The sequence below is a fragment of the Cydia amplana genome, chromosome 5 (assembly GCF_948474715.1).
Source record: "Cydia amplana chromosome 5, ilCydAmpl1.1, whole genome shotgun sequence".
Lineage (NCBI taxonomy): Eukaryota > Metazoa > Arthropoda > Insecta > Lepidoptera > Tortricidae > Cydia > Cydia amplana.
This window is the reverse complement of record NC_086073.1, coordinates 16,093,223-16,337,015: the sequence shown is the minus strand read 5'-3', so window position 1 is coordinate 16,337,015 and position 243,793 is coordinate 16,093,223. Positions and strand designations below refer to the sequence as shown.

The window sequence follows — 243,793 nt, the reverse complement described above, 5'->3', positions numbered from 1 at the left end:
ATTTCTAGTTCTAAGTACAAAATATGTACCTATAGGGAGTACATTGCTTGTATACAGTAAGTACCTAGGTACTAACTAAGCATTCAAAAAAATTTAGTTTACGGGAAAAAATGTCCAGTACCTATTGGTTCTTGTCCATTACTGGTGCCATCACCCACCCCTAAGAGTTTTTGATATTGTTGGATTAAAGACATTAAGTCCTCTGCTTTAAGGTACGACTTAGTTTTTCAGACTCTTATAATCTATCTAGTAGATACCTAAAGCCCCTAAAGGTCGAGGTCGAGATTACAATTTTTTTTTCGAAACGTCTTCACATAAAATCATGAGTTAGGTATTACCTACACCCTACACCTACACAAATCATGGCATACCATAACGCCTATTTTATTTAGATAAAGCGTGGATAAAACCTACAACATTTATTTTCGGAGTCGTTATTCGGAGGCTCGAGTCCTTTTGAGTTGGGCTTTAAAAAAATCATAAAACTTCTCGTAAAAATGAGTCGTGTTCTTCAAAAAGTAGGTAGGTAATTATGTAGTACTATGGATCCTAAGGAGCCTTATGTGGGCCTTAGGAAGCTGTATCTAAAATGTACCTAACAGGACGCAGTTTAGCGAAAAGAATTAATTCATCCTCAAAAATTTGTCATTTAAATGAATGACTTCCTTTTGACAGAAAGTTCAAATTTTACTAACAGATTTTTGTGGATTGGATCTAAACTACGTCCATTGGTCTAGCTAAGTAGGCATTAATTACTATTACGTATGTAGGCAATGTAGTCGTATATGTATATGGATTTAATGGAATCTATACATTGCGTATTCCAGGTATCATTTTACGCCACTTGACCATGAGTGTCATAGGATAATAGGCCACGATGACGTAACCCTATAACCAATATCACAACTTTAATATTACTGGGCGTTTTTAGGGTTCCGTAGCCAAATGGCAAAAAACGGAACCCTTATAGATTCGTCATGTCTGTCTGTCTGTCCGTCTGTCCGTCTGTCTGTCCGTCCGTATGTCACAGCCACCAATATCACAACTTTAATATTACTGGGCGTTTTTAGGGTTCCGTAGCCAAATGGCAAAAAACGGAACCCTTATAGATTCGTCATGTCTGTCTGTCTGTCCGTCTGTCCGTCTGTCTGTCCGTCCGTATGTCACAGCCACTTTTTTCCGAAACTATAAGAACTATACTGTTGAAACTTGGTAAGTAGATGTATTCTGTGAACCGCATTAAGATTTTCACACAAAAATAGAAAAAAAAACAGTAAATTTTTGGGGTTCCCCATACTTCGAACTGAAACTCAAAAATTTTTTTTTCATCAAACCCATACGTGTGGGGTATCTATGGATAGGTCTTCAAAAATGATATTGTGGTTTCTAATATCATTTTTTTCTAAACTGAATAGTTTGCGCGAGTTAGTTTGTTTCCAAAGTGGTAAAATGTGTGACCCCCCCCCCCCCCTGTAACTTCTAAAATAAGAGAATGATAAAACTAAAAAAAATATATGATGTACATTACCATGTAAACTTCCACCGAAAATTGGTTTGAACGAGATCTAGTAAGTAGTTTTTTTTTATACGTCATAAATCGCCTAAATACGGAACCCTTCATGGGCGAGTCCGACTCGCACTTGGCCGCTTTTTTACCCTTTGGGTACGGAACCCTAAAAACGATGATTAAGTATATTTACGGCGAGGCGAGGGCGTACATTGAATCTTGAACTCAGAAAAGGAGAACGCGCAAGAGAATCCCGAGCGTTGCGAGGAAATCTACAGAGAATCCTGGCTGTAGAGATGGATTTAAGTGTTAACGCCCAGAATGAACATATTTTTTCTATCATGTGACACATACTTGGTGATCATACCTCTATCATAATATTCATAATCGATTACCACCGCCCCTATCATACGATACTAAAAACTCGAGGTAGCTTTTTTCCATACCGAACCAAATATTCAAATAAAATAACAAAGATTTGCAAATTTTGCGATGCTTCTAATTTTAACTGGACTTAATTGTCCTTTTTAGGGTTCCGTAGCCAAATGGCAAAAAACGGAACCCTTATAGATTCGTCATGTCTGTCTGTCTGTCTGTCTGTCTGTCCGTCTGTCTGTCCGTCCGTATGTCACAGCCACTTTTCTCCGAAACTATAAGAACTATACTGTTGAAACTTGGTAAGTAGATGTATTCTGTGAACCGCATTAAGATTTTCACACAAAAATAGAAAAAAAAAACAATAAATTTTTGGGGTTCAATTTTTTTTTCATCAAACCCATACGTGTGGGGTATCTATGGATAGGTCTTCAAAAATGATATTGAGGTTTCTAATATCATTTTTTTATAAACTGAATAGTTTGCGCGAGAGACACTTCCAAAGTGGTAAAATGTGTCCCCCCCCCCTGTAACTTCTAAAATAAGAGAATGATAAAACTAAAAAAAATATATGATGTACATTACCATGTAAACTTCCACCAAAAATTGGTTTGAACGAGATCTAGTAAGTAGTTTTTTTTTATACGTCATAAATCGCCTTAAGGCGCTAGACGCTGTTTTTGGCCGAAAACTCTAACATTCTAGAGTCTATATCTTCTTAACGGTTCAACAAAAAAATATATATGATTTTACGTTTTATGTACAACATTTCTAACGTTTGACTTGTTCCCTATGACTTATAGTTTTTCCAAAAAAGGAACATTACGACAGGCCGTTTTGCGACTAACTTTGCCTATTTCTAGTAAACGGTTTATTCGATTAAAGTTATTTTTAGACTAGAATAATTGTTTTAACAGATACTACAAATGCAACGTAGAATAATGTTAATAAATAATTTTTTTTTTAAGAAATCGAATATTTTTCAACATTTTGTGCGTATGTAGCTCGAAAAAGGCGTGGCCGGCAGTCGTGTGCTAGCTTTGAGACGAGGAGGCTGTGTCGCTCGTCGCTCCGTGCCGTCCTTGTATTCTGCATGCTTGTTCTGAGCCGAGGTGCTATAAAATTGGAGTTATTGTGGCCAAAGATTAAATAACTGCAGAATGTTGATTTGGTTGTGACGCGCTTTAGCGCGCGCAACACGGTGTTTCGCAGCCTATTATTACGAACGTAATGACAATATTTCCACTTATGTTTCAGAAAGCTTCATTTGAAATATATAAAAAATGTTTTCGAACATGCACCGACATATTGCCATTAAAATTTAACGTTTTTAATAAAGTTCAATTTCTAAAAAAATTGATCAACATTGGCAATTTATGTTGTAGGTATATACTATATAGTTTGATTCAGAAACCATTACATTTTTAGGATTGTTACCCATTAAAATGATGTTAGTTTATTAAGTAAATCTGGGGGCACTGCCCCCGCCAAATCGAGCAAAAAAAGAGGCACGGCCGTACCATCCTTTTCTCGAAGCGATTCAGGCCATTTTCGACGTCCTGTAATTTTGTGCTGGCTGAAGCTAAAATCCTGAATTTTCAGTAATATATAGGGCTAAACATGCTTAAGATATATTCTCAAAAACATTCAATTTGAACTAGTAGTTTAAGAATTATTGTACGTCAAAGTTCCTTATTTTCGACACTGACACACTCACTCACTCACTCACTCACCTACGATCATCATAATTCTAAGGTACTTCTAGTATATCCACAAGCTTCAAATTTTAAACATAAGTAGTTTTCAGCTTATCAAGCCATAGAAAACCTAAAAATATTGCAATATCAGTCACGTTTTAAAGATCTAAGAACTGCATAAGTAAGTTTGTAATCCCATATAAATATTTGCTATTACAAAGTTACTGTTGCAGTTCCTACAAATAGTAGGTAGTAAAGTAAAGGTACACTACGATGTACGATGATGAAGACGTGTTTCTTTATGATATGTGTATACATAGTATGAGTACCCGAAAAGAAGGACTGCCTACAAAAAGAGATGAGATCCCATCAAAAACATTACATGTAAAAAGGTGCAAGTTTCGCAACGCTTCTACTACAAAAAAGTTTTGAGATGTAATGTGAAACCAAGTCGGTTATTTTAATCAGTGCCTGGGGGTGTTAAAACTGTATCAAATATATATCTTTAATTTGTAATACATATAATGACTTGGCAATCGCACATAATGCTTTACTCGTACCGTACTCGTAAATATGTGTAATGCTCGAACTGCAATTAGCGCTAGCGTTATGTTCAATTAAAAATATTTTTAATAGGTGACGATGATCCTTATGTCATTATGCAGCCGTGCGATGGCCAAGTCATTATACGTATTACAAATTAAAGATATATATTTGATACAGTTCTAACACCCCCTGGCACTGATTAAAATAACCGACTTGGTTTCACATTACATCTCAAAACTTTTTTGTAGTAGAAGCGTTGCGAGACTTGCACCTTTTTACATGTAATGTTTTTGATGGGATTAAGTTTTCTCAAACATGCGTGGAAATTTCTCAAACATGCGTTGAAATATTACCATAATGTCCCGTCCTTATTTGAACTTTTATAGGTATATATATCCTCGCATTTTTTGAGAGAAGTAAGTACCTATACATACCTACATATTATTTCAATCGCGATAACATTTACCGGCCCTACGTTCATAAATAGTACATTACTGCAGAGGCCGTGAAGTAAGGGATTGTAGAACGAGATTGCGGTAGACGGCCGAGTCGTAGACGAGGCCGGATAAAGCGAGTCTTGCAATCCCTGTTCCGGCCAAGCATTGTATAGTGCTTTTTCTCAAAAATGGACAGCAAAGTCGACGTTGCCGGTTAAAACATAGGTCGCGAAGTGCATAGTTTATGGTCATTCAAACAATTAAAAAGTTAAAAACATTGCAGTCTCGATTTCGAGACTGCAATGTTGCATACAAATTCCATTATTTAACGAGTTCCAAACTTTTTAAAACTTTAAATGGCCATATCAAATGAAGGCATAGGTCCCTTAAACAGCCAAACAGATGATCAGCACTTATTATTATAAAGCCTGTAACAGACTATCGCACCGCACCGCGACCTTGGAGCGTCGCACTCATAAGTAAGAGCGAGAAACAGATACCTATCTCTTTCTCGCTCTCACTTATGGGTGCGACGATAACAAGGTCGCGGTGCGGTGCGATAGTCTGTTACAGGCTTAATGTTGGTACCGCGACTATTTAGGTGTCTCAAATAGGTTGGCGTATTTTCAGCAGAAAAATACACTTCTTTTATTTTTTTTAAGGCGGCAAGCAAATCTTTTTAATGGTTTTACTTTTTTCTGTGAAAATTAGAACCTGTGATTAGAACGTTGCTTCTGTAAAATATTTCTATTTCTTGCACCATTTTTGAGAAAAGCACTATATATGACTCGGCTGGAAGGCTACTTGCTGGCTTCAGATTCAATTAAACGGACTCCCAAGGTCGTCCGTTTAAAACGAATCCTCAGCCTGCAAGTAGCTACTTCCGAGCCTCGACAATAATGTACTATTCTCAAACAATGTAAGAAAATAAAAATGTAAATTGCCGCCTTTTTTTATTTTTTTAACTTGACATTAGAAAAAGCTATTCGAGCACCATGTCTAACCGCTTATAAATATAGTACCATAGATTTGTTTTCTTTTTTTTTTTAATTTTAATGTCGCAAGTATGCCCCAACAAATCTGTAATATGCACCTACTAGACACATCACATATAGCCCGTATTTCTAGGGAGGACCGATTGACTCACCAAATGATACATAATAATAATAATAAAATATATGTCGCAAGTATGCTTACAGCTTACAGATAGTGGTCGTTGGCTGTATGTAATATTTCCTTTGTCAGTCTAATCTTAGTGAGCAAATTTAAAAGATATTTTAAATATTAGACAAAACAAAAAACCTAAGGTAGGTAATAAACACATTAAAAAATGTTGGCTGACGGCGTATTGCATAAAGTATCATTCTATGGAACTAACTATGTCAACAAAAGTCACTAGTAAATTCATTCATCAAGTTTGATTACTTACATAGTTAGCAAGTTCCATCGAATGACACTACCAATTCAATACGACGGTTATGTCAATTACACAAACGTGCAGCATGGTGCGTAACGGGATGGGTAAGTAATATATAATAATAATATAATTTTATACGGCGTTTTAAACAGGACGCGAGTCGTATTAACCGTGAAATGTAATTTACGACCTCCACTAAATGCATTATCTACTCATACTCAAACAACAAAATATCTGCAAACAAAAGGTATACGAGTATAGCGCCAACTGCACGCCTCTGGGCTGTATCTTATTCTTTGAACCTCGTGGCGGTGCAGCGATACAAAATTCACGTACGATCGCAGCGAGCGGGGTAAGCGGGTGGTGCGGGTACAGAGCGCTTAGCTCCGCCCTGACGCTCAAGGGCATTGGGCCTTCCAATCGTCTTAATACGGAACCCTTCATGGGCGAGTCCTACTCGCACTTGGCCGCTTTTTTATTTTAAGTTGTCCCCTACACTTTTTTTTTTCAAATTTGTGATTTTTTATGTTATTTCTACTCAGAATCACGAGCTCTTTCTATCCTAATAGGAGAATAAAACCTATTAGAAATGAGCAGTCAAGCGTGAGTGGGACTTAATGTACGGAACCCTTGGAACGCGAGTCCGACTCGCACTTGGCCGGTTTTTGAAATAAAAATTACTAAAATGTAATATTTGACGTTTTTTATGGTACTATCTTGACATCCGCATTCGCGGATGTGAGCCTTTAAAAATCCGCATCCGCATCCGCGGATGTCAAAAAATCGGCATCCGCAACATCCCTGCACCTACACAAATCATGGCATACCATAACGCCTATTTCATTTAGATAAAGCGTGGATAAAACCTACAACATTTATTTTCGGAGTCGTTATTCGGAGGCTCGAGTCCTTTTGAGTTGGGCTTTAAAAAATCATAAAACTTCTCGTAAAAATGAGTCGTGTTCTTCAAAAAGTAGGTAGGTAATTATGTAGTACTATGGAATCCTAAGGAGCCTTATGTGGGCCTTAGGAAGCTGTATCTAAAATGTACCTAACAGGACGCAGTTTAGCGAAAAGAATTCATCCTCAAAAATTTGTCATTTAAATGAATGACTTTTCCTTTTGACAGAAAGTTCAAATTTTACTAACAGATTTTTGTGGATTGGATCTAAACTACGTCCATTGGTCTAGCTAAGTAGGCATTAATTACTTTTACGTATGTAGGCAATGTAGTCGTATATGTATATGGATTTAATGGAATCTATACATTGCGTATTCCGTATCATTTTACGCCACTTGACCATGAGTGTCATAGGATAGGCCACGATGACGTAATCCTATACCAATATCACAACTTTAATATTATTGGGCGTTTTTTATTTTAAGTTGTCCCCTACACTTTTTTTTTCAAATTTGTGATTTTTTATGTTATTTCTACTCAGAATCACGAGCTCTTTCTATCCTAATAGGAGAATAAAAGTGTCCCAACATTTCCATACATTTTTCGGTCTTTCCATTCCGCGACCGCCATACAATGTCTATGAAAAATGGTGACGGAATGGAAATAAAAACCTAAGGACACTTTTTTTCTCCTATTAGGATAGAAAGAACTCGTGATTCTGAGTAGAAATAACATAAAAAATCCCAAATTTGAAAAAAAAAAGTGTAGGGGACAACTAAAAAAAAACGCCCTATTACATCTAGTGGATTTACGCAAACATTAAAATTTACTAAGTATATGTAGAGATGTAAACTAAGTAGTCTAAGTACCTACCCTTTAGCTAAACACTATCACAAATAACACCCAATTGATAAACCTCTCAATTTAGCAACAACCTTAATTAATGCCGAATCGACTCGATTAAGGGCAAACATATTTCGTCTAATAACTTCCTAAACCTAGTATCTCACTCCGCAGTAACTCTAAAATGAACTTTAAGCCTTGTGTGATAAAGTCCATCGTTTAAGTGACCGTGGAGTAGATACGAGACCCTGAAATCGGTTAATTTTTAAGCCTAGTTCGGAACCTAGTTGCCCTTGGGTTGCCGGCGACAAGTTTTAGATACACTTCAAATACTTGAGTATGAAACACCTTGAGCTGATTGACTTGGGTAAACATCATTTAGGCATACTTAGTCGCCAGTAGTTATATCGGGGCGGCCAAAATACTCAAAAATATCTAAACAAGCACTTTAACGCCTTGGCAATAGAGGCGCGTTCTGATATATTTGTGAGCACCTTAGACGCTCCGATATATCTGATGGCCACGGTATATACCTGCGCCAAAGAAGGCCCATCGTTATAAAATTTGCATAAATGTTGTATTCTTTGTTTTTCTTGTATCTAATACATCTATCAGTGTAGATACCCGGGGGTATTTACCACTTTTAGATACGTGTCCTAGAGCAGGCATCTCTCGTAAATAGTGCGCATTAACTATTGCGAACTTTCCGTGTGTGAATCATCGACATATTTATCAACAAATGCGATGATTTTGGGGTACGTAGTTATCTTTGCCAGATAATATCATATTGACATACATAGGTACATACTTACAAGGTCAACAGTGCTACTACCTATTTGTTAACCAATGAAAATGGATTATATTTTGTAAATTACGGGCTAACATAATAAATAGATATTTATTTAAATACATACCGCCATAGTTACCTATAGATACCTACCTAAGGCCTCAGGATCTACTGCAATCTTCGTTAATCGAAATTTGGTTTTCCGCCTCTACTGAATTAACCGAATATGCAAAAGCGATAGAGAGACAGAGACGTCGATTTTCGATATACGCGGAAGGCCCTCTAGATCAACATCATTTAAACGACAATGATTTATAACTCAAGATAGGTTATAGGCGTTCCAAAATTGAAGCGCTTAACTTGTGACAATTGGACAAGTTGCCTTTAGTCGCGGGCGTCGCGGCTGAACAAGCGAGAAATGTGCACGTGCTAACGAGCTCCCGCACACCGAAAGAGAAAGAGACGACCTTATGTTTAACAACGAGTGTGACAAAGATGGATGGTATGAGAAAATTAATCAAAAATAACAGATTTTTTTGTAGGCACAGAAATAAATATGGAAGTATTTTTTGTGCTCCTCAAGTATGAGTATAACCTATCTAGGTTATATAATATCATTGTTAAAAGACAAACATTTCTAAGTTTCCGTATGCGTGAATCATCGTCACATCAACAACAATCAACAATGATGTTAGGGTAGTGACGATAGTCATTCGCACCAGATATAGGTACGTAATAAGGAAAACTAAACAACGGCGTCATTTGTGACTAATTTGAATAGTTAAGTGCTAGACGATTCTGCGTAAATCAATATTTATGTTTATACCGTAATATTCCTTTTCTACTAAGCTACTTGTATTATAAATATAATTACATATGTATTTGAAAGTTTTACCTGAGTGGGTACAACTTCCATGCATCCAGAAGCAAAGGAAAAGGTGCGAAAAGTACTTATCTAGGTTTTATTATTCTTAATAAGTACATCCATATCCTAATACATTTAGGTGAAAATGTGTTAAATTCGAAACCAACCTGAGCATTCATCAAAATTATTGTATAGGCGAAATAACGTGTTAAACCGGCAGAAATCCTTTTTAAGTTGACGTTAATATTATATATTCAGGAAAAATACTCCCTCATAACGCACATCTAATCAGAAAACCTATCTTTCCTTTTTTCCGAGAACAAATACGAGGGGTATTCAAAATATTCTCGGTATGAGAATGAAAACAAACAAGTACGAAAAGTTTGATATTTTTATTTTTCAATATACTCCCCCCCTATGTTCATACACTTAAAAGATCGATCAATTATTTTTTTTAATCCCTCGTAAAAATATTTTTTATCTTTCGTGTAAAAATGCTCCTCCACTGCCGCCTTCAATGCTTCATCGTCAGAAAATTTATTTCCACGCAGATCCTTTTTAAGATTGGGGAGCAAAAAGAAGTCGCTGAGGGCTAAGTCCGGACTATACGGTGGGTGAGTAACAGTTTTAAACCCACATTCAACAATAGCTGCCTTGGCAATATGAGCAGTATGGACGGGGGCGTTGTCATGCAGAAGCAGAATACCTTTGGTTAACTTTCCTCGCCTCTTTTCTTTAATTACATCCTTTAATTGACGTAGAATGTTAGCGTAGTACTGTCCTGTGATATTTACACCTTTTTCTTTATAATCGATTAGTAATACTCCTTCACAATCCCAAAATATCGTGGCCATGACCTTGCCAGCTGAAGGGATGACCTTGAACTTCTTGGGATGAGCTGAACCCTTAATGTGCCACTGCATGGACTCTTGTTTACTCTCTGGGTCATAATGATGAACCCAGGTTTCATCTCCAGTAACTATTCTTTGCAGCACCTCATCAGGATTTTCACCGCACAGGTCAATAAAATCGGAACAACAAGCTACACGCATGTCTTTTTGAAGCCGAGTCAGCATTCGCGGAACCCATCTTGCACTTACTTTTGACATATTAAGATGGTCATGTATAATATCATGTACGGTACCAATAGAGAGATTGGTTACTTGTGCTATAGATTTTACCTTCACTCGACCATCTTCCAATATAAGTTTTTCCACTTTATCAATATTTTCTTGTGAAGTAGCTACTACAGGCCGGCCAGGTCTAGGGTCATCTTCAATACTCTCCCTTCCGCGTTTAAACTCGCTTGACCACTTTTGAATGGTAGATAAAGAAGGAGCAGACTCACGGTAAACACAATCCATTTCCTCTTTTATGGTTTTTTGATTTTTACCCTGTTTTGTCAAGAATTTTATCACGCATCGATGTTCTAATTTAGTTAACATTGTCAATTCGCACATGATGTTCATGTTTGTTCAGCAATTGCAGAAAAACAAAAGACAATCTCGGTTCGAATTATACTTTTTTTTAATGTCAATGAATAAACCTTAGCGGCCAGTAACGAAAGAAATTTTAGAAGAGGTCGTAAGATATCAATACCGAGAATATTTTGAACGCCCCTCGTACAACTCACGCACTGATTTGTATAAAAACTAATTAACCAATTTGTACCTTAACAGCTCTGGTTTAAAGTCCCACTTCGTCTGATGCAGTAGCAGATGGACTCTAGATACATGAGTGACACGTGTTGTTAGACTATTAGCATATTTATCACGACTACGTCAACTTATCTATTCACAAGTATTAATTGATATTTAGTATAATTTGAGCCGTCTATTCGTAATAATATTTCGTAGTCAGAGTTCACACTATACTGGACTGTAGCGCGCTTTCTAGAGCTGTTGTGAGTAGAGATAACAAGTAAAACGTACTTATGTCTTGTATAATTTGACCCTTAGAGATGTAACAACTTTGCGTAATCAAAGTTCAGACTTATAGGAGTTTGTAGCATGCTTTAGAAGAGCGTTGTGTGTTACAAAATCGTAGTAGGTAGGTACTTAGAGATACTAGAGATAAAGATAATAAGATGTGATAGATGAATCATTGAATAAGTAATGTTAAAAAAACCTTTTCCATGTTTCCTGGTTTTTCCGTTGTACATGACTGTAAACTTCGAGACTATAGAGACCTACCTACTACGTTTTTCAGTTACCTATCTCGATATCTGCCTGAAATTCAGCAATGTAGCTTGCTTAGCTATCGTTTGGTTTCAGATCGTACTAATATTTATATATTTGCAATAAGATTAATACAAATCAGACCATACACTTGTTAATATCTTATGCCAATCTAACTGTGACTGAAATGGGCCAAATACACTTAGGAAGTAGTAATGAAAACAATACACTCTTTTTGTTTGGGCAGTCGTGAAATGAGTCAAAAGAAATGGGATTTTACATTAAGTGTGCCATTATCATTGATTTTGACTCAATAAGTCAAAAGTGTATTTAGTTAAGTACATAATAAAATAACATATTGGGACAGTATATTCTTGTATATCAATGAACATAACATAAGATAACTTTCGATAATTCAACTCTAGATTTTTGCGGATTGCATAACATGACTCGATTTACGATAAAAAAGATATCTACATTTTTATCCCAAAACTAGAATTGACGGATAACTAATCGTGTTAATCACAGATACAATGAGTCATTTTGCCAGGACTCTTGAATCAGAGATTTTTATCTGGAAAATTCAGACAACGCTTAGGGCTCATTTAGACGGCGCGCGAACTCGTATACGATTTTAGTTACATTGCGGACCATTGAGGTTACATCAATTCGGCAAACCGATCAAATAACGCAATGTAATGAAACTCACATGTGAGTTCTCGCCTCGTCTCTACAGTAGCTGTAAAATCGAGTATTGATTGACCGTTAGTAGTGAGTGTATGACCTCATGTTAGTGATAACATACTTATATGAGTAAAAGTTATTATAAAAATGTACTTAGAAGAAAAGAATGATGACCGACATACTTATTATCTAGCTAGACAATACTACTGACGGACATATTATTTGGACAAATCCAAAAGAATTGTTTGAACTGACTCCACGAGACAGGCCTAGCCTAGTGTGGCGGTCATATAGGTAAATGAAATTTTTTTTTAAATACGGCATATATAGGTAGCGCTTTAAGGATGGTACAGTTAGCATCAATAGTAGCGGATGAATAACGCGCCAAAAGTATTTACCAACCTGGAATACTTTTCCTAATAAAGATATACATTTATATACATGTCTACAATTCGCGTTCAGTATACGTAGGTAGGTATATTTAACTAACAGTAGTAACAGTGTAATTGTTCTACATTATAAAGCTTTATCTCTTTGTTAAGTTATTAGATAATAGTAGATACTTTTGACGCGTATTCTGATCCGCTACTTTTAATCCTGACTCTATACCTACTTGGATTTTCGGAATTCTATCTACAAACAACAACGTCGTACTCTGTCTTCCTTTATTATTGTGCCTGCAATAAACATGCTTTTGTATTATAACCCATATACCTATCTTTATTTGTCTCTATCGTGTTTAAATATTTCAGTCCAATTTGAATATGACGACCCTGCATCAACAGCCCGGAAAAAAAAACAATTGAACGTCGGCAACGACGCGGCATCGGCATTTGATAATGTAGTGTGCTAAGGAAAAAGGTCAATGTTTAAAATACATGTGTTAAATCGTTTATCTCTGCTTATCGTCATATTATCGCTTTCGCTACAATTAAAATTACAGACGTAGGTAATGCTAATTTAGAAGAAATACTCAGTGTATAAGATACCTATAGGTAGACCTATGAATTAAAATAATTTTAATTTTGTCTGATTTTGAAAGTTTAATATGATTTAAGATTTATTTCTCTTGAAACTAGTAAGTAGCTCTGTGAGCTGTGTAGACCTCGCGAACTCCCACGACCCCGCCGTTTTGAAATATTTGACAAAGCTGATCGACAAAAAATCCATATAATTTTGGAACCTGCTCACAAAATTTCACGAAATTCGGTTGAAAAATGCGACATGGAGAACAACCGGCCATACGAAAGCATATGTTTGCCCAACCTGAAGCGGAGACCTTTGCTTTCGCTCGGTCAATTAAGACAAATGTTGTGAAAAACCTCACACCTCGAAAACTTAATTATACTTTGGGTTGGGGCGTGCCACAGAAATGGACGTCGCATGCATGTGCACCTACTCGAAAAACAACTACCATTCAAACTTCCAGTGTAATTTTAGCTTGTCTAAAGTATCCATGCCTAAAAACCAGTCCCTACACATTAAATCAGGGGTTCCCAAAGTCCCACATTTTAAGGGGGGCGCGGGGCCTCGGGAAATTTGAACACGATTGCCTACTACTAATACCTAATACTAATACCTATAATACCTAGTTCTCCGTTTCCTTGCATCGAAGCGAAAAGGGGGGCGTGGGAACTTCATTTTAGTCAGCAGGGCGGCATAAAAAAAGTTTGGGAACTCCTGCATTAAAGGCTGATTTAGACGGCGCGCGAACTCGCATGCGATTTTAGTAAAGTTACATTGCGGACTGTTGGTTACGTCAAATTCAACCGACCGATCAAAGCCCGCAATGTAATGAAAGTCGCATGCGAGTTCTCGCATCGTCTAAATGAGCCCTCGCGCAATACAACTGAAATGTCAAATATCATTGCGGAATTCGAATTTCGAATTGAGCTCGAAACAGTGACATTTGGCAATACATAGTTGATTTTCGTTCAATTGACGCAACATTTCATAAGAGTGAAATTCATAATACCGAGTGGCAATGGCAACTTGCCGACTGTCAAGGCTGTAACGCAGGTATTGCATCTTCGTGGTTAACACTTTTTATTTGGCTTTAATTAGGTGTTATTTTAACTTTTATTGTATTGACATGACACTACTGACAGTAACACTACTGTCGGTGGACCTTATATCTCTGCAAAAGTGTGGTAAAGTTAACTCTATGTTAATATGTAGTTAGGTATCAATCTAGGTGACCAAGCTTTGGTCGGAAAACATATAAAAACTCAAAAATGCGCGTTTTTCCAGTAAGTAAGTAAGTAAGTAATATTTATTTGTGAAACACAGGTTATATACAGATGACAGTGAGTTGATACAGTAGGTACTCTGTGATCTACCATATAGGTGTACAAATATGTAGTCTTAATTCTTATATCTAACTTATTATCTAGCTTAAAACTTGTTACATATTTACATCATAGCAAATTAATTGAAACATTATCATTATTATTATTGCATTGTCATCCGATTTGCACACGTATCCAAAATTTCAACTCAATCGGAAATCCGAAAGTGGCTCAAATGCCATTTCCAAGATTTGAACCACACATGACCACACTAACTAACATACGAGTACAAACTAACAGGGCAAGTTAAATAAAATATTGAAACATTCGGTTACATTGAAATTATGTCAAATAAAATAAATTAATAGAAAGGACAATTTTGGTCACGGGCGAAGTTTCTGTCAGATAAAAATTGATTGATGGTATAGTAGGTTCCTTTGATGAGCTCTGTCTTTAATTTGTTTTTAAACTTTTGTATCTCTAATTCTTTAAGGCTTTCAGGTAGTGAATTGTATATTATGGACGCCATGCCTAATATACTTTTCCTTAATAAGCTTAAGCTTAAGCTTAGTTTTGCCACTTCTCGTTTGTATTGCATGTCTATTATATCTAGTATTTCTACCGTTTGGATTCGATCTCAGTGGAAACAGTTCCGGATTGTCCAAAGATCTAAGACCTAGATCGATTTTTCGTTCCCCAAAACCCCAATACCTATAAATACCTGGGACATAAATAATGGGACCTGCTGTCTATAATAAACTACCACAAAACGTTACCTATTGACGCACCAAGTTTGTGCAACTTTAAGCATCGATTAAAGAACTGGCTCGTCGATCACCCGTTCTACACCTACGGGGAGTTCATTATGCATACAGGGTCAGTGCCCATCTGAACAGACTTTCAGTTATTAAATGTATTATTTTTCAAATTTAAACCATTGTGAGATATACTAACATTGAATAATTATTATTTTTACCTCATCTTAAAAATGTATCATATTTACCTACTATTTTAAACTTAAATTTTGACTTTTGCTTTTCTACTATTTTTCAATTTTGACCTCAATATTATTAGACACGGGAATCAGCTTTTTTTATATTAATTGTTATTTTAAAATGTATCCTAATTTTAAATTTTAAGTCTTTCGTCTTGACCTCAATTTTAATTTTAAACGTTTTCCAATTTTAATTCGACATGTAAATAAGCTTTGTTTTAATTTTCGATTGATTGTATATATAATTTTAAGTTTAAGTGTAAGTGTATAATTTATTTGACATGTAAATTGGCTTTATGAATAAACGAGTATGAGTATGAGTATGAGTACCTAACAAATTTCATCGAAATTGTTAGAACCGTTTCCGAGATCCCCGAAATATGTATATAAATAAACACAGAACAAGTAAATAAATATACAAGAATTGTTCGCTTAAAGGTATTAGATTTTGGACTATGGTATAATATATGTTGTAATTTTACTGACATTGTGCCTTGATATTTTAGATAAGTAGCTGTGAGTAAGTTCTTATTTAACTTATGTTGAAAACTTGAATTGATAATGTAAAGAACTGCTGTTAAATTAGTAATTTGTTGGTAAAAAATACCTTTTTCGACTTGTAAAGGTTAGTTTGTAGACCGGTACATATGTAGGTACCTATATTACATATACGTACGTGCACATATGATATGGGAATAAACACACAAAATGTTTAACAAAGTACCTACTTGATTTAAAAGTCAAAAAGTAAACAATCGAGTTATTTTATAAATATAAATAGAATCTCTTTTTTTCCTTCTCATTTATAAATAAAAGGTCCGTAAATTACATTTACCCTATGTAATTTCTTGCTCCCAAGAACCCAACCGCAAAATTATGTCTTTTCCTTCCACAACCGCAAACATCAACTAGGACTAAGAACAAATGAGCACTTATATTTCTTGACTAATGTGACTAACCGAGACTGAAACTACTCTGCCTAAGTAGTAATTAATACCTAGGTACATATGTATTAATAAAAGCACCACTTTTACGCTTCGGCCTGTACATTTTAATATGTCCGTGTTCTAATCCCCACCTAATTGGTCGTTAAACACTCCCTTATCCTCACATTTTTCACATCACGTAAAATTCTGCCTGTTTTTTCTGAAAATGTACACGTATCCCGCGCCGCGCCTTTCTTGACATTTCGCTAGTTTCGCTACTACCCCCTAATGCCGGCGCGCCCAACGAAATGGGAGCTCCTTATGTACTTACCTGCTTACCTTTATGTAGTCATTATTTACTCACTCATTGTACATACGTACCAGCTTATTTACTTAGTTTGTGGCTTGTGGCTACAGTTTCTAAGACTGCCCCTAAACATTTATTTACAAAGACCTATTAACTAGACTGATAAAATAATCAGTGCACCCATTAATCGCCTACACCACAATTAACATTGCTCGACTTAGCCTCACCAAAACCGTTCCTCTCTAATTCAACGAACAGGTTTTCCTTGGCTATTTAGGCTCGCCAGTTGACTTTAAGTGACCTTGTTTAAATGCAAGCCTATGCAGTAAAATTTTTGCAAACTCTTGCCAATGCAACTGCATTGGCCAATCGCGCGTTCAGGCTAGTAAATAAGTTACTTCGCGTTTTCCCAAATATTCGTGTTGACTCTCTATCAGTTTATTTACAGAAATAAAAGACACACACAAATCACACAATCTTATTTGTGCAAATACGGCCTAAGACCTTAAGAGTCGGCCTTGCGCTTCGACATACTAAAATATAAGTAGGCATAATATTGGCGTAGGTAAAGCGGTAAGAGGAATTATAATAAGGTAAACACTAGAAGGAATAACCCATAGTGGCAACAATTAAACAATGATAAACAATCAAACAAATTTACATAGTAGGTAATTATTTCCCATGGCGATAACAACAATACAGAACCACAATGTCAAAAAGGCACACGCGGTGAGATAGTGTGTGGTATCATGGCCAATGTTCAAATGTTATTGAAAGTCATCACTATTTGTTGTGCAATTTGTAATTTCTGTCTGTCATAATAATTATGTTTTACTACTTACATATAGGTAATTAAAAACATATGTTAAAAAAATATTTCATAAATTACACATAAGATTAGAAAAATCAAGAAACGGGCGAACTGAATTTTTGAAGAAGCAAGATTCTTTCAAGAAATAGATACGACTTTTCGAATGGTACCTACTTATTAAGAATCAAAATTACAACCTTTGTTTTTTTTTCTTTTTAACCGACTTCAAAATTTCAAAAGGAGCGAAGTTCTCAATTCGGTTGTATTTTTTGACATGATAACGTCTTATAAATCGATGAACACCGCGCGGTAGCATTCACGAAAAAGTGTCACGTTGTGGACAGATCTCCATCGTAACGTTGTGGACAGATCTCCATGGTAACGTATAAAAGTATGCAATTTTTCATCAATGTTTTCTTATGACGTTATCACGCAAAATTATCGTCCGTAAACCGACTATACAGACAACCATTTTTTTAGGGTTCCGTACCCAAAGGGTAAAAACGGGACCCTATTACTAAGACTCCGCTGTCCGTCCGTCCGTCCGTCCGTCCGTCTGTCACCAGGCTGTATCTCACGAACCGTGAACGAAATTTTCACAGATGATGTATTTCTGTTGCCGCTATAAGTAACAACAAATACTAAAAACAGAATAAAATAAAGATTTAAGTGGGGCTCCCATAAAACAAACGTGATTTTTGACCGAAGTTAAGCAACGTCGGGCGGGGTCAGTACTTGGATGGGTGACCGTTTTTTTGCTTGTTTTTTTTGCTTGTTTTGCTCTATTTTTTGTTGATGGTGCGGAACCGTCCGTGCGCGAGTCCGACTCGCACTTGGCCGGTTTTCATCAATGTTTTCTTATGACGTTTATCACGTAAAATTATCGTCCGTAAACCTACTCTACAGACAACCATTTTTTAGGGTTCCGTACCCTAAGGGTAAAAACGGGACCCTATTACTAAGACTCTGCTGTCCGTCCGTCCGTCCGTCCGTCCGTCTGTCACCAGGCTGTATCTCACGAACCGTGATAGCTAGACAGTTGAAATTTTCACAGATGATGTATTTCTGTTGCCGCTATAACAACAAATACTAAAAACAGAATAAAATAAAGATTTAAGTGGGGCTCCCATACAACAAACGTGATTTTTGACCGAAGTTAAGCAACGTCGGGCGGGGTCAGTACTTGGATGGGTGACCGTTTTTTTGCTTGTTTTGCTCTATTTTTTGTTGATGGTGCGGAACCCTCCGTGCGCGAGTCCGACTCGCACTTGGGCGGTTTTTTTTTTTAGTTTTTGATTTGGCACGCGCATGCTCTCCTGATGCTGCAACGGCCCAATTTGCATTTGACCCCGCTTTTTTATGCAGCAACTGCATGAGTAACCCTTGATTTAAATTAAAACAAAGGGTCCTGTGTCTGCCGTGAGTAATGCTCAAGATGAATCGCTGAGAAGACAAAGGAAAATGTGCATCAAACATTCTGAGTGGCTTAATGTAAAAATCCGGGTTAAAGGCTTTTGATGTATTTGTACAAAGGTAAGTACTGTTTGAACTCTATAATGAATGCTTTGTTATAAACTATGACGAAATTTCTCAATAAATATGTGTATTATACCTATTCTAATTTCACAACATTATGCTGTTTCGTGTAAAACTTTTGACAAGGCAACATCGATGTTTAAACAAAAAGTTAGCCCTGCAAGTTTCAAAATTCCTTCTTGTCTTAATTTGCCTTTCAGTTTCCTTGAAACTTTAAAAATATAAATACATATCGAAAATTGGGAGTTAAGTATGTTTGTATTATATTTTATAATCGCAACAGATAAGAAGGTACGACAAATCATATCATTGACCTTGATATCTACCTAATATACTTTTCCTAATAATAGTATGTAGTTACAGCTTCAAGGCACCCGTTTCAGAGAATGTTACTTCAAGCATTACTTGTGTAATATTAAAGGATACACGACACGGTCACTATCCACTTCACCCGGCCCACCCACGACCTTGTCTCCACTCAAGCCGTGTCACAGACAACCTGAACGTGTAATTACTCATTAATTTACAATATAACCAAGAGAATCAAAAGGTAAACGAACATAAATCTAATTTAAAATTCACAAAACAACCCAAATAGGAAACACTTAAAAAACCTCGCCCGGGAATGCTCAGGAGGCCTGACTAATGCCCCTGATGTCGGGAGAACAAAGCGTCTCACGCGTGCTACTTGGTTGAATCACCCGTGGGTCGGTGACGAAGCATTTTCAAGAATTCTATTGGGGTTGAAGAGTGTTTATTTTAAGACTGTTTTCTATGTGGACAACAACGGTAGAACACAACAGGATAATAAAACGAAAGCAACAGCAGCAGGAATTTTGGTCTTCCGTTCGGAATTTATGAGACAGGATACCGATTTCAAAGATGATGAAATGTTTGAAAATCATGATGAAACTAGCTGCTGGAAATAAATAATTACACCACGTTATACTGATGTATGCTGCTGGCATGATCTTTAAAGATGATGAAATAGCTGACATTGATTGTACCTACTTCGTACATTAATGAAGGATACTATCCTTATCCTGAAATCATTGGTTAACATTTTGAAGTTACACAACTTGATATAAAAAATCGGTTTGCTTTCCAATATGAAATAATGGCGAGGCTAATAATAGTAGGTACCTATCTAACTCGTAATACATACCTGGTAATACTAGTTCAAGTGATGAATAGGTGTCCACCTATCATGGCCCATGGAATTTTTATTTCATAAAGTCATGAACCTATAATATTACGGACAGAGTTTCGCTTACAACACAACTGTGATTCCAACATCCACCAGTTTCTAAGTATTTACGCGTGACACACACACATTGACAGCCCACATCCACCAGTTTGCCGTCAGATGAATCGAAACGTCATTGAAGTAAACATGTCGAAGAAAAATATAAAATATGCCGGCATGCGTAGCTAAATCCTGCTAGAATTGTACTGATCGAAAGAAAAAAAGTCACGGAATAACTTTTCATACTTAAGTTTATCAACGTAGTACGTAAAATCACGATAATTTGTTGTTTATAAATTATCAAACTGCAAAACAGGAGTGTGACCAGTAACATGAATAGGGTAATTTCCCGAAAGTAGGGTAATTGATACCCTTCTTATTAAATCATTACGTATTAAGAGATCATTTAGGTAAATGGTTAAATTATTGATTATGCATTTCAAACTAGGTCGATATGGTAATTTCCCGATACTAAGGAGCGATACTTAACGTTTGTTTGTTATGTATTATAATTTTTTTCTTGAAAACCAGATATGTTTCAAGTTAAATGTATAAATTAAAAAAACATGACGATCTGATTTCATTACGATGTTAAATATCATTAGGTATTGAAAATAATGTTTGCACAAAGTAATTGTGCAATATTGCGCATTTTTAAGACCTATAAAATCAGATACGTACACACCTTTTTTATTGTCTAACGTAAAACTGTCCTAATTTTTTTTATTTGAAAACAAGGACGATATTAAAAATAATTGTTTCACCATTAGGGGAGAATTTGTGTTACATGGTAACACTCGTCTACACGCACACATTCAAACCGTCCGCCATTGCAGTGTCACAGTTTGTCTTAGGTGACAGTCCGTCCGTAATATTCTAGGTCCATGCATAAAGTGATGAAATACCTCATTCAGAATTAGGGGTGAATCATGAGCAGGTTGAACAGACCCATTCACTTGACAATCATATTGAGGGTATGTGAAGAACGTTTCCATTCATTGAGCAGAGTTGTATAAATCTAATTTCTATTACACCTTATGTGTATATTTGCATGAATTCTATAGTAATTTAAATTGTATTTCTTTTTCCTTATTTTCTCGTAATGCATGTTAATTATAAAATGTATTTTTTTTTAAAGATGTGTCCCGCCGAGTTTGTTGCCGGTCCCATATTGGGATACCCTCCTCCAATTGAGGGGGGATTTAAATCTTCTCGGGGAGCCGGTCTACCTAGCTTTATTTGACGTTCATAAGTGCATTGTAATTATGCCTACTTGAATAAACTATCTTTTATCTTTTATTTATATATGTTGATGAAATTGATGATGCTGTCTTCAGCAATGCAACATGCCTTCGCCAGCCTATTATGGATAGCTTTATCCATCTTTATCCACGTGATAAAATAACTGTCACTGTTTAACACCGTGGGAAAGAAAGTGACGGACACCGTTTTATCACGCTGTCACGTAGACAAGAACGACTATCATATCCGTACTGGTAGATGTAGGTCAGATAGCTCAAGTTCACAGAAAAGATTAAGTCACGTAATTATTTATAAATATAAATACTACAATAGCTAAGCTATTAATAAAGGAATATATGAATGCTATTGATATTGGGTGTTACGTTATAGATAACAAAACATAAACTTTTTTAGTGGCTGAGAAATCGAGAGTGAATAGGCAATTTGTAGATGTAGTATCATCCTTGAAGCAATCGACAGAAGGTAAGATTATGGTCAAATGTTTACCTATAATCCTCTCCATAACTTAGCTAAAATAAATATAAATATCTGGGAGACGGAGCCTTGCTCGGAAAACATATCGACTACCGTAGGCTCAAAGGGCTTAACGGACAAAACGCGATTTTTCAGGAGAGCCAAAAAACATTTTTTTTTGAGAAAAAAATCATAACTTTTTTGTTTGTTTCAATAAACTGATGCCTGTATGTGGCTTATTCTTAACTTTTTGAGCTCTTTTAAACTGATTGGTTCAACTTATAATACAATGCTTAGTTACGAAAATAACATGTCCGTTACGCCAAAAAACACGACAGTTTTTAAGAAGGGCGTCTCTTACGCCTCTTTTTTTATGGATTATCTTATTCTAAAAAGGGCGTAATGTACAAAAAAAAATACTATTTCAGTACCATTTGGCGTAAATCCAACAATTTCGTTGCAATATGGCAACTTGCATTTAAGGAACACTATACTTCTAAGTACTTACTATAATTTTCAATTTTTTTTCAAAAACTTATAGAGATGTATTCATTGTTAAGTTTTTTCCCCATTTTTGTTATTTTGGATACTTAAACGTGGAAAAGGTCGTTTTTTTAGCCACACAACCAATGTTTTCTTTTTTATTTACTTATATTACTTCAACAGAATCACTGCTGTCCTGCTATCTGTATATATTTATATATATCAAATCAATTTATAACAATTACTTTTACTATAGAAAGTATGTATACCTACGTTATTTCAGTTTGTAATCTTAATTTTATCATAAATTGTACAACAACTCCAATACGCTACGCTACGTAAATCCAATAATCTCGTTGCAATATGGCAACTTGCATTTAAGGAATACTATACTTCTAAGTACTGTAATGTCTATAATTTTCATTTTTTTTATTCAAAAACTTAGACATGTATTCACTGTTAAGTTTTTTTCCCATTTTTGTTATTTTGTATATTTAAACGTGGAAAATGTAGTTTTTTTTTTACCCACAAAACCAATGTTACCTTTTTTATTTGTTTATATTACTTCAACAGAATCACTTCTGTCCTACCATCGGTATCTATTTATGTACCTATATTAAAACAATTTATAACAATTACTTTTACTATAGAAAGTATGTATGCGTTATTTTTGTTTGTAATCTTAATTTGATCATAAATTTTACTTTTACGTACCATAATACTATTCAGAGATGTTGCGGATGCCGATTTTTTGACATCCGCGGATGCGGATTTTTAAAGGCTCACATCCGCGGATGCGGATGCGGATGCGGATGTCAAGATTGTACCATAAAAAACGTCAAATATTACAGTTTAGTAATTTTTATTTAAAAAAACCGGCCAAGTGCGAGTCGAACTCGCGTTCGGCGCGTTCCAAGGGTTCCGTACATTAAGTCCCACTCACGCTTGACTGCTTAACTTTTTTTGGTTAATGACTAAATTACCTAGCAGTCTAGCACTTACGCTGATGCTAAGACGTTCCTGTACCGACCTGTTCCACATCCGCATCCGCATGAAATCCGCATCGATTTTATGCGGATGCGGATGCGGATGCGGATGTTGAAAATAATGCGGAAGTTCAGCGGTTGCGGATGCGGATGCGGATATTCGCAACATCCCTGATACTATTAGGTACAATAGTAGTTTTGACATCTCGTATGAAACTTAATGAATATGTGATTATTTATGATATAACATCAGAGTAGGTAGCAAAAAAGACAAATGGCCAGGCCTACGTACTTTTATGTAAACGTTTATAGACAGTAATTTTCATAAGGTTAATCCTATAAATTAGGGTTTAAACCAAAAAGTATTAATATTACGTCTAATCCAAATTGCAAATGGCCCAGTCACATACAAAACTAAAAGTTATCAGTCTAATCTTAGTCAGTCGCTATAATTATCATTTGAATATAGTCGTGTTTTATTATTTTTATAAAACTGATGAAAAAAGTACCCACTAGTTCAGTTTAAATTGACAAATTTTAGTAACCCTATAAATAAAGCATTAATGAGCACATGAGCAGATACTGCAAGTACTTACTTAATAATAAAATGACAATGAAAGTACTAGGTCATCCCACTTAATAAACTCGAAATTGTACATAGTATGTTGGCGTATCTCTTAAATTGAATTCTCTAACACTCGTATAAATATCCACTAGTTGTGGGCATAACGTACATTTAGCACTCAAAAATCTACTGCAAAGAGGCGTAATTGTCAATAAATTAGCACAAATTTAATAAAATTTCCGATGCAAAAGGGCGTATCGTACAAAAAGTTGGGAGTTACGCCAAAATGTCTCACAACATTTATTTGAATTGGCAGATACGGCAAAATGCGTTGGAAAATTGTGTTCACGCATTGATTTTTCATAGGGCTTAACGGACATTTTTTTCAAGTTATGGAGACGTTAAATATACCAATCGATAGAGAAAAAAATACTGAGTACCTATAACTGCATTCATAACTCATTTTCGTCATTTTGTCCCTTACGCCCTTTGAGCCTACGGTAGTCGATATGAAAACTCAAAAATGCGCGTTTTCCCAGAGATAAAACCTAGCTAGATCGATTTTTCGCTCCCGAAAACCCCCATATAGCAAATTACATCGAAATCGTTAGAGCCGTTCCCGAGATCCTCAAAATATATATACATATAAATAAATAAATAAATATACAAGAATTGCTCGTTTAAAGGTATAAGATTAAATATAATTAACTTATTTTTTTATTAGTATCAAATCGGAAAAGCAATAGCAGAAACCGACTTTTCGATTTTCGTTCGCCGCTCGCGCTCGGTCTTAAAATGCAGTCTTACAAATTGCAGGGTTCCCAAATGACTAGTGTTGAGTCGCTCACTCGTGAGGCACCTCATTTGTACCACTCATTTTGTTAATTTGTCGCAGTACTTCGTACCGAAAAAATGTCTTACTTCACTCCTCTATTCATTTTACTTGATTCTAAAATTATCTTTCTCCTAAAAGTTCTATTCTTAACCTCCAGAATTGCACTCCAATTAAATGTTACTATTTATTTATTTATAAAGGAAGTGATTAATACATAAATATGTATATACATTAAATATTTTTGTCGCCGTTGGAATTAATGGAATAGTCGACGCTGAAAATATGCTAGTACCTCACCTCATTTGAAGTAAGACATTGTAACACCTCATTTTAGAAAATGAGGTACTCATACAAACTCATTTTAAATTGATGTCCTACCCATCACTACAAATGACGTGGCGAGCCTGGATAATGCCTGTCATCTTCCTCGCGTTGTCCCGGCATTTTGCCACGGCTCATGGGAGCCTGGGGTCCGCTTGGCAACTAATCCCAGGAATTGGCGTGGGCACTAGTTTTAACAAAAGCGACTGCCATCTGACCTTCCAACCCAGAGGGTAAACTAGGCCCGTATTGGGATTAGTCCGGTTTCCTCACGATGTTTTCCTTCACCGACCTCCGGATTGCAAGTCGCACGCTCGGCACGCTCTTACCGCTAGGCCACCAACTAATAGGCTAGGCTAGGCTAGGTCCTGGATAATGCCTGTATTTGGAGAATTTTCGTGGAATCTGTCTTTATATTATTTATCTGTCCCGCTCCCGCTGTTTGGAATTTTTTAATTCGATTTTTTATAATATTAGGCGGATTGTGGGTTTATTTTATTATTTTCATTTGGGGCTATTCATAAATTAAGTCATTTCAAATTGGGGGGGGGGGGGGTCTGGACATCGGATGATGGTAGCATGACGTAGGAGGAAAAATCGTCAAAAATAGATGACGTAATTTATGAACAGCCCCTTTGTTGCTAATTAAAATTTTATTAACTTACCCGATTTCAATCATGGGCTAACTTGTATGTAGGTATGTAGATACCAATAAAATCTTTCGATACATACTTGTCCATCCGTAGTTCCGTACTCATATACAGAAAATATGCTGATAGGTGGGCGTTTTTTTTTTTTTGTTGTCCCCTACACTTTTTTTCAAATTTGTGATTTTTTATGTTATTTCTACTCAGAATCACGAGCTCTTTCTATCCTAATAGGAGAAACAAAGTGTCCTAGGGTTTTTATTTCCATTACGTCACCATTTTTCATAGACTTTGTATGGCGGTCGCGGAATGGAAAGATCGAAAAAAGTATGGAAATGGGACACTTTTTTCTCCTATTAGGATAGAAAGAGCTCGTGATTCTGAGTAGAAATAAATAAAAAATCCCTAATTTGAAAAAAAAGTGTAGGGGACAACAAAAAAAACGCCCAGGTAGGTAGGTACCTAAAACAGGAAGTAAGGTATTAAACATACTGGTGCTCGACGCGGTCCTAGTACATGTCATCTTGAAACTTAAGTCATTGTCAATAGAGGTTAGAGGTGACAGCAAGGTGCCATCTATTGGGCATTAGCATGTCGAGCACTAGTACGTTTACCTTAAATAGCAAAAAAATAAGTATGAAAATATTTATTGCATTAATAACTGTTACATAATAGCAAGTTAATTGGCTGTGTCCTTAACTGTCTAGTCTGTCGACTGTCGGGAACAGAACAGTCAACTTTTGTTTTTCTGTTTGTATTTATCACCCAAATTCGCAATATTCCGGAACATTATCCTCTAATTCATTATTAGTCACTATAAAGGATGACTCACGTTAGACCGGCCGTATGCGGGCCGGAGCTTCCGGAGCTTCGTTTTCTATAGAAAATAGAAAACACGTCACGTAATCAGCACCTGTCATCTGTCATAGAAAAGTAAGCGCCGGAAGCTCCGGCCCGGACACGGCCCGGTCTAACGTGAGTCATCCTTACTGCTCCTGATACCGACTTTTTGAAATACTGTGGCATATTCGTATTCGACATAGTAGGTGGCACAAATATGTTGAAACATATCAATATCATAGACATCAGCACTTGCACAACATGTAATAACAACATTAAAGATTTATGTGAAAATATCGAAATATAGGTCACAGTCGAGGTCGGCCGTAACGTACCTATTTTGCAACCTATTTTATTCGTACCTACCTATGCAAGAAACAGCTGAAAACAAGGATTGCGTCATATTCACGTAACAAAAAAGTGTTTTTTGTTCTCTAAAACGGAATTTTCCGCAATCGTCAACCTTCGGGGAAACATCAGGAAATTCAGATTGTAAAATTATGATAGCAACACGATAGTTGATGCAGACCGTTCCTCTCGCACCAATGTAGTAGAGCGATAATGTATAAACTCCGAGAAATAGTGTTATGTTGGTATCATATTTTTAAGATTCGCATATGGATTCTGGAGTAATAAAAGCTACCGTTTGTTTTCCAAGTTTCCACGTGACTCAAGTACTCAAAGTAACCAATTTTATATAACAAGTACTTAGAATCTAGGTATAAATCATCGAAGTCACTGGGGACCGTAGGGCTGGCTCGTAACTCGCCCAACGGATCGGCATAGCCATCCAAAGGGAGAACGCAGCCAGCCTTATGGGAACCCTTCCCAGGGATCGGACCTGGGTGATCTAGCCTAATATAAACATATTGGGCTGGGTCAACCATGTTTTTTTTTTACAGTATTTACATATGATAATTATGGTGCTACTTTACCGTTTAGCGCATTAGTGCGATAATTAGTACATTACGTAACTATGTCGAAAATGTAAAGGGCCAGATTTACTGTAAAACGTTGTACGATACCTACATGTGCAAATGATTCGCAACTGGGTCATTATTTTATTTGGTGTAAATCGCATGTCGCCGGCGTTTTTCGGCACAAAACGAAGTTGGATCTTTACCGTGTCTTAGTAGTAAATAAAAAAATATTTATACATGCCGTGTTCCATTTCCCGCTATCTTTAGAAGATCTATGTTTTTTAAGCCTCCAAAGGGTCAAAATGTCACCAACGCGTGTCGCCTGATCAGATTTCGTCAAAACATGAGCTAAAAGTCAATTTAAATGTAAATTTATGGCTAGTATTTACTAAGTGCCTAAAACTACATTAGTTAGTACAGTCATTATTGATTGCACAAATTAAATTGTGTCCTCCAGAACTAACTGGCCCTCGCGGTACCGTCATTCCGTGGATGCTACTTGCACATCATATAGCTGTCCAATAGAAAGCGGTGTTGAGATCCTGCCGCTGCCCCCGCGCGCCCTTCGTCGCCTAGTAATCGACAGTGGGAACACACTTCAACATTTGTGCCCGCATATATTTTATTTTCAAATAATAAGTCGATTACCGTGGAGCCGTTCAAAAAAATTGACAGGTTCTGTGTGTCTTATTTCTCGGTAAGTGGAAATCATTTTAATACGAATCCTATTTGATACGATGACTTATTCGAACTGTTATGACGTAATTGGAAGAATCTTCTGGAACATTAACTATGTTTAGGGTTATGAGACAAAATGTTAACTTTTGTCATCACCGTGGTAGTCATTAGTCATTACCATGCAATACCGTGGATATTTCGACCACGGTAATGACTATTTCTCCACGGTAAGGACATGGAACCCTTTTTTATTGTTTATCTTTTCTTTTAAGAGAATCTGCCGAAGGAGAGTTATTTTTATTTGCTTGTATTTTATTCATATACTATAATATTTTACTTAAAGTGAGAAAATATGTATTATTATTTATAAGGTAAAAATAATAATTTGTCATTACCATGTATAAACGTCATACTAATTAGTGATGGGTAGGACATCCATTTAAAATGAGTTTTTATGAGTACCTCATTTTCTAAAATGAGGTGTTACAATGTCTTACTTCAAATGAGGTGAGGTACTAGCATATTTTCAGCGTCGACTATTCCATTAATTCCAACGGCGACAAAAATATTTAATGTATATACATATTTATGTATTCATCACTTCCTTTATAAATAAATAAATAGTAACATTTAATTGGAGTGCAATTCTGGAGGTTAAGAATAGAACTTTTAGGAGAAAGATAATTTTAGAATCAAGTAAAATGAATAGAGGAGTGAAGTAAGACATTTTTGCGGTACGAAGTACTGCGACAAATTAACAAAATGAGTGGTACAAATGAGGTGCCTCACGAGTGAGCGACTCAACACTAATACTAATCACATAAAATGTCATCACCATGGCACTTTAAAATTTCGAGGTCCATATCTTCGGAGATAATTTTCACAGAAAGGGACCATAACGTTTTTCAAAATCCTTGCATCCTAAATATTTGATTATGGGCAAACAAATACCTAAATTAAAGATTTTTCAAATTTTTACCGTGATCATGCCAATTTACACCAAATCAAATAATTACCCAACTCATGTCGACTAAAATCACTTCCTTCGGTCGTGTTTTAATTTATCGCCACTCTTTGCGAATTTCCTATTTTTCGCACTTGTATCGAAATGCACTATTAGGTGTTAGTTTTAGTTTTGTATATAGTTTAAATTATTATTTTGTTATTAAGTTTGTTTTTGGCTCTAATAAATAATAATATAATTTATTTAGAATCTGGCCAACAAGCTGGCATAATGAAAATTACTGCGAAATTTAAAAAAAAGACCTCGGATATATGGTAGAGTCCGTCTTAGCTAACTATAGACCGACTTGAACATAACAAAGTGAGAAGTGTCATTACATATGTTATATGTTCATAGAAATTTGACATTAATGATGACATTTCCTCACTTTTTCTTTGCAAATGCCATGCAGAGTTAACTTTCGTCCGACTCTACCCCTGAATAAATTATGATTATATATGTCGTTTTCATACTTTTAGCATATCCTTATAAAATCATTATGACACAGGATAAGTATGTAATATGGAGGCCTCATTTAAGGTATAATGATTCAGTAAGGTAAGGTAATGAAACAGCCTCGTCACTATACGTTCATTATGTTCAAGAAAAGCAAAACTTCCTTTCCGACAGAGTTTTATATCTTATTTCCTTATGAGTTACGTACACTGTTGCATTATTGCCATTTCCTTGTTACAGTATTAACATGAGTCAACATCATGTGGAAAGTTTTTAAATTGTAACTTATGGAAGTTTTTTAAAATCTTTTCATAACCATAGAGAAAAAAAATACATAGAGTGCTCACTCCATACATCAGTTTTAGTACCAAAAAGACTATTAGCATCTAGCATCGAGTAGCGGAACTATCAGTACTGCTACTTGACAATAGATGTAGCACCGACCGGAAAGTCTTATGCTGTTGAGATAAGACTTTCCGGTCGGTGCTACATCTATTTTCAAGTAGCAGTAATGATAGTTCCGCTACTCGATGCTAGATGTAGACACTGAAATTAATAGTCTGAACTGATGTATGGAGTGAGCACTCTTGTCTTACTATATTTATCTATGTCATAACACAGCTTCATGTTTACGTTTGTAAAGGGATTTCCCTTTATTTAATTATATAACATTTAATTTAACCATCATAATCACGTTTTGTGTGTTAAATTGTTGCTTTAGTGACTAATCTTAAATCACTTCTAAATTCTACGTTGAAGCACACATACTACTACTTAAAATAGTATTACACTCAAACTACATAGAAACCCGATTTTTCTCACTATGACCTTTTTTAAAATACTTTACGACTTCGCACACCGACCTTCGCTGCAGCTCCGCTCCACCATTCAAACGAAAAACGTTCTACAACACATATCACTACATAGTATAAAACAAATTCGCTTCCCGCTGTCTGTCTGTCCCTATATGTACGCTCATCTTTAAAACTCTGCAACGACGTTTTTTTTAAGAGAGTGTGTTTCAAGAGCAAGGTTTATGTATATTTTGTTAACCCGTGTGAAGCCGGGGCGGGTCGCTAGTTATAATATAAATACTGCCGCCATTTTCCTCTCGAGGGTGCAACACGTGCTACCTAGTGATTATCAGTTGATTGCATACAATAAAGCAATCTTTAAAGCTGGTGATTAAACTGACAGATGACGGATATAAGATATAACTGATGTCAATTGTTTTCTTTCCATTACCCTTAATACCAGGATGCTGTCAACTTGGAACTTGCGTATGTTATCTATTTTTAAACTGGATATGCTTAAGTGTGCATCGGTATGTATAGTTTGTCAAAGGACTGTCTCATTTCAAACTTAGACGGAGAAAATCATACTATCTTTGTCTTACACTAGTACTAGCGCCCAAAAGAAAAGGATGAGTATAGTTTTCTTTGTTCTTATTTTCTGACAAATTGGTTTGACCAACTATACACCGTGTTTTTTTTTCCGTTAATTTCGAGGGTGCATTCCTGAGCTTAAATCAAGTAACTTTCTCAAAGACACCGATATTCTAATTAACTCCATTTCGGAGATAATCAATAATTTATTTTTTTCCTATAAGGTCTCTACAAGCTTGTACACTTACCTTAGGGCCGGTTTACATATTGATTAGTGTTTAGAATGAGTTCATCCATTTGCTACTAAACTTAAGTACAATCTCGGTCGATCGATGTTCGAAATGACATTGATATGTCACAGATTTCAATTGTTTGGTTGAGTTAAATGTAAAGCCCGTGTTACAACAACCTTATGCTACATTTAATTAGTTTTTAAACTTTTTTTTTTAAACAAAAAAAAATTTTTTTTTTGAAGATTAACTATGCCATTTAATTCTCTTAAATGTACTTAACCATACCCCGAAGTTAACGGAATTCAATAAAAACACGGTGTATATGTCGTGATAGATGTAAGAATTGATCATTTTATGATGTGGCAAGAAGATTCTCATGCAAGTGTCCCACTCATATTTTAGAATGTTCCCGTTCAGATTAGGGATTATTACTTACTAAATGTTGTTAACTATTGACGACTGTTTCATTACTTTCATTTACCTAACATTTGCGTCTACTTCAAGTGCGATAGAAATCGAAACTAATTGTAAGAGACGTTGCAATTTTTGAAAATTCTCTTTGGCACATTGAGTGCTATTTAACTCGACCGTACATTGTGCAATAAGCCACACATTTGGCCAAAATTCTTAACGAAAGACAATAAAAAGAAACCAGAGTCCCGAGGGCAGAGCGTTTATTAGGTCAAAAGGGTAACCACAATCTAAATTTGATAAAATTACGACCCATTTTCACTTTTTTGATACTTGTACCTCTACTCGAACTACGTGACTTATCACACGCAATGCAATTCAATTCATGAGATTAGCTTTTAATCGCACTATTTACGAGATCATCGTAGGTAGTGACGCCACATTTCTGACGTCACAATATTATTTTTCATTGTCTATCGCTTATTATTTTCTACTTTTTAATACCTACTTACTGTTATTTCATAATTTTCGTTTCCGGGTTTTTATATGATAAGTAAAAAAAAAAGCGGCCAAGTGCGAGTCGGACTCGCCCATGAAGGGTTCCGTATTTAGGCGATTTATGACGTATTAAAAAAAACTACTTACTAGATCTCGTTCAAACCAATTTTCGGTGGAAGTTTACATGGTAATGTACATCATATATTATTTTTAGTTTTATCATTCTCTTATTTTAGAAGTTACAGGGGGGGGGGGGACACACATTTTACCACTTTGGAAGTGTCTCTCGCGCAAACTATTCAGTTTAGTAAAAAATGATATTAGAAACCTCAATATCATTTTTGAAGACCTATCCATAGATACTCCACACGTATGGGTTTGATGAAAAAAAAATTTTTGAGTTTCAGTTCGAAGTATGGGGAACCCCAAAAATTTATTGTTTTTTTTCTATTTTTGTCTGAAAATCTTAATGCGGTTCACAGAATACATATCTACTTACCAAGTTTCAACAGTATAGTTCTTATAGTTTCGGAGAAAAGTGGCTGTGACATACGGACGGACAGACAGACGGACAGACGGACAGACGGACAGACAGACAGACAGACAGACAGACATGACGAATCTATAAGGGTTCCGTTTTTTGCCATTTGGCTACGGAACCCTAAAAACGCATTATGCTCCAGGAAAATAGTTTCCAAATGTATATGTAAATATGACTCATGTGTGTAGTGACGTCACAACTTCCGTCTCGCCATTATAAATGGAAGAAGTAAACAAACCAAGTTGCCACATTATCGTATCGAATCGAATACGTCACATCCGGAGATCTTGGATGGTTTCCAGCCTTGAGTATATTAAATCCGCTATACAATATCCGGTTTGTTTATTTAGATACTTATAGTTCATCCCGTGCTTATGACATGTTCCATGGAACCACGTATAGTGGTTATATTCTCTTTGCATGGAACATAATTATTTCAAGGTATCGAGTTAAGACAGCTAATTTATTTGATCGGACGAAAAGTAGCAATTAAGAAAGTATAGGTATCTATTTCTTATGTGTTTTTTTTTGACCCTGTGGAAGGTTACCAGGCCCTAAGAGATTTTTTTAAGCTTTAACTTTTTTGTCAAGAAATCCGAACGAAACGGAAAATCGTTTGCTTACCTATTTTGGTGCTAAATAGTTTCAAGGCTTTTAAAAAGGTAAGTAAATAAAAGGTATGTTTTTGAAAAAATATATTAGCCTATGTAAATGGATCTATATAGTTATTACCTGAACCACAAGTAGTTTACTTCATGCAAGTAGATTTTATAAACTATAAAACTAGTTCAACGACTGTTTACCTTTAGATGCAATGGCTAATTTATCGTTTATTAAACCCAATATGACTAAGAATTTCGTCATATAATATAGTACGTCAGTTGAGGATATCATAATGGGAATAAGATAATTATTTAGCCTTAATTAAAATACGGAAACCCACACTACTTACGGTTCCGTGTTAGATAAGGGCCGAGACGAGTACCTACTTAAAGTATTTAGTCATTACTGCTAATAGTTAATCTCCGTACAAAGTTACGTCCGTCCGAAACAAGGATTTTTTCAAGATAACACATATCTACGTTATTTTTGAAGACTCAGATGAAAAATGTCGAGGTACCGGAGTATGGATTGCAATTTAAACGTAAGCGCCAGGTACCTAATCAAATGTCTTCGACGGAATCTACGAGCTACCTAGAGAGTCTGTGCGGAAAGAGAAGACTCGTGAAATGTAGGGAGACCCATACATTCTACGACTCTTAATTCTCTTTCCGCACAGACCCTACACCTAGGTATAATCCGGTCATCTGGCGGTCAATTTGTCCAAAACGACATGGAAAGTAGATATAATTATGTACCTATGCAGTCACTGAAACTCTATGAGGATCTATGAAAACGACTAGGAGGTACCTAGTAAATATTATGTTCAACAGGGTTTAGGACTTTTAGGTAACCTAGAGTCCTACCTACACAAGCTCTAATGCGGATAAACCTACTTCAAAGGCAGTAGAAATGCCAGAAACCAAAGCAGTTTTTTAATTAATAACATAATATACGAGTAATATTAGAGACAAAGAAAGAGCAAACTACATATAAACAAACTTAACGATATTGCACAACAAATACAACAATCAATCGACCAATTTACGTTTAGTTATCTAAAAAACTAAATGCATAGCGGCATTACGTCCTGCGACTACGTCATTGACTTTGATAAAATCAATGACAAACTTCATGACCGGCCTATGACAGTGGCGAGTCATTTTACTGCGAAACGTCACTGTCATGCCGTGAGCCAGGTTGAATCTGCAGCATTTCAAGCACTTGCACAATAGGTAAATCATTGCGCAAGTTTTGTGTGTAGGTAAGTAGTTCTAATCATGCTTGAGTGTGATTTTTCTATCAGAGCAGCGCAGAACGCAGCTGGAGGACTATATTGTTTAACGGGTAAGTTTTTATTTCGCTTTGTCTGTAGTAAGTAGTATTTGACCCTGCCTATGAGGCTGATGGTTCTAGGTTCAATTTCCATTATGTGTAGGTGGTATTGTAAGATTTCTCCAATAGTAGATTGTTAACCAAGCGGTGAAAGGCACTCATTTCTGCCGAGGTAGTTTGGTGCTCGAACGCAGTGAGAGCGCCAATAGTCCGAGGCTGAAATGATGTTTTTCATCCGAGTTAAACACTCTACTTTTCATTTCGAATACGAGGAAAGTAAAATGCATGCGATTATTAAAAAACATGACTATATGTATAGGTATACATTTTTATACTGTTTCTCGAGGGTACTTTCAATTAACAATTTAGGCAAAAGAATCGTCATTTATGGAATGGAGAGTTAAAAATCAGAAGGGAGTCGTATAATAAATCCATTTAAAACCAAATTTCAATAGTTTATCTTTAAATACTTAATTAAAAAAATCGTCCTTGGAATGTTAAATGCTCTAGTGCAGAAACGTATCACTTTCTGCACACCTTTTAGAACAACAATGACCCTCTTTCAGAGCATGAGAAATGAAAAATATTTATTTATCCAGTAATCTCTATAAGATTCGATTAGAGAGAGTATTTAGATTAAACTTAATGCTTAGATCTTTAAAACTACGCAAAGGATTTTGATGCGGATGCTTTTTTAAATAGATAGAGTGAGTCAAGAGGAAGGTTTATGTATAATTTGTTAACCCGTGCGAAGCCGGAGCGGGTCGCTAGTTCCATATATAAAAGGAATACATGTGGTGCCCCCAAAGAACTCGACTCGCAGTTTGTCGGTTTCGCTGCGCTGTACTAAATGTATTTCCATGTAGCTCTGAACAGTCTGAACCTGTTAGAAGTACGCTGCTCACAATGGGTTGTAAAACGCATATTACACTGGGGCTACGCGAAATGCCTCGCCTGATCGATTTATGCTTTTTAGGGTTCCGTAGCCAAATGGCAAAAAACGGAACCCTTATAGATTCGTCATGTCTGTCTGTCTGTCTGTCCGTCTGTCCGTCCGTATGTCACAGTCACTTTTCTCCGAAACTATAAGAACTATACTCTTGAAACTTGGTAAGTAGATGTATTCTGTGGACCGCATTAAGATTTTCACACAAAAATAGAAAAAAAAACTATAAATTTTTGGGGTTCCCATACTTAGAACTGAAACTCAAAAATTTTTTTTTTCATCAAACCCATACGTGTGGGGTATCTATGGATAGGTCTTCAAAAATGATATTGAGGTTTCTAATATCATTTTTTTCTAAACTGAATAGTTTGCGCGAGAGACACTTCCAAAGTAGTAAAATGTGTGTCCCCCCCCCCTGTAACTTCTAAAATAACAGAATGATAAAACTAAAAAATATATGATGTGCCCATGTAAACTTCCACCGAAAATTGGTTTGAACGAGATCTAGAAAGTAGTTTTTTTAATACGTCATAAATCGCCTAAATACGGAACCCTTCATGGGCGAGTCCGACTCGCACTTGGCCGCTTTTTTTCCATTTTGTCTTCGGCACGAGTCGAAGTGTTTCTGTAGGAATAAGAATGCGAAGCGCAAAACCGCGATGAAAGGTTTTTAGGGTTCCGTACCCAAAGGGTAAAAACGGGACCCTATTACTAAGACTCCGCTGTCCGTCCGTCCGTCCGTCCGTCTGTCACCAGGCTGTATCTCACAAACCGTGATAGCTAGACAGTTGAAATTTTCACAGATGATGTATTTCTGTTGCCGCTATGACAACAAATAATAAAAACAGAATAAAATAAAGATTTAAGTAGGGCTCCCATACAACAAACGTGATTTTTGACCGAAGTTAAGCAACGTCGGGCGGGGTCAGTACTTGGATGGGTGACCGTTTTTTTGCTTTTTTTTTGCTTGTTTTGCTCTATTTTTTGTTGAAGAAGAAAAGGTTTTTAAAGAAAGCTGCGAGTAGCTACTGTTTGAATTAAATGTAAGGTATTTTCATATTTTGTATTGTTTCTAAGTTTATGGACTTTAAATAAGGGACTTCATCAAAACTTCACAGCAAAAAGTGTTATGTAGAAAAGCGACGAAAATGGGTCACGCTGTTTGAAAATTTTTACGTTGTCATTATCTTAAACATAGGTATGTATTAGAGTCTGTGCGGAAAGAGTCTCATACTAATACATACTCTACAAGTCTACACATTCGATCCATATTCGATCATTATTTTTATTCTAGTAAACTGAAGATGTTATATTATTACCCTGGAGATAAGTATAATTATCTATAAATTTCTATCAAGATATAAATTTGAATCTCTTCTTTTAGGCATTAATGCAAAACGTGTACCTAAATTATCTTTTCACCTCAGCAGCTCGAACAAGGGTAATTTGCTACTTAAAAACAGTGAGCAAAATCGCATTTTGCTCACTGAGTGAGACAAAATGACATTCAAGTGACCTTAAATGTCATTTCAACATGCGGGGTCTAATACAAGTTCGAAATACTTGGATTCTATTATCTCTGTCCCTTTCATGTCTTTATCAAAAAGAAAGAGACAAAAAAAGTTCAAACTACATTCAACGGTACATTGACGGTTTATAATAGACCCCGAAAAACGTCAGAACGCATCGTTCCAAAATACATACGAGTATGGATTCTTAATAATTAATTAATGAAAATAAATTTTAAGATTTCATAAAAACTGATAAAAACACTATATTTTACGTTATTTATTGTACGATTAAAATAATGAACTCAAAAAATACACAGACTATCACGTAAAATAAATAATTATAGTTTTAAGAATCTCTACTATAGTTTACAAATAGTAAGTATCCGCAATTCGGACCGCATCTTACAATGATTTTTTTTACATAAAAAAAAGTTGTCGATTGAAGTGTCAATCAATTGATGGTCGTTGTTTCCATATATTACCTATTTAACTGAAATTTACTACGTTTTGTTTTTGTGTTTGATTGTGGTAATTCAACTTAATTGTTAGTATATCTTAAGAAAGCATGAGTGAATAGGTAAGTGATGAAGGAAGATTACATTTTTAAGGTTGTCTAATATGTTCTCACTGCTGAGGTGAAAAGTTTTGTGAACTACACGAGATCAAAGTTATTTACATCTCGTGCGCTTTTGAGTCCCTTACTACGCTCAAGATTCTAAATTAGATTCACTCGCTACGCTCGTGAATCTACTATAGTATCTTTCGCTTGCACGGGACTCAAAATAAGCACTAGAAGAAATATCAAACTTTGATCTCTTGTTGTACAAATAACAAATAACTATTCATGAAATACCTTAGTAATCTAAATACTCTCTCTAATCGTAACCAGGGCAGATGGAGCTGCAATCGTTTTGGTTTTAGTTTCCGTGTGTTCAGGTTCCAGGTTTAGAATAAAAACCAATTAGATAAAACACCGATAAAACATAATACTCTTATGCCATGTGGTAGGTACCCGACCTAAAGCTCTAATGCGGGAGAGGATCCTTCTTTTGAAGTATGATCTCTACAAATTAGTGCCATAGATGTATTACATACAAGGTACCTAGGTAACGCCGAGAGACCGAAAGGATTCATGTGGCTTATTATAAAATGCTTACGTAGGTATATAAAGCTTCTTTAGGGACATTGCTGCCGAGGTCCAAGAATTCAATCGATCGTTTAAAATAGGAACAACAATAGTAACAAAAATCGCATAACGTATTATTGCACCATCTTAGTGAGAATACTCCCAGGTAGCATTATCATCATTGTCAATTTTAGGTACTGAACGAAGTCGGACGCCTGACAAAAAGGGCGTCCCAGGTCCACAACAAACCTCCGAGACGTCTCCGTCAATGCAATGGATCCATACAATCTTGACTAGTTCTTATCCAACTTGTCGATGGTACCTATAGTTACGCCACTGAATTTAACAATATCCTATGGCTGCTGACGCACGTCAAAATCCAAGTCATGTAACTGAACGTGACTTTTGGTATACGTAACGAGAGCGTGTACGTCACAGATTCTTATTCACTGATCCTTGAAAGAAAAAGCTTTTCGCAACTTTCTTACGTCGGTGAAAATATTGACGGAGGAATTCATTGTAATTTTTCTGGCACGTTGCCTTTCGTAAAATTAATTAAGCAACAAAAAGTTTGAAGTACATACTTACATAAGTACTACTATACTATAGGTATAGGATTACTAAAACGGCTATTAAGGATGAAACGCTTGCTAGGTATGTACCTAGCAAGCGTTTCATCCTTAATAGCCGTCTTAGTAATCCTATACCTATAGTCTCAGATAGTAGCATATCATCATTCATCAATCCTACTGAAAGTCATTCACTGCCTGACGAAAAGGGCGACTCCGAAGGTCCATAACAAACCTCCGTGACGTCTCCCTGTCGATACATTGGCTCCATAGTACTTACTCCATAGAATCTTGACAAGTTCGATCCAACTTGTTGATGGTATAGTTACACCACTGAATTTAACAATATCCCATGGCTGCTGACGCACGTCAAAATCCTAGTCATGTAACTAAACGTGACTTGTGGTCTTGGAGGATATAATCAAACGGAGACGCCATGTCTGTAATTTTCTGTACAAAACAGTCTGCCGATTTTTGCGGGGGAGGGGAACGTCAAATGTATGCGTAACGTAAAAATAGCCATGTCAGATAAACGTCAGTCCATACATTGTGTATGACCGTTGGCCGCCTATTTTCGACAGAGGGGAAAGCCTGTTAATGGCTACTCCGTTTAGTTGTATCCTCCAAGCTTGTGGTATACGTAATGAATGAGAGCTGTACGTCACACTTGAAAGAAAAAGCTTTTGCAACTTTCTTACGTCGGTGAAAATATTGACGTTGGAATTCATGTAACTTTTCTGGCACATTTTCTTTTGTAAAATGAATTAAGCAACAAAAAGTTTGGAGTACAAACAACAACAGGCAGTCTTATTACAAAAGGCATAAGGTCGGCGCCTGGCCGATGGTACATGAGTACCTACATACCTAGCACGCATTTCATCCTTGAATGGCTTCCAAACCTAATCGCTTACTAATACCATTACCAACCAAACTATCCGATGTTCCTAAGTATTTATTTGCTAGGCATCATACTTTCGTGATACTTCATAAAAGAGATAAAGAGTAAAGACCTCCCTCCAGGATCTTCCCAATGACCGGTCGTGAAATGCCCTCATCCCACGGTTCCTTACGATGATCTCTTGTATTTGGTCCGCCTTGTTGAAAATTTGAGACCTTCCCATCGCTGAGAGTCTTTCTATCCCTGGACACGTCCAAAAAACTATTAATTATGTTATGTGTTACTTATTGTTAAGTATATATGTATATGTATATTAACACAGTGGCATTAGACTTAATCTTAGGTTACTTTACTTAGTTGTCAGGATTTTTCGGTCTGAAAGGGCCAGTTCTACGTCTCTTGCCCGCGATCTACTGGGAAGCTCTGAGCACAGCAATCCATAGGTGATTGAAGCTTCTAATATAGCTAGGCTAGACTTACGATTCCTATGCCTTGACGAAGCCTATAAACCGCCGTACCTACCACTTATAAGACTTACCCTATATGTTAGGTAACAATGGTAACATTATTATAGCTCGATGGGTACACACACGAGTCACACGACACGACATAATAATTTCTGGATAGGAAGTAGGTAGCTCAGAACTGCAGCAAGAGATGTGTAGCTCACAGCTATCTAACTGAAAATTCATAGACCTTATTGCGAAGGAATAAGGTCCCTTTATAGGCCTATGTCAGCTAGATAATAGTGTTTCTGATAGTAGGCTCATTTGCTCGATGAGCAGACGACATTCGAAAAATTTGCCCAGGTTTTATTTTCCTCAAAGAGAGGCCTATGCTATGCTTAACAGTGGGCGATACGGGCTGTATTTAGAATTTAGATGGTGATGATTTATTTATTTGACGATTTCGTAACAGACCGCAATTATCTTGTCGCCTATTACTTATCACTTATCACATTGGACTTTCACCCTTATCAGAAGCTGTATAAAATCTATATTTGCAAGTAGACTATCATCCAGCGAAGTGGCGGGTAACTAGGGGTCCGATCTCGGACAAGATCATTATTTTATAAACTGGAATAGATATGATATAAATGACATAAAGTACAAAGTAATACCTACTAAAGAAAAAGTGAATAAGCCCTCCAGTGGCGGGGGCCAGATAATATTTTGGTAATGGTTAGTTGGTTACCAAAAGGCGATAATTAATCTCCCTTCGTGCCATATCGTAATAATTGATGTCTCTAACTATTAAGTATGTAAAAGAAATTAATAATACCGAAAGATATCCAGAGGTTCTTTACATATTAATCATAATTAGGTACCTACTTAAGTAAGCAGCTTTACACTAAGCTTAATACTAAGGTACCCTATACTTACTTTATCTTATTTATTTTATTAGGTACCTATCTTTAATCCTAATTGGATCTTGGTAGGTATTGAGCACACCCAGCTACCTAAAACCGTGCTCTTACCTTTATTATGTGGGTCACAGGTGCTTAATTCTGTAATTTAGTTATTTGAAAAGCAAAATGCGATTTTGCAGCAAATTACCCTTGGTCGAGCTGCTGAGGTGAAAATAGTTATTTGTACAACAAGAGATCAAAGTTTGATATTTCTTCGAGTGCTTATTTTGAGTCCCGTGCAAGCGAAAGATTCTATACTAATTTAGAATCTTGAGCGGACTCAAAAGCGCACGAGATGTAAATAACTTTGATCTCGTGTAGTTTACAAAACTTTTCACCTCAGCAGTGAGAACATATTAGAGAACCCGAAAAATGTATTCCTTCTTCATCACTTACCTATTCACTCATGTTTTCTTAAGATATACCAACAATTAAGTTTTCACCTCAGCACCTCGAACAAGGGTACTTTGCTACTTAAAAACAGTGAGCAAAATCGCATTTTGCTCACTGAGTGAGCAAAATCGCATTTTGTTCATTTTGTCTCACAAGCAAGTACCCAAAGCAAGTACAGTAAGTTTAGCAAAGCCAAAGTAAGTTTAGCAAAGTACCCTTGTTCGAGCTGCTGAGGTGAAAAATATATTGTTTAGCAGCCTAATATGTACATTACCTGCCAACGCAAGTTTGATTACGTCAAAATGAAACTGCTCGATTTTTCTAAAAATAACGTGATCCCTACGTCAACTTAACGTAGGTATTTAGACACAAGCTTAGGTAACAAATACGTTATAATTCTATTTTCGTCAACCACGTAGGTGGGGTTTGACGCTCAAAAAGACACGCGTGTGACGTTTTCCTCAAGGGAACCATACCTACAAAGTTTTGTGATGTAAGTATCTAGGTATGTACCGACCTAGGTAAGTACCCGAATTCGACTCACGAATGTATAGCGAGCTGGAAAATTGCATGGATGTATCCACGAAATTCATTCATAAAGTGGCCTTAATAGCACTTTTGCAGCTGGGTGCATGACTGCACGTCGTCCCATAGCACAATAGACCAAGCCAAAATACCTACTTATTCAGACAATATGAACTGCCTACGAAGTTACGATCGAATACTAGGTATTACCTACTAGTTCTATTTACATATTCAAACCTTAAAAATACATTTCACAATTAAAAGGTAGGAAAATTTTCATCCCTTGCCGCCCCTTACATAAGTTTACAAACAACTAATTCAACTTTTCTAAATCGGTATTTATTACCAACGTTTGGTTTACCTAACGAGCAAAACGTAAACATCACTCAGAGCTCAGCGCAACATTTAAATTTACATTTATAAACGTTCAAAAAAGTTTATTTTGTTTTATAAGTAAATCAAAAAACCGGCCAAGTGCGAGTCGAACTCGCGCACGGAGGGTTCCGCACCATCAATAAAAAACAAGCAAAAAAAACGGTCACCCATCCAAGTACCTACTGACCCCGCCCGACGTTGCTTAACTTCGGTCAAAAATCACATGAGCGTTTTCCAAAAAAAGTGTACATTTCATTCATGTCTTCAAAATATTGACTTCTTAGGCTCATTTTACTCAGAATCATTTGTACATTCACGCCTCATCCTCATACATAAAAAAATATGTCCAAAAAATTCCTTTCCAGATCGTCACATTCTTGTGTGAATTTTTTTTTATTTGTATGAACGTGACGCACTGGAAAAAAAAATTCATACAAAATTTTGGTACACATTTTTTCATGTATGAGGCGTGAATGTACAAATGATTCTGAGTAAAATGAGCCCAAGAAGTCAATATTTTGAAGACATGAATGAAATGTACACTTTTTTTTGGAAAACGCTCACGTTTGTTGTATGGGAGATGGGAGCCCCACTTAAATCTTTATTTTATTATGTTTTTAGTATTTGTTGTTATAGCGGCAACAGAAATACATCATCTGTGAAAATTTCAACTGTCTAGCTATCACGGTTCGTGAGATACAGCCTGGTGACAGACGGACGGACGGACGGACGGACGGACAGCGGAGTCTTAGTAATAGGGTCCCGTTTTTACCCTTTGGGTACGGAACCCTAATTACCCTTTGGGTACGGAACCCTAAAAATCACTGTCACTAATAAAATTTTAGAATAATATCTAGGTCCATGGAATAATATTGAAATGAAACAGGTACAGGTGAGTAGGTTATAATGTGCACATTTTGGCATCTAAGTTGCATTGCCAAACGTAAATGAATGGCTGAAGTCTTTCCTTATCTTTGAAGAGCGGCGAACGGTTAGATAGAGAGAGACAGCTAGCTAGTTGTTGTTGCGGCTGCGGACCGCATGGCGTATGCTCGCGTACTACGCAAGTTGACGGTGTGTCGACATTGGACGTTGGTTCGGTTGCCGGCTCCGAAATCCGAACGAGCCGAGCGGCGCGTCAAACTCGATTCCGCCGTCAGTCTCGCAATGGCGTTAGTAAGCGGCGGTCGTGTGTTCGTTTGATTTCACAACAACCCGAGCGGACACCGGCCCAAAATATTGGCCTGTCTATTCGTGCTCGAATTACTCGGAAACGCTTCCTGTAATTCCGGTCATAACAAAGCGAACTAACCGCCACCACGGACAGTCAAATTTTGGTACGATATCCACTCCGGGCAAATCATTTCAAGGTTCGTACCATTATTTTAGCGTAATTTCTTGCCAAATAAGTTACTAAACCGCCGATTGTCCCGTAGTTTCGTTTTATATTTTGTAACTTTTTGCAACTCTCGTATTGATTCATGTTTGTTTTGTTACAGATCATGTCCATATCATCGTAGTTCCTCATCGTTAAGTGTTTGTGTTTTGTGGATATAAGTGTATAAGTGACAGTGTTAGTGTTGTGATGGATCCGGGATCGCCGTCGCTGCTGTGGCCGCTGCGCGTGAGCAAGCCGATGGAGCCGAGCAAGGAGGAGCGGGCGGCGTCGCCGACGCTGTCGGAGCGGCTGGCCGCCTCGCCCGCCGCCAGCCCGGCGCCCCCGAGCCCTCAACCACCTCAGCACCAGTTCCAAGCCGCTCTAGTAGCGGAAAAATACCTCCTGTTGGAACAGGTCGAGGGATCCTCTCTTTGTCGGTGCGTGGACGTGCGCACTCAAGAGGAATATGTATGCAAGGTAAGCTGTGGCTTTATCAGTAGTTTGTCATACGACGCGATCGTATCGATTACCTATCACAGTAAAGTAGGTAAACAATCCTTTTGAATAAGTGTAGGCATTAGAAGATCAATCGGTCGATATGCCAATCGACGTAAATAATGTCATGCTCTAATCATGGAGCTAAGATCGTCAACAGGATGTTACAGTAGGTACCTAAACTTAATTATGCCGGTAAATACATTTATAGTTAATGCATTTTAGGTAGTGAACACAGTTATTATTGTTAATAAACAGTAATTAAGTAGGTAGGTAAATAAGTCTACTTAAGCCATAGATGGTAGTATTTCTATAGATGTGGCCTACCGCGTGCCCCCGTAAGGGATAGACATAGATGACGTCACAAACCCGGGGATACCATATAGGTAAAAATTACCCCAATATTATCAAATATTGGGGTAATTTTAATCACGTTCGCGAGTAGTTCGCCTACGTAAGACGCAGCGATAAATAAAATATCAATGGGCCAATTTTTTTTTTTATTTATGTAGAAAACAAACAGCCTTTTACAAATAAGTTTTACAAAAATTACTAAAAATAGGCCTAAAGTTTCATACGTTACTAAGTTGACTATTACAATGAAAAGTAAATAGGTTAGTTAATTATAAATTACCAGTAGGTATAGTTGTGAGTACAACACGCAAATAAAATGTTATTAAAATACAAAATACCCGAATTTTGGGGTAATTGTATGCATCACGGGCAGCCAGCCTATTATGGATAGCTTTATCCATCTTTATCCACGTGATAAAATAACTGTCACTGTTTAACACCGTGGGAAAGAAAGTGACGGACACCGTTTTATCACGCTGTCACGTAGACAAGAACGACCATCATATCCGTACTGGTATCCCTCGAATAATAGCAATGCGACTAAATTGAATACACGTTATTAAAAGGGTGACGGCTTACTGTCAATATGCGTACGTAATTTGGTCGGTTAATTTATCAGGAAATATTTATAGGTTAATTTTTTTACCCGAGTTATTATTTACTGTAAATGCTTTTTCTACTCAGATTTTAATTGATATAGATTGTAGGATGCTGTTACTAAGCATGATAATGTGACCGAAGTATAAAATACTGTATTTACCTGTGAAATGTTACGTTGTCCTGTTTTTGCCGGCAGTCACTTGTACAGCGCAAAACTGAGCAATTCACCATATTTGTTGAATTTTTAAGTACTACTACATGCACACGAAACACTGATTTCAATATTTTTCCTGATAATCTTTGCACTGTTCATATGTTTCACACCAATTTGACGTTTACGCATTGTTTGTATCCCACCATAAACTACGGTGGGGAATAAAAAAATATGAGACTGTGACAAAGACAAACAATAATAGCGCTTTCTCTGCTACTCCTAGTGAAAGATACATAAGACTATCCCGTTCTGTCAGTTATCCCCACCACTCATGCCATGCCCTCGACTTAAGCACGCGAATTTGACATTTGTGACATCTGTCATCTTATTTTTTAATTAGCCTGTTGTCAAAGGCGCAACTTTGTTTAAAGCCACGAACTTGCTAAAATAACTTTTTAAAATTAATGAATTGTTAAATGCTGCGTTCCGAAATGGCATTCAGAACCTAGCTAGGATATGAGAACGTAACGTGTTTAGTTTCGAAACTGGCTGGTTTCAACAGAACAGTTGCGTTGCGTAGCTTTGTTTGATTGATATTAGTGCGTATTTTAATCTGGGTTTCAATCGACCTCTCTGGTCCATTTAATTGGCTAAATGGCACAACCTTTGTTCTAGACATCAAATAAAGATCCCCTAACTGTATTATTTTGTTAAAAATTTCTTTGGTAAGTAGGTATAGCTAGTCAACCAAATGTTGTCAGTAAAAAAAGGCGCGAAAATCAAATTTTCTATGGAACGATATCCCTTCGCGCCTACATTTTTCAAATTTGCCGCCTTTTTCTACTGTCAAGATTTGGTTGACCAGCTATATTAAGTAAGAGAGAGCAAAGGTTGACTATAATTAAAATTCACTTAAAAACAGATCAAAATTGTTGTTCAGTCTTTAACGTACAATTGTAGGTAGGTATTTGATTTTAAAAAAATTCAGGGACCAAAATTGTAAAGTTTATAAAAACGTATGTTCTGATAATAAATTACGTGAGAGTTTGTTTTCTAATTACATGCCTACTTATTTTATAAAATGTAAATAACTGACCATAAGAGTCCAAAGTCTATGTACCTAGTCCCTACGAGTTGTAAGTTTGCCCCTCTGATGACAAATGCTTCAAAAGGGTAAAGGCACTGGATCCCACGGGATAGACCCCATGGAGAGATAAGCCCAGATCCCAATAATATGCCCTCATGCCGAGCCCTTTCTATGCAATTACTCAATTGTACTGCTTGCAAATATATGAGTTTGTCTATGATTTCACACGCTATAGTAAAATTAAAGTCGCTGGTTGCAAATTGAATTAAAAAACAACGCGCGGCCATTTGCCAAGTTTAAAAATAAAACAAAAACAAGACAAAGTCCTTTGGTTACATCGTTCTTTTGATTATACCCTTGCATAAAAAAGTCCGTTAATTAAAAACAAATGATTAATCGTTAAAACGCATTGTTAATGGGTAAGCGATGTGGCTTTATATGTCACGGCCCCGCGCTGCTCGATCGGTCTTGTAGGCCGCTGTACCAAACAATGTCATGTGTCTTTTTCGCAATCAATCGTGTTAACAATAACCTCTTTTAACACTAAAAAAACACGTCTAGGGTTTCAGACAATTATACATTAGAATTTTTTAACTTATAACAGTTATAACCGGTTTTATATCTTTTATAATTAAATACAAAATAAATGTAAAAAAAAAACATTAAGTCTTTGTTTTATTAGCGTTAAAATGATAACATTAGCCGACGTAAGTGACACTCCACCCAAAAAGCCTCAATGATTCATCATCGTTGATAACATCGCGACTGACGTCATCACAAATGATAGCCTTCTACAGTCATTTTAGGCAATGCAGGATAACATGGATCTAGACAAAGGCCCATACGGTATTGTCAAGGCGCAGAATAGCCACTTCCTTCGTGAGAACCCGGCAAGGTTGCGTGAGGCAACGACGTTGCTAAACGTATTTACAACACAGTCTTACCAACACGACTGACACATTTGTATACATGCCTCATATGATGCGGCTAGTCGGCTACTCGAACTCGCCAGTCTGCATTCTAAATTCAAAATCGCTGCGAAATTGTCTATGGCGCTCTTAGGTTTTTATCGGCTATCTATCGCACACGTGGTACGCCGCGCCTAAAATAAACGAGACCTTCTCATTGACATTGTGAAATAGTCTGTTGATAACGCATCGAATGTCAAAGCGAGGCTAGCGGGCCCCTCCTATTCCCCTCCCACTAAACAAAAGCGGCCGTGCCGTGATAACACGCAGACATAACGGAGCCCGAACTTCGAAAATAATGTACTTACTTAGTAGGCCATAGCAGAGTACCGTACGGTAAGAGACAATCGATGCCAGTAGCCGATTCGATCGCAATTCCAAGAACAATGGTACCGTTTAAAAACGGATACTGCAATGGGTTCAACAGTTGTTCAAGTTGTTGCTAAGGCCAAATGCATATTTTGCAAGCGACCATCATAAGATAGCGGTAACTAGGTTAGCTCCCGTACCTAAACCGCATTCGATGCCAAATTATTATCAAGTGCTCTGTCAACATTGCGAATTTTATCAATATCTCTACTCTGCAAATACCTCGAAAATTGGGTCGTGTATATTTTCGTAACGCCCAGTTTTTTTTATCTAGAACGTCGAGCGTCGTCGGCGCGTCTAGTGATATGACTCAAAAATAATTTACTAAAACTGTGAGCCCTATAAATAAATATTTGCGTCGGAAATAGTACATTATTGCAGAGGCCGGGAAAGGGCAATTCGTGGATGAGTTTCGAGTCGACGACAAAGAAGACGAATCCACGAATTGCTATTCCTGCCGAGGCATATATAGTGCTTTTCTCCAAACATGCGAGGAAATAAGGTAAAATAATAATAAGTTAAGCATCAAGCATCACTCAAATCGAACCTTCACATCAAAAATGTCAAATACAATTTCCCTCTAAAATTATTTTTTTAAAGTTAAGGGCACAAACTTATTCTGCCATTCAGTACCATTCAATATAATTGTGCAATATAGTAGTAAGAACCAGGAAAACTATACCCATACTTTTCTTTTGGGTGCAAGTACTAGTGTAAGACAAAGATAGTATGATTCTCTCTGTCTATGTTTGAAATGAGAAAGTCCTTTGACAAACTATATCAACTTTATGTACACGGATGAGATCCTTAAAAAAATATTAAAATATTATTTTATTTTATTAAGCAGTATTTGCACGATCATACACGAGCACAACGGTCTTGTAAGACCGAGACAAGTAAGGTCGTTCATCTTACTATCTCACTCTATCCTATAGTTTGAAATGATAGCTGATCGGGTCGTGTAGACGCGGCTCGCAGCTATAATAATTGGCCGTTTGCGTTTTTTATTTTTAAAAAGTAAAAAACACTACAGTAATAAGTTATTATAATACTGTAGTGTTTTTTTCATTCCCGTCCGCTAGAACAGGACAGCGATAGTTTGATTTTTTTAAATTAGAGTTTGACAATAACGTAGAACTTCCCGTACTATTTTTGCTACAATAAGGTGAACATTTCCGAGCATATTGGAGAAAAAGAAATTATTGGACGCACGCGACAAACGTGATTCATCATTCGTGAGTCGGGAAATCAGATTTGGAATTCGCGTCCACAATGTCGTTGACATTTTCGTGCTCGTTCGAAAATAAATTGTGACTGCAGTCGTTAGCCGGGAATAACTGTTCGATATCATGCCATCCTGGTACAAGCCAAAAGCGGACTCTTAACATTGGTCAATTCTATTAATTAAATTAAAAAAAAAAAACAAAGAAATGTCCGTTCTAACTGTATCAGGCAGTATAGTTTCAATCAAATAATAACTACTACTTTTAACAGGCTAGGTATTATAAATTTATTATGCTTACAACGATGAGAGCCCAGATTATAATAAATTCCCAAGGAATCCTCTCTAGACATATACATAGCCTCTATTATTAACAAGAATTACCGTTTACTTTGATTTCTAAACTAGATACTAGTCACCAGGAATTCCGTTTGAAGCCAACGGGGTCCGATATTTGCAAAGGGTCAGTTCTATTCAAATGTTTCAACCTCGTTATTCACGTTAGACTTAGCCCTTTTAAATCCCAGTCTCTTTGAAACGGGCCCTTTGAATCTAATAAATGGTTATTACCTAGTCAGATCCATGAGGACGCATCCTTACTTTGTAACAGTTACCTTTACAAAATTCCGAGATTTGCTCGTTGAAATTTTAAATTGAATCGATCACTTTACTAGTAAGGCCCATCACGCAACCAAACAAATCTAGGTCAAAGAAAATTGCCATGGCCTCATTAAGCGTTTTAAGCAACATTTACAAGAACGCTTCCGAAACCGTACAGAAGTCAGAGAGTTTTATTTATTTCGTCTGTTTTTTCTTGTTAAACTTGGAATACGCTTTCGCTCATAAGATGTATGGGCCTAGGATGTAGACTGATGATTATTTTCTTCGTAGGTGGTGTCCCGAGACTGCAGCAGTTTGTTGCAAGCGCATTACCGTCTCGACGGGCACCCGCACGTCAACCCTATCCACGAAGTTCTAGTCGGCGACAAGAGAGTTTACCTAATATTCCCTCGGTCGCACTCTGATCTCCATTCTTACGTGAGGGCGAGGAAACGGCTCCGCGAACATGAGGCCCGGCGGCTGTTCAGACAAATGGCCGAAACTGTGGCCGCTTGCCACGAACAAGGAATAGTGCTTCGAGACCTCAAGCTCAGGAAATTCGTCTTCGCGGATCCCCAAAGGTGAGTTTCTGAAGTTATCTGCAATGCAATAAATTGCACTATAAATAGTGTAAGATGTGTGCAAACTGACCGTCATGTCATGTCGTTTTCGCAAGTTTAAGTAATCTCGACTAGCAATAGTTTGTAGTACGACATTAGTATACCTCGAAACAGCGCAACAGAAACAAAGTCGGCCGGCCGCGGTTCCGATTGCCGATATGCTCCATTCGATGAAACTGACTGACGCAAGAATTTAATATCTCGGCTGCAATAGAGATCGATCGATTACATCCTTATTTTTTAAACCAAGATCCATCGTGAGAATATTGGGCGTGTAAAAAACGAAGGGAAACGGAAACGCTGTTGTATTTTAAGTAGCGCGTCATATCCTTTCTTCACCGATAGCGCCTCACGACAGCGATAAATGGTTTATCAAGTCATTCATTACCGACAATGAACATGCGGCGCATGTCGCCTTAATTATGATAGCGGCGTTCTCGATACTAAGTGCCTACTGTCGCCACCGATACAGCTATCGGCGCCGGGACAACCGGTCCCTGCACCGACTGCCGACTTCACCAATTATGTGTCATGACACAGAATACGTGATCAATCTTATCGACAATCTAACGACACATTGCCCCAACAGTTCACCTTTCCAACAAAAAACGTACGTTACAATAAGACAATCACACATAGGGGATTACTCAACTATTTTAATTACGACGTCGAACGGTAGCCCGCGGATTTTCGAACTTTTGAAATGTTATCTGGCCTCCATTGTTGCGAATATCTCCGGCAATGCTAGCGGCTCAAGGCGAGCGGTGTCATTGCTGCGTACAATACCGCGCCGCAATCGGGTCAAGGGTCCGCGCGCCGCGCGCGGTGCGCGAGCGCAGCTCCCGCGGTACCTGCTACGCCCGCCCCGGTCAGGTGATCCCTAACCCTTCGACAATACTCCCAGATTATTATGCACCCCTTAACACGAAGTTAACAAACGCATTCCTCAACCATCAAATAAATATCCACCATTCACCTGCCCGCATCCATGCCATTGTTGATTTAATGAGATGAGATGCCTTTATAGAGATAAAAAAGGTAGATTTTTTACGGAGCTACTGTTTCAAGAATTTGTCTGATCCTCGTTAAATGCGGTTGACGCAAATAAATCTCAAACCGCCCCCGGTCACCCTCCCACGTTCGGGGCAACAACCAGCCTTTTTGTGTACGCATTAAGTTATCCCGCCGTCCCCGCTGAGACAATTTTCGTTACGCCTCCGCACTCGGGAGCTGACCGTAATGGTTCCTTTGACCTTTGTGTCTCTGTGTCCCTGCTGACATTCGCCGAGCATGCCTTTGACGCGACCGCCAAGCCGCAGACTGCTCGAGTTGTAAAATAGGCTTAGCTCGCGCCAGACGCTGCCTCCCCGTGAAAATGGCAGATAAAACGAATCCCATCTCCATATTTACGCAACAGTAATAATTCAGTCCGCTTTGAGTGGACAGACAGAGAGAAAAGGTAAAATTTAATACGCTTTTGAGCGGCGCGTCATCAAAAGCCGGCGTTGTCAAAAGCGGTCCGCGATGCGGAACGGGAAGCACCGCGACCGTGCCTCAAATGTAAAAACTTTTGCTTTACCCTTTACGTAATAGCAGAGCGAGTGCGCCTTGAGAAGCCTTTGCCAAAGTTGCCGCTCAAAGCTGGAATGCTTTACATACATTTGGTTATTAGACACGAGCTCAAAGTCAAAGATAAAAGTTAGATTGAAGGAGCTGGCGGCTCACACGGTGCGCATACTTGCAAGAAAAGATGGAAATGTGTGCGTGCACAAACACAACAGTTATTAGGCAAACGGGACGCAACCTTGCCGGCCGAAGTCTGCTCGTCTGGCTATTAAAGTATTTAGACAGGATATTGCACATGCGCTTCCAGTTTTGGCATGTGTGATTTCGGAACGGAAACGTTTTTGTTTCTAACGGACCTTCGGCTCTAGGTCAGGTACCCATCCGGCATTATATACTGACCCGGGAATTCCATCATCCCGCCAGATGCCTAATCGCTCCCAAAGGAGTCTTTTTTGTGTGATTATTCAGATGGGCAGCGTGACCGCGCCTTATTATCATAAAGAGCAGCTGCCCTTGTTTAGCCCTAAAAAATCTAATGATTATGCACATGTGGTGGTGACCACTTGAACTATACAGCTGGTGTTTGCAATCGTGAGAATTGTCGTGCGACGAAGAAGGTGCGACATGAGCAAGTGCCCGCCCCGCGAGCTCCGTTCTCACGTCTTGCGATATAAAGGCACCCCTGATTATAAATTCGAGCCATCCGGAACGCGGCCGGGACGCCGCGATCAACATCCCGTCCCGTCTCAAAGGTAAACAAGAACATTAATATTGATTTCCAACTCTCTTTGACGCTTTGAAGTGGATTTTCTTAACACTCGCCCGTAGTTTTTCATGTCCTTTGAGATGAAAACGGACTTTTTTCACCGAGCACCCGAGAGTGCTTCGCGAAGACGGTTCTTTGACATGAAAATAAGTATTGAACCACCTCCTTTTGAATTACTCCTACAATGTGTACTGAAAGTTTTTAGTGATCGGTCCGATCCTCGGCTAAATAGGATTTGCATTGAAATTGAGTTTTGAGTGGTAAAAGGACCGAAATAGCATTACTTTGCTAAACTATCTAAGAGGGTTCCGTCTAGTGGTTCGACCGAGGCGTGTGGCCTTTGCCAGAATCTGGGTTAAGTTTCCGTTAGTGCCGTGTCAAAGAAAGCTGTCGGTGTAAACTTAATCGCTGTCGCAAATCGGAATTTGCTTTCACTGAACGCCGCATGTTGCTTTTGTGTCGGTATGGAATGGGAGCTTCATATGAAACTAGAAACTATCAAGAGAAATCTTGAGCGTATCCGGACGCGGGCCTTGGGGAGGAAATCGAGGTCGCAGGGCCGATAACGCAGGTAGCGAGGCCTCGGATTATCTCATACGATCCCGCTTATTAAACATGAAACATTTAACTAATCTTACACAGGAAGGCTCTTTGTTAAACCACACAAGCAATTACCGCGGCTATTCTCGGCGGTGACGTTACTGCGGATTTGACGTAGGAAAGCCGGATGTTTGGCCGTAAACTACATTTGCCGATACGGAATAATGCATCCATAATTTCGGCATGACGGACAGGAAACGATGGAGCGGAAATACATTCATGCAACGCGAGATAGTCTTTGTCCACGTGATCTGTAGAAACAAGACATTTTCTACGCTATTTTTTTTTATTTTACTACGGAATTAGGCAAATCTACACCAGACACGCCGGAGCCCACGTTTCGCCGTAGATACCTACATAAGCCTTTGTAAACATGGCCAGGTAAAATTGTCCCTGGCGCATTGTCGATCCCATCCCGCCCACTCCACGCCAAAATAATAATAGCCTGATGCATCCAGGTAACAAAATAAAACCCTCGTTTTTTGCGTAACGCGTTCAGAAGCCGGATCGAGTGATCCAATGCACTGCAAACAATGATGGTGAGCGTTGTTTGATTACGCAACGCGATATGCCGCACAAACTGCTTCAACTCGGCCGATGATCCTGCTACCTGGCATAAAAGATGTTTATACCCAATAACCGGTTGCACGCGGAAATTCGAGTCGGGACCGAGCGAAATGTGTCGGTATATTCGCACTGTTTTAACGGGACGGTATATTTACGGGGCTGGCACTCGCCGGCGGATGTGCCAAATCGGTTCGCGATAGAAATGCGGCGCGCCAGACGCATGCCAGCCCGGCCACCGGCTGACACCGCATTTCCTTCTAATTTAGAAACCGTCTATATTCAGTCTACGCAGAGTTTTGTAAACACGCATCGTATCGTGCGATGATCGCGGCCCGCGGCGCCTACATCTTTTGAAAACGTTTTGAAACCCAGTTGCCAAAGTCGTGGTGCAAGCAACATTACAACGACGTATTTGCATAATACTGGGCGCTCGGTAATCCTGTACGTCTTAGTTTCTCGACAATTGTATAACATCGGCCATCGTGAGAGTTATTGCTCTTGCATAATGAACCTTTGGTTACAAATTTGCAATTTTCTGCGTATAGTTCCCAATTGGTCTTTTGGCACCGACCCATGCAGGCGTGTCTCTATAAAAGATAGGGGAATGATTCAGACGGGCGTTTTCGGGGCATTTCGCGACCTCGTTCGCGGCGGCGTGGTGAGGCCGCCCGAACTGTGCCAATGTCGTCGCTGGCCGCTGCGCCCGCGCCTCCTCGATCGAGCGGAACCGATGCCCGAGCCCACAAAAGCACGTTAATCGATAATCGACCAAGTCTAGACTCGTCATTCACCTTGAATCCGGGAAGGTTAATGACTACAATTTTAGTTACAACGCCACAATCACACCTACGCCTCTCCCTCAACCTGAAAATAAATGGAACGTCCGACGCGATTCGTCACTGCTATAAATAACGCGTGTTCGCACCTTTTTTGGTGGTTCAAAAACACCGGACGCGGCTACCGGACGTCGAGAGAGTCGGGCGAATGTCACCCGTACAGGAAGCGCAAAACGGGCTGAGAGACATTCGATGAAATAAATTGCCGGACATCGGTGTCACCCATACAAAAGCGAATCCGATTGTGAACGGAATCCAAAGCGATAATGGGCTTATGTTTACCTACACCTTGCATCGAACAACACATTTATTGTCATTTAGGAAGGGCGTTCCGGTTTCCTGACTGTTACAATAAAGTATTACAATTTTTTTTTTTCTAACATCCTGCGCTCATAGAGTCTGTCGTCTGTCGCATTATGTTGTGTCAGCACAGCTGAGAAAACGCACGACTCGCTATTAAATCGATCTGGTTGCGTAAAACAAAGGTCTGCAGAACCTTGCACAAGCGACGCGGGCGCGGGCGCGCCGCCGACATATCTGCGGATTTGCGTAACGCGCACTTATCCACCGATATGCCACCAGTGTGCGCTAAACCTACTACAAACTTGCTGTCGAAACAGGGGGCGTATTTTAAATTTGAAACTGTAATAATTAAATGAACAAGACACAGTGTCCAAGATGATATGCTGCCGCAATTCCATCTTTGTCCACTTTTAAACTCGCTGGCTCGTTCTGGCTTGCATTGGCTTAACCAAATAAGGCCGATTACCTTGCCCTATGCAGTTATTGTGCTAAATCTACATTCGAATGCGACGCTCTCGCCTACCGCACGATCTTGGGACTAGTGTCATGTCATGATATCATTCTGTGAGTCATCGCTCGGAGCTGAGGTACGAGTAGGTACTTTGAGCTCCCCGTGAGGGCAAGCATAAGGCACGTCGCGCAAAAAAAGGTTTTACGGCTCGTCGCACGCGACCCTTCGGTGCATTCACTTCGCCCCGCGAGCAAAAAGCTTGCACGTGCCAACAATTAACCCGGGACAAGTCTTGGAGATGCCATAATTGCGCCCTCTTCGTTCCATGTGGTCGCCCAACGAGAACCGACCAAGGAATCACTGACCGCCGACACACGCCACCCATTTTAACACCGTTCCATACCGTTCCATCTTGCCAACTATCTCGCCTAGCAACAGACTGAAACAGCAAGCCTGGGGATACTTTTTATTTCGTTTTGCACTTCTTGAAACCTGCCGTCGCTTGTGCCGTTTCGGAGCGGCCGGCCGCGAGCGAAGGTCGCTGACCGCCGAAAACCACCCAGCGTAAACAATCCTAACATGAGAACAAAATAAACAACTGTGATGTAACCAAATAAGAGAGAAGGAAACAGTAGCCGAATACCAATAATCACTGTCCATGACGTTTATAAATAGAATGTTCATGTTCGAGTGTTGAAAGAATACAGGCGTCGATAACAACGCTCTCTTTAAGTTGTGTTGGGTAGGATTATATCTTTCTATATTTGTTCTTGGAACTTTGAGCGCATACAGAATTCATCACCGTTAACAACTCACCTAGTCATATTCAACTTAAAGTGACTCAAAGAGGACAGTACTCCATACTCGGACATGTGATTCAGCTAAATTTCTAAACGCTACATATCATATTTAAAGGTGACTTCTGATGAGTCAATACTTTGGAATACTTACACTGAAGTTATTCGTGACGTCTGAAAGAGCCATTGTGAACTATTTACATTAAACTATTTCAATTTTCCTACGTGACTGATTTCGTGTTGAGGTCCAAAATTAATTTAAAACTTCACAGACTTTAACAAAGGTTAAAACTATTGTTTTAAAATAATGGCGTTATCAAGTCACCTTAACGCGCGTCCGTTGACCTGTCTGGTTCTGAGTAAAGAAACCTCGGACAGAAAGAATTTTAAGCACTGCGGCTTACCGTCATAATAAGCTACAAAATAACAAAGTAAAAATGAATCAGTGCGACAGGCTGTGATGAATTCCAGAGAATGCGTCAGTGCATCATGACGTCATAGCTAGGGAAGCGAAGGGCAATGTCGGAGGGTGCAGGGTGAATCATAGGAAGCAGGGTCACAGACACAGACCCTCGATACCTATTTACGGCCGTCTAAATTTATACGGGACAAACTTAAATGTTACCTCCTCCTACACAAAGATGTTCGATGCCGATGTTGCGTATCAAATTTCGATATTAAATGTGCTGATAACCTATCTGGAGGTATGCGATAGTAATTTATTTGCAAGAAATACTTATTTCTGAATAAATGGAAAAACTCGGCGACTAGATTGCGAGCGTACGAAAACAAAAGCAAAACTTGGAATTATACCGCAAAATGAATGAGGCGAGTACTAAAGCACAAACAAACAACGTAGAAATTATGCAGGCAAAGAAGTTGGGGCTTCATTAGTTATATAAATAACATTTTTTTAAGTCTCGTGTTAAAGTTTTATGAGAGGACTGGCCAGAGCGCTCCCGTAAATTGGAGGCGTGGGTTTTTTTCCTGTTCTGACGCACGCATTTAATTCTTGTACTTGAAATTCTGTATCTGATGATCTACCTATATTTAAGTGCTGTGCCGTGGGCGATTTGCGTACTACATTCCCGATGTATGATCCATATCGCAAATATAACCGTTCCGCGGGCAAACGGGGGCGTAGTGTAAATACGTATTTGTTCCAGTAAACGTTCTTCATTCACGCCCACAACGTCGCAAAAATCGGACAAGGAGGAACGTATAAAAAGGCCCACGCCAAGCTAACAAAGATATTTATCTCAGAAGGAAAATATAAAAGCAATATCGTCTGGATAGCAACGACGCTTTACTATTCAAATAAATTTGTTCCGCTGAACTTTTATCGTGAAGAAGATCTAGTACTCCATTTCGACCAAGAATAGGGCGACCCTATGATTTACATCTGCAGAATTTACCTATGTAAAACAGCTTATACGACATGTATTTCAAAAACACATACGTTATTTTGAAGCTATCGCGATGCATCGAGCATTTACCTCGCCCGGCTGCAAAATAAAATGGAACCGGTCAGACTCGTCCAGAATTACAATTAATCCTAAATCACAATCTCACACACATCACACATCCAAGGCTTGTATTGTAATGAGCTGACCTGTATTGCAATTCTAATGTGTGTGTAATTCAATAGACAATGGTGATTATGCTTATTAGTGAGTGGACAGCGGTTTCCTGTCTGTCATCGACTCTTGCCACTTCACCTTTGCTTCTACATACCAATATCTCACATAAATACGTAATTAGAATTACGTATACGCATATACCCATGCCCATTTGTAATGCCCCATCCCTGTATCATCATTGATTAATACACAAAAACGCCGTATCTATTTTCCTGTTGAAATACACCTTATGTTATCCTTGTGCTTATGCATTGTGCGGTACTGTTGTCCTAGTATTGAGTTTCTTGGTAACGCTCCGATAAACAGACTAATGTTATATGTAATTAAGCGCCGTGATGTCACTATTTTCTCGCTTCATAAACAAATGCTTTGTCTCTGGACATTAATAAATTGATGACATAGAACATGTCGAGCGTGCAATATGAAAGATAGACACACGAGTAGACACGAGTGTTTAAATGATTAATGACTTAATTTGACCAATCATATACTGGTTGCAAAATGCAACAGTGGCACTACTCCAAATATTCGGGCGCCGCTAATTTTAACGCTTTGTTATGGCAAGATGCCTTAGCCGGAGGAGTCTGTAATGTAACAGTGACGGATGTTATCCCTGCCGGGGCTACTGACCGTGTACTCCTATATCAAGCAAGTAACGCTGATGGTAGCGTTAAACCAGTCTAACTGAGACCTCGATGTCCGCATCAATCTTAAAGATAACTAATGCTGGTTACCTGGCCTTCGAATGCGATCGGAACTGCTCTGCCGCGTAGGCGCATCCTAATCTCGCCGAAACGCCGATGACGTAAGCCAGTTCACGGTCGCCGAGAGGAAATGACGCAAGCACTGCACACAGCGTTACAACACTGGTCGCCAAAACAATTCACGTGACCGCCAACCCGAACATTCGGCCATTCTGTAAAAAGTACGCGTTCGGGCTTCGTTTTCCGATAGCAACGTCAGCTTGATGCGTTACCAATGTTACCATAAGCACCGACGGATTCGCGACCGTGCGCACCAAGGTTCGTCATCGACATTGACGCGTATTTTAAGCACAATTTAAGACCGCGAGCGATCGGGAACGCTAAGCGACATTGAAATGAGCGTTGCGAAACGGTACTCTTTTCGTGGTTCTGGCCTCGCGTACGAGATTGAAGAATACGTATAATAAATATGAGAACGTATCCGACCTCTGTTCGCGGTCGCGTTGCGTAAGCGAGCGACAAACAATACCATGCATTGACGTAACGTCAAGTTTATGTTTGATTGACATTTGACAAATGGTTCTTAATTATGATGAAATTGTTTCTCCTTTTTAACAATATCAATCGGAAAAATCGCTTGTTTTTAAAGAATATGAAAAATAAAAGTCGAATGTGCTGTTTAAACAGGGGTCGGTCGACATAGCTGGTTGATGATCCCTCGCATGAAGTCATCGATATAATCGCGACAATACACTCACGTCATTAGTAAACTTGAACATTCCACTCTTGTTTTCCACGGCACAATCGATGTATTTGTACAGATTCGAAGCAATTTGCGCAGTTGTCGCCTGGAGGATTCGCGATGGTGATGTAATCGTACCATGTTATTAACTAGTAAATACTCGGTACGCCCGCACTGAAACGTTCTAAATTACGTAATAATCAGCGCGAACCAAAGTTCATCAAGCATAATAGCTTCTTTATTCCAATCTGGACGTAGTCACGTGTCTAACAAAGTCAAATTTTAAAGCGCTTGAATGTTTTCCTTCACGTTCTTTTGTTTTAAAAGAACAAAACGTTCGAATTTGTAACAGCAAACTGTTTCAGGGATTCGTACCTACTCGGCTTAGCTTTTGACGAAGGTTTTCATTATAGGCACCCACGCCACACGTGACTCGTAGCGGTTGCTACGGCGTTACGCGTAGCTCTGACGTCACAGCCCCGTGACGTGCGTAGGTACGGGGGCTGATATCGATTGTCAAAAAGACATGAGTTTGTGTTGACGTAGGCACAGGGAAATGTCGATAGACCTATTTCATTGCGCCACTGAACCGATTCTGTAACATTTAATTCAACAAATTGAGAAGGACACGGCAATCGTTACTTGTCTTACGAGCGTACGTAAACAACATAAAATGCGGAGTCTGACGCAAACGTACAGAATATTGTGTTATGGCGCCATTCGCTAAACTGTCCGATTGGACATTAGTCAGCTAGTTTTTCATTACCGGATTTATCGATTAGGCTGTATATTTCGCCAAAGATTACACTTATCTATTCATAAGTGTTTAAAAGGCTATCTAAGCGGGGTGTCATTCTGAATCCCTAACAACGTTTGTCCTAAAGTCACTTGCCCTAACTGGTTTGTCCTAATGGGCACATGCCCTAAGGATCAATTGTCATAACGATTATTTTCCATAATGTAAGGTTCTGAAAAATAGTTAGGTTTTAGAACTTGCTGCCACAAAAGTGGGTTAGGTTAGGGTTAGAACTGCGACCCTCGCAAAAAAGAAAATATGCTTAACAAGCAATCAATAATTAGGGAAACCAAAATTAGGGTTTTTAGTGTTAGGACAACTGATCATTATGACAAACAATATTAGGGAATGCAAAGATAGGAGAAAAGACTTTAGGGATTCAAATATAGATCCTCTAAGCGGATGCACACAAGCCAGCTTAGTTTCCCCTTCAGACTTACAATGTTAGAGAGCATTGCCTTAATCACCTTCACGACACGGGGTGACATTGATCTGATGAAACTAGCACCGACGCTTGCGATTCGAACTGACGTAAGCCATACCTAGACTTAGTCGTAGTCTTATCACAATTATTTTCCATAAGTTAATTGATGCTAAATGACGTGTGTGATCTGGATTGTGCGTCATCGGAATGCTTAGCTTCCGCGATTAATCGATACTAGGAAGTCGATGATTTCCCATCCCTACTAGTTACACCCCAGGCCAAAAGTATGGAAACAAACTTATATGACAATAAAAAACTGTAATTTTCATTTTATTCTATTTATTGACAATTCAAAAACAAAAGAGTAAAATGATAATAGAACATTTTAAAAGTAAATTACTTATAAATTTTCTTTAATAAAACTGTAAATTCAACCTTTCGTAGAAAAACAATTAAGAAGGTTGATTTGTATGTTCTCTCAAATTTATTTATTTTTTCGCATATATTAGGATGTTTTAATACTTTGGGTGCTGATTTAATCTTATAAAACTGCCTAAAGTAATGCGTTACCAATACACAATAATAATAATGGTAATATTAAAAATTCAGAAAATTAACTTTGTTTCCATACTTTTGGCCTGGGGTGTATGTGGTATGCTGTTTGGTACTAAAATAACATTAAGTCCGCCATTTGTACAAATTTTTTGTTTTCTGCAATATAGTTTAAATAAATAAATCTCTCAATGCCATTGGAGTTGCAAGCGTCCATTGGCCATGGTAACCGCTTATTTGCCACCTATGTGGTATAAGTTACCAGATATCGATTGATGAAATTATCTCCGGCTTTGTCCTCGATAACTTTTATCGCCAAAACGTTCGCGGAAAACTCAACCGGTATCTATTTCGGTGATATTGTTGTATTCGAATTAACATGAGCAAGAATCCGGCACGGCCTCCGCGCGGCCGCGGTTCAATGTCAGTTGCGCAACGCTTCCGCCTCGCGCTGCGCCCGCGCAGCCCCCACTTACCGGCGCAGAGTCGGGCGGAACCAGTGACCAACGTTATGCGACCGAGGAATACGTAACGAATGTGCGCCATCGAAGACCACGCGTATTCTGGTTAGCTTGAACATTGGATTCGCCTGCGCGTGGTGCGGCATGCAAATAAATAACACAAAGCTGTTATTCCCTATTGCTTGTCACTGTCAAACCAGTATCAGATGAGCTCGAGATCTTTAACAACAACACATAATTCAAGATCTTTCGTATTCTACGTTTGAGGCTAATGTAAGCTTTGCGAGTATCCCAGAAACAAAACGAACATTCCAAATTTAAATTTATTAAACTTCGATTGGTCGGTGGGTGATAAACATGAAAAAACAAATGATATTAGACGGTTATTTTTGAATCTTTGCGGAGATATGCTCAAAAATAAAAGACGACTTTAATTGCTTCGTGTTCTTCAAGTATCTTGTTTGTTTTTTACAATATGATTAAATCTATACAGGCAAACGACAAATTTTCATGGTATGGTAATCGACAATATTTTTTCCACCAAAGATAAGGCAATTAGGATTATTGAAATTAATAAAATGCTAAGTAATAAATGCAGTCACAGGTGTGCATTTTTATAAAATTTCATCATCCTGACGTCAGCGTATACGTGACAGCATACACGCTTATGCTCATGAATCTCATCACGCTTACCTATTTAGACTTTAGACTATTCATGTGCCAACGGATGACGGATGACGGAGAATGATGATTCTTAACTCCGATCCGCGTGAAAATCACGTTCTGATGTAAGAAATACTAGCTATTACAATGCTTTAAATCGCATCATCGTTACATACTGTGGTTACATAATCACGTGGTTCATTAAAATTGATAAAAAAAACTTTAATACTATAGATATGGCATGATCATGTCTTGATAATCGATTAATTTGCATTCTTTAAAAAATTGGTTGCGTGTACACCTTTTAGCACGGTCTTAATAAATATGCATCTATGTAATTATAGACCATATATTCTGACTCAGAGAGCAATTTAAATAGCCAAGAGTATTAAAGCATACATGCGCTTGCATTTGCCATTTTTATTTTTTATTCCTTTGTCTCGATATATTCGGCCATCTGCTACATTTCTCTCTAGGTCCGTTTCCGGCTCTGCGTCCGTTAACTTCCTGTCCTCAAGAACACTTCAACTCCCCTATAAAAAACCCTGGGAACATTCGTGATAGACTCAATTTGTTTATTACCGCTCTAGGATGTAAACCCGGTCATTGGACTTATCTTTGTATGGTACGAGACTCAGTCAACACTTTAAAGGTCACATTTATCTCTTATCTCTCTAGATAGCGCTAAGGTCGTATGCCGCAACGTGCTATGTTACAATTAACTTCATAATAAGAACGATCTTTGATGTTTCAAAGGTTTTACAGAAAAAAAGTTCAAGGTGTTTTGTGCATTGTAAAGCTGAGTCGGGTTAATCTTTCAACAATCGACTGAATCTTTTATACCTTGCCAATTCTAAGCGACCCTCTTCACTGGCAGCTTGCACAGATGTTCCAGTAAACAAATACAGCGGCTTTTGTGATGCTCCTACGCATGATTTATCGCTCGCTCTGCGCCGAAACGATGATGCCACATAGAAATCCAGCCATTGTGCAAATTCCTATTCAAGGACTAAGAAAAACACCTTTCTGAAGACACAATGAATTGCACATGCAATGTCTTGTCTACCTGCACGCACGTGTTCGGCATTCGCATACCATGCAAGCATTAAATCACTTTATTCGGTCCAATCAATCACACCAAATCAAACTTAAAATATACAAGAACAGGGTCTACTTTCCCTCGTCTATGAATAAACGCAACGTCTGCTAATCTAACATCTCGTAAAAGAACTTTACGGCCAACAATTTCTCCGGTTTATAGCGATGAGTCTATTTTGGGTTCAATATGTTATTTTATATAAAAGGCTCCAGTGTCCTCTCATTGGAGTGGTCGTTACTTGCATACATAATTTACGGGCCGGTTTATTTATAGTCCTATTCGGTTTTGCGGACACATTGTTGCATCCAAGTGCAGCTATATTTTAAGTCGGGACAGTGTCAATTTGGGTTTGGAGTATTCCCATTGTTTATACCAAGCGCGGGAGAGATGGATGCTTCCAGCGTAACTGTATCCTCGAGGCCTATATAAATTATGCGTAATCGGATACCGCCCTTAAGCTGGTCCTGCTCAGAGTGCTCAGCAGTGGGAAATAAGCCCCTAAAAACAATGGCCGAAAGGCTGTGTTTAGACACCTGAGAACTCTATCGGGAAGCACACATCCCGACAGTCGACAACGTAAGGTCAACACAGTTTCGATACTATCAGTTGTCCGTGTTTATTCAAATGCTCCTATAACCAGTCTCTAAGTTTGACTTTCGACATCTGCTGCTCACATACGAGGTCAATATTTGCTGTTTTTTAACAGTTCCTTTCTTTATGTCCCTGCCTCTGGGATGTCTTTTGTTTTGGATTAATGCTCTCCTACTTTATATAACAGAGCGAATTTAATCAATACATTGAAAGGTTTTATTGATCAAACGAGTCCATATTTTTATTGCGTATAAATCCGAATACTAATTAAAATGTTACGTCTATATACGTTCCGAAAACAATGGAAAACTCTTGTGTATTCGAATAAATGCAGGATATTACGCGATCCGGAGTAAATTGGTTTGGCCGTTATTAATTTTGATAACTGGGATTCGATTCGTTTCGCTTTTGTAACAAAGGGAAACCATTGTAATTAATTTACTGTAGTTTCAGTACGTAAACAAATGTTTTATTGGATGGAATCACATTTTCACAACGCAGATTGCTTATGAGATTTATACTCGTTATTTTAAAAATGGAATAGTATTATTTGAACAAGAGACGTGATGAAAAACAAAATTGAAGTGATATTTTTTTACTGGAGTTTGCGCTCGACCAGCTGTCGTTTCATTGAGATTAGAAACCTTTTTTGGATTTTTACGTAAAACATGTGATAGAAAAAGTGACACGTTGCACATGGCGCTGGCTCTACCTGCCTTTGTTCCGAACACAATGCGTGCACGCATCTGCTGCACCCGACTGTGTATACTAGAGAGTAGACGCCCGCTCCACCTACCCGGCTATCCATCACGTTCATTCAAACGGCCTGACTTTGCAATTTTTGCAACGTTTACTCAACCATTAGAACAGTAATCAAATGTACCTACAGACTTAGGTCTATTAAACGCGAGGTCAACGGTTACATAACGTGGATGAAGGTTGCGGCGCTCGACATTGCCAAAACATAGGTCGCCGTCGATAGCACTCGAGGCTTTCGTTCGATTCCATTCATTCCTTAATTGCGCCCTCCCCACAATGCACGATGACGTATTTATAAAACAAAGCGGCGAATGCTCGATAGAAACAATCGAGTGGTCCGGACGCTGCGTTGTGAAACAAATCGGCCGCACATTACCAAACAGTGTGCTGCCGCTTTTGTAATTTTGTAATACATCTGGATCGTTTTGAAACTCATTAACCTGTTTATATTGCGCGCACTTTAGTTTCAAAAGCCTCTTGAGGACATTTTCATTTCATTATTCCCGGACACAGTCGTGACAAAGGGACGCCTCTAACGATCAAGTTACTTTTGTTTGTCGGACGCCAATTAAACAAAAGATGTCCCAGCGCTCTTTGTTATACATAACTGTTGTAAATTGTCCCGGGGACGAAATACTACTCGAGAATGAATTTTAAATTGTTTCACACGGACAATGCTTTTTCATTCGGACGTTGACAGACTGGACGTCGTCAATGATGAAGTTCGCTACTCGTTTGTGAAAAGGTTGTGGAGCATTACAAATGCATCGGAACTGTAGTTAGCTCATAGTAACCGATCGGCGTTTTGGAGCGGAGGCTTGCCGCAATAAATCCTTGATGGAACCTTAACCCACTTGGATGATTACGAGCGCACTCGCCTGCGGCGGACGCGGCGCGCGCCCGCGGCCCGCGTCGCCGACACCGACGCGCATTTATTTTTATGAATATCTCTAAAACTCAAAGGGTAGCTAAAGGTCTAGCAGGTGCGACGAATTCCTAAGCTACCCCTCTGAAGTTAATGAATAATTTATGTACACTCGTGGGAGCTGCAACGGTCGTTGCAGGGCGGAGGCGCTCGCGCACCTGCGCGGCGACCTTGCGCAATGGCACATATATGTACTCGTTTACCCACCGACATATATCGGAAACCGCTTGCGAGATACTTTGTTTGCGTTTCGACATTTATTGTGTTCGACGAAACCTTAGCAAAATGCATAATATGCTCGTTTAACTCACGAAGACGCTTATTAATAAAGCGTTATCACATGACATCAGATTTAAAACTGATTGACGGCTGCTCGCCAACTGGGTCAACATGCCAATGTTATGACGACCATAAAACCGTTGTTGGCGCGATCTGACGTTTAATGAGGGAGTTTAAAAGACGAGAAGCGAGGTGCTGGTGGCTGCGAGGCGTGACGGTAAACTGGGTCAAGTACGGTGCTGTGTCATTCATTGTCGCCCCGCTTGCACCTACTGAACTTGACATATCGCGGTTTTTCTGCCAATTTATTGAGGTCACTGCCGAGTGTGCATTAATCTATCAGTTGCACTAGTTCCTCGTTGCATCGCGGGTTACATCAACTGTAATTACAGTAGTGTGACAACACTAGTTACTTAACTACTGCTGCAAGCTTGATGTAACGTATCATGCCCACTTGACGCAATTTTCCATCCCGAGAGTACTGAGCTCTCGAGGCGCATTCGCGAAATCCATGGGCCTCTGACATCACCGGGGTCGTCGCCCGGCTCAACAGCCTCTATGATACAACGCTAATGGCCAGAGTACATTCACCGCATTACAAAAACTACTTCAGTTCCGCACTTTCTTTATTGCATCACGCCGTTTCGCCGCACTCTCCTCCTTCCGTCTGTTGTGCAAGCGCAGCAGACCCAACGGAATAAATTAAGCAGCTAGTTCCAATTTCAAAATCAAATTCTTTGTCTCATCTGTTGCGTAGCGTTCTAATTGGAAGCTCACTTGTTTCCGTGCTTTCTTCGTTGCGTCACCCTTTGTGCGCTCCCCTCTATGACAGGTGATTTCGCGAGTTCACCGACCTCACAATCACAATGGTACTTTTATGAAACTGCGAGAAATGTCTGTTCCGCACTTTCCAAGTTACATCATTGCATGAATTGCGTCTAGAAAAAATGGCCAGTTCAACGACCGGGTTGGGCTTGTTGTTCATTGCTTCGGAATTTCGAGTCGTTCATCCTTTCATGATCTCATCGTACACTGGTTAATAAAAAGTGGAACGTTTAACACATCGCTCTTTTCCCATGACATCATGAGACATCCATCGGTGAAAGGTCTGAGAAAAACGGTACTGAATGAGGAAGTGCTAAGTACCGCTGCTTAGCTGTACTATTTGCCCGTAAACTTGTAGTTTCTTATCGTTCGTATCTAAACCGTGAGGTTGTACAAGTCTATAAAACGTTTGATGGGGGTTTTAATAGAGTTGTCAAGCTTTAGCTCCCGGTTGGCTTGTAAACGGCGGGGCATTGTCCGACTTTATTTATCCAACACGATCCTCGGAATCATTCGATGCACGTCCACGATTCACACAATAGTGATCGGAATACCTGACGTGAACTTTCGTTGAACTACGGATTACGGAAAGCAACTATTAATCATATCAGAGCTGCTAACGTAGTAGTACCTAGATTAAAATAATCGGCTCAGCTTAATAAGATAATTAAGCTGAGCTGATTATTTTATCCATATATCGTGTTAAGAGTAAACGTCGAGTGAACTCACAAAAAACTGCACCTGCAAACTATATACGCATCCTCTGCTCAGTAATGAACACCAAAAGCCGTAAGTGTTTATAAACCTTAATAAGTATACCATCTTTAATCACGGTGTAAATCCGTGGTCGGTTCGGTGACTAGGTATTTTCGCGGACTGGTCGGACTGGTCCAATGTATTAGCCTCTTCAGGGAACGTACGGTACAAACCCGTTCTTCCGAGCGTATTCGCCTTTTATTTGCACCGATAAATTTATTTACAAACTTTGCTATATAAACAAATTTTCACATGCAAAATTTCTCTGGATAGCGATAATGTTTTTGTCAAAACCCAATTGAAAATGTAAATAAATGACTCATAGTAGAATTTCCGTAGTATTGTTTACGTCGGGCACACGTTTTGCCGCTTTTGTTATAGTAAAATCATTATGTACTCCCTAACGCAGCATTAAAACAAATACGCGTAATCAAGCAGGTACTACGTCATCCATCGCCGCTTCGACACCTGACGGATAAGGCGTGCAGGAATTTAGCCAGCAGTGCATATCGCACAGTGGGTGTAGTCGCTGAGCTTGTCGGCTTGTGCGAGTATTTGCGTGTCTTATCGCGGCGACTCGATCGCTCTACCTGCCTCCACTACTACGCTATACCCAGGTCGTACCAGTACATATTATAAAACTATTGTTCCTGATTCGATGGAGTCCTCGATAATGTCCCATGTATTGTGATGTACTTCAGTCGAGCACTTCAGCGGTACTCGGTTTACAAAACAATGTTTTTTTCGCTTGAAATTATTTATAAACAACAAAGCTTCGCGGAGCTATAGAATCCTGATTGTTATTCCGTTTAAGAACTCTCTTATTAACATTTTATGACCGCGCTATTGTAATAGTTATTTAGACTGAGAATATAATGTTAATTATTGAAATCGGTAGCGAGTTGACGAAGTATACATAATGAATGCGGGCACAGCGAAATGTCGGCCCGATTTACATCTGAATGTCATCTCTACAATGTGTAACACATTTTCGCAACCACGAGCCTTTAATATAATACACACTTAGTATGAGGCGAAGTATGGAGATTGTGTAACTTGTACAAACATCACCTTACCCACACTGCACCATTACAAAATATTTGCTTATCATATCGCACCGGCTAAATAAATAAACAACAGGTGAAAATATTATAAGATTTTTTAATGCCGATAAGATAATGGTGAAATGACGATAAAAATTGCGATAAATACCGATAACGCTAACGCCATCTCTTACAGCTATACATTCGTGCTTTCATCGTATAATGTATAAGTAATTCCGGTAGTACCGGGGAACCTTTACCAAAGATCAAGGCTTTACATAAAGGACAAGGTCTCGATACTCTCGATGACGTAGGCTGGACTATGAATAGAAAATGTATAATTTAATTCACTGAAACATGGAAAATCCTCGGCATTTACATTAGAGCTCGAGATAATAAGCTCGTCTCTCCCAATCAAACTTAACGTGTTACAATAGAATGAACTAATTTAATCACATAATTGATACCTAGTATTGCGAATCGGGCAAGATTAATCCTATTTGTACCTAGTCCCACGCGTTTCTGCAACCACGAGTACTGCGTGTTTCGTAAGGCGAAATCGCAACATCGCTTATTTCTCGTTTTCGAAACCATCCTTCGTCAGTCATTCCTTAGCCTTTAGTACTTACTTGGCACAAGTACATTGCGGTTATTGTCTTACGAGTTCGATTTGGTAACTAATGAGTTATGAAACGACACAAACCGACCGACGACTGGTTTGGTGATGATACTTGCCTTGATTCAAGTATAAAGTGTGGTTTCGTTTAGTAAGTAATTGTAGTTAGCGTCAACGTGTTTTGTTTCACAAGCACACCCTACCCATGTCAGCCGCAGTGCAATTACGTGGAGTATTGGTTACGTAGGTCCGTTACGCCATGAACGCTCCGCTAGTCCACACCACACCTACTGGTGTCAGAGACAAACGCTCGCTTATTCTGCTCTTGTGCAAACTACATTATGAAATGGAGCGTAAGGACCCGACGATTTAATACGCGATACGCGGTACGTTTTGCAAATCCGCCGAACGAAACTATTACAAAACGCACAAGGATTTCTTAAGGTTTACGTTCCGTTGTTCTAGAGGACCTAGTCGCGCTTCGCCGTAAATTTGAATAGGCTGTGAAAATCGAAGACTCAAGCTAGTTTTCCAAACCTTTGCATCATCCGTGATCCAACGCTGTTAACTAACTGTTAGCAATGCGGTGGCACACCGGCTCGAGGCGAGTTCGCAATATTTCCGAGTCCGCTCCCTACATATCGCAAGCTCTTGCGTCGCGCAAGCAACAGCTTTATGATTAATCGTTGGTCTAATTTCGATATGTATTGCAACCCCTGCACTGCAAATGCCACAAGAGCGTTATGGCGTGAGATGTCGGGCCGGGCCGATAATAGCGAAGGCCGTGCGAGACGTTCATCTGGTCGTTTCGCACTTCCGACCGGGCATAATAAGGAGGAAGCGATTGCAGAGCGAAACAATCGTCGATTCCGGGCGCGCAGCCGCGGCCTCGGCGGAAACAGCGCCCGCGCGCGGATGTGGATTTACTCTTTTTATTATCGGCCGATCTAGAACGCATCTGTCGGGCGACGCGACTCCAGCTGCCCTTCTACGGTTATCGGCGTCCTGTTCTACAAACAGGCCAGACTGGGCACGCGCACCTGCCGAGCCTTACCAGCCACATACATTGTTTCTCAGACACAGATAATTTCACTTCTTATGCCGTTGCGTGTCATCGTTAGCGTGAAAGTTATCTTCGCGACGGATCGTCACACGATGCCTTTTTCTACCAGTTCATGTAATCGTGATGATTACCCGAGGTGGGAGCGCAAGCTTTTTACCAAACAGTTTCCCAACATGTGGAAAAGTCGGTTGAAAACGTAACATCGGGTTATGAAAGTGAATACGCAAACGTTACTAGCAATCCAGCACGACAGAATTCCTTTACCACGTTACGCGATTGCGCCAAGTATCCCACCATGTGGCGTATGGCGCTGCGGCCGGCGCCAATTTTTTTAGCCAAACATATCTACCGTGTCCACCCAATGGCCCTGAAAGATCAAGGGTAAAGATCGTTTGTGCCATTGCACACGTGTGCGACGTGCGGCGAAAGTATGTCGCAAGACGTAAGTTATATCGGGGAAGAGTCAATGAACGGAAATGTTCAGGCGGCAGTGACACGCGTTTATCGGACTTGCATAATACCGGGCCTTGCTCAATCCCCTCGAACCCGCGTTCTGAATGTTCTGCTGCTTCAGGAATCCCGGTGCATCAGTCTGTCACAAGCCGTGGTTCGCCGATTGCGGGCCGGGTCGTTGAACGCTTTCTACGGCGCTCTTTCCCGGCCGCGCGATTGCAAAACCCCGCTGAGGTCGCGCTTTCTTCGTTCGCGACGGAGAAATTGTTGCGCCACGCCGCCGTACACCGACCTCCCGTTAGAAAGTCGACCGCTCACCGGATTTAACACACGTAACGGTGCGATTGCAACGATTCGAGACGGAGATCGATGAGATTCTGGTACATTTCGCGGACGGATTCCGGGCGCTTTCTTCTTACGCAATTGTCGCGTAACGCCGCCGCCGGGTCATCGAACGGTACCCCGTTTCGTAAACGTCGCTGCACTCGCGCGCAATTGGACGATTGCGTGCGGTAGTGAGTATGACTAGTCGCTTGCGCAACGGGCCGTCCTGGAGTGGCGCCCGTTCCGCAGTCCGCGCGTTGCAACACGGGATTATTTCTGCGGCCGCCGTTGGACCGCCGCCCGGGCTTGCAACACGGCCATATCGCAACGCTCATAATCCACGCCATTGTGACACGAGCACCCGAACACGGCCACTTAGTCCCCGATAAATGTCGGCGATGTGTCATCCCACGCCGTTCCCATTCGATTTAAAACTAAAACAATTTTGCAATCGATGTTCACATTAGTGTTTTCGCAAGCGGCCCAGCGCGGTTTCAAAAGCGTTCGACTTGCGTTATCGCGCCCCGATAAAGCGTGCGCTTGTGCGGTTTTGAGACCTAAATTCAGGATGTCGCTGTCACAGGGGACATTTCACAAGTTTTGAAGAGTGATGAGTCACAGAATAAAGAAGGGTAAAGTTCCACTGTTCACAAAACGATGGTTAACAAATGAAGGTAGGTATCATAAACATAGCTCGCATCACATACAAACTTGCACTTTATTCGCGTCGCCCTATGGATCAAAATTTGTACCACTTAACTGCGCGATTAACTGGTCCAACCTGTGAGATCTTCAAATCATATACCTGCTTAAATCTAGAATATCCCTAAATGAATCTCAAAAGATTCTCTAACTGGAAGCTGCTGGTCGAATGCCACATCCGGCGCTCTTACGCAAGGTCCATGCGTGCCCGTACGGAGGCTGGGGAAGGTTTCCCAACGCTCCCGGCGCCGTGAGGCAACCGCTTGCGACACCGCGTCCCTACGACTACAATACGAATTACGAAAACCTATGACTAACAGTAGGGCGAGGCACTTATGAAAAGGTTTATATCGGCACCGTGAATTTTAGTTGCCGAAACTTAAGGCTGTCCCAGTACTTGAGTATCTTTAAATTAAGCCACAAAAATAGATGACAAAAGTGTGTCAATTATAAACTAGAGGATAACATTGCATAGGTACTAGGGCCGTCGGCATAAAGCCAACTTTAATGTAAATAACAACTTTTGCAACTTTAATGTTAATTCCTCAAAATTAGGGAATAGATATTAGCTTGACAGTTCTCTATAGTATGAGCGACCGGCACCATTAATCAGTTAAAGCGTCAAACAATCACTTACAAACAGATTAGTGCCTTTAATTAGTTTAAATAAAGCATAATTGTGACACATCACGTATTAACATGAATATTGCAAACCAAGTGCAATTAAATTTAACCTTTTTGCCGCAATTTGCCGCATGTATCATCACTTGCGCAATGTCATGTGTAGATACAGAGCAGGAAATGCACGCGTGCATCTGGGCCGGCTATTGTTGCGAAACTGTCAGGGTTGAGTTGAGCAACCAGTTGCGAAACATCCCGTTAATTGTGCATCTCACATGAGGGAACGAGAGGACGCTATAAGGCGCGATAGAAAAAACTTAGTCTAAGAGTTTGTCAGCAACAAAACAGCAAAAGCAGACAAGCGAACGAAGTAATAAGAATGCACTGACGCGCTGACAAGCAATTCATGACTAGATCGTTTTGGACGCTTCCTCCGCATACATATTTTTGCTGCTGCTTTAGTTATAGTCGCCACAATTAACAGGACATTCGTAAACCTTACTGCGACGAGATAAGACCTACCAGTGGTCATTAAATTTGCCAGTACACGCGTCAACAATGGATTCTCACGATAACCATTGTATTTGACGACACGTGTACTTAATTGGAGATCCATTCAATATAGTTACAGCAATTAATGCATTTCCAAACATTTCTACTTAAACTTCAATTCTCAATTAACGGAAAACTTGTTTCAAAATTGGATTTTATTCGGTTGTTTTAGGTTTCAGTTTGCATTGCGACTGTTAAGTTACTTAATGCGTTTTAGTTTTGTTTTGGCGGCGTAAGCGAACGTCAAGCTTGAACAGTTCTTAAGGTTCAATGGAAACCAAATATTAACTCAAAGTTAATGCAATTTGGACAGTGTGAGTCAATTTACAACCTCACGATTGTATTTATTTAGGGGTACCGGAATGTCGTACGATTTATAATATACTGTAAAGTTCCTTTCTAATTTAATATCGATTTGGTGACTCATAGATACATTAAAGCATTTTCTTCATATCTATTTTAAGTCATAACTCTTGTATACTGACAGAAATAGGTACAATAAACTTAACATTGGAATTTTTTGTCGCGTTGACATAAAATCTTCAAATTGTGTTGCAAATATTTTTCACTTTACTATAATGCATTAGGAGCAAAATTGACAATGCAATGACGGCAATTGCAAGTACAAGATACAGAACTATTTCCATATTAACTCATCTAAATCAAACTAAACCGAATTGAGCTAGAATTTGGCTCGCACAAACGCATGCGTAATGCGAATTGCGTAAAGTGTTGCCAGTTGCGACAGGCGGCCGAGACACGGTGCGCCATGGCCGATCGGAACACGCTCGGAAATCCGGCCAACCTTCCGATGCTTGCAACACTGCCGAATGTCATGTCAATGCTAAAGGACATTTTTTTTTTAAATAAGGTCCTTTGAACAAAAATCTAAATACTTAAAATGGGTCACTCACGTTCAACTTGTCGAGGAATTTTTGACTGAAAAATACCTCGACATGATGAACCATACTAATTAACATGACTGTGTCATGGATGTTTTGTTCTTAAAAAACATTGCTATAAAATATGCGTTTGGTAAAAAATTGAAGAAACTGTGATATTTCTAAACAAAGCCATACCTTGACAAAAGTGGCACTTGACTTGAGGTCACATGTATTTTAAATTCGCAAAAGTATACAAATCTAAATTATCGCAACGATAACTAAACGTAAACACGTTGTTAGCGTTGCGAAACGCTACGATATCGATTGCAAACTTCAGCTCCGCTGTAGGGATTTAATTAGGATCAGTTGCGCTTGCGTCGAACCTAAAACGGACACGAGGACGCCCTCCGGCTTCACCCGCTCACTGATGGATTACAAAAAACCGGCCAAGTGCGAGTCAGACTCGCGCACGGAGAGTTCCGGACCATCAACAAAAAATAGAGCAAAACAAGCAAAAAAACGATCACCCATCCAAGTACTGACCCCGCCCGACGTTGCTTAACTTCGGTCAAAAATCACGTTTGTTGTATGGGAGCCCCACTTAAATCTTTATTTTATTCTGTTTTTAGTATTTGTTGTTATAGCGGCAACAGAAATACATCATCTGTGAACATTTCAACTATCTAGCTATCACGGTTCGTGAGATACAGCCTGGTGACAGATGGACGGACGGACAGCGGAGTCTTAGTAATAGGGTCCCGTTTTTACCCTTTGGGTACGGAACCCTAAAAAGGGCAGCTAGCTTGACTTCATCGCATAAGGCTAATTAAAGACAAAACATGTCTCCTAAAAATAGATCAGCGCGAAAAAATAAACCGCATTATACTAATTCTGTCACTTAATGCGTAGGTGCCTATTTATAGACTAAAGATCGTGTAAACAATATTTTTAACGTAGTAACTCCGCCTTACGAAACTGATAAAATATCATATAATAGGGTAATCCTTTATTTTTATAAATAAGTATCCGAAAGAGATAGATACCTTTATTCTTTGGCGATAATCGCATCACACCCATCGTCAGCATAGTGCCAAGTGTATGAAAAACAAACATGTACCTAAGTACTAAACTCTTTCGACAATCCTAGGTCACAATCGACCCCCTCAGGGTTACCGTTGAGCAAAGCGTAGTGTTGTTAATCTGTGTAATGTTGCATTTCGTCAGCCCGTTCCCACAGCTTGCCTCACAGATGTACTGACACGTGCCGCTGCGCACACGCTATTGTCTATACGGGAAATTACAGCGTTTAGTGCTGTAAATACCCTTAAAATAGGGATTTTCCTTAAAATTTATCGTTGAAAACTGAAGTTAATTAAAATAAAATACGGGCCCCGTGCTTATTTAGGATCTAAGCTGATTAGAAACAAAACAATGTTAAGATTTATGTAAGTAACCCTAACTATAACTACAAGGGCCCTACTCTTAAAACTCAATTTGTCTATAGTGAATTAGCGATCGCAACGGCCAGTACCGGTACGTCATGTCATGAGGAACGCTTGCGCCACCTAACGAGAATAACCTTTGCTTACGCTCCATATTGTCACGACCGATCACTCGTTATTAAATAGTTTCGTTTATCTCAAGGCGAATTATAGCTGCAACTGCATTGCGTTAACGTTAGTTAATCAACGCCGAATATGGCGATTCAGGGTTACGAGTTTACGACTAAAATCCTTAAAGATCTAACGCTCTTGGAAGTTGCGTTTGAACATGAAACCGCACGTTTTGTAACTTTTGAGCAAACTAACACTGGTTACAAGGTTCGGGAAACGCGTTTCTATTTATACGAAGGCATTTATTCTAGGCAATTAGCGTATAAAAATAGATCCCCTTTTAAGTTTCAGCTCGCCCCATCCAGCTTATTATTAAACAGGCTAAAAATATCCAATGCATTAATACAAGTCGATTTGAGTACCTCCCCGCGCCACCTGCCGCTGCCGTCGACTGCTGACGTCTACTTCGTTTTTCTTTTAATAATTGCGTCGCTTTTGCATCGAACCTTCATTAAATGCAACTGCAATATCGATAAAAATAATCGGGGCTTAAATCAACGCGAACTATGAATGCGCTGGAGACTTCATCTTAAATATCGCCGGATATTAGCCTTATTAAGCTCTATAAAAGTTCAATTGGTGTGGAAACAGTCTCCCGCGTTTAGTGGATTGTACGATGAGTTACTTTACATTCGATCGACGCGTACGGTTTCGAATAACTGTGCATTGAATGCATTTCGAAACGCTGTGAAATACGAGGTCGCGCACCGCGCCGAATCCCGTAACGTGACGAAACCACATAAATTAATAAAAATAATATACGCGACAAATGAAAGCGCCGTATGAACCTGTGTAATCAACTGTATGACACTAGAGTTGCGAATTTAGCAATGGTTTTTGCCTATGAGGCTTTATACGAAGCTAATTTGCCGTGGATTGGTTAATGCGCGCGGAAAACGCTTTGAGTTCAAAGGGAGCCATTATGGACGGATGGGTACGAGCCTAGAGCCTGTATTGAGTCAAACGCTTAATGGGTCAACGCTTGCACATTACATGCAGCCCGATTATTAACATATTAAAAAAACTCAAACCTGTTTCATGTGACTAAAGTTCATTTTCCATTGTTACAGGACGACGTTAAAACTAGAGTCATTAGAAGACGCGGTGGTGCTGGACGACCCGGAGGAAGATCTGCTGCAAGACAAGCGAGGCTGTCCAGCGTACGTGTCGCCCGAGATCCTGAGGGCGCACCGGACCTACTCGGGCCGCGCCGCCGACATGTGGTCGCTGGGCGTCATCCTTTACACCATGCTCGTTGGAAGGTACGCATCCACATCTAGTACATCCATTCTTAGGAGACATTTTAAAAATGTACCCAGCTCCACGCGATGTTTTCCCGATTTACAAAAAAGGATTTGATAGAGTAAGCTTCAACATTCCGAAAAGATAAGATCATGTTTCATCTTAAAAATATTCCAAGTTTATGTAGGTCTGACGTTGACATCCACTTAAATGCGGGGTTTTTTTTGTAGACAAATTGTGGAATGCAAAATGATAAGACAGGGGATACCTAATTGATCGCCCGGAATCCCAGCTCTAGATAAGTACTTGCTTATAAGTTGTGTCAATTAAAATAATTTTAAAACAGAAAAGATCATGTAGGTCAGCGGGAACGCCCTAATTATTTTAACATCCGACATAGTTTCTTTTTATATTTTGCAAAATAATGAATACAGGGCCAGCAACATTGTAAAGAGATAATGGCGCGCGAACGGCAGGCGTAGGCGGCTAGCCATGTTTTATTCAAATTGACCCAATCAACGCAAACTCTCAAGATTATTGGTAAACAGAGATCACCTGTCGGTCACATAGTGTCCGTTGGATCCCGGCACCTGCCGGCCGTTACGCGCCAACGGCCAGCAATTATATCACCCACATATACGCGGTGAAATCTTCCCACCTGCCGCCACATGGCGAAGACGTTGTACCTCCGAAAGCCTTTTTACACGCACCTGCCGTTCGCCAACCTTTGCCTTCTACTTTTTTCCCCCGACGCACCCGTAATTTAAATTTTGAGACTCGGGATTTCGCCGCAATCGGCCTCACCTGTCGCCGGAAGGGTTCTACCTGGGTTTTTGTTTCGCATCTGCCTCCAAATGACAATCGGATCGCCACAATTAATTGGAGCTGGGTGCTGTAAAAACGAAACAATTTGTGGAGCCGGCCTAATGTCGATGTTAACGATTTTGAATTATCGAAACGCGATAAGTTTTTTGTTTCCGCTCCTATTTTTAAAATTGATCGGTGCGCATTAGAACTGATATCGTATCTTGAATAATGGTTGTCGGATGATACGAATCAATCACTACTTCCTTTACACACATTAAACGTTACATTTTTGTTGTTGCAGGTATCCATTCAACGACTCGGAGCACGCGTCCCTGTTCGCGAAAATTTCTCGCGGGTACTTCGTGGTCCCCGAGTGCTTGTCGTCGCGCGGTAAGTGCTTGATCCGATCGCTGCTGCGGCGGGAAGCCTGCGAGCGGCTGAGCGCGGCGGACGTGCTGCGCCACCCCTGGCTGGCGCGGGACCCGCGGAACGAGCTGCCCCCGCGAGCGGCCGCGTCGCACGACCGCCTCGTGCCCGACCTACACCTCGAACCGGAACATTACTTCTAACCCTCCCCGAGCAGCTCGCCCGGTGCTGGCATCGGGCATGTACATACCGAGTTCCGCGCGTAGTGAAAATGTCAAAGTTATTTATGAATTTAAATAAGTTATTCCGGCCTAAATTGTCGCGCTAGCTTGCGGTTGCCTCGCTGAAATAGTCCGCTCGTTTTCAGTAAGTAAGCCCGAGCCAAAGGTCTCCGTGGAGATTTTAGTTAGTTAAGCAGACGCGCGGGCGGCTGGTCCGTCCGCGCACTAATTTATACTTGGCCGAAGCTCGCGAATGCTGTAGAAGCCGCATAATCGGATAGTTAGTACGGTGATGCGGGTTTTATGAGTAGTCGGGGCTGGGAGCTGTAGTCGTAGCGTTCGTAATGACAGAATAAGTGAGACTGATATCGCGTTCTTGTGATCTTTGGAGTCGATGGCGATCCTGCGGTTCGAGGGTCCGATCCCCGGCAGCCGCCGCCGCATAATTTATAAAAAGCATTCTGTTAAATGTTAACTATTACGTTAATTCCTCTAAGCGTGATGCATTCAAAACGATTTCACTTCAATATAGATTCTATATTGCATTGAAGTTGTTACGCTAATGTTAGGTAAATTATGTATATTTTGTATTTATATAAAGTTTCGTGTATTGTGATCTCCACCGATGTTATTTAGCGATATATGATTGCCATTAAGTTGTTATTCAGAAGTGATTTCTTTTGTTGCACAACAATCAGTTGCTTCCATCTAGAGTTATTTTGATTATATTATTTGGTTATTAAATCGTGATTATTCGGCAAATCGACATGCGGAAATTTATTTTATTATATCGAGTGAAATTGTTAAAAATATATTCACACCACCTCGTACCGAAGGCGTTTGTATTTGGTCTGTGCCATGTATTTAATAATAAATAGTGATCATAAATAAATATTTAACACGGCGGTCTGTGGCCGTCGGGCACTCTCTTCCTAAACTAAATTATTTCCTGTTTGGTACTTGGTGTTGAGTTTTTTATTTTGATTGTACATTTGAGATCAATTTTAGTTATTATTAATTTGTTCCAAATCGATAGTTCCAAATCAAAAATCAGTGTTACCATTCTTTAAATTGTTACCTTTTGTATTTTTTGTTAAATCGTCATTCTCTTACACTTCTGATTGTTATCTTTCATTCTCGAAAGCGTAACTGTTTTGTCTTTCATTTGAAAGTTTTGTACAATAGTAGCGTTACTCTGTAAAATAAAATATTACTATTACTTCTTAATTTATACAAACTGTAAATAGACCTAAGATATCATGAGGATTATCAAAAAAGAACGAATGATAGAGGGAATAAATAATTAAGAAACGTAATACCTGAATTTTCTTTCCATCCAAATCAACCTAATGATCAATGATTAAAAGATCTATTCGTCATATTCTAAACGCTTTCTGAGCGTTGGCGAGCACTCGACTCGGGCACTCCAGCGGGCTCAGCACGGTTCCATTTTTATCGACTATCACTATACCCGTCACTTTCGCACTTACATACTTGTTAGAACGTGACAGGTATGGTGATAAACGATAAAAATGCGACCGTGCTACTATAGCAGGAGGCCTAGCCAAGGTGACAATCGGACATCGACAAACGAAAAGAAAAAATGTAGCGGGATGACAGATGCTACGAAAAGTCACGTGACCATTTCCATACATTATTTAACTTTCGATTGGCGTTTTCAAATCAAATCAAATATCATTTATTATCAGGCAACTAAGGCCATAGAGAAAAAAATACATAGAGTGCTCACTCCATACATCAGTTCAGACTATTAATTTCAGTGACTACATCTAGCATCGAGTAGCGGAACTATCAGTACTGCTACTTGACAATAGATGTAGCACCGACCGGAAAGTCTTATCTCAACAGCATAAGACTTTCCGGTCGGTGGCTACATCTATTGTCAAGTAGCAGTACTGATAGTACCGCTACTCGATGCTAGATGCTAATAGTCTTTTTGGTACTAAAACTGATGTATGGAGTGAGCACTCTATGTATTTTTTTCTCTATGCTAAGGCCCATAGATACATACCTTACAAACTAACATACAATAATAAAAATCTTACAAGCTAAAAAATATTTTATTTCGGCGACACGGTGGTTTTCTGTTGTGTTTTCTATCACCGATTGTAATCTTTGATACCTGCAATAGTTACGATATAACTGTAACGAAAGATAATGCCTAAGTCAGAGACCAAATGTAAAATGGATCCTCTCGCCTACGGCATAGAGAAAAAAATACATACAGTGCTCACTCCATACATCAGTTTTAGTAGCAAAAATACTATTAGCATCTAGCATCGAGTAGCGGAACTATCAGTACTACTACTTGACAATAGATGTAGCACCGACAGGAAAGTCTTATGCTGTTGAGATAAGACTTTCCGGTCGGTGCTACATCTATTGTCAAATAGCAGTACTGATAGTTCCGCTACTCGATGCTAGATGTAGACACTGAAATTAATAGTCTGAACTGATGTACGGAGTGAGCACTCTTGTCTTACTATATTTCTCTATGCCTACGGTTAGAAAGCAATGGGAGTAAGTCCAAACAATACCTAATTTGTTACCGTTACCTAAGATACAATTTCTCTCTCTCGAGACACCAGCCTAATTTGTCTGGAATAACACTAAGAAATACTTGACCTTATAACAAGGACGAAACATAATGACGTCTTTCAATTACGACCTTATTTAGTAGTAAATAAGATTCGATTCGCATTTAATGTCCTACGCTCTCACCTTGACCTTAATAATGAAACAAGGACACAATCGAATGGGCGTTTGAATTTAGACTTTATTATTGAGGAAAACAGAGTTCAGCCAGTGTAGCAATATAGGATCGAGTTGAAAATATAAAGTGCGATTCTAGGTCTATGGGGTCCCAGCGCGCATAAGTTGTTCGCAGAAATCGCGAAGCGTCTGGTTGACGTAACTGGCGGTCTAGCATGAGTTGCATTCTCGCGCGCGACTCTATACATCTTGCGCGACTTCAAGTATGGAGTCGCGCGCGAGAACGCAACTCATGCTAGACCGCCTGGTGACCAAAGAGCTGGCGGCTACCTCGAACAACGTATATCAGCATTGCGATACAGCGAGGAAATGTCGCCAGCATCCTTGGTACAATGCCTCAAGGGCCTATTTTAGATTGAAGCTAGTTTTTAATTTATTTTAGTAATTTCACTGTACATATCTTGTTCGTAAATAAATGATTTTAATTTAGGGATAAAAAAAAGTGCGATAAGGTAAATGTCCTAGTGTTTGATAGCTTAATTCCAATAGACGACAGCCCCATCACACACTAGCTCATAGTATTTACCCAAATTACCAAAAGTAAATACCCAAAATTAGGTAAACACAGATGGCGTTAAAGGTTAGTACCTTTAATGCCATCTGTGTTTTCTAACTTGGAATTATAACTAGACCGTGATCATGGTATAGTATCTCTGAAGACGAGTAATGTAATGCTGATAATAATGCCATCTCTGGGTTATGCTCCAAGTCTATTCCTCATGCAGTCGTGGTGCCCTGCTTAGTTAAAAAGCGGCCAAGTGCGAGTCGGACTCGCCCATGAAGGGTTCCGTATTTAGGCGATTTATGACGTATAAAAAAAAACTACTTACTAGATCTCATTCAAACCAATTTTCGGTGGAAGTTTACATGGTAATGTACATCATATATTTTTTTTAGTTTTATCATTCTGTTATTTTAGAAGTTACGGGGGGGGGGGGGGGAACACATTTTACCACTTTGGAAGTGTCTCTCGCTCAAACTATTCAGTTTAGAAAAAAATGATATTAGAAACCTCAATATCATTTTTGAAGACCTATCCATAGATACCCCACACGTATGGGTTTGATGAAAAAAAAAATTTTGAGTTTCAGTTCGAAGTATGGGGAACCCCAAAAATTTATTGTTTTTTTTTTCTATTTTTGTGTGAAAATCTTAATGAGGTTCACAGAATACATCTACTTACCAAGTTTCAACAGTATAGTTCTTATAGTTTCGGAGAAAAGTGGCTGTGACATACGGACGGACAGACAGACGGACAGACAGACAGACATGACGAATCTATAAGGGTTCCGTTTTTTGCCATTTGGCTACGGAACCCTAAAAAGCGGTATCTGAATTGAAAATGTTATGCAAACAAGTAGGTACCTTAAAATTAATTACAGTAATAACATATACTAATCTATGACCGTGATACGCAGGCTGCAATTAATTTGAACTCTGTGTAGTCACTAGATGGCGTTACCTATTTAAGATGTTCGAGATAAGCAGAGGCTGGCAGAGGTCAATGCCTTCTACATAATATCAAATATATAATAGTTCTCACTTCTCAGGTCTTACTAAAACCTATTAACTAGTCAGAGCAGAGGGCCTACCGCCATTAACGAAAATAGTCATGATAACGTTTTTCGATAAGATAAGATAAAAGATAGTTTATTCAAGTAGGCATAATTACAATGCGCTTATGAACGTCAAATAAAGCTAGGTAGACCGGCTGCAACCCTACACTTCGGCCCCGAGAAGATTTAAATCCCCACTCAATTGGAGGAGGGTATCCCAATATGGGACCGGCAAAAAACTCGGCGGGACACATCTTTAAAAAAAATTACATCTTATAATTAACATGCATTACGAGAAAATAAGGAAAAAAATACATGAAGTTGGCAAGTGCGGAATGCAAGTATTAGCAGGTACCTAAACCTAATAACAAACTTAGGTAGGTAGTCATAATTACGCCAACTTTGTATCAACATTAACAGTCTCAAGTAAGAATACTTGTCTCTGTCTACAAGGAAATACATAATTCATTCGTCAATAGTCATATTGACACGATCCCGAACCTTTGAATTGTCGATTGCAGTGTCACCAATTTCTATAAGGAAAACAAAACCGTGTTTGGGAAATTCCTACTATTATCTACCATTACCTAGGTACTACGTTCTACCACTGTTTACCAGGAAGTAACGCCGACAGTCACGTAGACTCATACAGAGATCACATACACAATATTGTGCAATATTTTATGGTAGCAACTGTAGGTAGCTAGGTAAGTAGGTAACAAAACTTCCGTGAGACAAAGACATAGTAAATATATTAAAAGCTCCTGATGACACTTCTCGGTACGAAGTGAAACATGTCGAGCGTTTTTCGACTTAAAATACGTGAGTGACCCGTTTTTAATATATTTACTAGGTAAGTAGAGTCAGTCCATGAAAAGTCTGCAGCGGATTTGATAGCCCACGCAGTGCACGTGTTATATTAAACGTCAAACTTCTATGAAATTATGACGCATAAATGACACTTGCACTGCGTGGGCTATCAAATCCGCTGCAGACTTTTCTTGGTCCGACTCTAGGTACTACTTACGGCGTTTTTCATAAACGTCTGCTAAGTTATCAGCTGATGATCGTCGTTTGTCCCTCTCTATGGCATAACGACAGATAGGAACAAACGACGATCATCAACTGATTAAGTTAGCAGCCGTTTAAGAATAACGCCAATAATATTTAATGGATTTCGGTATAATCCCGCGAGCAGTGTTGGGCAAAAAGTAATTGAACTACTTATTAACAATTGCAACAAGAATTAGTAATTGAAATTAATAATTTCAATATAATGTATAAGCTTTAACCTTTTGGACGCCAATGACCGATTAATCGGTCACGGACCACAGAGCAACATCGACCTACGTGCATATACATAAAGTTCAACTTCAGTTTTGACACTTAAATGATGTGGCGTCTGAGTGACAGCTTTTGTGTTTGACACGGCGTGGAAAAGGTTAAAACGCAAAATATGTATTGAGATGAGAGCAATCACCATACTAAAGCTATGAGAAAAAACATACTATGTGACCGAAATAGAAGCCAACTATATAGTTCTTGGGCTTAGGCAGGGGGGTGTCACTCCGCAGTTTAGGTACATTTGGCCGGCGCGCCCATCAGACAGGCGTATGGCAGTGGGCTGCCGCTCGGCGTGCACGATAGTCATGTCACGTGGCGCTCCGGATAAAAATTGTATGTTTAGATAGATAGATTTTTATTGGTATTCATCATACACTACATAATCAACGATTGTAATTCCTACATATTTATCTTAAAAATTATAAATCAGTGGGTATAAAGTCTATTTTTTTATTCGGTAGACTAAAATGACATTTCATAGTATGAAATGACACATGATGTTCATACTATGAAATGTCATTTTAGTCTACCGAATAAAAAATAGACTTTAGGTATAAAAACTTGTCAAGTGATAACCCCGTGCCGACACTCACAGCTCGGTCATAAAACTGCAGCGCGCAAAGGAGATTCACGATTCGTGCGCGGTTATAAGTTTCAATTTTGCTTGCAGGCGGCGATATAGGTGTAATTTTATACCTAAATCTGACTTTTGTGAAGGAGTGAATTTTCTGTACGGTAGTACCTACTATTAGTTATTCTGTGGCTTGGGACCGCTTTTTCTAGTCTCCTAAGTAGCCATATTAGTATTGCGTGGTATTGCCATTGCCAATAACTGGCGGAGTTTAGTTACTTATTTGCCAATCAAAATTAAACCATATCACAAAGCAAAACAGTCGATTACTCAACTGCTTTATGAATTATGTACTATGTTGTGCTTTAGTTAGTCCATAAAAGTCGTATAATACAAAAGTATGTCAAGCGAGTTAAATAAAAAAAAAATATAGGTATATAAATCGCTACATTTTTTTAATGAAAAAAATACACTCTAAAAATGCTACTTAACATTCTACTGTCATAATCTTGAGTTCTAATCTGTAATATTCTTAAGTTACTTAAAATTGATATAACAGGGTCAATAAAAAATTATAAATCGGCATCACAGTAACATTTTATTTCCATTTGATTTATAATAATAAAAATTACACTAAACTACCTTATCCACGTATAAATAATGCCACCAACTCGTGTCTTCAATTTTTAAATACTGTAAAAACAGCAACCGAACCGAAGTAACCCTTTCAAAGTCCAGGACACCCTGAAGTCGTAATAGGTATTTCCAAGACGTGTACTCGCCATCAACTAAATATGTAAGTATGACTGTCAGTACTTCAGTAGCAATGTAAAGCAAACTAATGTATGGTTGCTCTAAGATGGTATCCCTAGGAAACGTAGTGTTGCGAACCCGCGATTTTTCAAATTTGCCGCCTACTCTCTACTGACAAGATTTGTTTGACCAAGTATGATTCCAATCGTCACTTTGGATGACTTGATATGCTGTAAAAGTGAATTTTTGTCTTCAAATATAGACCGCGACCAATGTTGAGAGGTTTTTTTTTTTGTATCTAAGCTCTTCTCCTATATATGTCTTCAAATGTATCAAGAGTCCCCCATAATCAGATCAATCATACACAATGGCAGGTAAAAGCACAGCGGAAACTAGATTAGATATATGTAAACTCCATTATCTGGTATAATAAGGATATTTTTATCCTAGCGCTTATTAGCGCTTGTAATATATTTTTGCATGGCACAATGCACGCGATTTAAAATCTAGCTTATCGCATTGACGCAAAACCGTCGATAAAGAAACTGTCTAGTCATGATAACACAAAAAACAAACACACAGGCAAAAAAAAAAAAAAAAAAAAAAACAAGTTCTGTATACCGCTGTGCCCCTTTTGACCGTCATGACTATTTTATATAACACTCTATAGTTCATTATTATAATATAAAAAGGTTCATTTTGTGGTGTAACCTTTGTCAGATATGGCAGACTGTGTGGCGGTCAAAGGGTGAAGGTGAAGGATAGGATAATAGTATAATAAACAGTAACTTGTATTTTTATGAGCATAGTTTTAACTTCATAACGTTAAAGGCGGAGCGCAGCGCAGATCACATCAAATTTATTATAAACTAGCGACCCGCCCCGGCTTCGCACGGGTTAACAAATTATACATAACCTTCCTCTTGAATCTATTTAAAAAAACCGCATCTAAATCCATGCGTAGTTTTAAAGATCTAAGCATACATAGGGACAGACAGACAGCGGGAAGCGACTTTGGTTTATACTATGTAGTGATAACATGTCACTTGGCGAAGTGTCTTGTTGTGGTCTTGTTATTTGTGGGACAGAAAACCTCATGTTTATATTGTAAACTATTTCTGTCTTGCAAAATCATAACAGTATAATAAAGCATTTAATTTGATTTCGCTTTGATTCTTGACGAATAATTCTGTAGCTTTAGTTAGACTCATTCTTGGCGGATTATTCCCACTAGTTACCACCAAGTTGTTACCAGTGGTAACTACTGAATTTTTTTTTCCACCTTTTACCACTGGTATAGGTGAACCAGGATCTATTGAGGGTGCGCCATGTTGCGGAATTTCACTGGAACTAATTTTTTCATACTACACTGAATTGTCACCCTATACATGAGAATAACAGCGCCCTCTTGACAATTATCATATATTACTGGTCAGGCTATAACTACTGGGAAAAATTATTCCCAGTAGTTACCACCAACTCGGTTTAGTGGTAACTACTGGGAATTTTTATTCCCAGTAGTTACCACCTAAATTTTGTTAGAGTTAAATACTAATAAAAACAGTATAAAAATAGTATAGTATAAATATATAGTTATTTTGAATTACCGTAGAGTTTCGTATCTTTGCCTGGGCTCCCTATTTTCGCCTACTTTGACAAAAGTTGCCATTAACAAAATGTTTCTAATGTAAGCCTTACATAAAACTACTAAATACAAAGTATTTTTTACGGGTGTCAACATTCTTCGAACAATCTGCGGCTAACTTCACACAGTTTACGTTCAGTGAGGTTTTTTCGCGACGCCGACCACACGTTTTTTTAAGCCAGTGTTTGAACTTCGGTTTTTAACAGTGATACAGACCAGGTAATGTTAAACTCCTTACATGATTATATATTATAACTATTTCTTTTTCATATGAAACTATTATTTAATGGCTAGCTTATGTTTAGAAGTCACAATTGGATAAAACATTGGTGAAGGTACTTTGCGTCCATCTTGTTGCCAAATTTCGCCTACCCCTAGGGTTGTCAAATTTGTTTTACCACATTAATAGGGTATTTGACTGTAAGTATTTCAAATAAATTATTTTACACCATGCATGAAATAAAGCATCATAAGGTTAGGTTAGGAGAAACGTAGACAGCAGTTATTTTTTAGACACAATTTATATTTTAAAACCGGTATAAAACTATAAACAATAGGTAACTTGATTGTGACGTCACATGCTAATGTTACATAATAAACCCCATAGTAGCAAAATCGTTTTGACAGTTCGAAAAAAGAAACTGATTTGACTAGTAGTCAAATACCCTATTGGTGGTGGATGGCATTACTTGTTTCCAAATTTAAATATTTTTGTACAGTCAGCAACAGAAGTTGCTCAGCGAGCCAGGTGTTCAAAATGATATTGACGTGACTTTAATGTTTAACGTCCACCTCCTCCACCACCACCACTACCACACCTCGCCCGCTTAGCAACTTCTGCTGCTGAGTGTATTTGGTTTTTCGGATATGGCTTTAACGATTTGGAGGAAAGTCAATAAGTAGATTATGCTATGCCTAAAAAATATGTGTAGATTTATTTCATCCCAGGAAGTGGTATGAACAATTGAACATCGTAAATAAGTAGGTATATCTAAATAAGATTTTTCTTGCCAAATTATTAACAACCTTAGCTTTCGTGAACAACTATAGCATATAAACATATCTCAATTAAGATAAGAATAATAAGTGAAAAAAGATACGTTTTTTGTTTAAATATTAAATATTTTTGTTAAAAATGATAATTTTTTTACTTATAAACCATTACTCCCCTTTATTTGGCATGTTGGTTAATTTTTGGCAGCCCTAGCTTCGTTATAGAAAATGTATGAAACCAACTTCAGACTGTTACTAAACTTCGCCTACTACACCGTTTTTTTAAAATATGGCTAGTCTGGTGTAATTAAGGTTCATAGTATAGTAGCACATTCCAAATAGATACGACTTAACATGTGTTAGTCACAGAAAAGTGTATTATTAGCGGTAAAGCATGCCGTAGGCGAAGATTGGGAAAAATACCCAAACATCGCCTATTGCCTTTGAGGCAATTTTTTACCAACTTAACCAATGAAATTCAAAGTTTCAATTGTGAATACTGATAGTTAGGAACACTAAAAAACGTTTTTTCGCCTTAACGGATTAAAATGCTTTCAAATTTGAGAGATTTTTTAGGAAAAGTCTCAAAACCCAGGTGAAGATAGGAAACTCTACGGTACCTAATAAAATTACTTGAAAAATAATCTAAATGGATTATTAAATTTATCTTACATATTTTATAGTTTTTGTACTAGTACCGGTTAAACTGTTTCAATATTCTTGGTCACGTTTAAGGCAGTTTACTAAAACACTAATCGACTTATAATCGTTTATTAAATCACTCTATATTTATACTATACTATTTTATAAAGTTTTTATTAGTATTTAACTCTAACAAAATTTTGGTGGTAACTACTGGGAATAATTTAATAATTTTTCCCAGTAGTTACCAGTGGTAAAAGGTGGGAAAAAAATTCCCAGTAGTACAACTTAGTGGTAACTAGTGGAAATAACCCTTCTTGGCGCTATCAAAAATGAAAATGGACGATTTTGATTATTTCGATCGGACCAATAATTAAAAACTTATGACTTGTTGTTTGAAACTGTCTGTAATAATAAATTTCAATTTTCATAGTTTGATTTTGATTATATACAAAAAAAATTGATGTTTACTTATGCTACGACAGCTGCTAACGCCACCACCTCATCTTATATTGATGGATCAACTACTTCTTGTCTTGATGTTATTCCGTCTCGTGAGTCAGAAAACAATAGAAAAACATAACATATATTATTAAATTATTTACTAATATGCTCAGTAATTATTATAACATGACAAAAGGCCAATAATTTACGGAAAAAAGTATGTTTTCTATATTACAATTTTTCGGAAAACGGCGCAAAATTCAACGATCCTTCGCGCCTACATTTATAGGGAATATTACGCAAAACTCTGCGTAGGGGGCGCCACTAACACACAGCTTTGATGGGTCAATGTCATATTTTTTCTGTAGAAACTTGTCAAAATACTGTTTAAGGCAAAGGATGTATAAGGGTGGAATTCCACCTGTCCAATTTCTTTGTCCAATGTCAGTGCGTCTCACTCTCGCATTAAAGCAAAATGTGAGATGCAATACTCATTGGACAGATGGAATACCACCTTAACCTTTTCCACGCCGTGTCAAACACAAACGCTGTTACTCAGACGCCACATCATTGAAGTGTCAAAACTGAAGTTGAACTGTATGTATATGCACGTAGGTCGATGTTGCTCTGTGGTCTGTGACCGATTAATCGGTCTTTGGCGTTGAACCTACGGTGCGGATATATCGGTCATTGGCGTCCAAAAGGTTAAACTGTTTTTTGACAAGTTTTCACAGACGATTAAATATGACATTGATACATCAAGGCGGTTTGTTTACAAAGGGCCTACCGGGAAACGCGTAATCGAAACTCGGCTAACTGCCTCTTTATCGCTCGAATATGCAAGAGTGCTAGAGAGGTTAGATAACAAAATTTAGACCCTCGTTTGCGGTAAACCCTTAGATCGTGACTTATTGTGGGAGTGGCGCCCCCTACGCAGAGTTACGCGTAATATTCCCTGTTGCCGACAAATTGGGGGTCCCGCTGTTTTTCAAGTTTTAAGTCATAATGTATTGTTTGTCATATTATCATTAGTCATAAAACTGAAACCGTTAATATTTCAGTATTTTCGTTAGGTCATTCTATAGATAGGTTAGGTTTGTTTTATGGCAATCCTGAAAAGTGACGCGTTTCTGAACCAAATGAATTATGACTAACGAAAATGCGGGCAAACAATACATGGCTTAAAACTATTTGGGAAACAATAGAGACCCGACAAATTGGTCTGCCGGAGTGATTGGACGAGTCGGTGATTTGTCTAAGATGTTAGGTTAGTTGTAGGCACTGACAATCCAACCTCTAGACTGAGCTTAGACCAATTATTTCATGAAACCGATGCTGCCAAAAATACGGGGGGACGAGGTGAGCGAATCCCGTGCCGTGATTGGTTCGTTCAAAGACACCAATCACGGCACGGGATTGACTCGAAGATGGAGTAACGCTACCGTATGTGTGGCAGAGGGGGTAGCGCGACTATCCTATGTCTAGAGCAGGGATGTTGCGGATGCCGATTTTTTGACATCCGCGGATGCGGATTTTTAAAGGCTCACATCCGCGGATGCGGATGCGGGTGCGGATGTCAAGATAGGTACATAAAATACGTCAAATATTACATTTTAGTCATTTTTATTTCAAAAAACCGGCCAATTGCGAGTCGGACTCGCGTTTCAGGGGTTCCGTACGTTAAGTCCCACTCACGCTTGACTGCTAATTTCTAATAGGTTTTTTGGCTAATGACTAAATTACCGAGCAGTCTAGCACTTACGCCGATGCTAAGACGTTCCTGTACCGAACTGTTCCGCATCCGCATCCGCATTAAATCCGCATCGATTTTATGCGGATGCGGATGTTGACAATAATGCGGAAGTTCCGCGGATGCGGATGCGGATATTCGCAACATCCCTGGTCTATATGATTGTCTGTGGTTGTAGGTGGTCTAGTAGGTCCGCTCGGCCTTGCTAGGCCCGTGGGCGGCGGCGTGCGCGGCCATGCGGCGCTCCAGCTCCGGCCTGAAGTGCCGGATGAGCCCCTGAATGGGCCACGCCGCACCGTCCGCTAGCGCGCAGATCGTGTGCCCTAGAAATACAAGCATAAAAAAAAAAAAAAATAATAAAAAGTCATTTATTGTCGCAAAACACAGTAACAAAATAAAACAACAAGGAAAAAGAAAAAAGACACAATAAGCACATAAGTCCAATAGGGTTGCTGACTGTATAAATATATATATGTTTAATTATAACTATGTAGAAGGAGGAGTTAATTTGAACGTGACGTCATACATACAGTTAGGGCTCAAGGCAATGATTTATATAGATGGTCAACCAAATCCTGACAGTAAAAAAGGCGCGAAATTCAAATTTTCTATGGAACGATATCCCTTCGCGCCTACATTTTTCAAATTTGCCGCCTTTTTCTACTGACAAGATTTGGTTGACCCAGTATAACTCAAGATAGGTTATAGCACAAAACAGATACAGTACAGAAATCAATATACATACAAAGTGCGCTCGAGCAACGCACACATAGACACTGCTCACGGACACGATATCTCGGACCGGTTGGGACCAGTGCGAGCGCGAGTGCCATCCGCTTGAGACACGCGTCTGTGAACTTTTTTGTGCAATAATGGAGAAACAAAACAGATACAGTACAGAAATCAATCTACATACAAAGTGCGCTCGAGCAACGCACACATAGACACTGCTCACGGACACGATATCTCGGACCGGTTGGGACCAGTCCGAGCGCGAGTGCCATCCGCTTGAGACACGCGTCTGTCAACTTTTTTGTGCAATAATGGAGAAACAAAACAGATACAGTACAGAAATCAATCTACATACAAAGTGCGCTCGAGCAACGCACACATAGACACTGCTCACGGACACGATATCTCGGACCGGTTGGGACCAGTGCGAGCGCGAGTGCCATCCGCTTGAGACACGCGTCTGTGAACTTTTTTGTGCAATAATGGAGAAACAAAACAGATACAGTACAGAAATCAATCTACATACAAAGTGCGCTCGAGCAACGCACACATAGACACTGCTCACGGACACGATATCTCGGACCGGTTGGGACCAGTCCGAGCGCGAGTGCCATCCGCTTGAGACACGTGTCTGTCAACTTTTTTGTGCAATAATGGAGAAACAAAACAGATACAGTACAGAAATCAATCTACATACAAAGTGCGCTCGAGCAACGCACACATAGACACTGCTCACGGACACGATATCTCGGACCGGTTGGGACCAGTCCGAGCGCGAGTGTCAACCGCTTGAGACACGCGTCTGTGAACTTTTTTGTGCAATAATGGAGAAACAAAAATAAAGTTATTACAACTGTTCAGTGGACGGTTGTTTAAATTCAACATTAAACGGTGAATTGTCGTTTTTTAAGCTACCAGTGGTTTCAGAAAGGTAAGTAGGTATCTGCTTGTATTTCGATGGTTCGTTTTAACGTTAAACAGACAGTTAGGTAGGTAGGTAAGCACCCCGCCCGGCCACTACTAGATACGAGTGCCACTACCACGATAGTTTTTTTGTGCATAAGTCATAGTTGACAACCCTAGAGCGACCGCCGAGCGTAGGTATGAAAAGTGAAGTACATACATGTGATTGACTTCTGTACTGTATCTGTTTTGTGGCTCAAGGCAATGATTTATAACTCAAGATAGGTTATAGGCGTTCCAAAATTGAAGCGCTTAACTTGTGACAAATTGGACAAGTTGCCTTTAGACGCGGCTGGACAAGCGATAAATGTGCACGTGTTAACGAGCTCCCGCACACCGAAAGAGAAAGAGACGGCCTTATGTTCAACAACGAGTGAGACAAAGATGGAATGAGAAAATTAATCAAAAATAACAGATTTCTTCGTAGGCACAGAAATAAATATGGAAGTATTTTTTGTGCTCCTCAAGTATGAGTATAACATATCTATGGCGAGAACTCGCATGCGAGTTTCATTACATTGCGGGTTTTGATCGGTCGGTTGAATTGGACGTAGCCAAACAGTCCGCAATGTAACTAAAATCGCGTTCGCGCGCCGTCTAAATCAGCCCTTAAGGTGCCGTGAGTTCAGGGGCCTGTTTCTCAAAAGCTGTAACTTGCAATTCAAGTGGAAGTCCCGTTCTAACAAAAGCTGTCAAAGTGACATCCGCTTGTATTGCAAGTCGATGAAGTAACTAGAGATAGGCCTCAAGATTGCTATTCATATTTTTTGGCAACGGCACGGTTTTCGGCAAACCTACTGAACCTTAACCGTTATACAAATTATCTCACCTTCAATCTGTTTGGAAAGCTCCCACAACATGTCGATTTCTTTCGGTGAAGCGTTGCCGTCAACAAATCTGAAAAAGGTAATTAAAATTAAATAATTTATAACTATTTGACTATCATATCAATCTAAGGATGTTTTTCCACCTGTACAATTTCTTTGTCCAATGTGCATTGCGTCTCACTCTCTCATTAATTATAAACATGATGAGATGGAAATACACATTGGACCAAGATATTGGACAGATGGAATACCATCCTAAGGAATAAAAAAACCGGCCAAGTGCGAGTCGGACTCGCGCACGGAGGGTTCCGCACCATCAACAAAAAATAGAGCAAAACAAGCAAAAAAACGGTCACCCATCCAAGTACTGACCCCGCCCGACGTTGCTTAACTTCGGTCAAAAATCACGTTTGTTGTATGGGAGCCCCACTTAAATCTTTATTTTATTCTGTTTTTAGTATTTGTTGTTATAGCGGCAACAGAAATACATCATCTGTGAAATGTCATCATCTATGTTTAGCCCTATGGTTGACTGGTAGAGAATGCCTTTAGGCATTAAGTCCGCCATTTGTACATTTTATTTGTATTTTGTGCAATAAAGTTTAAATAAATAAATAAATAAACCATGGCAGACTAACTTACCTGTATATGATCTTCTTCATCCAGCCCACGCCCTCGCGGCACGGCGTGCACTGCCCGCAGGACTCGTGCGCGTAGAACATGAGCAGGCGCGCGATGGCCTTCACTATGTCCGTCTGTTTGTTCATCACGATGATGGCCGCCGTGCCGAGCGAGGTCTGGGCCGCTACGAGACCGTCGAAGTCCATTAGCACTGTCTCGCATACGCTGGGAAATAAATGCTTTGTTTAAAATCTTCAGTAAAGAATTTATGAACAGATGGAAGTTTGTAGCGCGACTTAGGGTCACCAAACTGTTCGTATCGTTAAAGAGTTCGCTAAATTTTTATGTATGGAAAGTTTCATAGTACAGCGCCGGGGCGCGCCGGCTGACGTTGATCAGTCTGTCAAATGTGGTTGGTGCAACTGGGCCTTATTCTTCAAGTAATTCGAACAAATCGCGAGACTACATTAAAACTAATTTTAGTAATATTGTTGCCAATTGTGACCAGAATACAATTTTGTTATTGAATAGCAACTTGCATTGCTGAAATCACTTATCAACACCATAACACCATTGGAATTGTTCCAGCTTAGCTCTAAGCTGCTAGCTAAATTTCGGCACCAGAAGCAACATATCGGTTAACGTCGCTCGAATCGCAAGACATTGGAAAATTATGGATCTTCTGGTATAAAAAACTCACTCTTTAGGAATCAGCGGGGTGGAAGACCCTCCAGGGATAACCGCCAACAGATTATCCCAGCCTCCAATGATGCCACCAGCGTGTCTCTCAAGCAGTTCCCTCAGGCTGGCGTGCAAACAATATGGTCCCTGGGAAAATGCCTTGAAGAGATAACATGCTATATAACTCACTCTTTAGGAATCAGCGGGGTGGAAGACCCCCCAGGGATAACTGCCAACAGATTATCCCAGCCTCCAATGATGCCACCAGCGTGTCTCTTAAGCAGCTCTCTCAGAGGGATGCTCATCTCCTCTTCGAGTGTTGACGTGTCCAGAGATGTGGAACAGCGTGGTGCCGGAGTTACACTCTAATAGCTGGTGTGCAAGAAATATGGGCCTTGGGATGGTCTTGAAGAGAACTTGCTATATAACTCACTCTTTAGGAATCAGCGGGGTGGAAGACCCTCCAGGGATAACTGCCAGCAGATTATCCCAGCCTCCAATGATGGCACCGGCGTGTCTCTTAAGCAGCTCTCTCAGAGGGATGCTCATCTCCTCTTCGAGTGTTGACGTGTCCAGAGATGTGGAACAGCGTGGTGCCGGAGTTACACTCTATAAGCTGGTGTGCAAGTAGTATGGGTCCTGGAATGTCTTGAAGAGAACTTGCTATATAACTTACTCTTTAGGAATCAGCGGGGTAGAAGACCCCCCAGGGATAACTGCCAGCAGATTATCCCAGCCTCCAATGATGCCACCAGCGTGTCTCTCAAGCAGTTCCCTCAGGCTGGCGTGCAAACAATATGGTCCCTGGGAAAATGCCTTGAAGAGATAACATGCTATATAACTCACTCTTTAGGAATCAGCGGGGTGGAAGACCCCCCAGGGATAACTGCCAGCAGATTATCCCAGCCTCCAATGATGCCACCGGCGTGTCTCTCCAGCAGTTCCCTCAGAGGGATGCTCATCTCCTCCTCGACGGTGCAGGGAGTGTTGACGTGGCCGGAGATGTTGAACAGCTTGGTGCCGGAGTTACACTCTAAAAGCTGGCATGCAAGCAATATGGGTCCTGGGAAATGCCTTGAAGAGATAACTTACTCTTTAGGAATCAGCGGGGTGGAAGACCCTCCAGGGATAACTGCCAGCAGATTATCCCAGCCTCCAATGATGCCACCAGCGTGTCTCTCAAGCAGTTCCCTCAGAGGAATGCTCATCTCTTCCTCGACGGTGCAGGGAGTGTTGACGTGGCCAGAGATGTTGAACAGCTTGGTGCTGGAGTTACACTCTATAAGCTGGTATGCAAGTAGTATGGGTCCTGGGATGATGTCTTTAAGAGAACTTGCTATTTAACTTACTCTTTAGGAATCAGCGGGGTGGAAGACCCTCCAGGGATAACTGCCAACAGATTATCCCAGCCTCCAATGATGCCACCAGCGTGTCTCTCAAGCAGTACCCTTAGAGGAATGCTCATCTCCTCTTCGAGTGTTGACGTGTCCAGAGATGTGGAACAGCGTGGTGCCGGAGTTACACTCTAAAAGCTGGTGTGCAAGTAGTATGGGTCCTGGGATGATGTCTTTAAGAGAACTTGCTATTTAACTTACTCTTTAGGAATTAGCGGGGTGGAAGACCCTCCAGGGATAACTGCCAGCAGATTATCCCAGCCTCCAATGATGCCACCGGCGTGTCTCTCAAGCAGTTCCCTTAGAGGGATGCTCATCTCCTCGACGGTACAGGAAGTGTTGACGTGACCGAAGATGTTGAACAGCTTGATGCCGGAGTTACACTCTATAAGCTGGTATGCAAGTAGTATGGGTCCTGGGATGATGTCTTTAAGAGAACTTGCTATTTAACTTACTCTTTAGGAATCAGCGGGGTGGAAGACCCTCCAGGGATAACTGCCAACAGATTATCCCAGCCTCCAATGATGCCACCAGCGTGTCTCTCAAGCAGTACCCTTAGAGGAATGCTCATCTCCTCTTCGAGTGTTGACGTGTCCAGAGATGTGGAACAGCGTGGTGCCGGAGTTACACTCTAAAAGCTGGTGTGCAAGTAGTATGGGTCCTGGGATGATGTCTTTAAGAGAACTTGCTATTTAACTTACTCTTTAGGAATTAGCGGGGTGGAAGACCCTCCAGGGATAACTGCCAGCAGATTATCCCAGCCTCCAATGATGCCACCGGCGTGTCTCTCAAGCAGTTCCCTTAGAGGGATGCTCATCTCCTCGACGGTACAGGAAGTGTTGACGTGACCGAAGATGTTGAACAGCTTGATGCCGGAGTTACACTCTATAAGCTGGTGTGCAAGTAGTATGGGTCCTGGGATGATGTCTTTAAGAGAACTTGCTATTTAACTTACTCTTTAGGAATCAGCGGGGTGGAAGACCCTCCAGGGATAACTGCCAGCAGATTATCCCAGCCTCCAATGATGCCACCGGCGTGTCTCTCAAGCAGTTCCCTTAGAGGGATGCTCATCTCCTCGACGGTGCAGGAAGTGTTGACGTGACCGAAGATGTTGAACAGCTTGATGTCGGAGTTACACTCTATAAGCTGGTGTGCAAGTAGTATGGGTCCTGGGATGATGTCTTGAAGAGAACTTGCTATTTAACTTACTCTTTAGGAATCAGCGGGGTGGAAGACCCTCCAGGGATAACTGCCAGCAGATTATCCCAGCCTCCAATGATGCCACCGGCGTGTCTCTCCAGTAGTTCTCTCAGAGGAATGCTCATCTCCTCCTCGACGGTGCAGGGAGTGTTGACGTGGCCGGAGATGTTGAACAGCTTGGTGCTGGAGTTACACTCTAAAAGCTGGTGTGCAAGCAATATGGGTCCTGGGAAATGCCTTGAAGAGATAACTTACTCTTTAGGAATCAGCAGGGTGGAAGACCCTCCAGGTATAACTGCCAACAGATTATCCCAACCTCCAATGATGCCACCAGCGTGTCTCTCAAGCAGTTCCCTCAGAGGGATGCTCATCTCCTCTTCAAGTGTTGACGTGTCCAGAGATGTGGAACAGCGTGGTGCCGGAGTTACACTCTAAAAGCTGGTGTGCAAGAAATATGGGCCCTGGGATGATGTCTTGAAGAGAACTTGTTATATAACTCACTCTTTAGGAATCAGCGGGGTGGAAGACCCCCCAGGGATAACTGCCAACAGATTATCCCAGCCTCCAATGATGCCACCGGCGTGTCTCTCAAGCAGTTCCCTTAGAGGGATGCTCATCTCCTCGACGGTGCAGGGAGTGTTGACGTGACCGAAGATGTTGAACAGCTTGATGCCGGAGTTACACTCTATAAGCTGGTGTGCAAGTAGTATGGGTCCTGGGATGATGTCTTTAAGAGAACTTGCTATTTAACTTACTCTTTAGGAATCAGCGGGGTGGAAGACCCTCCAGGGATAACTGCCAGCAGATTATCCCAGCCTCCAATGATGCCACCGGCGTGTCTCTCAAGCAGTTCCCTTAGAGGGATGCTCATCTCCTCGACGGTGCAGGAAGTGTTGACGTGACCGAAGATGTTGAACAGCTTGATGTCGGAGTTACACTCTATAAGCTGGTGTGCAAGTAGTATGGGTCCTGGGATGATGTCTTGAAGAGAACTTGCTATTTAACTTACTCTTTAGGAATCAGCGGGGTGGAAGACCCTCCAGGGATAACTGCCAGCAGATTATCCCAGCCTCCAATGATGCCACCGGCGTGTCTCTCCAGTAGTTCTCTCAGAGGAATGCTCATCTCCTCCTCGACGGTGCAGGGAGTGTTGACGTGGCCGGAGATGTTGAACAGCTTGGTGCTGGAGTTACACTCTAAAAGCTGGTGTGCAAGCAATATGGGTCCTGGGAAATGCCTTGAAGAGATAACTTACTCTTTAGGAATCAGCAGGGTGGAAGACCCTCCAGGTATAACTGCCAACAGATTATCCCAACCTCCAATGATGCCACCAGCGTGTCTCTCAAGCAGTTCCCTCAGAGGGATGCTCATCTCCTCTTCAAGTGTTGACGTGTCCAGAGATGTGGAACAGCGTGGTGCCGGAGTTACACTCTAAAAGCTGGTGTGCAAGAAATATGGGCCCTGGGATGATGTCTTGAAGAGAACTTGTTATATAACTCACTCTTTAGGAATCAGCGGGGTGGAAGACCCCCCAGGGATAACTGCCAACAGATTATCCCAGCCTCCAATGATGCCACCAGCGTGTCTCTCAAGCAGTTCCCTCAGAGGGATGCTCATCTCCTCCTCGACGGTGCAGGGAGTGTTGACGTGGCCGGAGATGTTGAATAGCTTGGTGCCAGAGTTACGCTGGCGGCCGAAGGAGGCGAACCAGGCGCCGCCGCGGCGGAGGATTGACTGGAAGACGGAAGAAAATGTTCAATTTATTTGGACTTATGTGCTAATTGTCTTTTTTTTTATGTTTTGCGACAATAAATGACTTTTTTTTTACTTTACTTTTTTTTTACTTTTTAATGGTAATGACCGTGATAAAACACAATTGAAAGAGCAAATAGTGTTATTTTACTGCATTCTGAATATAACTAACTAAATCTTATTATACATCTACGTATAACTTGAAGAAAATTTTATCACATAACAGTTAAAATGCTGTTATTTTATGGTATTCGTATCAGCACTTTACCGAATGGTGATTTCGGACAGAAAATGCATTTTTTTTTTAAATAAAAGTAGATAAAGGCAATATCACTCAAAGCTCTTCAGATGTTGCTTACTTTTGTAGCTCTGTAATGTATCCCGCGGATGTTAATATGTCTTCCTTCCATCTTCCTCCCTTCACTATACCTGTAGGTGGTCAAATTACGTGCCTAAGGGCTCATTTAGATGGGGCGAGAACTCACATGCGAGTTTGAATACATTGGGTCATTTGATCGTTCGGCTAAATTGATGTAACCTCAATAGTCCGCAATGTAACTAAAATCGTATCAGAGTTTGCGCGCCGTGTAAATGAGCGCTAACACTTCGGCCTCTGTCGAAAAAAATCGTCACAATATAAAATGCAACTTACTGGTGCAACAGCAATAGTCTCCACATTGTTGACAGTAGTCGGGCACCCGAACAGACCAACATCAGCGGGGAACGGAGGCTTCAGCCTCGGCTTGCCCTGCTTCCCCTCAATGGACTCGATGAGTGCGGTCTCTTCACCGCAGATGTAGGCTCCGGCGCCGCGCTGGACGAACACGTCGAAGTCATATCCGGAGCCGCAAGCGTTCTTGCCGATGAGACCTGCTTGGTAGGCCTGGAAAATATACAAGTTTTGTGACTATTTTGCTAGTACAAACAGCAAAACACTTATATCCTAATCTAGTCTAGTCCTAGTCCTAGTAGGTCTTATCTAGATGAAAAACGGTTGACAAATGGTCAATGGGGTTGGATGGTCGAAGTATTTAGCAGATGGCGCCATCATAGCTTGCCCTGTCATCTATGCCAACCTTTGACAATTGACAACCCCATTAAGGCCGCGGACGCAGATGCTTTTAATCAGTCACCATACAGTAAAAAAATACTGAAGGTTAAGAGCCAACAGGAGCTAAGATTTAAATATTTTAGGTAAATATACCCGTCTCGCTAACGGAAGCGGCTCCTAAAACTAGTGCGATAAGGACAAGGCGAAAAGTCCTGCGTAAAAATCTCAAAAATCGAGGTTTCGTACTCGGCTGTTTCCTCCTCCAAAACGTAACCAATCGTAACCAAATTTGGAAATCTAAATGATTATGACATTATCTGTGTCGGACCGTTTTGCTTTTTTGACTAATTGATATCAGTTTTGAATAGCACGCCTCTCATTGCGGCATAGTCAATTAGGCCATTTTGGCCATTTTTGAAGGGCTCTAGCGCCTTAAAAAACAAAAATATCAAAAAAAGCAAAACGGTCCGACATAGATATTGACAATATTAATCTGTGTTGAAAAAATCATTGCTCTAGCTTCAAAACCCACGGAGGAAACAGTCGAGTACGTTTGTATGGAGAAATGACCACTCCTGTTGGCTCTTAACAAGTTTAGCAATTATCATCAGAGGTTTAGTGATAAAATATCACTGAAACCTGTGACAAAAAATAGTTATCAAGGTTGGGTATATCCATTTCTTCAGAATTAATTTGTCATTGTATTACTGCAACCCAATTGAGCAATCATTGTATGGCATGATGATAATTTTCTCAGAACAATGGAATCCAGTTTGGTAATTAAGCTACAAGAGTAAATGTGTTATTATTATTACTAATGATTATTGACAATAATTACTCTATTCCACTGGTAAATACTATGCAATCTGTCAGTCATACCATACTGAGGTTAGTACAAACACAGACCAGAATATACATATGTACAGTACTGGCCAAAAATAAATTACATTCAAGTTTTTACGGCAAACCTGTTTAGGGTTCCTAGTTGACTATGGAACCCTGAAAAGGTATTCCGTAAAAACCTGAAGGTGATATATTTTAGGCCGGTACTGTACAATACAAACTGACTACTCCACCAGAGGTTCCGTAGAACTTATCCTACTGGCTTGTTTATTTTTAAAAGACAATAGACTACTTTTCCTAGAGTTCATGAGAAAAACTGACCATTCCTAATAATCCTAATTACCATTAGCCATAATTATATTTTTCTCTAATACCATTCTGTCCACATAATAATATTTATAAAATGTGGCTTTCCATCAGAGAAGGACCCTTATGAACACAAGTGCTTCTCTGATGGAAAGAAACAAATAATTAATAAAATGGCATTATTTGTTAGATAGTTTTTAGGTAAACACATTCAGTTTTCTCTTACCTCAGCAATTGCCACCTGCAGGTTGCTAGCCTCATTGTAAAACTCTCCTCTAATATAAATATATGCAGCCTGCGCGCCCATACAAGCCCCAGCAATCAGGCATCCCTCAACCAGCTTGTGCGGGTCGTGGCGCATGATCTCACGGTCCTTGCAGGTGCCTGGTTCTCCCTCGTCAGCGTTCACTACCAGGTATTTGGGACGGCCGTCGGCAGGCTTGTTCATGAAGGACCATTTCATACCGGTGGGGAAACCGGCGCCTCCGCGGCCACGGAGACCTGAGCTCTTCATTTCATCTGGGAAATTGAGAATTTAGGTAAGTTGATAAATTGGAAGTACACACTGTTCATTCATTTAATGTATTATGACATGATAGACTACAATTACTCGCCAGTCTGTCTGTGACCACGAACGTAACGTCAGGTTCGAAATGTCAGGCCATAAAATAAACTTAAGTTTTACGCGATTAAGTCCCGATTAAGTCCCGTATTAGTTATAAAAGTATGATAGACTAATTGTTATAAATTTGATGCCAAAACAAATCCTATAGATCATCTAAATATGCAGCAGTAATCCACCAATAAAAATCTCCACACAGTGAATATTCATATAAAAATGGAACACACACATACACATAAGGCAATTTATTAAGCTACTTACTGACAATCCAGTCAGTGCCCTTTAAGATGATTTCTTTAGTCAAATACCAATCGCCGCGACTCAGGGCGCCCTTCAATCGCCAGTCGTGTCGGCCGTACAAGTTTGTAAAAACCCTGTCGGCATCTGCCAGGGGCCCATATTTCGCCTTTTGCGGAGGAGCCTGCGTCTGCTGGAACCGCACGGGCACATTGTTGACGCTCACCAGCGGCCCAACTACACCTGGAAAACACCACAAGACGTCAACATTATGTAAGATTCAGCACTACGCACTAAACGGCTACGGTTTCACAGTGCGATCACAGAGGTTGTGACTGCCCTAGAAGCTTCTACTGAGGAACCGAAAGCTTTGCTTTACAGTTTTGAGTCTATTTACCCAAGTGAGCCTTCGTTCCCTGAATAACTCGCGCTAATGCACCAGCCATTTTTACATTACAAAACTGACCAAAAATCAGGGAGCTGTCATTCCAAACATATGCTACGGACTATATAAGTGTCTTTCGTTCAGATACAAGTTTTTTGGCCTAGCCAAGGCGTTTAAAACAATGATTCAAACATACCGGATAAGGAAGTGACCACCCGTGTGGGCATGGAAGATGATACAGTTGTTATAATACGCGGGCTTGGAGTTTGGAGACTTTGGAGTAATGTTTTGGTTGTTCTATGAATATTATGAATCGTTATTGTATGAATCATTTTAACGTTGTCGAGGATGGTAAATGGCGGACGTGACCATGTATTTCAAAGGTAAAACATTTAGGTACTATGTGCGTTTTTCCGGAGATACAATTATATTAGACTTACTATTTTCCAAACAATCCCATGTACTGAACAAACGTAGGTAGGTATTACATTTGTATTTCCTATTACCACGAGATAATTTCTTTCAGCGACATTCTTCTCGTTTTTTTTTTTTTTTTTTTTTTTTAAATGGCGTTTATTACAGTAGCCAGTGTCATGTCGATATGTATATAAATCGAAAATTTAGAAATTATAATGAGATAATTAATAATAGTTGCTGATTTCAAAAATGGTGTATATCAAAGTTTGTTATTTATTTCTATGTTATTTCTTGAATTCTGGTCATAGATGCGATAACGTCAAAGTAACCAGCCAGCATTCACGCTTATCAAGGAGGCCCTATCTCATCCCTATCTAATATCAGCACTCTAAGCAGTTTGACTACTATACTTTGGATTTGGATTTGGTTTGGATTTGACTAAGATAGTCCAAAGAAAATTAAATCACTACGTTTTAGGATAGTCAGCGAAATCGACTCCACACCTGCGTTCGCGGCTTCGAGCCAATTCGCGCCGTAATTCGCGCACGAGTGAGGGCACTTTATTTTTTTTTTATACAAAGTGCCAATGTCTTCGTATGTATTAGCACTGATCAGTGCGAACGAATTTAAACCTTTTGTATTAAACAATGGACTTACATTTGTGCGCACTAATCAGTAAGTAGACATACGAAGGGTTAATACGTTTCTGAGGGCTGCCGGCTGATTTAGACTACGCGCGAACTCGCATGCGATTTTATATGTTGGTTACGTCCAATTCAACCAACCAATCAAAACCCGCAATGTAATGAAACTCGCATCGTCAAAATGAGCCCTTAAGGCCGCAGATCACAAGGGAATATGTGTGAAATGGAAAAGACATAGGTAGGTACAGTCACCACACGGGATTGTTACGCCATTTAGGGTTCTAGCTAAATTGGACACACCATAACGTAAATGGAACAACTAATTTAGTTAGGACCCTACATGGCGTAACAATCCCGTGTGGTGAGTGTACTACTTTCAAAGTTTGAAGACTGTTGAGTGGAAATAATGAGACAATAAAACATTGAAATTTTTAATAATTTTATTCCATTTAGAAGAGATTGCTATTTGTTAGCACCAGTTTTACTTTTGTAGCCTTAACATTTGTAATATATTGCACATCAACAAATCGGTGCAATTTTTTTTCAAACACTACGCACCATTCTTTCAATATCAATATTTGAAGATGCCGCAACTAGCCACGAAATTCTTTTCGGGTACTCATAAAGTTGATGATTTTTATAGACATTATTAGAAACAGCGCTCAGCTTTGCTTGGGCCGAAGCAGCAGGCATACTCATGAATACGGCGCTCCAGTTCAGGTCTGAAGTGGCGGATGAGGCCCTGGATCGGCCAGGCAGCTCCATCAGCTAGTGCACAGATCGTGTGACCTATAAGAAGAAAAAAATAATTTATACTAGATACTAGAACTACTGATGATATAAAACGAATCCATTAAGTTAAGTCCTTGTTTCTTTTCTTCGTGAGCTAGTAATTTTTAGATATTGTACATCTCTCTTAGGATTTTTGTGAAATTCACCTTCAATTTGCTTAGACATTTCCCACAGCATGTCGATTTCTTTCAAGGCAGCATTCCCGCAGACAAGTCTAAGAAAACATATAATATAGATAATTATACATAATATATCTACAATTAAACATGGCTGAAATGCATATAAGTATATTTCTATTTACAACGACATTTCGAATGTAGCGAAAAGCGTAACTACTTCAACATAGTTGGTTGACTTCCACTTGCACTAGTATCATGTTCTAGGTGTCGATAAAACAGTGTACAGTGTACTGGGCATTCCTCTGCTTAATAAAGAATCATTAACTCTGCCCTACCACTACTTTTAGTCTTGTGTGCATAATATAGACCTTTGGCGTTACCTTTGGATAATTTTCTTCATCCAGCCTACACCTTCGCGGCAAGGCGTGCACTGGCCACAAGACTCATGCGCATAGAACGTGAGCAGCCGATCAATGGCTTTCACTATGTCGGTCTGCTGGTTCATAACTATCATCGCTGCTGTGCCGAAAGAGGAATTCACCGCCATTAAGGCGTCATAGTCCATAAGTACTGTTTCACATATGCTGCAAGAAAAAAACCAAATCATTATTCTGTTCCTGAATCAACCCAATCTGTAATTTAAAGTGTTACATATTCATTTGGAGATAGTCCCACCCTCCCAGAATGGAGATCAAGTTTCAGCATTCAAAGTTAGAACACCTCTGTGCTGGTATTAATGGACTTCGAGTAAATTTGCTCTTTTTTAAGATCTTACTGTTTAGGTAAAAGCGGACAAGATGATCCTCCAGGAATAACCGCCAACAGGTTATCCCATCCCCCCAAAACACCGCCGGCGTGTATTTCGATCAAGTCTCTGAGCGGGATGCTCATCTCCTCCTCGACGGTGCATGGCGTGCACACGTGTCCTGAGATGTTAAATAGCTTGGTGCCATGGTTACGTGGTCGACCGAATGACGCATACCAGGCCCCACCGCGTCGGAGGATCGTCTGAGGAGATTCATTAATGCTATGACAATCAATCAAATAGACGGAACGAATGATATTTAAGAAAGGTGGTTATGATGACAAAACGAAAGAAGAACAAAAGAGAAGATCTATGAATTGTCAACAAGTAGTTACCAAATGAAGTTTAGAGTTATACTAAAAATAGGAAGACTTTCAACTTACTGGTGACGAAGAAATAGTTTCCACATTGTTCACGGTAGTAGGGCACCCAAAAAGACCAACGTCTGCTGGGAAGGGTGGCTTCAGCCTTGGTTTACCCTGCTTGCCCTCTATGGACTCGATGAGAGCAGTCTCCTCGCCGCAGACATATGCACCAGCGCCGCGGTGCACAAATACGTCGTAGTCAAAACCAGAGTTGCAGGCGTTCTTACCAATGAGACCCGCTTGGTAGGCCTACAAGAAGTGTTTGTGGGATAAAATTGACCGGAATGGAGACTAGCGCTCATAATAATTGTTCGTGTGTATGTTTAACTGTTCGTAGTTCGGGATTCATCCGTTCACAGATTCAGCTGTTCACAGCTTGGGAACTACCTCTCATTTGCTCTATTTTCTAATTGTCAAATGAGGGTTGTGTCAGAGTGTGTGTTACAGTACAGGCAAATAATAATGACAAGCAGTATTTACTACAGCAGCGAAGGATATTTTTCTGTCGTTTTGAGCTGAGGCTTACCTCAGCAATCGCCATCTGAAGAATGTTAGCTTCATTGTAAAACTCTCCTCTTATATAAATATAGGCAGCATGAGCGCCTATAGCAGCACCAGCGAGCAAAGCCCCTTCAATGAGCTTATGGGGGTCATGGCGCATGATCTCTCTGTCTTTGCACGTGCCAGGCTCACCCTCATCGGCATTGATTACGAGGTATTTGGGACGACCATCAGATGGCTTGTTCATGAAGGACCACTTCATGCCAGTGGGAAAACCCGCACCACCACGACCTCGAAGGCCTGAAGTCTTCATTTCATCTAGGGAATTAAGAATTTCGATGCTCATAAGCAGGTCTCATTGTGTGAAATATTGAAACCTGCTTAAGTATGTGGGACGTGCGGAATGTATGTATTGAGCTGGGAAATGAGATATTTTAAAATACTAACTGATAATCCAGTCAGAGCCTTTACAGATGATCTCTTTAGTCAAGTACCAATCACCCCGACTTAAGGCACCTGCAAGTCGCCAGTCGTGCCTGCCATACAAATTCGTATAAATTCTGTCACTGTCAGAAAGCGGTCCACCCTGTGTTTTCCCCGTCGTCTGCTGGAATCGTACTGATAAATGATTGACGATCGCGATCGGGCTAGGAACACCTGAAATATATGAAGTCCATGAGGTCAGTCATAGCATAGTATTTGACCCAGGGCTGTCTCATTTCAAACAGAGACAAAGAGAATCATACTGTCTTTGTCTTACGCTAGTACTAACTAGCACCTAAAGTACCTAAACGAAAGGGATGAGTGAGTATAATCACTACGCCTTATAAAACAAAGTCCCCCGCCGAGTCCATCTGTTTGTATGTTATGTACCTATGTATGTTTGCGATAAACTCAAAAACTACTGAACTGATTTTCATGCCGTTTTCACCTATCAATACAGTGATTTATGAGGAAGGTTTAGGTGTATAATTGAATTTTTTAAGGTTTCGTGTAACTCGTGCGACGCCGGGCGGGATACAATACCATACCATACCATGATAAACAGTTATGCAAGGTGGCTAATTATAATTCTTACTTACTTACCTAATGATGCTTTTGTAGTCTTAATTATTCTTGCTAGCGTTCTAGCCATGATAAACAATAATCTAACCAAAACAGCGATAGTTCAAAAATTAACAGCACTGTCAAATGACTGTCAATTATTTGTCTATGTTTCAGTGCAATTTCAGTGTACCACAAACTACTAGATATATAGAAGATACCAGTGTCTTGGAGGATATAATCAAACGGAGACGCCATGTCTTTTTTTTTTTTAATCTTTATTTATTTATAGAGGGTTTTTACAAATGCCACCCTCATAGTGGCTCTCTAAAAAAAACTACAACAATCTAACTTTCACTATTTCTAATTTGTAAGATGGCCTTGACCATATTATAAAGAAGCCCAGCCTCTTCGGAGGCTGGACATGCCAGGATGCTATTGACTCTGCCGAGGTCATAGCACCTGACATTGAGCAAACGACGCTGTGCAGCACCTCGGCGACATTCCATTAAAATATGAAACACATCTTCAACTACTCCGCATAAGTTACATTTAGGCGAGTCAACTTTACGCATCATAAACGCGAAACTATTTAAAGGAATGTGGCCAGATCGCAATCTAAGAGCAACAATTAAATCTTGCCTGTTCATCCTACAGAAAGAGAACCATGGAGCACGAGGAAGTGTGGGTTGGATCGTTTTATACCATATACCCTTTGTGCGAGATCTTTCATCAAAATATTCAGACCACATGTCAAAGCACATATTTTTGACCTTGTACAGAACATCGGAGAACCAAGGGGTATTATGGCATTTAACACCCATTTCGGCTGCTTCCCTAGCCAACCGATCCACCACCTCGTTCCCCACAACACCACAGTGGGACGGGGTCCACTGAAAAATAACTTTCTTTTTGGCAGCGCATAGTTTAAGTACTAGACGAATTATAGTGTAAGCCACTGGAATGCCCCTAAAGACGTAAGTACAACGGTTCAAATGTTGAAGTGTGCATTTAGAATCCGTTAAAATTACAAACATATTGTGACTATTGATGCTGTCAATATATGAAAGTGACTCTGCAATTGCAATCATTTCAATAGCCATTATCGAAATATTGTCCATAATGTGTAGTTTAATTACTTCACCGGTTTGCCAATCTAGGAATGCTGCCCCACTACCAATATCTGTTTTAGATCCATCTGTAAATATCTTATAATAGTCATGATAGGTGTCTGTAAGCATTGAATTGCATATACTTCGTAACTGAGATCCGTCGTACTTACGTTTAGCTTTATCGATTTTCTCAACATTTAATACTAGATGAGTACTTAAATCTATATTAGTAACCCAGGTATCGAGTGAAAACATTTCTAGCTGGTTACTACAGTATACCGGGGTGTCCTTAAACTCATTAAATACAAGTCCAATTAACGGTTTTGTTTTGTTACGCCAGTAAAGGTTATCAAAAGAGTTTTTTAAATCCGACAGAAGACCAGGTAGGGAATTTGTACTTTGAGATTTAGATTTTAACAACATTTTCCCTGCAAGATACTGTCTCCGAATTGCTAACGGAGGTACGGTCAGTTCTGATTCCATGACATGGATAGGTGTACTTTTTATAAACCCTCCAATTATTCGTAAGCAAGTGTTTTGAAGTGTGTCTAACCTAGCTAAATTAGTTTTAGCGCTATTCCCGTATAAAAAACTAGCATAATCGAGCCTACTTCTTATCATTGCAATGTACAGTCGTCTTAAGTGGACTTGGTGCACTCCCCACCCCGCTCCCGCCAAAACTTTAAATATATTTATAAATTTAGTAACTTTAATTTTGATTTCATTTATGTGTTTCCCCCATCGCAGGCCTCGGTCAAGCCAAAGGCCCAAGTATTTAACGGTATCCACAACTTCAAGTGCTTTGTTGTTAATTTTAATAGAAATGTTATCTTTTTTAAATCCCCTTTTAAACAGACAAATTTTACTTTTACTCTGAGAAATCTCTAGACCTATGTCTAAAAATAAGGTATGTATTTTATCTAAAGCCTGCTGGATTTTTACTTCTCCCTCAGCAGGGTTTTTACAATGGCAATATAAAACGTAATCATCAGCATATTGAGAAATGAATATCTCCTTCTCAAGGGTTTTACAGATCTTCATAGTGGCTATGTTAAAAAGTAACGGGGATAGCGGGTCCCCCTGGGCTAAACCGCGACCAGTCGATCTTTCTATAACTAGATCATCTAATTGAATTTTGAGGACTCTATGCTTCAAAAAATTCCAAAGGTAGTTGCAAACTCTACGTCCTACTTTTAGTGAGTCCAGGGTAGAGATTAGCACAGTATTATCAATATTATTGTAAGCACTGTCAATATCTAAAAAGCAGCCTAAAGTTGATAAACCTTTTGAGAAGCCAATTTGAATCCTAGTAACCAGGATGCTCAAATTATCTAAACATGATTTACATTTCCTAAACCCCAAAGTATTTTCAGAGAACACCTTATTACGTTCTAGAAGCCACTCGATTCTATGGTTGATAATTGCGTGGAAGATTTTGCATACACACGACATTAAAGAAATAGGTCGTAATGATGATACTTGGCTTGGATCTCTGCCCGGTTTTGGGATAGGGATAATACCAATATCTTTCCACTGACTAGGGACAAATCCGTTTACGAAAAAGTTATTGTATAGACGCAACAGTATCTTTTTGCCATTTTCTGGAAGATGTCTAATCATCGAGTATGAAATGTCATCGCACCCAGGGGAGGTATCCTTAAGTTTAATACACTTATTTAACTCCTGAATAGAGATATCAATGTCAATGGGAGACTCATGATCCAAAAGCAAGGGCGAAGGTGGGACAGCGTAATCTGGAGACAGCGAACATAGTAGTTCTTCAGCTAGTACTGGATTAATGTACTGTCTAGGGGTTCTGTAGCCCTTCATCCAGGCCATTTTCCTCCACATCTCACTCGAAGTAGTACTTGCATCGACTGAAGAGCATAGATCTTGCCAACTCTTTCGTATAGCTCCACACAGATCATTATGGGCCTTAGAAGTTTGGTCCTGTAAAATATCTAGGTTTCCTGGAGTAGGATTCCTACGAAACATGGTTAACGCCAACCTGCGTTTGGCTATAGCTTCCGATAGCTTTTGGTTCCAATAGGGTTTAGGCTTAAAAGCTGACTTTATATTATTATTAAATGTATGATAAGGGACATATATATCTGCTACTTGATTAATGAGGTGAATAAATTGATTATAATTTTCTTGATGGTCGCTACAGAATGTAAAATTTTCAAAATGATCTTGTAAATCTTCTGTATATTTTTGCCAATTAGCCTTTTTGAAATTTCTTTTTTTAACAGGGATGCTGAAATTGCATTGATATTTAGTTGAAAGTTTTATAAAAAAGTGATCACTACCTAATGTTTCATTAACTATTGACCAATTAAGGTCTAGAGCTATATCTGTGCTGGCCATACTAATATCGGGAGAGGATTTTTGTAATACGCCGTCAGAAAGCCTCATCCAAGTGGTGTCTCCGTTGTTGAGTGTTAACAAGTCACTGTCCAAAATAGAATTATAAATTTGATTACCTCTTGGATCCGTCTTACACGACCAACTAGAGTGATGCCCATTAAAGTCGCCAAGGACTAAGGTTTTCGGCTCACAATGACCTAAGACTTCGTCCCAATCCGTTTGACTTGTATTTATTTTACTAGGACAATAAATTGCAACAATGTTTTCAATAACTCGGCATCCTAAAAGCTTAACCTTCAGAAATTCAATACCTGTGTTACTAATGACAACATTGGATATTAGAGATTGAATAGAGTTATGTACGAGAATCATTACACCCCCGTAACCATCAAGTCTATCCTTTCTGTAAACCTGATAACCATTAACTCTAACGCTATAATCTTTTGACAACCATGTTTCGCTTACCACAGCAATATGAACTTTTTGTAATCTTAACAATTCTTGAAACGATTTAAGCTTGCCTAACAGACTCTGGGCATTCCATTGAATAATATTTAAACTAATGGATTTACTAGAGCTAGCCATAATTAACAAACTGCAAAAAACCTTTAACTATACTTGAGTCTGAAAAGAATCCTGCCGCCAGAATCACCATCCATTCCACACACAATTTAATTACGCCTTGAATTTTGTCTTGGATACTTATACTATTTAGAAAAATCACCTCCTTTACCCGTCTTAACAGCTCATTAAAAGTCGTTTTCCGATTGTTCTCGTTCTCGTGTGATCCATTGTCCGTGTCACTTTGAGCGTTAATTCCTGTATTCCGTTCTATCTTCGGTGAGTCAACAGCGGGTTTCTTCCTTTTCTCGTTTTTGGTTTGAGTTTTAATTTTTTGTTCCGACGATCCAAGCTTGGAAGTACCAGGTATTGGGTCTTGAACTTTGTGATTCAGAATTGGATTAGCTCTTCTTTCTGAAAGAACATTACTGTACGATGCAACACATGGCGATTTATCAGAGATTGGTGGAGGGCTAATCTTTAATGGAGGGAATGAGTGAGAATTCATGCACGGTTTTTCTTCCTGTAGTGGTCTTGGTATAGGGGACGCGTAAAGGGTCAGTGCCTTTCTGTAAGTACAGTTGAATTCTGACATCAACTCCCTTAGTTTCCTTTCTTTCTGGAATACAGGGCAGATCTTCGCCATCGAAATATGGTTACCACGACAGTTAACGCATTCAAAGGTAGTAGTTACACAGTTAGGGTGATCGCCTCCACATTTAGGGCACATAAATATTTTTGAAGTACAATTTCTAATGCTATGACCAATTTTCCAACATTTGAAACATTGTGTGACAGGGTGAACGTAGGGTTCTACTTTTAATCGTAAGTCATCAACGAAGACGTAAGGTGGCAGTTTCGAGCACTTGAAAGATAGCCGTGCCACCTCACTAGGGCACCAATGACCATCGGCTTTATCACGGCGGTTTAATCTTTTGGCTGCAATTACTTTCTCAGAGCAATTCACTAACTTTAGAATATCTTCCTCGGCAAGATCAATATCAACATTTCTTATGATGCCATAACTCAGTCCAGTCTCCATTGGCTTGTGTAAAACCCAACCTTGTTTAATAATGTTTTCACATTGAAAAATTTTGTCCATATTTTCCTTGTCACTAAACTCCAGCCGAACTTTAAAAGGGTTTAAATATTTTATAGCACAGATACCTTTTATGTTGTTTTCTTTTAAAAAACGAGCCATGGCAAACTGTTTCGGAAGTTGTTCTTTATTCGAGATATACACTTGAAGGTAAACTTTGTCGATGTCATCTGGAGGTACTGGGGTGTTTCTCTCCTTTTTCCTTTTCGTTTCCACTGTATTCCACTCTCTCATTCCATCCTCACTTTCCTTTTCTTCTTCTCTATGTCTTTTCGTAGTTTGTCTGCCCACATCCATCAAATTTTCATCATCTTCGCTTTTGTTATACTCGTAGTAGGAATCATCATCAGAATCGGTCGGTAGTTTAATCTCCTGTCCCTGAACCATCCTTTTAACTTTGAGGCTATACGACGAATTAGACTTTGTATTGTCTGTAATTTTCTGTACAAAACCTTGGAGGATATAATCAAACGGAGACGCCATGTCTGTAATTTTCTGTACAAAACAGTCTGCCGATTTTTGCGGGGGAGGGGAACGTCAAATGTATGCGTAACGTAAAAATAGCCATGTCAGATAAACGTCAGTCCATACATTGTGTATGACCGTTGGCCGCCTATTTTCGACAGAGGGGAAAGCCTGTCAATGGCTACTCCGTTTAGTTGCATCCTCCAAGTACAAAACAGTCTGCAGATTTTTGCGGGGGAGGGGAACGTCAAATGTACGCGTAACGTAAAAATAGCCATGTCAGATAAAATTCAGTCCATACATTGTGTATTCTGACCGTTGGCCGCCTATTTTCGACAGAGGGGAAAGCCTGTTAATGGCTACTCCGTTTAGTTGTATCCTCCAAGACCAGTGTACACTCTTAAAGCCATAACACACTACCGTATCGCACTATGACCTTGGTGCGGCGCTCCCATAAGTGAGAGCGAGAAACAGACATCTCTTTCCCCTCACTTATGGGTGCGGCGCACCGTGACCTTGAACGGTGCGGTAGTGTGTTATGGCTTACACTGTCTTTTAATATGGAAGCTGATCATTTGGCCAGAATATATAAATTTGAGCGTTTTTAACAGCAACATAAACGTTGCCCTGAATTCCCTGGAAAAAAGTGACACATGACACAAAGAAATGACAATGACTTTGACGGGAAAGAAAGGGAAGTGTTTTGAAAATTTTACTTTTTGAGGATTCGGGGTGATTTCGAGTTGTTTACATTTGTGCGTAAATTTTCCTGATATTATTTAAATACATTGCAACACTTGTGTAGACAAGCGCAACTAATTTACAAATATAAGGTTGAAATGGTGTTCTTTAGTACGTTTCTTCAATATTATGGCATCAGTAGCATCTTATCACTTTATATTTTTACTGTTGTATTATTATCTGCCGAAACATTATCAGTATAACACTAATTCAGGTTCCTATTATCTATATTAAAATCATTATCACTCATTCCGACTGTTTGTCCTATTGTGCAATAGACATTCTTTAAATGATTTTTTTTTACTTTTAGACAAAGTTGTTGCAGCCATGGCTTCAATACCACCGGTCACTACTCTTTCTAATCGGGTGATTAGGGTCCTTGGTTGTAATCCAGGCCATATGACGCTTCAGGGCACAAATACTTACCTCATTGGTACCGGAAGCAAGTAAGATCTTATTGTGTTTTATCATGACCTTTGATCCATGTGTATTAAAGTTAATGCTACAACTGTTTTCAATCATATTCTCAAAACTGTTTTAAGTTTTAACTGGCTAAGTTAGATTTTCAGAGAAAATGCATTAATTCAATCCTACACTAAGACAAACATATTATCTTTGCTTTCATTCATGATTTATTATTCAGAATGGTTAGTCTATGACCAATAATGTAGTTTTTATCGTATTAACTATCTTTTTTCAGCCGTATCTTGCTAGATACAGGAGATAAAGATGTAGAAGAATACCAGAGAAATCTAGCCAATGTCCTGAAGTCTAATAAGGTGAACATAGAGCACATAGTGGTCACTCACTGGCACCATGACCACATTGGGGGAGTGGAGAACTTATATGGAACTATTGCAAGTAAATATTTATATTTTTAGACACTTTTGTCTTTTGGCCACACCAGATTGCTCTTTATAAATAGTTGAGCAGCATATAGTGTAAATTCCATAAAGATCTTCATACTTTACGAAAACGTAAGTAGCAGGGCGCTATCTTTGCATGGATACGGATTAATTTCCTATTCCATTGTTTCTAAGTCTGGAGAATGTTACGAAAATTTTCACGAAAGTTTATCTGGGGAACATTTCGCAACATAGGAAAGTCCTACAGACTTGAATTCATGTATTAATTTAATCAAGCTATAATAATTTAAAAACTCAAATAAAATAATTACTGGTAGATACTTAGGAAACTTCAATTTCTGGTAAATCATGTTTCTATGCCATTACATATTTGTAACCGTTTCAGATCATGCCAAGATATGGAAGCACAAAAGATCTCCAGAAGATGCACCGGACAAGGAACTACCCCCCTCAATACACCTCCAATGGCTCTCAGATGGCCAAGAACTAACCGTAGAAGGTGCCACAGTCAAAATACACCACACACCCGGCCACACAACGGACCATGTTATAGCAACCTTGCTTGAGGAGAATGTGCTGTTTTCTGGGGATTGTATTCTCGGTGAAGGCACTGCGGTGTTCGAGGATTTGTATACTTACATGCAGAGCTTGAATAAGATACTGGATTTGAGGCCTAGTGTTATTTATCCGGGGCATGGAAATGTTGTTGAGGTATGTTTTTGAGTAATATACTGAGTTCTGACTGTGCTATTCATTCACCACCATATGAGAGACTTTTTCCTTCTTATTTAGTCTTTACTTCTTTGTTGTGTTCTGATTTTCTAAGCTTTTATGCTTAGATTACGTAAGAAGTAGCTGTTAAAATTAAAAGTAACTTTTTTATATTCAAATAAAATAAATCGGTGGTAAAAAAAGGACAGGGTCCTGAGAACATTTAATTTTAAACTATTCATATTTATTTCTTAAATTATATTACAGGACCCAATCCAAAAAATAGAATACTACATATCACACAGAAACCACCGGGAGAATCAAATTTTGGACGCATTGAAGGCCAATCCAGAGAAACAACTCACAGAAATGGATCTTGTAAAAATTATATACACAGAGACTCCAGAACATTTGTGGCCTGCCGCTGCTTACAATGTGAACCACCACTTAACTAAACTTACAAAAGAAAATAAAACTAAATGTGTAGAAATCGATGGGGAGAGCCGATGGCAGTACAATACGCAAGACTGTACATGTAATTTATAAAAATGGGTATTTTATGTGTTAAGAGATTTACGTATATAAATTTGTTATTACTAGTCATTATTTGTCGATGTAAATAAAATATAAAGCAATATTAAAAACAATTTTATTAAGGTAAATGAATACATTCTTACAAACAAAACAGATTGACTTAAAAATAACTTAATCTTCAATATTTATTAAGGCGCATAAGAGCTATTGATATCTACATGCACGGGTTTAGAACTTGTCCTAATGAGTATTCCCAATATATCATCATATATATATAAAATAAATAATTAAGTCAGTTTCCCTTTTAAATGCAACAGGTAACTGATAATGCTGGTTTTCATTACACTCTACACCTTAAGAAATACTGAAGAAACCTGATTTAAATCTTAAGTAAATAAAAACGGAAACGGAACTTTTGAGACTGTAAAAATAAATTCAGCTATCAATTACAATTGTGCTAGTTTTGAACAAATAGGAATAAAATTCCTAATTTGATCACCCACTACCCCCACTGGTCACTGTGAGTCAAGACACTCAAGACTTCATCCATAGTAATTTACAAGTAAGTGTACAAAGGACAAAGAGTAATATCAGTTGACTCAGTAAGGTAAAATACCCCCATTGGAAAAGTGGCTTCCTTAGCGCCACTTGCACCATTCCACTTACCCGGGGTTAACCGGTTAAACCTGGAGTTACCATGGTTACCAGTACAATTTGACACTGAGTTAACGGTTTAACCGCTTAACCTCGGGTTAGTGGGATGGTGCAAGTGAGCCTTAGAAATACAAAAAAGTTAGGGGCACTTCCACTGTCTACGATTCAGTTATAAAACTTCGTTTTATGGCATTAGAAAGAACTCCGTAGAAGTAAGCGTGCAGTTTTTATCAGACTCTTTCATTTGAAATAATAATGGAATTATCTAATATAATGTGGTCAATACTTATAATTTACATAAAAAAATACCACAAAAAGTGCCCGATTTGGAACCTGAAGCTTACTACTGCGAAGTTCTTTCTAATGCAAAATACATTTGATACCGGTCAAAATCATAACCCTCCTTTTGCGTTGCCGTAGTCGGGTTAAAACGAAGTATACGTGTGTCCATATTGAAAGTGTCTTTAACTTTTACCATCTTGTATCTTTAGGTTGGCTCACTTTCTGAAATTTCAACATACTTTATAGCTGTTCAATATTAAATTATCTAAAACGTCCGGTCCGTTATGCGAAAATGTACTCTATGTCGACGCGACAAGCTCCGTTTTGGCCTGATACTATCGGCGCACCATTTTCGGCATGGGCATGAGATCCGAGTCGTCTATAAACCGATGGTTGTCTATGAAGTCTAGCAGCCGCTCCTTGGTCACGGGGTCTCGTATACTTTCACATACGGCTGAAATGTATAAGATGGATTTAATATCGGGGTTAAGGCCAGGGCACACCGACTGCGTGCACGTGCACCAAAATGTTTGAGCCGCGTACGCACACGTCACGCAAGCAGTGTGCCGTTTCTCATAAGAATCTGTATATTACAACGCGCACAAGCTTGAGCTGAATTGTCAGCTGAAATGTCGGAATTTAAGGTAAAAAAAAACCGGCCAAGTGCGAGTCGGACTCGCGCACGGAGGGTTCCGCACCATCAACAAAAAATAGAGCAAACCAAGCAAAAAAACGGTCACCCATCCAAGTACTGACCCCGCCCGACGTTGCTTAACTTCGGTCAAAAATCACGTTTGTTGTATGGGAGCCCCACTTAAATCTTTATTTTATTCTGTTTTTAGTATTTGTTGTTATAGCGGCAACAGAAATACATCATCTGTGAAAATTTCAACTGTCTAGCTATCACGGTTCGTGAGATACAGCCTGGTGACAGACGGACGGACGAACGGACAGCGGAGTCTTAGTAATAGGGTCCCGTTTTTACCCTTTGGGTACGGAACCCTAACAATGGAACTACCTATATCGCGGTAGACCAGTTTGTGTAGGTAATTAAATATGTGTTAAAAACGCGAGTTTAAAGTGTTTAAGGCCCCATTCGCAGTTCGCACTAGCGCTTTTTCAACGTGCGTTAAAAAAGCGTTTGAATCTGCCCGTACGCTAAATTCGATTTAAAGACCAAGGCTTAAAGTTGAAAAGCCAACAATGCTTGATGAAAAGCGCTACCGCCATCGTGTGAATAAACACATGTTTCCATTTGAGTCATTCAAACGCTTTTTTAACGCGCGTTGAAAAAGCGCTCGTTAGAATGAGGCCTAAATGTTGCCTATTAGGCGATCTTCACAGTACCATAGAGAAATATAATAAGACAAGAGTGCTCAGTCCATACATCAGTTCAGACTATTAATTTCAGTGTCTACATCTAGCATCGAGTAGCGGAACTATCAGTACTGCTACTTGACAATAGATTTAGCACCGACCGGAAAGTCTTATCTCAACAGCATAAAACTTTCCGGTCGGTGCTACATCTATTGTCAAGTAGCAGTACTGATAGTTCCGCTACTCGATGCTAGATGCTAATAGTCTTTTTGGTACTAAAACTGATGTATGGAGTGAGCACTCTATGTATTTTTTTCTCTGATGTAATTATTTTTGAAAAGATGTGTCCCGCCGAGTTTGTTGCCGGTTCCATATTGGGATACCCTCCTTCAATTGAGGGGGGATTTAAATCTTCTCGGGCCGAGGTGTAGGGTTGGAGCCGGTCTACCTAGCTTTATTTGACGTTCATAAGCGCATTGTAATTATGCCTACTTGAATAAACTACCTTTTATCTTTATCTTATCTCTATGACAGTACTATTATTACTCACATTTGGCAGTATTATAACTGTTAGGGTAGGACTTGTCGGTCCGCTCCCTCATGAACACCCATCGGTTGTTTTCGTAAGTACACTCGATTATCTTGTTGTTGAGATGTTTAATGTCCTTGGTGACTTTCATTGTGGCGAACGGCGGCTCGAGTTGACCGACGAGTAGTTGGCCGATCTTCTTTGGTAGAATGCTGAAATACGATACATTTACGGTGTTTTCTTACTTTATTTGTGTGTTGTACCATAGAGAAAAAAATACATAGAGTGCTCACTCCATACATCAGTTTTAGTACCAAAAAAACTATTAGCATCTAGCATCGAGTAGCGGAACTATCATTACTGCTACTTGACAATAGATGTAGCACCGACCGGAAAGTCTTATGCTGTTGAGATAAGACTTTCCGGTCGGTGCTACATCTATTGTCAAGTAGCAGTACTGATAGTTCCGCTACTCGATGCTAGATGTAGACACTGAAATTAATAGTATAATATGTATGGAGTGAGCACTCTTGTCTTACTATATTTCTCTATGGTTGTACTCACAACTATACCTACGGGTAATTTATAATTTATAATTAAGTAACCTATTTACTTTTCATTGTAATAGTCAACTTAGTAACGTATGAAACTTTAGGCCTATTTTTAGTCATTTTTGTAAGACTTATTTGTAAAAGGCTGTTTGTTTTCTAAAAAAAAAAAATTTAGGTATTTATAGTTTATCAAAGGACTGTCTCATTTCAAACATAGAGAGAATCATACTGTCTTTGTCTTACACTAGTACCTACTAGCACCCAAAAGAAAAGGATGAGTATAGTTTTCCTGGTTCTTACTGACTGACAAATTGGTTTGACCAACTATATTTGAAATTTGAAACTATGGTCTCAAAGGCCATTCTCTATTATTTCTTCGAGTTCCTCTTTAGTATTACGCTACTGAAAACCGCTAGGATTATCAATTCGGATATAAAAAAAAATGCTAGATTTTTCCAGACAATCTTGTTTCACAATAAAAAAGAAATATATAGTATCATCTATTTTCTTCCTTTACTGAATCGAGTTTTTATACAGTCTTTTGTGTCAGTAGGTGTCATCGTAAAAAGGATAATGGGTTTACTTTGGTATCGTCCATTTGAGGAAGTATATAACATCGTTATTTGACAACTGGTCTGGCCTAGTGGGTAGTGACCCTGCCTGTTAAGCCGCGGTCCTGGGTTCGAATCCTGGTAAGGGCATTTATTTGTGTGATGGGCACAGATATCTGTTCCTGAGTCTTGGGTGTTTTCTATGTATTTATGTATTTGTATATTATATATATCGTTGTCTGAGTACCCACAACACAAGCCTTCTCGAGCTTACTGTGGGACTTAGTCAATCTGTGTAAGAATGTCCTATAATATTTATTTATTTATTTTATTTATAAATGTAATAATCCTATTCAAAGGAAGGAACTGAAAATTTACGCTGACAAGTAGGTACCAACACTTGTATATTAGAGCGAGAGAGAGGCAGAGGGGCTACCGCGAAATCCAAAATTCGCAAATTGCGCGGATCTTTCTCTTTTACTCCAATGAAGGCGTAATTAGAGTGACAGAGAAAAATGCCCGCAATTACGAACTTCGATTTTCGCGGTTATAGCCCAGATAACAATAGTACATTATTGATTATTGTCGAGGTTCGGAAGTAGCTACTTGCTGGCTGAGGATTCGTTTTAAACGGACGACCTTGGGAGTCCGTTTAATTGAATCCGAAGCCAGCAAGTAGCCTTCCAGCCGAGTCATATATAGTACTTTTCTCAAAAATGGTGCAAGAAATAGAAATTATTTACCGGAGCAACGGTCTAATTATCACAGAAAAAAGTAAAACCATTGAAAATATTTGCTTTACCGCCTTTAAAAAAACAGAAGTGTATTTTTCTGCTGAAAATACGCCAACCTATTTGAGACACCTAAATAGTCGCGGTACCAACATTATAATAATAAGTGCCGATCATCTGTTTGGCTGTTTAATTGGACCTATGCCTTCATTTGATATGGCCATTTTAACTTTTAAAAAGTTTGGAACTCGTTAAATAATGGAATTTGTATGCAACATTGCAGTCCCGAAATCGAGACTGCAATGTTTTTAATATTTTGACTAACCATAAACTACGCACTTCGCGACCAATTTTTTAACCGGCAACGTCGACTTTGCCTTCCATTTTTGAGAAAAGATTGTTACTTTTACGTAATTGGACATACCCTTGGCCACCTTCCGTGACTATCTTCAGCTTGAAGTCGACACTGTTCATGTTGCTCGGCTTCCATTTTAGCACGTCCTCGCACGGGCCGGGCACATAGGGCTACAAACGATTACAACTATAGCTGGTCAACCAAATCTTGTCAGTGAAAAAAGGCGCGAAATTCAAATTTTCCACGGGACGATATCCCTTCGCGCCTACATTTTTCAAATTTGCCGCCTTTTTCTACTGTCAAGATCTGGTTGACCAAGTATATTTACTAATATGATTTGCTTCTAAAATATCACAACTCACTTTCCGATACAATGATAGATTATTTTTACGGTCTTAGCCCTAATAAAGTTATACCATAGAGAAATATAAGTAAATAAAGAGTGGTAACTCCATACATCTGTTTTTTACCAAAACGCGAGTTATTCGTAGTCGATATCTAACGTCAACAGATGCTAGCTGCTACTACAGATGTCGCGGCGAACGAAAACTCTAATGGCCGACAATTTTTAGGGTTCCGTAGCCAAATGGCAAAAACGGAACCCTTATGGATACGTCATGTCTGTCTGTCTGTCTGTCTGTCCGTCCGTGTCACAGCCACTTTTTTCCGAAACTATAAGAACTATACTGTTGAAACTTGGTAAGTAGATGTATTCTGTGAACCGCATTAAGATTTTCACACAAAAATAGAAAAAGAACAATAAATTTTGGGGGTTCCCCATACTTAGAACTGAAACTCAAAAATTTTTTTTTCATCAAACCCATACTTGTGGGGTATCTATGGATAGGTCTTCAAAAATGATATTGAGGTTTCTAATATCATTTTTATCTAAACTGAATAGTTTGCGCGAGAGACACTTCCAAAGTGGTAAAATGTGTGTCCCCCCCTGTAACTTTTAAAATAAGAGAATGATAAAACTAAAAAAAATATATGATATACATTACCATGCAAACTTCCACCGAAAATTGGTTTGAACGAGATCTAGTAAGTAGTTTTTTTTTAATACGTCATAAATCTCCTAAACACGGAACCCTTCATGGGCGAGTCCGACTCGCACTTGGCCGCTTTTATTAGCTAATATTATTCAACTCCTGTTTATAATATTAGTTGTAAATTGTTTTAGTAGGTACTTTTTTCGTCAGCAATGAAACTTGTGACATCTGGTGTCAAGTAGCGGTCCTGATAGTTCCACTACTTGACGTTATATGTCGACTACGAAATAACTCTCGTTATGGTAAGAAAACTGATGCATGGAGTCACTCTTTCTTTACTTATAATTTCTCTATGGTTACACCTATTGATACCATTGACGTATAATATCTAAGGACAGGCTAATGGGGCACTAAAAATCGTACTAGTTCATCGGTGTTACCCACGAATTCCAGCCAATCGTGCAGTCTAACGCGAGTAGTTGCGACCAATAGCGCGCGTAATGCGAACTCGTCAACCAATCGCGCGCGTGATGCGAACTCATCAAGCAATCGCGTTGTACCGATTTCACACCGCTGTACTGGCCCCTGTCATGCCTCATTTTTATTGCCCGTAAAGCCAGTCCCTGGATATCTATGTCAATGTATGATACCCGTGCAAAAGGCTCTTTGCTGAGTTTGCTGAAATAACGTTATTCTTAAACGTCAAATAACTAATCAGGTAATTTCCTGTCTCGGTAGTAGACTTACCTCCTTCGAAGGTTGGAATATGAGTCCGTCAGGCTCGTGAGACAGAGTCTTGGCAAACTTCTCCCCCAACAATTGATGCGCCATCCGAACTTCGTAGAATTGCTTTAAACGTACGCTGAACGGCTCGCGTTCGCGGTGTATCATTTTCTTTTCCATTGCTTTTAACCTGAAATTTTAATGGGGAATATTACTGCAATGGTTTGCCGCCAGAGTGCAGCACTATAGTTCGTTTTTTTAGCATTAGAAAGAACTTGACAGAAGGTAAGCGATCTTGACATGTCTTTTAATTGAAAAACGCTTTTTAAAAAAATCAGTAACTATTACTTATGAAAGCAGAAGAATATAAATGATCGTATTAGATTCATAATTGTTACATATTTGCCGCAACTTATTTTTAAAATGTGTTTTTTAATTAAAAGACACATCAAGATTGTTTACCTTATTTCTAATGCTAAAAAAAACGAAGTATAGCACCCATCGTAAACCATAGAGTAACTTAAACATACTATGCCTTAAACTGTTTTTTGACAAGTTTTCACAGACAATACAATACCGGGAAACGCAAAATCGAAACGCGGCTATATCTGCCTCTTTATCGCTCCAGCCAGTAAGGTCTAAAGAGGACTTACTATACTCAAACAACTTTTAAATAATATTTTATTGACACAAAATTGCATCTATAGTTTGTCAAAGGACTGTCTCATTTCAAACATAGAGAGAATCATACTATCTTTGTCTTACACTAGTACTAGCACCCAAAAGAAAAGAATGAGTATAGTTTTCCTGGTTCTTACTGACTGACAAATTGGTTTGACTAACTTTATCATGTTCTTTTTTAGATTTTAGAAATAAACCTATATTAATTATATTTCAGAGTTAAACTATTGATTCATTTCGTATTTGAAACGCTTTTTATATAGTTTTCGGTTTTATAAATTGCATTGGAACATAAATGAGAAAATATAAGTTGGTATATCCAGGCTATACAAACTGAGAATACTAGAGATTCATGGCCTATCCTATCCAATAGATACTTGGGCGTTTTCTAAAATAAATATTGAAAACCCGATTCTCAGATATCCTGGTGTTTTTGGGTTTTTTCAACTCAGAATCACTAGCATATTCAACCTGATGATAAAAAAACTTGTCCCAAAAATTTGTATGAAATTTGTACTTTACACTACGTCACGTCCATACAAGTGAAAAATTTTCTCATAATAAAACGTGATGTAATGGAATGGACATTTTGGGACATCTTCTTTTAATAGAAAGATGGAGAGTGCTGTCGATTCTGAGTAGAATGAGCCCAAGAATGTCTAGATTTGAAAGAATCAGGTTTTCGATATTTTTTTTAGAAAACGCCCTCGTACAATACAAACCCTCACTTACCTAGGATTAATAATTTCATGTTCTATATAGTCCATCCGGGATGGGAAGAAAGCCTTTTTGGATATGTCCTGGTTCTCGAACCGAATAATGTCGTAACACAGGTACCGGGGTATTTCTTTACCGTCTACTTTGTCTATCACCATTTCCTAAAACATGATATAAATTAAATTTAACAAAATATGTATCAAAAACATTGACATAGATATCTAGGGACTGGCTTTACGGATAATAATAATGAGGCCATGACAGGGGCCAGTACAGCGGTGTGAAATCGCTACAACGCGATTGGTAGATGAGTTCGCATCACGCGCGCGATTGGTTGACGAGTTCGCATTACGCGCGCTATTGGTCGCAACTAGTCGCGTTAGACTGCACGATTGGCTGGAATTCGTGGGTAGCACCGCTGAACTAGTACGATGTTTAGTGCCCCATTAGCCCGTCCTTAGATATTATACGTCAATGATCAAAACTCGAAAAGATTCAGAACCACCTTTATAGAGTTCCGTAGTCAATTTAGGAACCCTTACGGCTTATAGTTTCGCCAAGTTCGTCTGTCTGTCTGTCCGAGGCTTTGTTTCGTGATCGTTAGTGCTAGATAGCTGCAATTTGGCATGGATGTATAAAGCAATCATGTCCACAAAGTGGTAAAATAAAAACTAGAAAAGAAAAATTGTAGGATATCTCCCCTTCTACTTAAAACTAATAGGGGCCTTCAACAACCATTTTTGATAAAGTGAATATTTGCAACTGAAAAAGATGGTGCATTTTGTTACAAGAAAAGAGTACTTTACAGCAATCGAATTGAAAGCATGAATTAAATTATAGACATCTAATACAATTAAATTAATTTTTGATTTATACTTACACCATCTAGTAGAGTATCTCTCAGATGCTGTCTCAGATCTTTCCTATGAACAAAACGCAGTCCAAACACTTTGAACACGCAGTTGTCTCTGTCTATCATGTACACTTCCCCTTCTCCGTCAATTAACATCATGTATCTGTAAGAAAAGGACAGCGTAAGAAAAAAGGGTTCCAAATATGAGCTCTCTAGTTTTACATAAACGGAAACTACTCGTATGATGGTTCGAAATATTTACAAGTAATAGTAGGTAGATTGTTAACCAAGGAATGAAATGATGCCTTTCACCCGAGTTATACACTCTACTTTTCACTTAAAAAGTTAAAATACGAAAACATGACTGACTATACATTTTTATAGTATATCTTTAGGGCCCTTTCAATTAACAATTTAAGCAAAAGTATCATTACTTATGGAATGGGGAGTTAAATATCAGAATGGAAATTGTATATAACAAATCCATTCAAACCCAAAATTCAATTGCTTATCGTACTTGGAACGTAAAATACTCTAGTGCAGAAACATGTCATTTTCTGCACACCTTTTAGAACAACAATGACCCTCTTTCAGAGCATGAGAAATGAAAAAGTGCTGCTGGCGCAACGGCCCGAAGTGGCTATTAAAACGTGCTATGGTCATATTTTTACAGTACATATGGTGCTACTTTCCCGAACTAGTACGGGAAATAGCACTTTCCGTGCGTATGTATGTACTGTAAAACGTTGTACGATGCACGCGCGAATAGGTAATTCGCAACTCGTGCCGATTTAAAACACTCCCTTTGGTCATGTTTTAATTTTTCGCCACTCGTTTCGAATTTCCTCTTTTCCGCACTTGTATCGTAATTCGTAAATAACTATTACCTGACACCATCAGCCTTCCACAACACCCGATACGGTTTCTCATGCAAATTCCTCAGATTCATCACGTCCATGGAGACCGGCTGCGACCCCGGGAACCCGGTCTTACCCCACTTGCAGAACTCCTGGGCTTTCTGCTGGATCTCCAGCAAGCGGGGCTGGGTGTTGAACGGTTCCACTCCCCGGACACCTGGCATGAATATTGTTATCTAGTAACTATTCTGTCATTTATTTACCTGACACCATCAGCCTTCCACGACACCCTGTACGGCTTCTCATGCAGCTTCCTCAGATTCATCACGTCCATGGAGACCGGCTGTGACCCCGGGAACCCGGTCTTGCCCCACTCGCAGAACTCCTGGGCCTTCTGCTGTATCTCCAGCAAGCGGGGCTGGGTGTTGAACGGTTCCACTCCGCGGACCCCTGGCATGAATATTGTTATCTAGTAACTATTCTGTCATTTATTTACCTGACACCATCAGCCTTCCACGACACCCGATACGGCTTCTCATGCAGCTTCCTCAGATTCATCACGTCCATGGAGACCGGCTGTGACCCCGGGAACCCGGTCTTGCCCCACTCGCAGAACTCCTGGGCTTTCTGCTGGATCTCCAGCAAGCGGGGCTGGGTGTTGTACGGTTCCACTCCGCGGACCCCTGGCATGAATGTGGTTTTCTAGTAACTATTCTGTCATTTATTTACCTGACACCATCAGCCTTCCACGACACCCGATACGGCTTCTCATGCAGCTTCCTCAGATTCATCACGTCCATAGAGACCGGCTGTGACCCCGGGAACCTGGTCTTGCCCCACTCGCAGAACTCCTGGGCCTTCTGCTGGATCTCCAGCAAGCGGGGCTGGGTGTTGTACGGTTCCACTCCGCGGACCCCTGGCATGAATGTGGTTTTCTAGTAACTATTCTGTCATTTATTTACCTGACACCATCAGCCTTCCACGACACCCTGTACGGCTTCTCATGCAGCTTCCTCAGATTCATCACGTCCATGGAGACCGGCTGTGACCCCGGGAACCCGGTCTTGCCCCACTCGCAGAACTCCTGGGCCTTCTGCTGTATCTCCAGCAAGCGGGGCTGGGTGTTGAACGGTTCCACTCCGCGGACCCCTGGCATGAATATTGTTATCTAGTAACTATTCTGTCACGTATTTACCTGACACCATCAGCCTTCCACGACACCCTATACGGCTTCTCATGCAGCTTCCTCAGATTCATCACGTCCATGGAGACCGGCTGTGACCCCGGGAACCCGGTCTTGCCCCACTCGCAGAACTCCTGGGCTTTCTGCTGGATCTCCAGCAAGCGGGGCTGGGTGTTGTACGGTTCCACTCCGCGGACCCCTGGCATGAATGTGGTTTTCTAGTAACTATTCTGTCATTTATTTACCTGACACCATCAGCCTTCCACGACACCCGATACGGCTTCTCATGCAGCTTCCTCAGATTCATCACGTCCATAGAGACCGGCTGTGACCCCGGGAACCTGGTCTTGCCCCACTCGCAGAACTCCTGGGCCTTCTGCTGGATCTCCAGCAAGCGGGGCTGGGTGTTGTACGGTTCCACTCCGCGGACCCCTGGCATGAATGTGGTTTTCTAGTAACTATTCTGTCATTTATTTACCTGACACCATCAGCCTTCCACGACACCCGATACGGCTTCTCATGCAGCTTCCTCAGATTCATCACGTCCATAGAGACCGGCTGTGACCCCGGGAACCCGGTCTTGCCCCACTCGCAGAACTCCTGGGCTTTCTGCTGGATCTCCAGCAAGCGGGGCTGGGTGTTGAACGGTTCCACTCCCCGGACCCCTGGCATGAATGTGGTTTTCTTCATGGTGGTCTCTTTGCGACCTTTCTTGGGTTTAGGTCTGTAAATGTGTGGAGTGTTAATCATTAATAAAATGTGTGCCATAAAAATGGAGTGGAATGTAATGGATGTGGCATAACGAATTTCTGAATCATAATCATTTATTTGCACATAAAAAGGGTTTATATAGGTGTTATAAAAGTTACATGTCCTAGTTCGTTTTTTTTAGCATTAGAAAGAACTTGAAAGAAGGTAAGCGATTTTGACATATTTTTTAATTGAAAAACACTTTTTAAAAATCAATGACTATTACTTATGAAATCAGAAGACTATAAAAGATCGTATTAGATTCATAATTGTTACATATTTACCGTAACTTATTTTTAAAATGTGTTTTTCAATTAAAAGACACATCAAGATTGTTTACCAAATTTCTAATGCTAAAAAAAACGAAGTATAGGCTTTCCGATATAGACTTACCTAAGTCAAACAAAAAGTTAAAATATGCTTCTAAGGCTGCGATTCCACCAGAGATGTGCGAGAATGATGTGTTGAACCAATAGAAAATTGTCGACTAGAGCTGCGCTGAGCGAGGAAAGGTAATTGAAATGATTCTATTGGTAATGGAGATTTGGACAATGGAGATGGTAGAAAAAAAACACTTACGATGCATTTTGCGAAGAGGTTGACTGGGAATTACTCGGCGTACTGTCGTCATAGTCTCCTCCTTCCTCCTCTGTTAGTTTGAGAAAAAAAACCGTCTTTCAATTAAAATAAAGGCCTGTGCACACTGGATACGTGTGCGTAGATGTGCACGTGCGCAAATGTTTGCTTAGTGAACAATTATCACCAGTATGAATGACGTCACGGATGAAGTACTCCTCCTTTCCTTAAGAGTAAGCGGTGGGAATCCAGATATATGGACGTTTCACCCCTGTGGGCCAATTTACTGACTAGTGTGACTATCTTCTAAATTTCGCAAAAATTATTAGCCTATTGTATTTTTTCCTGTGCAGAACTTTTAGGACTAAGAAATGGCAATGAGGCTTTGTAGATTTTTTAAATCTGCTCAGTTATAGGGTTAACTTACCATCGCACCAATCGGGCCTCAGTGGAGCAGCTGGTGTGTATTCCACGTCGTCGTAGCGTCTGTATAACTCTTGTAGGTAGTCTTGCTTGTAAATGCCTGGAGGCCTGTTGAGGAAAAGTTTAACTCGTGGTTACTACACTCAAAATAATGGACTGGGAGTCACGTGAACTGAGTTGTGGGGCAAAGCAAACTATAATAGTGGTTTTGACACTGCAGTTAAACTGCTCCAACATATAAGACAAAAGCAGGAAGCCCATTCTGTTGAATCGTTGCATGCAGTGGACATTCCGTCCCGTAGCGGTGCGCGGCAACTACTATGGCTAGACACCAAGATTAGTGTGGGCCTCAGGTACTTGTAGCGACGCGACGAAATCGCGGAGTGAGCCGCGCCTGACTCAGATTACTTCTAACAGGTTTAGGGTCAGGAAAACTTTCATAGATGATCTTAAAGATACACACCTCATCTTAGCAAACTCTATAATAGCTGCCTCAACACTGCAGTCCAACTGTTCCACCATATAGGACACAAGCAGAAAGCCGGTTCTGTTAAAACCGTGTGTGCAGTGGACCCCAATGACTTCCAGTGGATTCTGGCTCAGAAACTTGCTTACGAGTTGGATAAACAGTCTGAAAAATTTAACGACTTTTATACATAACAAAGTTTTAGTTAACACTCATGCAATACATATCTATGACGTGAAATAATTAATTGGGTCCTCCTGGGAAAAGTACCTAGAAATAATCAACACCTGGTACATAAAATTAAGGTTTATAAAAAAGTTTTATGATTGAGTAAATTTTTTCAAAAGTCCAAAATAAAGAGGCCCTCTAACTTTTGAACCAACAAAAATATTAAAAATTGAGAAAATAAAGCTTTGTTATATAACTTTCCATGAAAGCTGTTTTGAATGTGATCGCTTGAGCCTTTATTGAGTTTCTTGTTAAAAAGACAAGTGCCGTGAAGATATAGATTTAGATGGTCAAGCAGATCGTCAGTAAAAAAAGGCGCGAAATTCAAATTTTCTACAGGACGATATCCCTTCGTGCCTACTTTCTTCAAATTTGCCGCCTTTTTCTACTGACAAGATCTGCTTGACCATCTATACGTAATCCTTTTGCTTTTAGAGTCTGTGCGAAAAGAGTCGTGAAATGTATGGGATCCAATACATTCTACGACTCTTCTCTTTCCGCACAGACTCTATGACCTTTTTTGTAGGTATAATAGGTATATGTTTTATTTTATTTTATACACATGCAGCATGTGATTTCAACAACGTCAGTAATATTACTACAAGAACTTACCTAGTTTGATCTAATGAAGGTGTCTCTCCGTGTCCCCGGCAGGACATCTTTACATATTTACAGTCCATATTCTCTATCTCTGTCTTGTCATAGAACCTTGTGGTGTTAGTCAGGTCAACCCACATCCCAAGTTTTACCTGTAATGAATAGTACACTAAATAACATGGAAAGTTGCCCCTTACAACTATTTCAAACAAGTATTTTAACCCCCTTAAGGGTGGAATTCCCGACATAGGGCCATGTCATGATGTCAACTCTAATAAAAATGACAATCAACTCTAATCTAAATATTAATTTAATGTAATATGTTTGACTAGTTTGACTATTTTGACAAATATTCAATAACGTGACAAAACTGTACCATTCACCTAAGGTAGAAATCAAAAGGTTATTTTATTTTATAAGGGTGGAATTAAACAAAATCCCTTCTTAGTGTATGGTTCTTTTATAATTAAGCTACTGAAAAAAAACAGGTTTTTAATTCAGCAGTTATAGCTCCGAGCCAATAGGGATGTTTCCTGTACTTAAAATAAATTATTTCAAACCGTGCACGAAATAAAGCACCAGATAATTATTAGAAAAACATAAACATCAGCTATTTTTAAACACAATATGTATTTAATAAATCGGATTGAAATATAAAAAGTAGGTGAGTTGACCGTGACGACGTCACTACATTCATTTTCATATAAATTCCATATTAGCCAATCGTTTTGACAGTTCTAAAAAAGAAGCTGATTTGACTAGTAGGAATGTAGCCTATTGTAAGATACTTCATCATCATCATCATTAGCCTTTACATCCTTTCCAGATGTTTATTACAGCTGCTGTGTATTCCGAGAGTCGCATCTTTTCTTGTGACTGAACAAACCGATGCGGACCCTGCACGGCTTCCCACAACGGTCACAAGTAAATTTGGCGTTAGTTGGATACTTCAACATATATATCAATTTCTAGAATAATCTAATTATTTATTTCCTCCATGTAACCATTTAATGGTAACACTTTGGCAAGAGATGCATCCCAAATATAATAAAAATACAAGTAAATTTACTACATTTATGTTAATGTCAACACATAATTATTATTATTACAGCAATTTGGACGTTAGCCATTTACCAAAGCTATTTTAGAATTGTTTTTCATCTTGGTCTTGATGTGTAATCGAAATTCGACAGAATGCTGGTATTCCAAAAGAATCTTGTACTGATGAAAAAAAATTTTTTTTTTTAATACATAGTATATAGATCTGTCTGGAGAAATAGACAGTCTAGCATGTGTTAGTTCGGTTTATCAAGGATAACACTAAAAGATGAAAGTCCTATGAAAGCAGTGCTTTTACAGAAATAAAAACTTTAACAGCTGACGCGTCCATTCTATTTTTCATTTAGTGACTCACTTTTAAACTTTTCATGTACACAAACAGCATGTTAGGAGTGAAGCGGTTCTCCTCTGGGACTTTGTCATTGAACTGTTGTCCTAAAGGAGTCTTGAAGGCTAGAAACTTGCCAGCAACAAGCCCTGATGCTTTTCGAGGGCACTTCAACCACCTATTCGGCAAAGGCCCGGGATCCCGGTACGACATTTTGGCTTTATAAATAGTTTATCACACAGGTGAATTAGTTCAAAGTCAGTTTGGCACACATTTATAATAGGATGTGTTATTGTTTTATGTATTTTTATTTTACAGTGATTTTCCTTGAGTACGATACGCGATTGGCATCGTAGAACAAGAACCGTCAATTTCGATTGACACTATTGACAGTTGTTAACATAGGTTGCAAGCAAAATGATTTCAAACTCCATTTTGTGTCATTATAGGATTATTCCAGCTGTAGTCGGAACACTCGGAATTCCAGTTCACTTCTACCATTGTGTAAATAAATCAAAAAATTAAACTTTAAATAAATTTTCGAGATGTAAATGTGAGTATATGATATCAATTTGACACTGGGTGTCAATATTTTGGTTTAATTTTACGAGAATTTTACCCTAATCTTAAATAATTACCCTAATCTTAAATAATAATTGTACCTGGCAATGTTGTACTAGTTTTTTTTTTTATTATACTTTGTTCTGAACACAAGTAATATTACATAATAAGAAATAAACAATGGAATATAAATGTAGGGATTCAAAATAAAAAGATTTCCTTATAAAATAAAATGACAAAATAATAACATTTATGTATTTTCTTTACATTCTGAAGAATTTTGAAGTTATGACGTTCGTTCTAAAACCTAATTTACACTTTTTCTGTGTCGTTTTATTGTTTCTTAAAACATAAAAAATAATATATTTAATACACTCATCATAAAAATATAACAAATCGTTAAAATAATATAACGTTTCAATATTTTGCTTTGTGTATGTATCTATTAATTTGTTCATTCAAATTGCTTTAATTCCTGTGTTCTGAACGTCTATTCACTATTTTTAGCAGTTGATCAAGGGTGGCAATATAGAAATAAAAGATAAACAGTGTCGTTTCATTCTAATCAAGGTGAGATGACTGTATTAGAAAGAGACAAATATTAAAAGCCATTCTTATGTTGGTTGCACTTGAAGTTGGTATTTGCCAAGAGCCTGCCATTTTGTAAGATAGAAGGGAGATAAAAAATAGTTTTATGGTGTTAAAATTTTACAAAAACTTCGTTGCCATTTACATTAAGGCCCAAAACAAATGTTTAAATGGACGCATCGTCCATTATAACTCAGGTGTCTCGGGATGACGAGCAATTAAACAATTATGGATCCGACAGAGGTAAATCTAAACCGAATTACACCTGTTACTGGCATCAAATTAGAGCGTATAGTGTTACCTATGGTGGTTTATAAATATTAGTGAGTCGGGAGCGTTATTGAAACGGTGGTTTATTGTGTGTTACATTGTTGAAAGCGAGTCGTGCGTATGGGAGTAGAGGTAAACAATTAGGATGGGTGGACGCAATAACATTCTATGGAGCAACCTTGAAAGCTTGTCTTACCTTACAGCAGTCCCACATATAAAATTTAGTTGGAGCTTCCGCGTGTGCTAAGGATGTTTAGAGTGAGTTGTAACGCGATGGTTGTTTTAGGGTCATCCCCTGGCGGGCAGCACAGTGAAGGTGATGGCACGCCAGTGTCGTCGACACCCCTGGGCAGTAAGAAGTCCGGGGGTGGCGGATTCCTGCGGTCGTTACTGTGCTGTTGGCGCGGTGGCCGCGGGAAGGGCCCCCCTGGCAATGGCACGAACAGTGTGGATGGCAGGGCTTCCCCGCCCCTGCTCATCATGGCAGACCATGCCCCCCGACCACTGTTACCGCCAATTAGACACCAGGATATGCATAAAAAGTGTATGGTGATAGACCTGGATGAGACGTTAGTGCACAGCTCTTTCAAGGTATGTTTACATGTTCTATATGTATTTATTTAAATCTACTGTGATTGCTATTTGCACCATTTGGACTAGTTCATACTCATCATCTTCCTCGCATTGTCCCGGCATTTTGCCACGGCTCATGGGAGCCTAGGGTCCGCTTGACAACCAATCCCAAGAATTGGTGAAGGCTTTTACGAAAGCGACTGCCATTCGACCTTCCAACCCAGAGGGTAAACTAGGCCTTATTGGGATTATTGGACTAGTTTATACTATCAAAGTTAATGTTGTTCTACTATCAAGGATCCCTTTATAGATGGAAAGCAATTATAGACAAATTGGTTATAAACAAGAACTATCTTCTCCATAAACATCACTCTGGCAAACCAAATAAAATTAACATAATATTATATGATAAGGTAACCTTTTGTCACCTAATGATGTTTTGATGTGTTTGTTATCATGCCAATCTCAGTCATTTTTTGATGACCTAGTGCTCATAACTATTGTAAGCATTTGTTATCTCTAAAAATGTGAGATATGCGGGTTAATCATATTTTTCCTGTAGTATGTTGACTTGTTTGGGTCTTTAGGACATCTGTTTATAACAATTATAACTGTGATTATTAAGATTCACTTAAAATAAGTGACAATCTTTTGACAATCAGACAGAATATGAAAAAGAAAAAGTTTTTCAACATATACATGTAGCCGTTTAAAAACAACATACCATTCCATCTTAAATCTAGCAGTCTAGCATGAGTTACGTTCTCGCGCGCGACTCCATACATCTTGCGCGACTTCAAGTATGCAGTCGCGCGCGAGAACGCTACTCATGCTAGACGACCAGTTCCACCGTTTAAGTGTGAAGAGGTAACAGACAGACATTATTTTCGCATTTATAATATTAAGTAAGGGTTCTATTATTTGTTTATCTCTCTTCCACTTGTCCAAGCTCTGACTCATGCAATATCATTATAACAATCATGGCCAATTATCTCAAGAGATGATCTAGTGTTTTTGTGGTGGTTGATTATACAAGATTCCTTAATGACAACAACAGATGACCACTTCATGAAGTGAGATTTAACTTTGTTTGAAGCAATATTCTCTTCGTTTAGAGAATATCATACTTTTTGTTTGCATACCTATATTTTGCATAATGTTGCTATGTATATCCTGTCCACACAGTGATTTCTTGTATGCATAATATATGCAATAGTCAGTTATGCAGTATATAAACTTGACACCAAGTGCCACAATTGTTGTGTTATAATATGGGATGTTATATAAAAAAGGTGTCAGTTATTACTTTATCTACACCACATTCTGATAGCTTGTGGTAATTGTGGTAAGATATGACCAATCTTCTGACCGCCTACGGCTGTAATAAAACTAATAAATGTTGTTATGATTGTTGTTCACAAGAGTACAGTGTGTATCTAAATGAAACTGCAATGCAAAAATGGTTTGATCATATTTTAGTAGAGTTTGATCATATTTTAGTAGAGTTATCCACTATTAACGCGTTCTTAGACAGAATGTCGACAGACGGGGTACTTGTAGGCATAACAACACCTAATTTATCTCCTACTGTCAGTCTCCAAAAGTGTTCAAAACCCTTTTTAATCACTTCTAATAAAGAAGAAAACCTGTATATACTTACGGCAACACTTTTAACTGGCCAACAACACCTTATGTAAATAAACCGCCATATTAAAACTGTCTCTGAATGATGAATTTACTAGTGACTTTGGTTAACATAGCAAGTTCCATAGAACTTTATGCTATAATTTATAAATTGTCAGTTATCAATGTGGAACTAGGTATGTTTATTTTCAAGTTTTTACCTTAAAAAATTACATTCAGTAACTGATAAATTTTTTTTTGCTTGAAAGCTTGAGCATCTTGAATAGTTCCATGGTACTTGGTTTCTATAATTTTGAATTTACTTTTTATTTGTATCTAAAACAAAATTAGTTGTATTATTATTTATTAAACTTAGACATCCATCCACTGCCTTCATAGCAGGGCTTTAAATACCGTTAAAAAGTTGGTATCGTTACCACAAGGTGACAGATTTAACGTTAAGTTGTAACTAACGTTAGACCAGGTACCGTTAGTTATACTACTCTTTACCGGTAACAAAATGGTAACGTTAGCAGCTGTCAATTTGAGCTAACGTTAAGTCAAAGGTATCGATACACCATTGTTAACGTTAGTAGGTAACGTTAACAGCTGCTTATTTACCGTTTGATTAACTGATAGGTGCCATCATCGTTGACAATCGAGCGAATGTTCATTCACTCTCAAGCAGAGATGGGCAATTTTAATAACAAAACTTCCGTGAGACAAAGACATATTAAATGGAGATGGGCATTTCGTAATTGATTCCTGGTTCCACGATTACTCGAAATTACTTTGTAATCTGATTACCGATTCCCAGATTACTTTGTAATCTAACAATACCGAATTACTAATAGTGGAGTCAATATAAAGTTAAAGTTACATTAATTGCACAGTAAAATGTTTCTACACGGGTGAATTATATATCATATTGAATACCCGTCTGCGAATTAACAACTTGATATCTGTTCCCGTTTTTTAGAAATAACATTTTTTTTATTTTTTATTTTATACTACCTAAACAGTAATTTCTAACTAGAATTTTTTTGAAGAATGGGCTATGAAGCTTATACGACTACACGGTCAGAATTTCTCCCGACAATAATATTAATTATAGATTTAATGAAAAAAACAATAATTTTGTAAGTTTTCCATGACCGAGAATATCCCACACTGAGAGAAAAGTTTACTATTGTGGTTAATTTAATAGTATTTGTTTCGATCATGTTTAATTTATCTGCCCGAGGAACTGCTATATTCGCAGAATAGCAGCATGATTTTGGAAACAAACAGCAAATAATGTTCTACACAATTAATGGACACTTCTAGTTTTTTGGCAGTACATAACTGTACAAGTTATTGAAGACTACATACTTATTTTTCTCGCAATAATTAAATCAATTTCCAGCATAAAAAGTCAATGAAGTATGCTGTATTTCCAGGCTTCCACAGAGGCCAAGTCAAACTTTGTTTAAGATGTCAAAAAGATATATCATTTTGTTATCATTCGCCCAACCGTCTCGCTCGCACCAATACATATTTCATCTAGTACGAGTGAAATGCACGCGCGAATGATATAAAATGACATCTTTTATAACAAAGTTCGAATTAGCATCAAGGTATATTAGGAAAATATACCTTATGACTTATGGCATTGCGTTAAGGTTTAATAATTCAATGCATAAAGTGTCTGTGTTTATGTGAAAAATGATAGGTGTCAATTTTTATATCTATTCACAAAACGTTTAGAATACAGGATGCACAGTCAGATATAAATAGACCCTTAAAGTCTTACAACTATCTATGATACTGGATCTCAAGCTTATTTGGTTAGTAAGTACCGTCCACCAAGTTATACTTCGAATAGCCACCCGGACAAATTCCAAAGCTAATTTCGAATTTTAAAATTTGACAATTCACGAGAAGAGTAACGTAACGTCAAAGGATATGTTTGTCCCTTTTCAACGATCCTGTCATCCGATGCTTGAGTAGAGAAACTAAAAGAAGCAAATGTCAGCAATTCGTAACGCTTAGTTTTTGTTAGCGATAGCGCATCGCGACATGAGAACTAGTATGAGCCTGGCTCTCGATTACGTATAATTGCAAGGAAACTTGGGATCAAGTTATCTTAGTCAATTTAGAGCAGTTGGAAATCAACTCATTGTGAAATTTTTGAACGTTTTCAAATAATTTGTTGGATTAAGTAGTAAAAGTGTTACAGTATGTTATATATTTGTGATCTACTCACAAGGCCCTTTCATTTGGTACCCCACATGGTATGTTTAAAAGAAAAATGGTAAAAACTTTGCATCACAGTAACTACCCTCACCACTTTCGCGCTTGTCATCTCATATATTTGTGTTCAGGATATTATACTGAATGCACTGATACCAAATATACTCATATCCGAGACGACATGAGCGTAAATTTTTCTAGAAGACTTTTCGAGAAAAGGCCAGGCTACAATATCTTTACAGGTTGATTGATACTGAGTGTATTAACACCATGTTCACCCATATCCAAGACGATATGAACGAAAAGTAACCTAAAGCCATCCTACCAACATTTTCGTAACAATGAGAGATTACACTGATTTAAACTTTCACGATTTTTACACATTATTAAATTATACAACGATACGCGATTAAGTCCCGTTGTATAATTTAATAATGAGAGATTATTTCTTGGAAATAATGTTGTAATATAAACTCCTTGTAGAGCACCTACCTGCGAAGAGATCGTGCTGTCAAAGTTGTTAATGATTTAATATAATATTGTTAGTTAACTAAAGTTTTATTAATGCATCATTTCATCTTATACACCGCGGGATTTAATAACCCGAAAGATTTAAACCACGTATTTTTGACGACAGTACGAGTAAATAATGTTATATCAACATGGGTCCAATTATATATTTTAATTAAACTACTATTTCAGTACAAATTAAATCATATTAATTTACCGCTTCTTTGTGAACAAACCTTTATTCAGAGAGTGAGCGAGTTTAATTAATCTCAAGTAGAGACACAGAGAGCGAGCATGACATTTCACGAATCACTCCGATATCATACGATGCACGGCGAATGCAGTGACATGTGTTCCATGACAAGAAGTGTCAAGTTATGTCTAGGATCATGTTTACGTTGAAATTATTTCAATTGATTGGCACCTCAAAATACCACAAAATGTATCAAAACTTTATTAATTACTACAACAGTAGGTACAGTGCAGTTATTATTGTTGAAACTTTGCGATAAAATCTTTTCCTTTGAGTGAGATAACCAAAGCCATTAACCATGATTATATCCGAAAGAAATCATGTCTCTTATTGTTTTAACTCATACTACAGCTGGAAAGGGATGATTACTTTGTTAAAATCAATGAATGACCTTTTGTTAAAATATCGATCATGCTTATCAGTACGTATTTTAAATTCTCGATGTGTTGATTTATACTGAGTAAAGTAAAATAAACAACTATGTTAAACAATTACGCTTTTTTATTAATTTAATGAATTAGGTTTTCACACCTGAGGATGCCGAAGACCGGGCAAAGTGGAGAAGGCTGAGCAGGAAAGCGGACCCTGGCGCTAGACCGGGAAAACGCTAGGTTGAAGAAGAAGAATGAATTAGGTTTTCGAAGTGTGTACCACCGTTTTCAGCACAAAGATTTAATTTTAAACGGATTTCATTATTTAGGTTTACAAAAGTGTTCTTTATTTCTTCGGAAGCCGTTCGAATTTTTATTAATAATTCTTCTCCAGACTTCACTGGTGTTGAGTATTCCTTCCTTATCTTTCAGAGTTCCCCATAGAAAAAAAACCAATGGCGTTAAATCGGGTGACCGGGCGGGCCAGGTTAGGACGTTGCTTCCACGGCCAATCCACCTCTCAGGGTATTGTTCGTCTAGCCAATTTACGAACTGGGAACGAGGCTGAAGTGGGTCCGTCGTGCCGGAAGCACATAGTTCTTCGGGTTTCCAAATCCGTACACAAAGTGAATATCCGCTAAATGAGCCGGAGGATAATGCGGCATGGCGAATTTTATTTATTACAGTCAATCAAATTTAAAGATTTTATCTTGCGCATATCTTGACATCAATTTCGTCATTTTCGTCAAACTATCACCCAGTTATCGTGAAGGTAAATAGTTTGCACTCTCGTGATTGAGAACAGAACAAAATTTCGTTAGAAGTTCGAATTTGGCTAATAACCATGCAGTTAGTGCGTCTGCGTGTAAAATTAGTTGGTGGCTACGTCACGCATAAGGGTGTGTTAGAATTGAGATTTTTTAACTTGTGATTTGTTTTAAATAATTAATATCTCTTAAATTAAGGGTTTTTGGACTATGTGTTATATAACTTTATATACTCTAATTAGGATCTAAAATCGTTGGTTTAAATCTTTCGGGTAATAACCCCCGCGGTGTATATAACCCTATTACCCTTTGAATGACCTTTTTCACGTTTTCTACAGCAATGCAGTCGACTGCAGCAATTTTGAAGCGCCACATTGCTACCGACCGCATTACTGTGGTAAATGTCAAAATCGAAGTTCCTGTCTGGATTTTGGCGTCCATTAAAAATAAATAATCAAAGGAGGTCATCGATCAAATGGCCCGGAGGACAAGCCATCGTTAACTGGTAGAGAATGCCTTATGGCATTAAGTCCGCCTCTTGTACTATAAGGTTTTTCTTTTGTGCAATAAAGATTAACCACTTTATTCATAAACTTTACGGGCCTGATTTAGTTCAATTATGTTTATCCCTTACTTACAAATACATAAGTTAAAGTGACAGATAAGGACAAACGATTATTACTATTATTAGCTAATTGAAGTTTGTAGCGCGTTTATGTATAAGGGGTTAAAGAAATAAAATAAATACAGATGATGACAGTAATTATATACGCATTTTATTACGGAAAAAGATTTAATATTGGGTGTAAATGAAACGGAAATTGGAAATGTAAAATAAAATGATATTAAAATCTCGAGTGTCGGATTCATGTTTTGATATATTTTTTGTATTTTAATAATAGTTTGGATTTATTAAAAGAATGTGACATATTTTGTGGAGATTTCTTTTTAAATATAGTATTTGCAACATAGGTTATCACATCTCAAAAAATCTCTGGTGTGAGAATTCATGTAGAGCTCTCATACATTATGAACTGTGCTGACCAGACTATTTTACAAGCAAGCAGTAACATCAATAAATAGGTGTCTCATTTAATATAATCCGACTAAATTACATTTCAGCAACACCTCCATATTTCACAAAAAAAATCAAGACATTATCCAACCTATATAATCTTGACGTATATTATATCAAAGACGCCTGTACCTAATATAAACCGACCAAGTAACGAATTAGCTATACCATCATATTTAACAAACTAATTTATGACGTTTTGCAACCTTCTTATTTTGGCAAATATATTCCGACACAGCCGGGTGGTATTTTATCTGTCCAATCTCGGTCCATTGTGTATTTGCGTCTCACATTTTGCTTAATGAGAGAGTGAGACGCAATGCATATTGGACAAAGATCTTAAACAAGTAGAATACCACCTCTTTCATTTGATAAACATAAAGAATAATGACAAAAGACTATGAACTTTAACTACTAGAATTAAAGTTGAGTTTTACTAACGTACATAATTATCTTTAATGTATTTTGACTGATTCTATTTCAATTTGACAGAAGCCCTGCCGTATTTATGGTCAATAAGGTCTACTGGCCTTAAAATTGTGTATGAAATTACAAGCAAATATCAGCCTAAAGAATGATAGTGTTAACGTTAGTTTGGTAACGTTAGTTTATCATGTGAATTGGGTAACGTTAACAAGCCCTGCAATAAAAAGTAAAATTACCGGTAAAATTAACGTTAACTAGCTAACGTTATAATAATGTTAAGTTATCAAGTATCGTTACCATTTACTACCGGTAATAAGGTATTTTTATGATTTTAACGTTAAGTAACGTTACTTTATAATGTGAATTGGTAACGTTAACAAGCCCTGCTTCATAGTCATAGATACTTATTGTAGATAGCATTAGTGATTCAACATACACTAATACAGGTGACTATTAACAATAACAAGCATAGTGCAAGCATAGCAAGCAGTGTAAGTTAGATAAACACCACCTAAGGTTACCATGTAAAAAAAAAAAATCCTGACAAAAATCTGGACATCCTGACATTGTCTGAAACAATAATTACGAACGATGAGTGTGTTAACTTACATATATATTGATAACCAAGGAATATGGAAATATCATTACTGAAACTGTAGCGATGTTTTCTACGGCGCTCTTATGGAAATAAGAATAAAGTCTGAATTTGATAAATTCCTGAACTATAGGTATGTATAGAAGTAAAATTCCGCGAGTTATGTTATAAATAGGTACCTATTTGTAATTACGTGTTATCTTGTCGTATGCTTATCGACCTTATCGTAGTTGCATTTGTTTAAACGCGTTGTATTGTTTTTCGTGTGGTTAAATACCGTTAAATACGTGCGAATTTGAATTGGCACTGGAAATTCAATTTATAACTTGAAGTTTATTCCTTTGGGGGCTTGTTTTTAGTTTAAAGCTCTTTATACACTAGTAAGTAGTAGTTTATTCTTTTTGGTGCTTGTTTTTAGTTTACAGCTCTTTATACACTAGTAGTTTATTCCTTTTGGTGCTTGTGTTTGTTTTTTAAAGCTCTTTATACACTAGTAGTTAGCACAAAGCGTTCACCCCGAACGAGTTTGTGTGTACCTAATTTAAGCATGTTGTTTTAAAATTGTGATGTTTAATTTCGATTGTAAGAGATTGGCTTTTTGGAGGCGGGTTTGTGTGACTCTTAACCTAAGGATTATAATAAATAAAGAGATAGAATAGTTCAAATGGGGCTTGTCGCAGCAAAAAGTCCCACTTGGTCGCTTGCCATAAGGACGCTTTGACAGGTTTATTCGTATAAAGATACGAGCAAATCTCGTCCTTATGGTAAGAGACAAAGACCTTAGATTTGACTATACTTCGACACAAATAAATACAGTTGTTGTGTCACTCATCACGCTTGATACCTCCTGAGTCCCAGAAGCATTTGTGTTGTTTTTGAATTTGGAACCCTTAGTTACTCAATGAAAGTTCAAAATATTTTTTCGAATATGTACAAAAATTTGTACCCTGGGCCTTAGGAGGTTAATAGGTAGAGTGAATTCACGCTGCAACTGTCATGCAACAATTTGCGATTGGAGATGTTTATTCTTGATATCTACATTATCTACAGCAATTAAATCGTTTATCCTTATAACCGTCAACGGAGACCACAGACAAGACATCCTCTAGACTGAGCATAGTAACGCTACTCCCTCTGCCACTATATACGGTAGTTTTACTCCATCTTCGAGTCAAAGTGTCAGAATCCCGTGCCGTGATTGGTCCGTGTCTTTGAACGGACCAATCACGGCACGGGGATTCGCTCATCTCGTCTCCCGCACCCCCGTATTTTTGGCAGCATCGGTTTCATGAAATAATTGCTCTAAACTCCGTCTAGAGGATTCCTAGTCTATGACGGAGACAATAAAGTTGACGGTACTAGGTATTATTTTTAATTGCCTTTTGCTAAGCAATAGATAAAAACAGAAATAATTGCAACGTTGCCACATTAGTTTTTTCTTCTGGAATAAATATCCTGACACTGACGATAAATAACAAACAAATTTCTAGTAAATATGATGGTAGTAGCAGCAATGCTATGTATATATTCTTTCAGTGACGTTTCTTCAAACAAAAGTGACTTTTTGTTTGAATAAACGTCACTTTCGACACTGACATATCCGTTCCATCAGATCCATGTCGTATCGTTAGCAAATTTTTGACGTAAAGTTCGAATCGGGCCGTTTTATTTCATTCAACTGTCAATAATTTTATAGTTTTACACTTTATTAGAAAGTTTAATATTTCTTGCTTAGTCATATGATTAAATATGTATTAGCGCTGATAATTGATCAGATAAATCTAGATAGTGTAATTACTGAACTTACGTCATACAGAAATGCATGATTCTATCCGTTTAAGATATTAGATACGGCTACGGGCAGCTGTACTGTGACTGTACTGTTCACTTAAGATCAAATAAAACAGGTCACTTAAAACGAAAGTTTCCATAGAAAGTAACCTATTTTCATTGCGCTCGAGTGTATTAACAGCAACACTCTTTAAGTACTCTTAACTTAACACTTAACCGACTCGGTGGTCCTAATGTCTTTGCAATAAGGCTAACGAATTCCCAGTTAAGAGTCACACGAAGCCAGAGCCAGAGAAAATGCGGACAAACAATAAGTACATTATGACTTAAAACTTTATGGGAAATAATAAAGACCCACATAGATACTTTAATTCGGCAGCCACTGTGTAGGCGTTTGTTGTCGATTTCACTTTCTTCTTGTAAAATAGACATTGTGACGTCACTACCTCTCACTCTTAGCTTTTTAGGGCAGTGTTAAACTTTTGTTTGCTTTACGTGGGAACTTGTCTCCATTCCATTTTATGCTAGTCGTGTTAAAATACTTACTATAAATTGTTTTTAAATTTAAACTTTATGGTACACAAAACAGGGATCCGTTTTATAAATGATTTCTTGTGAATATGGTAAACTAAATGTAACCACACTATTTGCAAAGCAATATGGAAATAGTAGGTAGTAGATACATTGTACTACAATAACAGAAATATAGGCAAAATTATTAGGCACCAGAGTCAAATTCAAAATCGATATAGTAACATGAAGATAACGGTCTATATTTCAAATCAGTTTAAGCTAACTTCTTGTATGCTTATGTTTATGGAAGCGCCACCGACAAAATCATACGAAAAGTTTTCGTTTATCTTTATAGAGTCGGTAAGTAGTCATAGGTACTGTAGTGCAAGTATGGAGCTTATAGGGATATGTATGCATTCTTACTGCTAAGTTTGTGCAAAGTTAGTGTGGTCAGAGTCTAGTGGAGCACCTAGTCGGTGTATATGTGTTACTTTAGTTAGAGGCGGACTACACAACAATAAATGTTTCCATTTTAATAATGTTGCTAGTTAGCTACCTTCAATAACCTACATGTCTCAGCCGGCTTTAAAACAAATCGTTATCATTATCAAATGCCACTGTCACAGTATCTGGCTATCTCGATGACCTTGTGCTATGCACTTGATAGTGCTTTGTTATGATTTGGATATGGCTGCTGTATCTAGTTCCGTTTTTTTTATTAAACATAAAATGTGAGGTCGAATGGACCCCGTACCGCAGCAAGCGTGACATTAGGTTTATACCTCCCTAATTTGGGATGCTAAATTAAATTAAATCCAAAGTTTCAAACAAAAGAAAAACAACCATATTTCCTTCACTATTGATTTCAAATTTAAATTGCTTTTTATTTGTATGGTGGGCTTTTGGAGACTAATGTGATGTGGAAAGAAATATGTTATCCACAAAAATCCATTACGGTAGGAGTGATTTACATTTTACGTGTTCATTGTATTATTCTGTCCTCTTACCATCATCAATTTTCCTTCTTCCCAAACATAAAAAATAATTCTTATTTATTTTACTCTGTATCTCGATTCGCCCCGTTTCTCAGTTCATAAAATATTTACCAAAAGCTTTGCAGATGTATTGATTTGTGCGAATGTCGTCAACCTTCCTTTTATTAAGTACACACATTTTCGAAGATGTTTACAAAAATATATCTTGATTCTTAAGATCTAATATTACCTTCGTTACCTCTAGTTCATGATATGTATATCTATATTTGTGTATGTAATATCTGTTGTCGTTAAGATATTTCCGATCGATAAATCTTTTATCGACTGATTGTCGCGTGACTGGACAAAAGAAGCCAGCATATAAGTATCGAGATCGCGTTAATTGCGAAAATGAATGTAGAACTAATGAGATTTTCTCAGTTTATTGCCAATTAAAGTCGTTATAAATCTGATCTCTCTCACACATCCTCCTCATCAGTCGCTTCCTGAAGTGTCCAATAAAAATATACCAATACACCCGATACTGTCATTGAGGACATTCGATACTGAAACCCTTTCCTAAGTAAACTGAACCTTCATCTCCAAGATTTAAACCACATTTTGCATTGATGCTGCAAACAATGTTTGCGCCATACATGACCTCAGAAATATCGCGCCTCGTTTGCTATCATTATGTTTAGCGTAAATTGAATCAGGTATGCGAGTTAGGTTATGCTTATGACATGTTTAGGTGTCCGTAAATCCGGTTTGGACAATAGTGCGCAGAATTATACTCAGGTAATGCTAATTAACAGTGGAATGAACTATCTTATGCGGGGAAATAAATCCACACAAAATATCGCAATAAGTGGGGATTATAAAGGTAAATAGGGTACCTTTGGGTACGGAACCCTAAAAAGAGTGCCATAGAACCTTCCTATTTTTTTTTCTGGGAATTAAATTTATGTAAAAATCATGGAATTGCCAGTAGGTCGGTAGTGTCGGCACCTGGAGCGGTGTTTTATCTGTTAGGTACGGTTTTGTAATTGATATGATCTGTCAGCTATCAACAGTGACATTTCTTCAACCATAACCATATCAAATAGATAATAAGAAATCTGAATAGACCTCCTGTTTTTATTATATTTGTGAAACTTGTAAAGTGTCCTGCCTTGCATGTCATGTACATTAAAAAGCACCACAGTCGTCTACATTTCAATTTGGAAACGCAGTTATTCGGTCTACGTCCCAAACACAAAGATTTTTTCACGGTTGCGGACAAAACACGAAGTCCTAAACTAGTTATTTTTCTCAATGTCCTGAACGAGTCGCGAAGCCTACAAGGTTCCCTATCCGTTTTTGAAAAGCAGCAAAAATCTTACTAATTCTAAGCATTATACGCCTTTTTGCCATCACACCGGTCTATTCCTGTCTAACGTTTCAGTAGGAAGTAGAGCGTGGCACTGGCCACGTGGGCCCTTCGAGTGAAAGTTCTGATGTGAAGCCGATCAAGTGCTGTTATCTTTGAGGGCGATTGTGGCGGGTTTGAGGGCTTGAGTTGCGCTGAGTTAGCTTTTTAGAGGGGTTTCGTGTAGCATAGCATAGCTGGTTGATGTATGTGTGCTCATAAAGCACTATTACGAGCTATGCTCAATGTGGGGTCTATGCTCATTGAAGGGTGTACTCCCGACTCTTTATTCTGGTCAGGTTGATAGTGCCATAGTTCACAGACAGTAGGTTGGTAGTGTAGAATTGAATTTACGTAAACACTTCAGCATATTCAATCTCAGTCAAGTCAAATAATGTTTGCTTGCTGTGGCCTTCAAATCGACGCTAATTTTATAATACTTAATGCAAAAACCGTTCTAATTCTAACCCTTAAAGAAGTTAAAAAAAAAACTATTAGTTGATTTATCAATTTATGTCTAGGCCCTTGTCCTTTAAATTATCTAGTGAAGTATTGAACACTCAGTGATTGCCATATTTGGCATACAGCTATAAAATTCTAATCGCGCAGGCGTTTTTTGGGGGTCAGCCGCAATTAGATAAAATGCCCACAGATCCAACCGTCAGGGACCCAGAAAAAATCTGTAGTCTATGGTCTATGGTTTATGTTTTTTTCGATTTGGCATACCTAAAGACGTGTTTTTTAGGGTTCCGTAGCCAAATGGCAAAAAACGGAACCCTTATGGATTCGTCATGTCTGTCTGTCTGTCTGTCTGTCCGTGTATGTCATTGTAATGTGGTAAATGTCCACTTTTAGTGTTTAGTAGTAACGCTTTGGTTTACTGCGACATAAACGCATATTGCTTGTGTCAGCGCAACCTAACGTGTATAAAACAATAGGCATTTAGAGAATAAACGTTCAGAATGTTCTTATACTATCACACATAAGGTGTTTAACTTCCACTAACTCCTCACCCGACTTTGCTCGTCAATATACTTGCCATAGAAGAAACCTATAGTATTTGATGGCGATCCAGACCAGTGAACCAACAAGGAACTAACACTCAAGAAAGAAGGAAAAATCAAGCAAGAAAAGAAAAAAAAGAAGAACCACTTTTTCAACACCAATCCACGCAGTCAGAACCAACCAGCTTATCAAGAATCAAGAAACAACCTGAGAAGAACCAACCAACATCAAAAATCGGAAACCACGAGAAATCAAGAAGAGCGAAGATCGAAGAGCGTTGTCCAGGGTTTCCCGGCTCGCAAATCAAGAGGTGTCCAGTGTTATCCCGGCCCATTTCAAGAGGAGTCCAGGGTTATCCCGGCCCACCATCATAATCATCGTAAGCAGAGCCAGCCATACGAAGCGTCAAGCGAGTGCCACATGGAAATGCCAGCTCGCCAGGCCACGCCAGCAGCAGCAAGAATGCCGGTCGCGAACTCGCACCGGACCGGACGAAGACGAAGCCGAGGACGGCCAGCCACGCAGCAATAGGATGTAAATCCTACATGTAATTTATTATTTTAATTATTTTTCTCTAAAAGCCAGCATTTTTTTTTCCAATTCAGTAGCAGTCATATTTAAATCATTCATAATTATTAAAGGTTGTCGCTAAACTCAATTTCGTTTCGAGCATAAATAATTTTCATAAGAAGCCATAATATAATATAAAAATTAAAAGTGTCGAATAGTGTCCTCAATCATGTATGTTGCAATTTGCAGCGCGTGCCACACTTTGTGCGCACGTCGACAGAAAACTTAACTAGGCCGCGAGACTTTGCCGCGAGTTAGAATATTTTAATAAGCGATGAATGAAATTTGATACATCGCATAACGATTAAATAATTAACAACTCAATTCAATAACATTATTTAATTGTTTCTTAGTAATGATTGATACTTTAGCTACGTGTCGGACTGATCACCTGATATACAGCGAAAGTTTGATTTATTACATCATTTTTTTTAATTTTGAAAGTTAAATAATAATGTTTCTTTTATAGAAAGCTTACAGTACGGTACAAGTTTGAAAGTTTTAAGGAGTTTAGGCACATTTATTTATAAAATGTGACCTTATAGCTAGAGCACTAGTCCTTCGTACTTGATCATAGTGTGATATACAGTATCCTCCGTGAAAGTTGTAGGAGACTTATTGTCTTAATGCATTTGTGTCTCTAGGTACAGGCAGAGCCGTACAGCCTGGCCTGATATGCCATTTTATAGAGTTGATAAAGGGTGACCATGCCCTAGGTGTTTATTGAAGAATTGCTATGGATAGCATTGATAGGTGAAGGTGCGCACAGAGGCGCAACCCAGTTATGTCCTTGATCATAGTCGACCTTATAGGTGTCCGTGAAAGGCTTAACATTTAATACGGCATTAGTTTATTTTATTATCAGAATTATGGGAGATACCGTAACTATAAACAGCGAGAGTGAATATTTTAAAGTTGAATACCAATTGTTTCTAAATGTTTTAAAGTTGAATAGTAAATGTTTTAAAGATGAAGAGTAGGTAAATGTTTTTAAAGAAGGAGATTTATATTTTATGAGAAAAGGAAGTAAATTAATATTTTAACGTTTGAGAGATGACAACATTTTAAGTGATGATATTTTTTTATTAGCACAACGATTTTTTTTCTTTTCCTTAATAGGACTACGACACTTACGACACATAAGAACCTAGCTAAATAAAGATTGTTTGCATTATACCTATATAATTTGTTAATATTTTTTTGTATTGATTTCAGAAAAAATTGTAAACAAGTAACATGCGTTTAAATTTTTTCTTCTGCCACCCCGGCGGTGAGAGGAACTTTCGGGGGAGGTGTAATGTGGTAAATGTCCACTTTTAGTGTTTAGTAGTAACGCTTTGGTTTACTGCGACATAAACGCATATTGCTTGTGTCAGCGCAACCTAACGTGTATAAAACAATAGGCATTTAGAGAATAAACGTTCAGAATGTTCTTATACTATCACACATAAGGTGTTTAACTTCCACTAACTCCTCACCCGACTTTGCTCGTCAATATACTTGCCATAGAAGAAACCTATAATATCTGATCATACACACTTTTTTCCGAAACTATAAGAACTATACTGTTGAAACTTGGTAAGTAGAGTAGATGTATTCTGTGAACCGCATATTAAGATTTTCACACAAAAATAGAAATAAAACAATAAATTTTGGGGGTTCCCCATACTTAGAATTGAAACTCAAAAAATATTTTTTCATCAAACCCATACGTGTAGGGCAGCGGTCGGCAACCCGCGGCCTGCGGGCCGCATGCGGCCCGTGAACCTGTCACTTGCGGCCCGCGAGCCACCCTGGCTATTTTGATAAAGATATTTTGATTTTGACAATGTGTGATAAAGTCATAAATATTATCAAAGTGCGGCCCGCGTCAACTTCGTTAACTACTATGTGGCCCTTGGCTGCTAAAAGGTGCAGGGTATCTATGGATAGGTCTTCAAAAATGATATTGAGGTTTCTAATATCATTTTTTTCTAAACTGAATAGTTTGCGCGAGAGACACTTCCAAAGTGGTAAAATGTGTCCCCCCCCTGTAACTTCTAAAATAAGAGAATGATAAAACAAAAAAATATATATGATGTACATTACCATGCAAACTTCAACCGAAAATTGGTTTGAACGAGATCTAGTAAGTAGTTTTTTTAATACCTCATAAATCCCCTAATTACGGAACCCTTCATGGGCGAGTCCGACTCGCACTTGGCCGCTTTTTAAACGATTGCAGCGCCTCCTACTTAGCGTCACGCATTTATCCTCATTCCCCAGAGTTCGTGTGTAAATGTAACGTGTAGTTTGTCCGTAGGACGTTTAATCGCGCGCCAATCGCAGTCTGTTCTTGAACACGCCCATTCAGTTGCCGACTTGCCGTTCATCTATTTGCAGATCCTACAAATATAGCTGTCCATTACTTCCTACCGTTTTTAAAAATAACTAGCAATTTGTAGCGTAACTTTCATGTTGATTTAGATTTGGAGATCGCGTGCTGAAAATTAGCAATCGATATTAGTGTGTAGTCGCGAATTTGTATAGTATGTGGCATTTGCTAATATTCCATTGCATCTTTACATTCTTTACAATACATGTTTGCGACACGAATCACGAATGTTTGCCCAACATGATCTTTACTTGACACGCGCAACCCCCTAAATTGGTTCTTCATCATAATATTAATAATCATTTATAGCTGCTGAATTGAATTGATGATAGAAAGGGATTTGTTAAACATCACTTTATCATAGTACCCAAAGACTTAGGTGCACGCTCAAATATAAAATACAATAGCCTTAGCTTGTTGCAACTAACAAGTCTTCTCAAAACTTTCCAAACTTTAAGCTACTAAATTGCTTCGCCGCACGCCAACTTTGGCTTCTTTTCAACCCACCATAATTAGCCAATTTGAGCTGTTATTTTAATGGTAATTTTCCCCGTATTCACGGTTCACACACACTGGCGCGAAGCCTTTCAAATGCCAGTATCAGTCATACTCTGCGCGTCTAAAAATACCTGGCGAAGTACTTGGGTAACTCGAATCAATCTCGGCGTTCTAAGCTATTTATACCCGTTCCGATAACGAACCCTTATAAGATCCAGTGCGTATGTTTGTTTGTCACGAACGTCCTTAACATTGAACTTGCGTTGACGTATGCAAGTTAAGGGAAAGGCTGAGCTGATTCCGATCGTATATAGAAATTGATTTTTTCCTTTGGAAGTTCCTTCCTTTTGGAACTTGTTCAATTTCTTGTGTCCCTAGCATAACCGCCTAGGGGTTATAGGGTCATACCATACCAACAGGCTTCCTTTTATTATTCTTTGCGGCGTCGATTACTTAGTTTGGAATCTCTTTTTCTCCTTTTCTGTGCTTTTTTATGTAAAAGATTTTTTTTAATAAACCAACTAAGGATTCTGTTTGTTCCTTTTCAAGCCAACCCTAGAAATGGGTTAAAGCTAATGCGTCTCGCGAAAACAGAATTCATTTACTTGCGAAGTACTCTATTTTTGGATTCAGGACGAGTGAACTAAGATATTTGGGACTTGAGCAAACATTCTTAAAATATCTTCATTGTGCAGACTTTTTTTACAGATTCGTAAATAGCAAAGGATCTGTTCGTTCTAAAGCTTCACTGTATTACAGTTATTTTTATCTTTTACTGCTGTAAATTACACACTGCTGTAGTTACAGCTCGGCTTTATAGTTTGAAGCGTAATTTTATAATCATAACTTATATGGCGGATATGAGACCCCTACGCAAATAAAAATAATTAGTACCTAGTTGGGTTACGGTTGCGAATCGAGGTCACAACCTCGACATAGGATATTGGTTTATCGTCCATTGTGTACGGAAATCGGCAATATTGAACGTGGCGACTTGAGGTTTTTGGGAGAACCAGTGTAACGTGACCTCAAGTTCAACAACGAACATGCATATGTTTTTTGGACCTGACTTGGGTTCTCTGTAGTTGAGCGATCAGAGTGTAAGGTAGGATGGTCCCTTACGTTACCATACTATTATACTGTAATGAATTTGCGCTTCAATAGCTCCAGTGAGATTGGTTGAGGTGTTTCAAGTTTCAACTTTACATGGGATGTGTCTGTGGAAATCGAGCCAATAGGAGTTTTGTCTCTGGTTCGCTAAAAAAGCTTAGGGTAATCGGAGAACTCTCTTATACTGGTTATCCCGAACGGACGACTCGGCAAGCGATTCGTATTGTGATGTCACCGTCAAAGTTGCAAAGACGCTTATGGTAAAGCGACATTCCGATGACGATATGATATAATTGACGCGCATGCGAGTTTAATAGTATTGTTTTAAATACATTATTCGTTAGTAGTGCGACTCGTGTGGTTAATATGCATTAGGGTATGAGATTACAATGTGCACGTGTAGTATACGGGTACTACACGTGTACTGACTCGTGTGCTACACTTGGTAGTTAAATCTAAATCACAGTGTGATCCGTCCTGGAAAACCTCTGCAGTAGAAATCTTTGTGTTTGCAAAACTTCTATTACTTAATTAATCAGTTCTGCTTAAGATGCGGCGGTCGCGAATAATTTATAATTTAATAATTTATTTATAAACATCATATTACAGTGATTGCCTTAAAGACTAGAAACTCTGCTTCCTAAATAGGTATAACCTGTACTTTAGGGTAAACAGCGCTCCTCCCCAGAATATTAGTTGTAGGAGATGTTTATATTTTATACAATTTTTATACAAAAAAGAGAAAAAGACAATTGAGAATCATTTTAAATCATTAATACAGAAAAATTAACTTATAGATCTAAATCTGAAGCTGTGTGTGTGTGTGTGTGTGTGTGTGTGTGTGTGTGTGTGTGTGTGTGTGTGTGTGTGTGTGTGTGTGTGTGTGTGTGTGTGTGTGTGTGTGTGTGTGAGTGAGTGAGTGAGTGAGTGTCTATGCAGAAAAATTGACTTAAATGTTAGTTAAGTAATTATATTCAGAATTTCTTCAGTGTTTTCGTAATTTTGATCTAAAAGCCAGTTAGTAACAATAGTTTTACATTCCCTTTTAGTTGTGTTATAAATATTTAGTGTTTTATTAAGTTTATTATAAACATATGGTCCATTAAAATCAAAAAATCTTCGGCTAAAAGCTGTGTTAAATCTTTTGGATCTTTTCCCGACATAGAACGCTCTACGACAGTTATTATTTCTTACATGTTGTATATTATAGTCAAGTTTAGAGTGGTATTTGAGGGCAACGCTTAAAATAAATAGTTGTCTTACTCACAGAACTTTTGCAGTTTTATATAAATATTCAGTGGGAGTTAAGAAAGGCAGAGAGTGCATAACTTTAAGTACGAAGCGTTGTGCTCTTTCAAGATGTATTAGAGTTGTTTTGGGCGCACCTCCCCAAGCCGAGATACAATACGATAAAATCGACTGACACAAAGCAAAATATATACGTTTTAGTAAGGAACTATCAGCGACATGTCTCATATTCTTAAATATATATATTAGCTTACGCACTCTTCCAGTTAACCCTTCTATATGCGCACTGTAGTTTAATTGCGAATCAATTGTGACTCCAAGATATTTTATAGTATCAGTTTTGGCAATTGGTTTACAGGAGCACATAACACCAAGAGGAGTCGAACATTCATGCGCTATTAGTCGTAGTTCGTTTGGAGGCTGTCCAGGAGCTCTGATAGAATGCGTAATATATTTGGTTTTATCTACATTTATCGTTAGTATATTTTGTCTTAGCCAGTTTGTTACAGTATCTATCTAATATTTGTGTCGTTGACTTTCTTTGGAGTTTTTAATGTCGTTGTAAAATAACATAACATGGCAAATTTGGAACGTTACACCTTGCATCACAATTTTCCCTTCTTTGCCAAAACAACCAAGTCTGTTCGTGTTTTCATAGTAGGTTAGGTAGGCACGGTAACGGCGCTTAAGGAGAGGTGAAAATGATACTTTATTTTTAACCCTCGTGCTGAACTTCAGACATGTGTCCCGTTGAAGGTGATTTATATTTAGAAACGCATTGTTTTATTATCGGCCGTTTTAATGCAGCTACAATGTACCTTTTTCTTTATAATTTTTGAGTACCTAATATTTTTTTTACTCCGAAGCGGACATTGATTCTGACAAAGGAAAGTGATAATCCTAAGCGATTTTCATCATGATTAGGTACGAGTTGCGATTATCTAAGGATCATCGACAAAACGTATAAAAAACAAAGCTTAAAAAAAAAGACATTCCTCGCCTCAACATTTATTTGCGAAACTCTATACAATGTTTATTTTTATTTTAGTATTTTTGCCTTTATCTTCTTCTTCTCTTCAAAAAAGTCTTAAAGCCCGTACTACCTGATTATCTATCGTCTATTTATTATGTAAAGTCATGTCAGTGACGTCATGGTAATTGATTTGAAAGGCAAGCCCACGAGTTAACCTGTAGCTTTAGGTATGTTATATGCAACAGTCCGCTGCCACGGTTTTTTGCAAAGGGGTTGGTCAAACGGATTATTTTTATACATACTTTCTTTAAATTTACTTCTTTCTATATAAGGCACTGCCCAATAACACATCAGTCGTAAATTAGATTTTTCATAACATAAGACAGTTTGCCCCAAATGAGTACACCGTACGCCAATGGCGAATCAAAGTAACCATAATAAACAGTATCACGCACATCATATCGCAATGGCTGCACTGCACAGCTTGCCAATATGGGACTACTAATAAAAGGTACAAAAAAAGGAACCTCCCAGGGGAAACAAATATGCCTCGTAAATATGTTTTTATGGGCGGCCTCATGAAGTCTCCTTTTCATAATTCCTTCACCCGTCACTCTTATCGGTCTGCACATTATTTATATGGCCAGTCTTACTTAACCATATCCATATAGCGCCCATTGTGAAGGCGGGTTTGGTTTCGACTCGACATGCGGTACATGTCAAGGCCGCAACCTTGGAGTATGCTATGTTACAGGTAGGGTTTGCAATCCGGATCCGAAATGTATGAAATTATCCGGATCTGGATCCGGATCCGCGGATCTTCCCATACATTTCGGATCCGTCGAGCAAACCCTAGTTACAGGAATCAATGCTACGTCCCAATGTCGAGGTAAGTACGGCTTGTGTTAGGTACGGGTTGCTGGTGTTTCAATGATTAGTTATCTGTTTTTTACGCTTATTATGTATTCGGATCCTCATTTATGTATCTTGTCTCTATCATATTTTAGTTAATTTATTTTTATTACCTGGTCTATATGTACAAACCGGAAACTGTAGAAATTCACTATCTTAAGTATCTTACAACTATCAATTGACATACCTATGCTGCGGGCTCTAGTCCCTACATTAAGCAGGATTTGGTAAGTAGATCGAGTTAGCTAATCAAACCTGAATCTAATCTAGATGCTGATTACTAATACGCAAGATTAACCTACTAATTTGTCGTTGGTTTCATTTGAAATAAACTTAAAATTTTCTATTTCGCAAACGAAAGCTTAAGGTGAGAAATAGTTTTGTAAGAACTAAGCCGTGGACGAACAGTGACACAGACATATAGATGAACGAGGAAGACCATAGTTCTGTTAAACTATATAGATTGCTTGTTAACTATGAACCCCTAACAAGAATCAAGACAAGAATGTTAGCGAATTTAGCGATAATTAAAAGGTAATTATGCCTTCCGGGGCCCCAAGAAAACTTGATATTTTGGCATCTTATTGAGCTATTTCTTTACTGCTAGTTTTTATAATTTTAATACATATTTGTACCGAAACTATCATGGTAATCTATTTTAAATGTCCTTTTATCGAGTCGATCACTGTTCGTGACCAAGCTAATCCACGAGTCACATTAACTTTATGGCTAACTTACCGTCTAATATGAAATATGACCCACCAATGGCGCATAAATTATGAAAAACTGAAGTACTAATAAAACTACTTACTGCTAATCTGATTAAGCGAAAGTATTCGAACCAACAAAGAACAGTAACAAAAGCTTTGTCTGTAAAGTTTTGCTGAATGAAGTAGCTAACTAAATAAAACTCCTCTTACCTACTTTTAATTATTGTTACTTATAAACCAAGGACATTATAAAAGGTAAAAAGTCGATAATAATAATATGTATAATTAAACTACATACACAACAATTAAATATCTGGGGGCACGGTAGTGCCCCCGCCAAGACGAGCAAAGCGAAGCGCAAGGGCACTACCTACCTTTTCTCGAAGCGCTTCGTCGTTTTATTGAACCCTTTTAACTTGGGTTTGGATTATACCAGATAAACAAAACTCTCGGGATATGATGTCAATAGTGGACTTATTAAGCATAAAAAATTTCAATTGCATAGCTCTTATATTTAAGATTTTATTAATGTCTAAAAAACCCCGATTTCGTCACTGACTCACTCACTCACTGTTGATCATCAAAACCTCTAGGGTACTTCCTGAAGTCCTAGGAAGCTGAAATTTGGTATGTGAGATAGTATTAGTCCACAAACAACAAAATAATTCAAAAATTTTAAATTATTAGCCCCTAAGGGGGTGAAAAGGGGGGTGGAATTTTGTATGGGAAATCAATAGGTAACCGCGGAACCGATTTAGTTGAAATTTGGTATGTAGATAGTTATTGTTATGGAGAAGGATATAAAATAGTTTCAACCCCAAAATTACCCCGTAAGGGTGAAAAGGGGTGGAAAAAGGAGTTAGGGGAAAAATGGGGTTGAAGTTTGTATGGGGAATCAGTAAAAAGCAGATTGTATATAAAATATGCCCCCAGGTACGTATTTCAGGTTTATTAATAGTAAATCACCCGCAACCCTTTAAATCAGAAGATTGTCTTAAGCAACTTACAAAAATATGTGAAATCCCACCAAAAACATTTTCATGTAAAATGTTGCCAAGACGAAACCATAAGGCTCGCACTGACAAAAAGTTATCAGATCTCTTGTAGAGCCAAGCTTCTAACTCTACAGGCCCTACCTTCACAGACTCTACACCTTAGGGCCCGGTCACATGTCAGCGGTGCGGCGCCGCCGCCGCCGCGCGGCGCGGCACCGCAGAAATCTGCGGCGACGCCCGCCGCAACGCAAAATTTTGCGGTGCCGCGCTGCGGCGCCGCAAAGCGGTGCGCGGCGCCGCGCGCGGTGCCGCAAAGCGGTGAGTTTCGCCGCGCGCGGTGCCGCAAAGCGGTGAGTTTCGCCGCGCGCGGTGCCGCCAAGCGGCGTGCGGCGCCGCGTGCGATGCCACGCTGCATAGTAAAGAATAAAATTCGACTACCAGTTGTTTAATCAGACATGGATCCCTTCACACGTGTTCTGCTCTTGCTGTTGTTATAGCGATAGCGGTTCGCCAAAAAACGCTGCAAATGGTGTTAAAGGTATCAAAATCGGTACGATTGATCTTTAGGACATTTGAAACAATTTGACCCGAAGCACCAACAAATAAAAAAACGAGAGGAGTTATGACGTCATCTTTTTTTTGTATGAAATTTAAAAAAAAATTGTTTAGAAACCTATCGTGTGTAGTATTAAACGAAAGGGCTTTCTGAGCCGATTCCAAAAATATATCACATCATTACATTTGAGTCATTTTTTTAAATTATAATAAAAATATTTTTCAAAACATACCAAGTTTGGGTTTCTCCAGATACAATACCGTTAAAAAATTTTTTGTTAAATATACCTCAAATTATACCTAATATCCTCATATCTAATTCTAATAAAGCAATTTTGAAAATATTTACATTTAGTATATTTGTTTTAATTTTTTCTACTTCCGTACCTTTATTTGTCATTTAAAAGGTCATCATACACACACCTTTAAACCCCTATGTTATAGTTGTCAAGACAAGTCTTTAGTCTATTCCCCAAAAAAGTATTTGTGCATACAAGCAGTATCTTTTTGGTACTTTTACGATACTTCGTGTAATCACCACTTAAAAAATATTGTATTAAATACATTGTTGCCAACCTAATTTTAATTGATTGATGAGTACTAAGTGCATTGCTGCTAATTTACAAAATATTCATTAGGTTCTATAGTAGAAACAATAAAATTCCTTCAGAAGTCAGAAACGCGCATGTGACACCCGTAATATAGCAAGATCCATAGACTACGAACACCGCTTAGCGTTGCTTGTTAGTCTCCATAGGCTACTGTGGCCAAAATCGAGAAAAAAAAACTATCCAAAATTGTAATTTAACTAAGAGCAAGTACCAGGGCCTCATGAGTTACTAGAAGGTGTCGCTGACCATCCGGCCGTGGGGCGCGGGGCGCGGTGGCCGGGTCGCGTATCTTAGCTGTATACTTTTGGTTTGTTTACCTACATATATGTCCTATATGATTCCACTTGTTTAAAGTATTATTTTTGTTGAATGAAAAATATTTGTTAATTTTACAATTTTTTTTTCAAAGTAAGTAAGTGCTTGGTCGTAGAAAAAGTATTGTATGCAACGTTGTTTAACCGAGTCAAAAAATACTCGTGGCGTCTTTATTAACAATTTTCGGCTTCGCCTCAAATTGTTACTCACGCCACTCGCCTTTTTTGACTTCTCTTAAACAACGGTTGCATAAAATACTATTTCAATTTTACAAAGTGTAATAATACCCCTGCCGAATTATACTCATAATGTCATTCGGGTAAAATAAGAGTATTGAAACTTGGTTTACATGTTCCTTTGGTAATATCTAAGCTTTAAGTAAGAAAAAGTTCTCATGAGTGGGGGGTGGAGAACTCGGTGATAGGGGGGGTTTTTCAGTTAATTCTTACATTCCGATTCCGAGATATAAGCGACTTTCTGGAAAACCGTTATACTTATATTAATTTTATGCTTTCTATTTAAATATTTAATTAAGAGATTCATAGATCACACTTTTTAAAATTGAAAAATTAAAAAAAAAGTACTTCATGTAATTATTTTCAAAACTGCTTTCTTAGTGTTAGATACCTAATATCCTCATAGGATATTAGGTATAATTTGAGGTATATTTTACAAAAAAATATTGAACGGTATTGTATCTGGAGAAGCCCAAACTTGGTATGTTTTGAAAATTATTTTTATTATAATTAAAAAAAACCGGCCAAGTGCAAGTCGGACTCGCGTTCCAAGGGTTCCGTACATTACACAATTTTTAACAATATGTTTTTTTTAATGAAACGTCAGCAAAATGTCTTTAAAAAACCCGTAGGGGTCGGATCAAAAACTAAGTACTTAAGTCCGACTCACGCTTGACTGCATATTTCTAATAGGTTTTCCTGTCATTTATAGGTAAAGAACTATTTAGTGTATTTTTTTCAATATTTTAGACCCAGTACCTAGTTTCAGAGATAAAGGGGGGAGAGGGTCATTTTTTGCCTATTTTCTTGAATAACTGCTAAACTATTTATCTTAAAATGATCATTCCAAAGTTTAATTAATAATTAAATTAATAAACTTTATTTTGAAACACTTTTAGGTACAGAAATTTACAAACTTTTCTCAAAATGAGCTCTTTCATTTGATATGTAATACGATATCTTAGTTTGAATAACTTTATTTTTTAATTTGCTCTTTTACCCCCCAAAAGTGGCCTCCATATTTAAAATTCATTTGTGTACGTTACATGTCCGTCTTTGGATCACAAACTTACATATGTGTGCCAAATTTCAACTTATTGAAAAGTGAGTAAAATGTCTTTAAAAAACCCGTAGGGGTCGGATCAAAAACTAGTACTTAAGTCCGACTCACGCTGGACTGCACATTTCTAATAGGTTTTTCTGTCATCTATAGGTTAAGAACTATTTAGTGTATTTTTTTCATTATTTTAGACCTAGTAGTTTCAGAGATAAAGGGGGGGAATGGTAATTTTTTGCCTATTTTCCGGAATAACTGCTAAACTATTTATCTTAAAATTATAAAAAAAATATATTTGAGATTCTCAAAATGAGCTCTTTCATTTGATATGTAACACGATATATTTTGAAAAACTTTATTTTTAAATTTTTCTTTTACCCCCCAAAGGTGGCCTTCATATTTAAAATTCATTTATTTACGTTACATGTTCGTCTTTAGGTCACAAACTTACATATGTGTGCCAAATTTCAACTTTATTGGTCCAGTAGTTTCGGAGAAAATAGGCTGTGACAGACGGACGGACGGACAGACAGACCCACGAGTGATCCTATAAGGGTTCCGTTTTTTCCTTTTGAGGTACGGAACCCTAAAAAAAATGACTAAAATGTAATGATATGATATTTTTGGAATCGGCTCAGAAAGCCCTTTCGTTTAATACCACACACGATAGGTTTCAAAACAGCTTTTTTAAATTCCATACAAAAAAAGCTAACTCATCTCGTTTTTAGGGTTCCGTAGCCAAATGGCAAAAAACTGAACCCTTATAGATTCGTCATGTCTGTCTGTCTGTCTGTCCGTCTGTCCGCCGTATGTCACAGTCACTTTTCTCCGAAACTATAAGAACTATACTGTTGAAACTTGGTAAGTAGATGTATTCTGTAAACCGCATTAAGATTTTCACACAAAAATAGAAAAAAAACAATAAATTTTTGGGGTTCCCCATACTTAGAACTGAAACTCAAAAATTTTTTTTTCATCAGACCCATACGTGTGGGGTATCTATGGATAGGTCTTTAAAAATGATATTGAGGTTTCTAATATCATTTTTTTCTAAACTGAATAGTTTGCGCGAGAGACACTTCCAAAGTGGTAAAATGTGTGTCCCCTGTAACTTCTAAAATAACAGAATGATAAAACTAAAAAAAATATATGATGTACATTACCATGTAAACTTCCACCGAAAATTGGTTTGAACGAGATCTAGTAAGTAGTTTTTTTTTAATACGTCATAAATCGCCTAAATACGGAACCCTTCATGGGCGAGTCCGACTCGCACTTGGCCGCTTTTTTTTTAATGGTACTTCGGGTCAAATTGTTTCAAATATCCTAAAGATCAATCGTACCGATTTTCATACCTTTAACATCATTTGCAGCATTTTACTGAATTTCTCGGTGTACTGCCAGCGCTATTAAGAAGGCGCAGAAATAAAAAAACAATTGAAAAGAAAATTTTGGGTGAACCCATATCTTCGTATAATGAATGAAGATGCAAATCATTTCAAAAGAAAATACCGGCGCGGCACCGCAGAAATCTGCGGCGCCGCACGCCGCTCGGCGGCACCGCGCGCGGCGAAACTCACCGCTTTGCGGCACCGCGCGCGGCGCCGCGCACCGCTTTGCGGCGTCGCAGCGCGGCACCGCAAAATTTTGCGTTGCGGCGGGCGTCGCCGCAGAGCGGTTTGCGGCGCCGCAGATTTCTGCGGTGCCGCGCCGCGCGGCGGCGGCGGCGCCGCACCGCTGACATGTGGCCGGGCCCTTAGTCAAAATATGTGGCTTGGCCGTTTCATTATTACAAGAACTATATTATAATAAAAAATAATGAATTGTGAATACATTTTTCACCTAACGCCCATGTGACGAAACGGTCAAGCCACATATTTGGACTAAGGTGTAGAGTCTGTGAAGGTAGGGCCTGTAGAGTTAGAAGCTTGGCTCTACAAGAGATCTGATAACTTTTTGTCAGTGCGAGCCTTATGGTTTCGTCTTGGCAACATTTTACATGAAAATGTTTTTGGTGGGATCGATATTTCTACACGAGTATTATACGCAGTGTTGTTAGTGACGGCAATTAGGTACAGTCGCCATCAGATATATCGGAGCGGCCAAGGTGTTCACAATATCTGAACAAGCACTCTAACGCCTTGACTTGATGACGACTGTACATAGAACTAGAGTTAATTATGGATTCTTACTTCCTTTCTATTTTGAAACAATTGAGTATCTACACTAATCTGAAAGGTTGCAAATACTAAACCAAATGCTGTTTTTCAATCTGGCATTGTATGCTTCAGATTCAGATTAGAATTTAAATTAAACATTGACGACAGTTTAAAAAAAACTTGCAAACGGTTCGATTTTCTGCAAACTAAATATGTCTTTAGGGCTAAAGTTATTTAAAGTGAGAAATGCTGTCGTAACACCGTTTACAGTGATTTATATTTCTAAAAGGTCAATTTGTGCACGTTCTGTACCCACGCCATAAAATTATGGCTAAAATTAGCGTACAAATTTATGGTACTAAACTAAAATTAGCGTACTACTAATAAAACACATTTGAATCTGATAAAAAAACTACCGTGTGTAAGTTAGTCACGCCCTCACGCCTTTCATACAAATGAGGCATTCTAAATATAGCAAGTATTTATATTTTGCAAAGGTCAATCTGCTTAGGCCTTGTTGTGAACTTTATGACCCACTGAGACCGTAAACCGTGTGATGTTGTATAATGAAGCCATTTCTATAGTTTACTGCCGAGATATTAACATTGCTGGCACTTTGAATGCCTCATATATATGCTTGGCCCGTGGCAGTGGCGTATTTACCCTAGGGCCATCCGGGCCATGGTCTACGCCGCCCATGGCGGATTGCATTTTGTTTTTCTTCCTTGACTTCTGGGGCGCCGAAACGTATTGGCCCGGGGCGGCAAATTTCAAAATACGCCCCTGGCCCGTGGACGATATGGGAACGGACGTTTTAAGAGACTATTGGACGAAGTGTAAGGGACAATTAAAGAGCCTATGGATTTTGACTGTTTGAGAAGTTTTCTACTTAGTTCCGTATCGATAGCTATGTGATAGTCTTGTATTTTACAAACTTTTATTTAGTTTCACCTGTCCCGTTGTCTGTCTGTCTGTCGGTCTGTAATCAAATTTTGCAAGTTAAATTTGATCCACTTCCCGGTTTCCGATTGAGCTGAAATTTTGCATACACATGTAAGTCGGGTGACAATGCAATATATGGTACCATCGAGCTGATCTGATGATGGAGACAGGAGGTGGCCATAGGAACTCTGTGATGAAACAACGCAACCTAATTGTGTTAGGGGTTTTTAGAATTGTCTCGATGAGTATTAGTTGTCTGTCGTAAGAAAAGTACAGTCAGCGATAAAATTTTGTGCCAAAAACTTATTACTGGAAAGTTTTAAAACTGCTCTAACCACACGACATGATTTAGAAATTGTCGTTCCACACAAGACACTAAAAATCTCAAAATTAAAAGCTGAAAGAAAATGGTCCTAGCCCTAGCTAAGTTTTTATGAAATATATGACTTACTAATAAGAAAGTAAGTAAATATCTCGGTAACGAAAACTACCACTAAAAACTCGCCGAAGATATTTTACGTAAAACTACATGTTAAAATATCTTTATACATTAAAATAAGCAAAGGTCAACTACTCTAGGCAAAGGGAAGTCCTCACTCCACAATCAAAAAAATGTAATAATTGTAAATAATAATTGGAAATAATTGTAATTTATTAAAGCGATATTGTCATGGCTGTACAATCAAAATGCTGAATGGGAAATGAAATGGAACCTAATGGCTGTGATAATTTGAATGCTTTCTCATTACCTACATTTTTTTTTTCTACATACTTTTCAAGTTCAAATTTTTTTTGGTTAATGTTGTAATCTTACCAAAATGGCAAAAAACGGGAGGTGGGAAACTCGGTTTCTCTATATTGTCTAGCATAGGAGTTTTTTTGATATGAGATAGGTTAGTTTCTTATTTGTATTAATTTAAATTTATAATGTTTGGTAACTTTCAGATTGTAGGTACATAATAGAGGTATTATACTCTGCATTTGTGTACATAATGTAACATTTAGTAGGCACTTAGTTTACAATTTGCATGAAAATGTGAAAGTATTCACATTTTATTATGGCCGCATTTGATATTTAAATATCACATTTTACGGTAACCTCGGGTCAAGGTGGCAATTTAGATTCCTAGAATAATAAAAAAACTGACGAGTTTTCGTCAAATTAAATACATCAAATGCCGAGCATCTGATGTATTTAATTCTTAATCAGACTCAGCTTTAAAACCAACCAGACACGCAGGAGCATTTTATTTCAAAGAATTTCTAATGAACATACAGGGAATTCTAATGAATTTAGATTTCATTCTTTATATTTTATCCCAATTATTGATTGAATAACATTTGAAATTGAATAAAACTAAAGGTGGTCGCAAACGCTATTCGATTTTTATTTCTTATTCTCGTAAGACCCCGCGTACTTGTACAAGTACAAATTAAATTCGAGTTTTAAACTCTTATAGAAATAAAACATAGTTCCAAATTCAGAAACACATAAATTTCCCTGGGTCTTAGTGTAAGGCCTGAGTGGACGCTCGGAGCGGAACGTTCGGCGGGGCGTGCAGCGTGGCGTCGGGCTCACAAGTGATTTGAGCAGCATGCACTGAGGCCGCTCCTATACGTTTGCATTTGTTTGAGATACACGCTGCACGCCCCGTCCCGCTGCACGCCCAACATGAGCGTCCACTCAGGCCTTACACTTACGAGGAAGAAATACAAATAACGGAAACGAGTAATTTTTTGTATAAGACTGTACACTTGCTTAGTAAATCAAAGACGTCAGTCCTCCTATCACCATTCACCATCAAACAAAGATGTTAAGATGCCAGGCGTATCCCATGAGTAATCCAGGGAATTCCTTATTTGTTATCGTGACGTCACAACCCTTTGTCTACGCGCGCGAGCCCGGTAAATGTTTATACAACCGAGTCAATATTAGGGCAAATCGAACGTTACCCACACAAATAATGAGCTTATTATGTACATATTACTTTGATGTTTGAGAATCGGTGCTTAATTATGATTGGGAAGGGAAATCATTGTTGTTCAAATAGGTAGAGTCCGTCCCACTCTTAAGTTTTCATGACGTGTACTATGTCGGCTCCTATGAGATATGTATGCATTGTCAATGCCAAGTCAGTGCAAACATAGCGTGGTCGGACTCTAGGTACAGTCACGCTCCGTGATTGTTACGCCATTTAGGGTTTTAGCTAAATTGGAAATTCCATAACGCAAATATGAAATAACCAATTAAGCTAGGACCCTAAATGGCGTAACACGTTTTAGGCAACTGTCGTGAGTCTTTCCAGATTTTCTTAATATTAAAATTATTGTCTACGGGAAACTACTACTTATCATAATGCTTAGTACTTACTTAGTATTTTTTTCGATAAAAGGCAAGTTAACCGTTGAATGAGTCATCCTAGCTAGAGACTCACGGATGACTCATAGTGGCTCATAAGTTTACTAACAACATTTCTAGATTGCTCCCGTTAGATTGATTAAATTTTATGAACCATGTGACAAGCGGTTTTGTCATCGGGATCTCCCATTCAATTGCAGGATGTGTGTCACTCCCACATTCACAATCGACCTTGCATTGAATATGTGGGGTTTAATCTAATTAATCTTCAACCGGTCTGGTCTGATTGATCCTACGATTACTAGGACAGTTAGATCGTCTTTTCGAAAAGTTTCATTCATAGTGATGGAATGTAGTTGATGCGAGTGGGTCATTATAGTATCTTATCGCAAGTACAAACTTGACACAATTAACCTATCGCTCCATTGTTAGATTGTTACACAAAAGACTATGCTATGTAATGAAGTTATGAGTCACGATCATCATCTTATCCTGGTCGATTTCCGCTATGGCGGCAGAAGTTGGCTATATTGAGAAAGTCGTTTCTCTCTCTTTCTCTCTCTCTCTCTCTCATGGCATTTTTATAGCACTTCACCTCCTGTTCCCATGCCTACATCCTACATGACCAGGGCCGGATTTCCGCCTAGGCCCACAAGGCCCGGGACTTGGGGTCTAGGCAACTTAGCAATGGTTTCGAGGTTTCCCCTCCTTGGTGGCCAATTCTAAGTGTCTAGGGGTGCCTAGGTCTCTTAAACCGGGCCTGTACATGACATCCAGCTGTGTGCTAAACCATGCGTGGCTCACTCCGCGATTTCGTCGCGTCGCTACAAGTACATTCGGCCCACACCAATTTTTGTGGCTAGCCATAGTGGTTGCCGCGCTCCGCTACGGAGCGGGCGCCTGGTCACGCTTGCGCCACCTAGCGGTCATATCTGTCGTAATAGACGCGTTTTGCTAGAGTGAATCTTCTGTACCTAGTACTATACCTTATTCTGTGGATAAACCAAAAATTGTTTTTCGTTTGTTCCAGCCAATAAACAACGCGGACTTCGTCGTACCGGTCGAAATTGACGGGTCCGTGCACCAAGTGTACGTCCTCAAGCGACCGCACGTCGACGAGTTCCTGCGGCGGTGCGGCGAGCTGTACGAGTGCGTGCTGTTCACCGCCTCGCTCGCCAAGTACGCGGACCCCGTGGCCGATCTACTCGACAGGTTAGTTACACGCAGATACCCGTCCGGTATCCCCTTCGAGGGGTTTGGTAGGGGAGTAACGTAAGGCTTTGTTTACCAAAGCCGAGTTCCTGCGTCGGTGCGGCGAGCTGTACGAGTGCGTGCTGTTCACCGCCTCGCTCGCCAAGTACGCGGACTCTGTGGCCGATCTTCTCGACAGGTTAATAGTTACACGCGGAGACCGGTCCGGTATCCCCTTCGAGGGTTTTGGAAGGGGTATTTCGTAAGGCTTTGCTTAACAAAATCGAGTTCCTGCGGCGGTGCGGCGAGCTGTACGAGTGCGTGCTGTTCACCGCCTCGCTCGCCAAGTACGCGGACCCCGTGGGCCGTGGCCAATCTACTCGACAGGTCAGTTTTCGCAGAAACCGGTCCGGTATCCCCTTCGAGGGGTTTGGTAGGGGAGTTTCGTAAAAGGCTTTGCTTACCAAAGCCGTTGCTAAGACCTTTCCATTTGGCTTTTTAAGCGCTTCTTAATACGAATTGTCGCTTGTATATACATACAATCCCCACAAGGTTAGCCTTGTGCTATACAAGTTACACGTTTATCTTCCATGTTCCAGATGGGGCGTGTTCCGAGCGCGCTTGTTCCGGGATAGCTGCGTGTTCCACCGCGGCAACTATGTGAAGGACCTGAACAGCCTGGGCCGAGATCTGCGGCGCGTCGTTATAGTCGACAACTCGCCCGCCTCCTACATATTTCACCCGGACAACGCGGTGAGTGAACCCTATAATATCTTATTATAGTGGAACATCCTGTAATTGTACCTACCACGGTTAGTCTTTTTTAAAACGCTTTTATTAGGTCGACCTGTATGTAACTAACATGTAATGGAATCTTGCAACTTAAATTTGATCCACTTCCCGGTTTCCGATTGAGCTCAAATTTTGCATACACATGTAAGTCGGGTGACAATGCAATATTATGGTACCATCGAGCTGATCTGATGATGGAGACAGGAGGTGGCCATAGGAACTCTGTGATGAAACAACGCAACCTACTTGTGTTAGGGATTTTTAGAATTGTCTCGATGAGTATTAGTTGTCTAGCGTAAGAAAAGTACAGTCAGCGATAAAAGCATCTACCAAAAATCAAATTTTTGCCAAAAACTTATTCCCCCATCTGGCCCGTCTATATGAATCGGAGGAAGCTGAATAACGGTACTCTGATTTGAGCAAATGTTTTGGTTCACTTAGCTGACTTTTCGCACAGTTAGTTACATTAAATAATATTGAATACATTAAATGAATTATGTATTCCTATCAGCAGCACTACGATTTGATGTTCGCTTTAGCATGCACCGCAAAAAAATTAAAATAGTTATTTTCGATACAAGTGCGAAAAAGAGGAAATTCGAAACGAGTGGCGATAAATTAAAACACGACCGAAGGGAGTGTTTTAAATCGACACGAGTTGCGAATTACTTATTCGCACGTGTATCGAACAACGTTTTACAGTACATATGGCACTTTAAAGTTTCGACATACGCACGAAAAGTGCTATTTTACGCACTAGTGCGGAAAAGTAGCCCCATATGTACTGTAAAAGGCACTAGTGCGTAAAATAGCACTTTTCGTGCGATGTCGAAACAAAGTGCCATATGTACTGTAAAACGTTGTTCGATACACGTGCGAATAGGTAATTCGCAACTCGTGTCGATTTAAAACACTCCCTTCGGTCGTGTTTTAATTGATCGCCACTCGTTTCGAATTTCCTCTTTTCCGCACTTGTATCGTATATAACTATTTCACAAATATTGCCTTTACACGTTTTGGGGTAAATCACTAAGCAACCACGTCAACAAAGTCTGTTCTTGCCCTTGAACTGCACATTTTATTACCACAATAACACTAGAACCCACACGAAACCCTATAAAGTACGTACAGTCGCCATCAGATATATCGGAGCGGCCAAGGTGTTCACAATATCTGAACACGCACTCTAACGCCTTGACAATAGAGGCGTGTTCAGATATTTGTGAGCGCCTTGACCGCTCCGATATATCTTATGGCGACTGTACCATCTACAATGTTAATTGTCTATTCGTAAACCTTATTGCAAAAGCATAAGGTCCACCATCGAGCAATTAAAAGGTATTATCTTAGTGCTTCGACGTGGGTGATCTAGAATCTAGACAGACCGCAAACGTAATCTTGTACGTCACGGTCAGAACAAATCTTAGATAACGCTGATATTATGTGCCACAATGAATCGTGTGACAAAGAAATTGTCCGTATGGCGATAAGTGACAATTGTTATGATGATTAAATGTTGAATATCGATGTTTGAAGATAATACGAATATATCTAAGTAGTGTAAAAGTGAATACGTATATCTAAGTGTGTCGGGTTGACCAATATCAATATACACGCAATACTCGTATTTACAGTAGGATAAACCCATAGATGGTAGGATCCTAATATATGTGCTATTACGCGTGCGTCCGTGAGGGACAAAACATACGCAATGCGACACTATAATTGATTGGTCGAATTTATTTGTTGCCCACCATAAACCATACTAAATTTACGGTGGGGAATAAAAAAAAGTGAGACTGTGACAAGGACACTCAATAATCGCTTTCGCTACTACTCCTACTGAAAGATTCGTATGTTCCCGTTTGGTCATTTCCCTCCACCCCTCATGCCTGATCGAGTTTTTTTTTTTTAACGAGATATTTTACTGTTTGGCCGCTCCTGGGTCCAGTTATAGCTTATACTGTGCGCTGCCAAGAAGAAAGGAGTGAGAAAGAGATAGTGGTAGAGTATAGATTATAGAATTGAGAATAGAAGAGAGTAGTATACAATTTCTAGTACAAAACTAGATCGAGTTATACTAGATTCAAGGATACGAGTAAACCTAACGTATAGCATCAAGAGCGGAGGTAGCCAAGTTCAACACTCGTATGTGATACAACCGGAGGTCGTTAGTTCAAATCCTGTCTCGCACCAAGCTCTTGTTTTTTTTTTGATCATTCAATCTTATAAATAATATGCTACCGAGCTTGCCTTGACCAACGAGAGATAAACCAGGCGCCATCGCCATCAACACAGTTGACACGGAGTGATTTGGTAAAAAACTTGTGTTTGTGGGAACATTCTCATGTTCTAATCGCATCCATTGTCTATCGATGCGCTAATACGCATTTACTATTTAGCTAGACAATTTACTGGTTCCGGAATATATTATAGGTTGAATACAGTTGACATTGACATTGTTAAGTTAATCAAGTTTTGGTTACAGACAATATTTTTACCTACTGGTCGATTTTTTTTTATTTGGTTCCTATCAATTAAGTGAAAATAAAAATACTGCGATTAGTGCTAGTTACTCTCCCACCATAAAAAATGCCAAAGTACATATGGATCGAACAAAACACAAGAAATGCGACTCTCTTCCAATTGAAAATGGTTTAAATTCGATTGAAGTAATTAGTACTACGGGTAGAACCATGGGCATCACGAGGTTAGAACTCCCAATAATGATATTTTTAACAATCGCATCTTAAGTTATAACGCGTCATTTGTTTTCCAGGTACCCGTCGCGTCGTGGTTCGACGACATGACGGACTCGGAACTGTTGGACTTGATACCGTTTTTCGAGAAACTGAGCAAGGTGGACAGTGTATACACAGTGTTGCGTAATTCCAACCACCCGTACAATCCCACGCAGAACAACTCGCCGAGTACATAGCCGGGCCCGTCGGCGCGCCGCGCCCGCAAGGAGCGGCGGCGCGAGCGGGACGCTCGAGTCATGCGCGAGTGGCGCGCTCGAGCTCGCGACACCGCAAGTCTCGAGCTCGCGAGTCTCGAGCTCGCGAGTCTCGAGCTCGCGGCCCCCGCCCCGCCCGCGCCGTACACCCTCCTCGAAACACTCATTAAGAAAGGAGCGAATTTCGTCTTAAGTGCCAATTTTGCCTTCTGGGTAGTAAGGACGTTGTTTGTACCTATTTTACAGTTTAGGTATTTCTTAGTGCGTAAGTGGTCAGTATGATGGATTTGTGATGTTTCTAATATATGTATTTTTCACCGGTTTATTTGGAGCTTGCGGTATTATGTGCGTGTTCTTATGTGATCCGACTGTGTTTCGGAGTTTGAGTAACTTATAAAAATTATGTCTTAAAGTACGCATTCGGGTACCCATACTAACGATAAATGAAGTTGCAATTTATTTTCCAATGACAACCTTTTTATATCGTGCTTGGGATCAAATATAAATAAGTTAGATATTTTTACCTAAAACGTCTTAGCGGGCGCGATCATTCATTAAACAATATTTCAATTATACTATAGATTGCATCTTTGACTCAAATCAAATCTGAATCGATGGACTTTTACATAATCGCTTATCTCAAAATTGATGTGTTCCCGTACTGGACAATTGTAAATATTAAAGTTTTTATATACTACAGCTGATAGCTTCAATCATATAAGTATATCGGAATCATGGTAGTGTACATATAGTTAAATAAATTAATATAAGCCAGGCAGAAATGCACTTGAGGTGAATTTAATCGCACTATCCGAGGTTGATGTTGCAGTCAAAAATGAAATAAAACAATATAAATGAATTATTTTAAATAATTATTTTAGTTATCGATTATAAAATTGACTCTTCCAATAATATTATAATTTTAAATTATTTTATCGCTTAATTTTACTACATACTTAAAATGTTAATATTAACCCAATTGAAGCACTTAAATAGTGCTCACAGCCTGCGTAAGGTTTGTGCACATTAGACGTAATTTTGTAACGTATTGTTACTATAGGTGTAAATTTATTGTGTACATACCTTGGTGTTTACCGTTAAGGCACTACGGACTTATCTTTAACGGTCCTCGCAAGTCCGCGCGTACTTGTACAAGTACAAATTCAATTCGATTTTTGAACTTTATAAAAATAAACGGAAGTTAGAAACTCTAGCGTAAAAATTGGCTTAGGTCTTACGAGAAGCCAAATGAACCTTCGGACGCCTGTTAGAATCCAGCTAGATAAGATAATTAAATTTCAATCATATGCAAAACTCGATAGCCATCCACAAGCAAATCTAAGTTTAAACGAAATAACACTCTCTGATTACTTGTAATAAGGTCTCAAATGCCTTGGAGATACGTAGCTGAAGATAAATTCGTGGTGTCCCACAGTTCCCAATTCATTGACGACAATATACGTCATTCGAGTGTCATACAAATCATTTAAATGTAATTTATTGAATATTTTTATATTGAACACGGGTGGTCAGTTCAATTTGGCATCTTAATGTATTAACTCTGCTCTCATGTAAGTCTTTAGCTGCTTCTAAATTCGACTTTTGTCTTAATTAATAAAATCCATTTCGAAAGAAAGAAAATCCGAAGTAAATCATGTTTTGGTATACTGCAATAATATTTTCTTATGCAAGAATGCTTGGAATAGCTTTTAAATAAGTTTTTTTTTCTTTAAATTGCAAGGAAAACTATGGACGATTTTGTATCACGCGATAGTCATTATCCATCTCTATTTTTAATACGGCATCAGAAGGACGGTTTCTGGAATGCGACAAGCCAAAATGACCCGATGTCCTTCGGAAAGGACAAATTCTCGCGTGTTATATTGATACATTATTAACTTCAAACAATGATTCAACATCTTGTATAGCATCAAACGTCATACGTATATAATTTTGAATGTAAAACACTAAAAGTGATATTCACGTTCTATGAGAGCAGAACACTGCATGTATTTTTATGTCATCTCAGTATTAACCTAGTGTAATAACCGATGCCATAAAACAATGAATGGTAGATATACGCATACTTATGTCGTCATAATTGTAAAATACTACCTGATAATCTCTCAATCGCGTGTCACTAGAAAATGTGATCATTTTATGTACTCTGCAATAGTTGCTTTCGCAATATAGTTGACTTTAATACGAGTTTGAGGTCAACAGTTTTATAAATTTTGCCTATCTAATTTAAAAATAACTTTGATAGTGGAATAGGATTATTTGCAACAAGAAATCTTGCGTATTGGGCAAAGAGATACTTTTTGGAGCGTTTATTCGTACCCAAGAGATACCCCTCTTTGACACAACTTTGATAGTATAGTATGACACATACAGGCTAGTGTGCAAACGAGTATTAAAATTTTAAATTGTTTAGACGACAACGGTTTCACTCACTTGAACTTTTAGTCGCTATTGACGACATGTTTCGGGCCCGGCGGGGGTCCTTCCTCAAGCTCGAGTGCTCGCGGCGGAACATGTCGCCGATAGCGACTAAAAATTCAAGCGAATATAAATAGTTATCGTTTAATTTCTTGTTGTAAATGTATTGATCGCGGCATAACTAAAGTAACATAGTGTAGACATTTGACATTAATCGATCAGTACCACTACCACCAGTTTGGCACTGACATAAACGCTATCGAGAACCTAACTTACTTTCTATGCATCTCGCTCGTACTCGCATATTAGTGCAAGCAAGATATGTATATAGAAAGTAAATTACGTTCTCGGAAGCGTTTATGTCAGTTTTGACACTGTCAATGAATCATGGTACGGGCTCGGAAGACATAATACTTGCAACGGTTTTAGCATATTGTTTTCATCAATACAGCTATTTCGTGAATTACAAACAAACAAGTTACAAATAGTTCGTTAAGAGGTATCTAAGATGTCAGATAGAAGAATTGTTTCGGTATTAACAATTAAATTATTTGTACTTTGTATAGGACATCAGTCGGAATTTAATGGCGGTATAGGCAAGGTATTTATGTTTGACATGTAATTTTATATTATCAATAAATTATTATGATTATGATTATTATGATTATGTTATTCAAAATTTAGTCTATACTTTAGCACCGCGAGCTGTTCCTAAGACATCCAACGCCATACTGAACTTATGACCTATGCCTTTTTAAAATAATAAAACGACTTGTTAAAAAACTGTCCCAGATCGCACTAAATTCAAAATTGTAACATTTTTATAACATTTTGATTAATTAGGTAAACAAAATGGTGCTTTCAGTATTAGTTGTGTAAGCGGCGACTATAAAAGTTCTATAGTATGTACTAGAAACGCACATTTGGCTCTAAATTGGTTCGATCCGATAATTGCGGGCAGAGGTTGTGAATAAACAAATTCAAATGCAGTGATTAAACTTTTTAACACACTTTATTAAGATGATTTTGTCTAGAAATATTATTTTGATTTTTGATTTCATTCTTATGTGTCTTTTTTGTTCTATACAGGACGAAATGACGAAAAGAACTGAAAATAAGTCACAAATAATCTTTTTTGAACAAAGCTATTACATCTTTATTAATATTTCCCATTCCTTTTTAAACTATCTACTATTCTGTGAAATCATCTTCATTTTGGCATCATGCCATCTATTTATTGTTTTATATTAGTTGCTTAGCAAAATGGTTTTATTGTTTTTTATGTAATGTTTTTAAACAATATCAATATATTATTGTTTTAGTAGCGACATATTAAAAAGAGAAACTTAGGTTTTCTTTAGGAAACCTTTCAAATGCGCAATTTCCTTTCATTTTTAATATATAATTTATCTGAACAGTTAAACGGACGTCCAGTCACAGCCGCCTTTAGAATCACCTTAAGATATACCACAGTTATAATACGCGCATTAAACCGGTTTCTGTTAGGATGGCTTACTTACCTCTTTTTACTATGTTAGCACTGTACATAAGATTTTAAAAACAAAACGCATCTTAAATCGATATAAACCGATTCATTTTCACGATTGAATGTAAATGTTAGTTTGTTATTTAGTACTATGCTGGTGTATGTATGTACTATACATATGTTTTATTAGATATACGCAAATGCTAGTTGTAACCTGTCCTTTGTAGGGTAATGTCCTTCCAGAGTGTGCTGGCCTGCGGCCTGGAGTCATTTTATTACAGATTAAATGTAATTTTCGAAGCTACTCTAGAATATTTTAGGCATAACTAAATTTCCGCTTAAACAGAACTGATGTCCTCTGTGAAGCACATATCTTTAAACGAAATATAAATTGATTTATCTATATCTTGTACTTGTGGGTTATGACTAGATAAATATATATGCTTAAAAATACGAATGGCTATTTACGTATTTGGTATTTTCCCAATCGCAATGCATGCCCCTTCTGCATCAGGTCGCAGGCCTCATCCGTAGACCACGGTAGATGGCATTTATTTGTAAGCATTAACAGTAGAGTTAGGATGTTATAGTAATATATACGTTGATTTCTCTAGTTCTAAGAATTCTGTTGTTTGAATGACGCGTTTTTTAAAACAAATTTGACTTACTATAAACACTCCCCGTGAATACCTTACTTAGATTATACTTTTTATTATGTATTTGACTATTTTTGACTACAAATCGTCCGAAATGTTATTTAGGTAAAAAAAAGATAATTGTTAATTTCATTTTAATGATGCATGCAATAAAAATTGATTGATATTTTGCTATTAATCTTATATTAATGAAATAAATTTATTTTATGTCTAACATTATTTAGAGATTTTGTGGATTCGTCGTTGTATCATTATTATATTTTTTATTATTGTAAATTAACATTGGTTTTTAAGGTTCAGTTTGATTGAACGATCAATTAACATTACTTGTGGGAATTTGTTGACTTTTAATGGAGTTTTAGGCTTATTCTGACCGTTGACCGAGTGGATCTTTATGAAAATATGTACGATAATAAATAGTATTGTGTATAAGTAAGTAAAACCTATGGTTGATTGAGTGCCCATAAGTTAAATTACAGTACAGTTACCTCGTCTTATTTGAATTTAAAAATTCACAAGGATTCACTCGAGTCAATTTTAGTTAGCGGTGCTTCGAAGAATTAATGTATTTGAATCACATGGAACGGCCATATACATAACTTAGATCCATCCATTATATTGCAAATTATGTTTCGCATACATTTTAATTTTCTAATATAATTTGCTCGTAAACAAAGTACAAATCAGAAGGCAAAGCGAACAAATAGTCTTTTAAAGTAATATGTCCATATGCTCCCCATAATGTATATCGATGGAACATTCTCGAAATTCTTGCCTCTAGGTTAAAATTTTATAAATACTCTAAATTTTTATACCGCAAAATAATCTTACTTATTAAGTCACTGCCCTTTTTAACACATTGGATGGAATGGTCAAGTTTTAGTGGCTGCTAGGAAGAAAAATGCTCAGGTTTTTGCATAACTACTGTTTATCCTCGTAAGACATAGACTAGGAATCCTCTAGACGGAGCTTAGAGCAATTATTTCATGAAACCGATGCTGCCAAAAATACTGAGGTGCGGGGGACGAGGTGAGCGAATCCCGTGCCGTGATTGGGATTCTGACACTTTGACTCGAAGATGGAGTAAAACTACCGTATATTTGTGGCAGAGGGGGTTGCGTTACTATGCTCAGTCTAGAGGATGTCTTGTCTGTGTCGTAAGATCCAGGAAAATTTTGGCGCTTTTGAATTTGGAACATTCTTTTATTTGTATAGTATGCGTTCAAAACTCGAATTTATTTTGTACTTGTATAAGTACACGGGGCCTTACGAGGTTAACACAGAATTTAGAATTATTATTGTGTAGTTGCCCTTATGAATGAAAATTTGAACTTAAAGATAAAGAAAGAACTTGAGATATTCGATATTTATGTACATTAGATAACGCAATAATTAGCGTCATTGGTCACACTGTAACGTATCGCGTGTATTTTAGTATTATTCAAGGTACGAAGTACTATTACGTATATGACCATGGAAAGGACATGAATAATATAAATTAGTTATGCAGCGACCTTTGCCATTCAGTTGTGTCGTGCAAACGTGTTAACCGCTTTAAAATACTTAAGATTTCACGGAAAAAGTGTCTGTAGTAAATCTCGTTGTAAATGCAAAACTCAACCGTATTTCTATCTTACACAAGGTTGAAGTTAAAATTGTATTTGAATGGACTATGGTCGCTTTGTCCGTGAATCTGTTTTCGTTAGTAATTTGCAGCTATTACCACCCCATTCAAGGCCACGAAAGTGCGGTATTCTGAAATTCCTTAGCATTGCAATATTCATTTACAGTTTTTCAACTCAAGTTGGTAGATTTAAAGAGTAAAACGCATTGTGGTGTACCTTTTAGATGCCTATAAGTTTTTTACAGCAAATTAGTGACATACTTAGGTTTTAAGTAAATCAGTCAGTGGTTCTGTATTTTGTTTTTATGAAATATTGAGTAGGTAGCTGCCAGTGGCGGCCGTCCATAAAACATAAAAGCCGATTCCCACCGGCTACCCTGTTTTTGGACGTTTGAGCAGAGTTGTAAAGGAAATATGTAAGCCAAATTAGCTCTAGGCTTGCCTATGGATATGTTTGACGACCGCCACTGGTACCTAGCTACTAATCCGAAGTTGTTTGATGGAATAACAGATCTAGGTATAGGATCCAGATATAGGTAGACCAAGCTAAGTTGGTAGCTATTTTCATAGCCCCGACTGTGCAAGTGTTATTTTAAACGTCAAACTCCTACCAAAGTATGACGTGTAAATAACAATTGCACAGTCTGAACTATCAAAATCGCTGCTAGCTTAGCTGGATCTAACTCTAACATTTTTTTTCATCTTTAAGGTACCTCATAGTGTGTACTCACAAAATCGATTGAACAATGAATGTAAACAATAAGCCATTGTAGATAGCATATGTACAGCATTGGACGGTATTATCAGCCCTAGTAGCACGGTCGCATTTTTATCGTTTATCACCATGCCTGTCACGTTCTAACAAGTATGTAAGTGCGAAAGTGACGGGCATAGTGATAGTGGATAAAAATGGAACCGTGCTGAGCCCGCTGGACGCAAGTGAGAGGACTATAAGTATATTTATGTGTTAGCCGCGGCAATAGGACCGAGTAGCTAGGTAACGTTTACCTGAGACGAAATTTATATAATGGTGTACATTTTTGATATGATGTTGTACAAAAGAGACATTTGGTATGTTATTTTATAGGAATGAAATAAATAGCCTTAATAAACAATGTTTTGTATTATTCACTTACCGCCACGGTTTTCATAGTCCAAGTAGGTACGAAGCCCTAGAAGTAGGTAGTATAATTTCTGAAGATTAGCATTTACTTATTAAAAAAGTTTTCATTGTTTAGAATATTCAAACTCTTATATTATTGCAAATTTATTGAGGATTAGATACTTCAATGATAGTAGGTTGAATAAATTTAATCAAAAACTTTTTAATTTGCTGCGAACTTTTATTAAATGTTAAATATCATATGTAGTTACAATTATTTAATTTAAACACTTCAGACACGAAGAGATGTAAATTTATGTTGATATGGTACTTAAAGGTACATAGTAATTGTGATCATTTAACAACCTATACATAACTAGGCTATAACAACATCTAGCGGTCTAGCATAAGTTGCGTTATCGCGCGCGAGTCCATACGCGCGAGAATGCAACTCATGCTAGACCATCTGATGTTAGGTATGAGTGATAAATAAAATTAACGTATGGAAATGTTTACCGCTTATGTATGTATATTTACTAGAACAACATTATGTACCGTAAAATGGGATGAGTAGGGATTACGAAGGCAGTTGGGTTATGAATGGGGAGAGAAGGGATGACAGAGGGGTGAGTTGGTTTTTACAGGCTACTGCTACGTAAATTATATATTCTAATAACAAATCAAGCTATTATAATGTTCATAATCCCAAAGTGTCGATCCAACAATTTTCAAAACTCACCTTAGTAGGAAATCACTCCTCACCCCAACTACGGGGTGAACTGGGATTTCCTACTATTTCGTGTTTATCTTTAAAGTTATGAAATGGAACTACACAAAATTATTAAAAAAAATACAAACGACCGGAACATTTATTACGTATAAAAAACACTTTGCCACATGTAAAAATAATGTTTTATCGAGGTTTGAATGTCAGTTTTGTCTCTGCTCACCCCATTTTACGGTATTCAATTTGTCTAATCTTTTCAGTATATTTATAAAAACAAATTTACACATGTGGATTTTTTATAATCATAATATAATAATAATATATTATGATTTACGGTTAATTTCAAATACCACAGTATGTTGTTGCCTGGTTGTTGCTCATTCTGTTTTTTTTTTATAATTTTACATTTTTGATAAATAAATACTAGTTTATAATTAAATCGAAGGCAAATACCACAGTATTAGTTTTTTCCTAACTAAACGGCGATACTTTATTTATACCATAATTAAAATAAACAACAATTTCAGTTTTGTACTAAACTCTTTGGAATAATTATGCTAAGGCTAGTTTGTGTATGAAAATAATATTTTATACTTATTGAGTTTCTTTTGCGTAACATAACAATTACAGGCTAAATACATTTTGATACCATATAACAAATTAATTGCTAATTTGAAATAACTAAATAAAGAAACTTACATACAAACATGAACGCTGAAAACAATACACACCTTTTTTTGGGCAGTCGTGTAAAAAGTTAAATATTAAAGCTCGATAAAATGAGACTACTTGTAGCATGAACAACATATTAAAATATATAAGTGTTTGGAATGTACAAATGTACTTATGTGAATATTTTTCATGATAAGTATGAGTAATTTAAAAGTTTGTTCAACATTTATCTACATCAGGGGCCCGTTTAGTTTCTCAAAAGCTTGTAACTTGTAATACAAGCGGATGTCACTTTTTGACAGCTTTGGTTAGAAAGGGACTTCCACTTGTATTACAAGTTACAAGCTTTTGAGAAACAGGCCCCAGAGAGCACCGTATACACGTGTTTATACAGAAAATATGTTTAAAAAATATGCCTAAGATAAACGTAAATTAAATACTTCCTTGATATACTTGATTTTGAAAAGAAATTAATACCAAAATATAATAACATTTTGGCACTATTGAACATAATAAGAAAGGCCATACATTTTTAGAAACACTTCTACCTACATTCTAATACATTAAGAATATTTTAATCTTACACTCGCATTCAAGCAATGATAATAGCTATCAAATTACCCCAGAATCTCAGACTTTTTCCTAATTCATTAAGTAACTATCACAAAAAACCGTAGTACCACGGTAGGATGGTAGGTAATAATTTTCAAATTTAGGAACCAAATACTACAAAACAGCAAATAATTTATGCTGCTGATGGATTTTTGCATTTGATAAAAATACGTGGTTTTTAGGTACCAATACCATATATAATTTAGAACGAATTTTTTTTAAAGCGCTAATTGCCTTTTGCAAACAGTACACTGCATTATTGAAGTTTATTCTCCTTAAGGTTGATCATATAGAATATGAAACTCCATACCAATTAAAAATGGTTTAAAATACATAGAAATAATTAGTACTATGAGTAGAACAGGGCCTTAGCAAGCTATAACCAGCAGAAATGGTCTTAAAAAAAACTCAAGAACAATAATTAAAGTATTGGCACAAGTCCAATAATTTTAGAATATTTTTTTTAACAGAGTTACAAACTAATTCGAGATAGGATGGTCCAGCCACCATTACCTCTGACAACAATTTAGCTACATAAGATATCGATTTAAATCAAATTATTTAGTTTGACAATTTATAGCAGATTACAAGATCCATACTTTCCATAGACAGAAAATATTACGACGTAACACTCAGGCCAATTTTTGCGCTCTTGAATTTGGAACTTGCTTGTATTTCAATAAGTGTTCAAAACTTATGCCTACGCCAATTCCTGGGATTAGTCCCATGCGGACCCCAGGCTCCCATGAGCCGTGGCAAAATGTCGGGACAAACGCGAGGATGATGAAGTGTTCATAACTCGAATTGAATAGGGATGATGACACATGTTGAATTTTATAACAAAATCTAGTAAAATAGATAGCAAACGAGCCATTTACCACAATAATGTGGATATTAAAATAAAATATTGAAAAATTACAAAATTACAGGACCTGAAAGTTTCAAAATTTTATTTTTTTTTAACTTCCAAAAACGATAAAAGTAAGGGTACCATTCGATTCCTTACATTTCATCCAAAAAAATATTGTATAGCAACTATATACATAAACGCAATATTTCACCGACAAAAACGCAATTTTCTTGTTTTGTCCATACTACAAGATGGGCGATGACGTCACGGCCTCTGGCCGTTTTGTATAGGGCGTTTCGCGAGTGAAGTGCGATTGTCAGACTTTGACTACAATTTCTGACTTTTGTGTTACTTTAATGCAATGGGTCCCATATAGACATTTGATCCTAAAAACAAACCCGATCGATTGATACCATAAAAAAAATTAGTCATGTAGCCTATTTGTACTTGTACAAGTACGCCTGGCCTGATGAGTTTAAAATTAGGTTTTTTTAAAATATACAGTACATATTTCCAATCATTACATTTTCATACAGCTTTGAAACCTGAAGACGTCGGCAAGAAAGGATCTTAGGAAATTATACAGATGAAAATGAGATATTTCTTCAAGGTAAATGTTACACCAACATACATCTATATCTATGCAACATCGGTTATACATCTGAACATTAACGAGTTACCTAAGCAAATTATTGCTGACCAAGCAACCTTTTGAACGCCACATACCTACGACTCAACAAAGGAATTAGAACTTTATTTTAAAGTATTTAGGTATTTATTTAGATGTGTAGATTAGTGGCGCTCTAATAAGATTATAAACGAGCCAGAAACGTAGACAAGTATTGTAAATAATTGACTGTGTCCTTGTCATAATCGACGCTTTAGAAAAAGTATGAACTTGACATTATTTTTAGGAAACTTGTTAGGTTAGGTTAAATTTTTTTGGTTTTCAAAAATAGAAAATATGTTTACCGTTATTTAGGCCGCTAGGGTATAAAATTAGGGTAATCACATTACTTGTCTACGTTTTTGGTAAAAATAGTCCGTTTTCATTTTCCAAGGTTCCGAATCTTGTATATCGTTAGTTTATGGACATCTTCTCTTGTAGTATTTGGAAGTAGCAGGCCTGTAATAAAAAAAACAGTATGTTATTTCACCAGAGAATCTCGTTTTTTTTTATAGATTTGCGGAGAAATCTGCTAAAATATTATCGAAGAAATTCTTAATTGCTTTAAGTATTCAAAATGATCTTGACGCGACTTTATTGTTACCTAAGAAAATAAGAGCATGTCAGGGTAATTTTGAACACCTAGCCCGCTTAGCAACTTCTGCTGCTGACTGTACACTAAAATTCATATATGAGTAGGCGTATTTTCATAACTAATAGTAGATTATACAACAAGCGACCCATCTATCGTATTTATTCAAGACGGAAGAAAATCGTAAATCGTATTGTATGGCAGATTTTGGACTTTAGGTATTGATAAGTCAAAAGTAGTCAAAAGTAAAATCACAGAATACATAATAGTATTAGGTACAGAAGATTCACTCTCTAACAAAATGCGTCTATTACGACAGCTATGACCGCTAGGTGGCGCAATGGTTCGCGGCAACTACTATGGCTAGACACCAAAATTGGTGTGGGCCGTATGTACTTGTAGCGTAGACCAAATCGCGGAGTGAGACACGCCTGGTAAAATGTAGAATGAGCCACGACTAGTCGAAAAGTGAGTGCCTCACCTTCAAGGTGGTGAACATGAGCCCCAGCTCGCCGTTCTGCACGGCGGGCTCGAGGAAGTCCTCCACGAAGTGTATCTCGGAGCCGAGCTGCAGGATGCGCGCGCGCACCACCACGAAGTGGAACACCGGGAACAACTCGTCCATACTCCACAGGTAGCTTGCGCCTGCAATTATTATTATTATTCTCTTTATTTATTTCAACTCTTAGGCTAGGTTATTTTATAATATGGATATAAAAATAAAATACAAAAACACTTACAAAAAAAAACATACAACCGAATTGATAACCTCCTTCTTTGAGATTTGGAAGTCGGTTAAAAACAATACAAAATACATATAAACATATTATAAAAAACCTAACCTAGGGCGCCGCCAGCAGCGGGGCAAGGCCCAAGCTGCCGGTGGTCAGGGCCGCAGAGAGAGGAACCGGCGGACTATCCGCGCCGTGTCCAAGATCACAGGATCCTATCCTTTCTAAGCCAACGTCTTCAGGATTCAACGCTATTTATTATTATTATTATTTTTATTAAAAATGGGCTTACTCATGGGCACAGACTAGCCGAGGCGAAGACGTGGCCTACGATGGAGCGAGTCTGCCCAGAAGGTGCCTGTTCACCCTCGATTTGATTTTATAGTATTTATAACAATACTACGATAAGAAATTGGAAATTAAGGGCTGGTGGCCTAGCGGTAAGGCCTAGAGGTCGCGGGTTTAAACCCCGGCTCGTACCAATGAGTTTTTCGGAACTTATGTACGAAATATTATTTGATATTTACCAGTCGCTTTTCGGTGAAGGAAAACATCGTGAGGAAACCGGACTAATCCCAATAAGGGACTAGTTTACCCTCTGGGTTGGAAGGTCAGGTAGCAGCCGCTTTCGTAAAAACTAGTGCCCACGCCAATTCATGGGATTAGTTGCCAAGCGGACCCCAGGCTCCCATGAGCCGTGGCAAAATGCCGGGACAGGAGATGATGATGATTAGAAATTGAAAATATCAGTAGTCACCGGTTTTGGGAAATTCAAAAAGCCAGAAATGTTCCTTTCAGCGGTCTTAAAACCCTCAAGTGTTCATTTTTGGGTGGCTTGAAGAGACGCCATTGTACAGTCCACACTGGATTGTAACGCCATTTAGGGTCCTAGCTAAATTGGTTGTTCCATACCTACGCAATTTTTAGAATAGCAACATTCAAACGGATCGGTTTTTTTGCCGGATAACACAAACAGGGCGCTCGCAGTGTTGCCAACTCGGAATTTGAAAAAAATGCCAGACTTATGTCTAGATTATGCCAGAAATATGCTAAATAATTTTGAAATGTGCTAATAAAAATGCTAAATATTATATGTAACTAAAAATGAGGGTCTTCCACATAAATCAAAGAATGCTGTTTCTGAAAATTTTATAGAGTCAGACCAAGCGAACTTTGCACCGACTTGGTTAGCTAATAGCTAATGCCAAATTTCTTTGAAACGTGACTTTTATACTGGCTCTTCAAGTCTTCACACTTTGTAGCTGTTGATGCAGAGAAGGCATAGCCCGATTTTCTCGATTTAATTGTGACAAGCATGGCATAAATTGGAAAAATTGGAAACAATTTAAAACAAGCCTTTGTGCTGTCAAATTTAATGTGATGTGGCTAATGTCAAATAGGCACAACAAAAAAATATAGTTACACTCTGGCTGGCACACCCACTTTGTAAGTAGAAAAGGCGCGAGATTCAATTTTCTTATGGAAATTCAACCTTACGCCTCAACATTTCTTTAAATATCAGTACTCTCGTCTATTACCGCGGTAGTATCTGTTACCGCTTATAATTTCTCGTATGTATAAAATTTCCTTTTACGGTTGTGCCATGGATTACACTGCCAAGTAGGTTTCAAACTTGGCTTAGGGACACAATTCACTAATTATGCTAAAAAATATGCCAGATGCTAAATGGATAATTTTGATGCCAAAGAGTGTTGAAATATGCCAGATCTGGCATCAATTATGCCAAGTTGGCAACACCGGGTGCTCGTGAGAATAATGTTAATGATTAAAAACACATACACTACTAACAGGGTCCTGGAACAACAGGCTGTTGCCGTGTGAAAGGGCTTTAACTCACCCAGCTCGTGCTGCACAGCGACCGTCATCGTCTGGAACGTCTCCTTGATGACCCTGAGCTTCTCCATGGGTGAGAAGGTGGTCTTCAGCTTCTGAAGCGTCTTAACCGCCTCCTGGAACAACAGGCTGTTGCCGTGTGAAAGGGCTCTAACTCACCCAGCTCGTGCTGCACGGCGACCGTCATCGTCTAGAACGTCTGCTGCTTGATGACCCTGAGTTTCTCCATGGGTGAGGTGGTCTTCAGCTTCTGAAGCGTCTCAACCGCCTCCTGGAACAACAGGCTGTTGCCGTGTGAAAGGGCTCTAACTCACCCAGCTCGTGCTGCACGGCGACCGTCATCGTCTAGAACGTCTGCTGCTTGATGACCCTGAGTTTCTCCATGGGTGAGGTGGTCTTCAGCTTCTGAAGCGTCTTAACCGCCTCCTGGAACAACAGGCTGTTGCCGTGTGAAAGGGCTCTAACTCACCCAGCTCGTGCTGCACGGCGACCGTCATCGTCTAGAACGTCTGCTGCTTGATGACCCTGAGTTTCTCCATGGGTGAGGTGGTCTTCAGCTTCTGAAGCGTCTCAACCGCCTCCTGGAACAACAGGCTGTTGCCGTGTGAAAGGGCTCTAACTCACCCAGCTCATGCTGCACGGCGACCGTCATCGTCTGGAACGTCTCCTTGATGACCCTGAGCTTCTCCATGGGTGAGAAGGTGGTCTTCAGCTTCTGAAGCGTCTCAACCGCCTCCTGGAACTACAGGCTGTTGCCGTGTGAAAGGGCTCTAACTCACCCAGCTCGTGCTGCACGGCGACCGTCATCGTCTGGAACGTCTCCTTGATGACCCTGAGCTTCTCCATGGGTGAGAAGGTGGTCTTCAGCTTCTGCAGCGTCTCAACCGCCTCCTGGAATAGCTGTTCTTTGTGCGGGGAACCGGGGGGAGAACGGTTCATGTAACCGTTGAAGAATTTCCTGCAAAAAAAAAGTTTTTACTTTCGTAAGGCCCACGGTCCTCTGTTGAACTAAATACTTCAATGTAATTTTAACCCTCTAAGCGCCACTTGCACCATCCCATTAACCCGGGGTTAAGCGGTTAAACCTGGAGTTACCTGTACAATTTGACACTGGGTTTAACGGCTTAACCCCGGGTTAGTGGGATGGTGCAAGTGGGCCTAAGTCTAATAAGCTTTAGTATTGTTGTTGAATTTGGAACGTTGCTTTATTTAAGAACTAGCGACCCGCCCTGGCTTCGCACGGGTTAACAAATTATACATAAACCTTTCTCTTGAATCACTCTGTCTATTAAAAAAAACCGCACCAAAATCCGTTGCGTAGTTTTAAAGACCTTAGCATACACAGGGACAGACAGACAGCGGGAAGCGACTTTGTTTTATATGTACCTAGTGATTAAGAGAGATTTTAATAGTTATTATTATCGTGTAAAGATCGTGAGAACTCAAACAAATTAAAGTCGTCTCTATACATCATTTTTCTACTCCAGCACTTAAATGTGTCAATTAAATGACTGACAGTGATATCTAAAGCAATGTCATTTGAATGCTTTGTCTATAGGCTCATAAGATGACTGCTAGCAGTCATCTTATGAGTATAATACAACTGCTTTATTTTTTTTAAAGATACAAGTTCCGATCATCTTGATTGAAAGAGGTATGTTTTCATTTACAATAATAACTCTTTTTTTTTTAAATAATAACCCTTTTTTTTTTAAATAATAACTCAATTTTTTTTAAATAATAACTCTTTTTTTTAAATAATAACTCTTTTTTTTTAATAATAACTCTTTTTTTTAATAATAACTTTTTTTTTTTTTTTTTTTTTTTTTTTTTTTTTTTTTTTTTTTTTGCTGCAGCTGTCATAGAAAAAGTAATGTATGCAACAGCTCATAATTGGTTCTTAAAATTCTCGGGTCTTTTTTTACAAAACTCGACTACGTCTCGTTTTGTAACTTCGACCCTTGAATTTTAAGAACCCTTATTATATCACTGTTGCATAAACTACTATTTTCTACTCCAGCACTTAAATGTGTCAATTAAATGACTGACAGTGATATCTAAAGCAATGTCATTTGAATGCTTTGTCTATAGGCTCATAAGATGACTGCTAGCAGTCATCTTATGAGTATAATACAACTGCTTTATTTTTTTTAAAGATACAAGTTCCGATCATCTTGATTGAAAGAGGTATGTTTTCATTTACAATAATAACTCTTTTTTTTTTTAAATAATAACCCAATTTTTTTAAATAATAACTCTTCTTTTAATAATAACTCTTTTTTTTTAATAATAACTTTTTTTTTTTTTTTTTTTTTTTTTTTTTTTTTTTTGCTGCAGCTGTCATAGAAAAAGTAATGTATGCAACAGCTCATAATTGGTTCTTAAAATTCTCGGGTCTTTTTTTACAAAACTCGACTACGTCTCGTTTTGTAACTTCGACCCTTGAATTTTAAGAACCCTTATTATATCACTGTTGCATAAACTACTATTGTAACTCACTGATAATAGTGTGGCACTCACTACAAAAGGATTAGTATTATCTACTCACGGGTCCAAGAATCAAAGTAATGATTGGTTAATATGACTGTGACGTCCCTCGGATAAAAGTAACTTATGGCGATTGATCCTTACGCTATTATTAACGCCGCTCATACTGTTGCGGTGCTATGCGACGTAAGCGCCAGCCGCCATAAAGTACCTTTTCTCGTGGAACGTCACATAAAAGTTTTAAGTGGCTAAAATAAACGAAGCGACACAACACAATATACACGTGGTTGGGAACTCTGACAGTCAGGCTTGCAGGGTGTATCACTAGTGTCACTTACTGGTCTATGCCGAGGAATGGCATGAGCGTGGGGTCGGGCTGCTTGTTCCATTTGACCAGTCGTCGCCAGTACAGGTCGTCTTCCCGTTTGTTATGTAGCGCGTACAATACGAACAAAGCCGGGTGCACGCGCGGTAGTAGGGTGGGTTGGAGAAGCGATGCCGCCGATACAACCTCGCTGGAATAAATATTAAAGAAAAACATATACATGTGATACATGTCAAAATCATAAACAGAAGTAACGATATTGTGAGATATAATATAAATAGAAAAACCGGCCAAGTGCGAGTCGGATTCGCGCACGGGTTCCGCACCATCAACAAAAAATAGAGCAAAAAAATCGTGTTTGTTGTATGGGAGCCCCCCTTAAATATTTATTTTATTTAATCATTTGTGAAAACTTTCAACTGTCTAGCTATCGCGGTTCATGAGATACAGCCTGGTGACGGACGGACGGACGGACAGCGAAGTCTTAGTAATAGGGTCCCTCTTTTTACCCTTTGGGTACGGAACCCTAAAAACGGTTATTTCCGTATATTTAGGACGAACTTAATTAAACCTTTCGATTGGGTAACCCTTCGTTTGATTAAGCCTTTCGATAAAGTAACCCTATAATAGGGTTACCTTATCAATAGGGTCCCTATTGAACGCTTAAGGTGATCACCCTTAAGCCTATACATAATTATGAAAACCATTTTGAACCTAAGAAGGATACCTAAGTATCCTTTTTCAATTTGGTACAAGTCAAAATATCTGAAAACAGTTAATAAGGGGGTAACCATATTAAGAGTTCCGAGTTTCGGAAAGCACTTACGTCAATTAAATGTATCAATTTAGTTAGCAAATCTATTTAGAGCTGTTTCCCACTGAGTCCAGTTTTTTGCGGGTACAGTTTTCTGCAGGATCCCGGTTTAGTAGTATGTATACGTGCTAATGTAGGAACGTTCACACGAGCATTCTGTTTGCGGGATACTGCACGCATACTACAGAAAACTGGATCCTGCAGAAAACCGTACCCGCAAAAAACTGTACGTCAGTGGGAAAGAGCTCTTAAAGGTTTTGTTGCACAATTTATTACAAGGTATTAAAGGATTTTACCATATACCGAATCCATTAAAAGGTATGAGTACCCAATTCATTAAAGGTAATCACTCACCCATCAATAGGGTTATCACTCTCCACTTCGTCGTCCCTACTCCTGAGCACAACCTCAGCGCCCTCTGGCGGCAGCGCGGGAAACAACAACCTCACAACTTGGTATAGTCTGTCTGTGATACTTTTCAGCTCTTTGACAGCGTGGCTCAGTAGTAAAGGATGTACGCGGACCCCTCCGTAGGTGGTGTTGAAAGCGTTGGTTAGGCTTAGGACTAGCTGGCCGAGGGGGTGATGGGAGGATTCGCAGGCCTGAGAAAAAAGAAAAAAAAAATGTTGATTGAGTAGTTATGATGTAGAGATTGTAGCGCATTGTTACATCTCATTGCGATTTGGCCTCAGGGCCTCTAAGATAGACTCTACTCTACTCTAGAGTAGTGGAAATGAGGAAGGGGTCCCTTTGTTTCCTATAAAGTTTTAAGTCATAATGTATTGTTTGTCATATTATCATTAGTCATAAAACTGAAACCGTTAACCTTTTAGCATTTTCGTCAGGTTATCCTATAGATGGGTTAGGTTAGGTTAGGTTTGTTTTATGGCAATCCTGAAAAGTGACGCGTTTCTGAACCAAATGAATGATGAGTATGACTAACGAAAATGCGGGCAAACATTTATGACTTAAAACTATTTGGGAAACATTAGATACCCACTCTTACGGTAGATGTCGCTAGGTGATACCACATAGGCATTTGTAAAGCTATGATTACTACTGGCCTACTGCTTTTAGGAATTAGGGACACTCCACACTAGCGTCTCCCGAGCGTCAGCGTTTCGTCAACTCTACGGTTGCTACTCGACGTAACATTGGCGCAACTACGCAGCGACGCCATTTTCCATAGCGCTGAGTAGACGTCGACGCTCAAAAGACTAGTGTGAAGTGGACCTTAGTCTTATTGACAACTGATAATGTGATATTTGCCTAATAAAATTACGTCACGTGTGTTACATTTTATTGAGCAACTGTCTTTACCTACAACGTAATTTACTCGTGATAATAGTTTTGCAACTTACATTATGTAGATACTGCTTAATTTCCTTAAAATCATCCCAATCCAACTTCTTCTGTCCAAACTGAGGTATCACTTCCAAACAGTCCACCGATTTTTCATCTTTCTGTTTCGGTTTTTTCATAGACATCCTGTTATGTTTTTCTTTATGCGAACACGATATAGCCACTGCTACATTCTGCCAGATTTTCTTGTTGTCTATGCCGTTGGCGGTTCCGTTTCCGAAATGGTTTCCGGTCGGGGTTAGGAGGGTTTCGGAGACGCCGAGACAGCTGAAGCATTGGTGGAACAGTGCGTTCCATTTTTGATTTGGTGCGACGCAGAGTTTGCCAAAGGAACTGTTGGAAAAAACCTATGTTTTACATTTAGGGCTCATTTAGACGGCGCACGAACTCGTATACGATTTTAGTTACATTGCGGACCATTGAGGTTACATCAATTAAGCCGACCGATCAAATGACGCAATGTAATGAAACTCGCATGCGAGTTCTCGCACCGTCTAAATGAGGTCTTAGTTAGCCAATCAAAGCAGCGGATTAAAAAAGAATGAAGGTTCAACATTCCGAAGCCATTTTTGTTTAATTCACGATTTTTATAGTGAGGTACCTTTTTGGTTGGCCAGAGTATAATTTTCAGTAAAATATAGTCTAGTATCGTTTCGTGTAAATAGATCTACCTACAGATGTAAATATAGGTAGGTATTAAATCATTACTTACAATGTCATGTGCAAAAACCACTGAAAAGTAGGGCCAATATTATGTATATATATTTACAAAAATACAAAGATAGCGTGTGTAAAAAGAAACACGAAGCGTGTTTAGTAACATCTATAAAATCTAGACAGGATATCCTGTGAAAAACACTAACAATGACCAAGACCACAGAACATTATTAAAGAGGTTAGAATGGCTATCGCGCGCAGTTAGTATCGGAACCGGTGTCGCCGCTCGTTCCTCTCCACATTTATTAACACTCGCGCAACGGTAGTAAAAACTTGTGTGCCTGGTGGATGGATACGCCTCCTTTAGACAGATTTGATGTCTGGCTTCTTAATCTGAAGGTTATTGTGGCGCAAAAAGGCATGTTTACTTCGTTTTCGGTCAGCGCGGGCGAGTAGCATGCGAGCGTTTGCTCAAAACCGGCGGCGACACGTACCCTGCTCGCATCGCCATTCTAACTTGTTCTGTGACCAAGACTAATGCATGTAGGCCCACTTCCTGAGAATCAATGCAAAACCCGATCAGCAGTTTACCTACGTACCTAGTTATTTTTTGATGAACGCAGAATCGCCATTATCAAGTACATATCTTACAAGGTGAATGACGAATAAGTATAGTCATTGATTGATCGAACATAGATAAGTCGATAAATTATTTAATCGAACAGCGAATCAGCCGCTTCTAAGCATGATGTTGATGGATTGGCATGATGTTGATGGATTGGCCCAAAAAAGGCACAGTGAAAAAAAATTAAACTGGGTGTATTCCTAATATTCCCATCTCTACCCGCCTCATATATGGCGGCAGTCACGTAAGACCGGGAAAAATGGGAATACACCGAAGTTTGAGATGTCTCCGATCCGCACTTGGCTAGCGTGGGACTTACCTATGGGCCATCGCTGTGTTAATGAAGTCGTATAGATTCGAGAAGCAAAAGTCACCGTAACTACATTAAAACAAAGTTTAAAATTGGATGAAACTCACTTTGGTTTAGGGTTCGGCAGCACAGGATTCGAAACATTCAAGTGCATAGTCGCGTTGCTGATCTTAACGCCCTCGGTCCAAGCTCCGTGCAAAGCACCCTCGATCTTATCTCCACTGGAGAAGGTCAGAATTCCCTTGCCGGAGAAGACGCCGGCTGAGCGAAACTCGCCTTCGTAGTGGGTGCCGTCTTCGAATACCATTACACCGTGACCCTGAAAAAAAAACCTAGGGTTTCATTTACCCTTAAATCCCAGAACTTTAGTTGGGCAAGCCATTTCAGTCAGTAGAAAAAGGCGGCAAAGTTGTAAAAGGCGGCAAATTGTAGGTGCGTAGGGTTGTCTTGCCGAAGGAATTTTTTAATTTAATTTGAATTTCGCATGTTTTTCTACTGAGAAAGAACATTTGATTTCTCATTCTGTATGCTATCACGTGACGAGCCGTGGTAGACAGAGGTAGCTGGTTTATTCCGCCTTAATTACAACGAGAAATTCCGGCCAAACAATTAGAAAATTTAATTCAAATGAAGTAGGTAAAGCCGAGCAGGTTTAAGTAATTTTATAATTGTTTGGCCGGGATTTCTCGTTGTAATGGGGTTGGCCGGTCGAAGTATTTAGCAGATGGCGTCAGCATAGCTTGCCCTGTCAATCCCTAGAAATGTGTCAAATTTTTATGTTTTTTAAGGCAATTTTATGACCTGGATGCCAAGCAGCCCTTTAAGCCAAATCTCATAGAAAAAGGGGCAAGCTATGATGGCGCCATCTATGCAAACCTTCGACAGTTGCCAACCCCATAGGCGGAATAAACCAGGCTGTTTTGATACAGTCCGCGATTTTATTTCTACATCCCATTAGGACCCTAACAGTAGCTTTTCTGACATGATATCGCGACGGCGAGAGTTGAGGGGTTAAAAATGTTAAGATACGTTATCCTAAGTACAGAACATTCCTTTATTTTTTAATCATCGCATTTGAGATACAAGGGGTTCAGTCATGATACCAATCGTACATCGATAAACGCCGGTCCGAATAAAGTTATTAAAAGTTGCATTTCTTTTGTGTATTTCAGTTTTCTAACAAATTAAAATCAACTCTATCCCCAACATAATAGGTTCAACTTTCAGTGGTAAATTTCGGATATTTTTGTATGGCTGGGCCTTAGGAGGCTATGTAGGTAGGTATTGTAGTGTCTTGTCACGGAAACTCAAAATAATTTGTGAGTTTGTGGACTATAATAATACTATAGTCTACTCATGTCGTAGTACGAGAAATTATCTTTAATTAAGTAATACGGAAAAAGTCGGGTAGTAGCAGGCGTGTCTCACTCCGCGATTTCGTCGCTTTGCTACAGGTAGCTAAAAGTACATCCGTTCGGCCCCAATTTTGGGGAAAGCCATAAGCCGCGCGTGGCGCTGTCGCCACCTAGCGGCCATATCTGTGCTGGTCGTACGCGTTTTGTTAGAGAGTGAGTCTTCTGTACTTAGTACTATTATTTATTCTGTGGTAGTAGGTAGTCTATCTAGCGCCTGAGGTGCTGTCGCGGCGCTCCTGTGTTAAGCCTATACCTACAGCCGAGTGGCAAATAATATGTATATAGGTACCTATATTATCAATCATGTTGTAACATTGTGTAGTACTTAAGAAACATAAGGAAACTATTTATTCTTTTATACACAACACATTAAACATTCCTAATTGATATGAAAGTTAATTGCACTTGTAGTTCAGAAATATTTATTTACCGCCACTGTAATCAGTTTGACATATACTCACAAATAAAAACACTTTGAACTTTGAGTTTTGAACTTGAGAAAACACATTAGTTGTAGTAATATTTACATCTTTCTTATACAATCTTATTTAAACGAAGCTACTTACATTCTTATCCAACTTATAATGAATGAGGCTAGGTACTCAAATTATTCTCTAATCGTTTTCTAAGAACCTCCTAAAGTCCTAACCAAAGTTTTTGTTATTAAGTATTTACTTTCGTATTCAAAGTTTATAATTGACTATTTATTTACTTTACCTAGTTACTAAATATTATAAGTATTTACGCCTAATACATTTGAAGGAGACAAGGGTTTTGCGACTTTAGCCCAAAATACCTTAAGTTGCAAACTTCTTTGCATTTGATTCGAGATAAGTAATAGGTTTGAAGAATTTAGTGAACGGTATAAAATTGTAGATTCTGAAAAGTTAGGAGGAACGACAAACAGAATTGTAGGTACTTGATGACGTAAGTTATAAAGAATGTAGACTTTGGCTACTGCGTATTTTCAGTAACTAATTTAAATATTTTGCAGGCGCATGAATGAATAATAATCTAAAATTATCTTTAAGTATTTATCGTGCAAACACATTATCATACTATAAATTGAAAGTTACACACGGCCTCGCGCCGCACATAAAGATTTCAGATAAAAAATGAGCAAATATGAGAAATGAAATGCGTAAACTTAGCCAAGCAAGCGAGGTCTTACCGTTAAAACATCTTGCATAAACAATCCTTCATAATAAATTCCGTCCAAGGTCACAATTAGGCCGCATCCATGTTTCTTATTGTCGCTCCAACTGCCCAAATACTTCTCTCCTTTCCCGATGTCATCCATAACTCCGTATCCATGTTTCACACCATTACTCCACTCCCCAGTGTAAATAGTAGCGCTGGACGATGTGAAATCTCCCTGCTTTTTCACCCCATGCCCGTGGGCTAAACCATCTTTGAAATATCCCTCATATATGTCCCCATTTATGAATTTTAGGACACCGTAACCGTTCTGGAGGTTGTCTTTCCATTGGCCTTCGTAGATTCCTGCAAATTTAGAGATATTAAATATGTTACGTAAACTTTATCAGTGCGTGACTCATAAGTAGATAATTAGGGTTTTATTTTAGCATGGATATGAAGAATCCGCTATAATCGAGTGTTTTAGGTAAACCACACCAAGTGCCCCCAAAATAATTATTTTTTAATTATGGGGCATTATGGGGCTAAAGCTAAAGCCCGAAAGGTAAGTGTCATGCGTGTATTTTCCCTACCTGACTAAAAGTGCGCGAGACAAGTGCCCCTACGCCCCCTACCCCTACCCCCGATTGTCTGTGACTTTCGGTCAGTGTGCAATACTGGGTATCTACTTGTATTTAGAATGGAGGGCATTGCTATATGAGTTGTTATGGTACCTACTAGTTACTGGTATTTTAGACTAGAGTAGAGGGCCTTGCTAAATGGGTGACGCGTCAGTAAGGTCAGTCTTGTAGGGTAGAGAGAGGGCTTACTGAAAATATATGCAACATGATTTGGGGAAAACAGTGCCAAATAAGTTGCCATGGCCTGACATAACTCACCTAACCCTGGATCCTCCATTTTCCCATGGCCACAAAGCGCGTTCAGCTGGAACTGCCCCGCATACAGTTTCCCATCCGGCCACTCTATCTTCCCACTCCCATGCAACTTGCCATCCAGCCATCTGCCCTGGTACTTCGCTTCTTTGAAGAACGCACCTTTGCTGGAAAACGTGTGACTGGCAGTTCTGATCGATGGAGGTTTGAACAAAGATTCCTTGTTCAAAGCTGACTTGACAGAGGAATTAAGAGCGTGAATCCATTCAGTTTTCTCCTGCTCTGAGCTTGTACACACAGAAAGCACTTCCTCAGGAGTAGTCAGCTGTATTATGTTGGATGAAGAGTCTGTGTTCGGAACCGATTCTACCCAAAGCGTTATCAACGGGTGAACGTTCACAGTGCTCCCGTTTACGTGAATGAACAAGTCGTTGAACAACACGAACCAGTGAGACGAAAACCTTCCAGGGTTCACTAAGCTAAGCTGACGGGACTTGGATTCACGGACTAAACGGCGTTCAGGTGTCCTGTATTGGTCTAAACTTTTCCCTACAGTTTCCCAGAAAAGTTTCGTCCCATCGGCCTCTTTTCGTTTCTTTTCTTGCTCCTCTATTAACAAGTCCATTGAGGATAGGACTTTTTTAAACCTGTTGTCTATATTGCTCATGTCTTCTAGATCTATGTCGTGTTTGTTGTTTGCCTTATTTCGTAACAAAGATTGAATAATGCATCTGTGTGAGCTCAATCTCGTTAGGGGTTGCACGAACGCGAGCGCTACTATGGCTTCAAGCGTTTTCTTATTATTCTTCTGTTTGTTTGATGGCAATTGATCACTAAATAAATTGTATATACTTGATGGGACATCAATAACATTGTTGATTTGAGCAAACCCACCAATAACAATCAAATTGCTTATAGCTAAATAATACTTTCTGTACAAATAAATATATTCTTCTAAATTTTTGATTAAAGAAATATCACATTCGTTTATATGCTTCTCTGCATACTGCCACATTGATAGCACATTCAGGGCATTAATATTTAATACGTCACTGTAGATATCACAAACAGTTTCATACACATTGGAATGTAGGATGATAGCTTTACTTTTCTTCAGAAAAGGCTTAACTAGACAATGATATATCAAGAGCATTTCTTCTAAATATTTTTGAGCAATGGAGAGATCTCCGAATCCAAGGCTGGGTCGCAACCTGTTGCACTCCTCATATGTTTGTATTGAACAGTATGTTATATTATCAGAGGAGAGTATTAGTGAATGATAGCACATATTTTGGGGTTTATTTAAACAATTATGAGGTTTATTAAGCTTCACAAGTTCAACATCTCCATTTTCAGTGACATCATTCTCTTCTTCAGGCAATTTGTATAAATTTTCTATTGTTTTTGTATAACCATCTGTATGCTTACCCATGTATAAAATGTGTCTGTTGTGTGTATAGGCTAGTGTATGGTGGTCTGTTGCCATCATGTCTCTAATTCTGTCTCCGCCAGAGATTTGTGTGAACTGTTTAGGGCCACTCTTGTCTTCTCTATCATCAAAACAGACTTGATGAAAGTGGTTGTAGCCCCACGTGAAGAGTCTGCCATCTAATGTCAGAGCTGCACAGTGCCATTTGCCACAAGACACTTTTTGAAGCCCGAAACCAGATAGGGTCATGACAACCATTGGCTTCAGTCTTTTGACCGTGTCTCCCACTCCAAGCTGCCCGTGAGCTATGTCTCCCCAGGTCCACAGTTCAGTTGCTAGGATATTCCGCCCTAATTTGGACATGTTCTTTATGTTTTCACTTTTTCTCACAGCTTCAAACTCTTTCTCACTGCTGATTGTGCTTGTGGAGAACTGGAGATCTTCTAGATGGCAATCAGATGTGCAACTATACATGAGGGAGTTGATCTCCTCATGTTGCAATCGCATTTGGAGTTCCACAGCCTCATTGTTATCACTGCTGCCGCTCACATGCCTCGACAGTGTTACCACTTTATCCCCCACCGTTTTAACACCTTCATAAACAAAATTTGTTAGGTTGGAGACATTTTCTTTAATAATTCTTGTAGGTTTTTCTGTGTATTCAACAAGATAGTCCTCTCCTGCTGAAACCCATGATAACTGTTTACTTAAAAACTGCTTGGCCGCATCTGTGTTCATAAAAATATTGTTAAGCTTTTCTTTACTTTCTTCTGTGGCCTCATTGTCTAATTCAGTTTCAACTTCACTGCTCTTATTTTCATCTTCAATTTGTTCTGGTTTCAATTTATCAGGGGCTTTTTGATTTGAATTTGTTTTAGCTATTTTTGATTCTTCAGATGAGGGACTAGAGTCTTCTGTAAAACTATGAGCATCTATATGGACATCAGTTTGTGGGGCTGTGGTGCTGCTGGAGTCTTCACTGGATTTATTGAGCTGGACTCCAAGGGGGCAGGTTTCGGACAGGGATGGCACTGAGGCTGGGGACGCCAAACCTATTGATGTCTGACACTGTGAGCAATTAGAAGCAAACACCTCCTCATCATCATTGTCACTATCCGTGTCACAGTTGTCAGACTGACGAACATTTTTCCTAGCTATTACGGCCGCAAAATCATCACCTATAGAAGCACTGTACACTGTCCTGCCATCAAAAAATGGCACTTTCTTTATGCTAGTGGACTCCAACCCAATTTGGGGCATAACACCCGAGCCCCATAGCTGTCCCTCACTACTGATGAACAGCTGCCCGAAGTCACTAGTCACTACATTACGAAACTTCACTTTTAAACTGGAACTTTTGAAACCATGGGGACAACATTTGGCATCCTCCCGGACGACTATTTCTTCTTTATTATCAAACTTAGAATTGGTCTTGTACAACCTCCCGTGCACGTCGATAATGTAAAGGGTATCATTGTGGTGTGATATGTCTATAGCTGATATACCGCTGACTTTGCTAAAGTTTAAACAATCGTCTTCAACGTTACTATGATAAAGGCCATGGTCATTGCCAAGAACGATCACTTCCGCTCCAAGAGAACACAGTTTAACGACTTTTTCAGGAACCTGGTTAGATTCTGAAAACGTACAAGCTTTTATCCCCTTCCAAAACTTATGTTGACTCATAATTTCCTTTCTTGCATTAAATACATGTAGAAGAGATTCTTAAATCATTCTGTATTACGGCTTCACAAAACAAATCTGAATATTTTAAACTTCCACTTGTTATTCTATTTATTAGGTCAAAGAACACATCATTATTGCAATTAATTATACTTTTCAAGGGAATAACAACATTATTGTGACTTGATTTATTTATCAATTTGATGGAATGATTGGTGGGGGTTTGACTTGACTTGACATTTGAGACAATAAAGCTAGCAAACATGACATAAAATCGATGAATTCCCAGTGAAAACGCTGGTTACTAAAATAACATAGTAAACAATGGCTTAAATAGCATGAGCGAATGAATGGTGTTGCCATGTGCAAAAGAATGAATGAAACGTGACAGCACAACTATCAAAATCAAATTCGTTCGTTCCGTAAAACCTTTCAAATTAAAAATGGCGAGCCGTGGAGGGTCTGCTCGACGTATTCCTGAAAATGAAGCCGCAATTACGTACGTTCAGTGCGATGGACTGGTAAGTAAACAAAAGAAATAAATTAAGAGTGAACTATGGTGAAAATTTCATTATCGAGTGTTACTTTTCCTATGAAAACTAAATCTGTCGACGCGTCAGAAAGTTGGTTGTTTTGTTGTTTCAAATGATAATTATAACACTTAGCTAGTGCCAAAATATTTTAAACTGTAGTATTTAGTTATATTATCATCTAATACAACATTTAAAATATCTCAAAGAACCCATTTAAGACATAAGTTAATTGAACTTTGGAGGTTATGTTCCCTGAACATAAAACATGATTCTAAATCAATTCTGTGCAACTTTAAACATTGGTGAGAAACAAATGACCAAGAACCTCATAACCACTTCCTATAAACTTTTATACACATGAGCCTGGCCTCAACCTATTCTATTTAGTTATGCACACTGCCAAACTACTGAATTAGAATTAGTCATAGGCCATTTTAGGACAGCAATTATACTATACCAGGCCTAGAGGCCGAATTCAGCGATGATCTCAACGTGACTTGATCCCGGTATTTATTTTAGATAATGAGCTATGACATACCTGTTATTTACATTGAGTGACTGGAAGTTTACTGATAAATGTTTATTTTGAGTTTGTTTTGTTTTTACATAAGTCAACAACTTGTGCAATGCATATTTAGAGTTATATTTAAGTCATGTTTGTTCCTACTGGTTTTTAAAGAATGTAAGACAAATAAAATTTAAAGGAACTAACCAATGAAAAATAATTGTTTTTCTATTTAGAATTGACCTAAAGATTGAGATTGAGTTTTGTTGATTCCGAACAAACTACTATAATGTACTAAAATTTACATTATGCTTCACAATTATAATTTATGCACTTTTGCCTTTTGTAATGTATCACTTTTTGGGCTACAAAATATAAATGTAATCATTCTTTCAAATGTGTATAACATACATATTTTCAAAATGCCATATGAAATGTGCTTAATCACTTCCACATTTGATATAGCTTACCAAACATAATCACTTGGTATTAGAGCACTTAGAAAGTTTACAGGTCACTTTTTCAGCTTTTTGCAAAACAGGTATTACCTATATATCTTACCCACTACCTACTCATATCCATGCACACTAAAAGAGGCAGTTAGTAACTTGAACACCTTGCTAAATTTCGTGGAGGAGCTGGGGTGGTTAGAGTAGTAGGGCTACCTCATTTTGAGGCGCTGGTGGCCTAGCGGTAAGAGCGTGCGACTTGCAATCCGGAGGTCGCGGGTTCGAACCCGGGCTCGTACCAATGAGTATTTCGGAACTTATGTACGAAATATCATTTGATATTAACCAGTCGCTTTTCGGTGAAGTAAAACATCGTGAGGAAACCGGACTAATCCCAATACGGGCCTAGTTTACCCTCTGGGTTGAAAGGTCAGGTGGCAGTCGCTTTCGTAATAACTAGTGCCCACGCCAATTACTGTGATTAGTTGTCAAGCGGGACAACGCGAGGAAGATGTATAATGGAAATTAGGTATGTTACGGAAGAGTACTCGGCGTTCCTGGGACCTCGCCGTCGCCGTATAGCAGCGAGGCGGCAACAGAGGGGTTTTAGTGGGTAAACCTGGGGTCTCATTAGCCCACAACAGCGGGTCCCACATAATCATCCCGGCCCGTCCCCGCGCCGCCGGGTGGTATGCGTAAAGCATTTCCCCTCTTAAAAAAAATATAAATAAAAAGGGCTACCTCCTTTCAAGCATAATAGGAACAGTCAATGTCGATTTGTTCTCAGCAAAGCTAACTAACTTCTATGTACTCAATATTTCAGGCGGTAATGAAAATCCTGAAGCACTGCCATGAGGAATCATGCAGCAACATGGAGGTGGCCCAGGGGGCGCTGCTCGGGCTGGTGGTGGAGAACCGGCTGGAGATCACCAACTGCTTCCCGTTCCCCAAGCACGACGACACCATGGACGAGGAGGAGTACCAGCTCGCCATGATGAGGAGGCTGCGGAGGGTCAACGTTGACCATTTCCATGTTGGATGGTGTGTGAATAGTTTGTTATCTTGTTTTTATATCAACACAGTTAAACCTTGTTTTATATCTATTCTGTCCTTTTAGTCAAAACATGGCCTTGACAATAGATGTGTGTTCAGATATCTGTGAGCCCCTTGGCCACTCTAATGTATCTGATGGCAACTGTACAAAAGCTGGATGTTTGTAAAGATTGTTGGTAAATTGAATTATAATTTTAGAATCTGGGATATAAAAATAGCCAATAAAGCTGTGCTTTATAATTTATAAATGAGAACATGATGGATATTAAAAAAAATATTATAGCAACTTGTCTATTTTGTAGTAGATTTTCCTTGCGAAGAAATTGACGCATTTATGCTTTATAGCAGCTCAGCTTGGCTTCTGAGAAAGCTACTTCATGGGACAATTTACTTGTAAGGCAGCTATTTGTATAATGCATGAATGAATGAATCTATATTTCAGGCAACTAGTGGCCCATACATAAATACCTTAAAACTAGCATGCATATTATAAAAATATAAACTAAACACTAAAAATCATTATGATTGTGATCCATTACGCAACCCCGCAGTGTCAGTGGCAATGTATGCCAGTTATTATCACATATTAACAATTTGATACTATTTTCAGGTACCAGAGTGCCGACGTGGGCAACTTCCTGAGCCTGTCGCTCCTGGAGTCACAGTACCACTACCAGACCTCCATCGAGGAGAGTGTGGTGGTCATCTACGACACAAAGAAGTCCGCGCGCGGTTTCCTCACGCTGAAGGCTTATAGGTTAACGCCCCAGGTTGGTGTTTTAGCTACAGGGTGGCCAACTTAGAGGTATACAACTTTTTTTTGCCGCCATTTTATTTTGGCGGCAAATATGACAGTTATTGCATGAAAATTAGTTTGTGTAGATACGGCAAATTTATTATGGAGCATTTCACGACGGAACAACGTGTTTTAATCATTAAAAACAATAGAAACATTAAAAATAACGTTTCCCGGTCGATTAATTTCGAGAAACGGTGACATTGACTGGCCCCCAAGATCGCCTGATTTAACAGCTCCTGACTTTTTTCTGTGGGGCTATCTAAAGGGACGTGTCTATGCTAATAGGCCAACGAACCTTCAGCAATTAAAACAAAATATTCGAAACACTGTCGCTGAGATAACGCCAGAAATGTGTGAAAAAGTGATGAAAAACGCGATGAAAAGGGTTCGCATCTGACATGCTGCTAGAGGTGGACATTTGTCTGACATTATTTTCCAATTGCTGACCCTACATATTATACTTAACAAGGAATACTTAATATTTTTTATGTTTTATAGAATAAAATTTCAAAAATAAAGTGTATACCTCTTATTTGGCCACCCTGTATTACAAGAGACGAACTATTGAAACTTGATACTTATTCTTATTCTTGTTGTTAGGGGCTATATGAGGCTCCATAAGCCTATGTATCACTGCGACCATTACTGATCTATTGTGATCGCCACCTACTACAACTCGATCCAAGCCTGCAACTTCAAACAGCTGCAGGATCTTTTTGATCTCGAGAGACTTTAACTCCTCCGACTTTAACTTGGTACTTACTCAACAAATCTATCTATCTATATAGCCATTTATTTGCGATCTAAGGATCATACACCGGTCATTAAGTCGATATTATCATTTCTTTTTTTGCAAACTACAACATGTCCCGCAGTTCGGTGTGCCTTTTGGCATAGGCCTCCTCCAACCTTCTCCACTGTACTCTTTTTCGTAACTTTGGACCAGTAACTAAACAAATACTTGGTACTTAATAAACTCTGAATGTGATAGAATCCATAAAATGATTCATTGATTGAATCATTTCATGGATTCAATCAATCATATTATTAGGCCTGTTCTCTCTTGAGTTTATATATCTCTAATAGTACTTTTGAATTTTGCCAAAAAATAGCCTCAACATTGCAAACTATTCGCATGACACGCAATGCTGATCGTCTGGTTGTTGAAGTAACTTATCACTTATAGTTTATTTTAAGGCGCAATTAGCCACTAGTTCTGAAGAAGTAAAAAACGTGTTTTTAAAACTATCAAGCACAAATTTTAATATTTAACATTACGTTTCCCAGGCCATCCAAATGTATAAAGAACAAGACTACACCCCCGAAGCGCTCCGCAACCTGAAGATCGGCTATGAGAGCCTGTTCATCGAGGTCCCAATCGTCATCCGCAACTCCCCGCTCACCAACATCATGATGTCCGAGCTCTCGGAGATGATACCCGAGGAGGAAGGCTCCAAGTTCCTGGACCTGGGCACCGCTTCAGTATTGGAAGGTGAGCATTATGTTCTAAGGGGTCACTGTTTGAGATATTTTTTTTCCACCATGGTGATCTAAGGCGTTATCCTGGCATTTTGCCACGGCTCATGACTGGGGTCCGCTTGACAACTAATCCCAAGAATTGACGTAGGCACTAGTTTTTAAAAAGCGACTGCCATCTGGCCTTCCAACCCGGAGGGGAAACTAGGCCCTATTGGGATTAGTTCGGTTTCCTCATGACGTTTTCCTTCACCGAAAAGCAACTGGTAAACACCAAAATGATATTTCGCACATAAGTCATTGGATCCCGCGTCCTCCGGATTGAACGTCGCACGCTCCTACCGCTAGGCCACCAACGCTTCTATCTAAAGCCCCGTCTCCATATCGCGCGGCAAACCACCGAACATTGGCTCGCGCGGCAGCCGCGCGCAATGGATACCGGGCTGCCGCGCGAGCCAACTCGATGCGCCCGGTATCCATTGCGCGCGGCTGCCGCGCGGTCCAATGTTCGATGGTTTGCCGCGCTATATGGAGACGGGGCTTAACACTTGTTAGACCAAAATATAGAGGGGGTGTTATCTTCTGTCTAAATCCATAATCACAATTTGCAGGTCAGCTCCGCAGCCTCATGGAGCGAGTGGACGAGCTGAACCAGGAGGCCATCAAGTTCAACCGCTACCAGCAGCTGGTGGTCCGTCAGCAGCAAGACAAGCACCGCTGGCTGCTCAAGCGCGCCCAGGAGAACGCTGCTCGTGCTGCCAAGGTACCATGATCTGACCCACACATTCTAGGGCAACTCCGGAGCCTAATGGATGAGCTCAACCAGGAGGCCATCAAGTTCAACCGCTACCAGCAGCTGGTGGTCCGCCAGCAGCAGGACAAGCACCGCTGGCTGCTCAAGCGGGCCCAGGAGAACGCTGCTCGTGCTGCCAAGGTACCATGATCTGACCCACACATTCTAGGGCAACTCCGGAGCCTAGTGGACGAGCTGAACCAGGAGGCCATCAAGTTCAACCGCTACCAGCAGCTGGTGGTCCGTCAGCAGCAGGACAAGCACCGCTGGCTGCTCAAGCGGGCCCAGGAGAACGCTGCTCGTGCTGCCAAGGTACCATGATCTGACCCACACATTCTAGGGCAACTCCGGAGCCTAATGGATGAGCTCAACCAGGAGGCCATCAAGTTCAACCGCTACCAGCAGCTGGTGGTCCGCCAGCAGCAGGACAAGCACCGCTGGCTGCTCAAGCGGGCCCAGGAGAACGCTGCTCGTGCTGCCAAGGTACCATGATCTGACCCACACATTCTAGGGCAACTCCGGAGCCTAATGGATGAGCTCAACCAGGAGGCCATCAAGTTCAACCGCTACCAGCAGCTGGTGGTCCGCCAGCAGCAGGACAAGCACCGCTGGCTGCTCAAGCGGGCCCAGGAGAACGCTGCTCGTGCTGCCAAGGTACCATGACCTGACCCACACATTCTAGGTCAACTTAAATAATAGATGAAGCTAGCATAGGGCAAAGGTTTCCCGTGTTTCTAGTTTTGGCTTAAGGGCATCGGGGTCATCATACAGGGTGCTTCCTGTAACAGGAGCAATAAATTAAACTGTAGGCTGTACTCCTCAAACTGACCAACATTTGTGCAGATACTTTTGAAAATAGCTCATGTTTTGATTTTCATTACACTTTAAAGTTTATTCTAAGACGCAATGTATTGCAAATTTTGTTATGTATAAAGCGTGACAAGCAACGTCAAACACACTGATGTCAGCGTACATTGAAGGCAATATTTATTTTGTATGAAAAAGAGGAAGTCTAAAGGATTCATAATTTTTAAAAGTTGCTGAACAAATGTTGGTCAGTTTGAGGAGTACAGCCTTTAGTTTAATTTATTGCTCCTGTTACAGGAAGCACCCTGTATAAAAAAAAAAGAATTCGATACTCTTCATAACATTGCCAGGGAAATGAGAAAAATACTGAAAGGGCGCGGACTGGACACACGTGGACCCTTTTGACCGTGCCGCTCGGAGCCGGCCGGACCGAGCGGTGGCTCGCGCAGCACGATCACAATGTATTCACTTGAATGAACATGTTCTGGACGACAGCGGCGCGTGCGTCCAGTCCGCGACCTTACAAGCTTGAGACTGACATCCCGATTCGCGTTAGTTATGAACCTATACTTTGCCAAGGACATAGATATGCTGAAGAAGGTGCAACGGAGTTTCACGAAATTACCAAGGCAACTTAAGAACAAACCATATGAGGAGAGACTGAAGGAACTGAAGCTCACTACTCTTAAGCACCGCAGAGAACGTGGAGACCTAATAGAGACGTATAAAATACTGTCTGGGCACTATGACCTCAAGGATTTTCATGAAATGTTCAAGCGCAACAACAACACCCGTCTGAAAGGTCATCACTTAAAGTTAGAAAGGCATAAGTCCCATAGTAACCCATACAAACACTTTTTGAGCAACCGAGTAGTGAGGGCTTGGAACAAACTTCCTGAAGATGTGGTCTCAGCCCAAAATGTGAACCAATTTAAAAATCAACTAGACAAGCACACCTATACATCTACTTGTCAATGATTACTGGATACAGGCAATATCAGTTGTCACAACTGCCTGCCTGCTTGTAGAATAATAATAAAATAGCGAAGAGTCTCGACCAACATCTTGAGAGACTCTCGCTAGGTGGTTGGATCAAGGGCCAGATGCAGAAGGCGGTAATCTTGGACACGGCGCGGATAGTCCGCCGGTTCCTCTCTCTGCGGCCCTGACCACCGGCAGCTTGGGCCTTGCCCCGCTGCTGGCGGCACCCTAGGTTAGGTTTTTTATAATGTGTTTATATGTATTTTGTATTGTTTTTGTAAGTGTTTTTGTATTTTATTTTTATATATAACCTAACCTAACCTAAGATCAAAAATAAATAAAGTATATAATAATATACTCAATATCCATTTGTTTCGTTCAAGGACGAGCCACCACTACCCGAAGAGGACGTGAACAAGCTGTTCAAGCCGCACCCCGTGCCGCTCCGCCTCAACCCCATGATCGTGGCTGGCCAGATCAACACCTACAGCCAGCACATCAGCCAGTTCTGCTCGCAGAGTCTGGCCAAGCTATACGTCACACAAGCTCTGCATAACGCGAAGGACACCAAGCAGACCAACTGATTTTGTATTTGGAATTAAAATGTTGAAGTCTCAAATAGTTTTTTTTCTCTAAACATCCTATAGTCTGTCAAACACAACTTTCAGTCAGTAAGAACCAGAACTATACTCATCCCTTTCTTTTAGGTGCTAGTTCTAGGATAAGACAAAGACAGTATGATTGTCTCTGTCTGTGTTTCAAATGAGACAGTCCTGGGCCAAACTATAAATAGTACTCTAACTAAATATACTACCTTTATTTATCTGTAGTCTTTAGACGATCGCTTTTTAGCAACACGGAAACCATACTATACTTCACACTATGTTTTGCATTTGGCTTGCCACACCGCCTAAACCCCATGATTGTGGCTGGCCAGATCAACACCTACAGCCAGCACATCAGCCAGTTCTGCTCGCAGAGTCTGGCCAAGCTATACGTCACACAAGCTCTGCATAACGCGAAGGACACCAAGCAGACCAACTGATTTTGTATTTGGAATTAAAATGTTGAAGTCTCAAATAGTTTTTTTTCTCTAAACATCCTATAGTCTGGCAAACACAACTTTCAGTCAGTAACAACCAGAACTATACTCATCCCTTTCTTTTAGGTGCTAGTTCTAGGATAAGACAAAGACTGTATGATAGTCTCTATGTTTGAAATGAGACAGCCCTGGGCCAAACTATAAATAGTACTGTTACTAAATATACTACCTTTATTTTATCTATAGTATTTAGACCAGCGGTCGGCAACCTTTTAGCAGCCAAGAGCCACTATTTTGTTGATATTTATAACTTTATCAGACAGTCGTTTGTCAATATTACAGACAAAATAGCCAGGGAGGCTCGCGGGCCGCAAGTGACAGGTTCACGGGCCGCAGGTTACCGACCGCTGATTTAGACGATCGCTTTTTAGCAACACGAAAAGTTAACCATACTATACTACTTCACACTATGTTTGCATTTGGCTTGCTACACCGCCTGAACCCCATGATCGTGGCTGGCCAGATCAACACCTACAGCCAGCACATCAGCCAGTTTGCTCGCAGAGTCTGGCCAAGCTATACGTCACACAAGCTTTGCATAACGCGAAGGACACCAAGCTGACCAACTGATTTTGTATTTGGAATTAAAATGTTGAGCTCTCAAGAAGTCTTTTTATTTTACCTAAATTCCTAAATGTACCTATTCCTAGATACCTATATACTCTAACACAAGAAATAGGTACAAGGTACTCGCTCAGAGCTTACAGGTGTAAGTAGTGCATAATTGTTTTCCCCCTACCTATGGTACCCCGCCATCGCCCCCATGGGTCATAATTGAAATAAATAAAAAATACTGGATAAAAACATTGTGCAATACACCGACAAAGAAGTTCTTATCTGTTAGCGAAGATATTGTCACATGTGGATAACTACCTAAGTCTTGTCTGAAATGTTGTTACTACACGTAACCGCTCTAAATTTTATGAAGAAATCACTAGATATTTGCAAAAAACTGTTGAAAATTTTTTAACAACAGCGATAGCGGCGCGACGTCAAGTGGTAACATGCACCTGATTTGTCAATTCCTTCGTGATTTAAGTCGCTTGTACCGTTTTGCCCACAACCCCGTCTTGTCCCTCTTCCCCTAGCTGTAAACTTATAGGTACTATTTGTTTGAATAAAGAATAAAAAAGTCTAAGAAGGTGCAATTGTCCTTGTCTATAAATTACCCACCTCAAGGATTCAATGTCTCTCAGCACCAGTTGCTGGTACATTAATCATTTTAATCAACCTAACCATTAACCGCCGGCTAGTAATTTCAAAATTACATAACGACTGATCGGGAGCCACAAAGTAACGTAATTGTTTGTTTTCTACCAGCAAAGTGCTTAATTCGACGTTTTCCTGCTAATCCAGTAATAGAGGCTATTAGAGAACATATGAGGCCGTCCTTTGATTACTAAAATTGCTTTATCCTGGTACCTGCCTTTCAGATGTGACCATAACGATTAAGCAGATTTTTTAAAGCATGCAAGGACAGCGAAACAACTTTACCTACTTACCCTAATACCTATATTCAATTCATGGAGTGTAGGAGCCTAAGAAAAATTAACCTATATATAAACCTATAACGTTATCGTTCAACTGTTTAATGTAATACCTAATAGTCAATTGTGGATTGAAATAGGTAATCATTATATACCTGTCGCAGTCAGATCGTCTAATCCGCCGTATTACATTACGGCTAGCCGTTTTCTAAAACAGGGGCGTTTTGAAATGCGGCGGTTCGACGATTAGCCGGATTGTCATTGCGATACGTTCTTCAATAAGGCGGCCTACGTTTAGCCGCATCGTATCTACTATTTAGATTGTAGAGTGACCAGTTCTTTCGGTCGCCTACGTAACCGGAGTTTGACAATGTTTGCAATTTAATTTATTTTTACCATGGTATGTACCACTACATGTGTTTCTTTTCCAAAACATTTCCCTCACAACTTAAATATACGGAGCCCCGCTTCGCGGGGCTCCTATTTCTGGGCGGTTTGCCCTTCGGGCATCTGAAGCTACCTAACGAACCTAATCTACTTATAGCCTGACCAGTAATATATGATAATTGTCAAGAGGGCGCTGTTATTCTCATGTATAGGGTGACAATTCAGTGTAGTATGAAAAAATTAGTTCCAGTGAAATTCCGCAACATGGCGCACCCTCAATAGATCCTGGTTCACCTATACCTACCTACGCTTTTTTCCCCAAAGTGTAATGTTTTCACGGACGTCTCACTAAATCAATAGATAGGTAGGTTAGGTTCGTTAGGTAGCTTCAGATGCCCGAAGGGCAAACCGCTCAGAAATAGGAGGTCTAGTTAAGGAAATGTTTTTTTTGAAAAGTAACAGTCCGACGAACTCCAGATTTGATGGACATCCCAGCGTTTGTCATAGTTTGTTGTTGTTATGTCAGGCAGCGCCACGAGTGTTAAAAATGGAAACAAAAAACTGTCAAAGCGGCGGCTAATGACTCGCTGTATTACATTACGGCTAGCCGTGTTGAAGAACGTATGGCGCCGAATACATTCCGGCGGATTCTCATTCAGCCGCATTCAATCCGGCTAATCGTTAAACCGCCGCATTTCAAAACGCCCCTGTTTTAGAAAACGGCTAGCCGTAATGTAATACGGCGGATTACATGATCCGACTGCGACATACCTATTCCTTTTGAGAATAAGTAGGTACTTCAAATATATATATAGGAAATTCCGAGATAGTTCCATTTAAATTATTAATCAAGATTCAAAATCTAACGAATTTAAGTAAATCTACGAGAAGTGCTGAACGGACCCCGCATACTTAGTAAACTAAATACCTACCGAACTCTAACCCAACCTTACCACTTACCTTTACTTTAGCCTTGCAATTAAGCTATAAGATAACTTATCTTTAAGACAATAATACTTATCATATAATATACCTATTAGGTACCTAATAGCGTAATAGCACAAACATCTTGGACATGGCACAAATCACCATTTAGGTACACATAATTGTTGTGTTGTTAGGTACCCGTTATTAGGTAGGTTACGAGTATAAGTAATGTTATTACACTTATTACTTTATTAAGAGATCGCGTGCTCTAAAGTTAGAGAAGGTTTTGATAAAGCAATCAGGGAAAGGAAATGAGATGTCGGCGACACCGGGTTGTCCCAAATGTCCCAATTCTGTTGTTATTAGGTCGCCGACCGCAAAATGGGAAACAACCGCAATGCAACAGCTGCTTGTATTTTTTGTAAATAATTAAGTCGTTGGACATTTTCGCTCTAATAACATGCCGTTTTATGACAATTATCTACTACATTTTTCGTAACTTTGGACAACAAGAGAACCGGAAATAACTCCGAAAGTAGAAAAAAATGTAGGTCCTGTCCTCCCCTCAGGGCCGCATTAAGCATGTCGGGGCCCCTAGGCAGTGCAATGCTCGGGGCCCCCTTACAGTAAATTCTGCATACATAATGTTCAGTTTTTCAGTACAGGGAAGTAAGTTTGTGGTTTTAATTTCAACCTTTAGGTGGCGGTTGAGCCGATCCGAACATGCCGAGCGATGTCTTTTCGCTCTTACTGCGTGGACATAAAGCTTTTTTCAATCAGTTTTTGCCGATTCCTTTTTGCGTCAAGTGTGGGGAGAGCCCTTTTTTTTCTTAATGGGTAGTTAAATATTGTGCGAGGCGAAATTTTTTGTGAAAAAAATGTGAAAGCGTGTTAAAAAGGCCGGGCCGGGCCTAAAAATCCAAAGTTCCCTAGTGAGCCGAGCTTTTATGCGAGGTCAAAGCCGTGCTTCAGGATAAGCTCAGCTAGAGCACAGACGCCAAACGCCAACCAATGTCCATTGTATTAAAAAGCGAGAAAGCAGGCCGAGCTTGGCGCAGCGAGGACAAAGGCTAAGCTGAAGAAGAGGAGATTTGGAAGACAAACCAAAAATGGAGGTAAAAAGTGAGGCTGAAGGTCGAGCTCAGCAATCTCCACATTACTGAACAAGCCCGAAGCGTACTTATAAGTATAACCAGCGAGGTGAGCTTTCATGCGAGGCAAAAGGCCAAGCTTCTGAAATCAATGTTTATATTTGTTAAAAAGTGACGCCGAAGGTCAAACTGTAAGAAAGCAGCGCTCTGACACGAACCAATCGTCAAATGTTACTCGACAATAATATGTGTTAAGCAAGAGTTACTCGGAGGGCCGAAGTTCCATTGATGAGGTATTAGGCCCGCGGGAGCCTGAAAATCGAGCTCGATATTACAGAAATATTCTCGATATTACGATATTACAAAAAAACGGTCACCCATTCAAGTACTGACCCCGCCCGACGTTGCTTAACTTCGGTCAAAAATCACGTTTGTTGTATGGGAGCCCCACTTAAATCTTTATTTTATTCTGTTTTTAGTTATTTGTTGTTATAGCGGCATCAGAAATACATCATCTGTGAAAATTTCAACTGTCTAGCTATCACGGTTCGTGAGATACAGCCTGGTGACAGACGGACGGACGGACGGACGGACGGACGGACGGACGGATGGACGGATGGATGGACGAACGGACGGACGGACAGCGGAGTCTTAGTAATAGGGTCCCGTTTTTACCCTTTGGGTACGGAACCCTAAAAAACTCTTATGATACCGATACGACTATTTGTTTAGGCGGGAACTATCACGACTCCGCCATTTTGAAAAATTTACAAAAACCGGATTGACAAAAATTTTTTATTTAGTCATAGAATTCGGTCACAAAATTTTACGAGAATCGGTTAAGAATTGCGACCTGTAGAGGAGAACATCCGAACATACAAAAGCAAAATGCCAGAGTCAAAACGTAGACCTTCGCTACGCTTCGGTCAATTAGACATCTATTAGACATCACCAAGATATGTCAGTGTCAAACAAGTGTCAAAAGTGACGTGTCTGTTTAGAAGAATCGTCACTATTGACACTTGTTTGACACTGACATATCCAATCCATATCGTTTCAATATCTAGTATTTGACGTATCTTAAAGTTCGAAAATGGCTGCTTGTCAATAGTTGATACTGTATCATGTATTGTTTTTTCTGCAGTGACCGGAAGTGCTATAGCGGAGCTATGCCGCGGTATAGGTCCGCCGCTCGAAAAGCTAACAGTGGAGGACATTACCTCAATTAAGGAACAGCACGCAGTAACTGGCATTGGTTTCTGTCCCAGACTCGAAGTGTAAGTATGATAAAAAAACAACGGGTTGCACTCCGGAGTGCCGGCAGAAGTGAAAACTCAATTACTACTGCAAAATGTCTGCAGCACTATGTATAATTGAGGTTAACGCCATCTAGCGTTATTTGGTCGCATTACTTGAAACCCCTAAGCACATCACTGTTAGTAGTAGTACTCGAGCTATATTAATAGGTACCAGTTAGAGGGAAACTCACTAGATGGCATTTAAATCAATAAAGAAATACTCAATGACATTGTTCGATCAGGTCACGTGAGCGTCTTACGGTCACGTGATCTGTCGCGAGTTTAACATTTTTTCCCCACCTCAAAAAGTGCACAGCGCTGCTAAAGAAGTTTTCACTTCAAAAAAATAGGGGACATCTTATACAGATCAACCTAGCCCCAAACTAAGCAAAGCTTGTACCACACGCTACCGTTTGCATACTAACCAAAAACGGCCCATGCATTTTGTGTTAAATCGTTTGTACAGATTCTGGACAAGTTTCGAGGAAGAGTACGCCTGTAGGGGTCGTCTTGGCACAGTGTCCTGCAGGCTGCGCGCCAGTGGCGCTCCCGCAAACCTCATGGATCAATCGCCCGAGGTATAAATAACACTCTTCTTCAAACCCATCTAAAGCCCAGCCATACAAAATAAAAAATCCAATATGTGCCACTGAAATTTGAACCTATAGTGTAGAAAATAGAGTTGATTTTGCGTTGTTGGAAAATTGAACGTAACAATGTAAAAGTGACTCTGTTCTAATTGAATAGGATTTAAATTTCATCGAACTGAAGAGGTACTATAGGTAGGACCTTGGGCCTTAGGAGGATATTCTATAATTGTCCAGTAAGCATCAATAGTAGCGGTGAAACAACGCTCCAAAAGTAATAGCATCAGTTTGATAAAGAGCAAGAAACCTGTCAGCTCCCAAGGGCTCAAATTTGAGCCAGAACGCTTATGGTGACGTCACACACGTGGGAACTCACGGGTTAATTCGGTGATTTATGAAATAGTGCATTTATGGTGTAATTTTTTTTTAGAATTGGATGCCTGTTCCCGATCACCCTGAGCTTATCGTGGAATTGAACAATTATCGCAACAATGAAGACGAGTCCGAGGAAGAGGAAGAGGAGGAGGAGGAAGAAGAGGAGGATGAGGAGGAAGTGGAAAACGGTGGAAACAAGTACTTTTCAGACAGTTCATGGTCACCTTGAACTTTCCACACTATAATAAAATGTAAATAATAAATATATTAGGCAAATACAAAATATATTGCCTATTTTATATTAAAATGTTTTTTAAACAAGCATGTACTATGTTTTCGGGGTTTCAGTTCTCCTACTAGTAGCAACTGGCCACGACTTCGTACGCTTAGAATTCGTTAGAATGTTTCAGCCTAATCTTCTTCCCCTGGTTGTTGAATTCAAAATGGTAGTGGAGTCACGAACATGAATTCGAGTTAATCCCAGTCTAATGGCTCCTCTACACGATGGGCCAACGCCGGCCACTCCAAGGGACGCATTTATGCGTTAGAGGGAGCAAGTGATATTGCTATCTCATTCTACCGTATGGCTGCGTCCCTTGGAGTGGCCGGCGTTGGCCCATCGTGTAGAGGAGCCATAACGCCACAACGCGATTGGTTGATGAGCGCATCACGCGCGCGATTGGTCGCATCTAGTTGCGTTATAGCTCCTCTACACGATGGGCCAACGCCGGCCACTCCAAGGGACGCATCCATGCGGTAGAATGAGATAGGAATATCACTTGCTCCCTCTAACGCATAAATGCGTCCCTTGGAGTGGCCGGCGTTGGCCCATCGTGTAGAGGAGCCATTAGACTGCACGATAGGCTCGAATCGTGAGTGACACCGCTGAACTAGCACCATTCTTACGGCCTAACCACGACATTGCGCGCCTGCGAACTTTTTGGTGTGCGTGAGATGCGCTTTTTGTTGATTCGTCTGATTCGTGTCAAGGTTTTACATATCTAATTGGTAAATACAAATCCGCCTCATTACTATGTTTTTCCTAGGTTATAATATTTAACCTTTTCGACGCCGTGTCAAACACAAAAACTGTCACTCAGACGCCACGTCACCGAAGTGTCAAAACTGAAATTGAACTTTATGCATATGCACGTAGGTCTATGTTGCTCTGTGGTATGTGACCGATTAATCGGTTTTTGCGTTGAACCTACGGTGCGGATGTATCGGTCATTGGCGTCCAAAAGGTTAAAGGCAAATCTAAACGTATCGCCAAGTTGGTTGGTCGCCAAATGATAGCGTCCAGGTTCTTGTTGATCGAATTATGACGCAAGTCATCCATTTATTATGTGTACGTATATTATAAGCGAGGAAATTAAAAAAACATTTTCTGCGGAAAGAAACGCATTCCTACTGCCAATTATCCCCTAACAAGAACTCTGCAAGATTATGCAATTAACTATTTAATTACGAATAAAAATGTCAGTAATCGTAATCAGTCAACACGCCAATTATATATTTCATTAACGTTGATTATCGCTCTTTATTTAATTGCAAAAAATCTATTTTCCTTCAATTTTTTTGGGTAAATATAACGGTTGGATCAATTTAGCAATGTAAATGGTCGTGGCTAATAATTGTAGGTTTGCTTGTTAACAGTGAAATATTATCTGTCAATACGCAGCAAAGGGTAAGGGTCTCCTCAGATATATCGACGCGGAATCGGCAGTAAAGAGGGACTCCTTAGCGTTATGGTCGGGTTTTTCAAAGAATTTCTGCTTACAAGTAGAATTACGGGCCGCTTATAAAAATACTAGCCTCTGCCCGCGGCTTCGTCTGCGTGCGATGATGATGATTGATAGGTATCCCGTGTCCTTCCCGGGTCCTCAAAACTATCTCCATACCATCTAAATTCAGCATTAAAGCGTGAAGGTGTAACAGACAGACGGACAGAGTTATTTTCGAATTTATAATATAAGTAGAGATGTAAAACGAGTAAAAGTTAGTGTTGAGCCGTTAAATATTCTTCTAACCTTTGGAAGGTGAGAGATATTGGTTGTGTTTTACGTTTCCAACCAACACACTATGCCTAGTAGACTTACGTACCTATCTACAATTTTACATCACATCGCGGTAGTTAATTATTTTAATTAAGCAAGGAGGAAACAGAACTCAAATGGAGCAAATTATCAATAACTAGCACTGCCGCATATAATTGTTCTCTCAGCCTTTAATAAGTACCGACAGGTAAATTGCTGGCTATGTAGTCGCATAGTGTTAAGCAAGCGCATGTGAGTCTCATGCTCTGAACAAAGTAGGTATGTTAAAAGCAACTTTATTGTTTAGAAAATAAGAGTGTGCAAAATACCTGGGGGCCTAGCTAAGATGACAATCGCACATCGACAAAAGTCAAACAAAGAAAAAATGTAACACGATGACAAATGCTGCGTAAAAGTCCTGTGACTATTTCAATATATTTTTATTAGCTAGTTGGCTAGGCCTCCAGACTGCTGTACAAGGCATTATACAATTGGTTATGACTATAATTACACTGTCAACCCCAGTTCATAGTCATATTCATATTCCGTGGGCACCGTGGCGCACGGAGAGTTCACACTTCATACTTGTGCGAAATTCATTGCGTATACGCAACGCAGGTGTGGAACGAGCGTTATTAAAGACATACTCGTATTTACAATAACGCACTTATTACAGTACGATAAAGTCTAATTTTGCATTGTAGTTTTGGTAATTTAGAAATGTTAACTGAGCTAAATACGGCACCTGTAAGTATTATTAATGACTTAGACGTAATTACTATTGTAATATATATTTACAATATTTACAATATTTATTTATTACATCAATTTTAGACGAAACCTAATGTCACGTAATTACTTGAATGACTGAAATTCGTATCAATCAATGTCATTTTTTTTCTATTACTGGCAAAAATAGCTTCCTAAAACTAAACAGTAAATACCGGTGCTTTTTATAAACCATAAGTACCTATATTCTTGTCTTTATTTAAGTATCAAATTACTCAAAAATTGATTTTTTTTTTTTTTTTTTAATTTATTTCATGACCATGGATACAAGTCCTTCAGTCGTATTCATAAACATTACATAAAAACCATAAAATACACAATAATAGCTACAAAGAATACAATTGAATAACCATAACAACATGAGATGAATTAGTACACAGAAGAATAACAATTTTATCAATTAGCCTTAACTCTTTTGAAACTTTTTACACAAGCAATTTATCAGACATAAAATAATATATACAATCAAATTAAATTAAATTTCTTTCATAGTATTTAAAATAAAGTTAAATACTGGTATAAAATATACAGGGTTAGATAGTAAATCTTGAACGCGGCGGGGGACACTTAACGAGTTCTCTTCAGCAACATCACTAATGACACTGACAAGTAACAGCCTTTGCATGGCAAACGATTCACAATCAAATATAACGTGTTTTATGTCCGCATTTTCTTTAAAACAATAAGTACACTTATCATCAGTAATAATATTCTTCCTTTTGAGATGTGCTGGGACCAAACAATGACCAAAACGCAAACGGATAAGGCATGTTACGAATTTCCTGTTGGTATATTTAAAGCCATAATACCACGGTGTTGCTGGTAAGTCTTTTTGTATATCTGCGTACCATCTTCCTTTATCCTGTACTTCTGTGTTATGCTTCCAATATTCTTTCCACATTCTCTTAGAAATAATTTTGAAGTTATGGTAATAGTCAGTAAATGGTACTTTAAACGATTCTGTGAGGTCCAGGTCATGGTCCCGACGAGTCGCCTGATCCACAACCTCGTTCCCTGTTATGCCACTGTGGGAGGGCACCCATACAAATTCTACATTTTTGTCTAACTTACATAACATATCCTTAATGTGGTAGATAATATAATTTTGCTTATATCCTAATGAACTATTACACAAGGCAGTCAAAACACTCTTAGAATCACTTACAATAAGAATATTTACATTATTTACATTACTATTTACATATGTTAAAGCTTCTAGTATTGCCCAAGCTTCAGCAGTGAAAATACTACAGTTACTGTCTATTTTAATACATTTTGTGACTTTCATTTGTGGGTCATAATATGCAGCTTTAACATGTTCAACTTTAGAGCCATCAGTATACATGGTATAGAAGTCATGTTTTTCATTTAAAAATGCAAAAAAGTCAAATTTGTTGTTTACCAAGTCTAAATGAGATTTAACATCAAAATAACTTAGTATAGTATCATATGAGTACTTATAAATTGGCCACTGGTTATTTATGTACATATTTTTTGTCAAATTTTTGGTGTTCATCATTATTATGGATATTTCAGGCAAAGAACCTGTAATGAGAGTATTAGCCGAGATGTTAGCTGACTGGGCAAATTCTACTGGGTATAACACTTTATCCAAGACAACAAGATTCTCACAAGACAACTCCTTTAAACAAAATCTCTCAGCCAGCTGTAAACGACGCAAGGACAATGGAGGTATACAATTTTCAATTTCCATTGAGTTAATGGGGGTGGTGCGCATGGCTCCACTTATAACTCTCAAACCAATGTTTTGTAAGACATCCAACTTTCTTAAAAGTGTGCTATTTGCATTCATGTATGCTAGGGAACTATAGTCAAAATGGCTTCTGACTATGCTTTTGTAAAGCATGTTTAGTGTTTTTGGGTCAGATCCCCAGAATGTTCCTGCTAAACTTCTCATAATATTTATGCTTTTCATAGCATTTTGACTTATGTAGTCTATATGTTTATCAAATTTCAATTTATCATCTATAATAACACCTAGAAATTTGTGATGATTGGCAATAGGAATTACATTATTATTATAACTAATATTTACAAGGGACTGTGCATATGGATCTCTACTGATTACTAAGACTTTACTTTTATCAGGACTAACTTCTAATTTTAAAATGTTGCTGTAGTACCTTTGTAATTGAGTTAAAGCAGTGTTCATATTCTCAACAGCCATATTTAGATTTTGGTTTTCACAGTACAAAAGCAAGTCATCAGCAAATTGCAATATTTTAACTTGGGATGTATTTACAAAACTAAGGATTTGAGATGTGTACAGGTTATATAATAAGGGTGATAAGGTTGCACCTTGCATTGTTCCTTTATTAGCTGTTGTGGGGCCATACAGCTTATTGTTAAATTTAACATATACAGTCCTGTTATATAAAAAACCAAAAATCCAATTTAAAATTTTAGCAGGGAGATCTAATTGATGTAATACATAAATTAAGCTTTCAATATTAACATTATCAAAGGCACCTTTTACATCTAGAAAAACACATATAACATTTGTATGACTAAGTTTAGCCTTTTTAAGGTCACTAATAAATGAAACAAAACTTTCAGTGCAGCTTTTGCCTTTTCTGAATCCAAACTGAATATCCGGTAGCTTTCCTTGAGTTTCCGCATAGTAATCTAAACGTAACTTTAACATATTTTCAAAAAGTTTGCCTAAACAAGATGACAGTGAAATTGGTCTATATGATGAAGGATTATTTACTGGTTTATTTGGCTTTAAGATGGGAATGACACATTGTGTTTTCCATGACTCTGGAATGACTAAATGATCCCATAATTTATTATAAATATGCAAAAGCATTTCTATAGCATTAGGATGCAACTTTTTTACTAACATATATGGTATATTGTCTAACCCTGGTGTTGTGTCTTTTCTACTTTTGAGTGATATAAAAAGTTCATTAAGTGTAAACGGTCTATTCAGAAAAGTGTTCCTTGGAGTTTCGTCTGACTGATTAATAATGTTATTTAAATTATTTTTATTTAAAGGAGTTGAGTCTGATAATTTATCTAAAAAACTAGGCACCCATTCATCATTTAAATGTCTATTATGAGAAGAGCCAATTCTTTTAAACTTTTTCATGTATCCCCATATCCTAGAAACCGGTGTCATCCTATTAAAACTACTGCATAGCTCTTGCCAAGACCTCACACGTTCTTCTTTTAATGTTCTTTTTTTCTGAGCATCAAGCTTTTTGTAATTTATAAAGTTAGCAATGCTAGGTGATGTTCTATACTGAGTTAAAGCATCTTTAGACTTTTTAACAGCCTCAAGGCATGTTTGGTTCCACCAGGGAACAGGTTTCCTCATGACCTTCATGGATTGTGTGGATTTGGACTCTAGCTTTGGAACTGTTTCTGAACGAATGTCATATAAAATATTTACAAAATTATTATACAAATTAAGAGGTTCTGTATTATCGTCAATGTCTAAATGAGAAAAACAGGTTTCTGATAAATTATAATACTTAGACCAATCTGCTCTATTATAAATATATTTTTCTTCCACAGGTCGGACTTCATATATGGATGGCTTCACATTTACATCAACCAGAGTTGGATAGTGGTAACTGCCCATTGGGTCATCATGAACTCGCCATTCACAAAGTGGAGCTATTGTGGGACTGACAAGAGCTATATCAATTGCAGATGGATTCCTATTTGGATATTGCACTGTTGTTGGACTACCATCATTTAAAATACACAAATCAAATTCATCAATAATATTGTATAAACTATTGCCTCTACTTTTATTTGATTGACAGCCAAATAATATGTGATGAGCGTTAAAATCGCCCATGATGAGACATGGCTTGGGGGTTTCAAGCAACACCTTTTTCATTTTACGAACATCAAACCTGCTATCATTGGGTGGACAATAAACACAAAGAATGTATAATTTGCCATTTGAAGTTTCTATAGCTACACAGATATTCTGAATGGACTCATAAAAAGTTGTGTTTATGATACTATATTGTAAATTTTGTTTAATAAGAATACCTACTCCATTTTTAGCATTTTTTGAAATTTTATGTACAAAGTTGTATGGGGCAAAGTTAGGAATGGTACTTGTACTTTTAAGCCATGTTTCATTAAGTAAACAAATGTCTATCTGCTGCTCTGCAAGAAATGTATTTAATAGGGCTTTCTTATGTAACAAACTTTGAATGTTAAACTGTGCTAAATGTAAAAAAGTGTCCATGATTTAATTTAATAAATTTTCTTTGAGTATTTCTTTAATTCTTTTATTATTAATTGGAGTATCACTCCTGTCATTTCCCAGCATAACCAAAGATTTGATTAAAGCATTAATGATGGTCTCGTCGTTCAATAGTTGCTCAATATTCAGGGAAGTTTGGCTTACGCCTACAGCATTATTTGGTTTGGTTATGGTTGGAAATACTTTTGGATTAGTAATAGGTACAGGGGCTGATGGTGCAATATTACTCACCACAGTGGCAAAACTACGGCTGAGGTTTTCATACTTAGCTTTCTTTTCTTCCATTTTCTTTTGTTTCACAGGGCAATCTCTGGAGATCGCCAAGTGATTGCCTTTGCAATTAATGCAAGTAAGTTCGTCTACTTCACAATCTTTATATGAATGCTGTCCAGAACAAGCTGAACACATTTGTTCGCCTCGACAAACTCTTGCTGAGTGGTTGAATTTTAAGCATTTGTAGCATTGCAGCAGTGGTGGTATATACATGTGTATCGGGTATCTGTACATTTGCATGTATGCATATTGGGGCAAAGTCGTAGCCGCAAAAGTAACGGCAATCGTACCTATGGGCACCAATTTGCCGTCCACTTTTCTCATAAATCTCTTAACCGAGATCACCTCCGTGTCACAGGTAATGTTTTTATATATCTCTTCATTACTCATCTCCTTAGGCACGTAACGTATCACGCCTGTTGTCTCTGTAAGGTGTGCTGGTACAAAAGCTTTCAACTTATGTTTGCCCAAAAAATTGTCCATTTTGAGAAAGTTATTGGCCGGTGCAGGTTTTTTAAAAGTGACGCCTACTTTATGCGCGTTCACTCGATGCACGCCGACTATTCCTTTAATATTGTCCGTGAATAGTTTAGTCAGAGCAATGGGATTCCTATTGCCCAACTTGTCATTTTCCTGTGATTCTACGTACACGACGCACTCAGCGCTGTGATTGTCTGGGAATTGTCTTTTGTAATTTGGCTTAACAAACATTTTATAGTTTGCGGTAACGTCCGAAGCCGCCAACTTTCGTTTCTTTCTTTCTTTCTGTTCTTTATCACCGGGGGGCTGGCCCCCGCCGGTGTTTTCACCCATTTTTATTTACACAATGTTTTATGTACACAAATTTATTATTTACACCTAAATTAAACTAATATATACAAAGAAATCAATTTGAGAAAATCTGAGCAAAATTAAATCGCCCGCTTTTTTCGACTTCCCGCCAAAAAGTCCTCAAAAATTGACATAAATTGAAATTGCCAGTATGGGGCATCATCTCATCATGGGCATAAAATAAATTGATCGATCGATTGATATTGTAACCATAAACAATTTACTCGGCTTTCCTTTTTTACAACCTCGATGATAACACTGGCCACTCACGGGTAATTTTATTATGCAAATTCACCATAAAGTGTTGCCAGGCTATATGGCTCAAATTACTATTAAGGGCTTTACAAACCTCTTCGATATCGCATGTTATTTTTGATGTATTGCGGCATATGATCGATCGATTGAAGCTGCATCTTAGTAGTCGGCAACGTATCGAAAATCGCATGCAATTATTGGTGACGTCTGTAGAGCCCATTAGCCAGGACAAGTGCAAGGGAACATGGCGGACCAAAAAATTAATGAAACGTAATGAGGTTTAAGTAGATTGCAATCATGCATCTCACGTAAAGACAAATTATATTTTATGGTAATTATTTGTCATTTTTAAGGCGGCATTTTGTGTTTATTTTGATATGAATAATGTTTAAGTAAATTATTAAATAATTATGTGTCTACTTAAGTAGGTAATGCGTTTTATGTGAATTAGCAGAATTAGCTTAAAGTCCACATACGGTATTGTAAAATTTCTTTGCTATATTACTTAGGTACTTAACTTTTTGTTGGTATTTTACAATAACCAACAGTCCTACATTTTACTGAAGACCATCCTAATTAACAGCGGATGAATTAAACTATATCGCGGTACCAGTTTGTATAGTTAAATAAGTGGATAAATTATCTACTTACCTTTTTAATTTTTTATAATTACAATTTCAATTAAAAAATATATCTTATAACCTAAACAACCTTTGGCCCGAAGTAAGCTAAGTAGTCTGTTGTTAAGTAGGTATTTATCAATTTTTTTATAATAACAAATTGTAGCGGTGCATTTTTTAAATAACTTATTAGCGTTTTTGATTTTACAAATCGTATACGGACTCTTAAACCGTTTAAATAGATTAGGTATCCTATATTAATGAGAGCGTAACTGCGACAGGAGTTACAGGTATACCTAAAACACGTTTCCTTATAATTTACCTCATTTCCATACGAATTAGAGTTAGAAAAGAGGTTGTTAAGAGGACACTGAAGAGGAGGATCGCACGCCGTGTATCCATGCCAACTGTCGGTGGCGCAGACTACACAGACACCGCATTAAGGATGACTCACGTATTAGACCGGGCCGTGTCCGGGCCGGAGCTTCCGGAGCTTCGTTTTCTATGAAAAGTATCACGTGATCACCCGTCATCTGTCATAGAAAAGAAAGCGCCGGAAGCTCCGGCCCGGACACGGCCCGGTCTAACGTGAGTCATCCTTTATGGAACGTTTACAAAAACCCCGCGCAAAAGCGCTGGTGGCCTAGCGGTAAGAGCGTGCGACTTTCAATCCGGAGGTCGCGGGTTCAAATCCCGGCTCGTACCAATGAGTTTTTCGGAACTTATGTACCAAGTACGAAATACATTATGATATTTACCAGTCACTTTTCGGTGAAGGAAAACATCGTGAGGAAATCGGACTAATCCCAATAAGTGGCCTAGTTTACCCTCTGGATCGCGGATCCAGGCTCCCATGAGACGTGGCAAAGAAAGGGACTTCCACTTGTTTTGAGAAACAGGCCCCGGTCGTAATAGCGGGCGAAATATACGGCCGCGCTCTCATTCTAAGATTGTACGGGAGCGCTTGTGTATCGTGACCTCGATTATCTTATGTGTCCGTCTAGTAGTTGAGGTGATCTGTGGTCGGTAGCGATGCCGCGACCTCTCAAATTGTCGTCGTGTCCATGAGAACTTGAGAAGGCGTCTTTGATAACGTTTAAGTATTAGTTTTGGCCGATTTTAATCAAAACCACGCATATTACAGTCATTACTCGGGTCGGGTTAATTTCAAAATATATGATAAAGAAGGCAAAAATAATATTTAAGGGAATTAGGCTGCCGTTGAGTGCAATTTGGAAGATTGCGCGCGGCCGCCCGTTTTCTGTGAATTTTTTAATTAAATTACGAAGCCGGTGCAGTAAAGTTGATGGGCAGCGTTTACCGTCTGACCTCGGCTTCTTTAAATTAACTTTATTACACTTAGTTAAGCCAAAAACCAGTTGTTATTGTAAAACAATTTCTCATTGGAACTCTCGTAAATTCAGAATTGTCCTCTCATGCAAGATTTAACGTTCGTCAAATTATATAGTTTGAAAATGTAAATGTAGTTGTCGGCTCGTGCGATTGCGATTTGCGACGCCACTGCGAGTTTATGCTAACTCGCATAGCATAGCTTTTATCGCGAATACTTATGTTAATATATAATTAACCTGTATTGCAATAAATTGTTATTTTATCGAGTAATTTATTAACGTTAAGTCCATTCACGACTGTCATTTCACTTAGCTAAATTATTTACCTTTTGAATTTATGAAAATTTGCATATTCCTACTACAATTCAGACGTACTATGCTATAGTTAATATCGAATATAAATAAGATACATACCTACTTAAATCATCAGTGCAATATATTACCTATGTTGTAAATGTAAATACTTTATTGTACATAAGACATAGGTATAAGAAAAGTGAAAATCATATTAAAAACATACATGGGTCATTCTCTGAGAATATGTCTTGAATTAACCTTGAATTAACGAGAAATCTTCGAGAAGTTTTCATGATAACCAAGGTGTCAGCAAGCAAGTAATCCATTAGCAGAAGTGCGAACTATTCGGGAAGTCTTCATAAATCAGACTTGATAAACGAATGAAAGCATTTGTCATAGATCTACGTTTAGGAACAATAAATTTGGGGTACCACAAGGAAGTATCCTTGGGCCACTTCTTTTCTTAGTATACATCAATGACCTTGTAGATAAAATTAATTACAAATGCGTCTTGTTTGCTGATGATATATCCATTGTAGTTACCAATGATTTTTCGATGGGCATAAACCACCACGAGTCACAGGTTAATGAGACGGTCAATATTGTAGTCGAGTGGCTTGAACGTAACAACTTAAAGACTAACTTAGATAAAACAAATTTCATTAATTTTAATAATATTAATCAGCACTTAGACATACTTTATAACGGACATAAATTAAAAGAAAATGACATTACAAAATTTTTGGGAATATTTGTTGACAGTAATTTAAATTGGAATGACCAGATAAATAATGTGTGTAATAAAATTAATAGATTTGTATATGTTCTCCGTAGATTAAGAAAAACTACAGATCACAATACAGTTATGGCTGCTTACTATGGATATGTTGAATCTATATTAAGATATGGCTTGATTGTTTGGGGCAATAGTGGTGACATTCAGAGAGCTTTTGTTGCCCAAAAAAGTTGTATTCGTGCTATGTGTGGAGTTAGCCCATTAGAATCTTGTCAACCTTTATTTTTTAAATTGGGTATACTACCTCTTGCATGTTTATATATCGAAGAAGTGTCTAAATTTGTAAGAAAGCACAGAACACTTTTTAAAACTGCTAGTGATTTATATCCACGGAACACAAGAAACGGTAGCCGACTTGTGGTGGACAAACAACAAAAAACAAGCCGATTTAAGAAGAATTGTACGGTGATGTGTGTAAACATTTATAATAAAATACCACAAGAGCTCAAAGAAGTGCCCGATAGCCAATTTAATAAAAAAATACGGGAGTGGCTTTTAGAACGCAGATTCTATAAATTGAATGATTTTTTGCTATAGTAATATAAAGGCTTAAATAAAATAAAATAAAATGTAAATTATAAATTTTGTAATGTAATGTTAGAAATATTTATTATTTAGGTATATAATATTATTTAGTTATTTAGTAAATTTTCAATGAATTTGTATATATGTAAATAATTGTGAATATTTTGCATGCTATAGAATATGGCTAATTAAGGAATGTACATAACATTGTATAGTCCGTCAACCAAATCTTGTCAGTAGCAATGTAAAGCAAACTAAAGTAGGGCAACACTCAAAGAGCAGTATTGCGCTAAGAAAAGCAGCAATGTACATCGAACCAACAGATTTTTTTTTTCCGCTGAGCGCGCCCTGCGTACGTCAATTCAAATTGTCACTCGCGGTTTATTGAAAAAAATTGAAACATGGACGGACAATTTAAAAGCGATGTTAAAACAATGTTAATCAAAATGATGAACAAATTTGAAGATATCAAAAACAACTGCTTATATTCTCTTTGTTCCCTATCTATGTCTTCTAAGTTTACTAAAATAAAATCATATCAAAATGCAGATAATTAGATAGTGCAGTCCGTCAACCAAATCTTGTCAGTAGTAAAAGGCGGCAAATTTGAAAAATCGCGGGTTAGCAACACTGTGTTCAAATAATTCCAAAACGCGTGTCATCTGTGTTTTATCTGTGGAATGTGGATCGTGAATGACAGCCGTCACCTTATTTGTTTTCATTCTGAATCGTTTCTGTTTCAAGCATGTTTCAAGAGATATTTCTGCTGCCACCATTAAATACCAATACATTAAATAAGAATAAGCAAAGCTAAGGGGCCTACAATGTACAATCATGCTCGTTGATGGTAAACATTACTGAAACAAACAAACAAGTACTGGAAGAACTCTTTCGAACTTTTAAGATTATGTTCAGTTTTTTTTGTTTTAGGGTTAAAAGGCATAAATAAAATTAAAACGTACTTATGCCTAAATCTATCCAACAAGACCATAAATTGTGTCCTGGAAACCGTCCATAGGCCCACATGTCTAATATTTTCAGCAATCAGTTGTGACTATTTACAAAGGTAAACCTTTTAAACAGTATTAAGAGCCTTGATTATATCGCCGTTCTTTCGCAATATCTACCTAATCCATACATGTTTGTTGCAGGATTAAATCTTGCCCAATATAAGGCGTTCGTAGTAGGTAGTATCTCTTCAGACAATACTTACCTATGGCGGTTTATGTACGTGTACAACGCAACCAAGTCGAAAAGTGACCCTTATCTTATTTACCTTTAAATTAAATAAACACCGAAATATCAGTTGTTTTATTTTTAATATGTATATTGTACAATATACACTAATTTACATTAACAAGTGGCATATTATATTGTAAATAACAAATATATGCACTATCTAATTATCTGCATTTTGATATGATTTTATTTTAGTAAACTTAGAAGACATAGATGGGGAACAAAGAGAATATAAGCACTACGATAGGTAGTTGTTTTTGATATCTTCAAATTTGTTCATCATTTTGATTAACATTGTTTTAACATCGCTTTTAAATTGTCCGTCCATCGTCCATGTTTCAATTTTTTTCAATAAACCGCGAGTGACAATTTGAATTGACGTACGCAGGGCGCGCTCAGCGGAAAAAAAAATCTTTTGGTTCGATGTACATTGCTGCTTTTCTTAGCGCAATACTGCTCTTTGAGTGTTGCCCTACTTTAGTTTGCTTTACATTGCTACTGACAAGATTTGGTTGACGGACTATATATTTGTTATTTACAATATAATATGCCACTTGTTAATGTAAATTAGTGTACTGTTCTGGATGAATATGACATACCTGTGTAATTTTTTTGATTGGTATATATTGTACAATATACATATTAAAAATAAAACAACTGATATTTGGGTGTTTATTTAATTTAAAGGTAAATAAGATAAGGGTCACTTTTAGACTTGGTTGCGTTGTACACGTACATAAACCGCCATAGGTAAGTATTGTCTGAAAAGATACTACGTACTACGAACGCCTTATATTGGGCAAGATTTAATCCTGCAACAAACATGTATGGATTAGGTAGATATTGCGAAAGATCGGCGATATAATCAAGGCTCTTAATAGTGTTTAAAAGGTTTACCTTTGTAAATAGTCACAACCGATTGCTGAAAATATTAGACATGTGGGCCTATAGACGGTTTCCAGGACACAATTTATGGTCTTGTTGGATAGATTTAGGCATACGTTTTAATTTTATTTATGCCTTTTAACCCTAAAACAAAAAAACTGAACATAATCTTAAAAGTTCGAAAGAGTTCTTCCAATACTTGTCATAACCTCAATTTTTAGTAATGTTTACCATCAACGAGCATGATTGTACATTGTAGGCCCCTTAGCTTTGCTTATTCTTATTTAATGTATTGGTATTTAATGGTGACAGCAGAAATATCTCTTGAAACAGAAACGATTCAGAATGAAAACCAAATGAAAACAAATAAGGTGACGGCTGTCATTCACGATCCACATTCCACAGATAAAACACAGATGACACGCGTTTTGGAATTATTTGAACACAGTGTTGCTAACCCGCGATTTTTCAAATTTGCCGCCTTTTACTACTGACAAGATTTGGTTGACGGACTTTAATAACACATGTAAACCTGTTGTATAATACTGGCTAATCAATATTTTGAATTTATACTTCTTCTACACATTATGTATTCCATTGATGTATGTTGTCACTTCAATAAACAAAGTCAACAAACAACATTCGTTATCAGCACGAATTTATATTTTAAATAGATTTACACGTTTAAAACTGCATATTCTAACATTTAAAAGTGAATCGGCAAGTTTTTACAATATGTGCGTGTATATTTTGTGAAAATCCGTGAAGATTTAACAGTTCACAAATTTTCCGATATTTTTTGTTTTGACATTGGAACAGCTGTAATCATGTCAAATAATACTCTTAGTGCAATAAAACCACTAATAAACAGAGAGGGATATTCATCATGGAAGTTTAAAATTCGTATGTACCTCATACATGAAGACTTATGGGAGACCGTCATCGGATACCCTGAAGGTAATCATATCTCAGCTGAGAAGAAGTTGCGTAACGATCAAAAGGCGTTATCAAAAATATGTCTCACTGTAGATGGTATGGCTATTACCCATGTAAGGTCATGTAAGACAGCTAAAGAAGCTTACGAGGACAAAGGCTTAGGGCGGCGTATAAGCCTCGAACGGAAGCTGTACAGGTACTGCCTTGATGATTTTGACTCTAATATAGAGACTTACATAAATGCTGTCATGTCAACTGTGCAAGATTTAGCCGATATAGGCAAAACTATGGAAGATGCTTCAATAGCTGCAATTCTTCTCGGAGGCTTAAGTTCTCAATATGCACCTTTAGTAATGGCTTTAGAAAACTCGAATATAGACATTACTGTAGACCTTATTAAGACGAAATTATTGAATGAACTGAATAAGCCAGCCTTAGATAACCCTAGTACTGCTCTTCGAACCCGAATGAACCCGATCAAGCCTCAATCGAAACAAAAGAAGCCGATAGTCTGTTATGATTGTATGGAGCCAGGACATAAGCGGCCAGATTGTCCACATAAGAAGGATAAGAAGAGAAAACCCGTTAATCATAAGAATTCTCTATGTGCGCTGAATGTTAATGACGGCTTTCAAGATGATAAATTCTTTATTGACTCTGGTGCTTCGGCGCATATGTCGTCAAGAGTAGATTGGATGGAAAACGTAAGAGGTTCTTCAACTGGGACCGTGACTATTGCAAATGGTGAAGTATTTAGCAGCAAAGGCGTCGGAGATATTTCTATTACCAGTTGCGGTCACAATACTGATATAAAGAAGATTACGGATGTAGTTCACGTACCGAACTTGAAGTCTAATCTTATTTCAGTCAAGAAGGCGGTTGATAAAGGCTTTAGCGTAGTTTTTGATAAAACTGGTTGTAACTTTTATGATTCTGATGCTTTTTCCTGTAAAGGTGATGTAATTTTACATGGTTCTGATTGTGGTGGACTGTATTCATTAGACTGTACAGTCAACCCACCTCGTCAATTATCCGCATTTGAGACACACTCCGATGTTTCTAGCTTTAAGCTTTGGCATAGACGTTTAGGTCACCTGTGCCGCATTGGAATGGATCAGCTAAAAAAGGGTCATGCAGTAGGCGTCGACTACACAGCGGTAGACAAGGAACCATGCATCTCCTGCATTGAAGGTAAGCAAAGTCGAAAACCCTTTAAAAAGGTTTCACACAAAAAGTCAACCTCAGTTTTGGAACTTATTCATTCAGATGTCTGTGGTCCCCTGCTTGGTACCGAGTCTATAATACTCGCCTTCCATGTCGATGACATTGTCATATTCTATAGAGAAAATAAAACGTTAGACAACGTCATAACTGACTTAAAGAATTATTTTAGCTTAAAAGTGCTAGGCCCGTTGAGCTATTATTTAGGTTTGAATATTAGTAGCAAACCTAATGAGATTAAATTATCTCAAGAAACTTACATTAAGGATTTACTGCGAAAGTTTAATATGTCGGATTGCAAGTCTGTACCTACGCCATTGGAAGCAAAAAAGTTGTTGCCGTGTGAAGATGGTAATGTAAACAATTCGTCGTTATATCCATATCAGCAATTAATTGGATCACTGATGTTTTTGGCTGTAAATACGAGACCAGATATCGCTTATGCGACATCGTATTTAAGTCAATTTAACACTAAATATGACAAAAGTCATTGGATTGCCGCAAAGCGACTGTTGCAGTATTTAAAAGGCACTATCGATTTGGGCATTATTTACAGGAAAGGCGGTGGATGTCTACACGGTTATGCTGATGCAGATTGTGCCAATTGTCCTGTAGATCGTCGTTCCTACACAGGATTTTTCTTCACCATGGCCGGTGGCGCTATTTCTTGGGAGAGTAAGAAGCAGTCCACCATAGCCCTTTCATCAAGTGAAGCGGAATTTATGAGCTTGTCGAGTGCGGCGAAGGATGCTGTGTTTCTGAGGCGGTTGATGTTTGAACTTACTGGTAAGTTGACTACTATACCAATTTATAATGATTCACAGTCTGCGCAAAAACTGGCACTGAATCCAGTTCACCATAACAGAACCAAGCACATAGATACAAGATTTTATTTCATACGTGATTTATTAAATGACAATATTGTTAATGTCATTTACACTCCTACTTTGGAGATGTGGGCTGATGTGCTAACTAAGCCGTTAGCTCGTACAAAGCATCAGAATTGTGTGAAAGGTATAGGTTTATGTTTATAATCATAATTTTGATTACGGGGGAGTATGTTGTATAATACTGGCTAATCAATATTTTGAATTTATACTTCTTCTACACATTATGTATTCCATTGATGTATGTTGTCACTTCAATAAACAAAGTCAACAAACAACAAAACCAACCCTTATTATAGTATAGCAAAATAAATTGATTGATTGATTGATTGATTGAATGTGCGCCTAAGTATCTCATAATTTACCTTGACTGACCAAAATGGCGGGGCTTATAATTTAATCCGAGATTGTGGTGGAATAATACAGGCCAGGGTAGTCTAATCAGGCAATACAAGCAGGACTAGTGGAAACCATCAGAATCGCTAGTGTAAATTTCATTCGATAGCTTGATTTGTCTATTTATGTACAGGATTTTGAACAGCGCGCCAAGCGGAACGTTATTGAAACTCAAAATTCCATACAAAATCGCCACGCTATCGAATGAAATTTACACTAGGGGTTCTGATGTGGTTGAAGTAATGACGTAAGTTTAGTAAACTATGTAGGTACCTAACTCTAGATTAGTCTAGATGCTGTCGGCCACTTTATTTATAAATAGACTTAACTTCTCAAGATTAGTTGAATATAACACGATGGGTGGTCGAATACGCCTTCTAAGTATATGTTTATTACTTAAATTTACTGGTCTTTTACCGGTGTTAAATTGTGTGTTATTTTCAGGGATGTTGCGAACATCCGCATCCGCATCCGCAACCGCGGAACTTCCGCATTATTTTCAACATCCGCATCTGCATCCGCATCCGCATAAAATCGATGCGGAGCTTATGCGGATGCGGATGTCGAACAAATCGGTACAGGAACGTCTTAGTGGCGGCGTAAGTGCTAGGCAATTTCGTCATTACCTATAACGAAATCGTCTAGATCCAGAAAAGTCGGCCAAGTTACTGTTTATTAAATATAACGCACCTATATTATTGCTCAAATACTAAACGTTTCGTTTTTTTTAAATAAAACATACTAAAAATTTAATTTTTGACGTTTTCTAAGTACCTAATCTTGACATCCGCATCCGCATCCGCGGATGTGAGCCTTTAAATATCCGCATCCGCATCCGCATCCGCGGATGTCAAAAAATCTGCATCCGCAACATCCCTGGACTTATTTTCACATTGCAATTTATTAATCGAATCTAATAGCTTTCTTCACGACTAGATTTTATACGCGTAGCACGATTTTGTAATAAAAATGTTAATATATTTAATTAAAGCCATCTTTGCCTCAAACAATTACTGTATAACACATCAACTTAAATTAGAAGTAGCAGAAGGCCTACCGCGAACCACGTTCGAGTGTTCGACGTGTTGCCTCTCTGTCGCACTTGTAAATTCGTACGTAAATGTGACAGGGAGGCATCACGTCGAACGTGGTTCGCGGTAGGCCCTCTGAGTGGATCAAGCATACGACTTTCGATGCCTGCCGGTCGTGGGTTTGAAACCAGAGGGGCTACCGCGAACCGTGTTCAACGTGTTGCCTCTCTGTCGCACTTGTAAATTCGTACGTAAGTGTGACAGAAAGACAACACATCGAACGTGGTTCGCGGTAGGCCCTCTGACCAGTGCCACCATCGTGTGGACAGCCTATTAATCTAAGAAGCCCTAGTTTGCCTACATTTTTAGTTTAGGAACATATTGTACGTAGGTAAAATAGTCACCTCAAAAACAAGATGAAGCAATATGGCTTAAATTTTCAAGACTTGTAGGATAAATCAAGGTAGGAAAACTCTTTTGTAATAAATGGCAAGTTAATGGTATTGTATGCAACTTTGACGAAAAGGGCACGGATTTCCATTACGTTTTAAAAATTAATTGAACTATCTATTTTAAGTACTCTAGTAATTGCGTCTTATAATTGACCGTTAATACTTATTTGAAGCATATTAAGGTATATTTATGAAATAATTGAATTACGCAAAAAACGGTTATAAAAAGACGTGGCTTGAAGCGCGGTAGCTTGTTCCATACCCGTTCCCATTTTCCAATTATATGTAGTTACTCTATGTTACCTCAGATGCGTTATTCTTCATCGCTTACTGTTCAAACAAACCAGCATATGTTTGGTCTTCTATTACGCATAGTTACTACAGATTGTGAGGTCATCTTACGCTAGGCAAGTCACAGAGAAAATGTTTTGTGAAATAGGTAGCTTTAAGGTAAGTGGTCATAAAGTAAGCGTGAGTCGATAACTGACGCCACTCTTTATAAGGACCTTTAGCTTATGAAGGATAATGGAATGGTCCCCATAAGGTTTTATGGGCGAGGCAACGTGGGGAGATATTCTATGATCCTGATGTGTGATTCTTTGAAAGAATCTGAAATAAAGAATTTAAGTTATGATATAGGTCTATAATATTTAACACTTTCGCGTTTTGAACACATATTAACTCAAATTTATACACAAAACGAACCTGTGTCGAAACGTCGGTAAATAAAGTTAATAAAATAAATTTCGCGATAGACCTATAAATGTGAGTTAATATATGATAGATCTTCTAAATACAAAGTGGTTCAGGCTGAAATAAATGTTGTACCTGTGTGGACCGATTATTTCTTGTTGTTATTCTGTCCGCTTGTTACATGCCGGTTACATAAAATAATAGTTGTTGCAGATTGCCCAAGCTTGAAGAGGAAATCTAGAAAAATCTATCTTTGAATCTATTTTATGATCATTTTTAATTAAATTTCTATATGGATTACATAGATTATAGTACCTACGTACTACAATTCAAGGCATCACTCATTCAGGGGGTCGATTCTAATTTAACGATTTGTTGTGGTTTCGATCTGGTTTTGATACGACCTTTCTTTCTTTCGAGCACCCCTAATCCCTGAAATCACAGTTGCATCGATAAAGCAACCCTCCCAAAGAGATTCTATGGCGTTAAAATGTAAACCAATTTCTTTGGAATCAAATAAGTTCGTATCAAAATAAGATCGAAACTGTAACAAATTGTTACATCTGAATCGGGCTCATCCGCCATTTTCGAAACCGTTCCAAAACCAGAATGCCTTTTAAAAAACGCCAAACGCCGCAGCAGTATTTGGACCGCAGTTTTCCGATTCGTCCCAGTCGTTACTCGTGCGCCGCGTAATAAGAGGTCCAATACAAGTTAAACCGTGTAATGGTAGATGTAATTCTGCGTTCGCACGTCGTAATTCAACTGGCAGCTTTTGTTTGACGTTTGTGGTGCCTGCTAAACGCTCCGGGGCGCTTCGGATTAATTTTTCTGCTATCTTCAACTTAAACGGGAGAGTAACGAAGATTCTCCGTTTATTTTTTCTAGTTTTGTTTTAAAGCAGCTTTTCATGTTCTAAGATGCAGCGACGCTTTGGACCGTTTTTGTGCCATATTTTTGTAAAATGTTGTTGTATATAAGCGTCCTGAATAAATCTTATTCTATTCTATTCTACATTACTTTTGTCGTAAAATATAAAAGTCTCGCAAAGTACTGGTTCAAGAATATTCTGAAAATTTATCAACATGCAAAATCTCATCTTGACAAATGCCATTAGAACCTGTAAAGTACAGCAGTGCTACAAACGTGCATACCCAATTTATGACTGGAATTCATTCATATGTAGGTAGGTATGCATATTTTCAGCTGGCTCTATGTCCATAAAACGATTACGTCGTCATAAAACTTTGCGAACTAGACAACATAGACACGATGTGCTGTTAATATTAATATCGGTTGTATCTTATCGCTATATGGGGTACATGCAAAACCGGGACGACATGACATAACATAAATATTACATACTAGCGTCTGTCCGCGACTTTATCTGCGTGAAATGATGATGATGATTGATAAAAACTATCCTATGTCCATCCCCGGGCCTCAAAATATCTCCATACCAAATTTCATCTCAATCGATTCAACACTTTAAGCGCGAAGAGGTTTCAGATAGAGACAGACTGCCGAATTCGAACTTCAAGATATTCACAAGAGACGACACGTACTCGTCGTAGTATGGATCTATCCATTCTAAATACGTTATAGTTTCGATTTCAACTAGTTCTCTTTTGCAGCTCAATTCGGGCAACCAATGTCACTTTTACGTTAGATAGTGTTAGATATCTATTAAATATGAATTGGATCTCTAAGTCATATCTTGTGGAAATCGTTCAAGAGTATCTCCAGAATCGCATAAATGTCACATTTGACAGGTTAGATCTTAAACATATCGTTATCGTATCTTGGTGATGACTAAAAGATATATTATAGATGTCTTTTTCAAAATCCGAATCGGGCCCAGAGTTATTTTTTAATTTATCAAGCAGGGATATATTTTTATAGACTGAAAAATTCTTATCATTCGAGGAAGAGTATGCACCCAAGACATTATAAATGACATGCCTAACAATTTAGCAAAAATGTATAACGTCTCGTTGTAAACAGCATCTTAATGACTCATAATTGTATTAAGAACTGAGTAATTTATGTTAACAAGATTAAATTGTCCTGTATAATGGCGAGATTTATCTTGTGCCATTCACGGCACGACGTGACGTGACGAGACACATGCCTGCGATCTGCATTGTAATTTATACACTGGCAACATTCTGTGTAATTATTGTAAATATTTTAATTACGACCTCAATTCCTGATTAATTGACCCTTTCAAAGGTCACGATATTATTTTTATTCTGTATTAATAACACGATAAATGCTAGAATAGTTTGATGCTTAAAAATGGTTTTCTTGTCGTTTAAATTCCCTTTTAGTGCCCATTTAGCCTTTAATGGTTTAATTTATTGGGTTAATTGTGCTTAAGCGGTTGTAACGGTAAAGGTGTGTAAAGTAACAATATCAATTAAGATAAATGGTCATTTTGTGTACAACTAAGTACTTTTTTAGGGTTCCGTACCCAAAGGGTAAAAAACGGGACCCTATTACTAAGACTTCGCTGTCCGTCCGTCCGTCCGTCTGTCACCAGGGTGTATCTCATGAACCGCGATAGTAAATGATGTACCTATCTCTGTTGCCGCTATAACAACAAATAATAAAAATAAAATAAATATTTAACCTCTAGCCGCCCAGAGACCTATAAAAAGGTCTCCTGTTCCATTCTAATTTGAACTTTGTGTTAACAAAATAAAATCTCATTTTGCTTGGCAAGGTTTGACGTATGGGCGGCTAAAGGTTAATGGGGGGCTCCCATACAACAAACACGATTTTTTTGCTTTATTTTTTGTTGATGGTGCGGAACCCTCCGTGCGCGAGTCCGACTCGCACTTGGCCGGTTTTTTTTGATAGCAGACAAAGCCGTTTAGCCTCGTATGCTTTTTAAGACTTTTACAATGTATGATGGGTTTGCTACTTGGTAGTCTCCTCAAAGGAATTGCTGTAACTATTTTAGTCTGACCGTAGGTATATGTAAGTAATTGTATGTATTATACCGATGCGTTACTTTTCGTATTTAACATTATGTTAACATCTTTTGCTATTCTGCTCAGTGACGAGTATAGGTTAATTATAGCGTTCCTACGTTGTAGGCAGTGCCGGCCCGAGCCCTTGATCAGGGTAGAGTGAAATCGGGTTCTGGCGCCCTTCGTTGAAGTTTTCAAACGTATTTTCCAACCTCCCTCCTCGCCACACTCGCGCTTTTAAAAACTTTTTTTTCTCATTTGCCATTTTGGCGCCCCCCTTGCCATCCGGCGCCTAGAGCGGCCGCTCCACTCGCTCTACCCTAGATCCGGCCCTGGTTGTAGGTACCTATACTTATTTATCATACAGAAAATGCGCTGTGAAATCTCAACCGCAGTATGAACAAATATCCGCTGCCCGTAATCATTGGTGATTGATTGCATAATTTTATTGTTGTCTTCACAAGTTGTATCACTTCTATCGTATATTAAGACTTAGATATTTGATTAAAATTTATAATTTCAATTCTGTCATGAGTATAAAGTTGCACGAATTGTTTACCGTGAAAAATCGTTAAGCGCGACTTAGGATTGTGGCTAACAATGTCAGCGCCATCTAACAAGCCATCCGTATATACACTAAGTTAAACAATTCAGAAATCAAAATCTCCTGCCTGTCAGCGCTTAGCAGTTGTACAATCGCAGTGTGAACAGCGTACCACGGCTGCCCTGTAATCATTGACGATTGGTGGATAATTGTTGGCTTCACACGTCGTATATCAAGCCCCGTTACCCGGACTGGTCCGGTCGTGCAGATATGCAACCAATCTGGAAAGGGACAGAGGTGCATTTGGTGCTTGTCACTTTTTGGTATTGATATTGACATTCATCAAAGGTTTGGTATTGACATTCATCAAAGTTTCTCAATCACCAGAGAGAAGGTTTTATTCTACATCAAACTGTAGGTCCCTGAGGTACAAGAGATGAAGGTTAAACTTGTGCTACATGCGATGAATGGTACGAATACTCGTATGCTAGTTATATATATGAAATGAGTAACAGTGGACTTGACTTCGGCTAATTTGGTTCGGTAGGTGGTAGGTATTACGTTAATTAACTGAAAATTCAAAAAATGCAGGTACAATAATTTATATAACATACAATGAAGTGGTAAGCATAGGTTATGTTTCATGTGTTAAGAATTATACAAAACTCTAAACTATTGGTACGTGTACAAGTACATAGGTTTCCGTCCCTAACGCATCCTGCCCTTATGAATTTACGAGGCTAATTAAATACCTCGGTTCTTAAGGATTCGAGCTAGTTGAATTCATGTTTGTATCTCTAATATTTGTGGAGCTGGAGCACCTTTAGACGGTGCGAGAACTCGCATGCGAGTTCCATTACATTGCGGCATTTGATCGGTCGGCTGAATTGATGTAACCTCAATGGTACGCAAAGTAACTAAAAACGTATACGAGTTCGTGCGCCGCGCCGTCTAAATGAGCCCTTACGAGTAGTCGAGGCACCATCTGGCAGCGATTACCGTCCGCCGTAATCGCCAGTTAGCTAATTGTAGAGTTCGCACGTCGTATGTCAACTGGTGCCTACGGCGCCGCACCCGCAGCTCTAAACAGGTAGGTTTTATCTTAGAACCACTAATACATATATAGTGCGAGTACAAATAATAAAAGAATTTAATAAACCGTTTTGATTCAACTTCCACAGTTAACATAATTTTTAGACTAATAAACAATAATTTTAATAGTTTATTTTAGTTCTGCAGTTAGAAAAAGTCTGCTTTGATGCTTAAAAACAGTAAGCAAAGTTCGATTTTACTGAAAATTTGTATCTAATACTTAGTCGTAGCAAAACGAATTTTGCTCTCTGGTTGCACAAATAACTTGATGCCAATGGAACTTTTCGGGTTTTCTATACAAAATTCAGCATTGAAATCTTTTATAACTGCGTCAACTATTTATTAACAAGACCATTTTATGATATCACTTCACGCAAAATTGAAAATACATATTTTGCTGTTGTCCAATAAGGGATAACTTAAATCCTAGGCTCAGTTATCGCTACATACGCCACCCAGTCAATCAGTCTGATGGATAGCTATCATATCGGCTAGCTCGGTCTCAGGCTGTGCCACTTAGCATGCAAATCCAGGTTTATTCGTCGAAATGGATCGCAAGTCTGTTTAGTCTATTTGAAACAAGTGGGAAAGAGATAGTGGTGAGTTTCGGGACTGCATGCGAGTTTCATTTACAGATGTGCAAGTTGCAGAAAGTTTCCATAAAATTCTATAAATTCTCAGAAATTTCATGAAACTTTCACTAGGAAATATGGGAAATTTAAATTTAAAATTGGAAAGTTTCAATTCTCATACAAAAATGTAAGAAATTTTTCGAATTTTTCCTACGTTAAATTTCCGAAACATTTCGCAATTTTGGAAAGTTTCCTTAGGCACATCAGTAGTTTTATTACATTGCGTCATTTGAACGGTCAGCTGAATTGATGTAACCTCAATGGTCCGCGATGTAACTAAAATCGTATACGAGTTCGCGCGCCGTTTAAATGAGCCCTTAGGGAGGTACTTACTCATGAACCTCCCTAACTCCCAGTCCCGAAATTCATCACTATCCCTGGATGGCAGCGTTTATGAGAGAGGGTTAAGGGGGTATCTGAACCCGATGTCTTCTACGAAAAAAATCCCAAATCTGTATTTGTGTTCAGAATATTTGCCAACCAAGTGACTAATTGACTATATCATACAGTGGAACCTCCATAGGTATAAGACAAAACTAAATTCAGTTCCTTCGGTTTCGTTCCGTTCTAGTCCTTTCGTTTAGAATCTAACATCCTTATAATTAGAAATGTTTTACTTCATTAATTTGAAGTACCTATTCAAATTATTTTTAATTGCTTTACTCTGTATTTAAATTATTGAATAAATATATTGAAATTATTCCTCCTCTGTTAACTAAAGCTTACTAATTTTATTTTAAATGTCTATCTATGTAAGTTAAAGATGGTTAAAGGGCATTTTATATGGGTTAAGGTGATTCATGCGTTTTGAATTGACGACTGGATTTAGCATATATATAATACTAAATATTAACCCATAAGTATTTTAGCACGCTATGGCAACGTAGTTAGCAATCCAGTCACAAGCCAGTCCCGATAACACGGTCGGTAAACGTTTCATTAATATGGTTTATGGATTGGCCGGGAGAGATACGATGACAGATTGATAAGGCCGGTGATTAGTGCTGCTCTTAATTACGGCTCGATTTACTACGTGCTAAGATTGGTCATTAAGCAACCTCCAATATTGGGTGTGGTATTAAATATTAAGTTAACTTCAACTATGTTGTGCTGTATAAACCGTGTATTCTTTGAGATACTTGGGGCCCGTTTCTCAAAAGCTTGTAACTTGTAATACAAGCGGATGCCACTTTTTGACAGCTTTTGTTAGAAAGGGACTTCAACTTGTATTAAGTACAAGTTTCAAGCTTTTAAGAAACTTTTTTTAGATTAATGGATTATGTCTTCCTGTCGTTCATAGCTTTTTCATATGTCCTGTTCGTCACGATTTTAGCGTCTTATTTTCTTAAGTATGTCTTCTACATCCTCTGTTCTTTTGCGGTCTATTAACCAGTCATATTGAGACTTCGCGTACCTATGAAGTAGGTATTATAGTACCAAGAGTATGAAACGATGACTCTATTCAGTTTTAGTGGAATATGAAAAAACCTTCAGATAAAATTGTATACCGCTACCGATTATAAACAAGTAAGTGTAAAACCAGAGTCCTCCTTAACGCGTACAACTTTTGTTCAAGATCCTAGGTCACGTTACACTGGTCGTGGTCCCAGAAACTCGATTCGTCGACGCTTGCGCATCAGGAACACACACGGGTGCTGCGCTCGCGCCGCGGGCTCGCAATTACGTCGCTGTGCCGCCATTATACAATTTAGGACGATTAACTACTGGGTTTTGTGCAAAATAGCATAGGCCTGTTTATATCGCATCAACTTACTGACACGTAGCCAGTAGGCATTGATTGGTTAGAGACCTTTTACCTCTCTGAATTTACTGTACTTTTAAGAGGAAAGTGGACGACCACTTCTTCATATAAATGTTGTCCGCGCGTCGTCCCGATTATTCTCTGGAAATTAAAATAATAGTTTATTTGTGCAACAGTGGTGCAACAAGGGAGCAACATTAGTTCTCGAATCCGGCATGTAGGTAAGCGAATATATGAAACCGCGATATTTTTTGTCTCTGAATACAACCCTAGTTGATATTTCGTAAGAACGTGGCTAAATAGCATGTCTCTGAGAATATTATAGTGCCTTGAAACTAGTCGTTTTGCGGTTTTGGTTTAGCTATTCAATTACGGTTTAATGCAAACGTACTAGCTTGTTTACAATTTACAAGTGAAAATTAAATTAAGGTTCCCACTGGATAGGTAATTAAGTTAGTAACCATTATGGTTTGTGTTAAAATAGCTCGTTGGTAGGTACAGTCAGCAATACTATTCGCTTAGCACCTTTGCATACAAACATTTATGCATTTGCATTTGTGCCCAGGCCGAGGCGTTCAACAACAACATGACATTTTCTATGACGGCTAATCGGTGATCACGTAGTGCTTTCCATAGAAAATGAAGCTTCGGAAGCTCCGGCCCGGCCTCGGACTGATCTAGCGTGAGTCATCCTTTACAGCCATTACATTCAATCGCAAAACGTCCAATATAAAACAATTTAAAACCCCGTTTCTGCCCCGAAGTGACACAATTCCCTTAAAGAACAAACCCGGCATAATTCGTTACATTAATATTAAGTAAACCGTCATTACACGTTGCCCCCATTCGGCGGGGAATTATTTAAATGTCAGCTAAATTGCTTTAACAGTCCGAGCTGGGCGTGTATTCTTGTTGGGGCGAGAGCAGGCGAGTTGATACGTCGGGTGAGCCAGTGTAACCTGCCTACCATACTGGGGCAGGACTAGGCAGGACCAAATAAGTCCGGGGGGCGTTGTGGTAGAATGTTCACGATCCCAGGACATCTCCCCAAACGGCATATTGTGGGAAACGCCGGTGTGGGTTTAGTGGGTAGGCTCCTCCCCCTCTTTTCACATCTGAAAAGAGCCGGGAGTTGAGAGTCCCACATACCCCCCCATAATGGGTCCACCTCAGGCCAGGGGGACGATGAGTATAACATCATTCCCACATCGACAAAAAAAGGACCGAATAGGTGATTCGACCCTTAATCGATGTGTATTAAGCATTGGTTTCTTAGATCGAGCCTACCGAGGGCAACAGAAGGGTAGGAACAGCCATCCTTCGAGAGATTGTTCTGTCGTCTTCTAGGTTGCTATGGCTCGTGCAATTGAGGCAGTTTCTGTACTGATCTTTGCGATCATGATAATACTGATAGGCAATTTCTGCGGATCCACTGAATGAAAAATGTTTGGATGGCAGTTAACAAAATATTTTAACTACTGACACAGATATTGGGACTTGCAAAGTATGTGTTACACCAGCCAACAGTAACAACAAAACACACAACATTTGGTTTGTAACAACAGAATCGGTTTTAGGATATTGATTGATTGATGATTTCTTTATTACTTACTGTTTAGTTATTTTTTGAATTAGTCAATGAGTTCTTTTAATTATTTTTTTCAGTGTCGTTCGCATACGAAACTGTAAAGACATCCCGAAAGGCTGACGACAGGCATGTGTATCCGAATTCGCACCCTCAATACACGCAGCGGGATTTTTTTTAAATGGGCTTACTTCATGGCCACTGACTGGCCGAGGCGAAGACGTGGCCTACGATGGAGCTCGCTCGCCCAGGTGCTTGTTCACCCTTTGATTTGAAGGTTGCCGGGTTATATAAGCTCGGAAATGACGCCGGCCAGGAATTCCATTCCTTGGCAGTGCGCATATGTATATAAGCAGCCGTTTTAAAGTGGCCTTGGGATTCGTAACAACGAAGAATACAGGTTCCACTTACGCCGGTTCGTAGGAGCCTTCGCTTCGCCACAGCTTCGTAAGGGATTGTAACGAAAGAGCTGTAATAAGGTGTCCGGCGAGCCTGTAATTTGCTCTCGCATTCAATCACTCAGTCTCTACACTCGGGGCACGGAAAAGAATACGATTCACAGAATGGTCTTGATAATTTTAGGTAAGTTTTAATGCCTCATGTGCTGATTAGATAGGATATTGTTTTAAAGCACCCCAGTGATGCAGCAGCAGCAGCCTTTATGAGCAAGCGCGGGCTAGCCATTCAATCCCCAAGAACATATTTCAAGCAGGGATCGGAACCGGTTTTTGCAAACACGTCGAAATAACCATATTATTCGATTTATTTTATAGGTACTCCAAATGTAGGGCTCAGTTGTGTTTTTAGGTTACCACTTCGTATTATTAGATTGCCAAACTAGAAATGAAATAATTAGCAAAGAACGAAAGATACCGTTTTCGTTCCCATACAAAAAATATCGCTATCCGATCCCTGATTTTAAGTATGACGACGAAGTGAAACGTAAAGTGCAATTCTACTGAGATTTTAAGACTTTTTCTGATATCGAAATTCGACGATCGTCTCTATTTCTACAGTATCGCTTCTGTACACAAGATATTACTGAATCGCGATTAGAAAGGGATTGAGATAGCTGTCAATCCATATTGATTTTGACGTAAGTGTATGGAAATCTGTTATTTCTAATCCCTTTCTGATCGCGGCATGATAATACACCAATTCAATGTTTGATGATAATGATGACAGCTGTAGGCTTCCCTGGTGCGGTACCTAATGACCCGCACTCCGAACTTTACTTGCAACACCTGCTAATATGTAATGGCGCTTCTGTATTGTGTCCCTCTATGCCCTGCCCGTCGTGTTGTGATAACTTTTATGCCCCGGCGCAATCATGAGCCTATTAATACGCGGGAGGCGTCCTGTCTGCTTGATCAAGCTTTTAAATGACGTTTCAACAGAAACTCTTTTCGTTGCGCCACTGTTTAGGTCAAAATTCACTAGGTATCCCTCTTCTAACTTCTTACCCTCTTACTTACCAAATAGCTCAACGTAACGGACGTAACGGTTATCTATTCAGATGTTATTTATAAAAAGCTTCCTAACAGTAGGTATCATATAAACTGATCCACGACACCTCCATTACTATCATTTATATTTAAATTGAACTATAAGAATCGTGTTATTTACGAATACAAATACTTACAGCAATATTAACAGCAAAAGCATGTCATCATTCAATTCAAAGGCTTCGTGAGTTCGATTCATTCCGCACATTCATTCACTCTTAATAGCTTTCATTACATTCAGTACAAGCATTTATAGAGATGGAATACCAAATAAACGGTTATAGGTATATATTACGTTACTTCATAAAGACGTTATGTGTCGGAGTTGTTCAAAATAAACCTTAGTAACTATTACTGGTGTCATGGAGATGCGTCATATTTGTATTATAGCATAGTTAACTATGACATCAGCGCAGCGATCGCTATAGAGTCCCTTAAAAGATGGAAGGTAGACTTAAGCCAGTTTAGAATTGATTAATCGGATTTAGCGCGCAATTTTGAAAGGACGTATGTTGATGCATGTTAAAGTGGAGTTGGTACGTTTTAGCAGGGATTGTGTTTTGGACTATTGTGGGTGGCGCTGTGTCATGCGCGCGCAATCTGCCCCCGCTGCGCACGAGCCACTGACGGCTCTATCAGGTCATAGACTATGGAGGAAAGATGGTATACATCGAAAAATCATGTATAGTGTATACTATATACTTACATCATTCGTTTTGCTAGATGTATGTAATGTATGTAAGTTGAATAATTTAACACTGGATGTACGGATGCGAAAATACAACATTAAGGAGTGTCCAGATTTAGCGAATGCTGATGTACCTACATTATTAATGTTTGCTAAAAGAGTACCAGCCTCGACATAATTTTATTATGCTAGGTGATTTTCAGACCGATCCTTTTGACTGGAAATCGTAAACCTAATTATTATAAGTACAACGCTGAAATAAGAAGAATTAAGAAGAATAGGTAGGTACCTACCTTTTTGTATTTATTATGCATGGAAACTTGTATAGTTTAATTGTGTGCAATATTTATTTTTATTATAGGAAAACTGTGCTTGTTTGAGTTGTTGAGGCAAAATCCATAGTTGGGCACCTAAAAATGCGTCAAATATTTAGTGTGCCTACCTTATTATACAAACGTTATTTCTCTGCAGAAATATCACTCTTAAAATATACTCACTCTTTCTTCTATCCATCCATGGCCGGTCGGCGTGTTACAGTAGATAATTAAAGAAATCACAAAAAGCTAGGCATCCAATACGGCTTCATTTCAAGAGTTCAGTCGAATCAGCCGACAAAAACCTCCCATGATCTAATTATATTGTTTGGGATGAGAAAAAACGGAAATACTTTCTGCTTACGGCCATAGAGAAATATAGTAAGCATAGAGTGCTCGTTCGGTACACCAGAAGGCCTACCGCGAACCACGTTCGACGTGTTGCCTCCTTGTCACACTTACGTACGAATGTAAAAGCTGTAAAACGTATTTTAAGATACCTAATAGCAACCAAACACATTGGTATAGAGTATAAAGGAAACTCAGGCCTGGTTGGTTACTGCGATTCAGACTATGCAAGTGACACTGAATCAAGGAAATCCACCAGTGGATATATTTTCTTATTGAATAATGGTCCAATTATATGGGCCAGTAGAAAACAACAAACCATTGCCTTGTCTACAATGGAAGCTGAATTTATGGCTGCCTGTGAAGCCACAAAACAATTTTTATGGATAAGACAATTATTGATTGACTTAGGTGAATCTCTTAATAATATGACTCTGTTGGTGGATAACCAAGCTGCTATTAAATTAATAAGCAACCCGGTGTTTCATCAACGATCGAAACACATTGATGTAAAGTACAAGTTTATTCGTGAGAAGGTAGAGCAAGGATTGTTTAAAATCCAATATGTTCAAAGCTCAAACCAGTTAGCTGATTTTCTAACAAAAGCTCTGACACCTCAAAAATTTTGTCTCAATAGAGATTTGGTACTTTCTTAGGCTAGTATAGTAGTAGTATAGAATATAATGGTCTATTTAAGTGTATCAAGACCGGTGAGATGTATTGAAAATGTAAAATTAGTGGGAGTATTGGGATTTAGATTAAATTTTACATTCCTAGACGTCAAGCCTGTCTTGCTTTAAAAAAAAAATTAGTTTCTAGTTTTACTCACCTAGCGCCACTGTCAATGTATTTTACTTCGTGTATCTTTGGTTAGAAATACCAGTCGAATAAATAAGTGTTATCAGAATTTCTTGCATTTTTATTAAATGGGCTACCGATTTCCTATAAACTATAATAAGCGTCTTCAAACATTCCGTATAAATCTTTAAAATTCGGGTCAACCTGAAAGAAACCAAGATTTGGATACTTAATCTTGGTTTCAAAGTAAGACCTGGCGCTTTCATTGCGTATCCATTTCTAATAACTTTCCATCTCAACTAACTTAGCATCCTATCCACTCAATACCACTCATTAAATCTCCAATTACACCCATGCGAGTCCACACGAGCTTGTTAGTCCAAACATCAATTTGTTAGAGATTTCTACGCGTGCCAGACGTAATGAGTTTACCGGAAAATTATACCGTACAATTAGTACAGCGGTATTAACGGACATTAATACTGCACTGAGTGATGGCAGGCCTGGGGCAAAGCGTGGAAGACACGGACATATGGGGCAACGGGCAACGTGGCTGATCATAGTTGGAATTGTATGAGGATATCGCGTAGGTAAAGCTAAGGGCAGCTACCAGAGCGCCTACCGCGAACCACGTTCGACGTGTTGCCTCTCTGTCGCACTTGTAAATTCGTACGTAAGTGTGATAGGGAGGTAACACGTCGAACGTGGTTCGCGGTAGGCCCTATCCTGTGCTAGGCAAAACTGTCTTAGGAGACCTTGCCTAATAAATTTCGAACACAACATCGACAAAATTGTAAATTTTGACAGATGTTTTTGTCTATCGAGATTTTGAGACGGTGATAGCACATCTTTACTAAGGCGGTACTGCTATATCATACGTGATCCTTACTTATACCAGAATACCGAAATTAATTGATCGCACCACAGCGATGCGCGGCGCTACACCCACCCGTGTCCTCCACCAAACGCCAACCTACACCTCCACTTTTAAAAAAACCTTTCCACTTCGCACGTATGCAGCGTAAAGCAACCAAAAAGCGAAACCTGAAGGGTCTACGCTAACTGGCCGCATAATTTCTATGCCCTATTCATTTGCGTTGTTAAGATGATTGACACTTTCAATTAACGAGGTGACCGACGGACCTCCCAACTCGGATTGTAGCTATTAAACCTACCACTTAACTTTGACCCCTGCAGTCCTACTGACTTCTGCGTTTAGCTGGAATTTTAGTTGA

At 38.7% G+C, this 243,793-nt stretch overlaps 8 protein-coding genes and 2 long non-coding RNA genes across 11 annotated transcripts; 6 read left to right on the top strand and 4 right to left on the bottom strand.

Annotated features, from left to right (window-relative positions):
* Positions 1–1,149: 1,149 nt before the first annotated feature.
* Positions 1,150–121,296, top strand: LOC134648395 (uncharacterized). The gene is made up of 2 exons (XR_010096881.1): positions 1,150–1,379; positions 121,091–121,296. It is a non-coding gene; the product is annotated as an uncharacterized LOC134648395 (long non-coding RNA).
* Positions 43,555–79,320, top strand: LOC134648353 (tribbles homolog 2-like). Its single transcript, XM_063502869.1, has 5 exons — positions 43,555–43,918; positions 44,048–44,403; positions 50,067–50,356; positions 76,439–76,630; positions 77,719–79,320. The coding sequence occupies exons 2-5, from the start codon at positions 44,134–44,136 to the stop codon at positions 77,984–77,986; spliced, it is 1,020 nt and encodes a 339-aa protein (XP_063358939.1). The 5' UTR covers positions 43,555–43,918; positions 44,048–44,133; the 3' UTR covers positions 77,987–79,320.
* LOC134648389 (NADH dehydrogenase [ubiquinone] flavoprotein 1, mitochondrial-like) lies at positions 90,673–102,238 on the bottom strand. Its single transcript, XM_063502917.1, has 8 exons — positions 102,122–102,238; positions 101,749–101,967; positions 101,092–101,384; positions 99,318–99,548; positions 98,415–98,647; positions 93,660–93,863; positions 93,020–93,087; positions 90,673–90,818 (listed from the first exon to the last, which is right to left on the bottom strand). Exons 1-8 carry the CDS (start codon positions 102,168–102,170, stop codon positions 90,679–90,681), a joined length of 1,437 nt encoding a protein of 478 aa, XP_063358987.1. The 5' UTR covers positions 102,171–102,238; the 3' UTR covers positions 90,673–90,678.
* On the bottom strand, positions 103,798–106,949 carry LOC134648512 (NADH dehydrogenase [ubiquinone] flavoprotein 1, mitochondrial-like). 2 transcript variants are annotated; one of them, XM_063503032.1, is made up of 8 exons: positions 106,839–106,949; positions 106,200–106,409; positions 105,778–106,070; positions 105,270–105,500; positions 104,857–105,089; positions 104,462–104,665; positions 104,109–104,176; positions 103,798–103,959 (listed from the first exon to the last, which is right to left on the bottom strand). In XM_063503032.1, the coding sequence occupies exons 1-8, from the start codon at positions 106,885–106,887 to the stop codon at positions 103,820–103,822; spliced, it is 1,428 nt and encodes a 475-aa protein (XP_063359102.1). In that variant the 5' UTR covers positions 106,888–106,949; the 3' UTR covers positions 103,798–103,819. The 2 variants fall into 2 exon arrangements, with proteins under 2 accessions (XP_063359102.1, XP_063359103.1); XM_063503033.1 differs by lacking the exon at positions 104,109–104,176.
* On the top strand, positions 113,135–115,268 carry LOC134648137 (beta-lactamase-like protein 2 homolog). Its single transcript, XM_063502613.1, has 5 exons — positions 113,135–113,252; positions 113,452–113,587; positions 113,842–114,002; positions 114,393–114,718; positions 114,986–115,268. Exons 1-5 carry the CDS (start codon positions 113,240–113,242, stop codon positions 115,262–115,264), a joined length of 915 nt encoding a protein of 304 aa, XP_063358683.1. The 5' UTR covers positions 113,135–113,239; the 3' UTR covers positions 115,265–115,268.
* On the bottom strand, positions 116,376–131,032 carry LOC134648387 (mRNA-capping enzyme). Its single transcript, XM_063502915.1, has 12 exons — positions 130,683–131,032; positions 129,284–129,420; positions 128,441–128,608; positions 127,982–128,085; positions 127,558–127,627; positions 126,707–126,952; positions 124,216–124,351; positions 123,351–123,496; positions 121,962–122,127; positions 120,292–120,392; positions 118,056–118,246; positions 116,376–116,642 (listed from the first exon to the last, which is right to left on the bottom strand). Exons 1-12 carry the CDS (start codon positions 130,866–130,868, stop codon positions 116,524–116,526), a joined length of 1,770 nt encoding a protein of 589 aa, XP_063358985.1. The 5' UTR covers positions 130,869–131,032; the 3' UTR covers positions 116,376–116,523.
* A 796-nt stretch (positions 131,033–131,828) lies between these two features.
* Positions 131,829–168,763, top strand: LOC134648362 (carboxy-terminal domain RNA polymerase II polypeptide A small phosphatase 1). The gene is made up of 5 exons (XM_063502883.1): positions 131,829–132,047; positions 132,361–132,665; positions 164,845–165,026; positions 165,605–165,758; positions 168,577–168,763. Exons 1-5 carry the CDS (start codon positions 131,975–131,977, stop codon positions 168,733–168,735), a joined length of 873 nt encoding a protein of 290 aa, XP_063358953.1. The 5' UTR covers positions 131,829–131,974; the 3' UTR covers positions 168,736–168,763.
* Positions 168,764–175,643: 6,880 nt separating this feature from the next.
* LOC134648511 (uncharacterized) lies at positions 175,644–176,073 on the top strand. The gene is made up of 2 exons (XR_010096899.1): positions 175,644–175,770; positions 175,884–176,073. It is a non-coding gene; the product is annotated as an uncharacterized LOC134648511 (long non-coding RNA).
* Positions 176,074–179,902: 3,829 nt separating this feature from the next.
* On the bottom strand, positions 179,903–196,127 carry LOC134648308 (alsin). The gene is made up of 9 exons (XM_063502800.1): positions 192,797–196,127; positions 191,932–192,263; positions 189,453–189,664; positions 187,753–188,086; positions 186,746–186,993; positions 185,591–185,767; positions 183,545–183,723; positions 180,662–180,825; positions 179,903–180,047 (listed from the first exon to the last, which is right to left on the bottom strand). Exons 1-9 carry the CDS (start codon positions 195,903–195,905, stop codon positions 180,003–180,005), a joined length of 4,800 nt encoding a protein of 1,599 aa, XP_063358870.1. The 5' UTR covers positions 195,906–196,127; the 3' UTR covers positions 179,903–180,002.
* A 149-nt stretch (positions 196,128–196,276) lies between these two features.
* On the top strand, positions 196,277–203,917 carry LOC134648391 (eukaryotic translation initiation factor 3 subunit H). Its single transcript, XM_063502920.1, has 6 exons — positions 196,277–196,423; positions 198,213–198,430; positions 199,053–199,212; positions 200,529–200,733; positions 201,329–201,480; positions 203,682–203,917. The coding sequence occupies exons 1-6, from the start codon at positions 196,280–196,282 to the stop codon at positions 203,880–203,882; spliced, it is 1,080 nt and encodes a 359-aa protein (XP_063358990.1). The 5' UTR covers positions 196,277–196,279; the 3' UTR covers positions 203,883–203,917.
* Positions 203,918–243,793: the final 39,876 nt, after the last annotated feature.

What these genes read in the sequence shown, in the direction of transcription:
- LOC134648353 (XM_063502869.1), top strand. Translation starts at nt 44,134, where the DNA reads ATGGATCCGGGATCGCCGTCGCTGCTGTGGCCGCTGCGCGTGAGCAAG. An exon ending in GTCTTCGCGGATCCCCAAAG is followed by an intron (nt 50,357 to 76,438) that starts GTGAGTTTCTGA and finishes CCATTGTTACAG; the next exon opens with GACGACGTTAAAACTAGAGT. An exon ending in TACACCATGCTCGTTGGAAG is followed by an intron (nt 76,631 to 77,718) that starts GTACGCATCCAC and finishes TTGTTGTTGCAG; the next exon opens with GTATCCATTCAACGACTCGG.
- LOC134648512 (XM_063503032.1), bottom strand. Translation starts at nt 106,887, where the DNA reads ATGGCTAGAACGCTAGCAAGAATAATTAAGACTACAAAAGCATCATTA. An exon ending in AAACTATTTCTTCGTCACCA is followed by an intron (nt 105,090 to 105,269) that starts GTAAGTTGAAAG and finishes GAATCTCCTCAG; the next exon opens with ACGATCCTCCGACGCGGTGG. An exon ending in TGTCCGCTTTTACCTAAACA is followed by an intron (nt 104,666 to 104,856) that starts GTAAGATCTTAA and finishes TTTTTCTTGCAG; the next exon opens with CATATGTGAAACAGTACTTA.
- LOC134648362 (XM_063502883.1), top strand. Translation starts at nt 131,975, where the DNA reads ATGGACGCATCGTCCATTATAACTCAGGTGTCTCGGGATGACGAGCAA. An exon ending in CAATTATGGATCCGACAGAG is followed by an intron (nt 132,048 to 132,360) that starts GTAAATCTAAAC and finishes TGGTTGTTTTAG; the next exon opens with GGTCATCCCCTGGCGGGCAG. An exon ending in TAGTGCACAGCTCTTTCAAG is followed by an intron (nt 132,666 to 164,844) that starts GTATGTTTACAT and finishes CGTTTGTTCCAG; the next exon opens with CCAATAAACAACGCGGACTT.
- LOC134648308 (XM_063502800.1), bottom strand. Translation starts at nt 195,905, where the DNA reads ATGAGTCAACATAAGTTTTGGAAGGGGATAAAAGCTTGTACGTTTTCA. An exon ending in AATGGAGGATCCAGGGTTAG is followed by an intron (nt 192,264 to 192,796) that starts GTGAGTTATGTC and finishes CTAAATTTGCAG; the next exon opens with GAATCTACGAAGGCCAATGG. An exon ending in CCATTCCTCGGCATAGACCA is followed by an intron (nt 183,724 to 185,590) that starts GTAAGTGACACT and finishes TTTTTTTTGCAG; the next exon opens with GAAATTCTTCAACGGTTACA.
- LOC134648387 (XM_063502915.1), bottom strand. Translation starts at nt 130,868, where the DNA reads ATGTCGTACCGGGATCCCGGGCCTTTGCCGAATAGGTGGTTGAAGTGC. An exon ending in TGTACATGAAAAGTTTAAAA is followed by an intron (nt 129,421 to 130,682) that starts GTGAGTCACTAA and finishes TATTCATTACAG; the next exon opens with GTAAAACTTGGGATGTGGGT. An exon ending in ACCTCTTCGCAAAATGCATC is followed by an intron (nt 126,953 to 127,557) that starts GTAAGTGTTTTT and finishes ACACATTTACAG; the next exon opens with ACCTAAACCCAAGAAAGGTC.
- LOC134648389 (XM_063502917.1), bottom strand. Translation starts at nt 102,170, where the DNA reads ATGGCTGGTGCATTAGCGCGAGTTATTCAGGGAACGAAGGCTCACTTG. An exon ending in GGGCACTGACTGGATTGTCA is followed by an intron (nt 101,385 to 101,748) that starts GTAAGTAGCTTA and finishes TCAATTTCCCAG; the next exon opens with ATGAAATGAAGAGCTCAGGT. An exon ending in ACCCCGCTGATTCCTAAAGA is followed by an intron (nt 93,864 to 98,414) that starts GTGAGTTATATA and finishes TTTATTTCCCAG; the next exon opens with CGTATGCGAGACAGTGCTAA.
- LOC134648137 (XM_063502613.1), top strand. An exon ending in CTCATTGGTACCGGAAGCAA is followed by an intron (nt 113,588 to 113,841) that starts GTAAGATCTTAT and finishes ATCTTTTTTCAG; the next exon opens with CCGTATCTTGCTAGATACAG. An exon ending in CTTATATGGAACTATTGCAA is followed by an intron (nt 114,003 to 114,392) that starts GTAAATATTTAT and finishes TAACCGTTTCAG; the next exon opens with ATCATGCCAAGATATGGAAG.
- LOC134648391 (XM_063502920.1), top strand. Translation starts at nt 196,280, where the DNA reads ATGAAACGTGACAGCACAACTATCAAAATCAAATTCGTTCGTTCCGTA. An exon ending in ACGTTCAGTGCGATGGACTG is followed by an intron (nt 196,424 to 198,212) that starts GTAAGTAAACAA and finishes TCAATATTTCAG; the next exon opens with GCGGTAATGAAAATCCTGAA. An exon ending in GACCATTTCCATGTTGGATG is followed by an intron (nt 198,431 to 199,052) that starts GTGTGTGAATAG and finishes TACTATTTTCAG; the next exon opens with GTACCAGAGTGCCGACGTGG.